We start from the raw sequence: 254510 nt of genomic DNA, 5'->3' as shown, positions 1-254510 counted from the left end.
TCTTTAGTCTGGGGCATGTTGAGATATCCCTTTCAAAAGGTAGGACAAGTCATAGCATCTGGCCCTCCCATCTATTGAGAAGGAAGCACAGTGCCTTGTGGGCACTTCAGATTTTAGAGAGTAGCTGATGTTTCAGGTCAAAGTACCACTGAAGTACCATTTACCAGTGGTACCAATGAAGTACCACTTCAACCCACTTACCAATCGACCTGAACAGTTGCTTGAGTGGGGCCCAGAACAAAAAAGTCCAGGCTGCCACGCAAGTGGCTCTGCCACTTGGGTGTATGACCCAGCAGATCCGATGGTGCTTGACGTGTATATGCACATAGAGATGCTACATGGAAGCTCAGAGGGGCATCTGTGGGTAAAGCATAGGGCAGACCTTAAGGGTTTTGGAGCAAAGCCATGCCATCAACTGCAGAGGACTACTCTCCTTTTGAGAAACAGTATCTGGCTTGCCAGCAGGTATTGGTAGACACTGAATGCTTGACCTCAGGTTACCAAGTTATCATGAGACCTGAGTTGCCTATCATGAACTGGGTGTTAACAGGCCCATCAAAACAAAGTTCAGCATGGATAGCAGCAATTGCATAATCAAATGGAAATCAACACAACTAATACAGTGTCTTCCCTGGCGGGGGTTTGATATTATCAATCAAGGATCTGCTGGCCACCTTCTCTTTGATTAACTCTAGTTGCATCACTCCCTTCCTCTAAGGCCCTCAATGGCTCCCCATTGCCAAGTTCCTCAGCCTGACAGTTAAGGTTCTTCGCTGTGGCTGCACTGCCTTTCCAGTTTGAATTCCCAATTATTCCCCACCTGCCAAACCTCCACTCCTCTGCTCTTGCTCTGGTTTTCCCACCTTTCTGCCCTTGCTCTTGCTGTTTCTTCCCCCTCCGGAATGTTCATCCCCTATCTCTAGCTACTAATTGTATTTTTAAAATCAGTAACAATAATAAGAGCTACCACCTGCTGATTGTCTACCAGGTGCCAGGGACTTTCCTACAGGTTATCTCATTGAATCTTTCCAAAAGCCCAACAACTATGTGCAATCATCCCCCTTAATGGGGGAGGAACTTTCAATTTGAGGCTGAACGTGTGCTCTAGGCCATGCAATCAGGGATGGGCAGAGTGGGGATTTGAGCCTGGGTCCCTGCAAATGCCAAGGCTGGGCCCACTGGCACAGAGCCTAGGCCTCGCTGCTCTCATCACTCTCCACTGTGCTTGACACAGGGCCTGGCACAGAGGGAGTGCCCAGTAAATGTCCATGAGTTAAATCCCATGCATGCCTCTACATCACGACTGCCATCAGTGGTGCCCAGAGGGCAGGGGTCACAGCTGTGTCTTCTGGGGAACCGCACCCAGGAGTCAGATTTTACAATGTGAGAGGAAGAAGTCGGAATTAGGAACTCAACACAGAAAACCTGGTCTGGGGGAAGACCGGCCCCCAGGACTCCCACTGGGTCTCCTACTGGCCAGAGTCATTTCAAGCACCTTCTGCACTCCCTCAGAAGCACAGAATTAGACCCTCTGCAGCTGTGAGATCCAGTCCAGTGTCTTGTACCCCAAATTATCCAAGTACCTCATACATACTAAGATGGGCTAACGTTCTATTAACCACAGTTTTGGGTAACTAGAAGTATTAGAAACTAAATGCCAGGCTCGGGGCCAGGCGTGGTAGCTCATGCCTGTAATCCCAGCGCTTTGGGAGGCTGAGGCGGGCAGATCACGAGGTCAGGAGATCGAGACCATCCTGCCTAACACGGTGAAACCCCATCTCTACTAAAAACACAAAAAATTAACCGGGCGTGTTGGTGGGCACCTGCAGCCCCAGCTACTCGGGAGGCTGAGGCAGGAGAATGGCGTGAACCCGGGAGGCGGAGCTTGCAATGAGCCGAGACTGTGCCACTACACTCCAGCCTGGGCGTCAGAGTGAGACTCCATCTCAAAAAAAAAAAAAGAAAGAAAAAAGAAACTAAACGCCGGGCTCTAGTCATGACTTTGCACATATACTAACTTTGGGCAGCCTTCTTACCTGTCATGAGCCTCGGCTTTTCATCTTTACAGAAGAATTGATAGATCATGTTTTAAAAACTGCAGTCTCCATCCACTAGTGGGTCATGAAATCAGTTTAGAGGGTTGCATCCAGTGTGTGTGCACATGTGTGTGTTAATATATCACAAGTAGTAAAGTGCTGCTTCAGCACATTGTGTGTCTATGCTGGCTGTGTATGTGTGGGTTGACTGGGTCCAGATGTCAATTTTATTACATTTTGTGGGTTGCCTTCAAAAGGATCTGAGAAAGCCTCATTCCCATAACCTTTCAGGGTGCTTCTGTCTCTGAAGTCGCAGGTGTCTGAGTGGCTTTAGTGTCTTAGTCTTAATTAAACAAACCCCCAAAGGCTCCCCTGGGGCTTAATGTCCCTGGACTCCCCCTCATCCTTCTCTTTTGTCTTCAAACATTAGATCAGAACTGGCTTCTGAGGTTGGGTGCAGTGGCTCACAACTGTAATCCCAGCACTTTGGGAAGCTGAGGCAGGTGGATCACCTGAGGTCGAGTTCGAGACCAGCCTGGCCAACATGGTGAAACCTGGTCTCTATCAAAAATACAAAAATTAGCCAAGCGTGGTGGTGCGCACCTGTAGTTCCAGCTACTTGGGGGGCTGAGGCAGTAGAATCACTTGAACCCAGGAGATGGAGCTTGCAGTGAACCAAGATTCCGCCACTACACTACAGCCTGGGCGACAGAGCAAGCCTCTGTCTCAAAAAACAAACAAACAAACACACACAAAAACCCCAAACAAACAAATGGAACTGGGCTTCTGGCCTGCAATCTCCAAGCCTCTGACGGCATCAGTCCCAACACGTTCACTAACCACCCAGCACAGGAACTAGCCACACAAGCACAGGTATTTGGCTCCTCTGTGGGATAGACATCCAAGCCACTGGGTTTAAATCATGCAGAGCTTGTGTTGTAAGGGCCTTAAAATCAGATCAGGGCTCATATCTTGGCCCTGTGTGTTTCCTCACCATGTGACCTCAGACAGGTGGTTTCAATGATCTAAGTCTCAGTGGTCTCTGCTGTCAAGTGGGCTAATGAGACTTTCCTCACTAGGTTGCTGGGAGTATTTGATGAGACAATCTACATAAAGCATCCACTACAGGGCCCTATATACAATAGGTGCTCAATCAATGGCACCTGTCATGGAAGAGGACCACCAAACCCCAGCCCAAGAGTTTTGACTCCAACCATCAGCCCTAAACCCAAGTCCTAGGGGCCAAGGCAGGTGTCTGGGGCAGAAGGTGGCCCCTCTTCTCATCTTCCCAGGCTACCCCATGAAGCACTCACTACGTTGGATGTGGCCACCGGTGATGCTGGAATTGCATCGGTCCCACTTAGGGGAGCGCTGGTGAGCTGTCAAGAGGAAGTAGCAGCAATCATGCAGGAGACAGCACCTGTGGGGAGATCCAAGCTGGGTCCAGGGCACACAGCCCTGCAGCTGGTCCCAAAGTGGCGCATCTTGACACTTCCAGCCCTTGCCTGGGTGGTGCCCTCTGCCTGGAACACCTGTCCCCCTATCCCACCGGCAAAATCTCTCCCTCCATGGAGGCTGCCTCGTGCACTTCCCCTGCTTCTCCAGCAGAGGCCCTCCTTTCTCTTCTGGCTCCCACATCATCCTGTTCATTCATCCGCTCAAACACCCGCAGTTAGTGCTTCAACACACATTTAGTGTGCCAGGCCTGGACTAGGCACTAAGGCCACCACATCTCCACCACCACCTGTTAGTCTCTCAGGGACTGACATGCAACAAGCAAGAACTCCACACTGTGATGAGAACAGGAGGCCAGTGAAAGCATTTTGAGTTGAACCAAGAGGCTGTGGTGGTTCACACCTGTAATTCCAGCACTGTGGCAGGCCAAAGCGGGAAGATTGCTTGAGCCCAGGAGTTTGAGACCAGCCTGGGCAACACAGTGAGATTCCGTCTCTACAAAATATTTAAAAATTAGCTGCGTGTGGTGGTCCACACCTGTAATCTCAGCTACTCAGGAAGCTGAGGTGGGAGGATTGCCTGAACCCAGGAGGTTGAGGCTGCAGTGAGCTGTAATCATGCCACTGCACTCCAGCCTGGGTGACAGAGCGAGACCCTGTCTCAAAAACAAAATCCAAAGCAGCTATGTCTGAGCAGGAAGGTGGCAGTTTGCCATGAGTCCCTTGGCTCCATCTCCACCAAAGCCAGCAGAGATTGGCATGTGCTGTGTGTAAAGGGTCTGATTCACAGTCTCTCAGCCCCCTCCTCCCACAGGGGGAACCTCGTGACTCCTGTTCAGTGAGCACCTCTCCCCAGTGGCAAGGCACAGCCTCCACTGGGACAGAAGGAATCCAGGCCTAGGGGAGAGGAGAAAGCTGGGACCTGGTGGATTCTGAGGCTGTCCCAGGGACTGACAGGTAGAAGGGCTGCATCAGAATGACCAGAGTTCCCAGAGGAATCAGCACAGCTGGTCTAGGGCCTGGACATCTGTATCTGTCAACCAGCTCCTCAGTGATGCAACCACAGTGGTCAGGTGTGGGACACTGGGAAGGGGTACAAGCCCTGGGGAGCCGTATGGGCCACTCGCACGTGCTATTTTGTCATTTTGCACCAAGAGATGAGCAAAACTTACTTGATCTACTCACACGTATCGACAGGTATACCTGATGACATCCCCAGAGGCTGAAAGAAACTTTGGTCCTGGTACTAATTTTCCAAGTTTCTAAATTTGGGACTGTGCACCACTCTGGGGTAGAGAGGTGGGAGGTGCACCATCCTAATGAGTAAAGAACAAAACATCACCATCATCATCCCCCTAACATGGACATTTTATAGCTTTCTCCTTTAAAAATGTACTTAAGCTGGGCACGGTGGCTCACACCTGCAATCTCAACACTTTGAGAGGCCAAGTTAGGAGAATCACTTAAGGCCAGGAGTTCAAGACTGGCCTGGCCAACATAGTGAGACCTCATCTCTACAGAAAAAAAAAAAAAATTAAAAATTAGCCAGACACAGTGGTGTGCACCTGCAATCCCAGCTATTCCGGAGGCTGAGGTGGAACGATCACTTGAGCCCAGGAGATCAAGGCTGCCGTGAGACATGATTGCACCACTGCTCTCTAGCCAAGGCAACAGAGCAAGACCTTGCCGCATATAAAATACAATGATAAAAATTTATTAAAAACATTTTTCATCTTTTGATAGAACATTTTCTTTAAATGTGTTATGCACCTCTTTGCCTTTTTGAACTGAATACAACCCCTATAATTTGGTTAACCTTTTTAAAATAATTTGGGGTCATTGTGTTAATGCCCTAGCAGTGACGTATTCCTGGCCCAGCAAAACAGTTGGGGGATAGTGAGATAAACCTGACAGAAAGAAAAGTTCGAATGCAAAGTAACCTATGCAACAATTCCAAAATGGTCGATTCTAAGAATCAGTGAACAACTCATTCATTAAATCGGGGCAAGCCTGATTCAGAGAACTCGACAATTCTTTAGTTACCATGTCTCTTTGAGTCATCGGTTCTAAATTGTTGATCCAGTAAATTCAGAATGTGGCATAATCGGTTTCCTATAAATCAAAGTGAACCAGCTGCTGGATGCTGAGATTACTCAGGTTTCAAATAAACTTGTGGGTTGCAAGCAAGTTATTGTTACATCTTCTGTGTGGATCTGCAAGCAATGGTCACATCTGTGACTGTCTTAAGAAACTCTATCTAGAGACAGCTATACTGTCCTATTGAACATCTAGTCGAAGTTCTAAAGAGTCATTTTACAGACTTCCCTTCTGCACAGACCTTTTTACATTTTATGCTTTTCAAAGTGTTTTCAAATCCATGACCCAATTTGCACCTCACAACATCTCATTTTACAGAGTGGAAAACCGAGAGATAGAGAGAAAAGCGTCTCACCTAAGGTTGCCCCCAAGTTAGTAGCGAAGCCAGAACTTGAACCAGGCTCTCAGATCCTGGCATTTGGGGCAGTCCTGCCAGCCTGAGCTGGTTCCCCGTGGCCATAGTACAGAGCCTCTCATAGGACGGGGACTGTGGCTCCTCCGTGTGCCCCAGGGCTTTCCTGGTGCCAGACGCCATTGAGCAGGTCTCAATGTGGACAGTGTCCCAAGGGCCCATCTTTGAATTTTACTTATTTTATGTGAACTCTCATGTGTCTAAATATTAGTAGAAATTTAATGCCTTTTCTTCTGCTAATAGGTCTTTTGTTATTCATTCCCAGGGCCCCAGTGCAGTAAAATAAGAGAATAAAGGCCAGTTGTGGTGGCCCACACCTGTAGTTCCTGCTACTTGAGAGGCTGAGGCAGGAGGATTGCTTGAACCAGGAAGGTCAAGGCTGCAGTGAGCAGTGATTGTGCCACTGCACTCCAGCCTGGGCAACCGAGTGAGACCCCATCACAAAAAAAAAAGAAAAAAAAGAGTAGAGGAAAAGTCTTTCTCCGTGACATTGACGTGCAACTCCCCATCAACACCAAAGTGACCAGAGTGGAAAAGCTCAGGGCTTCTATACCCTTTTAACAAAGGAAAGTGGGTTTGGGCTTCAAGGGACAATAAATTGTGGGGAAGTGACTAGGAAAGACATGGGGAACTAATGCGAGATAAGAGCTACTGTAGTGAGGTCAGTTTAGGCAAATTCATCTTCAAGGATAAGAATCACTCTTCTCTCCTTGGTGCAAGGCATGGGGGGCACCTTTCTCGAAGGGAAATTATATTTATTTTTATGGTCACCCTCTGTTTACAAGTGATACTTGTTTCCCCTATGCCAGAGGGATATAAATTTCCTTCTTAAATAAATCCTTAAATAAATAAATTTAGGCCAGGCGTGGTGGCTCACACCTGTAATCCCAGCACTTTGGGAAGCCGAGGCAGGTGGATCACCTGAGGTCAGAAGTTCGAGACCAGCCTGGCCAACGTGGCAAAACCTTGTCTCTATTAAAAATACAAAAATTATCTGAGTGTGGTGATGGATGCCTATAATCCCAGCTACTTGGGAGGCAGGAGAATCACTTGAACCTGGGAGGCAGAGGTTGCAGTGAGCCAAGATGGTGCCACTGCACTCCAGGCTGGGCTACAGAGCAAGACTCTGTCTCAAAAAATAAAATAAAATAAAATAAAATAAAATAAAATAAATTTAGATTAAGTAAAACAAAACAAAACAAAACAAAAAACCCAAAAGCAAATATTCAACCGGACCTCAGGAAGGTGACCTGTGGCAAGCTGAGCTCTGAGCATAGTCCTCCCCCATCTTCTGCTTGACAGATGAAACCTTGGAGGCTCGGGTGCAGGTGCTCTAGAATGTGGTCTCCAGTTTGGCAGCCCAGGGAGCCGTGCCTACACAGCATGGACAAACCTTGGTGTGAACAGCTGCTCCATCCCTGGGTTGGCAATGGAGACAGGTCTCTATCTGCTCCAGGTGCTGCGAGAAGGGGAAGTGGGGGTAGTGGGGGTGACAGAGGAGGGGGGGGCCTACACACTTTTCAGCGTGTAATCCCTGGCCAGGTGCATCAGGATCTTGGGAAGCACTTGTTAAAAACTGTCGACCAAAAGAGTCAAACTCTGCCAAATATTTGAAGGATTTATTCTGAGCCAAACATGAATGACTGGTGGCCCATGACAGTGCCCTCAGGAGATCCTGAGAATATGTGCCCAAGGTGGTGGGGGTACGGCTTGGTTTTATACATTTTGGGGAGACATAAGACATCAGTCAATACATGTAAGATGTGTATTGGTTCAGGCTGGAAAGGCAGAACAACTGGAAGTGCAGGTGTCAGAGGCATTAGAACACGACCAACTCCATCTTGAACAAGGGCTGGGTAAAATGAGGCTGAGACCTACTGGACTGCATTCCTAGACAGTTAAGGGATTCAAAGTCAGAGGATGGGATAGGAGATTGGCACAAGATACGGGTCATAAAGACCTTGCTGATAAAACAGTTTGCAGTAAAGAAGCCAGCTAAAACCCACCAAAAGCCAGATCGCTACAAAAGTGGCCACTGGTTGTCCTCGGTGCTACACTCCCACCAGCACATGACAGTTTACAAATGCTATGGCATGTCAGGAAGTTACCTTATATGCTCTAAAGAGGGGAGACATAAATAATCCACCCCTTGTCTAGCATACCATCAGGAAATAACCGTAAAAGTGGGCACCCAGCAGCCCTCGGGACTGCTGTGTCTATGGAGTAGCCATTCTTTTATTCCTCTACTTTTTAATAAACTTGCTTTCACTTTACTCTATGGCCTTACTCTGATTTCCTTCTTGCTTGAGATCCAAGAACCCTCTTTTGGGGTCTGGATCCGGACCCCTTTCTTGTAACAGAGGCTTCCAAGTCATAGGCAGATTCAAAGATTTTCTGATTAGCAATTGGTTGAAAAAGTTATTATCAATGAAAAGGAATGTCTGGGTGATGATAAGGGGTTGTAGAGACTAAGGTTTTATCATGCAGATGAAGCCTCCAGACAGCAGGCATCAGAGTTAATAGATTGTAAATGTTTCTTATCAGGCTTAATAGAGTCTGTCTTATGAGTAATTCCAAAAGGGAGGAGGGTTTAATGAGGCATGTCTGGCTTCTCCTTCCCATCATGGCCTGAAACTAGTTTTTCAGGCTAACTTTGGAATGCCCCTGGCTGAGAGGAGGGGGTCCATTCTGATGGTTGGGGGCCTTAGAATTTTATTTTCAGTTTACAAAATACAGGTTCCTGGGATCCACCCTAGACCTACAGAATCATACTCTCCAGGTTTGGGGCCCCAAGAACCTGCATTGTAAACTTGCTCCCCTGGGTGATTTTTTGTCCACCATAAAGTTTCAGACCTGCTGCTTTTGAAGGCATCTTCAAGAATTCTGGACAGAAATTTGGTGATAATGAAGCATTAATCAGGCTGCCCATTGGCTCACTTCCATGTTGCTAAAAGTCACAAAGCACTAGATACTGACCCACTTTCATCTTATGTTACTATAGATTAGGATTCCTGACGCTACAATTGATTTGTATTCCCATTGTTCCTATAGATACGATCTCTGACATTAGAATCACAAGACTGACTTGTTTAAGGATTGCTTAGGGTGTTTTTCAAACCCCAAATTCCAGCCACCAGCTTGAAGACTCTCACAGAGGAACGAGATCAGCATGAGAATGCATGTTCTTCCTCTCCCTGTCCCGTGACATCAACCTGCACTCTTCAACCATTCAATGATCTCCACACTTCATCCTACTCCAGAAGAAACCCTTAAAAACTCCAGCCCCAAACTCCTCAGGGAGATGGATTTAAGGTTCTCTCCTGTCTCCTTGTTTGGTGACCCTAAGTTTAAACCTCCTTCTCTGCTGCAACCTGGTATCTCATCATGTTAACTTGCTGTGTGCACCAGGCAACAGACCTATTACAGTTCCAGCCTAGGGAGCACACTACCTGGGGTGGTGAGGGTCGCACCAGGACCCCAGGCTTAACATGGCTTTTGCTCACTTTTGCCCAGCTTCCACCACTTCTTTCTGGGGACAGGGGGTGGGGGGGATACCAAGTCTTGCTCTGTTACTCAGGCTGGAGTGCGATCTTGGCTCACTGTAACCTCTGCCTCCCTGGTTCAAGCAATTCTCCTGTCTCAGCCTCCCAAGTAGCTGGGATTACAGGCACACGCCACCACGCCCAGCTAGTTTTTGTATTTTTAGTAGAGATGGGGTTTCACCATGTTGGTCAGGCTGGTCTTGAACTCCTGACCTCAAGTGATCCACCCGCCTCGGCCTCCCAAAGTGGCCTCCACCACCTCTTCATGAGTGAGTTACCTCAGGCAAGAAGTTTAACTCATCAGGACCCGTGTCCTCATCTGTACTGTGTGGCCAATCATACCCACCTTAGTTTTTAAAAAAAATCATACCCACCTTGCTGGGTCATGCAGAATGAAGCGTAAGTGAGAAAATGTATATAAGGTTCTTAGCACAGGGGAACCCAGAAATTGGCATTTTCCCATTCCCTCTCAGTAAGCCAGAAGCCACTATGGCTGAATTTTACTCCCTTCCTTCTGCTTTGCAGTTCCTGGGCTGGTGTTTGGGGCAGGGAGGGACACATTGCAGAGCCAGGGCTAGCTGCTGCATCATCTCAGGGCTGAATCCTTGACGAGGGAACAGGGACAGCTTTGGCTTCCTCTCACCCCAGCCTAGCCCTGGATCCTGGAAGGGGCTCCAGCAGAGGCAGCCCACCAGCAGAATGCACTTTGACCCCACTTCAATGGCCTCCTGAAAGTAGGGGGAGTGTTCCTGGCAGAGGGTGAAGGGTTAATTTCTGATCCTCCTGAGAGATGGCTTGGGAGGTGGTAGAACGTCCCTGCCTTTCCTACCTGCCCACCCACCCCTTCTACCCTGTCCCAGCCTTCTCACTGGTGGGAAGTTCTCAGTAGGAAAAAGATGTGGGTTTGGTCAAAAATTCCCTTTCAAGGATAGGCGTTATTGGTTAATTTTACTAATCACGAATTGAGAATCAGAGAAGTAAAACTGTCAGAGCTGTGTGAACCAGAGCAACTGCATCTTGAATAGAAGCTGGGGAAAATAAGGCTGAAAACTACCGGGCTGCATTCCCAGGAGGTGAAGGCATTCTTAGTCACAGGATGAGATACGAGGTCAGCACAAGATACAGGTCATAAAGACCTTGCTGATAAAACAGGTTGCAGTAAAGAAGCCGGCCAAAACCCACCAAAACTAAAATGGCCACGAGAGTGACCACTGGTCATCCTCACTGCTGCACTCCCATTAGTGCCATGACAGTTTACAGATGCCATGGCAACATCAGGAATTTACCCTATGCGGTCCAAAAAGGGGAGGCATGAATAAGCCACCCCTTGTTTAACATATCATTAAGAAATAACCATAAAAATGGGCAACCAGCAGCACTCGGGCTGCTTTGCCTATGGAGTAGCCATTCTTTTATTCCTTTTTTTTTTTTTAATGAACTTGCTTTCACTTTACTCTGTGGACTCACCCTGAATTCCTTCTTGTGTGAGATCCCAGAACCCTCTCTTGGGTCCAGATCCGGACCCCTTTCTTGTAACAAAACCACAAGCCCAAGGTCACACAGCTGGGAAGTAGCCCAGCTGAAAGAAATAGGAGGAGCTTTCCTATCAATCCCCATTCATTCATTCATTCATTCATTCAACAGAAATGTCCTATGCCCCCAGCATTGTTCTAGATGCTGGGAATGTTGTGGTCCTTCCTGTGTCCAAGGCATTCGTATTCCAGTTGATTGTTGGGGTGAGAGAAGTGAATTGCTGAATGCTGATTAAGAAAACCATCAGGTCAGGGACATTTTTTTGGAAGAAGAAGCAGTTCAGCTGAGCTCTGGGTGAAGAAGGAGCCCATCTTGCCAAGACCCAAGGGAGGCATCCCCCAGCAGAGGCCCCAAGGTGGACAGGGCTTGGCCAGGAACCAAAAACTGAAAGGGACCAGAGAGGAATCCTCAGCCTGCCTTCTCTGACCTTGCTTTGAGCTTTTACAAACTGCTTTAAAAATATCTTCTTTATTTTAAATTTAAAAAAAATAGGGGACTCTGAGCTCTAGAGAACAAGCCAGGCCACCCAGTGGGAGACATGGGCTATTCAGCTTGCCCTGGTGCCCTGAGGTCAGGATGACCCTCTGGCTGACCTCAGTCAGGAACCCCACGTGTGAATGCCCCCTAGTCCTCCTCAAGGGGACACTGAGGTAGGGTGGGGAGGGGGTGGCAGGAGCCCAGCCCCTCCTGCACATCAAAGCAAGGCGAGGATGTGGGGAATGAACATGGGCATTTGGAAGCAGGATCCAGCTGGAAAGACAGGCAGGGCCTCGGAGAAGTCGTCCCTGTCACTTTGTCCCTGGGCTGGGCTCCCTGGAGGTGGAACCCTGTATCCCAGGTGGCCTGAGGCTTGTACCCACCAATGGGTAGGTTTCTGCCCTTGACACACATCACCCCCACCTGGTAGTCCGTGGGTGTGGCTAGTCCCCCCCTAGGAGCACCCAGGGGTGAGTCAGGGACTGTCTCAGTCAAGAGAGTGGGAGATAGAGTGGGACATGGCCCTGGAGCCAGAGATACCTGGGTTCGAATCGCAACCCTGCCACTTATCAGCCAGTGACTCACCCTTGGAGTTTCAGTTTCTACAGCTGTCAAATGCAGTAACAGCACCAGCGCCTCAAGGTAGGTAAGAGGAGGGGTGAATGGGCACTACAGGTGTTCAGTGTCCACTCCACTTCCCACACCGGGCACAGTCTAACCCCAGAGGGAACAGGAAGCACATTGGCTGCCTCTGCCACCCAGGAGCACTGAGAGGGGCAAGTGGAGAACAGAGGCTCTCCTGGGAATTACTCCTTCCTTGCTGCCTCTCATCCAGTTTCAATCATTGGACACTGATTCAGGACAAGAACTTGCAGGGTGGGATGTTCCAAGTCCTGCTGCCTGAGGCCCCACCTGAGCCTCTATCCTCCTCATCTGAATAAATCCCGTGTCTTTACCAGTCTGAGATTCATTCGTTCATTCATTCATTATTCATTTATTTGTTCAACAAATCCCTACTGATCGCCTACTACATATCAAGCCTGCCCTGTGATAAGGTGGTCACAGATGGGAGCACCCCAGGCACCGCTCTGCTCCCGGCCAAAGTGACAGCAGGTTGCAGTCCCTGGCTCTGGGCTTGCTCACCCAACACAAATTCCATCAGCTACCCAACCCCTCAGGGACATTGATCCTGTTCCCTCTTGGTGGTAAATAAATCCTAAGAAATCTAAACCAACAAGGCTCATCCCATTGTCTTGGGTAACCTCTGGGTTAGGGCAGCCCGTCCTGCAGGGAAGTCTGCTGGGTGGTGCTGGGGGGTTTATTAAAAAGATACAGGGGGCCAGGTGTGGTGGCTCACACCTGTAATCCCAGCACTTTGGGAGGCCGAGGTGGGAGGATCACGAGGTCAGGAGACTGAGACCATCCTGGCTAATACGGTGAAACTCCATCTCTACTAAAAATACAAAAAATTAGCCATGCGTGGTGGTGGGCGCCTGTAGTCCTAGCTACTCGGGAGGCTGAGGCAGGAGAATGGCTGGGAGGCGGAGCTTGCAGTGAGCCGAGATTGCGCCACTGCACTCCAGCCTGGGCGACAGAGCGAGACCCTGTCTCAAAAACAAAAAAACAAATAAACGAAAAGACACAGGAAGAGAGGAAGACACAGCGTCTCCTTGGCTGGATGCTGTCACGTCCTGGCCTGAGGGCTGGCATCATGGTTGCCAGCTTGGAGCTGTGAGGGGAGTCACCCAGAGGGCAAAGCCAACACACAGAGGGTGGCTTGCCAGGCGCAGGAAGGAGACCAGGCCCTGATGATATCAAGCGCCGAAGAGCCGGACTTGGAACCACCTCCTCTCTGAACGTCTCATCATGTGAGATCATAAATTCCTGCATTGTTTCAGCCCACTGAGTCACAGTTTTTAGCTGGAAGCTTCTTAACCAATACAAACGTGACGCAGCGAGGGAGCGGAGCAAGAAGAGGCTGGGGCGAAGCTGTGGCTCTGCCTTTCTCGGGGTGTAGGACCCCAGGAGGGTCCTCAATTATAAAATGGGGATTGTAATGGCTAAGTCAGCCAACATGAATATTAAGAGAGATGTTGCTGCAAAGCCATAGGGAGCTATTGGGCCAAATTTGGTAGACAAATAAGAGAGAGTCGTCAGCTCCTGATGATGTCTCTTGAATAAATGCATCCAGTGGCACTGGGAGAAGACTTGGTGGGAAAGGAGGAGGACACTTTCTCCTCCTGATTTCTCTTGGGGATGACTTTAGGTCTGGTCACTGCGAAACAACAGTAAGCAATGCCGTTAACATTTAAAGTTAACACCCTGTGCCAGGTGCCTGTTGTGCTGAGAATTTCATCTACACTAATCTTATTTAATGCAAACATGAACACCTTCCTATTTTCTTCTTTTTAAAAAATTTTCAGTCTGGTGCAGTGGCTCACGACTATGATCCCAACATGTTGGGAGGCCAAGGCAGGGGGATCACTTGAGCCCAGGAGTTTGAGGCCAGCCTAGGCAACATAGTGAGGCCCCATCTCTACAAAAAAAACACAAAAATTACCCAGGCATTTGGGTGCCCGGCTACTCAGGAGGTTGGGGCAGGAGGATCACTTGAGCCATGGAGGTCGAGGCTGCTGTGAGCCACGATTGCGTTGCTGCATTCCAGCCTGGGCAACAGAGCAAGACCCTGTCTCAACAACAACAACAACTAAAAATTCTTGCTTTTTGTAGAGATGAGGTCTATGTTGCCCAGGCTGGTCTCTTCTTATTTTCATTTATACTTACATGCAGAGAATGTTTCCTCCTGTAAGGTACATGGTTAGTCAGTGATATAAGTGGAATTTTTTTTTAAACTAGACTATTTTATTTTATTTTATCTTATTTTATTTTATCTTTTTATCTTGTTTTATTTTATTTTTTGAGACAGTGTCACTCTGTTGCCCAGGCTGGAGTGCAGTGTTGCGATCTTGGCTCACTGCAATCCCCGCCTCCCGGGTTCAAGCGATTCTCCTGCCTCAGCCTCCTGAGTAGCTGGGATTGCAGGTGCCCACCACGATGCCTGGCTAATTTTTGTATTTTTAGTAGAGATGAGGTTTTGCCATGTTGGGCAGGCTGGTCTTGAACTCCTGACCTCAGGTGATCCGCCTGCCTCAGCCTCCCTAAGTGTTGGGATTACAGGCATGAGCCACCATGCCCGGCCTAGACTTTATCTTTATATGGCAGTTTTAGGTTCACAGCAAAATTGAGAAGGTACGGAGACTTCCCTACCCTGTTCCCCCACACAGGCACAGCTGCCCCCATGGGTATCCCCATCTGGAGTGGTGCATTGAACTGGAATTTGAACCCAGTGCCCACAGTCCTTCATTCCTATGACACCACCTCACGTGAGTCACCACATCTCAGAACTGCTCAGTCAGCTGAGGCGCAGATGGTGCCACAGGCCCACAGTGCGGGCGACTGCAGGTGCCTCAGCCCTCAGGCTGGAAACAGCTAACCACATACAGATAGCAGATTGGGAGTCCTCATAGGAAAAAGTTGTCTCTCTTCAGTCTCTTTCCTTAGAAGCAGAGCCTGAGACAAGGATTCTTGTGCAAATGCTTTCCTGAGGGAGTACTTTCTGGAGAAACCTGTGAGGGAACCAGGAAAACTGGATAGCCCACGGGGTCAGACCAAGCAGAGAGGTGGTACCAGGACAGGCCTGGCCTCAGCCCCATCCCAATTCGAGAGTGTCATTCCACCCAGACAATCCTGCACAGACGCGGGGGAGCTGGCAATTGTACCCTTCATGGGCCATGAGTGACAGGTGGCCTCTTGGTGGGAGAGGCGGGGCAGGGGGGCAGGCAGCTCCTAGTAGACCAGGGCAATATTTAGGAGAAGGAGGCAGATTGGAGCAGTTGGCTGCCAACACCTGGCCTCACTCAGGGAGAGGGGCCTTGGGCCTGGAGGAGATCTAGGTGAGGTACCCACACCTTCTGCTGCAACCTCTGTGTATCCATTATGGGCTCACTCCATTCACAGGCATGAATTGAGCACCTAGTATGTGGGAAAACAGGGGAAACAGAGATGGCACAGATATGGTCTCCGTCCTTCGGGGGCTCCAGTCTAGTTGGGGCAGATCAGAGAAATTCCATTTGCCACTCTAGGCCGAGCTTGGTAAGCAGCAGAGCCATGAAGCATTGTGGGAGCTTGGAGGACGGAGTTAGCCCTTGCAGTCAGGGAGGAGGAGTCAGCCCAGGGAGACTTCCAGAAAGTAGCCCTTTGACCCCGAGGAGGTGGGGATCAGTCGTGATGAAAGTAATAGCCATTCAGTAGCCCCTTGTAATTCACCCTGAGCCAATGCCTGGAGGCAGGAGAAAGTACTCAAGGCTCTGGTGCCTGGAGCTTTGTCTAGTGCTTCACCCAAGAAGGATTTACGGAGCTCCTTCTTGGTTCTGAGTGTTGCTTTGGGCACCAGGGATGCAACTGAGTTTAAGACAGGCATGGCCTCCACCTGCAGGGACTTCAGAGCTTGCCTGGGGAGAGGGTCACACGGCCAGACTGTGAGGGGTCCTCAACACCTATGAGAGGCTTTATCTTAGGACAGTGGAGGGCCTTGAGGTTTTAAGAGATAGAGCCACGTGGACAGAAAGATCAATATTGCCCTTTGTAGTGGCTGCTCCGGTTGTAGCTCTGAGACTATATTGGAGGGGGTGAGAAAGGACCGGGGGGCCAGCAGGTGGGGGACAGCGGCAGACCCCTCCCCCACCCCGATGCTTTGGTCCAGACACCATCTCTGAGGGCTCCCTTGCTTGGGCTTCTCCCAAGATGCCCATCCACCCTCAGAGGACACAGCTGCTGCCTCAACTGGGAGGATTCGGAAAGCTTCAGAAGGTCAGAAGGCCTTGGTAGAGGGTTCTGGGGGAGGCTGGGACTACCTCCTCCCAGAGTGTTTGAAAAGCCAGGCTGGTTCAGGTTAGATACTGAGATGGGTGGGGATGCCGGAGCTCCATGCTGAGGAACAGGGTAGAGGGTGTGGGCTTCTAGCACCCAGGGGTCTGCCCCCGGCAGTGGGGCCGCCAGTAGAAACGCAGTCGCTTCTGGTAGGTGTCCAGGTTGCGCTTCAGGCAGAAGGCCACCTCCTTGTCACAGGCACACAGCTGCTGCTCACACCAGCTTCCCTTGTCAGCTGTGGGCAGAGGAGGGGGGCTCTGTGTTTGTCCTTTTCCGAGACAGAGGCAGGTATGAGTCTAGCAGCCTCTGAAGTCAGTGCAGTTCCCGCTCAGTCGTGGAGGTACCGGTCCCAGCAACCTCGATTCTAGCTGCATGACCTTGGCCACGTACCATGACCTCCCTGTGTGCCAGTGCACCTTCAGTTATTTATTCACCCATTCATTAAACAATTATTGAGCACCTACCGTGTCATGGCAGGAGGGGACTGAACGATAGGGACATGGGAGAGGGGCAGGTATTAGAGCCACCACAGGGAGCAAAAAACAACGATGCGAAGTTAACATGAGGAACCATGCAGGGCTAGATCAGAAAACAGGGCGGGAGAGCTTCTGAGCTGAGATGGGAAGGGTCTGCTCTTCCTGGAGGAAGCTGGGGTTGGGGAGTGGGGGATGGCAACAGTCTATGCAAAGACTCCTGGGCAGGAGGAATCACGGTTTCATTGTCTGTGAAGCGGGGATAATGGCAAGAGCTGCCTAGGGGGCTGTCATGAGACAAGGCACTTAGCCTATCGTGAGACAAGGCACTTAGCCTATAGTAAGTGCTCAATAAATGTTGGATATTATTGTTACTATTATTATGAAGCCCTCAATTAACAGCAGCTGCTGTGATGAGCCCTTTCGATTCCCAGCCCTGAGGACCTGCTACATTTCTATGCTTGTGATGCTGGAAAGGATGCAGGGGCCAGGTGCCCTGGGTTCCAGCCCGGGCTCTGTCAGTTGGAGGCAGACACTTCCCCACTCTAGTTTTGGTTTCCTGGTCTGTACAATGGAGACAATCAGGGTTTTGCTGATCCTCGACAGGCTGCCACGAGCATCAGTGATGATGAAAGTAACAGCCAATCGGTAGCTCTGTGTAATTTATTATGGCAGGCATCCTGTGAGGCCCATTCTGTCTGTCTCATTTTAGTTCTTGCAATAACTTAATGGGGTAGATTACAGATGAGGATACTGAGGTTCAGAGAGGTTAAGCAATATGGTCACCAAGCTGGTCGGTCGTGGGCCTGAATTCCAGGTGCTAAAGGGGCCAAACCTCCCATGGGTCCTCTCCATACCCCCATACCCATTCTTGCCTCTTCACAGCCCAACTGCAGCTAGTGGACCCATGCAAAAAAACAGAGAGGTCAAGTAGCTGTGCTGTGAAGGCAGTGAGAGCCAGAACTCCCTTCCTGGGGTCTCCAGCTCCTGCCCTGAGGTCTGGGTACTCACAGCAGTGGATGTTCCCCCGGGAAAAGTTGTATCTGTAATAGTCCTTGTAGATGCCGCACCCGTGGGTCTTCAGGTGGCCATAGCAGCAGTCATGGGTCTGGCAGCACCTGGAGTAGACAGGGTGCACAGCTGCATGGGTCCCCGGCCTACTGGGGTCTCTGGCTCCTCCCCCCACCGGAGGCGAACCCGTGTCCCCACCTGGGAAGAGTCAAGGCCTGCAGGGCTGCAGTCTTCCTCAGGATCATGATGACTAACATTTTTTTTTTTTTTTTTTTTTTTTTTTTTGGAGACGGAGTCTCGCTCTGTCACCCAGGCTGGAGTGCAGTGGCGCAGTCTCGGCTCACTGCAAGCTCCGCCTCCCGGGCTCACGCCATTCTCCTGTCTCAGCCTCTCCGAGTAGCTGGGACTACAGGCGCCCGCCACCACGCCCGGCTAATTTTTTTGTATTTTTAGTAGAGACGGGGTTTCACCGTGGTCTCGATCTCCTGACCTTGTGATCCGCCCGCCTCGGCCTCCCAAAGTGCTGGGATTACAAGCGTGAGCCACCGCGCCCGGCCGATGACTAACATTTTTTGAGCAATTCCTATGCACCAGACACTTGCTTTATCTATGCATTCTCTTACTCCTTAAAACCACCATGGGATGGAGGTACTCATATTATCCCCTCTTCAGAGATGAAGAAACTGAGACTCAGGGAGGTCAAGACACTCTCCCAAGGTCACACAGCCTGTAAGTAGCAGATCAGGGCAGTGTCCCCAGGCCTGGCTGGCTCTCACCCCTCCTCTAGCTGACTCCCAGGGTTGTTACGAAGATCAAATGAGATAACGGAAAAAAAGAGGTGGTGGGAGGGGCTTTAAAAAACCAATGTCCATTGCAGTGGGGAGTGAACTTGGGCATTGCCATTAGAGTAGGGGATGGGAGTGCAAGGGGATGGCTGGCCTTCAGGGACCCTGGGGAACCTTCTGGAAGGCAAGCTCCAGGAGGGCTGGGACCGTATTGGCACTCAGTGGTTTCTAGCACATAGTAGATGCTCAACAAAATGGATTCAACTCAACTAAATGAATAGGTGGGTGGAGAGAAAAGAAGAGTACCATAGTCGGGGGCAGGATAGGATTGCCAGCCCTGAGAAAAGAGTTACCAGTCCGTGGCATCTTTGGGCTGGCCTCTGCCACCTAGTCCGCAGTGACAGCCGTAGGGCCAGTAGAAGAGGATGGGCATGTTCCCAGTCACTTGCTTGACCATCTTGTTCAGGTTCAGGATCCCACCCTGGATTGGAATCACACCTGCCAAGTAGCCCAGCAACCAGGAGAGGAGAGGAGATGAATTTCAGGGCAGCACCACTGGGCACAGGACAGCACCTCTGCTCTGCCCAGACCAAATGAGTGACCTCAAATGATGATAATAATAAAACGACATCTACTGCTGCTATTAAAAATATAGCGACAGGCCAGGCACAGTGGCTCACGTCTGTAATCCCAGCACTTTGGGAGACAAAGTCTCGCTCTGTTGCCCAGGCTGGAATGCAGTGGCATGATCTCGGGTTTGCGAGGCCAAGGTGGGCAGATTGCTTGAACCCAGGAGTTTGAGACTAGCTTGGGAAACACGGTAACACCCTGTATCTACAAAACATCAAAAATTAACTGGGCATGGTGGTGGACACCTGTCGTCGCAGCTACTTGGGAGGCTGAGGTGGGAGCTGGAGGCTGCAGTGAGCCAAGATCGTGCCACTGCACTCCAGCCTGGGCAACAGAGTGAGACTTTGTCTCAAGGAAAAAAAGTGACAATTACTGAGTGGTTACTATAGGTCTTCTTTTGTATTGATTTCTTGACTCCATCTGGCTAGATAATTACTGTTATATTAAATAAATAAACTTTTTATTTTGGAATAATTCCAGATGTACAAAAAAGTTGCGAAGATAGAAAGCTCCTGTATACCCCTTAGCCAATTTCCTCAAATGTTATCATCTTACTTGTGATTCATTTGCTAAAACCAACACTGGTACAATGAATATTATTTTTAATCCCTATTTTACAGATGAGCAGTTTGAGGCTCAGTAACTTGCTCAGAGTCTTAGTGGCTGGTAAATGGAGCCAGAATTCATCACTTAAAACAGTCTGGTTTCATTCCCTGTCTCTGGGTGTTGATTTCCCACTCCACAATAGGAGGAATGGTCCCAAGTCACCCTTCTTACCTCCAGCCCCTAGAAAAATCTGAGTCTGTAATAAAGAGTGTGTGTGGGTCTTCTGGGAGGCAGCATGATTTAGAAATCAATGCTTTTCATGGATAATTTTATTTCACTCATAATAACTGCTGATTAGAATTGATAGTAAGGGAAATTTATTTTACTGGAAGAGAGGAATGCATTATGTTGAGTTAGGAGAAATAAAATATATTAAGTCCATGAATTCAAGTGAGAGGTTGGGAGAAACAGATGACAGAGAAGGGAACGGAGCTGTGCCTGTGTGCAACTCCTAGAGATGATTAGATAATGCAGGGAGCACACATCCCGATGGAGCCCAGAGTCTCAGGGAGACTGGGCTGGGCAGCCCCTCTTCGAGTGAGTCTAGTTATGGAACCCACACCCAGCCTCAGGCAAATGAAGTCAATAGCACACAGTGGGTGAGCCCCACATTGGGGCCCGTTGGGGTGGGAAGGGTGGTTGGGAGAAACTCATGCAGTGGACAAAGAATTAGACCACACACGGGTGGCCTTGGGTTGCAACTAATAGTGACTGGGCCATCATGTGCCCAGTATGTCCCCTCAATGTGTGGGAGTCCATGTTGCCACGCCTGTTTGACACGGTGGCTCTAGCTGTTAAGACATGTACAAGAGAAGCCTTGCTAAGCTTTGGCTGCACTGGTGAAGGATCCTGGGCCCTCTGGAATCATACACAATCCATCAGAGATTCCTGGATTCCGTGATAAGGAACCCAACTGCAAACAACCTTGCAGATCAACCAGAGCCCCGCATTCAGAATCTTCCCTTTCTTAGGGTACCCCTGTCCTCTTTTTTTTTTTTGCCCTAAATCTAGCCCTTTCAATCTGGGCTCAGAAATACATAAACTGAACTCACACCTGAATGATGCGGCTCTTTCTTGCCATGTGACAAATACATTCAGCTTTGATTCAGAATGCTTTTGGGTGGTCTTACTTGCCATAATTTTAAGGTGAGGAGGACCCAGCCTGAGAAACGGAGCTGGAGCTGTGGCTGGGGAGGTGTTGGTGAACTGGCTTAGCTTGTCAGCAGTTCTTGCCTGGGTAACGTTTCCCACCCTTGACTGCCACTGACAAGGATGAAGCCCCTTCTCCCAAGGGATGGACACAGTGGGTGGGAGGAGGTGCTACTGCCATCTTTCACGCATGTGCCATGTGTGAAGCTATTATTTACATTTACGCAACACTTAGTATCTGTTTTCCCATTAGAGTCCTTCTAACAGCCCTATGAAGGGTGTTGTGCCCATTTTACAGATGAGGGTATTGAAAGGTTGGGTGATTTGGCTAAAGTCATACTGCCAAGAGATGGCGGGGCCTGCGTTTGACTGCAGGTTCATCTGTGTATTTGATCTCTACAGTGTCTTCCCTCTTTACGTCTGAGAGATGAATTTTTGCAACTCGATTGCAAATTTCCTAATGGTTTTTGCGTAATCCTGGAGACACTTTCCTCTAGAGAATTTCGGAGTCCCAAGATAACATAAAATTACATTGTGAAATGCAAGCCCTTTCCAAAATCACAATTTTGAGACGGATTGAGGACAAAAAGGCCAATTTGCTAGCAACTGCACTTTATATTTGGCCTGCTTAAGATCAAATGGAAACTGTCCCCTCTTCACCAAAGGTCAAGGGAACCCTCTTCCCAGGTTCAAAGAAGATCATGAACATGAAACGGCTCTAAAAATATGGAGTGCTATGCATTCGTACAGGTTGTTCCTATTCAGTGGGAGAGGCAGGGATGAAGTGACCTGTGTCCAAAGCGTCATCATCATGGGCGCAGCACACCCTGGTGCTGGACTTCTAGTTTGAACCTTCACAGCAGTCCAGAGATGTGCGGCGCAGCTTGGCCACCCAGAGCTCTCTGGCTGAAGCTACCATGCTAGGAGACTTGTGGCCACTGAAGGCTCTTTGCAGAGGGGCAGAAGGATTGGGGAGTGGGGGCCAGGGTCCTGGGGATCAGAGCAGCAGCCCCCCAATCTAGGAAAGAGAGCACAGGGATACATGGGCCTCCTTCCTTCCCTTCCCAGCCTGGGTCCCATCCCCAACTCACAAGCCATCACCACCAGCCCACACAGCAGTGCAAGTTCCATGATCCCAGCACAGAGCAGTGGAGGCAGATGCTGGCAGTCCCTTTCCATGCAGGCTGCCCCTTTATATCAGATGCACCCCACACAGCCTCGCCCAGCCCTCCCTCCCAGCCCCCGCTCTCATGGAGGCAACACATGCTTCTTTCACTTCCACTTTTCTGGCACTGGGGAGTTTTTTTTTTTTTTTAAACATGTTTTTTCCCTATTTATTTATTTAATGTATTTATTTATCTATGTTCATATATATGTATATTTTGAGATAAGGTCTCACTCTGTCACTTACGCTGGAGTGCAGTGGAATGATCATAGCTCACTGTAACCTCGACCTCCTGGGCTCAGGCAATCCTCCTGCCTCAGCTTTCCAAGTAGCTGAGACCACAGGCATGAGCCACTATGCCTGGCAATTTTTTTTTAAGACAATACTATGTTGCCCAGGCTGCTCTCGAACTCCTGGCCTCAAACAATCATCTCACCTCAACCTCCCAAAGTGCTGGGATTGCAGGTGTGAGCACCATGCCTTGGCTTCCCCGCCACGCCCTTTTTGATAAAAGAAACATACACTCAGTGTAGAAGATGTGGAAAACCTAAACAATAAACTTGAAATCACCTGTAAACCTATTAAGCACCATTGACATTTTGGTGTATGTCCCTCTGTGGTCCTGTTGCTGCCTGTCTCTCTTTCTGTCTCTCTCTCTCTCTCCATACTTTTCCCCAACCAAATTAGGAAAATATTATATATGCAGTTATTTGTAGCCTATTTTTGCATTTGCTGATATAACTTGCACATATTTCTATGTCATTAAATATTCCTCTCTAGTAACATTGTGAAAGGCAGGTTCCTGGCTGGGCACGGTGGCTCATGATGGTAATCCCAGCACTTTGGGAGCTCCAGGTGGGTGGATCACAAAGTCAGGAGTTCAAGACCAGCCTGGCCAAGATGGTGAAACCCCATCTCTACTAAAAATACAAAAATTAGCCGGGCGTGTTGGCAGGCGCCTGTAATCCCAGCTACTCGGGAGGCTGAGGTAGAGACTTGCTTGAACTCAGGAGGCGGAGGTTGCAGTGAGCCGAGATTGTGCCACTGCACTCCAGCCTGGGCGACAGAGCAAGACTCCATCTCAGAAAGAAAAAGGCAGGTTCCTATTTCATTATACTATTATATATATTATTATATTGTTATACCATTTATCTAATGAAGCTCCATTGACGGATATATGGGTGGCTTCTGATATTTTTTTACTAATCTAGACCGTAGAGTGAAAGAAGGCCAATTTCAGTCAGCTCATGTCCAGAATTGCTTCCATAGGATCTACTCCTAATGTGGACTTGCTGAGTCAAAGCACACACACAATTTGAAGGCAGGCAATTGATATGTGTTGACAACTTACCCTACAGAAGGTCTGCCCCAGTTTACATGTGAGAATCCTAATGAGGCAAATGGGGTGGAGCCAGCCCAACTTGGGTGGAGGAGCTGACGGGAGGACACTCATGGCCACGACACAGAGAAGGTCAGCCACCAGGGCTCCACCGAGAACCTTGTTCCCACAGCTTTGATGCCTGTTAGATGGCTGTCTAAGGACAGAATGCCCAGGCTGACCTCTGTTGCCAGCAAATCAGCTCATCCAAAAGATTATGCCAGCAACAGCCACTGCTAGGAGCTTCCCTCTCTCTCTCTCTCTTCTCTCTTCTCTTCCCTCCCTTTTAAATCTGATTATTGCCTTTGTTCCTTGACTCAGTCAACCAACTGACCAGCTCATATGTGTGTCAACAATCTACATGCAAAGTAATTAAACAGCAAGCAAAGTAGATGCCTTGGGCACATTTTTTGATGCACCCCCTCCCATGTAGGCTCAATAGTCTTGTGCACTTACCAGTGTGGTACCTTACCTTATAGACAATCTTCTAGACAGGGACTCTTGGTGGGCCATGTGGCTACCTGTCAGAACTCACGCCACCCTCCATCCATCTGATATGGAGGGATGAGAGCAAAAGTAGCCACAAGCCCTTTGTTGATTCTAGAAGGCTTTTCCCTAAAGGGAGAGAAGGCACAATATTGATGCTACAAAGCGTCCTCAAAAGCCCCATCTTCAGAGTTACCTCGGACACCTCCAGAAGCCCCAGGGCACATCCAGCAGGCAAGGTTTGGGATCAGACAGATCTGGTTCAAATCCTGGCTCCTTCTCTTACCAATGGTGGGACCCTGGGCAAATTACTTCATCTCCAGGAACCTTGGTTTCTTCATCTGCAAAATGGGGTCAACAGTCCCTCCCTTCCCTGATGGCTGTGAGATTTAGATACAATGTCCATAAAGCACATAGCACCAAGCCTCACTGATCCAGGGAATGCCATTACAGTAACCACAACACGGGAGGTTAAGAGGACTGGGGAGATGGGATTCAAACCCAGACTGCCTGGGTTAACAGCCTGGCCTCCCTGACGTTCTGGATGCTTAACTTGGAGCAAGCTGATTATTAGCTCCGTGTCTTCCTCTTGCTCCTGTGTAAGACAGGGGTGATGACAGTACCTACTTCATAGGGTTACTGTGAGGATGAAAAGATGATACGTGAACAGGGTTTGGTCTACAGCTAGAGACCAATAAATGTCAGCTGCAGTGACTCCCATCCTCCTCCTCCTCCTCATCATCACCCTCATCATCACTGCTTAAAATAAGTGGAGTAACTAACCATTTCTCCTGCATTCTCTGATCTGCTGTTAATACTATCCACTGTTTTTTTCCCATCTCAGTGCATTTGGTCCTCTCTATAAATTTAATCTGGGTCTTTTAAATATTTTCTGTGCTTCTACTTAACATGCACATCTTTCTTTGTTTATTTTTAAATTAAAAAAAAAAATTTTTTGAGATGGAGTCTCGCTCTGTTGCCCAGGTTGGAGTGCAGTGGTGCGATCTCAGCTTATTGCAACCTCCACCTCCCAGGTTCAAGCAATTCTTGTGCCTCAGCCTCCTGAGTAGCTGGGACTATAGGCATGCGCCCATGCCTGGCTAATTTTTGTATTTTTAGTAGAGACGGGGTTTTACTATGTTGGCCAGGCTGGTCTCGAACTCCTGACCTCAGGTGATCAACCCACCTCGGCCTCCCAAAATGCTGGGATTACAGGCGTGAGCCACAGTCCCTGGCTTCTTTTATATCCTCAAACATAGAGAATCTACGGTAGTTCCCCTTTATCAGTTTCCTGGCAGTTTCTCTTTCCAAAATTTCAGTGACCTGTGCTATACAGGTCACTGAGGTTTTTTGTTTGTTTGTTTGAGATGGAGTCTCACTCTGTCGCCAGGCTGGAGTGCAGTGGTACAGTCTTGGCTCACCGCAACTTCTGCCTCCCGGGTTCAAGTGATTCTCCTGCCTCAGCCTCCCGAGTAGCTGGGACTACAGGCATGCACCGCCACACCCAGATAATTTTTGTATTTTTAGTAGAGACAGGGTCTCATCATGTTGGTCAGGTTCGAATTCCTGACCTCGTGATCTGCCCACCTTGATCTCCCAAAGTGCTGGGATTACAGGGGTGAGCCACAGCGCCCAGCCGTGACACTGGCTGTCACTCTCTCTTGAGAGAGACCACATTCATGTAACTTTTATTATAGTATATTGTCATAATTGTTCTATTTTATTATTAGTCGTCATTATTAATCTCTTACCATGCCTAATTTATAAATTAAACTTTACCATACATTTGTATGGCTCATATATGAAAAAACAGTCTATATAGGGTTGGGTCGTATCCGTGCTTTCAGACAGCCACTGGGGGTCTTGGAATGTATCCCCTGAAGATAAAGGAGGACAACCATAGTTATAACTTTCAATGGCCTCCAACTACTAATTCTATCATTTATGTCATTACTGAGCGTTTTTCTATTGTTTGATGGTTTCTTTAGTATAGATTTCCAGAAGTGAAATTTCTGGGTCAGAAGACATAAAGATTTTTGGAGACTAGGTGTGGTAGCTCACACCTGTAATCCCAGCACTTTAGGAGGCTGAGGTGGGTGGATCTCTTGAGCCCAGGAGTTCAAGACCAGCCTGCACAACATGGTGAAACCCCATCTCCACTAAAAATTTAAAAGTTAGCTGGGAGGTTGGACACAGTGGCTCATGCCTGTAATCCCAGAACTTTGGGAGGCGGAGGTGGTCAGATTGTTTGAGACCAGGAATTCTAGACCAGCCTGGCCAACATGGTGAAACCCTGTTTCTACAAAAAATACAAAAATTAGCCAGGCATGGTCCTGTGTGCCTGTAATCCCAGCTACTCAAGAGGCTGAGGTGGGTGGATCACCTGAGCCCAGGAGGTCAAGGCTTTAGTGAGCCAAGATCGAGACATTGCACTGCAGCCTAGGTGACAGAGTGAGACCCCTATCTCAAAAAAAAAAAAAAAAAAAAAAGAAGAAGTAAAATTCACGGCACATCGTGATGTGGGCTTGTAGTCTCAGCTACTCAGGAGGCTAAAGTGGAAGGATTGCTTGATCCCAGGAGTTTGAGGCTGTAGTGAGCCACGATCATGCCACTGCACTTCTTTCAGCCTGGGCAACAGAGCGATACCCTATCTCAAGAAAAAAAAGGCATTATATAATTTGCATTTGAATAATTAACAATGAGGATGAATATATAAAGGTTTCCATGCCTTTTCCTTTCTCTGAAAGTCTGTGAATTTGAAACCCCCTTGCTTCTGCCCATCAGCAGGTCTTAGTATCTATGGTGCCTGGTTGTTTCTTGGGACGTATCAGCAAGTCTGTGTGTTTTTACTTCCCTGGAAACGGTCGGAAAAACATTGATGATACTGTTAGGCCACAACCTGGCAAGCTCTCCAGGTGGAGGGTGGAAGGGAGCAGGAAGGCTATCAGATGCTGAGAGGGGAAACTCTGTTAAAAATAGCTACTGCCGACTGAGTTTCTACCATATATCAGGCCCTGAATTCTTATGTCATTTGATTTTCACAGCCACACCATGAAGAAGACACTGCTATTCCCATATTACAGGTGAGGAAGCTGGAGCTCAGAGAGGTTAGAAACTTGACCAGGGTCACACAGCATGTACACGGCAGAGTTTGGGTTAGACCACAGCTCTGCTGGAGCCCACCTTACTGTGTGTGGGGGGGGTAGTGCCCTAAGAACTCCACATATAATAAATCTAAGTAGGTACCGTCATAATCTCCACTCCATGGATGAGTCACTGCGTCTTGGAGCACTGCCATATGAATTCTCTTACCCGCCCAGCATAGACAACCGTGGAAGCCAGAAGAGCCGGCAGAGCCTAGAAGTCGGCTGCCCCCACCCTCACTGCAGACCAGAAGAAAGTGGACCCTCTTTCTCACTTCCTAAGAATTCCCCCCGAGGTGACAGCACGTCCTCTCAGCCCATGGCAGGAGACCTCCCGTGCAAAGCCTTGTTGACCAGAAGAGTCCCACTGTCTGGATTCCATTCACCATGAAAGCCTGCCAGAGTGTACCTGAAATGAAGCTCCAAATTCCCATAGGTTTTCAAGATCAGAGGGAAGCAAAGGAGAAGGGCTTCCCCAGGGCGGGAAAGAGGGAGGAGGGAGAGATTAGCTTTTGTGGGAGAGTGACCCACTTTTCTCCATCTGAATCAAAGGAAACGGATTAAACAACTAGACTCCCCCCAGATGCCTGTCAACAGCAGAATGGAGAGACCTGTGGCGGTATAGTCAACCGATGAGTACACCGTGTCAACAAACCACAATGACACACAAGGACATGGATGAATCCCACAAGCATAGAACGAAAAATAAAGCCAGACACAAAAGAGCACAGAGTGTGAGTGAGACTCCATTGCTACAACGTTCCACAATAGCCAAGCTCATGTGTGATTTCACAAGTCAGGACAGCAGTTCCCCACAGCTGTGCGTGCTGATTAGAGGGGGTTACTAGAGGTCTTCCTTCGGGGGCTGCTGCCGATGTTCTGTCTGTTTGGTGTTGGTTACATGGGTGTGTTCACATTGCAATAATTCATCCTGCTGTTCACTAAGGTTTGTGCATTTTCCTGGATGTATGTTACATTACCATGCATTTGAATGATAATAATGAGGATGAGGATGATGGTTTAACTTTTTTTTTTTGTAGTGCCTATAATACTAGCACTTAGGGAGGCTGAGGCAGGAGGATCACTTGAGATCAGGAGTTTGAGACCAGCCTGGGCAACATAGCCAGACCTCATCTCTATCAAAAATAAAAATTAGCCAGGCAGGGTGGCTTGCACCTGTAGTCCCAGCTACTCAGGAGGCTGAAGCAAGAGGATCCCTGGAGCCCAGGAGTTCGAGGCTGTAGTGAGCTGTGATTGCACCACAGCACCGCAGCCTGGGTGACAGCTGAGACTCTGTCTCTTAAAAAAAAAATAGGTTCAAACTTCAGCAGGAAGTCCTTTGGACATCCTTCCAAATTATTAAGTATCCTTCCAGATTATGAGCAACCAAGGCCTTGTAGTAGAAAGAAAGCCCCAGCTTTGATATCAGAAAGCTCTGTCTTTGGGTTCTAGATTAATAACTGTGTTACTTTGATCCGGGTGCTTCATCTCTCTGAGTGTCAGTTTCCCATCTGGAAAATGGCACTAATGATGCATCTCCTTTAGGCTTGTTGTCATGATTACAGGTAGCATGAATGGCACATGGTAAGTGGTCAGTAATAGGAGGAAAAGGTCTAGAGTTCAAACTCAGGCAAGGGACAGAGCAAACTGCCCTCTTTCTGCACCTCGAGCCCAGAGAGTCCTGTTTCAGAATGACACAAAGCTGGTCACGTGCAATGGGGGGGATTCCCAGGCCAGTGGCCACGAGAAGGCACTTTCAAAATCATTTGAAATCCCCATGCCCAGCAGCTTCCAGATGGTCATTGCTGGAAGCTTCTTTCCTGTGTTTAGGCGCAGCCCAGCCCCCTGCTGCTTCATAAAGGCCACGTCTGGTGGGAGGCTGCAGAGCCTGGGCATCCAGAAGGACGCCTGGGGGTCAGACAAACCTGACATGGATCCTGACTCCCCTTCTGTTTTCTCATCTGTTACACGGGGCAGGGGAAACTGATAATACCCAGCTAGTGGGATTGTTATGAGGATTCCTAGACGTGCGGCATGCACGGCACTTGGCAATGTGCTTCATGCAGAATAAACACTCAATAATGGTATTTGGTGGTGCTGTTATTAGTATTAGCTCATGAGAGGCAAAAAGCACACTTCCAGGAAGTCCCACAGGAGCCCAGCACGTGATTCCATTCCACGGACATTCCTGAGCACCTACTCTGTGCCAGCCCCAGCCAGACTCAGCACAGTGTGCAGGGTGCAGAGACGAAGGAGTAAGACAAGGCCCTGCCCGCCAGGAACTTACAGTGTCCTCAGTGTGACCAGACACTTTTCCAGCTGGCTGGGACCTGGGCAGTGCAGATAGTTGGTGGCCTGTCCGGTGGGTGCAGGTGAGGGGCTCACACTGATTTGCATAGAAGTCGGTTGCCCTGCCTGAGGAGTTGGAATGGAGGGCTGACTGTAGACAACAAGATAATTGTCTGGTGGGTTTGGCTGGAGTCCTGCAGAGAGAACCCTGTAGAACCTCCTGGCACCCCTCTGGTCACCGAGAGGGGCTATGCAAGGCACAGGTGATAGAGGGTGTCACTGTGGCGTGGGATGGGACTGGGGGCATGCCCCTCTTCCATGCAGAGCATGGTATGGCTCTGCGACTGGGAGGCAAAGCGACTTTCCCGGCACCCTGAGAGTCTGCAGCTTTGGGGGAATCTAAGGTCAGCACTCTGGGGTAGGCTCAATCTCTGTGGGTGCCAAGGCTTCCATGAGTAGTTGTGAGTGTCAGCACTGGGGCCAGGGGAGCAGGGCAGAGGGATATGAACAGCTGAGGCTCCCAGGACGCTTCTGGAGACGCTCGGCTGACATGGCAAGGCTTTATTTTGGGAGGGCCAGTGGGCTGACTTATGTGGGTGGGACAGAGCCATTTCTTCCTATTAATATGATCCCACAGGGGCTCACAGCCTCATGAGATCTGGCAGAAGGGTTAGCCTGGAAAGGTCCACCATCCGCTCCACAGGAAATAGCACTTGGGCACGCGCAGAATTCTTCTATCTTTCTTGCTCCTCGAAGCACATTTTATATTTTGGGCACTATTTTTTCCACGTGCAGATGAGGTTGGTGGGGCTCTGCAGGGTCTACTTCCTGTCTCCATGAATTTGACTAAGTACCTCACATAAGTGAAATCACACAGCATTTCTCCTTTTCTACCTGGCTTCTTTCATTTAGCACAATGTTCGTAAAGTTCGTCTGTGTTGTAGCATATATCAGAATTTCCTTCCTTTTTCAGGCTGAGTCATATAATCTGTTTTTAAAAACAGCTTTATTGGCTGGGCGTGGTGGCTCATGCCTGTAATCCTAGCACTTTGGGAGGCTGAGGCGGGTGGATCGCAAGGTCAAGAGACCGAGACCATCCTGGCCGACATGGTGAAACCCCATCTCTACTAAAAATACAAAAATTAGCTGGGCATGGTGGTGCACACCTGTAGTCCCAGCTACTGGGGAGGCTGAGGCAGGAGAATCTCTTGAACCCGGGAGGCCAAGGTTGCAGTGAGTTGAGATTGCACCACAGCACTCCAGCCTGGGCAACAAGAGCGAAACTCTGTCTCAAAAAAAAACAACCCCAAACAAACAAAAAAACAGCTTTATCAAGATATTCACTCAAATGTATAAGTCAATGTTGTTGTCCGCCTAATTTTTCCCCCCCGAGGCCCACAGTCAGGAGCCATATGGTATTGTCATGGGCAACACCACAGTCCATGTGTCCCTCACCCCAAATCGATATGTTCAAGTCCTAACCCCCAATACTTCGGAATATGACTGTATTTGGAGATAGGACCTTTGAAGAGGTGATTAAGTTAAAATGAAGTTACTAGCGTGGGCCCTACTCCAATATGACTGGTGTCCTTATGAGAAGAAGAGATCCGGACATAGACAAGCATACAGAAAAGGTCATGTGAAGATAGGGAGAAAGTGGCCATCTACAAGCTTGGAGAGAGGCCTCAGAAGGAACCAGCCCCACTGACACCTTCCTCTCAGATGTCCGGCCTCCAGAACTGTGAGAAAATAAATTTCTATTGTGTAAGCCATCCAGTTTGTGGGACTTTGTTATGTCGGCACTGGAAAACTAATACAGGTGTTAAAAGAGGCCAGAGAAAATAATGATTACACGGTAGACTTCCTGGAGGAGGTGAGCAGCTGATAGGTCGTTGCTCTCTTTCTTCTGCCTGCTCCCATCCTGCTGGCCCCCAGGTATGCACACACGATCCCTGCAGGACAGAGACGTGCTCAGAGGGACTGGCCTGGTCCTCAGGGAGCCGCCTATAGTCGGGTCTTCCCTGGTTCATGGGGCTGAGACACATGGCTTCCCAGCTTGCTGCTTCAGTTTCTACCTCCATAAAATGGGAATAATGACCTTTGATGCTTCCCCCTCCAGAGCTAACAGCTTAATGATTAGGAAATATTTGGTGAAATGGTCATTATCTAAATATTTTTGTTATAAATGTAGAAATTGTTTCTTTTTTTTTTTTTTGAGAGAAGTCTCGCTCTTTCGCCCAGGCTGGAGTGCAGTGGCACAATCTCGGCTCACTGCAAGCTCCGCCTCCAGAGTTCACGCCATTCTCCTGCCTCTGCCTCCCAAGTAGCTGGGACTACAGGCGCCTGCCACTACGCCCAGCTAATTTTTTGTATTTTTAGTAGAGACGGGGTTTCACCATGTTAGCCAGGATGGTCTCGATCTCCTGACCTCGTGATCCACCCGCCTCAGCCTCCCAAAGTGCCGGGATTACAGGTGTTAGCCACTGCACTGAGCCTAAAAGTTTATTGTTTTTGTTTTGTTTTGTTTTGTTTTGTTTTGAGATAGAATTTCACTCTGCTACCCAGGCTGGAGTGCAGTGGCACCATCACAGCTCACAGCAGCCTCGACCTCCTGGGTTCAAGCAATCCTCCCACCTCAGCCTCCTGAACAGCTGGGACTACAGGCATGTGCAAACATGCCCATGCCCAGCTCATTCTTTTTTTTTTTTTTGGCAGAGATGAGGTCTCACTATGTTGCCCAGGCTGGAAAAAGGTTTATAGTTTACGTTTAGGTCTCTGATCCATTTTGAGTTAACTTTTGTATGTGGTCTAAGGAAGGGGTTCAACTTCATTCTTTTGCATATAGGTATCCAGTTATCTCAACAATGTTTGTTGAAAAGACCATTTTTTTCCCTATTGAATTGTCTTAGCACCCTTGAACTGTGATGAGTTTTGGTTAATTTTTGTATGTGGTTAGAGGTATGAATTGAAATTCTTATTTCTTTTCTGTCTTTCTCCCCCTTCCTTCCCCCCGATCCCTGTTCTGTTTCCCTCTTTCCTTCTCATCCTCCCTCTTTCTTCTTTCTCTCCCTCCCTCTGTTTCTTTCTCTCTTTCTCTCTCTCCTTCTCTGTCTTTCTCTCTTTTTTCTTTCTCTCCCTGCCTCTCTCTCCCTTTCTTTCTATTTCTCTCTCTTTCTGTTGATAGTCAGTTGGCCTAGCAACATGGTTGAAAATTGTGTTATTTCTCCATGAACTTCCCTTTGCATCCTTGTCAAAAATAAATTTTCCACATTTGTAAATCTGATTCTCAATCACCTATTCTGTTCCATTGACCTATTTGTTTATCTTTATATCAATACCATACTGTCTTGATTACAGTAACTTTTTTTTTAAGGCAGAGTCTCACTCTGTCACCCAGGTTGGAATGCAGGGCACAATCATAGCTCACTGCAGCCTCGACCTCCCAGACTCAAGCAATTCTCCTGCCTTGGCCCGCCAGGTAACTGGGACTACAAGTGTGTACTACCAAGCCATGCTAATTTTTGTCTGTTTGTTTGTGAAGACGGGGTCTTGCTATGTTGTCCAGGCTGGTCTTGAACCCCTGGGCTCAAGCAATTCTCCCACCTTGGCCTCCCAAAGTGCTGGGATTACAGGTGTAAGTTGCTGCGCCTGGCCCACTTTATAAGTCTTAAAATCAGGTAGTGTAAGTCCTGCAATACTATTCATCTTTTTGTAGTTGATTTACTATTCTAGATCCCTTGAATTTCCATATGAATTTTGGGATCAGCTTGTCAATTTCTACAAGAAAAGTCTGTTAGGATTTTGATTGAGAGTGCAGTGACTAATGAGCAAATGAGAATTGACATTGTAACAATATTGGGCCTTCTGATTCATAAGCATGACATATCCTTTGATTTACTTTGGTTTTCCTTGATTTCTCTGAGCATCATTTTATAGTTTTTAACATACAAGTATCCGTTTTTTGGTCAATTTTATCCCTAAATATTTCATATTTTTGCATATTATTGTAAATATTTTTTTAATTTCAGTGTCCAATTATTCATTGCTAGTATGTAGAAGTACAATTATTATGACTATTTCGTATTTTCATCTTATATTCTGCAACCTTGCTAAATTCAGTTGTTAGTTCCAGCAGCTTTTTTTGTAGCTTCTACACGATTTTTTATATGGACTATTATGTTGATGCCAATAGACATCAACTCTCTTCTTCCTTTCCAATCTGAAGCCTTTTCATTTCTTTTCTTGGCTGTTGCACTAACTGTAATCACCAGTACAATATAGAATAGAAGTGATGAGTGGACATTCTTCCTAATCTTTGGGAGAAAAGCATTCAGTCTTGCACCATTAAGCCTTGTGTTGGCCATAGGTTTCTTGTAGATGCCCTTTATCTTTTTTTTTTTTTGACCGAGTCTGGCTCTGTTGCCCAGGCTGGAGTGCAGTGGCGCAATCTTGGCTCACTGCAACCTCCTTCTCCCGGGTTCAAGAGATTCCCCTGCCTCAGCCTCCTGAGTAGCTGGGATTACAGGCATATGCCACCACACCTAGCTGATATTTGTATTTTTAGTGGAGACCAGGTTTCACCGTGTTGGACAGGCTGGTCTCGAACTCCTGAGCTCAGGTGATCCACCAGCCTCGGCCTCCGAAAGTGCTGGGATTATAGGCGTGAGCCACCGCGCCCGGCTGTAGATATCCTTACTCAAATTGGGGAAGTTCCATTCTGTCTCAGTTTGTGAACAGTTTTTAAAATCAGGAATGGATGTTGGATTTTGTCAAATGGCATTTGTTTTGTTTTCTCAGATTTGTTGAGATGACCATATGGCTTTCCTTCTTTAGTCTGTTAGTATGGTATATTTACATTGACTGATTTTTAATGCATAACCAATCTTTCATTCCTGGGATAAACCCCACTAGGTCATGGTATATTTTCCTGTTTACCAGCATTTGCCTGTTTGCCAATATTTTGTTAAGAATGTTTTTATCTATGTTGATGAGGAATCATAGTCTTGTAGTTTTCATTTCTTGTAATGTCTTTATCTGGTTTTGGTATTAGAATAATGTTGGCTTAGTAAAATGAATTGGGAAGCATTTTCTTTATCTACCTATTCTGGAGAATTTGTGTGTAATTGGTGTTATGGGCTCAATTGTTTCCCCCTCCCCTAAATGTGTAATTTGAAGCTCTAACACATGGTACCTCAGAATATGGCTGTATTTGGAGATAGTGCCTTTAAAGAGGTGATTAAGTGGAATCAAGGGTGGGCCCTACTCCAGCATGACTTGTGTCCTTATAAGATGAGTAAATTTAGACACACAAAGACACACGAGGGATGGGCATGCGCAGAGGAAAGGCCACGTGAGGCCACAGAGCGAAAGTGGTATCTTTGAGCCACAGAGAAGGGCCTCAGAATGAAATCAGCCCTGCCAGCATCTTGATCTTGGACTTCCAGACTCCAGAACTGGGAGAAAATAAATTTCTGTTATTGAAGTCCCTCTATTTGTGGTATTTTGTCATGGCAGCCCTAGCAAACTAATACAATTGGTGTTTCTTCTTCCTTAAGTATTTGGTCAAGTTCACCAGTGAAGCCATCTGGACCTGGAGTTTGTTTATGGGAAGATTTTAAACTATACATTCAGCGGCTTTCATAGATATCCAGCTATTTCCAGTTGAGTGACTTTGTGTCTTTTGAGGAAATTGACCATTTTATTGTAATTGTTGAATGTATTTTTACACTCATTTTAATACCAAAAATTACAAATAAAAAAATAAAAACCACCATTTATTCCACTGTCTAAAGATGCCCATTACTAATGCTTTTACACTGTATCCTTCTAGATAATTTTTATACCTGTGTACACCAACTCCTTTTTAAAAATGCTATTACCTTGTAGTACAGGGTGGTTTTTTTTGTATCAACAAATATTATTTGAAAACATGATTATGGATGGATGGCTAATAATTTGCTTAACTAACCCCTAATTTAAGTTGCCTCTAATGGGTTTGGGGGAGCATCAAGAAAACACCCCTTCAGTGTCTCTAGGAGCCACTCAAGTTGGCATTTGGTTTGCAGTCCCAGAAGTGGAATTACTGGGTCAACCAGTTTATTATTGACTCGCTATTGAGCACCCTGAGCTTGGTAGGGGGAGGGTGGAGGGAGAGGGAAGAGCCTGTCCTCTTCCTCAAGGATCAAGCCTCTCTGAAGACCAGCCCAACCAGCATGTCCAGTGGGAATTCCAGTTGAGAAAGTAGCAGTGATGCTGCTCAGAGGCTCTCAGGGGTCCCCGGCCCCAGCCTTGGCCTCCTCGACCTATGTCGGAGTGGCTCTACTTATCTGCAGGTTGGAGGCTGTATCTTCAGGATTTGGACATACTGGGCCTTACTTCTCGATTCTTCCTTCTTTGGAGTGTGGTGACATCATCAAGTGGTGTTTGCAACGAGGCTTTATCTTCAGGATTTGGACATACTGGGCCTTAGTTCTCGATTCTTCCTTCTTTGGAGTGTGGTGACATCATTAAGTGGTGTTTGAGAAAACGGAGGCAAAGATAGAAGCCAGACTTTGTGCAGACAAGTGAAGGCAGAGACTAGTCTTGTTTTCCAATCACTCCCAGTCTGATGAAGCAGATGCAGCCTTGTCCCAAGGGGGAAGCCCTAGGCTTTTGGAAGAAACAAAGGCCTCTTCCTTCCAGGATCCCCAGTCTGAAGGAAGTGTCAAGATTCATAAACCAAAACATATACAGGTAGCATCACCTGTATATGTTTTGGAATGCATCACCAAATGCAAATAAACACCCTCCCATGCAAGGACCTGTGATTGGATGCAGTGGGGTTTTTCTGGGATAACTTCCTGGAGAGGAGATGGACCTGGATCCACAGAGAGGGAGCTGGGCAGAGGAAGGGTGGGGGCTGGGTGAGGGGGATGACATGTGGACTGTGGTTTGGTAGAGCCAGAAGAGGAGGCTGGCAAAGCTAGGGGCAGGAAGGGAAGCCCCAGGGGTCTCTTCTGCCCTTTGTTGGCAGGTTTGAGGACACTGAGAGAGATGGATCAACTTGAAGGTGAGGGGATTATTTGCAGTGTCAACTTCCAAGAGTCATCTTCTCCTGCCTCCCTTGCCGTCCCCTCCCGGCATCTCAGTTCTCCCCAAGGCTGGAGATCAGCCCCTACTTTGCTGTTGTTTGTAGACATGGGGTCTCACTATGTTTCCCAGGCTGGTCTCAAACTCCTGGCCTCACGCAATCCTTCCGTCTTGGCCTCCCACAGTGCTGGGATTGCAGGTGTGAGTGATCATGCTGTGCTCAGGCCTCTACTTTGTAACAATCAGATCTTTAACTGGGCACCTATGCCTGCCCCCACCCACCACGACACCTGATTTGTATGAGCATCACCCTCATTCAGTGAGGCCTTGTTATGTGCACTTACAGCTGAGAACTCAGAGACCAGGGAAGGGAGCTCTCCTACCAAGGCCTCATGGCTGGAAAGTGGGGGTGCTGGCATGGGATCTTCTCTCAGTGCGACTGCTCAAACCCCCAAGCTCAGCCCAGGTGACTCAGCCCTGAGAGGGGCTCCCAGAGCTCACACTGCCTTGGATTCTCTCCAGCCCCATCTTTCTCATACACACCACCCCCCTTCAAAAAAGGCAAATGGTGCTGATGACCAGGCCCCCCAGGCTCTCCATCAGATAATTGTGCCCCCTTCAAGGGCGAATTTGGCAATGTCGCAACCCTGCTAAGTTGGTTTAGGTAGAATCCTCAATTTTGTCCTCCATATCTGATTGGGTTTCTCGTCCTCCGTGGCCCCCAGGTGATGTCTGAGCAACCCACCTGCCTTCAGCAGGAATCCTGGTGGATCGGTTTAGCCAGAGTCTCCCAATCCCCCGCGACTCCTGATGTTTCTTCTGGTTAACTTTCCATCCTCAGACCCCACCCTGCTCCTTGGCTATGAATTCCCGCTTTTTCTTATTGTATCTGCCATTGAGTCCAGTCTCTTCCCCGCTGTGGAACCCACTGCCATGGCCCTACACCTGTCCCCATGGCCCCTTTGAACAAAGCCTACCTTACTGTGCTTCAACAAGTGTCACTGAGTGATGTTTTATCTTTAACATCTTTCAGATGGGGAGAGAGAGGCCTTTGGGCTAATTTCCTTTCAGATGCATTATGGGGAAAGACTGATTCTCCTATCAGGTATGTAAACCCCCAAGTCAGGCAGACCAGAGCACCCAGGGGTGGGGACTGTACCAGCTGGCTGTGGGCAGGGCTGTGGGGGAGGGAGGAGGAGGTGGAGCCTCCTTTTTCTAGGGCATATGTCACCTGCCTCCTGCCCAGGGGCACTGCTCCGGCACTCCCCTGCCAGCGTGCGAGGCAGCGTGAAGCTGGGGCCTGCTCCCCGCAGCCTCTGGAGCGTGCCTCAGACCTTTCAAGACCTATGTTGCTGGCCCCCCAGAACCCGGAACATGGCAGATGGGGCGCAGGCCAACCCCAAATGGTTCAAAAAGAAGGTGCTGGATAGATGCTTCTCTGGGTGGAGGGGCCCACGCTTCGGGGCCTCCTGTCCTTCAAGAACCTCCAGGTAGGTGCCTGCTGCCCTGAGATGGAATCCTCCAGGGAGAGGCAGGGACAGGGGTGAGGGGCTGGCTCCTAGAATCCCTTTCTCCTAAGAGTCCGCATGGTGGGCAGAACCCCAAAGGGATCATTTAGTCAACCTTCACGTGGCACTCATGTGGCCCAGGGAGAGTGAGGCCACAACCCTCATGTGGCCCAGGGAGGCTGAGGCCATACGTTTTGGAAGCGGTGCTGGGACTGGAATCCAGGGACCTAGGAGTCCTGGCTTTGGGTTCAAGACCCAGCTGCTAGGCTGGGTCACATGACTTCCTTCCTGGACTCCCTAGTGTGTGCATGGGAGGTCTGGCCTGAGACAGCAGGCTTCCTGTCCTGGAAGCTGATGCGTGGAGGGGGTTCCTGCCAGAATGGGGGGCAAGGAGGTGCTCTTGCCTCCTGGCTCTGCCATCTGGGGTGTGCTCCTCCAGGAGGGGCTGGGCAGGTGCTGATGACAGCGCTAGGAGCAGCAACTAGGACATCAAGGGACAGCATTGATGACACCTGTCCTGAGGCTCAGGAAGGGAGCAGCAGGTCCAACACTGCCAAGGGTGGAGGGGATGGACTCAAGCTCCGGGTTTCACCCTCCCTCAGGTCTAGCCTGGGTATGAAGAAGTTCTTCGCCGTGGCCATCCTTGCCGGCAGTGGTGAGTAAAGACTCCAGAGGGCTCCTCCGTCTCTCCTGCTCCCAGCTTGTCTCCCGTGACCTTGGGCGCCTGAGTTATGGTTCCACTGACCGGCCTAGCTTCCTTCCTGTCTCTGGGCCTCTGCTTCCTGGCTCAGCCCAGCAGGCTGCACCCAATTCTGGGGCTGTTTACCCCTCCAGCCAGCTGTAAACATGCATTTATGAGCCCCGGGGGCAGGGCACAGGGCTGAGCAAGCATCTTAAAATGCTGGTGTTGGCTGGGCATTTGTGTACCTGAGTGTGTACTAGTGTGTGTCCATCAGACAGGAGTTAATGATTTTGTGTGCAGACAGGCGCAGGCATCTATGTGTGTGTAGGTGTGTCTGAGCACGTGATGATGTCTATGTGTGTAACACACATCCATAAAGTATGTGACAGTGTAGGCACCTGAGTGCGAGCCTATTTGTGTCTCTTTGTGTGAGTGTGTGTTAATTGGGGTATGTGTCTCCAGAGCGTGCTTATGGATGCAGGGTGCATAGATCTGCAGGAGGGTGTGTGTGTGCAGGGTGGGTGTCTGTGTACTGCAGAGTGGTGGGAGGTCAGGGGCTTCCTTCTGGGGGTGGTATCCAGGGCATCATGGCTCTGGGCAGCCGCCCCATAGGATTGTTGCGTGAGGCTCTTGACACAGACCTGACCCTGCCACTTGTCCCGGCATCATGTATGCGGCAGGTGTCCCAGCTCCATGGACCATTGGCTGGGCCTCTCACTGGCCTTTCATGCAGCCTGTTAAACCTCACCAGAACACAGCCTGGCTTGAGGAAAAGAAATAAATGACAAAAACCAAAATAAGGTTCCATGTGGCCAGACGTGACAGAGGGCTGGTTGCATTCAGGCAAAGTGACCTGTTATTGAGAAGATGACTGCTTCAGTTCAGCCCAAGCCACTGGTTAGGGGCAGAGCCTTCAACCCAACTGAATGCAGACTTGGATTCCTTCGCTTGGACTGTCAATGTGGATGTGGCCTTGGGCCAGGCCCCTGATTCTTCCCTGGAAGCATTGTGTATGTGAGTGCATCTGTAATGCACGAGGGTGTGAGTGTGCAAATGTGTGTGTGTATCAGGTATGTGTGGGTGTGTATCATGTATGTGTGGATGAGTGTAGGTGTCATGAGTGTATCAGGTATGTATGTGTGAGTGTTGAGTGTATCAGGTATGTGTGGGTGAGTGTGTTTGAGGTGTCTGGGAATGAGTGTGTGTGCAAGTGCGTGTGGTATGTAGAGGAGAGTGTGAGGGGCAGGTGTGTGAGTGTGTGTGAGATGGGTGTGTGTGTCCGTGTGTGTGTGTTTGTCCGTGTGTGTGTGTTCGTCCGTGTGTGTGTTCACTCTGTGCATGGCCGTGTAGGTTTCTTGCTCTTCTTCTCTTGCCACATGGGAGTTGACTGTCAGGGGGTCCTGGGACTGGAGGTGCCCCCTCCCTCAGGGTAACATTTACAAGGCCAGGGGCAGATGGGGAGGTGGCCAGGGCCTCGCAGTGGTTGGGTCCCTCCTCAAGGCGCTGTGTGGGCCAGGCACTCTACACACCTTCATGATCACACTTCAACCTCCAAGGTGCCCTGCAAGGAGGGCGTCATGATCCCCTTCCTCTGCTTTGGGAATTGTGATCCGAGAGGTTGCTGGTGCGTGCCAGGCCTCGGGCAGGGCACTGGCCTGCCTGATCTCTCATGGTTGAGATTGTTACTCCCATTTTACAGATGGGAGAACAGAGCCCCAGGGAGTCCCAGCTGGCCTTGGTTATTGGCCTAGGTCTGTCTGACTCCAGAGTCAGTGCTCTTCCCACTAAGGCACATTGAGGTGGCGAGTTCCCTGTCGTTAGAGATGTCGGGCACCGTGTCTCTGGAAGCAGGCAAGAGTGGCCTTTGGGATCCCCTGAGCCACCAGTTTCTGAAACCGTTGGCTTTCCCCTCTCCCAGTACATTTCCTCATTCAGGCTGGGGAGCAGGGTGGGGACATGGAGAGAGCGGCAGGAAGGGTGCTGAGCTAGGCCCCTCACGCTGACTGCAGCTGGAATGGCTGGGGTGGGGGAAGCAGGCAGAGCTGCACTGCGCTGCGCTGTGGTTGGCTTCCCAGCTCCGGAGCACACAAACCCAGGGCAGTCTGGGCTCTGCCCCCTCCAGCCTGTGGGACCTGGGCAGGCCTGCACCTTTCTGAGCCTTGGTTCCTCACCCATAAAATGGTGATAGATTGGCTCTCCTGCTGGTGTGTGTAGGGCAGCTTCCCCCAGGTAAGGACTGTAGGTGCCAGGCTGGGCGTGTGGACCCCGTGCTGCATCCAGGAGGATGTGCAGAGGCAGCGCAGGCGATTCAGAGAGCCACCGCACGGGCACAGACCGCAAGACGGAGAGAAGCAGTGGCAACGGGGAGAATGTGTCCTGGGGTGGGCCAGCCTGGCAGGTGCCACGAAGCTGATTTCGCTGGTGCAGGAAGTGTCCTTGCACTATTTCTCCCTCTGTATGTGTGTGGGGAGAGTGTTTTCCTTCTTCCCACGCCCAGCCAGTATCAGCCTGTAATACGAAGCCTTTTCTGTTTCTTCGTTAACGACCAGAGCACCGAATTGTCGCTGGGTTGATCCTGAGATGCACCAGCCCTGGAATCATGGTGGGGACTCTGAGGCCCCCAAGAGGGCAGAGGCAGGAGGCAGAGACCAGAAAGGGACCCAGAATCAACCCCCTGAGCTTCCTAACAGCATGTGGCCTTTGCGAAGCCGCCTCCAACATACCAGGCGCTTGGGTATCCCCCTTGAGAAGTGTGTGCAGCCAAGTGGCAGAGGGTGTGGGTGCAAAACCCTCACTTCCTGGGTCCAAATTCTGTCTCCACTGCTTTCTGACAACGGGATGTAGAGCAAGTTACTAAATGCACTGGACATCAGTCTTCTCATCTGCACAGTGGGATAACAAGAGCATGCATAGGGTTGCAGTGAGCACCCAATGGATTCATGCACGGAAGGGGCTTGGGACAGTACCTGGCATGGAGCAAGTCCCTAGCAAGGATGACCTGCCTTGTTTTCTCAGGGCTGCGGGGATATGGGTGCACACCATACGTGGTACCTTGCAGATTTCTTTCCTCCGGCTTAGCTGCCCGCCCTTCTTGCCCCAGCTTTCCTCTTCTGCTTTCTCCTTCCTTCTCCCACCTACCCTAGGTACTGGGAGGATGGTCAGTCCAGACTCTCAGGATGAGAGAGGTTGGGAGTGGCCAGCCACAGGGCAGGGCCTCAGAGCACCCCATGGTTCTCTTGCAGTTCTGTCCACAGCCCACGGCAGCCTGCTCAACCTGAAGGCCATGGTGGAAGCCGTCACGGGGAGGAGTGCCATCCTGTCCTTCGTGGGCTACGGTTGCTACTGTGGGCTGGGGGGCCGTGGCCAGCCCAAGGATGAGGTGGACTGGTAGGTACCAGAGGCCTGGGCTCCTGTCAGGGGCCAAATGAGGACAGCTGAAGGTCAGACTGATCTTGCCCTCCATCCCTGAGAGGGGGAGACCTTTCCCCAAAGGATCTGGCTTCTTTGATGAGTTGGTGACCAGAGCCTGGTCCTTCACTATGTTCTTTCCAAACTGTCTTGAGCGCTTTCTGTTGTCCATCTCCAAGGTCATGGGCTTGGAAGTGTTTTAACCCCTCCTGTCTCTAGGAAGGGACCTTTGACTTGCTCCAAAACACACATGGGAGAGCAGTCACACAGCTGACACGCCACAAAGGCAAGGGCTGTGACCCCTGCCCGCCTCAGACTGGAGGCTCTGGAAGACAGGACCATGCCTCCTCCATCAGACTGGGAGCTCCCAGCAGCCATGGCTTGTCTTCTGCTCCTATCTCCCCAACAGCAGCCAGCACCAAGTTTGTATCACAGAAAGCTAAATAAATGCACATTGACTAGCTGACTTCACGTCCCTAGAGGTGATGGGGACAGCCACACTGCCTGTGCTTCTTGTTCCCCATCCTACCTGTCCCTGTTGATCCTCCAGACCTTTGTCCCTCCCTGGCCATGAGGCACAGCCAGGGGTGGCCTCTGCCTACAGTCAACGCTCCTCCAACCTTGACATAAACCTAGGCAGGTCTCTGACCCCTCCCACTGCTGCAGCCGGGGCTCTGGGAGAAAGCTGGGAGCCCTGTGGATAGAACAAAGACACAGGGGAGAATGTGTCCTGGGGTGGGCAGGCCTGGCAGGTGCCACAAAGCTGAAGCTGTGAGGATCAGAACCTTGGGTGCTGGCCCCAGCTCTGCTTGGCTGTGTGACCTCGGACAAGTAACTGTCCCTCTCTGGGCTTCAGTTTGAACGTTTGACCTGCGAGAGACTGGAAGAGATGATCAGAGGTCTCTGCTGGTGGGAGATGGGCCAGCCCGGCCATGCCTGCCCACTCACCTCTGCCGCTCCCTAGGTGCTGCCACGCCCACGACTGCTGCTACCAGGAACTCTTTGATCAAGGCTGTCACCCCTATGTGGACCACTATGATCACACCATCGAGAACAACACTGAGATAGTCTGCAGTGAGTCCCTCCCCTGTCACCTGGGCCCCCAGAGAAGGGAGTGGCTGGCTCTACCAGCCTGTGCTGGGATGGTGGACAGCCTTACCAGATTAAATACAGGCTGCCGGCCGGGTGCAGCGGCTCATGCCTGTAATCCCAGCACTTTGGGAGGCCAAGGCAGGCAGATCACTTGAGGTCAGGAGTTCGAGAACAGCCTGGCTAACATGGTGAAAACCCGTCTCTACAAAAATACAAAAATTAGCTCGGCGTGGTGGCATGTGCCTGTAATCCCAGCTGCTGGAGAGGCTGAGATACGAGAACCACTTTGAACTTGGGAGGCAGAAGTTGCAGCGAGCCAAGATTGCATGCCACTGTATTCCAGCCTGGGCGACAGAGTGACTGTGTCTCAAAGAAAAAAAGGAAAAGAAAAAAAAGAAATACAGGCTGCCTAGTGAAATTCATTTCTTAGCTATACAATGAAAAATGTTCTAATATTAAATATGTCCTAAATATTGCATGGGACATATTGATACTCAAAACTAAATGCTAGTATAAAATTAATTAATATTTATAGAAAAGGAAATGTTTAGGACATACTTCTACTAATACATGTTTTTGTTTTTGTTTTGAGACGGAGTCTTGCTCTGTCACCAGGCTGGAGTGCAGTGGCGCGATCTCAGCTCACTGCAACCTCTGCCTCCCGGGTTCACGCCATTCTCCTGCCTCAGCCTCCCAAGTAGCTGGGACTCCAGGTGCACACCACCATGCCCAGCTAATTTTTGTATTTTTAGGAGAGACAGGGTTTCACCATGTTGGCTAGGATGGTCTTGATCTCTTGACCTCGTGATCCACCTGCCTCGGCCTCCCAAAGTGCTGGGATTACAGGTGTGAGTCACTGCGTCCAGCCAAACATGTACTGTTTACCTGAAATTTTAATTAATTAATGAATTAAGACAGGGTCTTGCTCTGTTGCCCAGGCTGGAGTACAGTGGTGCCATCGTAGCTCACTGCAGCCTTGACCTGGGCTAAAGTGATCCTCCTGCCTCAGCCTACGGAGTAACTGGGATTAAAGGCGAGTGCCAACACGCCCAGTTGATTTTTGTATTTGTTGTGGAGATGGGGGTCTCACTATGTTGCCCAGGCTGGTCTTAAACTCCTGGTCTCCAGCAATCCTCCCACCTCTGCCTCCCAAAGTGCTGGGATTATGGGTATGAGCCACCAGCCCAGCCCGAAATTGAAATTTAACCAGGAATCCTGTGTTCTGATTTTGGTTTTGCTTTTTTGCTAAATCTGAATCTGACCAGCCTAGCTGTGGCTTGAGAACGTCTCCCTGAGGTGCTCTGATGCTCCGGTCCTGGAACTGGCATTCCAATTCTCCTGTCCCCCAAATTCTGGGTGATTCTGATTCAGTGGGTGTTCGTGGGGCCCAGGAACTTGGCTTTCAGCCAGCTCCCCAGATGGTTCTGAGACTGCAGCTCTGCAGGGAGGCTCTGAGACATGCTGGCCTGGGAGTCGGGGGACCTGGGTTTGAACTCTGGTTCTGTCACCCTCTCCCTGCTCCATGTAGCCCTGGGCAGGTCCTTCCCTGCCTCAGTTTCCTCACTTATGGGTCCATTGAGGGGTTTGGATCAGAGCAGACCCTTTCTCTTCTGGTTCTGTCACTCGGACCCCACCAGCAGAGGTGACTCCATCCTAGGATGCCCAGTGTTTCCAGGGATCCAAGGTATTAGCACCTGGCCTGGAGGGTTCCCTCATTTACCATGAACTTGCTGTGGCTATTTCCCAACTGAGACATGTAGGTAAGCGCAAGTGGCATCCAAGTAGCAGTGCCCAGGTGTCCCTGCCCTGCCCCTCTCTGTGCCCCTCTCTGAGGCAGGACTCCCCCTGGCCCAGCCTGTGGGCAACCACTGGGCCTTCTTTGCTCCCATGTCTTCACCTGGTGCTACCAATTGTTGCTTATTAATAACTCACAAGCAATGCTGGCTTTGCAAAGACACTCAAGTCTCCTGTCATCTGGGAAGGAGTCTAGTGGAGACTGGGGTGCATTTGGGGCCCCTTGGGAGCCCAGATCTCTGTGGCCCTCATGTTCTGCTGTTCAAACATGAGGTGGAGGGGCTGGCCTGAGATAGCAGATGCCCCCCTATTAAAGCAGCTGGAGGAGAGAGATTCTCCCCCCCGCCCACCACCCACCAGGGTTAACGGACTAACTTAAAGCAGTGACTTTCATGCTGGGTTTTGGGAATCCCTGGGGCCATCAGAGCCAGAGACCTTGACAGGTGATGGTCACAGTGCCTGAGAGGCTCAGCTGGTACTTCAGTGTATTTTATCATTAAGCAGCTTCTTCTGGGGCTGTCTGATGCATCAGCCTTCTTTAAAGAGTTTCGTTTAAGAGACAGGATTTTGCTGGTAGAAAGTATGAAAAGTTTGCAGACCGATCAAGCTAGTTGGAGGTTCTCAAAGGGTAGCCCCTGAACCAGCAACAGTAGCAGCTGCAGCACCCAGGAACTTGTTAGAAATGCCAATCATCAAGCCCCACCCAGACCTACTGAATCTGACACTTAGGGATGAGGTCCAGCAGTCTTTGTTGGAACAAGCCCTCCAACTGATTCTATTGTGCACCTGAGGATGATTTCTGAAATCTACTAATTATAACAACAGCATAGGGACAAACAACAGTAGCATTTGCCCTGGATTAGGCATGTGATAGGCTCTTAGGCACTAAGTTTTTGAACAATTGTTTTTCTCACTCATTTCTTACCAATAACTCCCTCTTCTTTTTTTTTTTTTGTTTTTGTTTTTGTTTTTGAGAAGGAGTCTCGCTCTGTCGCCCAGGCTGGAGTGCAGTGGTGTAATCTCGGCTCACTGCAACCTCCGCCTCCAGGGTTCAAGCAATTCTCCTGCCTCAGTCTCCCGAGTAGCTGGGATTACAGGCGTCCACCACCATGCCTGGCTAATTTTTTGTATTTTTACTAGAGATGGGGTTTCATCATGTTGGCCAGGCTGGTCTCAAACTCCTGACCTCAGGTGATCCACCTGCCTCGGCCTCCCAAAGTGCTGGGATTACAGGCGTGAGCCACTGCGCCCGGCAATAACTCCCTCTTCACTGGGCTTTCTTTGATTCTGTGATTGAAGGGAAGAGGTCTGGGTTGGCAGGAAGTAACAAGCCTTGGGGGCGTAGGGGGTGCTTTAGTTCTGTGGGCGACTTAGGTAAACCCATCCCCCTTTCTGGGGCTCAGTTTCCCCAGCTATGCAATAACTGTTGGGCTTCAGTGGTTCCCCAATTTTACTATGCACCAGAGTCACCTAGAGAGCTTGTTACAACACAGACTGCTGGGCCCCAGCCCAGAGCTGCTGACCTTGTAGGCGTGGGGTGGGGCCCGTGGGTGGTGCTGGTCCTGCCGCCCGGGGAACACATTCCAAGGACCACTGGGCTCTCCAAGTCTGTGTGCTCCCCCTCCCCAGCATTGGTCCTGGGGAAGCCACTGCCCCTTTCATCCACAGCCTTTGCCACCCCCATCCCCCTATAGGTGACCTCAACAAGACAGAGTGTGACAAGCAGACATGCATGTGTGACAAGAACGTGGTTCTGTGCCTCATGAACCACACGTACCGAGAGGAGTACCGTGGCTTCCTCAATGTCTACTGCCACGGCCCCACGCCCAACTGCAGCATCTATGAACCGCCCCCTGAGGAGGTCACCCGCAGTCACCAATCCCTGGCGCCCCCCACCCCTCCCTAGAGCCTCTGAGGTCTGAGAGAGAAGAGCGGGCGGAGGGTCTGGCTTGGGGACCAGACGAGGTGCAGGGAGGGTAGAAGCCAGGCCGGGAGCCCAAGGGTTGCTGGTTGCCTCCTCCCTGGAGCTCTCCAGTGAGGGCTCAGCCCTCAGAGGACTCAGGAAGGCCTGGGTCCTGACTCCCCCAGCCCAGCCCCAGGCATGGGTGCCTGCTGGTTCTGGACTGGGTGGGAGGCACGGAGCTTGTAGGGGTCTCTCCTGAGGGTGGCCGGGGAGACCCGAGAGAGAGAAGGAGGGGCCTCTGAGTGGGGCCTCTGTTGCTGGAGCCAGCTTGACTCTCCGGAATCTTACAGAGTCTGAGCTGCCAGCCCAGGCCCAGAGCTGGATGCATCCTCCGCCCAAGGTCACAGGAAGGCAGATTGCTGGTCCCAAAGGCTGGGTTCCGGGAGCCCCTCAGCTGATTCCACAGGATGGCCTGGGGTGGTGGCTACTTTGGGCTTGAGGCTCTCTAGAGCCCCATTCGCAGAGCAGGTGCCCCACCCCAGCCCTCACCGAGGTGGCCATGAGTCTAGGTTCAGACCCTAGGGGATGTGCAGTGCTGAGTGTCCCAGCCCCGAAGTCCAGCCTCAGAGCAGGCTCCTGGGCACTGACAGAGCCACACACCCAGGTACACCCCCCAGGCTAATATGGGGACACACGAAAATACGGCCGCCAACACCTACAAGTCTTCTCTGTGTCCTCCATCGACCCATGCCTGTCACCCCAACCCTGCCCTGCCACACCACGTGGGTCTGAGGGGTACCCCTACCCCCGCCCTCCGGGTCCCTGACAGACACTGCCCTCCTGGCCTGCACCTGGAACGGCAGCCAGAACAGTGGAGGGGGACCCACACCCTCTCTCCCTGGGCTGTGGGCAGGCGTCACAATTCCCATTGGTGGGAAAGAGGCTGAGGACTGAGACCCACCTCAGTGAAGAGGGAAATGTAAGTAGGGAGAACATCAAGGCGGGAGGCTGCCTGGAAAATTCTAGAAGAGGGTCAAGGTAGGAGGCTACGTGGAAGCTTCTAGAAGGCAGTAAGGAACAGGGTGGTGAAGGAGAGGGGAGAAGATGGGAGCGTGGAAAGACCAGGTGAGTGACAGCCGCCAGCGGGGAGGGGCCTGCAGGCAGCACAGAGGAGCTGGGGGGCAGGGCCTTACAGGGCTGGGTTCCTGTGTGGGGCATGGAGCAGGGGCTGAAGTGGAGGGGATGGCCCTGCGGCCCCCAGCACTGTTGTTTCTCCAGGTGCACCTTACCTTCCTCCTTACCTGCCCCAGCCTCACCTCAGGGTCAGCGGCCTCCACGGAGCCAGCCCCACCTGCCTGAGAACCACTGAGGCCACCCTCCACCTGGACTCAACAGCCGCCAGCAAGCTCGCCTGGCAGTGCCTCTGGGGCACCATTGTCACTGGGGAGGGAGAGCCGGGAAGGGTGGAGAAGGAGGCAGAAGGGACATGTATGAAAAAAAGGACAGGAAACCTGACCAGAGGCGGTTTCCAGAGCCCCAGCCTTGGAGACAAGGACACTGCCACCCAGTGCCACAGTCAGTGTGGGAGGGGCCCACGCCCCCCATCCCCTACGCCACACCGCCGCCTCCTGCTGGCCATGGTCCTCTGGCTGGGGAAACGCAGGTTCCCAGCTGCGCCCCTCCCGCCTGCACACACTCTCCCCTGTCCCTTGGAAAGTCTAGGCCAGGGTCTGGAGATGGGATTCTGCCGCCCAGGGGTCCTGCCTGCCCCCACTCACCCCAGACGCTTCGGATGCTGCAGCTCCTGGATAATCTCCACAGGACTCAGCTTCCCCTCCTCAAATGAATAAAGCCCTCCTACCTCAACTCCCCATGGCTGGGCCCTCCTTGGCCAGGCGTCGGGGGAGGGCACAGTGACTCCTCCTGCTTCTCCAGCTCTGGGGAAGGTGGGTTCCCATGCCCAGTAGCTGGCATGGCCCGTCTCCCTCCTGCCCCCAGCCTGGGAGTGAGAAGTGGTGCCCAGGCCATGGACCCTAGGCCCTGTGGTCCGGCAGTTGGACGATGACCATGGTATGATGATAACAACGGGGCTAAGCCCTTTTCAGGCACAGATCTCTGCCGTACTCTCTCCACCCATTTCTGTTGAATAACTGAGTCCCAGAGAGTTCAAGTCACACAGGTCACAGGTGGTGGGGCTGGGCTCTGAGTCCTCTGTGTCGGACTTTTTTTTTTTTTGAGACAGATTCTTGCCATGTTGTCCAGGCTGGAGTGCAGTGGCGTGATCTCGGCTCGCTGCAACCTCCACCTCCTGGATTCAAGCAATTCTCCTGCCTCAGCCTCCTGAGTAGCTGGGATTACAGGCGCACACCACCACGCCCAGCTAATTTTTGTATTTTTGTTAGAAATAGGGTTCCACCATGTTGGCCAGGCTGGTCTTGAACTCCTGACCTCAAGTGCTCCGCCCGCCTCAGCCTCCCAAAGTGCTGGAATTACAGGTGTGAGCCACCACTCCTGGCTGCATCTGACTTTTAATCCCTGCTCCTTGCAGCTCCTGAATGATGATGTAGGCACCTGGGGCAGTGGGAGGAGAGACCAAGGTCCTGATGCCAGCCCATCGAGTTCTCCTCCCAGCTCTGCCGCTGACATCTGTTGAGGCTTGGTGGGCCCATCTGTGAAATGGGACTACATTTCTGCAGTGAAGGGTCCCAGGCTTGTGACAGCCACTGAGACAGCGGGGAGGAAAAGCCTTTGTGAGCTGAGTGGGGTGGGGAGGGGAAAGCAGGAGATTATTACAGTCGAGATCGTTAGTATGGAGGCTGGATATTTCTTCAGAGTGAAAGTGAGTGACGGTGGGGCCATGAGGGTCCCGCAGGGCAGCTGGGTCCTGGCCCCTTCCTGACTCAGGCTCCTTCCTGTATGAGCATCCGTTGCCTCCCCTGCAGGGACCAGAGCTGCTGTTTCTTTTCTTTTCTTTTTCTTTTTTTTTTTTTTTTTTTGAGACGGAGTCTTGCTCTGTCGCCCAGGCTGGAGTGCAGTGGCGCGATCTCGGCCCACTGCAAGCTCCGCCTCCCAGGTTCACGCCACTCTCCTGCCTCAGCCTCCCGAGTAGCTGGGACTACAGGCGCCCGCCACCACGCCCGGCTAATTTTTTGTATTTTTAGTAGAGACCGGGTTTCATTGTGTTAGCCAGGATGGTCTCAATCTCCTGACCTCGTGATCCACCTGCCTCGGCCTCCCAAAGTGCTGGGATCACAGGTGTGAGCCACCACGCCCCGCCCAGAACGGCTGTTTCTCATGCTCCGCAAAGCCGTGGGCTTCCCTGGGGACATCAGCGGGTACTCCTGTCTTACATGGGGAAGCTTTCACAGGCGACCCTGTAAGAAGAGGGATTCCTCAGCTCAATATTTTAAAAGTTTGAAAATCCCTGGACAAGCTCACCCACGGGTTCGTTCACTCAGCGGCCCTGCATGAGAGTCCCCTGTGTGCCAGCTGTGGTGCTGGGCTTCCAGCCTCTGCCCGCTCCTCCCCCCGCCCCCCTCTCCGGCCCCGAGAAGCCTGCAGCCCAGGCGGGAGGCAGACGCTGAGCTCCTAACCTTGACACGCGGTGCCAAGTGGCGTGGCCGGGAGCACAGGGGTGAGGACCCAGGTCTGTGTGGCAGTCCCAAAGGTGCCAAAAGGGGATGGATGCAGCTGGGGTGTTGCAGCTGGGGTCTCCCGGGAGTGGAGAGGAGGAGCAAGGGGTCACATTTTGTGAGAAGGGGCCTCTTCTACCGCCTGGGGATCTCCTCCCCTGGGGACCCATGAACACTCACTCCATCCGGGGGACTGAGGTCTTCCACGCTAAAGCGTGAGGAGGGGGCTGTCAGTGCTCCTCCCTGTCCTGGGGCTGCCATCTCTGCCCAGACCTAGGTCCGCCTACCCCCTCGGGAGACCCATGCCCCTCCCGGCCCCTTTCCTGGTTCCTCGGACCTGTGGGGCGTCGCTGACAGCCTTTCCAGAACGCGGGCGACACCTAGTGGACATCACGGGTCACAACCGGTGCTCCACTCCACCCCTCCCGCCCCTTTGCCCTGGACCCAGAGTGGAATCTGTTGAGGGCCTGCCCCAGGCCCACAGTGCCCAGGAGAGCACAGGAAGCCGTCAGTATGGCCTCCACCATCCTCTCATTGTTGTCATCACCGCCTCTCAAGAAGTGCTGCCCTTAAAGCAAACAGCACAGGCTGGGTGGCACCCTGGCCCCATCCCTAGCGGGCAGTGTAGGTGTGGCAAGTCGCTTCACCCCTCTCAGCCTCAGTTTCCCCCTTCTGTAAAATGTGGTTGATAATGAAGCACACCCCATAGGGTTTGAGGATGACATGAGGTCAGAGATGAGAATACCCCTAGCACAGCGCCTGGTGTGGAGAAGGGAAATTGTCTAGAGTGGGTGACTGGTGCCCTGGGCAAAAGACCTTCAGGTCGGGTGGCAGACAGCGGCAGGTAGAAGAAGGTGTTGCTGATGGAAGTGGACTGCCTGTGACATTCTTCCCCAAACAGAAAATTGGCAGAAGCAAAGCTGTTATTTAGCAAGAAAATCTGGCTCCCTGCCTGTGAGTGTGAGGAGGAAAGGGAGCAGGTGGGAGGAGGAGGGAGAGGATGCAGAAGGGAAGGGTCTGTGGACCCTTGCTGCCCCTAAGCCATAGCCAGGCACCCGGGGCCTTGACTGAGCCTGCCCCCAGCTGGGCCTGAGAGCCGCCACTTCCTCGGCCCGGCCCTGACTATGAATGCAGAGAGGCAGCCCTTCCTCCAGAGGCTGGCACAGTAACACTAGCTGTTGGCTTCCCCAGCTGTGGCTTCCTGACAAGCAGCTGATGCCACCAACTGTGACAACAAGGAAAGTTCTGGAGAAAAACACCAAGGCTCCTAACAACAGGAGACAGGGGTGCAGAGTTTTTTTTTTTTTTTTTTTAAGACATATTAGGCCAGGCACAGTGGCTCACCCCTCTAATCCCAGCACTTTGGGAGGCTGAGGCGGGCGGATCATGAGGTCAGGAGATTGAGACCATCCTGGCTAATATGGTGAAACCCCATCTCTACTAAACAAACAAACAAAAAAAATTAGCCGGGCATGGTGGGGGGCACCTGTAGTCCCAGCTACTCGGGAGACTGAGGCAGGAGAATGGCATGAACCCGGGAGGCGGAGCTTGCAGTGAGCCAAGATCGCGCCACTGCACTCCAGCCTGGGCAACAAAGCGAGACTCCGTCTCAGAAAAAAAAAAAAAAGACATATTGCCCTGGCAAAGTCAACCCGTCTAAAACACCCATGCTCTGCCAAGGAAGGGGGTCTGGGATCTCAGGATGTCAGGGCCTAAGAAAAGCAGAGCGCGTTGATCACTGTGTGGAGAGCTTTGCATGTGTCCTCTCATTTAACCCTCTCAGCAGCCCTAGGAGGTGGGTGAGGAGAGAGGCCATTTCTCTTACTGTCTCCTGTCTCTGAAGAGGAGGAGGAAGTAAAAGTTGAAAAACAACAGGAATGAAGTCAGTGGCAAGACCAGCCAGTGCCACTGATGCCCAGGCCTGTGGTTAAAAGATTAACCGCCCCCCCACTCTAACCACATGTGCTCTCAATCTATCATGACCCTTTCACGTGGAACCCCTTAGAGTTGTAAGCCCTTAAAAGGGCCAGGAACTCTGTCTTCAGGGAGCTCGGTTCTTGAGACATGAGTCTGCCAAAGCTCCCAGCTGTTGAGATGCAAGTCTGCCAAAACTCCTGGCCGAACAAAGCCAAATCCTTCCTTAACCCGGTGTCTGAAAGGTTTTGTCCATGGCTCATCCTGCTACAGTGGGGACTATTCATAGCTTTGCTTCTGCAGGGAGGAAACGGAGGCCCAGAGGAGCCAAGTAAATGACTCAAGATCATGCAACAAACACAGGATTTGAACTCCAGCTCCAGAGCCTGAGACTCAGAGGACATCAGATCCAACTTCCTCATTTTGAGAAAGTGGGTGGGAAGTAAGAGATTGTGAATCAGAAGACAGGGGTTCACATTCCAGCCCTGCTGGGCACTAGCTGGTGACCTGCAACAAGTCACTAGTCCACACTCCCCCCCCCCCCCCGGTCCCCAGGTTTCATCAGATGAATAAGGGGCAGGACAGAGAGGATGGGCAATGCCGGTGGGAGAGGGCAGGACTGAATAGGGTGGTCAGCATAAGCCTCATCAAGAAGGTGCAATTCCAGCCCAGACTTGAAGGGGTGGCACTGTAAAGACAGCCCAGTGGGAGCCACTGAGGGTCTGAGCAGAGAGTGCCAGGCTCAGTCACTGCCAGCTGACTGCTGTGTGAGGAAGAGATGGAGGGGCCGAGGGTGGGTGCAGAGAGAACAGCAGCGAGCAGCTGCAGTGACCCAGGCACCAGTGATGGTGGCTCCCACCCAAGAAGGTGGCAGTGAAAGTCTTAAGAAGTGGCTGGCTTCTTGATTTTTTTCCCCTCTCTCTTTTTTTTTTTTTTTTTCCATGTAAACATTTGATGGAAGCATTTTATAAATACAGAATCTAGATGCATTTTGAAGGTAGTGCCAACAGATTGGGTGTAGGATGTGGAATATGATAATTCAACACCCAGGTCTTTGGGCTGCAGGGACCAACAATGAAGATCCCTCGGCAGAGATGAGCAAGGCAGGTGGACAAGGAGCTTGCATAGGCATATGCTGCTTTTCTCCAAACCTCAACCTGGGAGGCTCTGCACGAACCCACTGGCCCTCCTAACTCCTCCTCATCTTCAAGTCTCAGATGAGCTGTCAGACCCCCAGCAGTCCTCAGGAAAGCTTCCCTCACCTTCCAGGAGGTGGGCATTGCTCCCCAAGCCCACCCCAATCCTAGCACCCCCAGCTTGTTCTGCAATCCCCTGCTTACTTGTTTTCCCTTTGGTCTGAAAGCTCCGTGGAGTCTGGTGCAGAAGGCCTGGCTTGGAGTAGGTCTTCAGTAACATGTGCTCAGGGAATGGGTGATTTCCCTTTGAGGACAGCAGACTTTCCCAGAGAGAGTCTGCCTATCCTTCTACACTCCCATCTCAGCTCTCCGAGAATCAGGGCTTCAGTGCCAAACAAATGGGGCTTGCATACCATCAAGGGCCCGTCATTTCTATCTTATAGATTTAGGGGATGGAAGACAGGAGGGAGTGAAAAAGACGGCCTGGGGCCGGGTGCAGTGGCTCATGCCTGTAATCTCAGCACTTTGGGAGGCTGAGGTGGGCGGATCAATTGAGGTCAGGAGTTCCAGACCAGCCTGGCCAACATGATGAAACCCTGTCTCTACTAGAAATACAAAAATTAGCCAGGTGTGGTGGCGGGCGCCTGTAATCCCAGCTACTCAGGAGGCTGAGGCAGGAGAATCGCTTGCACCCAGGAGGCGGAGGTTGCAGTGAGCCGCGATCGTGCCACGGCCCTCCATCCTAGATGACAGAGTGAGACTCTGTCTCAAAAATTTTTTAAAAAAAGATGACCTGGATCTCACACGGGAACCCTGTCCCCCATGCTAAGCCTGGCCCTCGCCCCTCTTCCTCCATTGTGTCGGTCAGCCAGGCACCCTCACAGTCTGGAGCTGGTCTCTGCAGTGGTCAGGATCCCTGAGGTGGGGGGGTGCCTGCTGGCTTGGGCCTGGCCACCTTGGTTCCATGCCCACCTTTCTACAGCTGCTTCCCTTATGGCCGGCTTACAGTCTCCCTGATGTTCGTAAACCTCAAACTGCCCATCTGCAGTTGCAATTTCCACCCATGTGTGTGGGAGAGAAGAGCAGACCAGTCACCCACATGATAGTACAAGCTGAGCCAGCCAAAGCGCAGGAGCCCGGGCCCCCAGACCCTCCACTGACCCTCCACATCTGGTGTCTTTTTCTGCCTTCACATCTGTCCATTTTTCAATCCAGATTTTGTGTCTGAATTCCTAAAAGCTTGTATCACTCTCAGCATTCTCCCCAGGTGTTCTAGACCTGACTTTTGTTTGTTTTCTTTAAATCTCTGAATCCCTACTGCCTGGCACTGTGCCTGGCACATAGCAAGTGCTCAATAAATGTGTGGTGCCTGAACAAGCAAACGATTACAGTTATGTGTTCTCCATTATTCCATGAACTTGACCTCCTTCCACACCTTCAAGGTAAGGAACAAAGGCCATGTCCACTACATTTCCATGGCCTCCAAGTCCAGCTCAGGGCTGAGAACCCATCACTCTCAGTGAATAAGGGAATAAGGACCAATTACACCTGTTAGGGCTGCCTAACAAACCATACCAAAACCCAGTGACTTAGAACAGCAGCCTTTATTTAGCTCACAATTCCGCATGTTGGCAGTTTAGCCTGGGCTCAGCCGGACAGTTGTTTTGGTCTCAGCCAGGTTCCCTCACGCATCTGTAGTCAGCTACAAGCTGAGTCTCGCTGAGCTCTCTCACGTGTCTGAAATCAGCTGAGACAACTGATCCAGGTGGGCTCTCATCCTCCAGCAGGCTAGCCCAGGCTTTTTCGCAGGATGGGGGCAGCTGTCCTGAGAGAGTAGACATGCCCTAGACCTCCTGAGGCCTAGCTCAAAACCGGTAAACCATCCCTCCCACAAATTCTATTGACCAAACTAAGCCACGAGACCAGTTCAGATTCATGGGGTGGGGAAAACAGATTCTGCCTCTTGATAAGAAAAGCTAAGAATGACATCATAAAAAGTGAGGACACAGAGGGGCAAGGAAAGTGGTGGCTTTGTTCCCAGCTAGAGCTGGGTGTGGGCCTGGTGCTCAAGTCTGCTCTGTGTCCTAGTTTGCAGTGAGGGTGAAGAGAGAGTTTGAGGTAGATCCTGGGGCTTCTCCCCTCCTGGAAACCCTGGGATGTGGGGTTGGGTGCATCTCTATCCCGTCCCTTTGTTTTACTGCATCATAGCACTTACTACGGTCTAATGTGTCTCTTACTTCTATATCCATGCATTTGTAGTCCTCCCCGCTCCACAGAATGCCAGCTCCTGCAGGGCAGCATCTCGTCTTTCCCATTTCTGCTCTTCAGTCCTCTGATGCGGAACGACAGGGAGTCCCCTTGGTCAGAATGCTGAAGGGTGAGCTGCCCTGCAGAAGACATTTTGTCCTGCCTCCCAGTGGAAGAACAGGGGCCTGTCGGGGATCTGAGAAGGCTTCCTGGAAGAGCAACACTAGAGCGGATGCTGGATGACGAGGGGGACCCTGTGGTGTCCCTAGCCCCGGGGCTTATGTCTGCCACACCTGGGCTGGCCGGAGAACTGCTTGAAGTTTTTCTCATAGGTGGGCAGGCTCTCTTTGAAGCAGTGCATGGATTGCTTGTCACACTCGCAGGCCTTCAGCCCGCAGTGGCAGCTGGCACCAGGACCAAGGGTGCATCCACCTGCAGAGACACAGTGGGTCACTGGGGACTCCCAGCCCAGCCCCAGGGTTTGGTTCTAAGGCTGGGGAGAGCGGGGAGCTCACTGTAAGGGGCCAAGGGTTGAGGACAGAAAGGAAAGCCACTGAAAGGGGTACATGTATGCATGTGTGTGCATGTCTGTGTGTGCATATGCATTTGTGTGCATGTGCGTGCATTTGTGCGTGTGTATGCTCGTGTGTGCATGTGCGTGTGCATGTGCGTGTGCATGTGCCTGTGTATGTGTGTGTGCGTGTGCGTGTGTTTAGGGCTCTCAGCCACAGCTCCCCTGCATCCTCAAGCCCTTCCCTGATCACATCTGGGCATCCCACGAGTGCTGGAGAAGCCTAGAAGGAATCAGGAGGAGGGGGGCGTGGGCTGCGTGGAGGGGCCCTGAATGGGTGCACCCAGGCAGCACACAGGCCAGGGTGATGGGAGCATTTTCCCAGAGCTCATCTCCTATTTCCAGCTGCCTGCTTGACATCTCACTTGGTTGTCTCAGGCATCTCCAACTTGAGGCATTCACAAGGGAACCCTTGATGTCCTAGTGTTCCCTCTGCCTGTGAGCCCGTGAGTCAGCCACATTCTCAAGAAAGTAGGAGCCGACCTTGCTGCCCCCGCTCCTTCCACATTTCACATCCGGTCTGCCAGCAGGTCCCGCTAATCTTCTCTGTGTTTAAAATAGCCCATGCTCTGCCCTCCTCTCTCCATGTCTTTGGCCACTGCCCAAATCCCTGTCATGAGCAGCTCTTCCTCCTTCATGGAAGGAAATAAGCAGGGACTGTCTCAAACTGTAATCTGAGTTACGTTCACTCTCTGGCTTACAGCCCCAATGTGGTTTCCTATTTGGGAAAGACATGCTGAATCCTTCCGTGGCCTCCGTGGCCAGGCACACTTGCCGGGATGCCACCCTCACCAGCCTCTCCACCCTCATCGCCCTCCCCCTCCACTCTCCCAGCCTCCCTGCTCCTGGCACACCCGCCTGTTTCATGTCACAGGTCTTGCTCTGTCTTGTCTCTGGGCCTTTGGACTTGCTGTTCTTTTTGTCTAAAATGCTTCTCCCCAGGATCTGCAAGCAGTGGGATCCCTGCCACTATTTGAGGCTTGGTCAAATTTCACCTTCTCAGAGGCGCTCCCTGACCACCTGAATTAAAGCTCTCTCTGGCCACGCCCTCCATACCCGTTTGTCTCACTCACCGTGCTTTTTACTTAACTTCTCTTACTGGTTTCCTGGCTTGTGTCTGCCTCCGCTCAAAGAAGCATAAGCTGTGTGCGGCTGGGACCTTGTCTAGGTCATCACAGTGTCCCCAGCATCCAGGACAGATGCTGCACACAACAGATGCTCAATAGAATCCATGAATGAAGAATAAGAGAAGGGATGAATGAAGCCTCTATGGGCCTTTGGGGTTCAGTGTATGCACTTTGGCCGAGTGACCACTAGATGGGGACCTTTTATTTACCTACTAATCAGAGCTGTAGCACTGTGTGCATGCGTGTGCCTGTGTGCATGTGTATGCGTGTGTGTGCAGGTATGTGTCCATGTGCGTGCGTGCGCATGTGTGTGTGTGCATTATGCATGTGTGCATGTATGTGTGTATGTGTGTGTGTGCATGTGCATGTGTGTTTAGGGCTCTCCGGTACAGCTTCCTCTTTCCAGATAACTCCACCCTAGTCCACTCTCAGGGTTGGCAGTGAGGAGGGGAGGCCACCAGACGCCCTGGTTTATGACCTTGGGCAAGTTAGCTTCAGCTTCCTCATCTATGAAATGGTACTAAAACCTAGTCATTTCAGAAACACATGGCAGTGTCCCATTCCTGGGGTGGTGGTGAGGATCGCTGGTGTCTACCGACGAGTGGTCCGGATGTGCCTGGCACGCAGAAGGTGCCCTGTGGGCGCTTGCTGCTGTTCTCAGGGTGATGCACTCCAGCTCCACGTGGAGAAAAAGCAGCGCCCTGTGGAGCCGGCCGAGCTGCCTGCAGTCAGTCTGTTTGCCTCTCTCCCTCTGCAAAGTCTGCCTCCTGCAGAAGCCGTCCTCCCACGCCTCCCTGGAACTTCTCACGTTGTGCCAACACCACCGAGCTTCCTGCCCCCCCTGCTCGCCCGCAGGGAATCTGCCAGGGATGTTCACTCCTCTGGCTCTCCGGTTTTGCGGCTCCCGCCACTCCCACTGTTCTAGCGCCTGGGTGCCCTCTGCCCTCCCACTCCCCCTCCTGCCTCTGTGAAGATCCTTCCAGATGCATCAAGCCCAGCTCCCCAGGTAGCCCCCACTCTCTCAGGGGGCGAAGGCTACTTGAGCTCAGGCCCCCCAGCCAGCCTCACTGTCCAACCAGAGGGCCTGGTCCAGTTGCTGTCACCCTGGAAACACTTTTCTCACCTTCCTCAGCCACCTTCTTTCTTGTCCTTCTCTCTGTTGATCTCACTGTCTTCTGGTCCTCTCTCTTCTTCTATTCCATCTCTTGTTTCCTTTGCCTCGAGTCTCTAGCCCTCCTTCCTTTCTCCCTGCCCCCTCTCCCTTTCTCAAATGGTCTTCCTGTCCTTTCTAACACGTGCATCTGACATCCAGTTCTACTTCAGTGGCCTGCCCCATCCCCAGGCCTTCCAGAACTCATCTGGAGCAGCAGTCTTTTGCAGTGGACTGTCAGTTCTGTGGCATTCCTCAACCATGGACTGGGCCTGTCATGATCTGGATGATGAGACAGCCCCAGGCCAAGAAAAACCATCTTTGGAGGCCACCTTTTAAAAGCAAGCTTAACTCCAGACCTTGCATCTTTTAATGTGCCAATGGAGAAACCGAGGCATGAGGAAAGGAAAGGAGGGCTTTGGAATGACTTTCTTCCGCATGAACTACATCTCCACAGATAAGAAGGGGCAGCAAGTCTGCATTCCTGCCTGTGGCTGGCCCAGGCCCCAGTCTGAGCCCCTCACCTCAGCCCTGGTTGTCTCTGAATTCTCTCAGGGGTGTTCTTGGTCAGTGTCAGAACTCTGAATACTCCCAACTTCTCCGCTGCAGCCCACACCTCTCCCTTGGGCTCCAGACTTCAATAAGCATGTGTCCACCTGCCTTCCCCTTACACCTTGAGTATCTCAAACTCAAGGTGACTCACACCAAACTCTTGTTGTCTTCATCATCAGCTCTCCCCCCATCTTCACGAGCTCAGTATTTGGTGCCACTATCTACAGCCACTCAGGCCAGGAGCCTGGGGTGCAGCCTCTGTTCCTTTCACACCCCACGCTGAACCCAACAGCAGGTCCTGTTGGCCCTGACCCTACCTGCACAGCATTCCCGGCATCTGACACTTCCCATCCCCACTGTCACCATGCTGATCTCAGCTGTGGTTGTGCCTCCCAGTGCTTTGCAACAGTCCCCTAATGGGGCTCTTCTTTCCTCCCTCACTCTCTTCTTTCTCTGCACTGTAGCCAGAGTGATCTTTCTGGGGCAAAAGTAGAGTATCCTCTGCTTCACATGCTCCAATGACTCCCTTGCCATGGACATAGAAGGCATGTGTCTCATCCTGTCCAGCCTCATCTCCATTCTTCCCCAAGGCTCCTCTGCTCCTAGCACACCGGCCCTGAGGTCTCAGACCAAATGCCACCTCCCCAGAGAGGCCTTCTTCGACCACCTAAAGCAGGCACCCTTCTGTTTCCTGACCCCTAACCTCTGTCATTTTGCAGCCTGTCACTTTGTCTGAGGTGCTTTAGAGCACTTGGCCCTGTCTGAATGTGTCTTTATTAATGAATATGCTATGGTCTCTTGTTTTTTTTGGAACACAAGCTCCTTCCAGGCAAGGACTTTGTCCTCCTCATTGCTGATCTCCTGACCCTAACATGCAGTAAAGGCTCCTTGCTGACCACCCTACTGGCCACACTCACATGGCCTACAGGCCAATGCCAGCAGCTGACCCCTAGGAGACAGGAAGCCAGGTTCTTGGGCCTTAATCTCCTCATCTGTGAAATGGAGAGAATCCTATTTCCTGTTTCCTGACCCCCAACCTCTGTCATTTTGCAGCCTGTCACTTTGTCTGAGGTGCTGTACAGCACTTGGCCCTCTTTGAATGTGTCTTTATTAATGAATATGCTATGGTCTCTTGTTTTTTTTGGAACACAAGCTCCTTCCAGGCAAGGACTTTGTCCTCCTCATTGCTGATCTCCTGACCCTAACATGCAGTAAAGGCTCCTTGCTGACCACCCTACTGGCCACACTCACATGGCCTACAGGCCAATGCCAGCAGCTGACCCCTAGGAGACAGGAAGCCAGGTTCTTGGGCCAGATATGCTGCTTCTGTGCTTTGGGGTGTCAGGCAAGTTGCTTTCCTCTTAAAGCCTGTTTCCTCAGCTTTCAAATGGTGATAAAGATACGTGCACTGCCTATTCATGAGTGCTTTTGTTCATCTACTCATTAAACAAACAAGTATTGCGCTCCCAACATGTGTCTGGTCTTTGGCTAGGAGCTGGGGGCACAGGTGCAAGCCAGCAGACCCCACACTGCTTAGTCCAGGGGCACCATTCCCTGTGGGCTCTATGAGAACCAGTGCCCTCAAACAAGACAGGCTTGCTCCTTGCTCTCATGGAACTTTCTAGTCGGGAGGGAGAGTCGATGCACACAGACACAGAGAAGTAAACAAGATCATTTCAGGTAGAGATGAATGCTGGAGAGACGGTGGGTAGCATGTCAGCGAGTGGAGGCTGAGATGAGGAATATATTCAGCGGTAAATGAGAAAAGTCTTTGCAAAATACAAATTCCAGCAGTTACCATTTTCATCTGCCCGCTTTGGCAGAGGGAGGCAGTCAGAGGCCGGGAGATGCAGATGATGGAGGTTCAGTTGGCTGGAACCCCATCTCTGCCTCCCACACCGGATCCTCCCTGTACCACACATGTATGTGCATGTGGGTGGAGGGGGTGTCACTGCTGAGTGAGCTTAAAGTCCCTTGCAAAAATGCCAAGTACTTATGTAAGCCCACTCAAAGGAGGGATAACCACCTCCCAGGTGGCCTAGGGGCAGCTGTCCCCACCACCAGGCAAATTGGGCCCTGAGCTCTGGTGACAGGCCTTTCTCTGCACTGATCTCTCAGTGACATTTAGAGTCGTGGACAGACCAAGTTGTTTGCTTCATCTCCCTCCCCTGCTTACCTACTGCATCCCAGAGCAGCCCCTCGTTGCTAGGCAACCTGGGACCAGGCCTGGGTGCAGGATTTCAGAACTCATGGGTGGCTAGGGAGTTGGTTAACTCTTGCAGGGGCAGCTCTTTGAGCAGAGGTGCAGTTAGGATAGGGAAATAGGTTTTTTTATTGTTGTTTTTCTTTTTTGAGGTAGAGTCTCACTCTGTTGCCCAGGCTGGAGTGCAGTGGTACAATCACAGCTCACTGTGGCCTCATCTCCCGGGCTCAGGTGATCCTCCTATCTCAGCCTTCCGAGTAGCTGGGACTACAGGTATGCACCACCACACCTGGCCAATTGTTTGTATGTTTAGTAGAGACAGGGGTCTCACTGTGTTGCCCAGGCTGGTCTCGAACTCCTGGGCTCAAGTGATCCTCCCGCCTCAGCCTCCCAAAGTGCTGGGATAACAGGTATGAGCCACCATGCCCGGCCAGGAAAGGGGTTTTATTCCATAAGGGGTTACTGACCATAGCCCGATGGGCACAACTACAGAGCGGACTCTTCAAAGAAACAGTAACAAAGAAAATCCCAGTGCTATAATCGAAGAGGAAAAGAAAACTTGGACAAAAAGAGGAATTTCCACATCTAAAAGGAAGGCCATTAACGAAGCACCTACTGTAGGCCAGCCCCTGTAGCTGGGTTGCTTTAGCTAATCCTTCCAGCAGCCTTATGAAGTACAGGGGATTCTCTCCATTTCACAGATGAGGAGATTAAGGCCCAGCTATTAATACAAGGGGTGGAGCTGGAATTACACCCAGTGCTGCCTGACTCTGAGGCTTCTCAGCAGGAACACAAAGCTGCGGGGCCTTAAAGAGAAGCAAACTCCATCTGCCCCTCTTTCCTTCCCTGGGCCAGGGCAGAGCATTCTGACCAGTTTGCTGCAGATCCTGAGACTTACACTGTGTGAGGGCCTCCAATCATGCACACACCAGCACCCTCCACAGGGGAGGCTGGTGTGAGACAGGGCACCCGGGGTTTGAATTCCAACTCTTCTTTCCCTGGCTGTGTGGCCTTGGCCATCGTGCTTAACCTCTCTGAGCCCCAGGGGCCTCCTTGATAATGGGAGATAATGCTCACCTCAGTGGTTTATCATGTGAGTTCAGGTGCTGTGTGTACAGCATCTGTCACAGAGGCTCATACACTGTAGCCGTTGTTATTGTACCAATTTCATGGATAAGAAAACCAAAGCCCAGACAACTCAGGCCAGACAGTATGTTCCAGAGCACTGAAAAGGTTCAAGGCACATGCATCTTAATCTTGTCTGTTTCTTGGATCAAACTCATCCCCTCTGTGGGTCTCAGTCTCTTCATTGCTACAATGAGGGGCTGATCTGGACGATCTCTAAGGGCACTTTAACTCTGGAGTTTCCACAAGATCGTGAATGCCAGAAGAGCAGGGACTGGGTCTGCTTTATTCTGTGCCCCTGGCCCCAGGCACAGCACCGGCACTGGGCGGGTACCCAGTGGACGCTCACTCAATACTGGGGCAAGTAAACCAATGGACCTGGGGCTCAGCACATGTCAGCAGCCGACTCTGGATTAGAACCCAGATCACCTCGCTCTCAGCCCTGCTCCTGGGAGCAGGGGCTTGGCAAGGTGGGGGTGGGGATGACAGGGGCTGTCCTGGTCCTCACTGGCTGGGTCAACGAGGAGGTAGGGGCTGATGCCCTGGGACTGATTTGGAATCCTCCTCCCACGCTAGTGCCCTGAGCAAGGCTCTGGACTCGGGAGCCCTGGTCAAGGCTGCAGGAGCAACTGGCTGCTTCTGCTCTGCAGGGGCAACGTGGGAAGAAAGCACAGCCCAGGCCACGTACTTTCTGGTTCAACTCCCAGCCCCTGCCGGCACCTCCCACCATTGCCCAGCAGCGCCACTGCCTGGGGCTTCAGCCTCTGCTCCTCACCCTTTGCTCCACTCTCCCCATCTCTTGGGGTCCTCGGCTGCGAGGGTGAAGAACGTTGAATAGAGAAGCTTCCCTGGGTACAGAGAGCCCAGGCCAGCCCTGGCGAGTGCAGCCAGCCCACAGGAGCCCAGGGTGGAAGCTTGGGCTGGGCCAGCCAGGTGTCCCCGCCCCTGTGGCAAAGACAAGTGGGAAGAGGCCATGGGAAACTCGATCCCTGGAGGCCACCTTCTCCAGTCCCCTCTCCCCATCCCTCCCACTAGGACCTGATCCCTTCCCCTCTCCTGAACATGGCCTTAGAGGTGTCACAGAAGAGACACTTTGCTTTAGGCCTGAGAAGGACCACACCAGAGAGCTCCAACTCAGGAAGTCTCCTTGAGCTCACATGGGGAACAAAAGGGGGTTCTTTCCCTGTCAACCATGTGCTGGTGGCAGTGGGCAGGGCAGGCCAAGAAGCAGGCCGAGAGCTGAGGCAGGTCCTCCCAGTGCAGGGGTCTGAGCCCCCAACCCACACGGCTGGTGCCAGGGAGACCTCACAGTCCTAACTCTGGGTATTGGTGTGTGCTGAGCTGAAGTGGTGGGTGGGGGGAGCTCAGGAGACCAGGGTTCTGAGCCCTGGAGCCCACTACGGGATGGAGGACGTATCTGCTGCCCTAGGGGATGAGTGGCTGAGAGGTGGTAGTTCCCTGACCTCAGGAGGAAACAGAGGAACTCCAAGGTGCACTCACAGCTGTGAATAAATACACCTGGGAAGGAAAGTGATTCATGCAATCCCACGAGGCCAGGCAGGAAGTGAGCCACACACTATAAGAAGCCACCTCTTTATTTGGTGCTCTTCACCCTCCCAGCCCGGGACCCCAGGACCCACCCTGGGTATGCCGGGAAGGATGGTGCTCACCAAAGGCCACTGCCCAGTGCCTCCAAATGTGCCTGCTGTTTAGACCAGGATTGCCCTGCACATACCCGTACCCTACCAGCCGCAGAACACGCTCCGGATGCCAGGGCCACGCCCCATGTGCAGGGCGCTTGATCCACTTGCCCACATGGCTCCTTGAATGGTCTCAATAACATGTGAGTCCCCCTTCCCTTCCCACCTATTTGCTTTGGTGGCCCTGGTGGCACCTATCTTAGTGCTTGGCATGCAGTCGCTCTTAATAACTATTTGTCCAACTGGAAGACAGTTGAGCCGTTTTGTTAACGAAATGACAGAAACAAGGAAACATGTTCTCAACAGTAACAGTTGTCAAGGGAAGCTTCAAAATTAGCTCAAGTGAACAAGTATTTATTGAGCATGTACTATCTGCCAGGCTCTGGGCTCCTGGAGAGTTCAGGAGGTGCACTCATGGGCGGGAGAGACCAGGGCAGGATGAGCACGGACACTCCGAGAAGCTCTGGAGCATCAGGAAAAAACTCAGGAATACCTCCTTCCAAGCACTTGGAAGCATTTCATTTTCTAAAAGATCTCTGGGTCAAAGAGGAGGTGAATGTTAAGGAAAGGCCCAGGTTAAAAGACATTTCCATACAGAAAAGGCTACTCACAAACCACTGTGCCATTGACGATGTGGAACTCGTAGCTGTTCAACACAGGCTGGCAGCCGAACTCCTTCAGCTTCTCGTAGCAACAGTCGTGTGCCCGGCAGCATCTGGGGCGAGACAAGAGGGAGATGAGGGGCTGTGCCTGGAAGTGGGTCCCTCAGGAATCTGCTGGAGGACCTTATCTGGGGAGAAAGGGCTCACCTGCCTCCTCCTCTAGGCAAGAAGGCATTGAAGGTGAGGAGGTGAATTAGCAATAATATTAAAAATAGGCCAGGTGTGGTGGCTCATGCCTGCAATCCCAGCACTTTGTGAGGATGAGGCAGGAGGATCGCTTCAGTCCAGGAGTTTGAGACCACCCTGGGCAACATAGGGAGGTCTCCTATGTTTTTTAAGTAAAAAAAAAAAAAAAAAAAAAAAAAAAGCCAGGCATGGTGGCACCAGCCTGTGGTCCCAGCTACTCAGGAGGCTGAGGTGGGTGGATTGCTTGAGCTCAGGTGACAGAGGCTGCAGTGAGCTGTGATTGAGCTTCTCCACCCCAGCCTGGACAACAGAGCAAGACCCCGTCTCCCAAAAAATGGATAAAATAAAAAATAATAATAACAACCAGTAGCATTTCCTGAGCCCTCTCTAGTATCTGTTGCTATCTCATTAGCCACTCATAGAAACCTGTGAAGTACAATCATTGTCGCCCTTTTGTAGGGGAGGGACTGAGATTCCAAGAGGCCAATTTCCCAAACTTAGGCAGCTGGAAAATGATAGACCCAGGACAAAAACCTAGGCCCATTCATTCATTTGACACTTTTTACTGAGCACCTACTGTGAGCCAGGCACTGTGATGTTCTCTGAGGAGACAATTGTCTGCAAAAGCCAGGGTCATCCTATTCATGGCACCCAGAGTTGGCTAGGGGCTGGATGGGAGAGCACGGGAGGAGAAATAACATCTGGAGCATGGTCTCAGTCCATGTCCTCAACCACTACACAAGGGACAGGAAGGCAAAAGCTTAAGCTTAGATTCTAAGGCCTGAAAGGCCAAGAAAAATGTTTCAGTCTTCCTTTCACCATTCCCATCTGCAAGTGGGGGCTCTGCTGTTGATCAGCTTTGGCTAATGATGTTCAATTTCTAATCAGCCTTTGGACTTTGACAGGGGAGGCACAGACCATCAAGGATAGGGGACAAACTTTGAAATAGGCAAATTCTCGTTCAATCCCAACTCTGCCACTTACAAGCTGCATTGCCTTTGGGAGGTGGTTTAGCAACTCACTGTCCTCACCTGTTAAATGGGCTGGTATCACTGTCTTGTGCATTCCCTGAGATAATTAAATTAGGTTTGTGTGCCAATCGCCAGTCCCAGTGCTTGGCACGTAAGGGTGTTTCATAAGTGTCAGTTGCCCTTCCAAGGCTCTGAGGTCCTCCCATATTTCCATGAGCCCCACCCACAAGACTCCAGCTCCAGGAGTGATATTTAAGGCCCCACTGTGGGGACATGTTTCTCCATACTAGGTTAAATGTGGCAAGGAACATTTTGCTTTCTTATGTCTTTAAGTGAAATGACATGCAAACTGTCCCGTTTCTTACCTCCCCACACATACACTCACCAGATGACACCCACCTCTACTTTTTCTAGGAACTCGCACTCCCCCACCCCCATCCTTTGGAGGAGGCCTGGAAGCCAGGTTTGTGCCATGCAACCTCACCCAGATGGACAACTTCTCCAAACTGGGCCACTTGGATTCCCTCTCCTAGAATATGGAATTAGGACTAGTGAGTCAGTTGTGCTGTGCCTATAGTCCAAAAAGCTGGAGAGCTGAAAGCAGAGGACTTTTACTATGAGGATGAAACAGCTTCTAGAGCTCTGGGCAGGACTGACTGCATAATTGCAGAGGCCAAAGCAAAATGAAAACGTGGGGCCCTTTATTAAGAATTTCAAGATGGCGGCAGCAGAGCAGTAAACCACGTTTAGGCCTTTATGAGTGCCGGGCCCTATGAAACTTCACAGGTGACACACTCAAGAAGCTGGCCCCGACCCTCGGTTTCTCAAGACCCATCCTCCGAATCCCGTTCAGTTCTTCCTTCCATTAGCCTGAGTTGTTTTCTGTTACTTGCCATGCAAGAATCCTAACACCCTCTCTCTGGCTTCAAGCATGAACTTTAATGCAAAACAAATGATAGGTGGCCTTAGAGCCTCTGCACCCACCTGTCAGTGTCATCTACGGGGATCCCTTTGCCCCCAAGCCCACAGTAGCAGCCATATCCGTAATATGAGAAGAAGGCACTCCACCCTGTGATGTGTTTGACCATCCTCTGAAACTGCTAGAAACTGCTGTGGGTGGGGGCTGCCACCACCGATGAGAAAAAAAGGAAGAAGGAAGTTGCAATGAGCACGATGCTGCCTTGATGTCCCCTCCCCTTACTAGAATGCTGAGCATTCGAAATATCACCAGATCCCCAAAGCAAAGTGCAAGGGGCATGGCTGGAATCATCAGCCCCTTTCCTGGGGAAGAAAATAGGTTCAGATTTGCCCCTGTAACACAGCTAGTTTTTTGCTAACCCGGATGAATACCCAGTTTCCATGAGGTTCAGAACAAGGCTCTCCCGTCAACCATAGTGTTCCCCCTCAAAGCAAGAAACCACAGTCCTAGGCAGAACACCCTGGGGTCTGATGCAACATGAATGGGAAAAGTTCAAAGCCAGAAATGCCAGTCCCTCCAGATGTCATCAGGCCTTTACTATCTCACAGGAGAAACAAAATACTTCAGAGGCAGGAAAGGTATCCTCAATTATTATTTTTTTAAATGGCAAGTACACATGAACTCAGCTGTTTTTGCTTCTACAAGATGCTTGTGAGAGTGGGCACAAATGCATACACCAAATGGTTTGCTGAAGCATTATCTGTGATATCAAAAAACTGGAAACCACCCACATGTCCACCGACAGGGGGATAATAACAAAATTGTGTGTCTCAAAAATAAACTACATTTGATAGCACTATCTCTAGGCGATTGGGATTGAAGAGAAAGAAACAGGCAACATTCATTTTATACACGTCTCTGCTGTCTCATGTCTTTTCACAATAAGCTTATGTTCCTTTTTTTTTTTTTTTTTTTTTTTTTTGAGATGGAGTTTCGCTGTTGTTGCCCAGGCTGGAGTGCAATGGTGTGATCTCAGCTCACTGCAGCCTCCGCCTTCCAGGTTCAAGCAATTCTCCTGCCTCAGCCTCCTGAGTAGCTGGGATTACAGGTGCCCGCCGCCACGCCTGACTAATTTTTTGTATTTTTAGTAGAGACGGGGTTTCACCATCTTGGCAGCTGGCCAGGCTGGTCTCGAACTCCTGACCTCAGGTGGTCTGCCTGCCTCGGCCTCCCAAAGTGCTGGGATTATAGGCATGAGCCACCACGCCTGGCCCAGCATGTGTTTCCTGTCTATTATGGTGTTTTGAATGTGTGTGTGTGTAAAGGCTGTATAGAGGATGTATATCAAACTCTTAAGAGTGGTCACATCTGGCAGTAGGGAAAAAACTGGGGTCTGGGGAGGATGAGGAGGAGCTTTACCTTGTTGCTATGTACTCATTTATGTTACTTTTTAATTATAAGCATGTAATAAATTTGCAATAAAAATACAATAAAGACATGAACTTGAAGAAAAGAAACAGAAATAGAGTTTGGGGAAGTTTTCTCAGGTGCCTTCAATCTCACTATCATGTTCAGTCTAAACGGGGGTGTGAGGGAAGAAGCCCGGGGTGGTCACTGCTGCCCAAGCAGTCCCTGGAGCCGCACTGAGGGGCTGATCTTCAGGACACACTGAGAAGCTACAGAGGCGGTCATCCCTGCATACAGGTATCCTCCTGCACTATCACCTCACAAAGTGTAAATGCCACCACTCGCTGTGGGGAAAGGAAGTCTGTTTTTGACATCTTTGACTTAGGGATTCAAAAGTTATTGTGACTCAATTGAAAGAGACAGGAAAATGGATCTGGACAACCCTCCACTCAACGAATCCAGCAAAAGAGTCTATCAGTCTCCAAAAGACTCCAAACTGTTTCCCGGTAGGTCTTTCTTCACTTTGCAGAGGTAAGCAATCAGATCTCCCGGCAGCAATCTTATAACTACCAATTATCCCATAAGTCACCATAAAAATGTCTTTCTGATAAGCATTAATTATTCTTAAATTAGCTGGATATATGTCTGTATTTTTGTTCTGAATCCAAATGGCCTTAAATAAAGGCTACTAGCATCCAAAGGAAAAAAGACTCTTGGGGACGAGGGGGGTAAAACAGTAGTCAAACTCCCTTTCTAGCAAATGGTTGGCAACCTCTGATTTCCTAGACACTTTATAAGATCCCAACACTGGGATCAGCCCATTTTATAGCAGAAACAGAAGCAAGAGGACGTTGGTGGGAGCCCGTTCCATTCCTGATTCTTTTCTGCAGGACTTGTGACTTCCCTCACCTGGTGCCACCTGGAGAGTCCCCCCCTCCCACTGATGTAAACAGGAAGACAGAAGCTTGGTGCTGTCCCAGCAAGCTCTCTACTTACAGCAGGAGAGGGAGGAGGATGAGGACGGCAATGACCTTCATTCCTGAGGAGACCAGGGGGTCTGAGGTTCTACGGCCACGCCTTCACCTGTGTGTGAGGGGTCTCCCAGTCGAACCTCTATTCTGGGACAAAATGACCAAAATGAGGCAAGGGTATTTGGGTGCAAAACCCTAATTGCAGTGCCTTGGAAAGACCTCAGCAGAGGACTCAAAGAAATCATTTTCAAATCTCATTCCCTTTGAATATGGTAGCCTTTCTGGCATTTAGACCTGAAAATATAAAAATAAGAAGGGCTCCATGGTTTTAAAAGTGCAAATGTTGGTTTGTTTGTTTTTTTCCAAATTTCTTTCTTTGGCAACATCATCCCTTCATCTCTTCTTTTTTTCTTCTGAGGAGTCTGTATTTCCTCTGTTCCCAAGTTGGAAAGGCATCTATGTTGTTCATAATAGAAATCCCACACAGGTTTGCATCTAGTCCCACAGTGCCTTCCTTCCTTGATACCCAGACATCTTATTCATCAACTTTACCTCTCTGCACCTTGGTTTCTTCTCCTGTAGAGTGATACTAGAAATTCCTGTCAATAATTTCAAGCCTTTATTTTAAAGGCTTCACGGGTATTACATGGTTTAACCCTTACAACTCCTTCTGAGGTTCTATTATCATTTTGAAGATGGGTAAACTGAGACCCAGAGAGGTTGAACAAATTCCTCACGATCACATAGCTGTCTACTTCACAGACTCATTGTGGGACCTGCTGGAATAATGAAAGTAAAACTGTACTTTCAGATGCAGTCACAGGTAGACACAGAATTCATATTCCGATTAGTATGGGTAATGATACCCGTGTTAGAACAGTAGAGGAGAATGTGGGTTGCAGCCCTGCCATGGAGCTGCCAGGGATCAGTCAATGGCTTTCTTTACATACCAGTGGTCTTTATAGCCCCCATCATAAAACAGGCTAAATCTGGTAATGTCAGGACTTGGGGTGTGAAACTATAGCTCGGTTGAGCCTAGAGAATTTGGCAGGTGCAGAGCTGGGGCTAGATTTATACCTGGTGGCAAAGCTTCCCAGGAAAACTTCAAAATGACCATCCTGCTGCAGATCCCTGGGAGAGTTAATCAGGGTGTCTTTGCTATCTTCTCCCTTTGGCAACATTCTGGTGGATGCTGCGAGGCCAGGCCCTGACCAGGCCTGGTCCCAGCCAACCTTCACTTCAACTGCTGTGCGGGATGTTTTTTAATTAGGTTCTGTCTCTACAGGCTTGCCTCCTTTTTCCCTTTTGAGTCTAAAAAAAAAAATCATGTGCAGGTTTAGCCCACGAAAAAGGGGCTCAGTTCTTTTGAATGAGCAGGTGATGACACTTTAGAGAGACAAAGAAAGGAACCTGGTGCATTACTGGTCATGAAATCCCATAGACTCTTATTAAGCACAACTATGAGGTCTTCTAATGAGAACATTCTGACCCAAGGAAGCTGCCAAGCTGGCTGGAGAGACCAAATAGGTAAACAGAGACCAAATATAGCCCCAAAGCCCCATGCGGGCAGCAATTCTGTTTGGTTCTCCATTAGTTCCCGAATGCTTCACACAGTCCTGGCAGGCCCCCTCTTCAGAGCTGGGGTACCAGCTGCTGCTGACGCTCTCCCTCACTGCGAACCACCCTCTGCTGCAGGTACCACGTGGCCCAAGGTTATGGCCCCTCCCAGGGAAGACAGGAGAAGGAGTCTCTAGCCAATCCCTGGCTGGGGTGATAGTTTAAAGGGCCATCCCTTGTCTTTTTCAGGATAGCTCTGAAAGGCGGTCCCAGCCCCAGAGCTCCCTCTGGCCTCAGCAACTGCCTCTGTGTGTCAACTTCTCCCTCTATGTCAGTTTCTGTGTGTGTGTGTGTGTGTGTTAGCGTGTCCCTCTGTGTCAGCTTCTCCCTCTATGTCAGTTTCTGTGTGTGTCAGCTTCTCCCTTATGTGTCAGCTTCTCCCTCTATGTTGGCTCCTCTGTGTGTGTCAGCTTCTCCCTCTATGTCAGTTTCTGTGTGTGTCAGCTTCTCCCTTATGTGTCAGCTTCTCCCTCTATGTTGGCTCCTCTGTGTGTGTCAGCTTCTCCCTCTATGTCAGTTTCTGTGTGTGTGTTAGCTTGTCCCTCTGCGTCAGCTTCTCCCTCTATGTCAGTTTATCTGTGTGTGTCAGCTTCTCCCTTGTGTGTCAGCTTCTCCCTCTATGTCAGTTTGTGTGTGTGTGTGTGTTAGCGTGTCCCTCTGTGTCAGCTTCTCCCTCTATGTTGGCTTCTGTGTGTGTGTGTGTTAGCTTCTCCTTCTGTGTCAACTTCTCCCTTGCATGTCAGCTTCTCTTGCTATGTCAGCTTCTGTGTGTCAGCTTCTCCCTTCTTTGTATGTCACCTTCTCCCTCTGTGTCAGCTTCTCCCATGTATGTCAGCTTCTGTCTATGTGTTAGCTTCTCTTTGTGTCAGCTTCTCCCTTGTGTGTATGCTTCTCCCTCTGTGTCAGCTTCTCCATTGTGTGTCAGCTTCTCCCTCTGTTCCAGCTTCTCCCTTGTGTGTTGGCTTCTCCCTCTATGTCAGCTTCTCCCTTGCATGTCAGCTTCTCCCTCTCCCCATTCTTCCCTTGCTCACTTCCCGACAGCTGTATCTCCTGGAGCCTCCCATCAACACACTTTTTTGTGTCAGAGTCTGTTTCTAGGGAGCTCAGTCTGCATCCATGTGGAGTGATGAGCACTGCTCCAGTGGCTGTATAAATAAATGCCTCTGAGTTCAGAGGAGGGAGCAGTGAACTCTCTTGGGAAGGTCACAGAAATCTTCCCAGGAGAGGTGGGTATTTGAGAAGGCCTTAAATTCCCCTTAAGTTTATGCTCTGCTCCTGTTTACTCCTCACTACAACCCTACCAGGCAGGTTCTATCACATTTACATTTGACAGAGGAGGAGACCAAGTCTCAGAGAGTGGAAGTAACCTGAAAAATCCACACAGCTATGAAGCAGGCCAAGACTTAAACTCTGGTCCCTTTCTCCAAATCCAGTGCTCTTCCTTCTTGCCAGTTTCCCTACCTAGATCTCTTGTTCATGGGCATTTTGAAGGTTTGAGGGCATTTTCATGCACTGACCTTCACAGCTATGACTCAGGCATGGTTCTCTCCATTTGACGAGTCATTTGGGGCTGCCTAGGATTGTGCCGAGGCTAAAGCAAGAGCACAGGACCAGAGGGCCCGAGGCTTGATGAGGGGCAAGAATGTAGAAAGCATGGCATTGCCTCCCACGCCAGCCCCTAGGACAGCAGCCAGTAAGTTGCGGGGTCCCTAGGAGCCACCATCTGGGTCCTTTGCTGGACCCATCAATTCAGCTTTTATCAACAGTGATGAAACACTGGTTGGCTTTCCTTCCCATAGAGAAAATAAGATGGATGGAGCCTGCAAGCTCATTAAGGACAGAGGTCATGTCTGTTTTGTTCACCTCTTTATCCCTAGTGCCTTCTTAGCACAGTGCCTGGCACAAACTAATACTACCCATGATGATGGCTAACATAGATATCACATTTATGCCTTGCAGGGGTTCTGAGCACTTTACATATATTTACTCACTAAATCTTTATATCCCCTAGCTAGATAAGTGCCATTATTACCCTCATTTTGCAGATAAGGAAACTAGGGATGGAGAGATGGGCAGGAAATAAATATTTGAGGTGTGAATGAATGAGTGAATGAGTGATAAGAGTCTTATCATACTTCAAGTTACAGAAATAAAAACAATAACTGCAACCCCTCAAGTACCAACAGGAGGCTAAGCACAGGATGTGAATTAGGATTATCCTTGAATCCTGAATCCTCCCGATGAGGCATATACAATTAATTCCAGCTTACCAGTAAGGGTAATTGAAGCTGGCACAGGTCAGGTCATTTGCCCTGCAAACTGACAGGTCCCAGACTTAACCCCAGGTGTGTCCAACTCCAAAGCTGGCACTCCTAATCCTTGAAAGCTCTCCTGCTTCCATGCCTATCCAAAACACCACCAAGAAGGCAAAACCCAAAACAGCCCAAGCAGCGAAGCAGGTGTCACAACACTCTTAGACTCTTGTTTTAGATGCAATTCTAACAAGCTGCTCAGCTTCATTTCTCAGGCCCAGCAGCTGGACAGGAATGGAGTTAGAGCAGCTTCTCTTAATAGGAAGGTAAGAGAGGGGTGATTAAAGCGATAATCAACAAAGCCCAGGAGCCTGGGTCACTGTGTGTTGGGGCAGCTGACTCCATTCACATCAAACTAGTGCACCTGGAGCACAATTATTGACTGCAAGTTGCCAAGGAAAGGTAGCACTGTGCAAGAGACTGCAAGGGTGGAGAGCAACTAACTCAGGAGCCTCTGTCAAAGAGGAGGGTTGGGGCTGTTCTGCCACTTCCTGACAGATTTAAACTACCTGAACCTCAGCTTCCTCCACCAGGGAGGTGGAGACAATGATTCTGGCCCCCCACAGAATGCCGGCAAGATTCCACAAGCTCTTGAAGGTGAAAACGCTTGGTCAACAGTAGCCAAGGTGAATTACAGTGTTTGATGTGTTCTGTTTAACAAGACTGGAAAGTAGGCTATACATTTTTGGATATTTTCCAACAATATGGGGAAAATAATAAAAAGGTGTGGTACAGTCATGCACCATATAATGACATTTTGGTCCAATGACAGACCACACATACGAACAGTGGTCCCATAAGATTATAAGGTAGCTGCGCTATATAGGCATAGCATTTTTTAAAATCTTTTATACCATATTTTAAATTGTACCTCTTCTATGTTTAGATCTGTTTGGATACACAAATACTATTGCATTACAATTGCCATTGTGTTACAGTATTTAGAATAGTAACAAGCTGTACAGATTTGTGGCCTAGGAGCAACAGGCTATACCATACAACCTAGGTGTGTAGTAGGCTAGACCATCTAGGTTTGGGTAAGCACACTCCACAATGTTTGCACAATGACAAAATTGCCTAGCAATGAAGTTCTCAGCATGTATCCCCATGGTTAAGTGACCCATGACTGTACTTCAAGGGTTAAGTTTCATCATCCAGAAACTTCCCTCTTGCAGATCCCCTCAGGAAGCTGATCACAGGAGCCATGACTACCTGCCAGCCTCTTGGCCTAGCTACTAGACTATCCACCTGGTTCACCTTCTGCTTAAAGGTTACCCATGATCTCAATCCGCATGTCTAATGAGACCAAGGACAGGCAGAGCAGGACACTGGCTATAGACTCTGAAATCTAGAAGTCACTAATTCAAAATGGGGCCAAACACTCTGTGGGGACAAGCCGCTAAGAAACCGGGGCTCCCGCCTTCAGCCAGCCCCTGGGGAGGTCATTTGGACCCCAAGCCAAATATGGTTGGGGAGGATACCAATTAGCAGCTTGCTGGATCGCTCAGTGGAAACTCTAGCCTTGGAATCAGCACCACCATCATCACTGCTGAGCACGTATCACAAAGTAAGCATTGTGTGGACAAGGCAGGGGATTCCGAGACAGGCAAGTTCCTGCCTTCAAGGAGCTCATAACCTACTGAAGGAGATGTACACTGTAAGCGAAGATGATGCGATGAGAGTTAGCCCTCACTAAGCACTTGGCACGTGTGTTATCTCATTTCAGCTGCAAAACAATCCTGTGCTTATCACCTCCATTCTAGAGATGTGGAAACTGACATCCAGCAAAGGTAAATCATTTACCTAATGGCTTCAGCTGCCAAGCGGTGGAGCCACGATTCAAACTCAAGCTTTGGTGTCACAGGCAATGCCTGCAGTCCCTACAACCAGTGCGACAGACAGTACAGATAAGGGCAGTAGGGAACAAGCAGGTGAGGAGCTTGGGGGTGGGACTCTGGGGTCCAGGGTGGGCTTTGGAAACAGCTGGATGCAGGTTGCAAAATTGCTCTGCTGCTCATTCACCAGGGGGAACCCTGAGGCTCCACTGTTTTCTAAAGCAAAGGAGGGCTATGATGCCTCCATGAAGGAGCGTTGTGAAGATGAAAGGAGCCGACCTAGGGAGGGTGCACAGCGCCATCTTGGGCATGTTCCACTGGACCAAAGGCGACCAGAGGGAGCACATGAGTTTTGTGGGGAGGCTGCGGTCAGGAAAGGGCTTCACGGAAGACGTAGCTTTTAAGATGGGCCTTGAAGGATCAGTCAGTTTGGCTTAACTTCAAGGAAGGGAGCAGGGTGGGGCAGGCATGAGCAAAGACACTGGAGATGAAAAAGCTGGGGCCCATCTGGGGAGCAAGCTGGTTGCAGTCCAAGGAGAGAGCTGGAGAGATCGGGACATGGCTGGAAAGGAAGGTGAGTCCACATTTCAGCTGGCAGGGCAGTGACCTCTGCCCATGTTTACTGAGATCTACTCTGGGTATGTGCCAGACACCAGGCATTATCGGGCCCATCCTTTGAAGATATCCTCTTTATAGAAGGTGGGGGACAAAGGCAGCAGAGGCACAGCAATGGACTGGCGCCTTCCTTTCCTCCTCTCCTGCGTCCCCCTGGGGCTGGGCATTACACAACACTGGAGAGCAAAAGGCATGTACTGCTGACATTAACTGCATGTACTGCTGACATTAACTGCATGTACCGCTGACATTAAACAGACCGCCATTTCACTGTGCACTGGCAAAGGCGTGCGTGCGCGCAAGCGCGCGCGCACACACACACACACACACACACGGGGTGAGAAGCCAATTTGATTCTCCAAAGGATTGCATAATTCTTAGGTGATTTTAAAATAGCTGATGAAGAATCCACTTTAATCTTTTTTGGGTGGGCGCTGAAGGGCTGAAGAGCATCGCTAAGACACTTTTGACAGAATCATTAACAAGAAATAAGCCGCCAGCACTCAGCTGCAAAACCAGCAGCTCCTAAAACCACCATCTTTTACACATTCCGAGGGCCACAGAGGCTTCCTGGATGACCAGAGTGTGTGAGGGGGTAACCCAAACAAGAGGCCTGGCCCAGCCCAAGCCCTCCTTAGCAACTCCCACGGGTCACAGACTTCCCTTCTGAGATGAGCAGAAACACCACGACTGACATGATCTTCACGGCCCCCAAAGAACTGCCTTGTCTGTGCCAATCACTTGGCACCTAATCGTGTCCAGCCTGTGCCTGCTATTCTACCCTGGGCTCAAACTGTATTGAAAAATAATCTGATTTGTAACTCTTTATCGTGTGAAATGTATTCTCTCAACCAGACTCTGAACGTCTTGAAAGATAGTTAGAATTGTGCTCCTGTCGCAATCCTGTGTCCACATGTCTGGGACAGAACAGATAGCAAATATTTTGCCACATGTTAGATAATGAATCTATGGTTCTTTTTTTGTTTGTTTTTGGAAAGATAGCGTCTCGCCATGTTGCCCATGGTTGGTCTCAAACACCTGGCTTCAAGCGATCCTCCCACCTCGGTCTGTCAAAGTGCTGGGATTACAGACGTGAGCCACCGCGTTTGGCCTGAATCTATGGTTCTTGTATGTCTACTAAGATTATCTTCTAATGATACTGTCAGTAAATTATTAATCTGCATATCCCATCAGTCTAGAACAGAGCTTGGCAGACAATAGTCCAGTTAAGACTTCTTTCGAAGAAATCTTAATTCCATCTTGGAAGAAAGGCTTCATCCAAGAGGTTGGGACCTGAAGGGTGAGTGGGAATTAGGCAGATGAGGGAGGGTCGGGAGGAATCTTCTACGGTCAGAGGGAGTGTGAGGGTGTGTACATGTGTGGCTGTGTGGCCAGAAATGGGCTTCCAAGCACCAATGGAGGAGCAATTCACCTTGGAGAGAATCAGAAGACATTAGAACTGGAGGGAGGGAGGAAAGCAAGGAAGCGTAGGCAGGCAAGTTTGCGGGTCTGATGGCAGAAGGCTGAGGAAGTTTCCAAGTGATGGCTTCTATTTTCTCTCTGAAGAGGGCAGTAAAGGTATCTTCTAAGAGGGAGGAGGGGCGGAGGTGGGAGAGGGAGAGGTGGGAGGTTTTGCAAGCAAAACAACGTTTTGAAATAGCCATTGAGAAGAAAGGAGAGGCTGGGAGAGGTGGCTCATGTCTGTAATCCCAGCACTTTGGGAGGCTGAGGCGGGAGGATCACTTGAGCCCAAGACTTCAAGACCAACCTCAGCAACATGGCAGAACCCCATTCTACAAAAAATAATAAAAATTAGCCAGGCATGGTGGTGCACGCCTGTAGTCACAGCTACAAGTGAGGCTGAGCTGAGGAGGTCCAGGCTGCAGTGAGCTGTGATTGCACCACTGCACTCCAGCCTGGGTGAAGGGGTGAGACCCTGTTTCCCCTTCAATAAAAAAAAAAAAGGAAGAAAAAGAGGAAAGGAGGGAGAACCCAGTGGTCGGCTGGGGATGGAAGTACAGGGCGGAGGGTCTAATTGAGGTTAGAGACCTTGTGTTTCTGTTACACCAAGGTGTGTGGCTGGCCAAGACTTCTTCAGTACCCTGTATAGGTGGACTGATTTGGCTTGAGGTTTCATCAGATGGAAGGAGAGCAGGACTCGGGCAGGGAGGATCCTGTTGAGAATGCCGAGGTAATGGGCCAGGATAGGGAATAAGCAGATTGATAGCGAGGGGGAAAGCGGAGACAGCAATGGACAGGAAACCCAAAGATGGTGAAAAACAGATACAGCGGAAGTGACTCAAGTGGCTGATAGTGGAAGAGATTGTGGCTGGGGACATCAAAGGAGGTGCAGATGCTGTTGATAAGAGTCCCAGTGTGCCCCGGAGTGGGAGGCTGATGTGAAAAGAGGTCAGGGAACTGGTGCTGAAAGGGCGGTACTGAGGATGGGGGCCCTGCTCCCCGCAACTCAGATACCCTAGAAGCATCCACTCAGAGTCTAGGGTTCCGAGAATCCATCAGTCCCACGGCCTCATTTTAAAACGAGGGACACTGAGAGGGTCAGGGCCTGACCCAGGGTGAGAAACGGGTTTTGAGACTAGTGGTGCTGCTCCCCGCTCCTCCATACCCCGGCCAGGGCTCTCCCTCTCCCAGACGCTCTCCCCCAGAGAGAAACAGAGGCAGGTGACGCTAGGAAGAGGAGGAGAGAAGGAGGCCGCGGGTCCCTGTCGCCTCCAGGCCGGGCAATCCACTCCAGACTCGCAATCCACCGACCTGGAGCTCACAGCCTCCGCCCTCCTGGCCCAGCGGCCCCCACCCGACCCCACCCGACCCAGGCCGGTTCCGGTCACGCCGGAAGCACGTGGCCCCCCACCCCGCGGCGTTGCCCGGAGACCAGGGCTGTTTACCAGCAGGACAGAGCCGGGGCGCAGGCGGCGGATGGAGCGGAACGGCTAGGTGAGCGCGGCTGCCCGATCCCGCGGCCTGCCCTTGGCCTCCGCCGGGCCTGGAAGGGGCCGGGGGAGGCCATCCCCGAGCCCCCAGCACATCACCAGGGAGGACCTCCCCAGACCCAACCCCGGGGACGCGAACCCCGGGAGACGGGCGAGGAGCCTGGAGAGAAGTCTGCTCCGGAGGCAAAGCAAGCCTGGCCAGAGCTCACCTTTACCAAAATAGGGTGACTCCCGGGCTCTGCAGAAACCGAGGGACCTATGCAACCGCTTGACCATGCCCTCCAGGCTGGGATGTAGCGACGGGGACACAGACCCAGGGAGAGAAAAGGATGTCCCAGTCTCCGGCAGGGCAGAGACCGGAACCAGATGGACCCACCCCCAGTCCTGTGCTCGTTCACTGAAGTCAATTCTCGCTTTCTAAACGCTCTTTCTCGCCCCTCCCCCAGATCCCTCCTCTGCCCCTTAAGCCTGTTGCCTTCTAGGGCGCTGGAACTTGGACATAATTGAGTTATCCCCACCACCTCCCTGCCCTTCTGACGCTGGAATCATCCCCAATTCTCTATCCAAACATTTGATCACTTGGTGGCTTGTGGTTCAGTGTGGCACTCTGCATAGGACAGTGTATTCTAATCACTAGTTTGGGGTAGAACTGGGAATGGTACCAGAGTTTTTTCATTCTCAGGCCAACCACCATCTCCTGTTGGTTCTTCAGAGCATTTTTATCCTGAAAGCCCGGTGGGGGTGTGGGTTGAGGGGGGCGGGATGGCAACGGATAGGATTAACTGATACAGTTTTAAAAGACCAATTCAAATGTATGTATCTTGGTATATACCAGCAGATGGTGTGTAGGTGGTTATATTTTACTGCATATACTGTAGGCTTAGATTTGGGTTGTGAGTGAAATAGGGTGGTCTGACCCTGTGGTGGGTGGTGGGCACCCTTAGAAAGCAGGAGCCCTGCTTTAGCTTCTCCCATCCACATTTCCTTCTTTCCAGTTGATTTGGTGATGAATCTTAAGGAATGGGCACCTGCCCTTCTGGCAACTTCTTGGAAACAGTTGGCAGTGTTTGCTTCCTGACTCCTAGCAGGCCGCTGGGGTGCAGCTATTGTGTTTAAGTAAACAGGCCACTCGCCTATTCAGCTTGGCAGCTTGATAGATGCCTACGCCTAGATCTTGTCAAATCAGTTTGTGGTTGAGCGGCTGCCAGGCCTAGAGGTGGTGAAATGAACTGAGCAGGGATAATCACGGCTGCTGCTAGGAGCCTTCCTGGACTAAGGGTGGTGGGCAGGGTTCAGGACCCGAGGGGTGAATATAAAGGCACAGTTGGCCCAGATCCCCAAACACCTGTTTCCCCACCGCCCCATCCCTATGTGATGGATGCTGGGGAGAGCTGGTGTTCCCTCCGTGTAACAGATGGTCCCTGTGCTCAGGAGGAGGCAGTGGGTTATGAAAGCAGGTTGGATATAATGGTTTTACCTGAAGGAGGTGTTAGTCTCTAAATAACCATGAGTGGGCTCCTAGGAATTAGTCATAATTGAGGTTTTTCTCTGAGATAGCTCACAGTCATGTTATCTTATGACCAGGGTGTCTTGAATATGACACCCCCTGAACATGGATAATTATATAGAACCAAAAGGTATAGAAAGTGCATGCACATACTCAAGTTTTACTGTTAAAAATAATCCCGCAGAGAGCCTGTGAGAACACATGACTCTCCTCATCAAAGTTGTTAAGGAAGAGGTTTCTAAGTTACCAAACTCACTGACAGTTAAACCTTCCTGAGGCATGTGTGGGTGTTGGAAGCCAAGCCTGTGATAATTCTGTAGAAGCTGTGGCAAATTAATAGCCATTCCACAAGTGGGGAGGGTGGGCTGAGAGGGGCGTGGGTTTGCCTGTGGAGCTTATCTTTGGCAGAACAGTTGGACAGTTATGACCTTCTCCTGCCATCCTGAGTGAAAGTGCAGAGCTGCTAATTGCCAGAGAAAGACTTGAGAACGAGACTAAAGGGGGAAAAACACATTCTTCACAGTTGATCAGAAAATAGATGAAATTAACAAGGAGATGGGCAGTCTTTTTTGATGCCAAAACTTTGCTAAGGGGAAGGCTCCTGAGCTACTAGCAGCCAGACTGGGTGTGAAAGACGAGGGAGAAGTGGAAAACGGGAGCGGAGAGAGACTCAGGCTGTGAGTAGAATGCAGCAGACATAGAGGCCTTTAAAAGAGGGTAGCTTTGTCCAAGATTTTGAATTGAGCAGGACATCAGGAAGATACAGAGATATTGTGTTGTGTTTGGTCCTGGTTTGAGTGGAGAGGAAGCAGATACTCCCTAAAATTAGGCAGCAGTGGTTACATGTGCAGAATGGTAAGGTTAGAATACAAACCCTGAGAGGCTCAGATTACGTTGTTCAAGATTTTGTGATGAAAGGAGTGAATTTGCAGGAAGTGCAAATCAGTCTGTGGGAAGTGAATTTGAGGTAAGTAAAATGTGCAATTAGAAGAGAAGTGATCAACTCAGGATTTTTTTTTCACATGTTTTTGAGGCAACTGCATAGGTGGTAGCTCATTGCCGTCCACCTCCCTGCATTTCTGTGCAGTGGACAGGGCAGGCATGAGTTTCAGGACTCACCCAGCTAGTTGACTAGGAGTAGAATCACCGAGGACACAAGGGGAAAAGTTCTAGAGCAAAACAAGGAAGGCTTTTGAACTTAGCACATAGAAAGCACTAAACAGACAACCCAAAGCAAACAACAGCAGCAACAAAAAGCGCTTAACATTTAATTAAGTTTCTACCATGCACTAAGCCTGGTGCTTCCCGCCTTACCTACGTTATTTCATGTTATTATCCTCATGTTACAGACAAAAAGACTGATGTTCTGAGGTATTTAAGTAATACCTCTAAGATCATTTAGCTAATTTGATAGATGAGGAAAGTTTTGTGCCAGACAGGTAGAGTGATTGCCCCTTGATCAGGTAGCTAGCCAGTGGCAGAGAAGCTGAAATTGAACCCACACCTTGTGACACCTGGTCCTCTGTCGTTTGCTCCCAAATATGCTGTTTCTTGGGGACCATGAGTCACTGGAAAGTCACCAGAAGGTCTTTAGAAGGGTAGGAGAGGCCAGGTCAGCTTTCGAGCAGAGAAGGTAGGAGTCACAGTGGTGGTCAGGATTCAGAGGGAGGCAGGGAGCCCAATAAGATGTCTGCAATGTTTAGGGGAAGATGGAACTGGAGATTGGGAGGAGGAGGTGCTGGTAGTAGTGTTAGTGAAGTGGCCACCAAGATGGCAATGAAAGAGGAGGTGTCATGGTTTAGCAATTCCGGGTCTGCACAGAGAAATGTTCACGCCTCCCACCATGCTTCAGTTCATTGCTTCTGGTGGATTTAACCAGCACTCACACAGACTTTTGGTGGGAGATCCAAATACAGAGGCCCCAGGGTGCCTATCAGGTAGCTGGGAAGACAGAAGTCTGAACAGCTCAGGAGGCTGAAGCACAAGAATTGCTTGAACCTGGGAGGCGGAGATTGCAATGAGCTGAGATGGTGCCACTGCATTGCAGCCTGAGTGATGGAGTGAGACTCTGTCTCAAAAAAAAAAAAAAAAAAAAAAAGAAAAAAGAAAAAAAGAAATGTGAGCAGCTAGCAGACATACAGAATGTGATGTGCTGGGCTCAGGAAGCAGCTTGTATGGGTACAGAAGACACAGGGCCGGGTGTCACAAGACCTGGGTCCTATCTCCAGCTCTGCCACCAGCTGGCTGTGTGACTGTCGGGAAATCACTACCTTTCTGGCTCGTACATCTGTAGAATTAGCATGCGCCCAGAGTTGCTGTAGGACAGGGACCAACAAATGATGGCCCACAGCCCAAATCCGGCCCGTCACCTATTTTGTGTGGCTCATGAACTAAGAATAGCTTTCACATTTTTAAATCATTGAAAAAGAATCAAAAGAGAGTATTTTGTGACACATGAAAATTATCTGAAATTCAAATTTCAGAGTCCAAAAATGAAGTTTTATTGAAACACAGCAGGTTTTCTGTTTTTTACCAGAAACGTCCCCCCTCCTAAAAGAATAAGAATTAGTCCCCCACCTTAATCACGCTCTGGTGCAATACTTTTTATTTTCTTCATAGCGGTTGTTACTCTTTGAAAATGTCTACTTACTTGTGGGTTTTAACCCCTGTCTTTCCTCACTATAATAATTTACGTTGCAAGGACTTCGTTTTGCTGATCTCTCGCAAAGTGCCTAAAATAAATGAATGCATGCCTGAATGAACAAATTGCAGCTGGTGCCCCTTACTAGATGCCAGAAATTTGTGCTTATTCTGGGCACTCAGGGAGGGAATGGCTTGGATCTAGGAGTCCCCGGAAGTTTAACCCACGGTCTCCTGTTTTTTTCCTGCTTCCTTAGGGGTCTTGAGAAGCAATGGCCACAGAAGCCCCTGTGAATATAGCACCACCTGAGTGTAGCACTGTTGTCAGCACAGCAGTTGACAACCTCATTTGGCAGCCAAATTCACTAAATATGCACATGATACGGCCCAAGTCTGCCAAGCGACGGGCAAGACCGAGTCTGCAAAAATCCCAGGGCACGGAGGTGTGCGCTCATCATATACCATCTCTGCCTCCAGCCATTCCCTATGAGTCGCCAAGCAGCCAAAAACCAGGAGCCTGTGCACCCACATCTCCAAACCAGGGAGCTTCTGATGAGATCCCTGAGCTGCTGCAGCAAGTACCCATTGGGGCTTCCTCTTCTCTCAATAAGTATCCAGTCCTTCCTTCCATCAACAGAAAGAACCTGGAGGAGGAGGCTGTGGAAACCGTTGCCAAAAAGGCCAGCTCACTGCAACTGAGCAGTATCCGGGCTCTTTACCAAGAGGAGACGGGCACCATGAAGACAAGTGAAGAAGATTCCAGAGCCCGAGCTTGTGCCGTGGAGAGGAAATTCATCGTCCGAACCAAGAAACAGGGCTCTTCCAGGGCTGGAAATCTGGAGGAACCATCGGACCAAGAACCAAGGTTGCTGCTTGCTGTCAGATCACCAACAGGCCAAAGGTTTGTACGCCATTTCCGGCCAACTGATGATTTGCAAACCATCGTTGCTGTGGCCGAACAGAAAAACAAAACCTCCTACCGACACTGCAGCATTGAAACAATGGAGGTGCCCAGGAGGCGATTTTCTGACCTCACCAAATCTCTGCAAGAGTGCAGAATCCCCCACAAGTCTGTGCTGGGCATCTCACTGGAAGATGGGGAAGGGTGGCCCTGAGTTCACAGCCATCCAGCTGAGGTCCTGGGTCTCTGAGCAAAGGAGCATGCTTGGGCGTCATGGCCTCCCAGGCAGCCTGTTTCAAGTGCCATGTGGACCTGGTGCAGCTGGGAAGCTTGGGACTCTCGTCTCCACTGTGTGTCCTCTGAAGCAGTGAAGTCTGTGCCTGCGCCGAGCGTGCTAAGAAGTCTCCCTTCCAGCTGTTCCATTCTCTCCACCACCAGCGTAACTGGCAAGTTACCAAGGCTGCTCCTGAAACAGCGGTGATCACGACTTCTCCTTTCCTTCTAAACTGACGGTCCTTCTAAACTGACGGTCCTTTTGGAACACCAGCTTGCCTTTACAGTGAACTGTGATTCTCTTGAAGCCAATGTTTTCCTGTCTGTATTTGATGCAGGATTAAACGTTTCCCAGAGAGGATTCTTGTCTGGTAAATAACCACGGTGTAGGAACTATCTAACTGGCATTTGTGTTTCTTGCAAGTATTTTAAAGAAACAGGCTGTTGACCCCGTCTTTGGAAGTAGCCCTTTGCCATGCATGCTCAGTTTCTTAGGGATTTACTATTTGTGTGAGGTGGCATCTAAGGAAAGAATGGGTTTTCTTCCCCAAAACATCAGCATTTCTAAAATAGTCCTAAAGCTTGAAAGTAAGTTGCTTCCATGAGCATGGATTACCCAGTAGCTACTTTTGAATAGAGACTGAGTAGGTTTACAACTTCCGGTAGCTACTCTGTGGGCTGAATTCTTCCAAAACTGAGAAAAGCCAGTGCGATCTGATTTCTTTTGCTTTTGTCAGTAATGGAATCTTTTGTTTTTAAAATGTACAAACCTATAAGTCTAAACAGGTTTGTACTGACAACCTCCTTGGCTTATCTGGGAGTAGAGCAATTGTTTTATTCCCCAGTTTCAGTGTGTTGCCCACTTCAAACATGGCGTGTCCTTTGGACCTGTGACAGAGGTGCCTGTTCTGACTTAGAACCTCTGGGTGGGGGGGTGCCTTGGTCTTGTGTTACTTTGCTGTGCCTGTGCTGAGAGACCATGTGCCCAAGCATCTGGTTGACCGGCATGAAATACATCAGCCTGTCTTAGCCTGAGCTGCTTTGAAGACCACGGGGTCTTGTGTTCCCAACTTTGAAGTGGTGATGTGGACAATTTGCCAGTGTTCTCTTCTATTGTAAGTTCAGCCAGACTCCATGACTCATCTGATCCCTTTTATGGCCAAATCATCCTTCAGAGTAGGGAACACTCAGGCATTCTGTGCATGTTCCCCCAGAGCATGGTCAACACAAAGTCCTGAGTTCTGGTGTGTGCCCCCGCCTCCTGGGTATACAGAGAGAAGGCGGGAATCAGGAGTTCCAGAAGCATATCAATGTGGCTACCCAAGCAACAAGCGCATCTTGTGCTCAGATAAGGTGCATGGTTGGGAGTATTTTTTCTCGCACACTGAGGCTTAGCAGTGGAGATGGGCACTGCTGCCATTTGCTCAGAAGAAGGCTGGTCTTGTCCTAACTGCATCCCACCCTGCCCAGATCACTCTAGAATAGGTCATTTCTGAATGTTTTACAGAATTTCTTAATACCATCCTGGTTTGGTCAGCCATTCCTTTGATTGGAAAGATCAGCTGGGGCCAGTGGTGCCTCGGGCAGGCCCACACAACTGGCCACCTCTTCCTGTTAATGACCACAGCAGACAGAACTTGAGCCCAGCACCTAAAAGTACAGGAATTTCACTTCCCACCAGGACTCGAGCACATAACTCTGTGTCTGATCTAGGAGGCTGGGGGAAGAGCCTCCCATAAAATCACACCTACTCTGTGGTAAGAATAAAATCCCACCCACCTGGGACTTGGTAATTTCTCCAGACAGGAAAGCTTTAGAAAAACTTGAGTGAAATGGAGCAAGCTTGAAGGAGTTAGAATCTTCTGCGCTTAGGGTTTGCTGCTGCTGGTGAGCTTAGAATTTTAGGGTTGGGAAAAAGTGGAAGGCATAAGCATAGAAATATTTTAGGATATTTTAGGATATGTGAATAAAGCTAGACTCAAACCATCATAATAAGCTTTTTTTTTTTGGACAAAAGATGATACTAACAATAAAAACCAACTTGTGTGAAAGTGAGTCAGTGGAGAAGTGCATCTCGTATTTTAACCTAAGACTTCAGCTCCCACACACGACTGGACAGAGGGGTGTGTTAGTCTGATCTTCAGTTTTCTCATTGGGAAAGCACTTGTTCCACTGTTAGAACCAAGTCCTCCTCCCCAGACACTTCCGATGCCCACTGCAGAAGTTCCGGGGCTCCTGCCTTCAGCTTCTGTCACAGCACTTAGCTTGTCTGGATAAGAGTCACCTGAGTTTTTCCTAAACATCATTCCAAGTACTCTGATTTTGAGGATTGGCAAGAACAAACTAAATCAGAATTCAGAGTTCCTGATGGCTCCACATGTTGCATTGCAGCTGAGGCCCCCTGTCCTAAATGGGCTTAAGTGGCCTAGCACACTCCTCTTGGTGGCTTTGGGTGGGTCAGCCTTGCCTAATTTGGGGTCATAGACCTCAGTTATTCATTTAACCAATGGCCATTGAGGGCTTACCCGGTGCCACACTTTGAGACAAGTATGGGTGTCCTGAAAAGAAAGTGTTGGCAAGAAAACATGAACCCACCATTGGACTCTCAACTCAAACCTTACTGAAGTCAGTGGCTATAGCTTTATCTGCAAAGGACCCCAGAGTGAGGATCCCACATCGTTACTACTGGCTCTTCTCCCCACCTTCTGGAGATGCTAAGGAAACTCTTCCCCACCTTTTCTAGTGATGGCGTGGGAACTTTGCATAGGACAAACCTTCACTATAGATTACTCCAGTATATTCCCTCATAAAGTCCAATAGGTAAATTAGTCTTGGCAGCAGAAGGAACAGCAGGAGAAGTAAGTGATTCATCATCTAGAATCCAGAAAATTTGCACCAGCAGATGGCAGGTGGTTATAACAACAGTTCTTGCCCTGAGAGTATCTGGGGACCCAGCCAACAGCCATCAAGCCAGGGCACTCCTGCAGAAGAGATGGCTTGTGAACACGACTGTGGACCCAGAGTCACCCCAGAGCTCCCATATAAAATGCTTCACAGACAGAGAAACTAAGAGCAGCCTTGGGGCACTCATTCCAATTCATAACCTTAAAGACTAGAGCCAGATCCACCCACGTTACAAAAGCAGGCATTCGAGGAACCAAACTTTGCTTTTGTTCATGCTCTTACCTGCCATTTTAAATGGGCTTCTAATGTCAAATAAAGCCACCCTGCCTCTTGGGACAAAGATGATTCTCTTTACTTAGTTTTTAAAATAAAGTCCTCATAAGAAGTTTGGATAAAAGAGCCTTTTACATGGTAAGAGGATCTACTTTTCTACCTTTTAAACGGAATAATGAAGAAAGCTGTATTAGTTTGCTTTAGTGTTAGTTTAGAAGTCATTCTGAGAATTAAGCAGGAACATCTGTTTTCTTAGTCCATTAAGGCAACACCCCACAATAAAGTTAAAAGTTCATGAGCCTATTGACTCTCATCCAGAAACCAGAACCAACCAAACCCCACCATGTAACAGGGAAGGCCCGAGGTCACTTCGGAGGAGTTAGCAATCAAAGGAGAACAGACTTTTGGTGACTCAGTTACCAACACACAACACTCATAAAACTAAAATTGGGTGTTTTATTTTTTGTCTACACGGGTGGCGTGCCACTTTCCTTTCCTGATTAGGGAAGCTTCTCCCAGCCCTGACGTTCATCTGTGTGCCTTTATGTTCAAACAGTTTAGGAAGCAGCAGCCCTCCTAACAGTCGACGCGGAAGCACAAATCTCTGGAGGTATTTTTGGACACACTTAAATCCAATCCCAAGAGGCTGAACGACTGTGGTGACAAATGCCCGCGGGTAAAACTGAGCAAGGCTCATTCAGACTGTCCTGCTCAGAGGCGCCCTCTGGCTGCCGTGTTGAGGGGCTGGGGTGGAAGATAGAAGACGGAGTGCTGGAGATACGAAGGTGACCCCAGAGAGAGGTGATGGTGGCTTGGGCCAGGGTGGTAGCCACAGATGTCATGAGAGGTGGCCAGATTCTGGACATATAATCCATTTTCTTAAGGAGGGGAAAAAAGGAGGGTATTTGACAAGTTGGGATTTACCCAGGTGGACTTAGCTTGACCAATATCGCCAACGTGGATTGTTTCCGCAAAAACAAACAAGCAAACAACCACCACGCAGCAAAGCACATGGCAGGCGGGGAAAGACACTGACCAGCAGGAACACTCCTATCAAGGAAATGCATGGGTGTTTTTGGACAAAGTGTACAGAGAAAATCAAAGCTATTCATTGCTTTAATTAAGAGCTAAAACTAAGGTCACTGTTTCACTTAATGTTTAGATGTAAGTTAAAAGTATCATCTAACTCTAGGGCTATGATATGACTGCTGACCAAGGTTACTTAATAAGAAATCCTTCTTCTAGTTAAATACATTGTTTATCTCTATCTCCTGTCCTTCATCCTTCCCTTTCTTGCCACCCTTCCCTCCATTTATTCCAGTCCAGCAGCTGACTGGGGATGCATTTCTTCTTGGGAAGGCAAACAAAGCCATCACTCTGGGGCTTAATTAATAAAGCTCCTAGTTTCATAGTTTTCATGCTCACCTCATGTTTATATGAGGGGATCTGTGCAGTGGGGCCTTGGTCCCTTTTGTGACTGGCTAAGAGCTGCGTCTCTCTGACATTTGTTCTCTTTGATGGGAGACGTAGGTGTCATGGGTCCACTCTGGCTGGTGAGCACCTCCAGCAGACAGCCTGGGTCTGCTCTAGCTCTAGCCACCGTTAACAAGAATGGCCAGCCACCTGCAGACGAACCCTGGGAGAATGGCGGGGGTGCCCACCCTGCCAGCTGGGACATATTCTCTGGAAACTGCTGCCCCCACCCCACCACCTGCATACAACCCTGGGATCCTGAGGATATCAGCCCAGACCAGACATAAGCATAGCAGGTCCTGAAGACTCTGGATCTGGACTCTTGGCCACTCCGTAGAGGATTTCCCCAGCTGAGGCCTGGACCTCAGCTCGCTCTTTTCCTTCTTTTCTTGTTTTTAGATGGAGTCTCACTCTGTCACCCAGGCTGGAGTGCAGTGGCTCAATCTCGGCTCACTGCAACCTCAGCATCCCGGGTGCAAGCGATTCTCCCACCTCAGACTCCCGAGTAGCTGGGACTACAGCTGCGCACCACCATGCCCAGTTAATTTTTTGTATTTTAGTAGAGACGGGGTCTCACCATGTTGTTCAGGGTGGTCTCAAACTCCTGAGCTCAGGCAGTCAGCCCACCTCAGCCTCCCAAAGTGCTAGGATTACAGTCTCGAGCCATTGCGCCCAGTGCTTTTTTTGTTCTTAATGGAGTTCCCAGCAGGCTGTCATCTGATTCAAATAATCCGTAACAAATTTATCCAACAAATACATATTAAGCACCTAGATGGCAGGCACATATCAGGCTCATCAGTGAACAGAACAGGCCAAAACTCCCTCCTCCCACATATTAATGGGAGGAGACAGAAAATGAATATACATAATTAATATAGAATGGTGGAAGAGGATACATGCCATGGGAAAGAGAAAGTAGAGGCTGGGCGCAGTGGCTCAGGCCTGTAATCCCAGCACTTTGGGAGGCCAAGGAGGGAGGTACACGAGACCAGCCTGACCAACATGGTGAAACCCTGTCTCTACTAAAAATACAAAAATTAGCCAGGCATGGTGGCATGTGCCTGTAATCTCAGCTACTCAGGAGGCTGAGGCAGGAGAATTGCTTGAACCTGGGAGATGGAGGTTGCATTGAGCCGAGATCCCGCCACTGCACTCCAGCCTGGGCAACAGATCGAGACTCCGTCTCAAAAAAATAAAAAGGAAAGAAGGAAGGAAGGAAGGGAGGAAGGGAGGGAGGGAGGGAGGGAGGGAGGGAGGGAGGGAGGGAGGGAGGGAGGGACGGAGAGAAGGAAAGGAAAGAAAGAAGGAAGAGCAGGCTGTGGGGATCTGGAGAGCATGGGCGGGGCAGGGAATTGGCAGAGGATGAGGTCTGACATGGATGGTCAAGGAACACCCAAGTGAAGAATCAGAAGGAAACAAGGTTGTCGGCCTGTAGATAGGTGGGGGAAGAGTGCTCCTGGAAGAGGGGGGTGCAAAGGTCCTCAGGAGAGAGCACGTCTAGCCTGTTAGGGGAAGGATCAGCAATGGGTGTGGCTGGAGCCAGGTGGGTAGAGCAGTCAGAGATGGGGGCAGGAGACACACAGTGTCACTCTGAGTCCGACGCAGAGCCACTGCAGGCGGCTGAGCGGGCAGTGGTGCCCGATGGGTGCCTTCAAATCTGCTCTTGGCTGCTGAGTTGAGATTAGGCAAAGGCAGAAGGCAGAAGACCAAGTAGAAGCTATTAGCATAATCTAAGTGACAGATGATGACCAGAGTGGTCCCCACAGGTGTCATGAGCAGTGGGCAGCTTCTGGGTATAGAACCTATTTATTTTTTAAAAAGTGATAATTTTATTGTAAAAGTAGCACTGAAGTAAATGCTAACCCATAATGTACATCATCGTTATACGTTATTTTTCCAGGCACAAAAGGTTCATTCTTACAGAAGCCATTATATTCTTCGCCAAAAACAAAAACACATGCTTTTTTTGAAAAATGGAAAACTTGGGAAATATAGAGAAGATTAAAGAGGAAAATAAAAATCATCCATAATCCTTTTGGTCAGAGATAACTGTTGTTAATATTTTGCATATATTTTTTTCATTCTTAATGACTAAATTTATGTTGCACATTACTTTCTTGCCAGTAGGCACACATGCATATTTTTAACATTTGTAATCTTAGCAAACACAGTTAAATATTCTTTCTCCAAATATCTACAGCCTTCATAATTATTTTAAGACTGAGTAATACTTCAACATGTTGATGTACCATAATTTATTAAACTACTTTCCCTTTATGGAAGGAACATCTATGTGTTTCCATTTTTTTTTTTTTTTTTTTTTTGCTATAGAAGTCTATGCTGAAATCTTCATTTAGGTAGCTTTTACATCTTTTGAATTACTTCTTTAGGACAAATGTCCAGGAATAGGATTGGTAGGTCAAATTACATAAAAATTTTTATGGATTTTGCTTTTACTTTTCAATGCATTATATAGCAAAGCACGTAACAACTTCATTGTAGCGTCTTCAGTTTTGTGGTTACTGCTTTTTAAAATTTTCCCTAATTTTGTTGATTGAAAATGGAAACTAAACTTCAAAAACTTTCCATGCTGCTGATTACTATTAAGTATTAACATTTCCCATGCCTCTCAACACGCTTTTAATACTAAAATGAAAACATGAAGGCACAGTTACCTTGTTGTCATAATCCAGACACTCTATTCCAATTAAAGCCAAGGAAAGTAGGACTGCTGGGGGCTGAGAGAGAAATGTCTTTGTTCTTACTATTCATATTTACATGAAGCATTACACCTCTCAAAGTATGTATGGTCTTGAACATGGTCTTGAAAATGCATGCAAGATTTTAATGAATCAAATCTTATTTAAATACATATCTTTTTGTTGAGCCAACAGATGGAACATGTACATGCAACAGACATGGGACATGACCATGACCATGAACCAGACTGGTCTCTGCTCTCGAGGAATTTCCAATCTAGTGGGAAGAGCCATGTGAATTTCAAACGGGCATATATGGTAAGAACAATACTAGCCTTTTATCTCACTTGTCCATAGTCAAGTGAGATATTGACTAGCACAACAGTGGCAGGAAATAGTCCTCTTCATCTACAATAAACAGTCTCTGGAAGGATGTCTGATTGCTCCACTTCGCAGCAGCCTGGTCAGAGCCTTTAGCATTCAGTCTGAGGACCAGGGCTACCAAGCCATGGTTTTCCAATGCCTTTTAATTTGGATTTAAAAAAAAAAAAAGAGCGTGGAGGAGGTGTCAGAGGCAGGTTGAGGCAAAGGCCAGTCTGGGAGCACAGGAAATCAGTTCACTCTGCAGACAGCGTTTGTCCCCACTGCCACTGAGGAGACATTCGTGGGTCTTACTGAAAATGCTCTTGCCCTTGGTCTTTCCTGTTCAGGCTACACTACCCTGCTCAGATCATTCCCTAGCAGGCCTGCCAGCCAAGGCATCTGGCATCAACCTGTCTAGAGTCCTCAGTCCCATCCTCCAAGAAGTCCAAGGTGTGAGTCACAGACACCTGCTCAAGAGAGAAACTCACATGCACATTCACAGTCCACCCAAGAGGCTGTCCCTTCACATTCAGGCAGAGGAACTGGAAGACCAGTGTGTAAACGGGGGTGTGGCTGGCAGACAAAGGCCAGGCTGCAAGCATTAGGGGAAATGCAGAAAGTCACCAGCAAATCCCAGACAGCACGCTTTCTACAGATTGGGATGGGTAACCCCCACTCAGTGTAGCCAGCAATGCCTCCCAAATGGCTTTTGAATTCTAAGACTATCCAATGGGCAAAAATAGAATAATGGATTTTTAAAATGGGGACTCCACATCCAAAAGACTCTGGAACTTTTAAAAAAGATCTGCCCCATATCAACTGAATTAATGTCTCTGGAGCTGGATTCTGGGAACCACTCTTTTAGAAACTCCCCAGGGAATGCTAAGGCTCAGCTGGGCTAAGAACTTCTGGGCTGGATGAAGTCATTTCAAGGTCCCTTCCAACACCTATGGTCTGTGACTCTCCAGAGCTGCCCTGTTCTCATATCTTTGCTCAGGCTTCCTCTTCCTCGACCCTAGCACCATTTGCCAGGAGGCCACCTTTCCGTGTCAGCTTCAGCCCTGATTTCCCTGAAGCTTGGCCAGAAGAGACCTCTCCCTCTCTTGAGTTTCTCCAGCTCATTATCTCCCTCAAATCATTTTATAAAACACTCCGATGTGGTGTAGAAAGAGCAGAGGATTCGGAATCAAGTGTCCCATGCTCTTCGTCTGGGTGGGTCATTGTTTCTCCAAGCCTCCATCTTCCCACCCACAAATGGAAACAAGTGCTCTGTGAGGGGTTGTTGTGAAGAGTCAGATGAAATAACATGCATGGAGAATGCTTTGACACCTGTAAAAATAGGTACAAATGCTCATTTTTATTTTAGCAGCTACCTATCTTCTATTGTTGTCATTTCTCTATTTGCTCCACAGACACTTGCTGAGCACCTGCTTTATGCGAAGCACTGGGGATACAAAAAGAAAGATGTGCCCACTGCCCTCCAGGAGCCCCCAGCCCAGTGCAGGGAGGCAGAGAGGTACACAGAAAGCTATCGTATCTATCACGAGATTAGCACAATTGTCAATTTTCTTCACCGATGCATCCCCGGTGCCTAAAACAGTGCCTGGCACAGGGCAGTTGCCCAGTGAGTGTGGAATGATGAATAAATTCAAGGGTATTATGGAATCACAGATTGAGGATGGGGGAGGCCTCTGGAAAGTAACACAGGAGCTGAGGGTCGAAGGGCTGAGTAGGAAAGAACCAGTGCACATCTGGCCTCTTCCACAAGGCTTTAAGGCCCTGCAAGGTCAGCTTGTGGCTAATTCATTGCTGTGCCTCTTGGTGCCTAGCAGTGGGCACTGTAGTTAATAGGTGTCAACCTCTCAGAAGTGAAACTGTTAAAGATCCTGCTTTAAAAAACAAAAAGCAATTCAGCATCATAGGCACAAAACTAAGCCACAAAAAGTCATTTAAGTTGCAAGGGTGCAAAGTTGTGAGTGCAAACAGGCTTTTTTCTGCAAAATGCTCAGATCTGAGATTCAACAATTGCTATCAGCCCTCTGACCCAGCCAGTAGCCAGCCTGCAGGGGACTATGTTTCTGAAGCATTTACACTGGGGGCCAGGTGAACAAGGAGGCTCACAGCCTAGCTGAGCTCCAGAAGCTCTGGCGTTTGGAGAACATCTTCCCTTATTTAATGCTTGGCCTATGCCTAAACTGACATACCTTATGTCAGGATAGGGTGGTTGGGCAAGTGGGTGTGTGTAGAGGTTGCTGTACAAGTCAAATGACATTTTCTCTGCCTGAAGGAGATCACAGAATTAGGGAATGTTGAGTTCAAAATTCCTACAGAACAACCTGCCTGTTGTACCAGCGTGTCATTTCCCCATTCTCCTCCCGCTTCTCCAACTACTGTTCAGTCTGTACCCCATTAACCTGCCTTTGCTTTTCTTCATTTTTTTATGATTACCTGAAATTATCTTATTTGTTGGCTTTTTTATTTATCACCTGTTTCCCCAACCCCAATATAAGGTTCATGAGAGCAGGGGCCTTGCCTGTCTGTGCCCCGGGCACCCAGTGCCTGGCTGGTAAGCACATATTGAATAATAAATGAGCGTCCCATGAACTCAAGAGCACACTCCTCTTGCATTGGTTCGAGGCCTTTGGAAAATGGCAACCTAAAGGTTCATTATCTAAGAGGAAGAGGAATCTCCAGATTCCTAGATGTATCTTCTTTAAGCCAGTGCTGCTGACTTAACCTCAACTACCGGAGGACAACCTGAGCCACAAAAAGTCATTTAAGTTGCAAAGGCAAAAAGAGCTCTTTCTATAGCATGATGGGTGGTGAAGTGCAAGCTCCGTGGGCCCAGATCACCAGAGCTCAATTCCAGGTCTCCCACCTACCCATCAGGCCACCTTGGGCAGTTAGTTGGCCTCTCTGTGCCTTAGTTCCCAGTGTTGAAAACACGGGTTGTTAGTGTACTTACCTCCCAGGGTTGTGGAAATTAAACGTGTGGATACACATGAAGCTCTCAGCATCCAACATGGCACCTGGACAGCATCATTGTCACCATCCTTGCCAACCACTTTGTAAGCTAGGGACTTGTCTCCATTTTAAAAACAGTGAGCTCAAGAACATGGGTGGACATGCTTGCAGTGTGCTCAAATGCAGCCTTAAAGTAAGAGGAGTAGCCCTGAGCAGGGAGTCAAATGGCTGGTGGGCCACCAAGGGCTCTCTGTCCACTGCCCACATAGCCCTGCTATGGCCCTGCCTCATCAGTCAGCTTTCACCCTCTCCCCAGGTGCTTCTTCTTGGTCCCTCTCTCACAGCCAGGCCATTTGGTCACTCTACAACGCTACCTGGCATACCTCCGAGAGAGCTTACTACCTTTCACCACCCCCCATGGAAATGCACCACAATGCCCCCCACCTCTGCTGGCCCAGACATGAGTTCAAATCTGTGGAACCCCTTGCCATGAAGTGCCTGGTCTGTGTGTAGAGCTTTCCCCAGGTAGTAGAAAGAAGAAGATGGCCTCTGTTTTGCCCAAGGCCTCACTCTTTCTGTGTCGAAGCTGCACTGTCCAGACAGTGAAAGTGCCCAGAGAACTTCCTACATGGCCATCTGGGGTGCTGTTTCTTCGGTGGAACCTGGGGTGAATTTCTAGCTAAAACAAGGGAGCGATGAGGAGAATGGAACGAACTTGTTTTTGGTGTCTACTAAGAACTTCATAGACTCTCGTTTGATCTTCAGGGTGTTCCCCTGAGACAAACGTCTTACCTCCATTCTACAGAGGAGGAAATGGGACTCAGAGAGGAAGAGCAACTTGGCCAAGGTGGCACAGCCACTGAGCAGAGGGCTGGAATTCAGACCCAGTGTCTCTAATGGCGAAATCCTGCTCGGTGACTGTGGTAGGACAGAGGAGGCAAAGGGGTGAGGAGGGGCATTTAGAATCTGGGGGGCAGGGGGGAAGGGGCACCAGGATCAGCCAGCCCATCTGTGCAGGAAAAACCGGCGGGTGGTTCTGAAATACTTTGACCCCCCCAACTCAAGATGAGAGCCCCTGCTACAGAGTTCAGAGGACATTTCAAGTCCAGGCCCTAGTGCTTTGGCATTTTGTTATTACAAAAATGAGGAGGTGATTACATGGTGTTTACCATCCTTTAATCATTAATGACACAACTTTCATGTCTAGGACAATTTCTGGTGTAAATGTTCACACTGTGCCTTTGAAGGAGGCTGAAAGAGACCACATATGGCAAGTCCCAAAGAGTGTTATCCAAGGCCAGGCTACATTGTTCTGCAATACCCAAGCCCCATGCAGAAAGTGGCAGTGGGGTCGGCAAGGGCGGCCGCCTCTCAAATAGCAGGAAACATATCGGGCGAGCAGAAGGTTCCTTCACAAAACAGTGTGCGAAGACAGAGATGGAAAGTAACCACAGCAGACACTCCCCGGGGTCCCTTTCAGAGCTGGGGTGCAACTGAGTCTGAGGAGGCAACAGAAGATGGAGAAGAGAAACTCCCCAACCCCCACCTCCTGCCTATCAGACAGGTTTTTATTTCTTAGGCTACAGACAAAAAAGAAATTCCTTTACTCGGCCCGGCGCGGTGGCTCACGCCTGTAATCCCAGCACTTTGGGAGGCCGAGGCGGGCGGATCACGAGGTCAGGAGACCGAGACCATCTTGGCTAACACAGTGAAACCCTGTCTCTACTAAAAATACAAAAAATAAGCCGGGTGTGGTGGCGGGCGCCTGTAGTCCCAGCTACTCGGGAGGCTGAGGCCGGAGAATGGCGTGAACCTGGGAGGCGGAGCTTGCAGTGAGCCAAGGTCATACCACTGCACTCCAGCCTGGGCAGCAGAGCGAGACTCCGTCTCAAAAAAAAAAAAAAGAAAGAAATTCCTTTACTCAATTCAAACACTGCATCTTACCCATCAAGTCAGACTTTTAGAAAATTGCTGTAAACCCTGGCATTGCATACAGAGGGCACTGCATTCATCAAACACCTAATGTCTGTTAAACATCAGGTTCTGGCCAGGCCTCAGGGACACAGGCCTGCCCTGGAAGAGGTCATCGTCTATAAGGGAGGCACAAGAGTTTTAGCTGGTGTGTGAGGGTTGCCCTACCAGGTAGCTGCAGGAAGGCCCTTGTTGGAAGAAGTCAGCAAAGGCCACACAGGCAGGCCACCCTGCCTCTGAGTTTTGATTGGTGAAACAGGAGCTTGCTGGGCAGAGAAGGGGGTAGGGAAGGGCCTTCCAGGCAGGGGAAAGGGCATGTCCTGAGCTTGGAAGGAGAAAGGGCCTGCCCTCCCAGCACATGGCGAGTTCAGAGTGGCTAGTGCCAACGCTTCCAGAGAGATAGTTAGGCAAGGGGATTGCAAAGGTCCCTGAAGACCACGCCAGGGTGTGTGGATTTGACCTGTAGGCAAAGGAGAGCCAGTGGCGATTTTAATCCAGGGCTGTATAAGGACCCAAGTCAGAAGCTCATCTTAGAAGGGCCTCTCTGGCGGCTGCATGCAGGGGAGCCAAGAGTGAGACCGACAGGAGGCATGGAGGTCCGTTTGGAGGCCTATGCTGAGGCTGGTGCAGTGTAAGCAGGGCCTTGCTGCAAGGCACCAGGCAATGAATAAGGCTCTTGGATAAAGGACAGCCTGGAGCCTTTGTATTTGCAACCCCACTGCTGTCTTCACATAACCCAGACCGCCAACATACCCTGGAGGGCTGCTGTTGGTGCCTGACCAGTGCCCGTGGACATGCAGTCTGGGCTTCTTCCAACACTTTCTCCAACACTGTCATTGTCACTGTCACTTTCACAGCTTGGCCTGTGACAGGTACGCCCAAGAGCAGATGGGACCTTCTGCAGTGGCCAAGGCCACCAGTTCTCCTTGACTTCTGCCTCTATTTCCCCTTTCAGACAAAGGGATACTGTCCTCCCCCAATAATGGTATCTTAAATAACGTAAGGCAGCAAATACTCCCGAACGCTTGCTGTGTGTCAGGCACTGAAGCATAAGCTTTTTGTGGATTCTCTTTTGTTGTGATTGTTTTGTTTTGTTTTGTTTGAGACAGGGTCTCGCTATGTTGACCAGGCTGGCCTTGAACTCCTGGGCTCAAGGGGTCCTCCCACCTTAGTCTCCCAGGTAGCTGGGATTACAGGCGTGCACTACTGTGCCTAGCTTTTAAAAATTTTTTTTAAATGGATTCTGTTTTGCTTTTGCTTTAAACATACGTAGGCAGCCTTAAGTTTGTCTCATCCTCGCAGTGGAACCTAAGAATTGCTGTTCATAGTGTTTAACAAGTAAGAACAACACATGCTGTTCAGTAAAGGGTAGGTGAAGCTGTACACATATTACATTTTTAAAAAAACTTTTTTTTGTTTTGTTTTTGAGAGAAGGTCTTGCTCTGCTACCCAGGCTGGAGTGCAGTAGCAAGACCATAGCTCACTGCAGCCTCAAAGTCCTGGGCCCAAGTAATCCTCCTGCCTCTCAACCTCCAAAGTAGCTGGGACTACAGGTGTGCACCACTGTACCTGGTGGATTCTCTCTCTCTCTCTCTCTTTTTTTTTTTTTTTTTTTTTTTTGAGACGGAGTCTTGCTCCGCCACTCAGGCTGGAGTGCAGTGGCGTGATTTCAGCTCATTGCAACCTCTGCCTTCTGGGTTCAAGCAATTCTCCTACCTCAGTCTCCTGAGTAGCTGGGATTACAGGCATAGGCCACCATGCCCGGCTAATTTTTTTTTTTATTTTAATAGAGACGGGGTTTCACCATGTTGGCCAGGCTAGTCTAGGAACTCCTGACCTCAGGCGGTCTGTCCGCCTTGGCCTCCCAAAGTGCTGAGATCCAGGCTTGAGCCACCGTGCCCGGCCTGGATTCTCTCTTTCAACCACACAACAATCCTAATGGTGGCTCTAGAAGAGTAAGCAATACCTACAATGACGGAGGGTCCTTGAAAGGAAGGGAGAGCCACTGAAAATCATCTGCATCCTGAAACCACAAACCAGCTGCTTCTTGACAACGGAGTACACCATATAGAGAAGGCTCTTCCTTCTCACCACCCTCCTCCCTCCACATCCCACCAGAAATCTGGGGCTTTTCTTCTTTAAGTCCTCTGGTGAATGCTCTTTGTCTATTAGAAATGTCTGTTGAATATTTACCACATTAAAAAAAGTCTTCATTAATTGATGAGGTGAGTTTTCTTTGAGGATGTTCATTTCTCCCCAAGCTGGGAAATGGCTCTGACATTTAATGAGGTGGTCTGTGGCTTTCACGGCGTGCTCATTAGTTACACTTCTCAATTCCTGGCTTAAAAAAGAGACATTAAACTCCTACAGGTGCACAATGAATTCCTTTGCCCCTAACATTGACCCCTCTATAATGAGGCTCTAGAGAGTGCCTTGGAAGCTGTTTCATGCCAAGTATCAGGTTGGTGCAAAAGTAATCGCGGTTTTTGCCATTTAAAAGTAATGGCAAAAACCACAATTACTTTTGGACCAACCTACTATTTACTGCATGGAATGCTATTTGGGGAGATGAGGGAAGTATGAGCTGCAGCTGGTCCAACTGGTTAGAAATGCGTCAAAGCAGGATTCTACTGTGATTCACTTAGGAAGATAACTCAGCTGGCAGTGCGAAGCAAGACCAGAAGGGTTCTAGACAATTGCTTCTGCAAACTTTCTCATGTGCCATTTTAAGAAATGCTATATTTCTTAAAAATGACTAGCTGTCAGCAGGTGCTTTTCATGGATGGAGGTTTACGTTGCTAAGTTAAGGATGACAGTTCTTTGTTCTTTTATGAAAAGGCCAGCAAACCAGCCTGGGCAACACAGTGGGACTCTGTCTCTACAAAAAGATTTTTTAAAAAATTAGCCAGGTGCAATAGTGCACACCTGTAGTCCCAGCTACTCAAGAGGCTGAGGCGGAAGGATCGCTTGAGCTTGGGAGCTCAAGGCTGCAGTGAACCATGATTGCCTCACTGCACTCCAGCCTAGATGACAGAGTGAGACCCCGCATCCAAAAGAAAAGAAAAGGCTAGCAGAAAGTTCTGCCATCATTAGGGCCGTATGCCAAAGAGATGTCCCATGCAGTGCCTGAGAAGGTGAAGATAGTGGGGTTCGGCCAGTACTCCCCCATAATCCAGAGGTCAAAGTGTGCCAGTAGGGAATGCAGACTCAGGGGAAAGACGCACTGGAGTGAGGTCAGAGAGCAGAGAGCGGAGCCTCTGAAGCCGTTTGAAATGGCAACTCTCGCTTCCCTAGGGAGCCACAGATATTTAGAAGATGCAGTTTCTCCTCTGGTCTTCTTGAAGCAGAATCAGGAACCACCCAGGAAAATGCCTGTCAGAGTTCTGTGGCTTGGGCCTTCTAGGGAAGGTGGTATCCAGTGGGCCACATGCTGATAGCAAGCAATGTGGTGGGCCCAACCTCCCTTGAGTTATTATTGAATCCAAGTATTTCCTAGAATAAGGTTAACAGCTAGATACCAGAAATATGTTTTCACTAGTACAACTGCCCTGTCTGAGCAGGGTTCTCTCAGAAGACCACCTAATTACACTATTGTCTGGGGAAAAGACTCCTGGCCTCCATACTAGGAGATCTTACTCCAGTCTTGACTGCCATTTACAAGCTTTAGCCTTTCTTGGCCAGGTGTGGCTCACGACTGTTATCCCAGCACTTTGGGAGGCTGAGGTGGGAGGATTGCTCTAGGCCAGGAGTTCAAGACCAGCCTGGGCAACATAGCAAGACCTCATCTCTACTTTTTTTAAAAAAGCTTTAGCCTTTTTGAACCTTATCCAACATGCAAAGATGTTAACACCTGCCCTGCCTGCTTTCCAAAACGGTTCTGAGGAACAGAGAGAGAAGAAACATGGAAACACTTTGTAAACTCAAAGAGCCTGTGCCCACGCCAAGTTAGGAAGTTAAATGTCACAGTGGCTCATATGGACCTGAGCCTTTAGACCAGATCTGAGCCCCAAAGTCTCCTGTTTCTGCTGACCAAATCCCTTACAGAATAGTCCTTAAAGCCTGGACATTGACCTTAATTTCAGGTTCCCTAGACACTCATGTAAAACGTCAAATCTTTACAAGTACTCTAGATGCTAAAAGTTGTGTATTCTCAAAAGATAAAAAAAACAAGAAAGAATCAAATACTTCCATGCCAAAAAATATCCAGTGTCTCCCAAAACGTGGACGTACAACGCCTGCACACTATCTGGAGCCCAGACCTGGTCCATAAAGCAGGAACTGGCCTCGTCCATCAGGATTATCAGCTGGAAGGTCAAAGTTAGAAAGGCCTCTGAGCCACTTTCTTTTGGAGGGAGGTGGATGCCAAGACCAGCTATCTTAGAAACCAAGGGGAGGTGCAGAGTGACCAGGTGGTCATCCTCCCAAATACAGAAAACAAAACAACTCTTTCCCTAAATTCCACTTCCAGAAGGATTCGCATTTTGCACTTGTGAAATGTTTTCCTGGCTGAGAGCTGACCTACATTGCCATTCCTACCCACACTGGTAATTGTTTACCACAGGGTGCCTGTTCTTTGGCCACCGTCCTTACTCTGGTGTTCAGCCTGTTAATTGGTTTCCAGTGGTTCTGTTGCACCAACTGCACTGAATCCCTCCCCGGGATCTATCCACTGCTTCCTTGGGCATGCTTAAGGGGACAGATACCCCCAAAGGCATCACAGTGACCCCAAAGAGGCATTCCACCCACAAAAGCCATCTTTGAAGAAGGGGGTCACTTAAAGCTGTCCTTGAAAAATGTTTGTGACCACATAAAAATGGAGAAGGCAGGGGTACAAGGGGAATAAGAGGGGAAGGCAGGCAGGTGAACGTGATGGAGATGTGTTCTCTCTTCTTTCTTTCTTAAGGCCAAAGAATGAGCAAAGCGGAAAAGAATTGTGGGGGCAGAGAGGGAAGTTGGCTCAAATGTTCCACTGAAGGAGACGCAGGGGAGCTCTAGTTTCTTGGCTGAGAAACCTAAGAGTCCATCTAGTACAAGCCAAAGAGTCTATAGGGTCACGAATCGAAGCGCCCTCATCGGGTCACAGTTGAGAGCCCTTCCATGTGACCAAGTCTGATCTTTTCATTCTCCAGATGAGGAGATTGGATCAGAGAAGGAGTGACTTAGCCTCCACTCTGAGTGGAGGCATCTAGACTAGCTCCTTAGACTTCCTGACTCCCAAGCCTTTCTGCTCATTGGACAAATGCCATTTATACCTTCCCCTGAGAGCTCCATATAAGCAAAACTTTTTCATCTGTTTTTGCTTTTGTTTGTTTTTTGAGACAGGGTCTCACTCGGTCACTCAACTGGAGTGCAGTGGTATGATAATGGCTCACTGCAGCCTCAACCTCCTGGGCTCAAGGGATCCTTCCACCTCAGCCTCCTGAGTAGCTGGGACTACGGGTGCACACCACCATACCTGGCTAATTTTTTTTTTTTTTTTTTTTTTTTAGAAATGGGTCTCCCTATGTGCCCAGGCTGGTCTCGAACTCCTAAGCTCAAGTGATCCTCCCACCTTGACCTCCCAAAGTGCTGGGATTACAGATGTGAGCTACCACGGCTGCCCTGTCTGTTTTATTCGCACCTGTCTCCTGAGAGCCTTGGAAAATACTGACACATGGAAAGAACTCAGTAAACATCTTTTGGGAAAAGGAATGTCCTACTTAGCTACCCTTTCACCTTAAGGCATAGAGGATTTGAGGTATCTTCAGGCTGTGTGAGGGCTCTGACCTGTGTTACATGGGGGTTCCCTTAGGCTTAGTCATCTGTGGAGGGTTGCTGTTATGACAGTCTGGGGCTCATCACAGGGTGGATTCTGTCATGTGGGAGTTGCAGGAATGGAAAGGCATATGAAATTGTGAATTGTTCAAAAGTCTTTTAGTGAAAGGAATTCAGTAAGGAAAAGAGAAGAACCAGCCAATGCAGAACAACTAGCAGGCTAACAGTCTCAAGATCAAGGCCAGGAGAGGAAGGAAAGGGGCTCTGGCATGTGTGGTTGGGGAGGGACAGGCTCAGTGCAGGACACTGAGTCACACGCTGAGGGCCCTGCCAGTGTCAAAGGCGAAAGGCTTGTCTGAGAGTTCTTCTGATAAATGATCACAGAGCTTTCAGGATACACTGGCTTTTAGACTATGCTGGGGATATCACTGGGATGCATTTGGAGCCAGGTCTCTGGTTAGAAGCACACCCCAGTTATGACGGTGTTTCTGTGGGAAAATATGGTCTGCATCATGAAGATATTCTTTACAACCCCTTTTCCAGGATGTGTTGGCCTGGAAAACCGAACTGTCTATGAGTCTACCTCTCAACAGGCTCCCGGGCACTGAAACAAAGCCCAGTTGTAACCAAGTGCGTTGGAGGAGAAGCATTTTGGAGGGGCAGGACAGTGACCCTGGAGAGGAGACAGAACCAGGTGGAGCAGGCCCTGGAGAGGGGCCAGCTCTCTGTGTAGGGGCAGCTTGGGGCAAACCTGGGGCAAACCAGGCCATGTGATGCTGCACTGTGACTCGGCCAGTGCCCTGGGCACCTGAGGGTTTGTCAAGTCTTGGCCAGTTCAGGACATTCCACTCCACAAAGGTCTCTGAGTCAGATTCCCTAGGCTACAAGAGAAAAGGGCATTGAAAGTTTCCCTTACTCAAATCAGCTTTTTAAAAAATGAAATCAAAGGAGTGAGTTTAAAGGTTAACTGCGCACCCTTCATACTAACGTGTACAGCTTGAAACTCTGCCAGCAACCTTCGGTTTAAGGCAAGATGGGGTTGGTCCTTCCTGCTGGGATGATGGTCTAGGAGTTAAGGGAAGTGCCCAGGCTCTGAAGGAAGAGAATGCAGCCGAGAGATCCTTTTGCTGTTTTAGGATAGCCATGAGAAACTAGACTACGATGTATCCCAAAGCATAGCCATATGTTTCAAGTCAACATTTAGGATTTTCTTTTGAAGGAATGAAGTTAGGCATTGGTTTTAACCTTTCCCTCCACCCCTGAAACTGACACTGAATAATGCAGCTGGCATTTCCCCCTCCACAATCGTGGGCAACAGTCTACTGCGTGGATATGCCTTTTAGCTGTAGATTGGCTGAGAAGTCCAAGTACTGCGCAGTTCCTCACAGCAGTCCTGTTTCATCCAGGTCACGGCAGTCTCCAGAGAGCAGAAAACAAGGGTGCTGGCCCCACCCCTTGTCTGGAATCTCAAGACCAGAAACCCAGAGTTGCTGGAGTTTCTAAGAAGCAGGAGAAGGAGGTAGAACTGAGATCAGAGGCTCAAATTTCTCCTTATCAGGGAAAAGGGGAAAAGAAACGCTGGGGCCGACATTCCATAAACTCTCGTTCCCTTCTCTACCTGCAGGGCACAAGTGACCCTCTGTGGCCTCTCTTGCTCCCTAACCCAGTGTAATTCACATGATCTTATCCTGTGTGAGTTTCAGGGCCAATTGGAGTGTAAGGGGCAAGGCAGACAACTGAATTCTCTCTAGCCCTGCACCCATCACTGAGACTCCAGCCAAGGCATTCTGTAGAACAGTAAATAACTGACAACTTCTCTTTAGACATCAGCCCCCAGCATATGTTCACCTCCACCTCAGCGAGCTCTGAAATGCCACTCAACCGAAATTAGCTTTTTCACCTTCTGGTTTCCTCACCATGGCATGGTGCCAAGACTGCTGAACTGTGTCTCAAATGATGAGATTCTGTAGCGTCAAAGCTGCCACTGGCTGGCTGTGTGACATTCAGGAAATCCACTTCCTTCTCTGGATTTGCTTTGGCCTCAAGCTCCTTTGGTATCAAACGAGGACGGTTGATTCTCTCTCAGTCCATTTCAAGGTTTCTCCACTAATTAAAAAAAAAAAAAAAAAAAAAAAGCAACTGGGGGCTGTTTTCTTTCTTCCACTAGATGGCGCTATGTCTCCAACTGCAGCTGGCCAGGCCGGGAGCGCTACCGAGGGCATTTGTTCAGGGGTTCCACTTGGCCGAGCACAGCTGAGGCGCTGGAGGCGGCTGCTCTCCCAGGACCCGGCCAAGAGGGTGCAATCCGGCTCTGCAGGTTGAATCAGGACAAAACAGGAAATGGCCAGGAGCTTAAACTGCAAAAAGCAATTTGGTTTTAAAAGCGCAAAGCTTAGGATTGGACAGGCCAGGCAAGTTCCTGAAGGCAGGTTCCTGGGCTCTGAACCCCATACGGGCACCCTGTTTCCCCAGCACAGGCCACCAGAAGATTCTGGCGCAGGATCTGTGCTGGGTCTTCATCTGCAGCTCACCTTTCTAGAATGTCAGCCTCTAAAAATTCTAGAATGTAGAACCAAACGCTTGAAGCATTAGAAGGGACTTTAGGGCCAGTGCCCTCCGCTGCAGATTCTGGCCAAGGCATCCCAGAGGGGTGGCGTCCAGGTCACTGTGACCATCACCTTTCCTCATCTCTGTTCAAGTGGAAGATGACAAGCCTGACATCCCTTTCCTTTTAGCTATCATCTGGATAATCTTTTTTTTTTTTAGAGAAGGTCAGATAGTTCAAGTCAACAAATGTTCAAGAATAACAGTGTTTTAAAATGTAATCAGTAATGCTTTTTTTGAATACTTAAATTAATAAAGTATCGGGTAAAAATACTTATGTCTTCTGTAGCACGGGGCGGGGTGGGGGGTGGAACTGAATAAAAGGTATCTAAAGCTACGTGAAATATTTGGATATAGACGGGCAAATGCTAGAGTATAAGGAACAAATAGAAAGATGGAAGATGGTTTAGTTTGTGGCATTTCTGTATTATGGATAATTTTTTTCTTCTTAAATTTAGAATGTTTGGCCGGGCGTGGTGGCTCACGCCTGTAATCCCAGCACTTTGGGAGGCTGAGGCAGGCGGATCACTTGAGGTAGGGAGTTCAAGACCAGCCTGACCAACATGCAGAAAACCCGTCTCTACTAAAAATACAAAAAAATTAGTCGGGCGTGGTGGTGTGCGCTTGTAATCCCAGCTACTCAGGAGGCTGAGGCAGGAGAGGACTGCTTGAACCTGGGAGGCGGAGGTTGCAATGAGCCAAGATAGCGCCATTGCACTCCAGCCTGGGCAACAAGAGCGGAACTCCATCTCAATAAAAAAAATTTAGAATGCTCTTAGCTTTGCTCTGACGTTTGAAAAATATCAATAGCAAATCCCTAATGACTAGGATCTACTGACTTCTAAAAAGCCTCCTGTATTTTCCTAAAATTTTCCCCCTTTCAAGTTCTCTGCCCAAAGGTCAGCATTTCCTTGCAATGTGACTATTTTTCAGTTATTTTAAAGATTCTCTCTCTGAACTTCACCACTGATGCTTTTCCCATTGATTTGTTAAAATGTCATATTTTGGCTATGACAGAATAATAATTTGTTCTTCCTTCATTAAAATAGGGGCAATACAATATCAAAAACATTTATAAAAAATTCTTGTATAATCTCACCATTATAATATAACTTCCTTCACTATGTATAGTTCTGTCTGGAGGCTGGCCACATATATAGGTATTTTTATATAGTTGTAATCATAGAGTATATGTTATTTTACAGGATACTTCTTTTTAAAGACTTGCCAAATTTTTATCCGGTATGTTGCCAATGCCAAAGTGTCAATACCTAATTCAAAGATCCTTCAGAAGGATGTTCAGTGAAAAGCCAAAATGATACTGGGGAATTTCATTACCTAACGTGACCTACTTAGTTCTCAGACACAGTAATACCTGTGGGTTCTGAACAGAATAAAAGAGGCGTCCACATATGTGATTCAGTCACCCTTGGCTCGATCCTCCAGTATCGTTTTGGCTTTTAAGTGAATGTTGTTCTGAAGGATCTTTGGATTATGTATTGACACTTGGGCAACAGAAACAGATATTGGATAAAAATTGCCCTCTCTGCACTCCTCTGAGTGTCTCTGTTTAGCACTTTAGAAGTTCTCTCTCCCGTCGTTTCTCATTCACCTGTCTGTGTGTGGTGGAGCTGGTGTAGCCTCTCCTATCTTTCTCTCCTGGCGCACTGCTAAGCACAGCACTGTCCACCCCGGAGTTTACCCCATGAGACACCCCTAGGAGTGCATCTTGTTTTGTCAAAAACGATGGGCTACAGCCTATGGCAGAAATCAGGCTCCTTGAAAGAAGGTAGGAAAGAAGAAGGAATTATCCTCCAATTCCCAGTGTTAAAGAAGAAGGAGAAATGTCTCTCAAGTACTAAGAATTTGCATTCCAACTCCTACCTGGCAAGAAGCTATGGTACCAACCACCACAATCACACAGGTTTATGCACACCATTAACTGCCCCAGTCCTTCCACAAACTCAATGATATCCTTCACTGGTCTATGAAAATCTAGAGGATCCAGAACAGCTCCTTTTTCCAGGGTAGTGCTACCTGCTCACCCACCCACACATCAGGAAGCCTCTAGGTGCTGAGCCTTCCTGAGAAGAAGCAGGAGTGATGTCAATTAAAGAGACAGGGGAGTCACTTCAAGACCAGATATATTTTTTGCTGCACAAAGAGGTTCAGAAATCACTTCACAACGCAGTATTTGTGCTTTAAGTACCTACAGAACAAGTCAAGATCAGTGCTAATGTTTAATGAAAACAAATACAAAATAAACGACTATTGTATCCTTCAATTTTGCTCAGAGAAGCCTTGCAGATACCAGTAACGAGACATGGCAGGGCGGTAATTAAAATGCAGACTTTGCTTTCATGCCATTACCGGGTCAGCATGGGCACGACTTGCTAAAATCCTTCCCGGTGATGGCATTTACTTGATACTTCTCTGCAATGTTATATTAAAATATTCCATGCAACCCCAGATTCCAGGACAAAATAGGTACATTTTAATGAAGCTTTATCACACAGTCATCTATTTATACCCTGCCTTGAGTCAGAGGGACTTAGGTAGCCAATAACGACAACAATAATAATAGAAACAGTTGCCATATGTGGAGAACTATTACATGTCAGACACTGCATATGAGGTGCTTTATTTACATTGCCTATAATTTTACAGAAATCCCTCCAGGAGAGATGGCATTAGAGAGGGGGCAGGTGCAGAGGTTAAGAACTCAGGCCCTAAAGTCTATTTGGCTTTGATCCTGACCCCACCACCTACTAGCTATGAGACACCAGCAAGTTACCTAAACTCTCTGGGTCTCAGTGCATTGTCTGTACAATATAATACAGATATTAGTAACTACCTCATAAGGTTGAGGATTAAATGAGATCAGCCATATACAGTGTTGAGAACAGTGCCTGGCACATAGGGAGGGCTCAATTAACATTAGTACAGTGGCAGAGACTTTTAATGGTCACCCATAGCCCATGTGCTCTTCTAAACTTCCAATCTCCTAGGAGTTAGGCAAAGCCATGTGGCTGGTTTTAGTCAATGAAATATGAGTGGAGGTGACATGTGTCATGTCTGGACACAATGTTTAACAGCCAGTGCATGGCCTTTTTAGTGCTCTCTTCCCTGCCTCAGTGACCCTTGAAGCTGCCTGTTGGTGGCAACACCAGATGGAAGATAACTGCATCCCGGGGTCCCCAGATGGGGCAGGGCCCCGGTGATGCACATCAAATTTTGCTTGAGCAAAAAATCGATTTTTGCTGTACTAAGCTCCTGATGTTTCCAGACTTACTTGTTTCTGCAGCATAGTATACCCTAGCCCTAGCCCTGACTAGCACAGATATTGGATACAAATTGCCCTTTCTGCACTCCTCTGGGTGTCCTCTGGGTGTCTCTGTTTAGCCCTTTAGAAGTTCTCTCTCCTGTAGTTTCTTGTTCACCTGTCTGTATGTAGTGGAGCTGAGGTAGCATCTCCTTTCTTTCTCTCCTGGCCCACGGCTATTATGTTCTTTTTTTTTTTTTTTTTTTTTTTGAGGCAAGGTCTGGCTCCTCTGCCATGCAGGCTGTAGTGCAGTGGCATGATCACAGCTCACTGCAGCCCCAAACTCCTGGGCTCAAGTAATCCCCTCCCACCTCAGCCTCCTGAGTAGGTGGGACCACAGGTGTGTGCCACCATGCCTGGCCAATATTCTTATTATTTTATTTTATTTGTGGAGATGGAGTCCTGCTATGTTGCCCAGGCTGGTCTCAAACTCCTGGGCTCAAGCCATCCTCTCCTCAGCCTCCCAAAGTGCTGAGATCACAGGTGTGAGCCACTGTGCCCAGTCTATGTGGTTCTTATTACCTTCTTTTTACACTTAAAGAAGCAAAGGTTTAACTAGCCAAAGGGAGCACCTCCATTCAAACTCAGCTATGGGCCAGGTGCAGTCCCAGCACTTTTGGAGGCTAAGGTGGGAGGATCACTTGAGGCCAGGAGTTCAAGACAAGCCTGGACAACATAGTGAGACTCCATCTCTACAAAAAAGTAAAACAAATTAGCTGGGCATGTTGGTGTGTGCCTGCAGTCCCAGCTACTTGGGAGGCTGAGGTCTACTTGGGAGACTGAGGTGAGAGGATAACTTGAGCCCAGGAGTTTGAGATTGTAATGAGATGTGATCACACCACTGCACTCCAGCCTGGGCAACAAAGCAAGATGCCATTTCTAAAACAAAAAACGAAAAACAAATCCAGCTATCTATTTCACTCTAAAAGTAGCATCGTCACATTCATGCTTGCCTTTTCTTGAATCCCTGCAAACTCTTGGGTGCTATGGAAAAAATTATTCCTCAGTTAAGCACTGGTTAAAAAATTTATATATCAGTGATGGTAACCGTTGGAGAATATGAGTATTTGGCTCCTCTGAATCTGGATTGTGACCGCCTTGACAAACAACATCAGAGAAATGGGAGAGAGTGAAGCTTAGAATTCTTGTACCACGTTGAGGGGAGTATACCCTGAAACCTAAATGTGAAAGTGATCATAGATGGGCTAGTATGCTAGAGACTAGAGTCTATATACTAGCTAGTATGCTAATATGCTAGTATGCTAGAGCCCAGGAAGCAGAAGTGGGAAGGGGGTGAAGAAGAGGTCTCACAGAAGAGGGCTAGGATAGTCTGGCTGTTGTAATACAAGGGGCCAAGGAGAGCATCAGATGCACTGATCAGTCAGGGAATTCAGGAAGCATGAGAGTCTCTGGCTGCCAATATTCTTTCTGTCTACCCTGTCTCCAGTCTAATCTGTAAGAATTCAAGGTTCCCCCACTTTTCATTGAGGTCTTCAGCAGGAATCATGCTATCTATTAAACCAAAAAGCTCCTCTAGAACATCCTTCATCCTAAATAACAAGGCATGGAAATTATCTTCTCAAATACTGGCTAATGCACTGTTTTGCCTCAGTTTCCTCTTGATGAGGTAATGGACTACACACCGTTTTTAAGGTCCCTGCCAATCCTAATCAATCATCTATGTTTCTGTGAATAAGGGATGGCCCTGCTTTCACAGCTTAGACTTCATGAGAGGAAAATGCAGTGCTTGTTCTATGCTTTGTTTTTTTTTGAGACCAAGTCTTGCTCTATCGCTCAGGCTGGAGTGCAGTTGCGCGATCTCTGCTCACTGTAACCTCTGCCTCCTGGGCTCAAGCGATCTTCCCACCTCAGCCTCCCAAGTAGCTGGGACTACAGGTACACACCACCACACCTGGCTAATTTTTGTATTTCTAGTAGAGACAGGGTTTTGCCATATTGCCCAGGCTGGTCTCGAACTCTTGGGCCCAAGCAATCAACCCGCCTCGGCCTCCCAAAGTGCTGGGATTATAGGCATGAGCCACCACACTCGGCCTTTCTTTCATCCATAAAATCATTACAATCCCTGCTGCCTACCACAGAGGGAGGGTATGCAAATGAGCTGAGGTGCTATCAAACACCTTAAAAACCTCTCGCAAAATGTTATGTAAGTGCTAAACATTAACATCCAACAGCTGCCACTCACTACCAATTTCCAATTTAAAGGTTCCACCATTACCTCCCTGAAACTACAAGATTTTGTCTTTGCTTTTGTTGAATAACACTTTAACCTAAATTGAAGTAATTTATATTTATAGTGAAAAATTAGAAAATATGGGAAAAAATAAAAAAATACAAGAAAATTCGCTTACAGTCCTGTGCCCAAGTGACAACTTTGGTATAATTATCAGCTTAGTACACTTCCCTACAGTCTTTTCATCTGTATATCTTTATTGATTTAAGTCAAGATCAGGTTCAACATACAATTTTGTGTCTTACTTTAACATTGCATCGTAAACAGTTGCCATTAAAAACTACTCATAGACTGGGTGCGGCAGTTCATGCCTGTAATCCCAACACTTTGGGAGGCTGAGGCGGGTGGATCACCTGAGGTCAGGAGTTCGAGACCAGCCTATCCAACAAGGTGAAACCCTGTCTCTACTAAAAATACAAAAACTAGCTGGGTGTGGTGGCAGGTGCCTGTAATCCCAGCTACTCGGGAGGCTGAGGCAGGAGAATCACTTGAACTTGGGAGGCTGAGGCAGGAGAATTGCTTGAGCCCAGGAGGCAGAGGTTGCAGTGAGCCGAGATTGTGCCACTGCACTCCAGCCTGGGTGCCAAGAGCAAGACTCTGTCTCAAAAAAGAAAAAAACAAAAAAACAAAATACGCTCTTACATGAAAATTGTAACGGCTATATAAAACTCCTGTCTTATGGTGTACTCTGATCTCCTTAACGAGTCCTCATTGCTGGACATTTTGGGTGTTTCCAAAGTTTTCCTAGTAGGAGTAATCCTGAGAATTTCTGTAGCTTTTTTGATGTTTCTAATTATTTCCTTAGGCTATACTTTGATGTGCAACTAGGTTGTACTAAAATAGTCTCCAGCAAATACTCAATTCTGCAAAAAAGGTAAAGAGAATCCAGTCATCGTAGTCAATATTACTAATGGCCCAATTCAAGTAGCAGAGCTTTTTCAGGGAGGGCCTATGAATAGCAAAGCGACAGTTTCTGGTAGAAAAGATACAAAGAAACAGTAACCCTTAAGATTGCTCTTAAACTAGGGTTAAGATACTTTTCTATGCTGCCTCTTAACCAGAGAGCTATTTAATCAAGACCAGCATTCATTGAAAAAGTATAATATTTCTATTCAAGGGCAATAATCTGGCCGCCCACACCTTCCTTGTAATTTGACAGGCTCTCTAAAAGCACAGATTGCCTACAGACACTGGCTGACAGACAAAAAGAGCTTTGAAAGTCTAACCTTTCTGCCTCCTCCATCTGAAAGCAGAGCTCTGGGAAGCTCAGCTCTCTCCTAAACAGTTGCCAAGGATACCCTGAGTCGCCACAGAATTCAGACCCAATTAGTCCAAGTGCCCCCATTTAGTTGGTTAAACATGGTGTTTGGTTAAAATGTGGCTTGGCTGGTTAAAAATGTTGGTTAAACATTTTGTCTTTTTATTTTGACAGATTAATTCATATTTTTCAAACATAAAACAGACAAAAGACATAAAACAACCCAGGTTTCATTCTTTGTATGCATTCAGCTGCAGGTAACTACTTATCACCCAAGAATTTATCTTTAAAAGAGACCATCCCATCAATAGGCATCACAATAGTGATACTGACAACAACAATCATTAAGGCAGCAAACCATTTATTGCACTAGACACGCCATGAAAACTGCGGAGAGACCGATCAATCATACCATTTTGGATGCACAGCCAAGATTAAAGCAAGTGAAATTGTAATGATCTCACCTAAAAACTTGGGCTTATTAACACTAAATGTTTATTAGGTGGCTTCATGGGCCATGCACTCTGCCGGGGGCCTTATATACATTTTCACCAAGCCTCACAACTGCCCTGCTAGGGAGGCATCATTAATCTCATTTTACAGAGGAGGGAACTGAGGCTCACAGAGGTTAAGATAGATTGCGGCCGGGTGTGGTGGCTCACGCCTGTAATCCCAGCACTTTGGGAGGCCAAGTTGGGTGGATCACCTGAGGTCAGGAGTTTGAGAGCAGCCTGGCCAACATGGTAAAACCCCGTCTCTACTAAAAATACAAAAATTAGCCGGGCGTGGTGGCAGGTGCCTGTAATCCCAGCTACTCGGGGGGCCGAGGCAGGAGAATCGCTTGAACCTGGGAGTCGGAGGTTGCAGTGAGCCAAGATTGCGCCATCACACTCCAGCCTGGGGGACAAGAGCGAGACTTTGTCTCAAAAAAAGAGAAAGAGAGAGACAGATTGCACACTGGGCAGAGCTGGGGTTTGAACACAGGATCAAGACCTGGGTTCTTCCTCTGCCCTCTCTACTTCCTCAACAAAATTGGTAGGCTGACAAAAATTCTTGCCCAGTAGCTGGAAGGCGGCGTGGATTGTGAAGAGGAGATCTAAAGGGAAACAAATAAATGGTCCGGGAATAGGATAAATGGACGGCAGACATGAATAGCCAGCCTCTCAGCCCTTCAGCTGATTCCTCCTAAATCAAGGGTCACATCCCTGCTACCACTGATGGTGGAAGACAAGTGCTTGTGGCATTTATACTCAAGGATGGCTCTTTAGAGCCCCTCTTCAACTCTTCAAGAAAAAAAAAAAGAAAAAAAAAAAACCGTTATTCTGTCTCCAAGGAAGAGAGGCCAATTTTACCTTTTCCCTAGAGGAATTTCCTAACCCTTCTCTACACAGAGAAAGCCCCAGAGCCTTTACATTGGAATCATCCCTGGGCAAATCCTGCAAGAGGATATTAAAAACAAACAAACAAAGCGTTTCCACCAGAAAATGTGAGAAGTGAGCCTTTTTTGAAGGTAAGAATTAGAAGTGACGGAATCGGTGAAGGACCCAGGACCATGACAGGTGGTGAAGACAAGTAGGAGACACAGTCACACTTCTACTTATGAAAAGTGACTCCAAAGAAAGCCACTTTATGCTGTGGGCCTGGTGGGTGATACTGAGATAGCACCATTTAAACCAGTGAGAGCCACCTACGGCTTGCAGACTAGGGTTTTTTTTTTTTTTCCTCCAACATGTACAGATTTATTTAGTGCTGTTAACTCTTCTTTTGGGTTTCTAAGCCCTGAAAAATGGATCCTAGGAAAACTGGACCGGAAATCAGTAGGCTGCCAGCTACAGCTGGGGCTTATCCTCACCTTCACATACAAAAGAAGGAAGGGCTATTTACTAGCTCAAGTCCCTTCCAAGTTTAACTCAATGTAATTTTTAATTTATTTTAGCAAATATATACTGAAGACACACACCGCGTCAAGCATGATCTTGGCTTGAAGATGTAAAGATTTAGTCCCTGCCCTTGAGAACTCAGTCTAGTAGGAGAGAAGTGTGTGTCAGGAAATACCCAAGTCATCGGTGCGATGAGTGCAACAAGGCTGTTTGAGGGAAGAAGCAGGGCTGGGGAGGCCCCTGAACTGGGGGCCTAGGAAGGCTCATGAAATAAATGATGAATAAATGATGTCTAAGCTGGGTTACTAAGGGTCATGGGGCATTCACTGGGGAGGGAGCTGGGGTGTCTGGTAAAGGGCTCCTTGCTTCTTCCTAACCTGGAGCAATCCAGAGATGTAAGCTCTCCAGCTGCAAAGGAACCAGGCCTTTGGTTGACTCATGGGGGAATGTGGTGCCCAGTCTAGGAACAGAATCCAAGGTTATTCTACTCTGAGTGGCCCTAAACTCACTAGGCCAAAGTCATCCTCTAGCGCAGGGCTGTCCCAACGTCCTTCCTCACAGCCTTGGGGTTCAGAGGGGCGAGGTGGAGTGCACACAGGAGGGGACGGCTAAGTGAGCAGGCCTTCAGTCCCAGCCTTCTGCCTTTCTAGTTGTCATCTACAGAAGAGGATGTCGTTGCTGGAACACTTTTGGAAATCAGTGCTCTCGGGCCTGAAGTGGTTGTCAATTCACAATGATCTCCTCGCAGAAACTAGAATATGAAAAGCATACGAAAAAGGTTCTCTCCAGTTTTCTCCTCTTGTTTCTGATGGCAGCTTCTTAGTTTTCTTGGCTGATTCCCAATTTGCCCTCTTCTAAGAGACCATTAAATGCTGGGATTCTTCAGGGCTCTGGCCTGCATTTGAACTTCTTCTCAGGCTACCCTCTCCCCCAGGGGTATCTTATGGAGCTCCAGATTTACAGTTCACCTGTTTGGCAAGGATGCCCACCTCTCCAGCTCTCTAGGTCCCAGATCCACCCACACCACTGCCCTCCATGACATCACCACCTGATGCCTCAAACTAAATACAGCCAAGACTTGAACTCATAACTGCCCCATCTGCAGCCCCAGTTCTACTCTCAACAATGGTCCCACCATAACCCAGCTCAACCCAAATCTTTACAAATCACTCTTAACTACTTCCTCTTCCTCACTCCCAACATCCAATTAACCATTGGTCATTCTGTCCTCTAACGCTCTCTCAGATCTGCCTGCCTCTCCCCATCCCCACCATCAGCACCCTAGTTCAGGCCACTTTCACTTGGACAACTATAAAAATCTCCATGATCCCTCACCTCCCATCTGGACTCCCCCTAATCTGTTCTCCACACGGCTGCTGGGATATTTCAAGAACACAAATCTGATCCTAAGAATCCCCTCCTGAAAACCTTTTAATGGCTTCCCATTCCTTTACAGCCCCAAATCCTTCAAGTGGCTTAAAGGGCTACAAATGACTGGGCATCTCTCCAGCCCCAACTCATGAAATCCTCCAGCATGTGAGACTTTACCGAGTTCCTAGCACAATACCTGCTCCCCGCTTCCCTGCCTCCCTTTCCTGTGCAGGCCCCTGTGCTACTCCTGCTGGTGGGGACTCCGCTCTGCACCCCCCGCCTCCCCCCACCAACCCCGCCCCGTGCCCAGCCATCTCTTACTTGACCTTCACTTCTCAGCTTACACTACATTCCTCGGGGAAGTCTGCTGCGTCCGTATAGGTCAGGCCTCCAGTGCTCACGATTTATGCTCTGCAGCACTGCGCACGCTCTTATTTATCTACAATCACTTGTTTGTTGTCTGTCTTTCAAAGAGCCATGTTCTTCACTGCTCTCTAACCCATGCTCAACATGGTGCCTAGCACACGACAGGTGCTCGATTTGTATTCTTTGAAGTATTTTTTTAAACCACTTCTATAGCTCTTCCTGGCACCGGTAAGCAAATGTTGCCCTCAGATCCCCACCTCTCTCCCTTCCCATTCTCCTCTTTCCCCTAGTCCGTGGTCTGGTTCCTATCACCAGGGCCTTGTGTCCTACTGATTCCAACATAACCTTCACACACTGTGTGATGATGAAACTTAGAAAGCAATTTCATTTTCTACTGAGTAATGCCTACGACGTCAGAATACACCCACTATTGTTACTTCTATAGAAATTATAATCCAAACTAGGGATCTGTGTCTAGAGTCCAGCATCCAGGTTGGCACCAAAAAGGGAAGAAACGTTATTTAAAATATTTGTCTGGTTTCCATTGTCACTGTTGCTTTTTCAGAGAGATAAACATATATACTATGGGGATGTTCTGGTTAAATAGTTTGGCTTAGTCGGGATTTATAGCGATTATCTCAGAAGCTCAGTTGCTCAGTGGGGGGAATAGGTGGGCAGAGCAATCCCTCAGAAGTGTAAGATGTACAAGCATCAAGCACAGGAAAAAGAAAAACCTTGCTTTCCAAAGTCCAAAAGCTTTCCTCTGGCTGCAGTGCAGCCTCTTGCTGGCTCAGGCAACATGACCGAGAGCCAAGCGTGAATGACAGAGTCTGATTTGTTCAGCAAAGCCTGTTTCAAAGCAATTAAACAGAGAATGTCATCTCCTGTAGAAGCTGCAAACAAAAGGCCAGCGATGCGTTTTCCTTTTTTAATTGATCTGGGCTGTCAACTACTTCATTAGCAACCTGATTAGGTTCTAATCAGCCTTCTAATTAAGTGCTTTCAAATCAGAACCTGAGAAGGGTGTGAACTTAGAAGGGGGGAAGGCGCAGGTTGGACAGGACCACTTGCAAGAAATTCCAATGAGTTTCTTAATCTGAGGCAGGATTCAAACTTTATTCTTGCAAGTAGATTCCAATACAGTGGGCGGGGGGGGATCCTGTGAACATTTTGTTTTGGAAACAAATGGTTCAACTCCTTACTTAGAAAGTCTAGGGAGTAAAGCACCAAGAACTGCTTGCTTAAGAAGAACATGGAAAAATAATTGGAAAATATTTCACAAACAGGAGCAAAGCGAGAAAGCAAAATTAATGCTTTTGGCTGACAGTCTGTCTTCTAGAATGACTTTCTTTGGCCTTAGGAAACCCTTGGACTCTAGGTAACCAAGAAGTGTCTTGGAAAGACCTCTCAAATCTAAAATTCAGGGAAACCCAGCACCATTCCTTGCAACACCACAAAGAGGCAAGTGCAGATCCTAACCCGCACTCCGCTTCAAAGGTGCTTCACTTTTGAGATGTCGGTTCTGAGGTGGTGGTGGTTGTTTGACAGCCGTATATTTTTAATACTTTCAACCGCCAATACTAGGAGCTCCGATCACTGATGACCCACACGAGTCTAACATACAAGTAAGCTTGGGAATTTTATTCTTCAAAACCACAGGTAACAAATTTCAAAAGCTAAGTTTTTTTTTTCAATCAAGTGCAGAAGAAAGGAAACATCTTCATTTATTTTCTAAACTCTATTGTTCAAAATAATTTCTCCTTTTTCTGTCTTTGCAGTGATCATAAAAGGGCATTTTATTAGTCCATTCTCTGACTGCCATAAATAAATACCTGAGACTGGGTAATGTGTAAAGAAAAGAGGTTGAATTGGCTCACGATTCTGCAGGCTTTATAGGAAGCATGGCAGCATCTGCTTGGCTTCTGGGGAGGCCTCAGGAAACTTACAATCATGGCAGAAGGCGAAAGGAAAGCAGGCATGTCACATGGTTGGAACAGGAGGAAGAGAAAGAAGGGGGAAGTGATATATACTTTTAAACAATCAGATCTTGTGAGAACTATCACAACAGCACCAAGGGGGGATGGTGTTAAGCCATGAGAACTGTGCCCTTCCCCCAACAATGATCCAATCATCTCCCACCAGGCCCCGCCTCCAACACTGGGGACTGCAATTCGACAGGAGATTTGGTTGGGGACACAGATCCAAACCATATCAGGCATTTAAAAAAAATCATTTCATATGGCTGTTCATGGAAGCAAGAATTTTTCACGCAGATGTGATTAAAGGATACCACAAGTTGGCCAACACAAGGCTTTATCTTAGCATCCAAATATTATAACCCGGACCCAACCTTTGGAATTTTCTAAGTTAAGAAGGTAGATTGAATGTAAGTGCAATTCATTTGACCACAATGGGCTGAACCATAGGTAATATGAAAATCAACAGAACTGAAGCTCTCTGAAAGTTTTCTGAACTGGGAGTGTGTGGCTGGTGTGTGTGTGGTAGGGGGAGATGGTTGCGAATTAGGGGATGGGGAGTTATGAATTTACTGTAAAACTTCCATTGGCTTGTGTTATAAACAAATCCAGGTTACTCTGGAACATCTTGTTTAGTTATGACCTTGTAGCAATGTCCCTCCATGTCACAAAGGTGATGATGGAAACTGAAGCTGATTATAGATAAAGTTATGGCATCCTATGACCGCAAGCTCCTCCAGCGAGGTGGGATGTTAAGAACACAGGCTTTGGAATCAGACCATCCTGAGTGTGGCTTAGGATGGGTTTTTATCTGTTCTGAGCTCCTATTTCCTTAACTGTAAAATGGGCATAATATTCTACCCTTACAGAGATTTTATGAATATTAAAGAGAAGACATTTTTAAAGTGCTGATCCCACAGTAATGACTATGACAGGTCAGGTTCCTTCTCCTCCTTCTCTCCTCACCTTTCCCTGCCCTATCTTTTCCTCTCACAGACCCCTTACCTCCTCTTCTCCTCTTAGAGCCACATTTTAAAATTTTAACCTGTAAAGCCAGAAACTATTTTTTCATTGATTTAGTTTGTAGATCAACTGAATCCAAAACACAGGCCATCAGCAGACGTTCTTGTATACCATTTTCACAGGTTTTATACTTTCCTAAAAGTCTTGTAATGGATCTGTAAACAAATGAGATTTATGGTATTTATCAAAACAGTCTAAAAATAAAGCCCTGAGCATAATGGCTCCCTCTTCTCATCATACCAGGACTTGTCCAGAGTCTCTTTACCCTGTTTCTTGTCACAGAACTTCAAAGAGTAGTTACCCACCTCTCTGCCTCCTCTTGCCTTCTCTGCATCAGCCTTGACAATAGCACCTACTATAAGACAAGCAGGTGCCCTTACTCAAGGGCATAAGTTGCAAACAAAATGGTTAACACAGTTCAAAAGCTTTGACATGCTGACTTTGGGAGCAGCCCAAATGGGAAATGCTCTGGTTATTCATGCAAATGACAGGTCTGCCCACCCTCCTTAAAAACTACTTTGCTTATGGCCTGGCGGATGGCTCACACCTGTAATTCCAGCACTTTGGGAGGCCAAGGTGGGCGGATCACTTGAGGTCAGGAGTTCGAGATCAGCCTGGCCAACAAGGTGAAACCCCATCTTTACCAAAAAACACAAAAATTAGCCAGGCACAATGGCATGTGGCTGTAATCCCAGCTACTCCAGAGGCTGAGGCACGAGAATCACTTGAACCCAGGAGGTGGAGGCTGCAGTGAGCCGAGATTGTGCCACTGCACTCCAGCCTGGGTGACAGAGTGAGACCCTGTCTCAAAAACAAACAAACAAAAAAAACACATCACTTAAAAAATATATACAAACAAACTCAGTCCATTGCAAGGGCTCTTGACTGGGCTTGAGAGCTTGCAGGCCACTGACCTGCTGTGTGGAGACTAGAAAGACAAAACATGAATGAGAAAAGCAGAGGGAGCCAGAGAGGGACTGAAATTCAAGAAAAATACATTTAGAGGGCAGTGGGAGGAGGCAGAGCCAGAAAGCCAACAGAGGACGAATGTTGAGAAAAGTAGGTGAATAAGGAGGGTGTGATTTCAAGGAATCCAAGAAAACAGGGGATACAGAGAAGGGGTGTTCAGCAGGACCTGCTACTACTGATACCTAACATTACCACCTGTTCGTATGTGCCAGGCTCTAGTTAAGTGCATGACCTAAGTTCTCTCTGTCACCATAGCTGGTAAGAGAGATATTATTCTTATGCTCATATTACAAATAAGGAAGCTGAGGTTCTGAGAAGATGAGCTAATCTGCAAGATCACACCACTGTAAGTAGTGGAGTCTAAGATTCTAATCCGGGCGGGCGACATGGTTCTAGAACCATTTTCTACCATCTCCTGTTAGCAGGATGCAGGCTTCTGCACCCAAAACTGAGACATCAGGATATGGAGATGTCTGCCAGGGCTGGAGTCCCTGAGAAACAGATCCTGAGATGGAGACTTGTATATAGGAAAGTTCATTGGCAAGTGCGCTCCAGATCACACTTGTGGGAGTGCGACGGCCGCAGGAGTGGGTGGAAGGAGAAACAGAGCTGTGATGTAGTCACAACTAAAGCCTCAGCTGATCCCACTGAAAGCCTGGAGCTGGGGTGGCCCTGCAGAGTTGTGCGGCTCTGCGGCAAGGGGATCTGCCAAGGGGAGAGAGCTGCCAGCTCCCAACTCTCCCAGCCAGGAGGGGTGCAAGCCTTAGTCTAGGGGAGGTAGGGAGGGGAACCTGCAGAGCTCCCCACAGAATTGACTATCTTGTTCCACATCTATAAGGAAGGGGTTGTTTACTGGCACAACATTTGACAGGAGCTTGGTCAAGTGCCTGGGTTTGCCTCCCACCTCAGTCGTTTCCTGGATGGAAAATTTTAGCAATTAGCTTAATTTCTCTGCATCTCCATGCCTTCATCTAAAATAAAGATAATGCCCATTTGATGGAATTGTCGAAGAAAATCATATATACAAAGTTCGTGCTACTAAGTAAAATCTTCCTCCCCAGTTTTGTAGAAACCAATACTCCACAGAGAAGGTACAGGGTGAAGGATGGCAAAGCTAAAAGGGGGCTGCCGGATATTCAGAAGGGACAGGTTTATAATGGGCCATTTAGGGAGACACCAGGTTTTGCCTGGACAACTTCAACCTTTTGAAGTGTGTGTCATGAAAATCAACTACTTTTTCTCTGTTGGATGCTTCCCGTACCGTCAGGCAAAACAGGGATGGAGGAATAGGGAGGTGGGATTAAATGGGGTGGAGAGGATGACTATGCCACTTCCTATAGTCGCTCTATCTTGACATTCCAAAACACTGCAAAGCTGATCTGACAAACCCAGTCAGAAAGAGACAGAAAATGACAAACAGGAAGAGTGGTGGCCTTGGCAATGTCAGGCGCCATTATGCTCCCTCTTGCTGGAATGGCACCAGACAGAAAGCCAAAGGTTTCTTAACAAAACAAAACAAAACTAAACAGCTCAGCAGGCTATGGACCATGATTTGTTGGGGAATGTGAGCAACTACAAATGGCCAAGGCACTCCTAATATGTGTAAGATATTATTATTCTCACCACCTAGCCCAAATGTGTACTGATCTCAACCCAAGTCCTCCAGAAGATGATATCAGTTTGGGGGACGATGGGGCTGGGTGGAAAGGGAGGATTTAAGGTATTATACGCCACAGTGAGGAGGAAGAGGGGAAAGAGCAAACCGCCATTTAGTGAGCAGCCTGCGTGTTGCTAGGTACTTAGCTAATTTCATCTTCCAAACAACTCTGTAAGTGGATGTTGGCATTATCCCATTTCTCAGATTACAAAACTCAGGTGCAGGCCGGGCACAGTGGCTCACGCCTGTCATCTCAGCATTTTGGGAGGCTGAGGCAAGTGGATCACCTGAGGTCAGGAATTTGAGATCAGCCTGGCCAACAAAGAGAAACCCCGTCTCTACTAATAACGAAAAAAAAAAATTAGCCAGGTGTGGTGGTACACACCTGTAGTCCCAGCTACTCAGGAGGCTGAGGCAGGAGAATCACTTGAACCTGGGAGGCAGAGGTTGCAGCGAGCTGAGATCCACCACTACACTCCAGCCTGGGCAACAGAGCAAGACTCTGTCTCAAAAAAAAAAAAAAAAAAACTGAGGTGCAAAAAGGTAAGCATTTTCCCAAGTTTACTATGCTAAGTAATTTAATGGAATAATTGGGATGAGAACTTGTCTCATCTCAATTACTATGAGAGCGTGTCACAGCATTTGACATCACTAAGGCCACCGCTCTTCCTGTGTGGCATTTTCTGTCTTTTTCTGACTGGGTTTGTCACGTCAGCTTTTCTGTGTTTTGGAATGTCAAGACAGAGCAACTATAGGAATTGCCACAGTCATCTGCCCCATCCCATTTCATCCCACCTCCCTATTCCCCCATCCCTGTTCTGCCTGACAGTATGGGAGGCTTGCCCTCTTCCCACCACCCCAGGGCCTGTAGATGGCCTGTATCTACAGCAGTCAGTACTCTCCTCTAGCCAATGACCTCTGCAAGCCTGGGACAGCCTCAGGTTCTGACACCTTCTTAGACCCCCACTCCCCACAGCAGGCCCAGCCAGTGGCACTTCAGGCAGGAAGGTGGCTGCATGCATTACCACGGCTAATGTCAAAGCTGCAGCAGGCACTTAACTGCCTACTGCAAAGATCCCCTCCTGCCCTACTCTAAGCGCAGGGACCACAGCCATCTCCCCAAGAGTGTCAGGGTTTCTTAGGCTGCTGAGGACCTCAGCAACTCAATTAGCTCAGTGACCATGAACTTGTAACGGAAAACTCAGGCAAACACACCAGTGCTCTTAGGCAGGCTACATCATCAAGCCTACTGAAGTCTGACACATTTCTCCCATTTTTCCTTGAGAAAGACCTCAATTCTGACGGTATCTTTGACCACTTACGTCTAACCTTGTGTACACTGTGTGACCACACTGAGCTTCAGTCCCACCTGGAAAATGGGTAGGACTGTGACTTTCAAAAGACAAACTCACAGCCCAGTTCCATCACTTACTAGTTGTACAACAACTCCCTGCAGGCTGGTTGCATGGCAGAGTTTCCATTAGCAGGAAATGGGGGCCCGTACAATGATTTATGTGGTAGACAGACACAGCATTAAGTAACATGGAATAGCAAGTGAGAACGTTGTTCTTTCCCCAGTTCTCTTTCAGTGGTTCGAGTTAAGGCAAGAAGAAATGCCTGTTTGCTTCTAGTGCACTATTTATTTGTTTATTTATTGATACGGAGTCTCACTCTGTCACCCAGGCTGGAGTGCAGTGGTGCAACCTTAGCTCACTGCAACCTCTGCCTCCTGGGTTCAAGCAATTCTCTGGCCTTGGCCTCCCGAGTAGCTGGGATTACAGATGCCCGCCACCATGCCCAGCTAATTTTGGTATTTTTGTTAGAGACAGGGTTTTACCATGTTGGCCAGGCTGGTCTCGAACTCTTGACCTCAAATGATCCACCCACTTTGGCCTCCCAAAGTGCTGGGATTACAGACATGAGCCCACGGTGCCTGGCCGGGTTCTAGTGCACTTTAAAAAGCTAACACTTGCTAATATTCCTTAAAGAGATCAGGCCTCAGGTCCAGAGTATTATCTAGTTGGAACTTGACAACACTGCTTTGTTTTAATTGTATTTCTTTTCCTGGTCATCTCCTATTTGTGGTAGTTGATGCTGGTTTTCTATTTACAATAGCAATAACAACTTGTCTTTTAGAAAATACATTTGTTTAAATAACAATGTGAGTCCATTTTAAAGAAAATTATTAAGTAAAATAATGGTTTAGGTGGCACACAGAAATGGCAAAACTTGTGAAGACAGAACACAAATGGCTGAATTTTTGTGAACACTGTTAAAAAAGACCAGAGACTGCATGCCAAATGCCTCATGTACACCAACCATATAGTGGGTACTCAATAGATATTAGCTCTTGTATTCTAATTTCTTTTATTATGAGCCTTGGAATTTAATGGCACAGCTCACTGCCAAAGTACCCAAGAGCTCCCATTTCTGTTTCATGGTGCTCTGGCACTGACACAGCATCTTTTCTAATAAAAGAAGAGTGTGGCTGGGCATGGTGGCTTACACCTGTAATCCCAGCACTTTGGGAGACCATGGCGGGCAGATCATTTGAGATCAGGAGTTCAAGACCAGCCTGGCCAACATGGTGAAACCTGCCTCTACTAAAAATACAAAAATTAGCCAGGCGTGATGGCAGCCTCCTATAATCCCAGCTACTCAGGAGGCTGAGGCAGGAGAATCGCTTGAACCCAGGAGGCAGAGATTGCAGTGAGCTAAGACCTCGCCACTGCGCTCCAGCCTGGCTGACAGAGCAAGACTCTGTCTCAAAAAAAAAAAAAAAAGAAGAAGAAGAAGAAGAAGAGTGGAAGAAAAGGAAATCTATCAGGGGAACCAGCCCCCAAGATTTTAACATAGGTCCTTTCTATCTTCCCTAAGTGTCGGCCAGTCTGAGAAATAAAGAGAAAGAGTACAAAGAGAAGTTTTACAGCTGGGCTTGCAGGGGTGACATCACATATTGGTAGCACCGTGATGATGACCCCGAGCCGCAAAACCAGCCAAGTTTTTATTAGGGATTTTAAAAGGGGAGGGGGGGTACGAACAGGGAGTAGGTCACAAGGATCACATGCTTCAAAGGGCCATAAAGATCACAAGGCAAAGACAAAATTAGAATTACTGATGAGGGTCTATGTCCCGCTGTGCACGTATTGTTTTGATAAACATCTTAACAGGAAACAGGGTTCAAGAGCAGAGAACCGGTCTGACTAGAATTTACCAGGCTGCAATTTCCCAATCCTAGTAAGCCTGAGGGTACTGCAGGAGAGCAGGATGTATTTCAGTCCTTATCTCAACCGCATAAGACAGACACTCCCAGAAGGGCCGTCTTTAGACCTATCCCCAGGAATGCATTCCTTCTCCAGGGTTATTCCTTGCTGGGAAAAGAATTCAGCGATATTTCTCCTACTCGCACGTCTGTTTATAGGCTTTCTGCAAGAAGAAAAATATGGCTCTCTTCTGCCTGACCCCGCAGGCAGTCAGACCTTATGGTTATCTTCCCTTGTTCCCTGAAAATCACTGTTATTCTGTTCCTTTTCAGGGTGCACTGATTTCGTATTGTTCAAACACATGTTTTACAATCAGATTTCATACTGCTCCAACACACATATTCTACAGTCAATTTGTACAATAGTGGTCCTGAGGTGACGTACATTCTCAGCTTACAAAGATAACAGGATTAAGAGTTAAAGACAAGACAGGCATAAGAAATTACAAGAGTATTATTAGGGAAGTGATAAATGTCCATGAAATCTTCACAATTTATGTTCAGAGATTGCAGTAAAGACAGGCATAAGAAATTATAAAAGTATTAATTTTGGGAACGGATAAATGTCCATGAAATCTTCACAATTTATGTTCTGCCTCGGCTCCAGCCAGTCCCTCCATTCAGGGTCCCTGACTTCCCCCAACAGAAATCAATTTCAAAAGATGAACTCACAACCCAGTTCCATCACTTAATAGTTGTACAACCTTGGGTAAGTCAAGTAACCTGGCCAAGTTCAAACTCTCCATAATAGCTACCTTTATTAAACACTTATTACATGCCAAGCCACCTTGTTAAGGAACTTACATCAACCACCCTGTTTAAATCTCCTAACAACCCTATAGAGGGCGCATTATTATCTTCATTATACAGATTAGGAACTAAAACTCAGTGAAGTCACTTGAGGGACTGCATGTCACACCACTGGGGAATGGCAGCATCAGCATTCAAACCCAGTTCTTTCTGACTCCATACCTACCTCCCAGAGGTTGATATGAGGATTAAAATATAGTAGAGAGGATGCACCTTCTGCATAATATGCATTTGATAAGTGGTTCTGCCTTAATATGTTTAGAATATTCCTAAATATTCATAATTCATAGAGGCAATGAACGAATGTTAGTTTCTCAAACTGAGTTCAAAAGATGCACAAGAGGAAAGAAGGAGGAACCAGCTGCTGTTTAGGAAGAGTTAAGGCAGTGAACATCCGGCTCTCAGCATCTGCAGCAGGACTAGAGCTTGCATTCCCCTGGCAATTTGCCTTGCAGCGAGACAGCTAATGAGGTTGAGCAGAGTGGGTGTACACAGCACATCCGCTGCTGCCAACCACGCTGCACTTTAAATGCTCAAGACTGACAAAGAGGACATTGTGGGGAAGAATTACCCACTTCCAGCCCAGCACAGGGACCGACTTGCAAATCACAGGCTGCAGCACAGGCTGCACTGTGCTGAGAAGCCAGAAGAGGTTGAGAGGCACTGATGAAGCTAGCAGAAAGCTGCAGTTAGAGCCATGAGTCCCCAAAGAGCAACAACAAAACAAACACAGTGCGACTAGGGAGAGTTGGGAATGGCGCGATCACTCTGCTGTCTACACGTGACAGGAGCACCCTCAGAAGTAGAGAACTGCCCTGATTTAAATGAAAAATAAGGTGCGGACTGCTGGTCCCACACTTCAGGTGCTTGTACTGTACAATCAGTTACATCATTATTATGAGATTACATGCTTAAGGTTTTTTTTAATCATCATAAAAAGAATGCCTTAAAATTTCCATATACTGATAATAATTTTTCAGTTTTCTCTTTCTCCCTTTCAATTAAGCTGTGAAAGGGAGAAAGAACATGGTTCATTGCAGAAAGTACCAAGATAGCGTGGACAAGACACTGAAGGATTGCTGATGGGATGCATGCTGTTCCTCTCTACTTTGCTAGGGAGAAAAGATAATCGTATCTACAGGGAAATGGCAGAAGAGAGAGAACTGGGTGACTGGAGGTTCTGTGTTGGAAAGACAAAAAAAAAAAAAAAAAGACAATTCCACAGAAGCATTCGTGGAATGAGTCCATTAATTTTGAAGAGCATGAGCTGATAGATGTTGGTTGTACTGGCTTGTGAGTGTATTATGCAAATGAACCCAAAGGGGACAGATAATACTTCAGGGTCACCACCTGTCATATGCCAATACCTTGAATTTCAAAAAGGGTTAAGAATGGCTTAGTCCTTAGAGTACCTGAGTGGGAGTCAATAGACTTGAACACCATTCTTTCAGATCTGACTCATTGTGGGCAACATTAATTTCCTATTTACAGAAACCACTCTCCGAAACATAATAGATCCTATTTATTCAATTTACCACCTACAATATCTGTCAGATGTTACTGATGTCCAGAGCCTCTACTAGGCTTCCCCCACTGACTTGGAAAAGCTATGCTTTTTCAATTATGCTCTTAAAATGGCAGCATTCAATGTTTGTCTCAATCACATTAAATTAATAGTCGACAGGTTATGAATTGTTAAAAAGACTTAAAACTGCTGAAGGGGGAAGAAAACTGTATCAAAGTAGATCAGTCCACCCAATGACAATCTTACCACAAGGCAGTCCCATACCAGCCAATCCCCTCTCTCAGCCAAGGCCGCAACAATTCATCACCCTGGTTCAAAAGCATGTATTTAATGCCTTCCAATGACCCAGCCAGCCCTTAAGAGATTACGCCAGAAGACAGAAAATGATTTAGAAGCTGCATTTCCTTCACATATAAGACTATGCAGTAGGAGAAAGGTAAATAAACATTATACAGATTCCTTTCTTTATCTTCACTTTCCTCTGGCTCCTCTAGCTTAAATTGTAAGACTAAGGACTATAGTTTTTCTTGTCTAGCCAACACTTATTTTAAAATTCAACAAAGCTATATTGCATTTCATACTAGGGTACCTCTTGGTGCTATTACAGAATGAGAGTTTTTTTTTTGACAAGTCCACATTTAAAGGATGCAAGATAAATTGAAGACAATATTTCCACATCTACCAAGGGCCATCTATCTCTTTAATAAGTTGGTTACAGTATTCTACTATTTGCCCCTTTCTTTTCATCCCTTATTGTTGTTGTGATGTTATCTGTGCCATAAACAAAAACCAGGAGAAAAGCCTAAAAAGCATCTGGTCTTTTCTTAACCCATTTTTTAAGTAATAAATTCAAAAAGAGCTAAATCACCATAAGCCAGACAGATGGACAATCCTGCCAAGGTGGCCGCCTCCCTCTCCCCAGCACACTGCTACAACAGATACTAAGATGGAAGAATGAGGCTCTTCTTCCCACATGGCAAAATGGGACTGGATAATGAGATCGGTGGCCTGCCTCCTACACACCCCAAACCCATCCCAATTCTGTCTTCCTTTCTGATTTCTCTCCAGAGAGACAATCAGTAGACTGATGGGAACTTTGGTGAGCAGAGCACTGGAAGAGGGGCTCTGGCCATTGTAAAGAACTGAATGAGAGTCCAACCCTCCCAGGCCACTGCAGAAACACAAGAATGACATACAATTCTCAGCAGTGGTCTCTCTCTGCTCCAGTCTATTCTTTACATTACCACGCTGACCTTCCTTCTTGTAATGGACATTTGTTGGTTTGGGGCCCAGCCTTCAAGTACTGTTTGCAGCCACAAGCCTGTCTTCACTTAGAAATTCACTCCTCCCCTGCTTTCATTCAATGTGGTTGGGTTGGGGCCAACCCCACTCTGAGTTGGGGAAGGGGGACTGTAAATTTAAACTAGGCTTAAGGCACTTGGCACAATGCATTCTTCCAGTAACAAATACTGGTCCTGAGGCGTGCATATAAACCAAGCCAGGCGGTCCCAGTCATCTAGACTTAATTCAAGGATAGTTCTTGGAATCACTGGGAAAGCTAATGACCTCTCTTCCCCTAGACCTCAGCCTTGGAAGACGTGAGCCTGGAGCTCATGCACCATCCCATCACCATGAGAGGAAAGCCTGCCTGAGAAAGGAGCCTACACAAAGGATGCAAAGCAGAGAGACACAGGAAGAGTTCTATCACTTGCGCTGCTGCATCAAGCCATGCCTAAAGATGTCTCCATCCCTGGACTTTCCAGTTAAGCCTATTTGGATGGCTTTCTCTCGCGGGCAACTCAGAGTCCTAATAGAAATATTTCCAATGCCACTGATTTCCAGATATTACCACTTATGCTCAAAAACTATCAATGGTTTCCTACTGCCTATAGGATAAAGTTGAAATTCCTTAGCCTGGCACCAAGACCATCCACAAGATGGCCTCAAGTTACTTCCCCACCTTTATTTTGAATTGCTACCTTAAATGTAACCCTTCTTCTGTCAAGCTGTACACTCTGTCTCCTGAATATCCACCTTTGAAAAACAGTCTTGTTTTTCTAAGAAATATCGTCTCACCCACCGCAGGCCCCAGTGATCTCTCTTCTCTGAATTTCCATCACACAAACTGTCTTTAGCTTTTCTCTGACACTCATCATAAGCTACGTAACTGCTCTCATTCTTTAACCATTATTTAATGGGCATTAGAGGTACTGAGGAGACGTGATATCTGTCCTCAAGAAACTTGCAGACTAATAGGCGAATCAGTGACCAAATATTTATGCAAAGAATATTACATAATAAGATAAGCAGTAAGAAAAGTAAAAGGCCAAACTTTCATCAGAAGGCATTCATCAGAAGTGGTCTGATCTTTTGTACCTAAAAATAAGATCATCAGCCCCTCAGCCAACTGAACAGACCCCCTGTTGGCCACGTGGACCCCAGAGAAACCTTAAAAACTGCATTCCCAGCCATGGCCCGATGGAAAGTCAGACGTGCCTCATTATACCTCCTTCCTTTTGCAGTTTAGACACAACAAGGCACCAGCACTAATATGAAAATAGAGATCATACAACTGACAGAATGGACCCTTTGTAGCAATAAGATACTAAACTATCAACAGGACCTAAGGCCACGCCAGGCAAGGGTTAAGTCACATATCCTACACTTAAAGGATAAACTCTGTTCTAGCTGCCACAAGATTTTTCTTTTCCTCCAGAAGCTAAATAAGTGCTAGCCTGGAGATAAGCAATACTGAAACAATGGCAGCTCATCCACTGCCAGATGCTGACCCACTGACCTCCTGCTCCACAAGCCGTAACTACAGCTTTGATTGGACAGGAAACTGATTGCAATAACTTTCTGCTGGTGAGAAAACCACCTACCATGCACTGGCTCTGGCCGGTTTACAGAGGCTATGCACTTCAGTGCCTTTGCGTCCTGAAAAGACCTTTTGACATATAGGGCCTAACTGTAATATATTTAAATGTTAAGTCTTCACCCCAAAGTGAACATGGGTTGTATGTAACATGCATGCTTATTCAGTCTGCAGGTGTTAGGACCACCTTCATGAATATTCATAGCTCCTCCTGTAACCTGTTGAGTATGTATACTTGGCCAACCCATTAAGCTTATGCTCCTCTCTTACCCCTTTCTCCCTCAAAGTGCCTGCCTTTTGGGCTCTGTCAGAGGCTATGCTTCCCAGCCTGTCAGGATGGCCACTGTGCATGCTGTAACCCTTTATAGAAAATAAAATCTCCTTTGAAATTTATAAAGTGTGTAATTTTAAAGTTAACATAAGGAAACTTAATCTAAATTATAGGGGGCAGGGAAGGCCTCCCTGAAAAAGTAATCATCAATGCACAAAGAAATGGCCAAGGTGGGCCAGGCACGGGGGCTCACGCCTGTAATCCCAGCACTTTGGGAGGCTGAGGCGGGCGGATCACGAGGTCAGGAGATCGAGATCATCCTGGCCAACATGGTGAAACCCCGTCTCTACTAAAAATACAAAAAAAAATTAGCTGGGCATGGTGGCGGGCACCTGTAGTCCCAGTTACTCGGGAGGCTGAGGCGGGAGAATGGTGTGAACCTGGGAGGCAGAGCTTGCAGTGAGCGGAGATCACACCACTGCACTCCAGCCTGGGTGACACAGCAAGACTCTGTCTCAAACAAAAACAAAAAAGAAACAGCTAGTGTGGCTGGAAGGGGAGTGATGGCAGCTGGGGACCGAGAAGCCAGTAGAGGCAAAGTATGTTGACTGTCAGAGGGCTTGGGAATAATTAAACTTTAATCCTACCAGCGAAGGCATTGGGAGATTTTCGCAGGGAAGTGGCCTGATCTTTTTGTACCTAAAAAGATCACTCATGTTGCCATGTGGAAAATGGATTACAGGAGAGTTGAGACAGACAGCTGTTACCATTGTAAATAAACTTAAAAAAAAAATTCTAAGCTCCCAACCAATTGAATGCACCCCTCCTCCCGGCCAAGAACATTCCTAAATTAACCTGAAAAACTAGGTCAGGCCATGATGGGAAGTGGAGGTCAGACATGCCTCATTATACCATCATCCCTTGGGAATTCAGGCTGAGGCTGACCAGCATTTAACATTAAAACACACCTTAAGACTGACGAAACAAGCCAGGCGCGGTGGCTCATTTCTGTAATCCCAGTACTTTGAGAGACTGAGGCAGGTGGATCACTTGATGTCAGGAGTTCGAGACCAGCCTGGCCAACATGGTGAAACCCCACCTCTACTAAAAGTACAAAAATTAGCCAAGCATGGTGGTGCATGCCTGTAGTCCCAGCTACTCAGAAGGCTGAAGCAGGAGAATCCCTTGAACCTGGGAGTCGTAGGTTGCAGTGAGCTGAGATCGTGCCAGTGCTCTCCAGCCTGGGCAACGGAGTGAGATTCCGTCTCAAAAAAAAAAAAAAGACTGACAAAACAGATTCTTCATAGCAATAAGATACCAACATGACAGATACGGGGCCCTAAAAGAAATCAAAGCATTTTACCCCAAAATGTATTTGACTTTTTTTTTTTTTTTTGAGACGGAGTCTTGCTCTGTTGCCCAGGCTGGAGTACACTGGCACGATCTTGGCTCACTGCAACCTCTGCCGCCTGGGTTCAAGTGATTCTCCTGCCTCAGCCTCCTGAGTAGCTGGGATTACAGGCACTCACTACCACATCCGGCTAATTTTCGTATTTTTAGTAGAGACTGAGTCTTGCCATGTTGGCCAGGCTGGTCTTGAACTCCTGATTTCAGGTTATCCACCCACCTCAGCCTCCCAGAGTGCTGGGAGAACAGGCGTGAGCCACTGCACCCCATCTTCTTTGACATATTTTGAAACAGCCCTTGCAAAGTTTGTCTCTACCATCTATAGATTTTCCCTTCCCTTTCCAGATCTTTTTCCTGATCCATGAGGAAATTAACTAAGAGTCTGGCACCTTTTTAAGTCTGTAAGAAACATTTACAATCTATTCTCTCTGAAACCTGCTACCTAGAAGCTTCACCTGCATAATAAAAACCCTTGTCTGTATAACCCCTTATCTTAACCCCAAACACTCCATTTATTGGTTCCAGGTCTTTAGATAAACTCTTTTCAACCAACTGCCAATCAGGAAATCTTTGAATCTACCTATGACCTGGAAGCTCCCCACCCCACCCTGCTTCAAGTTGTCCTGCCTTTCCAGATTGAACCAGTGTACATCTTACATGTACTGACCGACATCTCATGTCACCCTAAAACGTATAAAACCAAGCTGTAGACTGACCACCTGCACATGTTCTCGGGACCTCCCGAGGCTGTGTCCCAGGCATGTCCTTAACCTTGGCAAAGCAAAATTCTAAATTGATTGAGACCTGTCTCAGATACTTTTTGGTTTATGCAGTGGTACTCAGATACTTTTTGGTTTATGCAGGAGACAGATGATGGTAGCTTAAACTTTGGTGATATGAGTGGATATGGAGAGAATTGGGTGATTTCAGTTATATTTTGGAGGCAGAAGCTATATGACTTAGTGATTCACTGGATATATAGGCAGGGTAGATATGAGAGACAGGAGATCACAGGATGATGCCTGGGTCCCTGGTTTCAACCACTCCATGAAGATGGGCAACACTGGAGGAAGAGCAGGCTTGGAGAGATTTATTTCAGATAAGTTTAATGTTAAATAGTTGTAGAATAGTTGCATTTATTAAAGACAGTTGTAGATATGGGTTTGAAGTTTAAAAGTCTAGACTCTTAAGTATGAATGTGGAAGTCTCTGGCACGTAAAAGTCTCTAGCATGTGCCAGAAGCCACAGGGGTGGATGAGTTTACTCAAGAAGAGTGTAGAGCTAAAAGACGGCCTGAGAGAACTCCACACCTGAGAGAACTCCAATTTTCAGAAAGTTTACTTGTTGGGATAGAGGCAACACGGATAAGAGGAAGATATCCCCAGCTTCCCTGATAGACTGAAACTTCTTGAGAAGAGTAACCTGTCTCATCTCATATTTATTTGAAAAGATAGTACTTGGAACTTAACAGGTGTTAAGAAACATTTGTGAACTACACTGAATAATGGACAGAGCATTAGGCTGAGAATCAGAAGTGTATTCTAAAATTTTATGATTCTGAATTAAGAGAAAAAACTTTAGCCCACATTCATAATTTAACTGGATGTGACGGGCTCTCATTAATTAAACTGGTATTAAATGGAATCTATAGGCACAAACACGGTATAAGGCTGGGAACAGAAAATAAAAAGGGGTGCAGGGAAGGAAAGAAAAGTACTTTCCATCTTATTTAGTTATTTCTTACCACATGTCTATGAGTCACAATCCTGCAGAAGACAGATTTTACAGATACGTGATTGCTGAAGAAACTGAGGTTCACAAAGTTTCCACTACACAGCCAATAAACAGGGAGACCAGAATTCAAACAAGTCTGTTTATCTTCCAAACCTGTGCTTTTTCATCTACCGCACATCATCCTCCAACCTCTGCTCAACAACTCACAATCTTAGAATGAAAGTTAACTAACAATGCAAATTGGTCTACAATTAAATGTCAAGAGCCATGTACCATGAATGCTACAGTTTCAAGGGGTGAACAATATGATACAGATGGTTAGGAAGGTCTGGTGGACTAGCCGGACCTTGAAGTAAGGATAAGAGAATATAAGAGTCATGGGACAGGGCAGCAAGTCCCGAAGCCAAACCACCAACACGAAAAGCAAAGTTAAGCCTCAGAAATTCTCCTTTTATGTATGTGCCTCACTCAGGTCGTTAGAGAATATATTCCCAGAGTTAGGTGGCATGTTGGTGATGACGGATATTGGAAAGGAGCAGGTATAAAACTTAAAATCTCTTTCATGACAACTAAGGGTCTGAAAAAGCATGTAACTTTAGCTCTAAATGTAGTGTTCACTGGAAGGCATGACGCCAATCAAAAGTAAAATAATGGCTGTAATAAAACAAGGGAGGTTGTCTGTGAAACCTTCATTTTGTCCTAATGTAACTCTACTTGCATCAGATCCCCTACTACCTGATTTCCTGTTAATACCGTGAGACCCTTGAGAGGCAGGACCATTACCGTAGTCATTTTCTCATCTCTCAAAGGCCTGGCACAGTGCTTTTAATCCATGTTAGTTATTGCATAAATGTGTTTTAAAATATTAGAAGATTTGTCCACGAAAGGAATGGTGAGCTTGTGAATGCAAAGAGGAGGCAATGAGGATGCCAAGGCTTTCCCCCACTGTAACTGGGGTTCTCTCAACCAAAAGGGGAAGAAGGGAAACAGAAGCCAAATGTTCCATGTTCCATTTTCAACATCAACAATTTCCAACCTCCCAAATTAATTAGTAAACTGAAAAACATTCTGAAATTGCCAGAGAACTACACTTAGAGCAGCTACAAATTACTAACTCATTTTAATTCCTTTGAAGGAGTATTAAAGATATACTCTACAGCAAGGACAAAATCAGTCGCCTATCTGTACTGGGCCAGTCCTATTCTCAACTCTTCCAGTGACTAATTGGATCTATTTGTAACAGATCTGGCCAGGGAGAGTGGGGTGACCAGAGCCCAAGAAACAGCAAAGTTCGACCTCTTTCTTTAAAAACTAACTACATCTAAGGCTCAGTCTTTCATAAGAGGTCACATTTATATCATGCTTAAAAGCGTGCCAATGGCTTTCACTTTCATCATCTCATTTGATTTCCCCACAATAATCTTGTGAATAAGAAGCACTTAACACAGTGCCCATTAAGAGTGCAATCAAAGGCCGGGCAGGAACCGGTCATCCCATTTCACAGATGAGAAATATAGGTTCAGAGAAATAAAAGTAAGCGATTGAAGCTCTCTCCAGGGCTCCCAGAGGGGACAGGGCTCAGTCTGCCCATATGTGAAATGTGCGCGTGGGTTGAGATGATTATCTCTGAGGTGTGGTGCATTCCATGACGTCCGAGAAGCTCTACATGGCCACTCGCCGGCCCCAGGGCGGCAGCCCTTCCTACACCCGGGGCCCTTTCGGGGTCCGAGGTTCCCAGGCTGCTCCTGGTCCCTCCGCTCCCACCCCCCTCGCTACCCCCGCCCTCCGCCCTGCCCCGTGGACCCTCTCGGCTGCCGCCTCCCCTCGCCCACCTTGACAGCCATGTTCGTGGGTGGGGAGAGGCCAGCCCGACCCTCGGACTGCGGGGCTCGCGGGCTACTTTACGTGGGCGCGGACTTGGGCTCTAGCACTGACTAGGTCACTGCGCCTGCGCAAGAGTCTCCGCCACTCTTGTCCGGGTGGGAAACCAAGCCATGGACTTCCATTCCGGAATCAAACTCTAGGGCCGCCCTTCAGGGCGCGCGGATTTGTTTCTAGATCTCAGTCCCGAGGCTACCCAAGGCCTTTCTCTCTAACCCTCAGGAGGAAGAGCAAGTTCCGTAACAGACAGAAGTTTAGATTGTCATTCCCAACTGCTAGTCAGGAAGCGGAAGTTAAACTCTTAGCAAAATGGCAGCACTTGGAAAGACAAATTGAGCCAAACTACCTGGGTTCAAATCCTGCCTCCACCACACACTACGTAGGTGACCTTGTCCTTTATTATAGTTTCCTCATTTATTAACATGAGGTTTGAATGTATAAATAGTTGTAAATCAACTGTACCAGAATAGTGCCTGGCATACAGTAAGCATTATATAAGTGTAAAGTATTATCCCAAATATTTTACTTGGCAAACATTTTATCAATACTACTCTTGAAATAGGCTTTTTGATATTGTTAACATACGATTACAAGATTTGCCCTCTCCTCTCCCCTTAATTGCCAAGAAGTGTTCTCTCCTTTACCTGAGATTTTACTATCCCACTCAATCTGCTGACCACAAGACATTTTTCCAAAGGGGGTGTCTGTCTTAGGTTGTACTTGTATATAAAAGAAAACCTATAATTTTGATGTGTTAAGAAACTGAGATGTAGTTGTCACTCAACATTTGACTAGTGGGGGCTCTCTCAATATTTCACTACTTAGTACAAATATTTCAATTAACAAAAAAGCCTTACTTTCATTTCTGAATCTGTGGTCTTACTTTCCATAAAACCTGTAGTATATTGCAAAAACAAAACACTTCTATTCCTGTATGCATTTCCCTTTGCAACATGTGTTAACTGTATTTCTTATCAAGAGATGAAGTCTTATTTCTCTACCCCCTTGAGTCTGGGTTGGCTTCATAACATGCTTTGACAAATAGAATGCAACAGAAGTCCCACTGTGGAATTTCTGAGCCTAGACCTCAGAGGCTTTGTAACTTCCACCTTCTTTCTTTCTTATTGATAGGATTACCAACGATCCTGATCTGCCCAAGGCTGAGGAGTTTCCCAGGATATGGGATTTTCACTGCTAAAACCAGGATAGTCCCACGCAAAGCAGCATGGCTGATCACCCTACTTGCTGCCATGAGACTACCACCATCCTCGAGGATGATAGATCCCAAGGAGAGAGTGACCCAGTCAACATCCAGCCCCAATCCAGTCCAGATAATAGCAAATGCATGAGTTAATTCAGGTGAGACCATCAGAACGATCTAGCTGAACTTATCTCAAATTGCTGTCCTCTATTGCAGTTTTTCTTCACATAAAAAATAAAATTGCTGTCCTACATAACTGTAAACAAGCAAAAGGGTTGTTTTTATAAACCACCTAGTTTTGGAGTTGTTTGTTATATAGCAGTAGATAACTGTTAAAATACTGCAACCCTTTAACTACAGGGAATTATGCTTAAAACCTAAGGAATAGACTCCAATTTTAAGACAATAAAGCCCAGCCCTCCCTCACCACTTGTTCATTTCTTAGACTCAAAGAATATTGATTGAGTGCTTACTGTATACTAGGAACTGTATCATGGGCTTAGCATCCACTACTGAACAAGACAGGTAAGTACCCTGCCCTCAAAAATCTTGTCCAGTTTGGGATACAGATATTAAATGAATAATTATAAGTTATGGGGTGCTTTAAAAATAAATGGGGCTAAATAGAAGTGAAGGAGTGTAAAAAAAGCAAGTCTTTTTAAAAAAAGAAGTGGCATTTAAACTCAGTTCTGAAGTAGGAGTTATCCAGGTGAAAATTGGGCTGAAGTGTGTTCCAGGCAGAGAGAGCAGCATATGGGAAAGCTGTGGACTAGGAAGCCTCTTGATGAGGAGGGACAAAGTAGCTGGAGTTTAGGAGCTAGGGAAAAAGAGGCATAAAGTGAAACTAGAGATGCAGGCAGAAGCCCAATCCTGCAGAATCTTATAGGCACAGTGAGGTTAAAATGCACCTATCTGGCATCCAGCTTTTCAAAATATGTCCAGCTCCATCTGCTTTTTCTTAAAGACATCTTATGAGACAACTGTGCTATATGGAAAGATTGATAAACTAGAAGATAGAATGCTGTATTTGTTCATTTTGTGCTTCTGTAACAGAATACCACAGCCTGGGGAACTTATAATAAGCAGAAAGGTATTGACTCACAGTTCTGTAGACTGGGAAGTCCAATATTAAAGTAGTGACGTCTGTCAAGGACCTTCTTGTTGCATCATAACATGGTGGAAGAGCAAGGAGAGGGCGAGAGACAGCAAGAGGGGGCAAACCCACTCCCTCAATAACAAACCTATTCCCATGATAACAACGTTAGTCCATCCATGAGAGTGGATCCCTCATGACCTAAACCACCTCTTAGAAATTCCACCTCCCAATACTTTCAAAATGGCAATTAAATTTCAACATGAATTTTGAAGAAGACAAACATTTAAACCATAGCAAATCCCTAAATCCATTTCAGCAAATAATTAAATTTCACTAACCTAGGTTTTTTTATCTATAAAAGGAAATAATAATCCCTATACACTACAGTATATATTTCAGGCATGGGATGAGTACAAAGTGAGTTAGTATGGGAAGGAACACTATAAAATGACAAGCGTTCTATAAATGTAAAGGCTATGATATTGAGGTGCTATAGGCCCACACCCCATGTTTTTGGTCACATACTGTGTTTGGTTCCACCAATCCCAGTAAGAATCATAGATGATTTCATCATTCCTTTTGCTGTGCCCATGAATTCTCCCCATTCCAGATAAAAAAGTTTTGCCCTACTTTCTTACTGAACCAAATGATAATTAACACTCTAACTTCTGTGTTGCACTTTTTAAAGCGTTGTTTAGCATTAAGTGTTTCATCATCTGATTATGCGTTCATTCAACAAATATTTTTTGTGCATCTACAACTGCGTCAGGGACAGTCCTAGATATTGAGGATACGATCATGAACAAGACAGAGTCTCTGCTCTCTAGTGGAAGAGACAGATACAAAAAACAGTCTGTAAATGCAATGTCAGGCAGTGGCAAATGTTATGAGGAAACAAAAAGCTCAACAGGAAAACAGGAAGTGATAGGGTGAAATATTGTTCATTTCAAACAACGGTGTTATGAATGAACTAATTACCAAGGAAGAAAAATTGTAGTCAGTGTCCAAGGTTTAAGAGAAGCCAAGAAGCTGTTATTTCAGCACCTCTGTCATTAGTTCAACTCTTTCATACACCAAAGATATTGGTCGTTTATTGTGATGTGGGGTGTTGCTCTGGTAGGGTGAGAGGAGACAAGATAAAAATCATCAACTTTTCTTCAAAGAGATCACTGTATAGTTGGGAACATCACGAAAATGCACAATGCTACAGAACATTAATTTTGCTTAGTGCCATGCGCAAGGCAGTTACCTGTATACTTTCCTTGCCAGTCTCTCCCACCATGCCTGGTCACGCTTGGCTCTCTATATGCTCACGCCTAGGAACTCCTGATTTTTTTCACTTTCTCTCTTAAAAGTTCATGTCCTTCCTGTTTCAGGACTTTTGCTCATTTTGCTCCCTCAGCCTGAAATGCTCCTCATCTCTTCCTTTACCAACTTAATTTAGTTTTCATTGAGATGCCATTTCTTTAGGGAACCTTGCCATAGGCTGCTCAGACTAAGTCAGTGTAACAGTTAACTATAAACAATAATGCTGCATAACAAATAGCCACAAAAATCTCAGCAACTGACAACTTAAGCATTAATGAACTCCCAAATGTACAGTTTAGCTGGAGGTCAGCTGGCCTGGATTGGGATTGGCTGGGCAGCTCTGCTGACTTTGGCTGGCCTCTCTTGCTCATCTTCAGAGATGAGGGGTCAGCCAATGGGGGCTCCTAGGCTTCACTTAGCTAAGGCAGTTCAGCTGGGATGGGTCTGCTCCACAGGTCTCTCATCATCCTCATGGGACTAGCAGGCCAACCAAGGCATGTTTTCAAGGTGATGGCAGAGGAGCAAGAGGGCAAGTCGGAACACACTAAGACCTGTCAAGGCCCATGCTTAGAATTAGCTCACTGTCACCTCCACTTCATCTTACTGGCCAAAGCCAGTAACATGAACAAGCTCGAAGTCAAGGGGTTGTGAAAATATACTTTGATGTTATGGAATAAACTTCAAAGTCACGTGACAAGTTTGAGAATGCAAGGAGAGGTAAAGAATAGAAGCAGAAGATGCATTTTACCATAATCAAATTCCTCTTCCCACTGTCTTCAAGCACCCTAAACTTCTTCTTGGGGCTTGCCATACTTAAAATCATGTTACAGGATAAGAATTTATTTGTTTGGTGTTTTATTTTCTCACTAGATAATAAACTCCACAAGGGTAGAGAATAAGTTAGGATTGTTTATTTCTAACGTGGTGTCTAACACAGCACTTGGCACATAATAGGTGCTCAGTTTATATTCATTGATTGAATGAATGAATGGCAGAAGCATTAATGGGAGGCATTCACAGGAAGGAGAAATAATTTCTGCATGAGTTGAGCAAGGCAGGCTTCTTGGAGGAAGGGGCTATGAGTTAAGGATTAAGTGCATTTCTCTTCGGCTCACTTTACTCCCTCTGACTGGTTTTGAAGCAGAGACTGGAGTTTACATCTCTTTATTCCAAACAGCAGGAGGCTTGCTACTCCCCCCACCCTCCCTTTGTGGGTGTTGGTGAGGCCTTTGGGAGGGTCCAGATGGTGGCTGAGGATGCCGTGGACTGAAGCCGCAAAATCTCTGGATTCTCCATTCATTCCCTCTCCGGTTGCCACTTCACCTTCAGCATCCCGGTCCTGCAATCCTTTCTCCACGTGGCAAGTAAATTGATTTTGTGAAAAACTTGGTATCAAAAGTGGCTTCCCATTTTCCCTAGGATTATGTTTGAAGTCCAGGCAGGTGTCAGAAGCATTCAAACCAGAGCAACTCCATCTTAAATAGGAGCTGGCTAAAATGAGGCTAAGACCTACTGCGCTGCATTCCCAGATGGTTAAGGCATTCTAAGTCACAGGATAAATTAGGAGGTCAGCACAAGATACAGGTCATAAAGACCTTTCTGATAAAACAGGTTGCAGCAAAGAAGCTGGCCAAAACCCACCAAAACCAAGATGGCCACTAGAGTGACCTCTGATGTTCCTCACTGTTACACTCCCATCAGCACCATGACAGTTTACAAATGCCATGGCAACATCGGGAAGTTACTCCATGTGGTCTAAAAAGGTGAGGCAGGGAGGGGAACATCATATACCGGGGCCTGTTGGGCGGTGGGGGGGTGGGTAGGGGAGGGATAGCATTAGGAGAAATACCTAATGTAGGTGATGGGTTGATGGGTGAAGCAAACCAGCATGGCACAGGTATACCTATGTAACAAGCCTGCATGTTCTGCACATGTATCCCAGAACTTAAAGTATAATAGAAAAAAAAGTAAAAAAATTATAAAGGGGAGGCATGAATAATCCACCCCTTGTTTATCACATCATCAAGAAATAACCATAAAAATGCGCAACTAGCAGCCCTTAGGCCTGCTCTGTCTATGGAGTAGCCACTCCGTATTCCTTTACTTTCCTAATAAACTTGCTTTCACTTTGCTCTATGGACTCGCCCTGAATTATTTCTTGTGCAGGATCCAAGAACACTCTCTTGGGGTCTGAATCAGGCTCCCTTTCTTGTAACACAGGTATGGCCTACAGCAGTCTCAGCAACCTCAGGCATGGCACCTCCACGTCCCTTTTAGATCTCATCTCCTTTACTGTGCCCTGACTTTCACCATCTAAGCACCAGCAATACTGTACTACCTTCAATTTCCAGAAAACACCAAGCCATTTCCTGCCTGGGCCTTTGTTCACACAGCCTCCTCTGCTTAGAACACTCTGCTCCACTCTCCCTACCCTCACCACTGGCTTCTAAGGCGCTACTCATTCATTATATCCTCTGGAAAGTTTTGCCTGACATCTCTAGAAAATTGGTCTCCTTCATTTCCACCTCTCAGACTTCTATTATAGCACATGAAGTACTGTTTAAGAGTATTCATTTCTATGATGAAGCGGTTAAGATGAGAAATTCCAAATGTCAGCTGTGCCACTTGCTTGTGTTAGATGACAGCCGTTTCTTCACAACGTATTGGTTAAATAGATTAAAAGCACTTGGAACATTGCTGGCACAGGGTGAGTGGTCATTAAGTGTCAGCTATTGTTTTCTTTTCTCTTTGTCCTTCCTTGTCAACATGTTTCCTTTCTTTCCTAGGCTGCTAGGAACCCCTGAGAAAATAATAGGGATAGTCAACACATCTATAATCACCTCCCTGGTTAGGGGGTGCTTTCTGTCCAGAAAGGGAACAGACATTAAATCAATAATTTTACAACTAAGCAGTGAACTACAGTGTTGACGGCCACTGTGAGTAAGGAGTATAGGTGCTTTGAAAACATATAGCTTGGGAAAATTAAACTGTGTGAGGGGTGGTGTGGCAGGCAGAGTAGCAGCGCTCAAAGATGTCCATGTACAAATGCCAGAACCTGTGCATAAATCATCTTATATGGCAAAAGGGATTTTGCAGATGTGATTAAATTAAGGATCTTGGGATAGGGAGATGACTCTGGATTACCACAGTGGGTCCTTATCTAACCACAGTGGTCCTTGTACGTGAAAGATGGAGGCAGGAGCATTCATATCAGAGTGAGAGGACATGAGAAAGATTTGGCTGGCCACTGTGACTTTGAAGATGGAAGAAGGGACCTTGAGCTAAGGAATGCCGCAGCCTCTAGAAGCTGAAAAAGGCAGAGATGGCTTCTTCCCTAGAGCCTGCAGAGGAAGTGCAGCTTTGCCGATGGACGCCGTGATTGTAGCCTTAGTGAGACCCATTTTACACTTGTGAGCTCCAGAACTGATAATAAATAGAAGATAATAAATGTGCATTGTTTTCAGTCACCAAGTTTGAGGTTATTTGTTACAGAAATTGTAGGAAACTGACACAGGTTGTCAGCTCAATGCATTTTTGGGAGAAAGGGAAGAAGGGAGAGAGGAAGGGAAGAGGGGAGGGAAGAGTCTAAACCTAGGGAGGCTGAACCAGTAGAAGGAGATGGTCTCTAGGGTTGCTGTAAGCTAATAGCTTCAGAGCTGTTTGTGGGAAGGAAAGCCTCTTGTCAGTCAATATTTACTCAAGGGGAGTCTTGACTTCTGTGCTGTTCCTCACGCTGCTTTATTATGAGCCACCTTTAGCCTTCATTTTAAAACACTCAAAATCAAACACACTGCTGGCCCCAGGGCTCCTGCAAACATATGGAGCTGAGATCCCCATGGACACAGGAGAAACATTTTAAATGTAGATTAATACTTTAATATGAGCCCGGCTCCAGCACAGTAATCCTTTGTGCCACGTAGCAGACCTCAGGGGAAGCTATGATTGGTTTGGTGGGATCACCCAGTCATCTCTGTACACAGATTCTGCACGGCTGTGCCCTAAAATGCCTGACGGTTAAAACAGGATGGAGCTGAGCCAAACTTTGTTTCTCAGCCTCTGCCCTAGATTCTTCTGGGTGCCCCCCTGGCCAGGCCCATGGAAGATGGGATAAAGGCAAAGTCCAAGTTCAGAGCCGACTGTCATGTGCCACAGTGTCCTGGGATGTTCATATACCCTAGCGAGGCTTGTTTGATCTGGTTTTTAAAGTTTCTCTCCAGCAAAACCAATATGATCCTTGAATTCTCTCTCTTTCTGCAACAGCAGAAGTTGCTCTCTGGATGGAAAGGCCTCATTCCTTTTTTAAGAAAAGTTTTATTTTTATTTTAAGTTCCAGGGTACATGTGCTGGATGTGCAGGTTTGTTACCTAGGTAAACATGTGCCATGGTGGTTTGCCGCACCTATCAACTCATCACCTAGATATTAAGCTTGCATTAGCTATTTTTCATAATGCTCCCCCTCCTCCCACTCCATCCCCCAGAGGCCCAAATGTGTGTTGTTCCCCTCCCTATGTCCATGTGTTCTCATTGTTCAGCTCCCACTTATAAGTGAGAACATGCAATGTTTGGTTTTCTGTTCCTGCATTAGTTTGCTGAGGATAACGGCTTCCAGCTCCATCCATGTCCCTGCAAAGAACATGATGTTGTTCCTTCTTATGGCTGAATAATATTCCATGGAGTATATGTACCACATTTTCCTTATCCAGACTATCATTGATGGGCATTTGGGTTGATTCTTTGTCTTTGCTGTTGTGAATAGTTCTGCGATGAACATACACGTGCATGTTTATTTGTAATAGAATGATTTACATTTTGAGGGGTATATACCCAGTAATGGGATTGCTGGGTCAAATGGTATTTCTGGTTCTAGATCTTTGAGGAATTGCCACACTTTCTTCCACAGTGGTTGAACTAATTTACATTCCCGCCAACAGTGTAAAAGCGTTCCTATCTGTCAGAGGTCTAACATCCAGAATCTACAAGGAGCTTAAACAAATTTACAAGAAAAAAACAACCCCATTAAAAAGTGGGCAAAGGACATGAACGGACACTTCCCAAAAGAAGCCATTCATGCGGCCAAAAAACATATGAAAAAAGCTCAACATCAGTGATCATTAGAGAAATGCAAATCAAAACTACAATAAGATACCATCTCATGCCAGTCAAAGTGGCGATTATGAAAAACTCATTCCTTATTTTTGACCACACTGCCTCTGCCAGGAATGTTCCACCCAAATAGGGTATTCAGATGGTGATTCCTGTCTCTCCCCTGAGTATCAGCTTTCAGATCTCCTTAGAGAGGCCACCTCCATCTCTCTAGCTAAAGTCAACTCAGTGCAGTCCCTCTATTGTACACCAGGTTTATCCTTCCAGGGTTTGTCATTGTTAGAATGCTGCGGTGTATATGGATTTGTTTGTTTGTGGAGCTCTTGCTCCTGCTTCACCCATTCCCACTAGAATGTAAGCCCCTTGAAAGCAGGGACCTCTTCGCTCTTGAATGTTGCTGTATCTTCAGGCCCTGAACATATTTTGTTCCTACCCAATAATCATATTCCCATTTCTCAACCACCATGTTAAAGGCTGAATCATGCCCATCCCCTCCCAAATTCATATCTTGAAGTCCCAACCTCCAGTACCTCATCATATAGCTGTATCTAGAGATAAGGTCTTTAAGGAGGTAATTCAGTTAAAATGAGGTCATTAGGATGGGCCCTAATCCGATATGACAAGTATCTTTAAAATAAGAGGAAATTTGGACATAGACAAGTACAGAGGGAAGACAGTTTGATGACACAGAAAAAAGATGGCCATCTACAAGCCAAGAGAGAGGCCTGAAATAGATCCTTCTCTCACAGTCCTCAGGAGGAACCCACTCTGCTAACACCTTGACCTTGGACTTCTAGCCCCCAAGAACTGTGAGAAAATCTGTTTCTGTGGTTTCAGCCACCCAGTCTGTGGGACTCTGTTACAGCAGCTCTAGCAAACTCATACACATCACCACAAAGTGGACCAGGAACTTGCAAGAAAATACTCAATGGATTGTCCATTACCTTATCCATGAACGTGCTAGCAAGAAATAGATGCCACTCTCAATTTGCATAATTTGAGTTGAGTTTAATAAAAGGACTACCTGGAAGATGTGGGCAGGGTATGGGGCAACATAGGGAGGGTGCAACACTGCGGGGGCGAGCAACGTGGGGAACCAGTACCACCCCGGGCTGCCAAAGAGAGGGAAGGGGACAGTTAGCAGGAAGCCGAAGAGAAAGAACATTTTGTGGAGAGAGAGTTGCCTGGATAAAAGCTGTGGTCTTTGGAGATCAGCCAGCTTGCAGTGATGCTGTGGGGAGGGGGGCAGGGAAATAAATACCCACACCTGACTGTCTTCCCTCCCACGCCAGGCAAGGCTCACAAATGGCAGAACTCACTGACGTGGTCCACATGGTCCAGCCTTCTGTGGCAGGAGCAGAGTAAAGAGGGGTGGAGAGTGGGTCTGGAGGGCTATGTGGAAGATTTCAGCATAACACCCTCTTTTCCCAACTATTGTCAAAGCACGTCTCTTCCACTTGCTAACTCCTACAGAGAAATGAAGCAAATGCGCTTTCATCTTCACCTCCTGCAGGCTAGGAATGCCATTTCTAAACAATGCTCTCGGTATTGAATTCCACTGCAGATGGCCAAATGAGTCTATTTATTGAGTTTTACCAAAGCTTTATTGATACCACATTGGAGAAGGATAGCACAATCTCAGTCCTGCTTCACCCGGGCTAGAGAGATTGCCTTCCCTAATTATTTTCGGGCAAGAATAATCTACAAGTTTGATGTAAATAAGATGCGTCAGAAGCTCCATTTATCAATGCCCAGGAAGACTCACAAATAGAAAGAGTGGGTGGCTAACATTTGCTGAACACCTATTAAGTGTCAGACAGTTAGCTAGCTTAATCTTGGCAGGAATTATAAAGTCAGCCCAGGCTTAATGGTGTGGGGTTGTAGCCCCAGCTACTTGTGAAGCTGAGGGTGAAGGATTCCTTGAGCCCAGGAGTTTGAGACCAGTCTGGGCAACACTGTGAGACCCCTGCCTCAAAAAAAAGAATTATGAAGGGATATTATTATGCCAGCTTCACAGATGAGGACTCAGGCACAGCCAGCAAGTTAGCAGAGCTGGGATTGGTGCTCTGGGGCACCTCACTCCAGTGTCTCCCTCCTTCCCCATCCCAGATGCCTTTCAAGGAAATGAAATGGCTCAAAAAAAAAAAAAAAAAAAAAAAAAAAAAAAAGCTAACAAATAAGGTTAGACTCTCAGAATAATAATAATGCCAGATACATTTTGAGTATTTACCATCTGCCTAGGTACTCCGATTTACATAAGTTATCCCATTAAAGCCTCAAAACCACCCTAAATAAGTTTATGCTATTTTATCTCCATTTTAAAGATAAGGACCTTGAGTCTTAGAGGAGTTCAAAGACTTGGCCCAGGTAAGACCTAAGCTCTCAATTCAAACCCCAGATAACCTGGCTTTAGAGCCCAAGTTCTTCATAAGAATTGGAACTACAAAGAATGGAATTACGATGAACAAGAATATAGGACATGGGTGAAGAAGGAAGAACCCATGTGAGCAGAAAACCCAACCAGCCCAGGGTATGCTTGCTGCCTTGCACTGAGTCAGCAAAGGGAGGTGAGAATATGGCAAAAAGTGCTCAGGAAACCTTCCAGAAAGAACCTGCTCTCTTGGTGTTTGGGAAGAATACAGGAGACTAACTTGGGTTTCTCAGCCCCAGCACTACTGATATTTTGGGCTAATTTTTTTCTTTTCTTTTCTTTTCTTTTTTTTTTTTTTTGACAGAATCTTGCTCTGTCACCCAGGCTGGTGTGCAGTGGCGCGATCTCAGCTCACTGCAACCTCCGCCTCCCAGGTTCAAGCGATTCTCCTGCCTCAGCCTCCCGAGTAGCTGGGATTACAGGCGTGTGACACCACACCCAGCTCATTTTTGTATTTTCAGTAGAGATGGGGTTTCACCATGTTGGCCAGGCTGGTCTCGAACTCCTGACCTTAGGTGATCCAGCCGCCTCAGCTTCCCAAAGTGCTGGAATTACAGGCCAGGTTAATTTTTATTGGGATAATAAAATAATTATTGGGGGGAATAATTTTTATTGGATAATTTTTATGGGGGATAATTTTTATTGGATAATATTTATGGGGGGTAATTTTTATTGAATAATTTTTATGGGGGGATAATTTTCATTGGGCAGGGGTGAGGTGGTCCTGTACACTGCAAGGTGTTGAGGAGCATCCCTGGCCTCTCCTGTCTTAGATATCAGTAGCATCTCACCTGCTGGTTTGTGACAATCAAAGATGTCTGTAGGCTCTTTTTTGGTTGAGAGCCACCACTGTAGCTCACAACAAGGGTGAAGGGTAGGAGGGAAACTCAAGGTAGAAGCTCTTCATCTTTGCAGAGCTGGAAGTAAAACCTCCAGATGGCAGGGCTGACCTCCAGAAAGAAGGCAGAACCCAGGACCAGGAAAGCCACCAAGAAGATTTTGTGGTTTGATGAAAGGACCATGGACTTCAGCACTGGATGGGCAAGACTCAAATCTAAATATGTCACTTATTGCTCTGCAGTGGGGTGGGGGGTGGCAAATTGCTTCACCTCGCAGAGTTCCGGTTTCTCAGGCTCTCAAAAGGATATAAAAATATCTACCACACAGGGTTGTTGTGGGCATCAGCTGATGCCTCAGTGTTCTCTCAGATGATTGGTTGTCATTTCTCCTCCTCCCTCGTTTCTAAGACCAGCAAAGCCAAGTTTTGCAGCGGGGCCGTGTGACTGCTCTCCATCTTCCTGCATACATTTCACTCAGATGGAGTCCTTTCTCGCCCTCTAAACAGCTGGCCGAGGATGAGTCACCACCACAGGAGAGCCATATCCTAGAGAATGAAAGGGGAGGGGCATTGCAGGCAGTAAAAAAACCATCTTGTAGAAGGGCACAGAGATATAACAGAGTATGGAATATGTGGAATGGTAAATTGTCTGCAGCTCTAAAGCATGCAGAATGTCTTAATCCCAAAAACTGAGGCTGAAAGACTACATGGTAATCGGAGTTCGAAAGTTCTCACTGTTGTCTAGAGCACTCCTATTCATTTTCCAAGATCCATCCCAAAGAAGGAAAAATAGAGCTAGTTCTAGGTGGACGCAAAGCATTCAGAGTGGGGTAATTCCAGGAGCTGGGGCCAACGGGGTGTTTGGGGACCAGCTTTTCAAAGGCCAAGCCCTTGCTCTGTTTCCCTGGACATTCCTGTTACATTGTCATCCATTGCAAACGTCATCTTCTTTGTGATAGCTATTCCAGCTCCCCCAGGTGATCTACTTAATTTCACCTGTTCACTTTTATGTGCTCTGTCACTCTTCTAATGTTATCTATGTTGTACTGTAAAAGATTGTTCCCATGACTGGCTCCTCTACAAGGCATGGTGGAAGCCCCATGGTGGAAGCGGGGTGCATAGCCTCTACACCCCATGGTGGAAGCGGGGTGCATATATATTAGTCATCTGTATATTCTGCTCATCTAGCACAGAGCCTAGATGACAGGTATTGCCAGTGACCTGCCCAATATCCATCCTTCCCATCTGCCTTTCCAATAGAATCCCAGGTGGGCAACATGCTTAATTAAAGATATTCGTGTCCCAGACTCCCTTGAAGCTCCAATGCCATACGACCCAGTTTGGGCCAGTGAGATGCAAGTTGAACTCTATAGGGTGTGCTTCTAGCAAAGCTGTTGTTTTCCTGATAAAAGTTCAGCCCCAGGGGGCTCTTTACCTTTGGCCTTCATTTCTAACCACCTTTACCCCATCTTCCCACCTAGAAGCTTAGACTCCGCACATAGAGGTGGAACAGTCACCTTGAGACCACGAGGATGCAAGACATACTGGGGATAGCTGCGCAGGTGCCTGGAGGGATCCTGAGTCCTCAGGATCTCCTTGAGCAGCTGCAGCAGCCTAGGACTTCCTTTGTCTGGGTGGTCATTAGATGCAAAAAACAATTCCCAGTTTGGTTAATCCACTGGATGGGCTTCTGCTTTGTGTAGCTAAATGCTACAACTTGGCACATAACCAATGCTTAGGGAATTTTGATGACCCAGTTGAATGGTCAGCTCTCCCTCTGTGCAGCTTAGGCCACTCAGCCTTCAGTGGTGCAATAAAGAGCCATAAGGGATCTGCAACTTTGATGGACTCCTTCTTGGGTTAAAAATTCCCAGGTATTCTCTTTTTTCTTTCCCCCCGCGAGACAGAGTTCCGCTCATGTTGCCCAGGCTGGAGTGCAATGGTGTGGTCTTGGCTCACTGCAACCTCCACCTCCTGGGTTCAAATGATTCTCCTGTCTCAGCCTCCCAAGTAGCTGGGACTACAGGCACGTGCCACCACACCTGGCTAATTTTTGTATTTTTAGTGGAGATGGGGTTTCATCACGTTGGCCAGGCTGGTCTCGAACTGCTGACCTCAGGTGATCTGCCCAAAATGCTGGGCCTCCCAAAGTGCTGGGATTACAGGCGTGAGCCACCATGTCCAGTATCTCTCTATCCTCAATGTAGCAAGGACTCCAGGGCTTTCTCCTTCTGGGAACCCTTCTTTCTTAGAAGAGGCTAATTTTGGAGACCATTTCTAACTAGTTGATATACATTTTGAGGAAATCTGTGAAACTGTGGTGTGGGTAGAAGCATTGACTTTGGAATTGGTTGGACCATTTGCCTTTTCTTTCTTTCAACGGATACATATTGATGGGGTGGAGGTGTGTGGGCAAAAACAGTCCTCCTTAAGGAACTTAGTCTAGTGGAAGAGCAGAGCTGCACTGATGAGTGACTGATTATAAAGGGAGATAAGTAACACATAGAGAATGCCAGAGTATACAAAAGGACTCTTCTGGTGTTCAGAGAAGGCTTCCTGGAGGAGGTGGCACTTAGATTGACATCAGCAAGTGACCTGGATTCAAATCTCCATCTGTCACTTACTAGTTGATATACTCCGGGCAATCATTTAACCTCTCTAGGCTTCTATTTCCACAATCGAAACGTCGAATTTCTCATATTTCCCTCTCGTATTTGTGAAGCTTAAATGAAACAATGTTCATGGTGCCTGGCCCACAGGAAGCACTTCTTAGACTGTCAGTCACTCTTACGTTTTTTGTTTCAGACCAAGTTCCTGGCTTCTCCGGCCTGGGGTTGGTGTCCTTAACACCAGTGCTCCCGGTGGGTCAGGCATTGTTGATCTCTGCCAGTTCAAACCTGTGTAGACGAGCTCAGAAGATCATATGCTGGGGAGGATGAGAACAAAGGCTTCAGGCAACAGTAAAAGATAATTAAGTCCCCAGGGCCGACCCCAGGAAAGTCTCCATCTCCTCTGCCTTGGCCCCTTCCTTGGGGTCCCTCAATTACCCCACGACTTCACTGGAGTCAACCTAGTCAAAGGGATGGCTAGGGTAGGGAGACAGTGGGGATCACCCCTGGGATATACTGGGGAGATCCAAAGATACTGGGCTCTGAGGGGGCTGCATAGTGCAAAATGAGCTACTTGAACTCAGGGTGTCTCTCCCCCAGTCCTCCCACCAGGAGGGCTGCAGGGCGGGCCCACGCTCGAGGGAAATCCACTTCCCTTCTTTGACCCCCAATTCCCTCATCTGTAAAATAGGTAATTGGACTAAATTAGTTGTTCTTAAACTTTGCTGCACATTAGAATCATCTGGGGGAAATTAACCCCCCCACACAAATACCCAGCTGCTGCCCCCCAAACCAACTAAATCAGAACCTCTGGGGTAGAAGCTGAGCATCTGCGCTGTGACTCCCTAGATGGTTCCATGTGCAGCCCGTGTTGAGAACCAGTGGCTCTGAACGTCTTTCCAGCTGTGAGAATAGATGCTGCTTCCTGGCTGTGTGAACTCAGAGAAATGACTTTAAAACTCCATCCCTCCACTTCCTCATCAGCAAAGGAAGAGTAAGAATAATACATCCCTCATCGAGGTATCATGAGGATTAAAAAGATGGATTTCTACAGAGTGCTGATAAGAGGGTCTGGGCACCATGGAAGGGCTCCAGCAGGGCAGTCGGAGGTTGCTGTTGCTGCCCTTGTTATAGCTCTTATTGTGATCATGGAGAAGGAGGAAAGAGAAGAGATGGAGGTTGGGGGAGAAAGAAGAAGAAACTCTGTGTTAGGCCCTGAACTCTGTCCCTCTCCCCACCGTGGCCATGATCTTCGCCTCAGTCATAGCAGTAGAAGTAGGACAAGTTCTACTCTCACATACTGAAGAACCCAGGGGGCAGGTATGTACTAGCTTTTGGGAGTGCCCCATTAGTAGGAGAGAGAGTGAGTAAACCCACTCTCCTTAGTGGGGCCTTAGTGTTGTACTGCCCAGCGTCTTTGGGGAGCTACTAGAAGGAGTCTTAGACATTACCTAGTTCTAACTTCTTCTCATTTAAGCAATGAAGACTCTGAGTTACAGAGAGGTTAAGTAATTCACTCAAGGACACACAGCCTTGCACCGAGCCAGGTCTCAAGTCTAGGTTTTTAAACAAAAAACAAAAAAACTTCAGTCTCAAAGTCATTAAAAAAAAATAATAACACTCTGCAGCCTCCTCTCAGAGGACAAAATCCGTCAGCATTAATCAGTCTTTTTTACTTTGGCAGGGATGCCTTATCTCTTCCTTCTAAGCAGACACGGTGCCTGCAGCTGTAAGAGCAATTGTGATAATTAATAATAATATTTTGCACTTGGAATTTTCCCCTGGCAGCAGCTATTCTAAAAGCATCTCCTCATTCAGCCACACATATCAGCCAATCGACCAGTCCACAGGAGCCCCTGGAGCTTCTGCTGCTGGTTCCACAGCCCTGCGCGGGGTCCTGGGAGGAACCCAGCCGCATGGGAAATGCTTCCAGCACTCGAAGAGCTTGTTCGGGGGGCCATGCCAAAGTAAACCAGACTAGAGGCTGTCACTGAGAAAGGCACCTGGCCTCTGCAACATCACTGTCCTCGGCACAGTAATAAAAGCCAGATATGATAGGAGCTTCCGTTTGATTTACCATCCTGTTTCCTTCATCTGGAACGATGCCTGAAGTTCATTGGCCAAGGGTAACTAGCATCCATTCGGGAATAATGCCTGAAGGCATCTACTCCAGAGGGAGGGTTAAATGAGTTAAAACACGTACAGCACTTAGAACAAGGCCATGCATATGGTGAGCACCCCATAAATGCTAGCTTTTGTTGTTGTTAACTATATGCCTTGGTGTCTGCATCAGCAAGGATCCCACTCAGAAACAGATGGAGTGCCCAAAAGGTTTACCAGGAAGACAGCATAATAAAAAGACTATTTTTGAGGTGTGGGCAGGGTTAAGGGAAGCCATAAGGGATAGTGAATAGCTTTCTGGCAATGGCAGAGAACTGCTACCATTAAAAGACAAGACCTTCAGGCACAAGGGGAGGGCCTAGCTGCTGGTGAGAGCTGGAGCCACAGAAGAGGGAACTCCACAGGGGCTGTGGCCACTGCAAGACTCACCGTAGCCAGGCAGGTAGGAGTGGGGAGGATAAAGGCCCCAATCTCTCTTTCTTCCTTCCTTGCAATCTCCTCTTGGCACCTCCTGCTGGAAGCCAAAGCCAAGGACAGATGATAGATGGGGTTTGCAGTGGCCGGCCTCTGGGGACACAGAGCAAATCCGAGAACAGCAGATGATGAATCTAGCATGGGGCAGTAAAGGTAGGGAGGGGCAAACAGTGATTAACCAAAGTTAAGCACAACCAATAATTCAACATGGCGGCGATGCTTTGGTGTGATGATGCTTTGGTGTGATGATGCTTTGGTGTGACGATGCTTTTCATGCCATTGGCCCTGGAATGTTGAAGCTGCATTCTTACATGTTCTCCACACTCAGTTCTTTCTTAAACATTTTAATTTTTCTGGAGAATGTAGTATACCTGTTCCTTGTTCTAGAATTCTGGCTGTGGCCTTGGGCCAAACGCTTTAAAGCTTTGAAAAGGTAGACCCTAGGAAACAGGTATGAAAGTGTGGGAAAAGGTACACCCACATCTAAGCAGCCAAGGAGCGCATCCTGATAGCAAGGCAGGTTCACACCCTCACTACCTGGACCTCCTCTGTGCTGGGCATACCTCCCACCTGCTCAGCAACATAGAGGTTTCTTTCCCTTGGGCTCTGGAGTTGGACAACCTATGTCTGGCTCTCAGCTGTCCACACTCAGAGGCTCTGTGCCTTTTGGCAAGTCACTCAGCCTCATCTGAAAATGGGGATAATAATTGTCCTAACCTCATAGGGGCGTTGTGAAAACTCCATGAGACCATGCGTGTAAAGCACTCAGCATAATGTCTGGCACATAGCAGGTGCTCAATAAATATTGGCTCTCATTACACCCCACTGACTGTTAGTTCCTTGAGGTCAGAGGTCATGACTTTTTAACTCCGGACCTCAGTATGAAGGACAGTGCTTGACACATACCTAGTAATAATTGTTGTACAAAATAGGACAATCATTCCTATTTTCCCAGTGAGGAACCTGAAGCTCATGGAAGTTGTTGGCGTTGCTCAAGGCCACAGAGTTATTAGAACCAGAGCTAGGATTTAAACCCACGTGGGTCTGATTCCAAAGCTGCATCTTCTACATGGGTGGTTCTCAAATTCTAGCAAGCATCAGAGTCACCTGGGGCGCTTGTGAAAACATTGTCCGTGTTTCTTATTCAGCAGATCTGGGGGCCCAAGTGTCTGTATATCTAGCAGGTTTCCAGGTGACATGGATGGAGCTGGTCTGGGGACCACACTTTGAGAACTCCTGGTCTATACTCTCAGCCTCCCTGTCACCTGTGAACCCTGCTCGGACTTCTTCAGTCTCCCACCAAACATCTGCACCATCCAGTTCCAACCCGAGGCCATAATCCTATCTCACCTTCCAGGCGAGGTCCTAAAGGTTGTCTGAGCTTTCCCAAAGGACTGGCAGCTCCTAGTGGTCAAGAGCCCTACGCAGCATTGCCCCCCACCCCGTTAGAGACCACCTATCATCTTTCCTTCCCTTCTCCACCCTCCCCCTGGGGCGATCTTGCTGTAGCCACTTCCATGCCTATCTGTATTCACACAAACATATACACACTTGCAGCTTTTCCCTTTTTTAAAAACAAAAATAAGTTTATACTATACAATTTCTCTATCCCTTCCTTCCTTATTTCCTTCTTTACCTCCTTATTTCTTCCTTCCCTTCCTTCCTTCCTTCCTTCCAGTTTTACCCTTCTGGAAGAAAATTTCTTCCCCATTCTTTTTTTTTTTTTTTTTTTTGAGATGGAGTCTCACTCTGTTGCCCAGGCTGGAGTGCAGTGGTGCAATCTCAGCTTACTGCAGCCACCGCCTCCTGGGTTCAAGCGATTCTCCTGTCTCAGCCTCCTGAGTAGCTGAGATTATAGGCACACACCACCATGCCTGGCTAATTTTTGTATTTTTCATAGAGATGAGGGTTCACCATGTTGGCCAGGCTGGTCTCGAACTCCTGGCCTCAAGTGATCTGCCCGCCTCAGCCTTCCAAAGTGCACCACCATGCCCAGCCTCTTCCCCACGCTTGACGAGTCCTCCAGGAGCTGAGCTATCATGACTCTGCTGACTGTCTCACCCCCCGACATGCCCTCTCCTCTGAGTGACCTATCTCATTGGTGAGTCTGGGCTAAAGAACTGAGTGGCAGTAGCCCAGCCCCTTCCTCCCCACTGTCTCTTGGGTATGAGCTGCCCACGGGAGCCAGGTTCTGTTTGGCTCTTCCAGTCCCTGCCACGGCCCAATGCTGCCTACACCCGGGTGGGCGAGTCTGTCTATTCTGAGTACAACATAAGGCAACCCACTTCCCCACAGAGCACCATCTCTCCCAGAGCAGCTTTATCTTTAGTGAAGGTGATGTTTGGGGCTCCATCTGCCTTTCTCTGGTGCTTATTTCTCAGTTGATTCAGAATGTGGGTGTGGAAAGAGGGTTATTGTTTATCAGCACTTACAATCTATCACGTACCTAAAGACCTGGCTCATTTTAAGCCACTGATTCTGTTGGGATGCTTTCGGTGGCACATAACAGACGGTCCAACTAAAAGTAGCTTGGACAATAAGGGGGCTGTTCTCTCATATGGTAAAAATTCTGTGGGCAGATCTCTCCACCCACCTTCTGATCTTAGACTCATTTCCTTCCTCAACTCCTGGCCCAGCTCTGGGTCAACTTTCCCATCACCATGTCCGCTGTAACGAGAGAAAGGGGACAGGAGAAGGCGCACCGCCAGGGCCCAATATCTGCTGTGCTACTTCCATCTGCGGGTCCTTGGCCAAGTGATCTAAATGCTCTGACCCTCAATTCCATCCTCTGTGACATGAAAATAACAAGATCTTCCTGCTAAGAGTGCAGTAGAGATGAAATTAAATCATCAAGTGTGCCTAGCACAGTCTTTGACACATAGCAGGACTCAGTACCCGGTAGTTCATGCCCCATTTCCCCTACTATGACCTTCTCAGTGAAGAAGAAAAACTTAAATCATCCACTTTAGTGCTTGGAAATGCTTTGACTTATGCCTTAGCTGTGTGTGTGTGTTGCTCTTTGTAAATGGGAAGCCACCCTCATGTACCTGTGCTTTCAACCAGGTCCCAGGCAGTAGGGAGCGAGTTTCTCCCATTAGCCACTTCCTGACTTATTTCCCTTTGAGACAAGAGATATTCTTGGGGCTAAAAGTGCAGCTCCTAAGGCACAAAACAGCATTTCTCTCTTGAGGCCATCTGCCGATACAGACGCAACAGGCACCCAACAGACACCCCGTATGAGTCCGCTAGGGCTGCTGTAACAAAATACCACAAACAGTGGCTTAAACAACAGACATTTATTGTCTCACAGTTCTGGAGGTGGAAGTCCAAGATCAAGGTGTTGGCATGGCCATGCTCCCTCCGAAGGCACCAGGGGAAGGATCCATTCCACGCCACTCCCCCTGGAACATGTGGTAGATCTTGAGCACATGGCAGCATCATGACAATGTGCACATGGCATTCTTCCTGAGCATGCATCTTTGTGTCTAAACCTCTCCTTTTCATAAGGACACCCGCCATATTGGATTGGGGCCCACCCTAATCCAGCATGACCTCATTTTAACTAAATACATCTGCAGTGATCCTATTTCCAAACAAGGTCACATTCTGAGGTGCCAAGCATTAAGACTTGGACATAGGAATTTGGGGACACGTTCCAACCCATAACATACCCCATACTTAGCCATAGTATCTCCCAAACACATCCCCTTCTTCCCTCTCTCTGTTCTTGCTCGTGGGTTCCCTTGACCTGAGATGTCCTTTCCCTTCCATCTCTGTCAACATTCTACCCATCCTTTAAGGCCTACTCAAACCCCACCTCCTCCATGCAGTCTTCCTTCAACCATCTGATCAGAAACAGTCTCTCCCTTCTTTGTCTTCTCTGACATTCTCTTTGTGCCCTCATTAGAGTGCTGTTCTGAAGTCACCCCCACACTTGGTTCAGTTGTGCGATGGTGTGTCCAGGGGCAGAGCCCAGATCAGCCACCTTCCAGCTATGTGGTCTAGGACTTCCTCACTCAAGTGTGGCTCATGCCCAGCAGCGTCCACACTGCCTGATTAGAAATGCGGAATCTCAGGCCCCACCACAGCCCTACTGAAGCTGAACAATCTAGAATTTATCAAGGTCTTCAGGTATTTCATAGGCACACTACAGTGTGAGAAGCACTGGTCTAGCACACGTTACTTATTTGAGCCTCAGTACTCTAACCTGTAAAGTGGGGATAGTGATAGTACCTGCCTCATAGAATTGTGAGAGGAATAATCGAGAAAATGTGTGTACAGTGCTTACAGCACCTGCAGCAGGGTAAGTAACTACTAAATAATGGCAGTTATTATTAGTATTAATGTACATTCTTAAAGAGCAAAGATCAAGATTAAATAAAGGAATGCAAATAAAGCTTTCAACAGGGGAGAGCTGTTGTTCATCTTAATGACTCTCTCCTGTTTTTCCTACCCACCCCACCTCGGGCTGGTGCCTTGCTAAAGTATTTATTGGTGTTTATTGAAAAGAAGGCAGTGGCCGAGTTAACACGCCCATATGGAGAGGGAACCCTGGGCCTCATCAGCGCTAATTGCATTCTCTGGCCAATGCCAAGGCCCTCCTCCCAGGCAGCTGCCCCTAGCCCCAGTTCCACTCCCAGCCAAGAGCCCTGGACACGCATACACAGGAGTTTCCTGTCTTCATTCACCTCCTGCAGTGTCCACAGCAGAAAGAGAGAGAGAGAGAGAGAGAGAGAACATGCTGGAATTGTCACTGAGCATGTAGAGAGGTTGTGGAATGTGATTTTGGAACATGAGACACTGAGTTTCTGCCGGGAAGGGAAGAGACAAGCATGTCAGGGCCAGCCACTCTGTGCTGGGATCCTCTTGGACCTTTGCAATTTCCTTGTCTCATTTTCTCCTCACTACAAAGTCCCTAAGAAGCCATTATTTTTCTTTTCATTTTGTAGATGAGGAAACGGAGGCACATAGAGATTGAAGAGCTTATGTGAGCTCACCAGGCTGGTCAGTGACAGAGTTGGGATTCCAATCTATATCTCTCTGATCCTAAGCCCGCTACCCTGAGACAGATGAGAAGAAAGGGGAAACAGGAAGACCTTCAAAACCCCTACTGCCCAGTTCTGTTCAGCGCAGAATAAAGACTAGCATGGAGAAGAGGGCTGCCACACAGGTGAGGACCACAGAGGAGCTTTCTGGAGCAATCTAGAAGGAGGGTGTGTTTGAGCTGGGAGGAATCTCTGGGTTTTTTTGTTTGTTTGTTTGTTTGTTTGAGATGGAGTCTTGCTTTGTCACCTAGGCTGGAGTGCAGGGGTGCGATCTCGGCTCATTGCAACCTCCACCTCCCAAGTTCAAGCAATTCTCCTGCCTCAGCCTCCCAAATAGCTGGGACTACATGTATGCACAACTGTGCCCCGCTAATTTTTGTATTTTTTAGTAGAGATGGGGTTTCACCATGTTGGCCAGACTGTGTCTCGAACTCCTGACTTCAGGTGATCCACCCACCTCGGCCTCCCGAAGTGCTGGGATTACAGTCGTGAGGCACCGCATGTGGGCTCAAGCTGGGAAGAATCTTGGTGAGCATCCCATTCAGCCTTCCCGTGGCCACTCCTCCCACAGACAGGCAAACGGAGGCCTGGGGGTTTCAGTGGGCCTTGTATTAGCAACGTAAGGAAAATGCACATTTATTGAGTCCTGCACTAGGTGCTGTCGCGAGTGTCTCATCCCCTCCTTTGGAGGCTGCATGAGCTCACCAGCCCATGACAATCCCTATCAGCTGCCATTCCAAATCTTTTTGGGAATTAGGTGGGGAACATGTTTCAAAAACTCTTATCACTCCCATTTTACAGATGAAGAAACCGAGACTCAGAGTGGTGAGGTGGCTTTCCCAGGGCCTCAGAGCCAGTAAACAGCAGGGCTAGGATCAAAACCTAGCCCTGCCTGATCCTGAAGACTGAGATTCCTGCCACTGCCCCACTTAAGAGAAGGAGTCTCAGAGAAAGAACGCAGATGGAGGCTGCCCTCTTCTGCCCCCTGTAACCACAGCACAGCTTGTCCCAGGGAGTGGGGGACAAGAGTTCCTTTTCCCAAAGCACAGCAGGCACAACCCTACAATATTAGGAGGTGGACAGAGGCCGCCGCTCAGTGGGAGCCTCTGACACCTACTCACCATTGCCAGAGGTGGAATATTCCAGACATCTCCAACTGTGACCCCAGGGGCCCCTGATTCAGCCAGGCCTTGCTTTCCACTGTTCCTGTCCACTCTCTCCAGCCACGTTTGTCTCCCCGATACTCACCTCTGTAAGCACCCTGTTTATAGCTGCATTCCATTGATCGCCACATCCTTTTTCCTCCTATACTTTTATTTACTTAATATTTTTCGTTAAAGTGACTAACTCTTATAATCTGACCTCTTCCTGAAAAAAGCCACAAAATTGCAGCCATAGTATGCTCATCATTCATGTTGAAATCCATAGAAATAAACATGCAACTATTAGAATAAAATTTGTTTATTCTTGTACCAATTAAAAGTATCTAAAGTTGCACCAGAAATAAGAGTACCAGATTCCAGAAAACTCTGGCCTATAGAAACTGAACTAATCTCCACACGACTTTTGCATGGCAGTATTATCCTTACCCTCAATTTGACAAAGAGGAAATTGAACATCAGTGTGGCTTGCCACCCAAGGTCACATAGCCAGTGAGTCGAGGAACTCAGGTTGCCTGATTACTGGTGCCCCACTCTCCCTACTGACCTGAAAAATACAGTTACCTCTGCTTCTCCCTCACCAACTCTTCCCTGAGGTTCTGGCAGTGGCTTCTGGGCCGCTCTGCCAAGGCTACCATCCAAAGAGTTGTCCAGTAGCCTTCCTTTTGCTTGAAGCTCCTGTTTTCTTTTTTTTTTTTCCAACTATCATTGCATTTTTTTTTTAATTTTTTTCTTGTTTTTTTTTTTTTAATTATACTTTAAGCTCTAGGGTACATGTGCACAACGTGCAGGTTTCTTACATATGTATCCATGTGCCATGTTAGTGTGCTGCAGCCATGAACTCGTCATTTACATTAGTTATATCTCCTAATGCTATCCCTCCCCCCTCCCCCCACCCCACGACAGGCCCTGGTGTGTGATGTTCCCCTTCCTGTGTCCAAGTGTTCTCATTGTTCAATTCCCACCTATGAGTGAGAACATGCGATGTTTGGTTTCTTGTCTTTGCGATAGTTTGCTGAGAATGATGGTTTCCAGCTTTATCCATGTCCCTACATTCTTGCAACCTTTGGCACTGTCATATTCAGTCTGTGAACCCTCCCCCTGCAGCCTTTGAGGCAACTGGGAAGGAGCAATCAAGATTCTGCAAGGGAGGAAGCCATGCAATGCCTCCAAGTTGTCTAAAAGGGGCACATTCTAACTCCCCCACCCCAAATGACAGCTTGAAGAGAGGTCTTCCCTGAGTCTAAACTTCTTCATGGTACAAAGGCCAGCAAAGACATGCGAGATTTCTGCAGCCAAGATCAATGTTACAGATCGTTGATTTCATGAAACAGAAATCCACACTGAACCACTTAAGCAAATAAGAAATTCATTGGGAAGATGGGGGAAAGCTTTCAAATTAAAAGAAAACTGAAACAAACACACAAGCCAGATCTCAGAAAGAGTAAGAAAACAAAAATCCAGGTAGCGGAAGCAAAAGGGCATCTGCCAGGGCCCTGTGGGTGAATTGTGTTCACACAGTCACTATCTCTGTGTGACTCCCTTTATTTAAACTCCAGAGAAATCTCGGGTTCTGAGTTCACCTCTTAGCTGGGCATTGGACAGGATACCTTGATTGACAGCCCCACCAATCCTATTCATGGCGGATAAGGGGGTGCTCATACCAAGAGCATCAGGGCTGTCTTATCATAATGAGGAGGGATGGTACTGACATCCAAGATCACCACCACATCACCTTTAGAAGACGCCAAGGGGTCCATTATTTTCACAGTCAAGGCAATTCTAGGTCCTTATCAGAGCTGTGAAATGATGTAGGTTTCAGTGTGAATGTTCTCAGATAACCAGCTAGACTAAAGGAGGGTGAGAAGAAGTTCTTCTGAGGATGTCTTGGCCTACAAGTGGTTCTGCCTCCAGATAACTGTCAAGTCCCTTGGTGGTGACCAGAGGTCTAGGGAGAATTTTGCAGGTTCCTACTCACTCATTCTCGAAGCCTCTGTGATGCTTGCTTCCAAAGATGGGCACACAATCTTTCCCATCCCACGTGCCCTTTTGCAAATGTGGCTTTGCTACTCCTCCCACCAAGAGATGAAATCTATTCTCCCCACCTTCTTGAATCTGGACCAGCTCTAAGAGTTGCTTTGACAAATAAAATACAGTGGATGCAATGCTGTGTGACTTGCCCATTTAAGTCTTAAGTGGTCTTTTAGCTTTTGGTTTTGCATTTGGTACCTGGCACTTAGGAAATCTACCTGTTATGGACTGAATTATTACTGCCTGCCCACCCCCCACCACCCCCCAAAATTCATATGTTGAAGACCTAATTCCCAATGTGACATTATTTGGAGATAGAAGGCAGATGGAGACCGCCATCTTCTGCGCCCCGTAACCACAGCACAGCTTGTCCCAGGGCGGGGGGGACAAGAGTTAAAGTTAAATGAGGTCATAAGGGTGGGGCCCTAATCCAATAGTACTGGCGTGTTTACAAAGAGAGGAAGAGACACCAGGAGTATGTGTTCGCAGTGGAAGGGCCATGTGAGGACACAGTGAGAAGGTGGCCATCTGAAAGCTAGAAAGAGAGGCTTCATCAGAAATGAATTCTGCCAGCACCTGTATCTTGGACTTCCAGTCCTGCGAGTGGTAAGAAAATAAATTTGTGTTTTAAGCCACCCAGATTTTGTGATATCCCGTTATGGTAGCCCAAGCAGGCTAATGCACCTCCAATTTTTAATGGGTGGAATCCCTCAAGGATTAATCCTGGCCCCTTTCCTCATCCCACACTTTAGTACTGGTATATCCACCCCAGGACTTAGATGTCACCTATATGTTGGCAACTGTAAAATATAGCTTAAGCATGGCCACTTCTCTCCAGCCCTGTTGCCATCACCTTAATTCAAGCCAATCTTATCTCTTGCCTAGCGTATCAGTCAGCTAATGCTATGATAATGCTGCATAACAAATACCTCCTCCCTACAACACACAAATCCCATTGACCTGCCACAGCAAACATTTATTATGCTTGCCAATAGGTTTGCGGGTCATTTCGGAAAGTTCTCTGGGCTACAGGTCAGATTCTGATCTTCTCTGTAGGTCTCCTCATTCTCTGTGAACCAGCAGCTACCCAAGGCATGTCTTTCTCATGGCAGGTGGCAGATGCATAAAAGAGTGAGCCAAACCATGCAAATGCTTTTAAAGTCTCTTCTGTGTTCCATCCACTAACATTCTAACATTTAACTAATGTTAAAGCAAGTCACATGGCTAAGCCTAAAGACTAGGGGGCAGAAAAATATATTCTTTCCATGGAAAGGAAGCCATGACAAGGGGCAGGAAAGGAGGAAGAAACAAAGACAAATAATACAGTCTACCACACCTGGGCTGCTATAATAGCCTCTATTATGGGCATCCCTCCCCAAACCACCAGAAGAGCCATCTTTTAAGATAAAAATTGGATCAAGTTGCTTTTCTGCTTAAAACCTCTTGGTGGCTTTCCATTGCTCATGGAAAAAATTCCAAATTCTTACTGCTGCCTGCAAGGTTCCGCATGGCCTGGCCCCTGCCTTCTGCTGACACCGTTCACCCACTATTCACTCTACCCCAGTCACACTGGTCCTCTTTTAATTCCTTGAACTCACCCATCTTAGGAAAGTTCCTCTCCCTAGAAGTCCATCTCCATCTTTCCTCTCTGATATGGTTTGGCTGTGTCCCCACCTGAATGTTATCTTGAATTGTAGCTCCCATAATCCCCATGTGTTGTGGAGGACCCCGTGGGAAGTAATTGAATCATGGAGGCAGGTTTTTCCTGGGCTGTTCCCATGACAGTGAACAAGTCTCACAAGATCTGGTGGTTTCATAAAGGGCAGTTCCCCTGCACACTCTCTCTTGCCTGCCACCATGTAAGATGTGCCTTTGCTCTTCCTTCACCTTCCACCATGATTGTGAGGCCTCCCCAGCCATGTGGAACTGTGAGCCCATTAAATCTGTTTTTCTTTGTAAATTACCCAGTCTCAGGTATGTCCTAATAGCAGTGTGAGAATGAACTAATACAGTCTCCCTTCCTGGAAAACTTCTAGTGCTTCAAGTCTCTATTGAGTTGTCATTTCTTCAGGGAGGCCTTGCTTGCCCCTCTCCCACCCCGATACTTTGTATCTTCCTCTTATACATTCTCCTCACTTCCTGTTAGGGGATTAATTGTGTCCCCCCAAATTCATATGTTGAAATCCTAACCCTCAGTACCTCAGAATATGACTATATTTGGAGAGAGGGTTCTTAAAGAGATGATTAAGTTAAAATAAGGTCATTAGGGTAAGCCCTAATCCAATATGGCTGGTGTCTGTAAAAGAAGAGGAGATTGGGACACATACATACACAGAGGGAAGACCATGAGAAGACAAAAGGAGGAGGGAGCCATGTACAAGCCAAGGAGAGAGGCCTCAGAAGAAACCAATCCTGCTGACACCTTGATCTTGGACTTCCAGCCTCCAGAATAGTGAGAAAATAAATTTATTTTGTTTCAGCTGTCCCATCTATGGTATTAAATTATGGCAGCCCAAGTAAACTTTTATACTTCTGATACACTTCTTCACTGCATGAATCACAAAGGTAATCACATGTTTATGATGTAATTTATTTTACGTGCCTGTCTCTCCCACTAGATGGTGCAACCATACAGAGACGTCATCTGATTTACCTAGCATGGTGCTTGGCACATAGTAGGTGCTCAAAAAATTACTTGAATGAATGAATGAATAAATAAATGAGCTTCATCTTAGATGACAAAGCAACAGGAGAGGCTGGAGATGGACTTGGTACGGATCCACCCTGCAACTTCCCTTGAGGCATCCACCATTTCCTCGTTCCTCACAACCCTTCCAAAGCAAAGCTGTTCAACTGTGAGATTTGCAATTTAATTTACTCCCGAGTGACATCATAGCCATCACCATGGCAACACCCAGCGATGCCTGTCTGCCAGACAAAGTCTCTCCCATCAGCAAAGGGCAGATGGACACCCAGGATGGAAAGGAGCCATTTGTGAGGCACAAGCATCAGCCTTTGCTGCCCTGCAGCCAGGGGCTGATGGAACTGATGCTGGTATACCAGGGATGGGTGCCCCTGCAGAGTGGCAGCCTCAACATCCTTCCTTGCCGTGGAAGAACTCTTTATCTCTAAGACAGGCCAGCTGCAGCCAAAAGCAAAATTACGCCAGTGGGGGCCAAGTATAACACAGGCAACTCTGGCTGGCTTATCCGTGTAATCCTCCCTTCGGCCCTCAAAACACTTGAGCAGTAGACAAAGCTACTCTTTTCCTGTCTGATTATCTCTCTCTTTCCCTTCCTGATTTCTTACTTTCCCTCCTGCTGCCTTTCTGTCCTCTCTTTCTCTTACCCTACCATACTACCATCTTCTCTCTGTTTTTGTCAACAGTTATCACAAACCTGAAGTGTGTCAGACCCTGTCTTGGACGGACGTGGAGTATTAACTGGTGTCTAGGATGGGTCTCTCTCTTATGGAAAAAGGAGTAAAGCCCCACCCTTTCCTTTTGGGAGGAGGTCTTAGGTTGCAGCTTGTGGGTGAGGGGCACTGAAGAGGAAAGAAATGTTGCTGGTATGATGAGTAAAACCTCAGAACACATTTCTTATAGCAACAGAAATATAAACAAGAGTTGGTTGTAGTTAAAATACTACTAGTATCTCTCCAAGTATTTAGGGGTCAAATAAGATTTTATGGATCAGTCTGGAAATCCAACCAGCATCTTAGGTGAAAGGATTCTGATTCTAAACTTTTAGACACTATCTCACATGCACTGAGAGCTGTATCTAGTGGTCTCCCATTTCCTCTCTCTGTGCCTCTCAGGGCCACTTAGACTTCCTTCATCCCCAGAACCAAAGGGTCCAGAAACTTAGAAGATGTCACAATTTTATCTACTACTGACCCTGCAGGCAGGGCTGCCTGGTGGTGAAACAATATGGTACGTAACAGAGTCGAGACAGGTTTGTGTCAGACGTACGCAGGCTCCCACCCTGCGCTGCACTGCCTGGCTGCCCGATCTCCCTCAACGAGCCTCAGTTTTTCACCTGTAAAGTGGGGATAATGCGTCCACATCTCAGGATCATTGCGAAGAGTGAGGACATCGCACATAAAAAACTGGCCCACAGAAGGCATGGAGTAAATGCCAGCTGTTACAGCAGCTTCTGTAGGAAGGCAGAGCCTGCCTTGCAGCCACCCCACTGGCAAACATGTCAACATGAAGAGTGAGAAGTGAGCAATGCCTCCTGAGCTGATGCCTACAGAGGAGCTGTGACAATCTGCCTCTAGAACAACCTCAGCAAGCTGCCTGGCCCAGGGGAAATCCAACTGTGATGACTTTGCCCAGACTCTATAAGATGCTTTCTAATTGTTGGTGTTCACGAGGGACAAGCAACACTGAGCTCATTCCCTTCCTATCAATTTGCAACATCTGCCCCAGCCCTTACTGACAGTAGAGAAAAATAAGGACTTTCTGATCACACCTTTAGGCCACCAATCTTCAATGAGTTACTGGGCCCTTCCAGAAATCATATTTTCTAACTGGTCCCTGCATTGGCCCCAGCAGCTTTGGAGTGTGAGTGCTGTCTCTTTGGAGAGACTGTGGGCTCCTTGAGGGCTCTGCCTTTTTGCTCTGTGTAACCCCAGCACGTAGTAGGGGAAGTCATACAATAGGTATTAATAAATAATGGGCGGATGGATGGATGGATGGGTGGATGGATGGATGGATGGATGGATAGATCAATGGGTGGGTGGGTGTATGGATGGGTGGGTGGATGGATGGATGGATGGATAGATCAATGGGTGGGTGGGTGTATGGATGGGTGGGTGGATGGATGGATGGATGGATAGATCAATGGGTGGGTGGGTGTATGGAAGGGTGGATGGATGGATGAATAAATGGATAGATGAATGGGTGGGTGGATGGATGGGTGGATGGGTGGATGGGTGTGTGGGTGGATGGATGGATGGATGGATGAATGGATGGATAGATCAATGGGTGGTTGGGTGTATGGATGGGTGTATGGATGGATGGATGGATGGATGGATGGATGGATGGATGGATAGATGGATAAATGGATAGATGAATGCGTGTGTGGGTGGGTGAATGCATTGGTGGATGGGTGTGTGGGTGGATGGATGGATGGATGGATGGATAAATGGATAGATGAATGGATAGATGCATGGATGGGTGAATGGACGGATGGATGGGTGGATTGGATGGATAGGTGGATGGGTGCATGGGTGGGTGGATGGATGGATGAATGGATGGGTGGATGAGTGAAGTACAATGACTGAAGTAAAAATTGCCTCCTTTCCATAGGGAAATCCAAAAGCATGGGAAGACCCTGGGCTGAGGGAGCAGGGGCTGAAACTCTGGGAAAAGCTGTGAGGACCACAAAAGTGGCTGGGCCCCTAATGGCCTCGAGACCCGGGGCAAGTCATTTCTTGTACCCATACGAGGCATACTTCATAGAGGCGGGGTGGTGGGCTTGGGTCCCAGTGCAGCCTTTTGCATTGTAGATGAGGGCTTGGGCCTCCATTTCCTCTCCATGGCAGGGGCATAATTATGACAACTCCCTTGTGAGATTCTTGTAAAGTTTTTATTGAAATAATACTAGCTAAGCAGTTCACAGAGTCTGACGTTTATGCAGACTCATGATATAGTCAGAATATATTCATGTTGTTTATAACATACAAACATTTATAACACATAAACTATTAATATAATTGTCCAAGGCAGAGGAATCTCTAGAGGGGGCAGCTACAGAGAGAGGGAGAAGTTTGCCTTTATTTAGTTACATTGTTTTCTGATTTTTTCCCTCCCCAGGTACAACAAACCGGCAGGAGGCCCAGTGACACCCCCTGTCCTAACTCAGCCCAGGAAGAGGCAGCTGCCATGGTTTAAAGAACGTGGGTTTTTAGGGTAGATAGACCCCACATCTGCTGCATACTTTGCTGCATGAGTTACTTCCCTTCTCTGAGCCTCAGTTTCCTCATCACAAAAATGTAAATAACAATAACTTCTTTACGTGATAACTGTTACTAGGATGAGATGAATTTATGTATTTTTAAGAACCTGGGCTGGGCGCAGTGGCTCACGCCTGTAATCTCAGCACTTTGGGAGGCCGAGACGGGCAGATCATGAGGTCAGGAGATAGAGACCATCCTGGCTAACACAGTGAAACCCCGCCTCTATTAAAAATACAAAAAAATTAGCCGGGTGTGGTGGCGGGCGCCTGTAGTCCCAGCTACTCAGGAGGCTGAGGCAGGAGAATGGCGTGAACCTGGGAGGCGGAGCTTGCAGTGAGCCGAGATCACGCCACTGCACTCCAACCTGGGCGACAGAGCGAGACTCCATCTCAAAAAAAAAAAACAAAAAAACAAAAACCTGGTCTGGGTAGATATTCCCATCCACTCTCTCCCTCCCCTAAAGAGGCAGGGTAGAGGTAAATTGGGATTTGGTCCAAGTATGGGAGAGAGATGGTCAACCAGGGGCAGAGCCATCAGGAAAAACTCTGCTCCCAGTCAGCTCTGAAAGGATGAGGCAGAGCATTCCGGGCAGAGAGCAGTACCTGGAAATAAACCCAATGTTCCAGAAGCTGAGGGGAGGAGGGGAAGAGGGGAGGAGGGAAGGAGAGGCAGGTGGGGAAGTTGCAACCGCAATGACAGATCTCTGCATTTCAGGCAGAGGGAAGGAAGACACAGAACAGCTTGTAATCGTGGAGGACATGATCAGAGCTGGAGTTTTGAATGGGAAACTGCTGGCCACATGCAAGGCAGCTAACAGATGGAAAATAACAGAGGCCATGAGTCCAGTGTGGAGATGAGGGGGCCTGAGCCAAGGCAGTGGCAGTGAGAAAGGGAGACTGGGGAATGGATTTTAAAAATAGTTTGAAAATATCCATTGAGCACTTTCCCCCAACCTCTGACCACTCCATATCCACTCCAATCCCTCCCTCCAAAGTTTCACTCTGCAGCCAAGTGATCATTTCAAAGCAGATCTCATCACATCTCCCCTGCTTACCAGTTCTCTGATGGCTTCTGAATTCCTTTGAGATAAAAGCCCACGTTCCTTAGACCCCCCACAGGGTCTGGTTGTCAGCCTGTCCCATGCTGCTCCTTGCTCTCGCTGCTCCAGCCCCTGTGTTCCCCCAGCACGGGGCCTTTGCATGGGCTGTTCCCTCTCCTGGCAGGCTCTTGCTTCTCCTCCTCCTCTGGTTAACACTCACTCATTGAGATCTCAATTCAAGTAGATGTCCTGACCTCCCTGATTAACTCAAATTCCCCCAGGACAGGCAAGCACCCTGTAGCTCTCTTGATGGCATTTGTCATCCCAGTTGTTTTTGTACTAACTGATGGCTCCCTCCTCCACTAAAATGTAAGCTCCATGAGGGTTAGCACTGTGTGTTTCTTATCTCATTGTATCCCCAGGGCTTGGCAAATAGATGTGCTCAATAAACATGTGTTGAATGCTTGAGTGGAAGCATGGGCACGCACTGCGTGACAGGCACTGTGCTGGCATGGTGGGAGGCATTGACAGGCAGGGACTCGTTCAGGAGCAGAGGACCAGCCTGTAGGAGAGAGCAGTCCTTCTGACCCCCTGTCCCCATTTCCCACTGGCTCCTCTCCAGTGTTCAAAGGGCCAGAGCATCTTACAGGACCAGCATCCCCTTGGCAACGTTGCCACCAGTCAGGCGTGATTTGATGCTTATCTGGACCATGCTGGCTGGGCCCAGCCTTGGAAGAGCTAAGGCGGATGCCATGGCAACGACCTAGCTCCTCGGAGGCCCTGGCTTGCTCCTAGGGATATCAAATCAGGCTTCTCCGTTCTCTGGGGACTGCACCCAGCATCCAAGTTCACAGCGACAAATGTCTGAGGGAGAAAAACCACCTTCAAACTTACTGGGAATACATCATTGCAATCAATTTCCTCTGAGAGCCCAGGGGAACCACAGATCAATTAGCACAGCCCATAGGTCTGTCCACATGTCCATAGTGACTGTCACCATGGGGACCTGAGGCTCCTCGGTAGAGAGAGAGAAGTCACATCTTAGAGCAGGTCGTGGAAAGCTCCATGAGGCAAGAAAGAGGCAGTAATATGGTACTGAGGAGAGAGGCAGGTGTCCCAGGCTCGAATCTTGGCTCTGCATCCTACTTTCCTTCACCTCTCTGCATCCAGTGTCCTCACTTACAAAATGAGGGTCATCATAAAGACTTATCTTCCGAGGCTCTTGTGAGGAGCAGATCTGCTAATGAGTGAAAATTTCCCGGGGCACTGAGAGTATACAACAAATCACAGCTGCCTTCATTGGTATCACTGTTGAGAATCCACAAACAGGACCCTATAGAGAGGTGTTGCTAGTTCTTCTGTGTAGATGCTTAAATTGGATTAGCCACCTTTGGAAAATAATGTGCCAAGGTCCTGGTTCTTTTGGTAAGGCTGAGACCAGGGGTTACCCATCTGGGTGTTGAAAAGCATGGCTTTCCTGGCCTGAGAGAGGATGGTTTATCTGAAATGAACTACATTTCTTAAGTCTTGTGCAATGCAGATGGAGGAAGATTTCTGTGTCAACTCTGTGTGGGGTGGGAGAAGAGGCAGCTTGGCCTGTACCAAGCCCTGTGCTGAGCCCTTGACCTACCTAATCTCTTCTGTCTTCACGACAGCCCCACGAGGCAGGTATCGCCATCCCTACTTTATAGAGGAGGAGATCGAGTTCCAGTAACTTGCCCACGGTCCATCAGGTAATGAGTTCATATATTCTCACAAATACAACTGAGAAGACACGGGGTAGCTGCTAGCCCACATGTCATGAAAACCACCATGGGCCATCTTTGGCCAGGAAGCCACCAGTCCCTGTCTCTCCCTGGACTCTTCCCCAACCCAAATACAAATGCTTTTTGATAAGGAGGAGGATTGCATGATTGCATTTGCTTGGATGATGGTCCTGGCTGGACCCTGGGCTCTTCTGCCAGCATGTACTGGTTTCCTCCAATTCCGTAGCCAGGACTAAGGACCCAGAGCAGACAGGTGCTCCCCTGGAGGATGTCTGTGAGTTAAATAGGCGAACGGACACCCCTCAGCTCCTAAGCACTATCCCCTCCTTTTTCTCTTTGAAAAAGACTCAGCACAGGCCAGAAGCCACTTTCATTTATGCTTTTTGCCCATGTTACACAGGCCATGGAATGCCTGCAAAAGTAAAGAGCAAAGAAGCAGTTGTGAGAGATGATTTTTTTCACGCGTTCTCTCCAGAAGCCCTTGTGAGAGATAATTCTGTTCATGTGTTTTCTTTTCTTTTTCTTTCTTTTTTTTTTTTTTTTTTTTGAGACGGAGTTTCACTCTGTTGCTCAGGGTGGAGTGCAGTGGTGTGATCTCGGCTCGCTGCAACCTCCGCCTCCCGAGTTCAAGCAATTCTCTGCCTCAGGCTTTTTTTTCCAGAATTAAGTCATATTGTTGCAGTAAAGGCCTTCTGACTCTATCAGAGCCAACTTTAGAAGCGTGTGCTGATCCTGACTTCCCGTGTGAGGATGCAAGACTGGTAGGAACACAGACATGCTTACTAAATCGAAACTCGACTTTGATTTACTACCGAGAGCAAAGGGCCATGATGAAGGTGTCTTAGTCCATTTTGTGTTGCTATAAAGGAATATCTGAGACTGGGTAACTTATAAAGAGAATAAGGTTTATTTGGCTCATGATTCTGATGGTTGGAAACTTCACGATTGGGCATCTGCCTCTGGTGGGGGCCTTGGGCCGCTTCCACTCATGGCAGAAGGTGAAGGAGAGCTGGCGTGTGCAGAAATCACATCTCAAAAGAGGAAGCAAGAGAGAAATGGGGGAGGTGTCAGGCTTTTTTCTTTTTTTTTTTTTTTTTGAGATGGAGTCTCGCTCTGTCGCCCAGGCTGGAGTGCAGTGGCGTGATCTCGGCTCACTGCAAGCTCCACCTCCCGGGTTCACGCCATTCTCCTGCCTCAGCCTCTCCGACTAGCTGGGACTACAGGCGCCCGCCACCACGCCCGGCTAATTTTTTTGTATTTTTAGTAGAGACGGGGTTTCACCGGTGTCGGGCTTTTTTCAACAACCAGCTTTCTTGGGAACTAATAGAACAAGAAGTCACTCACCCCTGAGAGAAGGCGTTAATCTATTCATGGGGATCCACCCCCATGACGCAAACACCTCCCATTAGGCCCCACCTCCAACACTGGGGATCAAATTTCAACATGAGATTTGAAGGGGACAAATACCCAAACCACAGCAGAAGCTGAGCAACCATTAACTAGTGTCATTAACACGAACACACAAACCCACAGGCCTGGGGCTGCCGCCAGCTGGGTAGGGCCTCAGATGCCTACAAAATCCCTTCCTTTGAGTATTTCTGGAGATCCGAGAGTGGGGAAGGGGTTGTCCTGCACATGCCCTCAAACAAGTCCATGCTAGCTGGACAGCACCATGCCGTTGTGGTTGTCTGTGCAGGGCTGGGTCTAGTTTTTGTGGATGCTCAAACTGCTGTCTAGGATAGGATGCTATAGTTTAGTGTTCTCCAAGATGAAGCCTCAAGATGTCAAAGTGGCCTCTCTTCCCATTCTATCCTCCCCATGTAGGAGCCATACTGGGGTCCGTGCAGGTTGGGAAGAATTTGTTCATGCAACAACTATTTATTGAGCATCCACTATGTACCAGGCACTGGGATAAGGTGGTCAGGGAGGACCTCTCTGAGGAGGTGACATTTATGCTGAAGCCTAAAAGTCATTCATGCACAAAGTAACGAGCATAACACTCTGGTCAGTGGGCACAGAGTAGGGGGAGGACCTGAGGGTCGGGCTTGAGGCACTGAGAAGAGGTTGAGTGGCTGGAACACAAGTTAGGGACAGGGAAGTAGGAAGTAAAGTTTGTAGGGGAGTCTGGGCCTGGTCATCCAAGACCGTGGTGAGGAGTCAGGGTTTTATTTTGAGTGTGATGTCATCCCCAAAGTATTTTAAGCAGAGCAAGGATGTGATTTAATTTATGGCTACCAAGCAATGAGTGCACAGTGGGGTGAGGCATGAAGGGCAGCTGACAGCAGGGAGGAACCACCATGTGGGCCAGGAAAGGGGCTGGGGCTCGGTCCTGCAGGGAGGCAGGGGGAATGATGAGGGCTGTGTGGACTTGAGAGATATTCTATGGGGAGAATCAACCATGCTTGCTTATGGACTATCCATGGATAACTTGGTTTTTTGTTGTTGTTTTTTTAATTATAAGAATAATATGTGCTCATCATATCAATGCCTTTCTCAGTAGAGCCCAGACCTGGTCCATGTGTCTATGTCAGGACAAGGCACTCCACAGATTTCTCCCTCTCTGGCCCTGGGCATTGGCACCCAAAGCTTCCTCTACACAGTCTTCCTTCCCCAGACAGAGGTTGTGACTGCCTCTGTGGCCTGTACTGGCTTCAGTTCAGCCAGGAACACCACGCCCCCCACAAATGAACACGTACAAATGGGTACATGCTATAGACAGCAGGAAACCAAGCATTGCAGACATTTCTAGGCTATGCCTAGAAGAAACCACCATGTAGGCCAGGTGACTACATTTCTAGGCTATGCCAAGAAGGCCCAGAGAGGTCAAGAGACTTACTCCATATTCCACAGCTACCGTGTAGTGAGTTTTAAAACCACAAATGTAGTTTTATTGCCACTGGAACATATATAGTAATTCCAAGAAGCATTACCTGAGAGATATTTTTGAGAATCTGTTTCAATAAATAGCTAGGAATTCACTTACGCAATAAACCCATCAAGTTTCTATTATCTATTATGATCATGAGTTATCTATTATCTGCTAGATATCTGGCACCCAGCCATCCCCTGGAGTTACAGAGATAAATCAGATAAGGCCTCCTACCCTTGCAAAGCTCCAAGTTTGGTGGATGAGTGGGTACGGGGCGGGTGGGGAGAGGAGGAGTAAGGATGCCTCCAAACCAAAGGGCTACAATACCCCAGAGAAGTGCTGTGGCAAAGCCGTGCTTAATATGCTACAGGAAAGCAAATTAATGGTGCATAAGCCCATCAGATGTTTCTGATATAGAGCCTGTAATAGGTACTTCCAATGGCTTGAAAGGAGTTGTTCTCAAGCTCTTTATAAACATTTTCCTCACAAGTGTACTTAGCCTATTAATCTGGACCACCCACCACAGCAGGTTCTGTGAGGCTAAAGAAAATGTCAATCTTGATGCATACAAATGGTCCCCGATTGCAAATTCGTCACGTGACTGTTTTATGTATTTGAAGCTGTGTTTGTTTCTGGGTGCCCTCACCTAGTATAAGTTCCTTGGAGGAAGGGATCATGTCTGTGGCTTCCTTTTATGTTCTCCCTTCGGTCTGCAATAATGACTCAAGTGCCTACCACGTGCTAGATTGTAGGTGCTGAGCAGAGTGCAATGAACAAGACAGGCATGGTCCCTGCTGTCGTGGAACCTGCATTTGATGCTCACAGAGGATCCTGTTGCTGGGTATTAATTTCCATGTATAGCTTTACGACTCCTGAATTTCATCTCCAGCTCAGTGTCATCTGAACTCCAAGCTAATATATTCAACTACAGTCTGTACCTGGATACATGATTTACTATAAACTCATTACATCCTGAACAAATTTCTAGATTCCCACCAATGCCACCACCCAACTGGTCCTCCCCCTGCCTTGCCTATTTCTACAAATGGCACCACCACCCATGTAATTACACAAACCCATAACTGGGGAGGCACCCTTGATTCTTTCCTTTCTCTTTCACCCACACCCAATCCATCCACTGCTCTCCGTCCCCTACTGCTCCCCGCCACCACCACCATCTTTTATCTATTACCACAGTAGCATCTCCATGATCTTCTCCCGGCTTCCCCTACTCTAACCCATTCTCTACCCAGTGGCCAGGATGAGCTCATAAAATGCAACAAAAGCACATTTGCCCTCTTTATATATCCCCCAGTGACTGTCAATGGCTCTCGGAGTAATATTCCAACTCTCATGGTGACCCATCTGTCCTTCCAACCTCTTACTTGCACCTCTCCTTGGTGTGAGTCACTCTTACTTTGCTCTGGCCCATTTCATCCCCTTTCTCTTCCTTGGGTTTACCCTTCGGAATTACTGCTCCCACTGTCTCTGAATGCTCCTCCCCTGCCCCACCCTCTGAACAGCTGGGAGCTGGGTTCCTCCTCATCTTGCATTTTTCAGCTCGGGTGTCACCTCCTCAGAGAAACACCCCCCTGACTTCCTAATATAGCATAGTAATCCCAGTCCCCCACCCTAGTGACTCTGTAGCAAATGACTCAAGTTATTCCCTTTGCAGCACTTATCAAGACTTTAGTGACCTCATTGCTGTGGAGTGTAGGATCCAGATGGTGAAGACAATGTCTATTGGGTTGACCAATCATGGCCTAGTGTCTACACAGAGGAGATGCTCAAATACTGGTTGAACTAAAACAAAACAAACAAAACCTAAACACTTCCCAGGGCTGTTCTGAGGATGGCATGAATCAGCATGTGTAAAACACAGCCCCAGGTACCTGGTAGGTCCTCAATATACTCACACAATGTCCCAGGCAGCCTGAAGATTTCAGGCACTAGAAATGCACTATCCTTTTCTCCTGGGTGTGAGGCAGGGGGGAGCATGAGAGACCAGAGGGCAGGAAACACATGGAAGTGCTCCTGACCACACTTGAAAGAATCTATTTACCTTTGTTTTCTTCCTTTTTTAAAATTTGTTTTTGCCATGAGTCTATTTTTAAAGAGCTGGAAGAGCATGGTACAAGATTGATAACTTCAGAGATTCAGCCCTTTTTTGTCCCTCTAGCAGCCCTCCCTTGCCTTGATCAGCCACCTGTTCTGCGATGCTTGCATCTGCCCAACCCCTGGCTCTCCCTGCCATCAGTGAGCTGCCTGGGGCCCCTGGCCAGGCCAGGCTGTGTTCCTGCCCCCAGGACAGCTTTGAAGCCAGGAGCTGTCGCTGCTTGTTTGTTTGTACCAAGGCACTATGAATGGCAACAGATCATGAATAAGAAACAGGCACCTGATGACAGAGCAGTCATCTCCAGCCAGCACCAACCCCTGCCAGCAGCCATCTGTACACTCCAAGCAGCCTGCCTCCAGGAGAGACAGCAGGGTGCAGGGCACAGGGTGCTGAAGTTGTAGGGAGAACCCACGTCAGCTCAGTAAGCAGGGATCAAGCCCCTCTGTGTGCCAGGAACTATGTCTGGGTTCCAGCCCTGGCTCTGCCACCAAGCCAGGAGACAGGTAAGTTCCTTAACTTTTTGGATCTTCAGTTTTCTCGCCTATTAAATGGGTATAATAATAATTCCAAATGGGTACCTTTTATTCTTGATAAAGGTCTTTTCCATCAGTGATTTCATCTGGCCTATACTCAGTTGTTCAACAAATATTTTCTGAGTGCCTGCCTGGTGCAGGCATCAAGCGTGGCATAGCAGAGGAAGTAACTGAAAGAGCTAAGGTATTGGCCTTCATAGAGCTTGCATTGTAGTAGAGGAGAAAGACATTCATCAAGTTGTTAATTGCAGTTGTGATAAGTGCTACACAATCTACAGAGGGACTGGTACTCAGGGCACAAGAACTGGAGATTGGGGGGTGGGACCTTGAAGGTCTCCTGGGGAAGTGATGCTTGAGCTGACACCTGAAGAACTAACGGCTTTAATTGAAGGGAGGACGGAAGAACGTTCTGGGTAAAGGGAACAGCTTAGACAAAACCCAGATAGCCCAGAGCCAATGAGGGCCTGAAAGGGATCCAGTGTTTCTGGAGGGTGCGGAGTGGATGGAAATGAAGTGGGAGCCATTTTCAGGGACCAGAACTGCAGGCTCTTGTCGGCAGAGGTGAAGAGGAATTATGTCTTCATCCAAGAGCAATGGGAAGACATTGACCACTTTAATCAGGGTGTCTTAAGATCGAATTTGATGCTTTGCAAGGTCCATTCTGGCTGCTGCATGGAGAGCATTTGGGAGTTGTCTGAGGGGAAGCAGGACACGAGAGGCTGTTGCAGTTGTCCCAGAGGGAAATGAGGGCAGGGCTGGAGAAAGCATCATGGTGGCCTGGGCTGCCATTCACCAGTGGGGAGACAGGAACTCCCATCTCCACTCTAAAGATAAGAGAATCAAGCCTCAGAAAGGAAAAATGGTCCCCACAAATAGCCAGTGATGGAACAAGGACTCATGTTTGACCCCCAGGGATCCAAGGGTGGGTGTCATTATTTAGGTGAGTGCCAGGTGGCTCTGAGTAAAGACTGGTCCCCGAAGCCAGGGAGGTCCTCTTTCCTAAGGCTCTTGCCACTAAAAGTGATGAAAGCAGGCTCCAGCCTGACTCCTCTCTTCTCAACAAATGCTGAGCCTTCAGCCAAAGCCCAAAGGGGTCGGCAGTGGCCAGAAGGAGACCAAGCTCGAGGACCAGCTACAGACAGGACCTGGAAGGTGCATTGTGTGAGCTTTGGTAGCACAGAGACCTGGGCACAAACTCTGCCTCTGCCACCTTCTGGCTATGTGCCCTGTGAGCTTGCCTGTGGCTTCCTGGCATCCAACCCAAGCTACATAGCATTACACCAAGGGCATAAGCCTTTGTTACCTAGGCTGGATACACTGAGGTTGTTAGGACCCCTTTGACAGATTCTCAGCTGTCCTGTCTCTCCAAGGCTGTCCTCTGGTGGGACAGACTCAACATCAGGGCTAGAAGGGGGTGTATCTTCCCTCTACTGGGGCATTAAGGCATAGGCACTGGCGTGGTCAGTGAGGAGGATTATTTTCTCAGTGCTTTGTTTTAACATAACACCACAAGGTGATAATAAAATGAAAACTGACTTTTAGTTGAATTGTTTTTAAATTCCCTACAGAAAATGCAACTCTTATTGCCTGGACCCAGAGGGGATGGCTCCCACCACCCGGTCCCCTGGCATGCCATGATCTCTCTCCCACCTTCTTCCCACCTGTCAGGTGCCAAGGCTTCCCCACCCCCTGCCACTGCCACCTTCTCTGGGGAGAAGAGGAGTAGCTTGCCATGACTCTTTGGGGATACTGAGGTAATAGGGTCATATGTTCTTTCATTTGCTGATTCAACAAATAATTATGAAGTCCCTCTGTGTGTCAAGATCAGCAATAGATGTCGTGAATACAGGTGTACATGAGACAAGATGCTGCCTCTGAGGTCTCATTCACTTCTTCATCCAATATTATACTAATTGAGCACCTACTGTGCATGGGGCCCTGTGCTGGGCATGGGACACTGTGGCCCCCTAAGTCAGGTAATCTAACAGGATGGTTCTGCTTCCTGGAGGAGATGCTTCAGCTCTCCTTTGCAGGGCAGGTAGAAAAGAGCCAGATGGGGAAGGGGCAAGGTGTCTTCTAGAAGGAGGGGTCGACATGGGTAAAATCTCAGAGGTATGAGACAACTCCAAGTCCAGGGAACCACAAATAGTTCTATGTGGTTGGAGTGAAGAGTCCATAGGAGCAGGGCCAGACGTCAAGACAGATCATAAAAGGCCTTGAATATTATGTTAACAAGTGGAACTTTTTATGGAAGGCCATGGGAAAGTCAGTGAAGGGCTTCAGGGCAGGTTGAGAAAAGGGATTAACAGATGGGGACAAGTGTCATCAGATATTACAAAGATCTGGCTACAGCGTGGGGAATGGACTGGAATCCATGAGGCTAGAGACAGAGAGACCAGGTAGGAAGCTGTTAGAAGGCTAGAACTGATGCCAGGGGAATGGAGAGGAGGGCCTACCCAAAAGACATCAGGAAGGTGAAATCTACAAGAGGTGGTTGATATGGTTTGGCTGTGTACCCACCCAAATCTCATCTTGAATTCCCACATGTTGTGGGAGGGGCCCAGTGGGAGGTACTTGAATCATGCGGGCAGGTCTTTCTCATGCTGTTCTCGTGGATAGTGAGTAAGTCTCATGAGATCTGATGGTTCCTGTAAGGGGGAGTTTTCCTGCACACACTCTTTTTTGCTTGCTGCCATCCATGTAAGACATGACTTGCTCCTCCTTGCCTTCTTCCATGATCCTGAGGCTTCCCCAGCCACATGGAACTGTAAGTCCAATTAAACCTCTTTCTTTTGTAAATTTCCCAGTCTTGGGTATGTCTTTATCGACAGGATGAAAACGGACTAATACAGTGGTGTATCAATTAGCTATAGCCAGAAAATGCTGCATAGCAAACCACTCCAAACTCAGTGACTTAAAGCAGCAATAATTTATGGTCACATATCTCTAGATAAGCTAAGAATTGGTTGATCTTGGCTGGGCTCTGCTGGACAGCTCTGCTGAGCTGTGCTTGACTTGCTTATGCATCTGCAGTTGGCTGATTTCAGCTGGGCTTGATTGGGGTGGTTTGGTCCTGCTCTGTTATCTCTTCTCCTCCTGGAACCAGTGGGCCAATCTTGGCATGTTTTTCTTATGGCAACAGGGGCAGAGTCCCAAGAGAACAAACCCAATCAGGCAAGCCCTTTAACTATGTAATTCCCACAATATTAAATTGGCTACGTCATGTGGCTGAACCCAAGGTGAAGGGATGGGAGCAACATTCCACCTTTTTAGAAGAAGAACTGCCAAATCACATAGCAAAGGGCATGGACACAGGGAGGGGTGAAGAACTAGGGCAATCCATGCAATTTCCTGCATCAGGTAAGAGGCTGGAACAGGAGAGCAGAGAGAAAGGGAGTTCATGAGGGTTTGTTTGTTTGTTTGTGTTTGTTTGCCAAGAATGTGATATCAGCCCAACTGCCTCCAAAACTTGAGCTTGGCCCCCTTCATACCCCACAGCCATACTTGGCTGGGTCCAACCCCTTCAGGAATTAAGCCTGAGGCAGGGGTCCTCTCAGATGCAATGCCTATGCAGCCTGGCTACCCTGCTCAGGATGTTCTAGGCAAAGAGCCACCCCTAGGCCCCTGTCCCCCATCTAGACTCTCCCTAGTCTCTCTGACAGCCCTGCTCTGGCCCCACAGGCTGCATCACTGAAGGACTAGCTTTCCTTTCTTATCCAGACTGTGTTGGTTACACACTCCAGAGATTTGTTTCCCTCCATGTGGGCAGAAACAGCCGCACAAATGCTTTCAATCACGTAAACAGAGGGCTGGGTGGGAAAAGAGGTGTGTGTTTGCAGAGGGGAGGAATCCACTGCTTCTGTCCTCTGAATTCCCTCTTCACCTCTGCACCCACCTCTCTTCTCTTGCTGCCATTCCAGACCATCTACCTTGCATTCTCCAACTGCAGAACAAATAGGAAGGAGATTTAGCCTCTCCAGAGGGCAACCCTGAAGGAAGGAGGCAGGAATGGCCTGTACCCTAGCTAGCCTGACCAAGTGACCTGGGAGAAGTCATCTGCCCTTTCTGGATCTCAGTTTCACCCCTATAACATAGTAATATTCATCTAGGGAACATCGCATGTTTATTAACATTGCATGTTATTTTAACAGATGCTCGTATGGTGCTTACTAAGCCCTTTGCAAATATTAACTCACTTAATGATCATAACAACAATTCAAGGCATCATCATTTTACAGAGAGGAGACTGAAGCACAGAGAGGTTAAGTAATTTTCCCAAGGGCACACAGCTGGGAAATGATCAAGCCAGAGTTTGAACCCAAGCTATTTGGTATCAGAGCCCACATTTAATCATCCTATTATGCTGCTACTTCCTTTCCTGGCCTCTCTGAATTTCTAGAAGTTCAGCAACCTGGCCTCTTGGAATCATGCTTGTCCTGTATCCTTTATTTCCTCTGTATGGGTGTTGTGGATTAAATTGTGTCCCTTTAGAAGATATGTTCAAGTCTTTTTTTTTTTAACTCTAAATTCTGGGATACATGTGCAGAACGTGCAGGTTTGTTTCATAGGTTTGCATATGTCATGGTGGTTTGCTGCACCTATCAACTCCTCATCTAGGTTTTAAGCCCTGCATGCATTAACTGCTTGTCCTGATGCTCTCCCTCCCATCACCACAGGCCCTGTTGTGTGTTGTCTCCCTCCCTGTGTCCATGCGTTCTCATTGTTCAACTCCCACTTATGAGTGAGAACATGTGGTGTTTGGTTTTCTGTTCCTGTGTTAGTTTGCTGAGGATGATGGCTTCTAGCTTCATCCATGTCCCTGCAAAGGACCTGTCTCATTCCTTTTTATGGCTGCATAGTATTCCATGGTGTAACATATGTTCAAGTCTTAACCCCCGGTACCTGTGAATGTGACCTTACTTGAAAGTAAGGTCTTTGCAGATGTGATCAAGCTGAGATGCAGTCATACTGGGTTACAGTGGGCCCTAATCCAGTGTCTTTATATGAGAAAGGAAAGGGAGACTTGGAGACAGACACGGAGACACACACAGGGAAGACGGGCATGTGAAAATGTAGGCAGAAGTTGGAGGGATGCAGCTACAAGCTGAAGAGTGACAAGGATTGCCAGCAACTGCCAGAAACTATGAGGAAGCAAGGAACAGTTCTTCTGTGAAGACTTCAGAGGGGGTGAGGCCCCATTGGCACCTTGATTCCAAACTTCTAGCCCCTAGAAATATGAGAGAATAAATGCCTGCTGTTTTGATCCACCCAGTTTGTGGTCATTTGTTTTGGGAGCCCCAGGAAGCTAATACAATGGGGTAAGAAAATCTTGAACCCTTCGAGAAGAGGCAGCTCGCAGCCTTCTCCACACACACCATCCACATCTCAGGTCCTCTGTCTCCCGCCACCTCTCATGTCCTCTTCATGTCTTGTATCCACTCAACCAGGCTGACATTGTTCTCCCAAAGAGTTTTGGTCCAAAAATGTAAACTCCAGGCTTGGGACGGTTGAGTCAAAAGGATGACCAGTGGATACAGACTTCCGGTCCCATATTCATTGGGAGACAGGAATCTTGAACTTTGTGGGGGAATGAGAATTGGATTTTGGGAGCCTGGGGATGTGTTGGGGTGGTGGGGGTTAGAATTCTAAGTGGCTATGTCCCCAAGCCCCGGTCCCCTATCTCCAAGGAACCAGGACTCTCTGAGCTGAAAAGTGACTCATAGCCACTCTAAGAGGCATGAGGTCATGTGGCATTGTTGCAAGGGTGCTAGACTTGGAAGTCATGGAGAAATGAGTTTGAATCCCAGCTCTGCCACTTCTTGGCTATAACAAAAGTCCAGTCACTCCACCTCTCAGGCTCAGTCCCCACCCCCTGTGGAGCGGAGCTGATGATACCTGTTGCACTGGGTGATTACAAGGGTTAAATAAAATAATGCACGCAGAAAGCCTTCAGGGAACTGTTGTGTGGGACAAAATCTGGTTGGGAACCTGAGTGCCAGGTTCCTGGAAATCTGTGTCTTACTCATTATCACTTTCCCCAAGCACTGGCTCCAAGGCCCGGCTCAAGGTGAGCAAGTATAAGTATCGAACTGGAGGTAAACTTTGTCTCATCCTTGGTTAGTCCTTGTATGACAGAGGCACCTTTCCATTGCCCAACCTATCATTTTCTCCTCAGCCTATGACAGCAGTTTTGCATCTCTCTAGAGGCTGATCCGACACCCTAGCAGGCGTTCAGAGGTAATCCAGGCAAAACAGCCAAGCCTGAGAAGTTCATTTGCCCGTGTCTAGTTCACCTTTCTCTCACCCCCTCCATTCCCTCTGCCCAGCAGTCCCCCCAAATTCCCCTTCCAGAATGTTCTCTAAGGCTTCCCTTTCAGCTGTCTGACACCTTCATAGATGGGGAAGTCCTGAGACTCTTTTGGAACCCTAAGGTGTGACTCCATAATGGGGAATCACTGGTTCGTGGACTTCTGGCTAAGATCACATGTCATCTGTTACCCCAGCAGGGAGTTCTTGCACCCCACCTGACATCTGTGCTCCCTTTTCCCATTGCATCCACCCACTACCCCTATCCTATCCTCAGGCTACACTCTCCTTAGGCAGAGAGTGCAGAAGAGGGGCTGATCATCTGTCCCAGATGAAGCGTTTTGTGTGGAGAAGGAGGTAGGGTGGAGAGGTGGCATCAGACAGACCTGGGTTCCAACTTTGGCTCTTCCACGTCCTGTGTGGCCTTAGGAAAGTCACATCACCTCTCTGAACTCGTATTTGAAATGAACATAGCATAGCATCCACCTCCCAGTGTTTGGTACAGAACGAGTGAGATGCACTTCTTCCAGGCCATGTGTGCAGTGCCCAGCACACAGTGACAGCTATAAAAAGCCAATAAGATACAGTGGAGTTTCCAGTGTTGGGATCACTGTGAATTTGAATCCCTGCTCTGTCACTTCATGGCTGTGTACCTTCAGCAAGTCACTCTGCCTCTCCGAATCACAATTTCTCTGTAAACCTGGAAGAAAGGCCCTCTTCTTGATGATTTTTATAAGGCTTAAATGAGATGTGTGATCATTTGCTCCATCCTGTACCTCTGAAGCATCTCTCAACTTTGAACTCGTTAACTCGAGGCTCTGAATTTAGATTTTGCGGTCCTAACCCAGCTGGCCACTTGGCTTCCTTGATTATGACAAGCCCCTGGCTCTCTGGGCTACCCAACCTTGTATCTCCAAAGGCCAGACCTCCAGTCCGATGCCTCCAGGAGCTGCACCTAGAATCCTAGCAATTTCCCATGTAGCTTTGGCATGGCCAGGTGCAGCAAGGGATGGCTTGGAACTCTAAGGGTCAACAGGCATGGACAAAGGCCCCGGCAGAGGACCTGCCCGTGACCATGGTCACCAATGCTGTCTGTTCACTACACCGTGGCCTCATGGGGGAGAATGGATTGGCAGCTTGTAACACTTGGCTAAAAAATAAACTTGCTGGGCGGCAGGCAGATATAGAGGGGCCAGCTCCTGCACAGGCAGTAGGTACCCCTGGCCCAGGCAGACTCTGCACAGTGCTGAAATACCCTGGAGGCAGCCCCACTTCCCAGGGAGGAGCTGCCAGCAGGACTGTTATCACCAGCCAGGCCCTTTCCTTCAGCCCCAGCAGGGATTAGCTGAGGCTGCTAAGTGGCCTCCAGCTTTCTCCTGTGCTCCGGAGAAGGGGGGAGGGAAGGGCGAGGGGTGGGGAAGCAGCACCAGCGGTGTGTGCGTATGGGGTGATTGTCATGGTTACGCTCTGACAAAACAAATGGCTCGGCTTCCTGCAGGCCACCTAAACAGCTATCGCAATGTGGGCATTGATCAAGCCAGCTGCCAGGGCAGCGGGCGCAGGGCTTAGGCACTGGAGCCTAGCCCCGGACCGCACCTCCAGCAGTGCTGGGTGCAGAAGGCAGTCACTGTGGCAGTGGAGAGAGGGAGTGTGTACCCAGACACGTGTTGCTTCTGGGGTAAGGTAAGGACTGGCCCCACTTGTGTGAGGAGGAGAGGCTGGACAAGGGGGCTGCTCTGGGTGGGCAAGTGCATGCTTGAGTGTGTGTGTGTGTGTGTGTGTGTGTGTGTGGTGAGTTGGTGTGTCTATGGGCATGTGTGTCAGGGTGTGTACACTGTGTGCAGGCACCATGGGGAGGATCCCAAGATGCTTCAGCATAAGAAGTGAGGGAGCACGGCCACATGTTGCTACTCAGGTCCAGGTCTCTCTCTCTCTCTCTCTCTCTCTCTCTCTCTCTCTCTCTCTCTCTGTCTATCTCCTCTATTTCTCTCCCTCCCCACCCCTTCTCCTGCTCCCTCTTCTCTTTCTCGTTTGCTTTCTGTGTCTGTTTCTCTTTTTTCTGTGTGTGAGTCTCTGCGTCTCCTACGCTCTGTGTCTCTGTCTCTCTCTTCTCTGTCTCTGCCTCCTTCCTCCCTCTCTCAACCTTCCGTCCCTGCCACCTGTTTCCACCACTTCCTGGTCAGTCCCCCATCATCCCTCGTCTGTCCTCCACAGCTCTGCGGCAGTCAGGAGCTCTGCAGGGTGCCCACCCCGGCAGCCGGGTTCATGCCTGCTGCCCTTCGGATGCCCCGCAGCTTGTGACCGTCCCCACATCCACGGGCCAAGCGCACACCCTTTCCTGAGCCCCGCGTCCCTGGGCTCCTGCAAGGTAAGAGGGGAAAGAGAAAAGGTCCTCGGGCAGAGGGAGGCGGGTAGCGGAGAGGAACTCAGCAGCGCGTGCAGCGTGGCGCCTGCTAACGCATCAAGCCTCCGCTGGAAGTTCCACCATAACATCTGCGGCAGCCCCAACGGTTCCATCCCATGCTCCCGCCGGCGCCACAGCAGCAGAAAGAGGCCTGTGGGGCGGGAGCCAGAACCATTTCCTCCTCTCCTCTGAAGAGCAACAGGCGTCACACCATCCTGCCTCTCCCACTAACCCCGTTCCTTCTTTTGCTTTTTCTTTTTCTCTTTCTTTTTTCTTTTTTTTCTTTTTCTTTCCCTCTCTTTCTCTTTTCTTTCCCTCTCTTTCTTTCTCTGTCTCTCTTTCTTTCCTTTCTCTTTCTTTCCTCCCTCCCTCTTGTCCTTCCTTACCTCCTTCCTTCTTTTTTTTTAGACTTAGGAAGTAAGTCTTCTCTGCTGAGGCACAGCTCCTTCCCTGGGCTCACCTGTCTAAACCCAGCCAGCTCATGGGGACTGGACAAGGCTCAAAGAGGTCTAGATGAACTCCAGTCCCCCTGCTCCTGGGAAGAGGCCGTGAGGCCACGAGGCTCTGTGGTTAGCTGGGCTGGCCGGTGGGGCTGAGCACATGTGCATGTGTGTGCATGTGATGCATGCAGGTACATGCTCTTGAAAGGTATATTAGGGCATGTGTGTGTAAGGGGATTACCTGGAAGGTAGCGACGTGTATCAGGGGAACTACATGAGTTGGTAAGCGGGCCTGTGTGTGTATATAAACATGTTTACGTGTTTGTGGGTGCATGTGGGGGACACCCTGCATTTGCTGCTGTGCAGGGATTCAAGAGTGCAGGGGCATGCGTGTGTGTGCACACGTGTGCACATGCAGAGGACTGTGAGTTGAACTTGACCCAAAGGTTGCTGGGCAGGGTCCCCAAGATCTGATATGTGGCTGTGGGGCCCTCATCACCCAGCCTTGGCTGGCACCTGTCTGCAGGGATAGTGCTTCAGTTGGCTCCAATCCAGCCCCATCCAGGTGATGATGCAGGGCTGGTGGTCACTGTGCCTGGGTGGGTGGCCTGCAGACCCCACTGCCTTGCTGGCCTGAGATGGGCCAAGGCTTCTGACCTGGAAATGGCTCAGGCTCTGATCAGCCTCCTCAGCTTCAGGGATTAGGAAACTCAGGATCTGTGACCTCACAGAAAATGGGTGAAGACCAGCTCCAGATCTGGGCCAGACACAGCTCTCAGAAGGTGCTCTAGACATTGGCAATTAGGCTGTTAGTAAAGTTGTCCTCGCTGGGGGGAGGAGGTAGAAGGCAGGGAGCCCCATCATGCTAGCATATAATTTTGTTCAGGAAAACCATGCCCTGCTAAACCAATCAATATTTGATTTGTCCTTTGAGGACTGAAAGTTTTGGCACATGGTTGTAACTATAATCTTATTTTGGTCCAACATAAGATTCTATTTTCATATTTTTAGTCTCATTTTTCTAAATGAAATCCCAACTGAAATCTTTTCTTCATTCACCCTTTCCTATGACATGTTGGTCCCTGTTTTAAGTGGATACACTTGCAGTGGGCTTTTTCTGGTCAAATTATTGGATTAACATGGGGATCTCTCATGATGAGTGTTTAATGCTTGTAGAGTTTATGAATGAATGACTATGGAGTTCTTTCCAGAACCATTCACTTTTGCCTTTCAGGCCTCTTGCTTCTGCATTGCCTGCCTCACCTCAGGTCATTCATTAGTTTATTCAGCATTTAATGAGCACCTGCTGATTGTCAGGATCTCTTCTAAGGCACTGGGAATACAATTGTTGACAAAATATACAAAGATCTCTGTCTTCCTAGAGCTTATATTCTAGTGGACCCACTAAAATCTCACCTTCCTCCACCTCTTACTCCCTTTGGATACCATGGATTCTATTCCTGGGACCGTCACCTTTGCTCAAAGACCCAAACATTCATGGCTGTACTAGCCAAGTTAGATTAGGCTACGCTGCAGTAAAAAAGCAGCAACGTTTTAATTCCTGCTCTTGCCGCATGTCCAAAGTAGGCCATGCCTCTAACGGAGGCTCCTCGGGGGCACATTCCTCCATGTTCGCTGTGGCAGAGAACATGACATGGGCAAGCACACACTGGCTTTGAAAGCTTCCACCCGGAAGTGACACACGTCGCTTTCACACATTTCATTGGCTGAAGCCAGAGGCACATCTAGGCCTTCAAGGAAGCTGGGAGCTGCAGCTTACCATGCACCCAGAGGAGGAGAAGGCAGAAGATCTGTACAACGGCATGAAGATCACATGCAGCCTTATTCAAGAGCGGGGCATCATAGTCTTGATCAGAATACTTATAGGAAATAGGGAAGAAAGGACAGGTCATCCTGGGTTGAGTCCCTTCAAGGATCTTAGCCCTCCTTCTCTGACCACTAGCACTCAGGGCTGACCAGCAGATCTGAATGCCTGGTGGCCAGCAGGATTGGCCTCTGCCACTCTCAAGCCTCAGCACAGCAAAGCAGCAGGTCCCCTATTCACAGAGGAAGCTCTGCCCTGGGAGCGCTAATCCACTTGTATTATTTCCCCTCTGAGCCTCAGTCTCCTGATCCTTAAAATGGGATAATAATCCTTATTTTGCTCTTATTCATAGAGCCCTAATTAATTCATGGATGTGAAAGTGCTTTAATTATAAATTGCTTTCTATGAGGCATGGAGTCTCATTATGACTCGGTGGTGGATTTTTTTTTTTTTTCGGTGGGGGGACAGAGTCTTGCTCTGTCTCCCAGGCTGGAGCACAGTGGTATGATCATACCTCACTGCAGCCTGGAAGTCCTGGGCTCAGGCAATTCTCCCACCTCAGCCTCCCAAGAAGCTGGGATTACAGGTGTGCCACCACACCTAGCTAATTTTTGTGTATGTATGTAGAGATGGTCCCCCTATGTTGCCCAGGCTGGTCTCGAACTCCTGGCCTCAAGCAATCCTTCCACTTCAGCGTCCCAAATGGTAGGATTACAGGCATGAGCCACCCTGCCCAGTCTCAGTGGTGAATTTGAAAGGGTAAGCTGGTCAGGAGCTACAACCTCTTCACTGCTTACAATTCCATCATTTTTAATCCTTTCCTTTGAATTCTTGAAGACTTTTCTAAGATACCCCACTTCTAAAAGATTCCTTACAAGCCTATCAGAAAGCCTAGCCTTGATTAGCTTTATCCCCACATCCCACCTTCCCCTACACAGGGCAAAGCCACCTGCTCACCTTCACAGTCAGCCAGGCACTGTGCCTGGCGCTTTATGCACAATCCTCTTTCTCATCATCATAAGGCAGTGAGGCGAGCTCTACTTCTGTGCCCTTTTATAGATTAGAAAACTGAGGTCAGGGAGGTGAAGTAGCTTGCCCGTGTCACCCAGTGCTACAAGTCAAAGCCTGGCTTTGAGCCTAATTCCTAGAGCCTGAGGAGCTCCTGAGGCCCAGGCTGGCTGACGAGGGGGACTCTGCAGCTGGCCTCCTCTCTCTGCTTCCTTGTCCCTGGTTGGTTTAGTCTGTGTTGCTGACAACCCTATGTCGTACCTGGGACTCTCAAAGAGAGGGCTTTTCTCTTGCTTCTGTGGATGTGGGATACTGTTACCATGGATTTTGCTATCGCATAGTGGTAAACGCAGAGGCACTGGAATGGAAGCGGCCTGGGTTCAATTCCCAGAGTCATCCCTTCCTAGCTTTATGACCTTGGGCAGGTTTACTAACCTCTCTTATGTTCACTCTGATCACCTGTAAAAAGAAAGAAAAATTGCACTTACAGGGTTGTGAGGGATCTGTGTGATCATCCACATAACTTTCTTAGCACAGTGCCTACGACCCAATGGAGGAGTTTGTGCAGTGTCGGGAACCTCTAAACCCTAAAACCCTGTCTCCTTAAATCTGGTTGGCAGTGGGAAACTTGGTATTCTAAATGCAGTCTCTCCAACTGTCTCCCCCTTCCCTCTTAACCTTCAGCTGGTTCTGCACCAGCTGGCGCCCAAGAAGAGGGGAAATACCAACCTAGCCTGAGGTTTTCCTGCAGTAAGATGCCCCATGAGGTCCATTCTGAGGCCTCTTTGTGTGTCCCTTGTGTTCCAGTTTTGTTTTTTTGTTTTGTTTTTGTTTTTGTTTTTTGAGATAGAGTCTCACTCTGTTGCCCAGCCTGGAGTGCAGTAGTACGATCTTAGCTCACCGCAAGCTCCACCTCCCAGGTTCAAGTGATTCTCGTGCCTCAGCCTCCTGAGTAGCTGGGACTACAGGCGCCTGATGCCCCACCTGGCTAATTTTTGTAGTTTTAGTAAAGGCGAGGTTTCACCATGCTGGTCAGGCTGGTCTCAAACTCCTGACCTTAAGCGATCCACACACCTCAGCCTTCCAAAATGCTGGGATTACAGGTGTGAGCCACTGCGCTCGGCCTCCAGTGGCATCGTGTTGAAATGACTTCGAAGTGGGAGTCATCTCTAGTGTGCTGACTTGGTAGGAGAGAAAGCCAGGGTACTGATCTACTATCCTACTCAAAACATGGGGAAGATGCTGTCTCCTTTCCCCACTCCTACCCCCGCCTCCCCACTCCTAGAAAGCACAGCAAAAGGGCAGGAGCCAGTGAGAGGTGGAGCCCTGGGGGTTTGCCGCAGTCAGTGATGAGGGGTCACAGGCCCTGTGTAAGAGCAGCTGGCTGGCAGGTGCACTAACTCAGCCTAGGCACCTGGACCTGGCTGGAAAGGAGCAGGCAGCAGGGGGGGCGCCATTAACAACCCAGGATCTGGGGCCAGATGCTTGGATTCAAATCCTGGCTGTACACCCACTCACTGTGTAACCCTGAGGTTTTCTTCACCTCTCTAGGTCTTGGTTTCCTCTGCTGCAAAGTTAGGATGAGCTGCTTCATAGAGTCTTTCTGGGGATTCAGTGTGAAAATCTCCCTGGCACTCAGGAAACAGTGCCACCTCTGAGAAGAGACTAAGTAGTCAGACACACAGATCCCTTCAACTGGGCGGGGTGCATGAGGAATGGATATACATCTTCAGTCCTGATGTGGGTTGTCTCTCAGAGCAGCTGAGATCCTGGACTGTCAATCTGAACAGATGGGTGGGGTGAATTCTCCAGGTGCACCTCCTCTTGTTGTTAGATAAAGATGCCAGGACCCAGAGCCCAGAGGGACCCCGTGGGAAGGACCTTCTCCAGGTCATTCATGTATTCATTCAGCAAATAAGTATACAGGGTGATGAATCTTTGTGGTTGGAGCTCGATCTCTGAAGGTGGAGTCCAAATCCCACCACCAGCTCCACCACTTACAAGTGTATTACCTTGCCCAAGAAATGTAACCACGCTGGGCTTCAGTTTCCTCTTCTACAAAATGGGGATAATAGCCTTGCCTTCTTGATAGGATTGTCCCGAGGGTTACCAGAACTAATTCACAAAAGCACTTAGAACACCACCTGGCATCTACTCATGGCTCAATATGTGTTAGCTGATATTTTCTGAGAACTGTTTTAGGCACTGTTCCATGTGCTAAGAACCATAACAAGGAAGAAGTATAGCTTTGACCCCTACCCCAGGGTCTTAAGATCCCACTAATCTTTATTCCCCACCAGCTGTGCTCCGTCTAGGCCCAAGAGGTGTGGCCATACCATATGTGTGATGGCAGGGTCCCAGTCTGGGGTTCACATGCAGTTGGTGGCAGAACTGGTCCTCAGGCCAGGGGGCACTTTGACTCCCAGTCCAGTACCCTCCGCCACCCCACAAAGCTTCTCTGTGAAGGGGGCGCAGTGTGTGTGGGGAAGCAGTCTCACAGGTTGGCCCAAACTGCTCTGGGACCTCAGAGAGAAGGGAAGGCAATGAATGTATTCTTTAGCCAACACCTGGGGAGGGGGCCCTGGGATGGCTGGGTGGCAGGTCTTAGGGCTGTAGGTGGCCAGAGCCACCACGGGGAAATGCCAAAAGCTCAGGTGCCCAGATGCAGTCATAGTGGGTGGGAGAGTGAAGCCAGGAGGATAACCCAAAGAGAAAAGGGAATTAAAGCAATAGCCAACATTTACTGCGGACCAGAAACTGGGGCAAGCATTTTATAGGGCAGTGTCTCCCTTGCAAGCCTCTCAATAACCCTGAGATAGAGAAGACATTTTTACCTGCCCACTATACAGAGGGTGAAACTGAATTTCAAAGAAGCATCCAATGAGAGAGCACTGGAGAAGGAAGAGGAAAGGCAGGTTCCAGGGGCAGGAATTCACTTCCTAGCCTGTCATTTTACCACTTCCAGGTTTTGCGGGCAGGCACAGCACAAGGATTTACTCTTCAACTCCCTAGGAGCCCCACTGCAACAGAGTAGCTCTAGAGGGGCAGTGGCTGGATTCAAAAACAGCTCTCCCTCTGCGCCACCAGCCGGTGAGCCCCTCAGCACACGGGGCGCGGTGTGCTGGAGACAGGGACAAGGCTCGAAGCCACATAGAGAGTTTACTTAGTGCTTTTCAGTGGAGCCACAGGGATGCTGGCAGCTCTGCTGGGTGAGCTCACCTTGCAAACATGCCCCTGGAAAGGTGGGTGTAAACTGAATTTGTGTAATAAAGCCCAATTTTCCCAGCGATGTGTGGGCACATTTCTGAGTGACCTTCAGTGAGCAGAGGCTCCAACGCAGGAATCTTACTGGGCCCCCAGTGGACAGGCATGGCACAATTTCCGTATATGTAAACCACTCCCTCGTTGATCTAATCCGACAAGCATCTTTTCAGACGCTTAGCCCAGATAGATGGCCCTCATTCATCTTTTCAAATGTGGATGTGCCTATTTCCCCCTTCTTTAGCAGGGCCAAACAGTCTCCTAGCTGGAAGCCCCAGACACCGTGGGTGGCTTGGCCCCAGCTTCCTGTCCAGACTGACTGTCCAGGACGTCTCAACTGGCTGGACTCCAGGTCTCTCAGGCAGTGTGAGGACATAAAGCACCGAGAAGTCTGAGCATTCTGTGCCTTGACTACTCCGCCTACCCTCAGCCCCCACCAAAGGAGACTACAGCTATCTCCAGGATAGAATCTCATGGGCTCTGGGCTGAAAAAATTTCTCCCATTGTTAGATTCTTTAGATGAACCCACAGCCAAGGCCTATATCCACCCCGTGACACATTTCATTCTATTTATTTGGCCACTCACTCATTCATTCAACCAATAGAGCACATGCCATCCATTCATTGTTGAGCACCAACTATGGGCCAGACACTGGGGAGAGACAGAGTATCCTGCCTCAAGTTCTGGGGGCTAACTGCCCCTGGTTGGGGTGGGTGGGGGACAGGACACAAGGCCTGAGGGCAGGGGTCCTGTACTTCTTGGTCATTGAGGTAGCTCAGCCTAGCACAGTGTCTGGCACAGAGCAGATCCTCCAGATAGGTCTGTTAAATGGACACACGGCACATGGATAATGAGACAGATAACATGAGTGGTGCTGACTGTGCTGGTGGCAGGGGGCAATCTTAGGCAATGCAGGACCCCGAGAAGGCTCCATGGAGGTGGTGGCATTGAAGCTGGCCTTGAAGGATGGCTAAGGAGGGAGAGGTGGAGACAGCATTCCTGGCAAAGCCCACAGTGCCAGAAGAGATGGCGGTAGCAGAAGTCAGCCTTGTTTGGAGGCATAGCAAGATGTCTTGACTGGCTGGAGCATGGGGTAAATGGGGTGAGGGTGGGCCTCACAATCAGGGATTTGTTACCCATGTTGGCTGGATATAGGCCTACGTGGGGAGGTTTAGAAGAAGGAGACCAGAATAGGAGAAGCCCAGAATTCTAGAAGGTTAGAACAATCAAACCAGATCCAGAGAACCCACCGACTTGGCCCCACTTTGATACGAGTGTTGGTGCTATCTGTGATTGGGTGGCCCTTGGAGCACAGGCTTCTAAAGGGGCCATGAAAGCTGGACTTCCTAGAGGGGCCGGAGATGAGAAAAGAAGCAAGGGCCCCTAGCCCCAGGTAAGAAGGCAGGTGGCAAGCCCAGAATTGCTTGTGGGCTCACAGTCTTCGTCTAGCCCAGGCCTGGCTGAGCCCACACAGCTAGGGGACCCCAACTCTATGGAGAATCATCTGGGAGGGATCAGGCCAGGGTGAGTGTGAGGGTGAGGGCGCGGGTGAGGGTGAGGATGAGGGTGAGGGTGAGGGTGTGGGTGAGGGTGAGGCTGCGGGTGAGGGTGAGGGTGAGGCTGCGGGTGAGGGTGAGGGTGAGGGTGAGTTGCTTCCAGAATGGCTTTGCAGGTGGGAGGAACATGTTTCTGGGACAACAATGTGCTGGGGATGCAAGGGAAAGGGTAGATTTCAGCAATAAGATCAGAGTCAGGGTCAGGGGTTACTAAAGCAGATGCTAAGCAGAGGCCCATGGGACCTTCCCAGCTCAGACCTGGAGGAAGCTAAGGCACAAGGAGGTTAAGTAACTTGCTCAAGAATACGCAAAATGTGACTGGCAGAGCCCAGCAGAGTGACTGGGCCAATTACTATGGAAGTGGCCATCCCAGGGACTCTAACCTCAGGCAGTTCCCCAGAGACTGGGACCTAGGCACCCCTAACCACTACCCCGTGGGCAAGTTTCTGCCTTCCCAATCTCTTTCTGAAAAGCAAATATCCCCCAGCAAGAGGGGCATGAGGGCCTTCTCCTTGACCCCAGGAGCCCTGACACAGCCACCTGCCACCTCCACCTCCCTTGTGATGGCTGAAGCCAGCAGGGCACCAGCACTCTCTTCCCTCCGGTGCTCAGCATGAACTGGGAAGCAGCCTGAGCGGGGGAAAGAGCAGGCTTTGGAGTCCGGGCTGGTTTCCATTCAGCTTGGCCACTCTCTGGCTGTGTGATGGCTTTTGGACCTCCGTCTGATCCTGGAAATTGGGAGTAGGTGTATTAGCAATGCCTGTAAAGCACTAGAAACTGGTAGATGCCCTTATTCAGAGTCCCTCGTCCAAACCAAGCACAGTCCAGGGAGCTGGAACAAGGCAAAGGAGGAGGTGCAGCCATTGCTATTTCAGAACTCACAGCCCCATGGGAAGATAAAGCCATTGCAGATGAGTGGTTACAGTGCCACAGGATGTGGGGTGTGATAGACAAGGGCCCAAAGGCTATGGAAGCCCCAAGGAGAGCGTGTCTGATGGACTGGAGTGTCAGAGAAGGAGAAGGCTTCCTGAAGGAGGTGGATCTAAGCCTTGAAAGATGAACAAGACTTTGAAGGCAGAGGAGGCAAAGGGTGGCAAAGAACCTGACATGTTCAGGGCATGGTGAGAGAGTCAGTGTGTTTGGAGGAAGGCGAGCATGTAGAACGTGGAGAGCGGTGGCACTGGAAAGAGATGGGGACCCAATGGGGACAGCCTTGAATGCCACACTAGATGTTTGACTTACTCTTTTGGACAAAATCAATGGGAAGTCATTACGCTCAGGAAAAATGGAGGGGTGTGTGTGTGTGCGTGCATGTGTGTGTGTGTGGTGACAGAGGGGACCAGAAGGGAAACAGCCTGGAGGTTGAAGGAATAGGTAGGAGATGATACAGTCTAGGGGAGATCAGTGAAGCAGCAGCAAGAGGAAGAGAGAAGAGAGGATTGCAAGACTCGCTCAGGCAGAGGTGACAAGGCTTGGGGGAAGCTCAACGCAGGAGATAGTGTACCCTCATGTTTAAGCACATGGTCCTTCTGCTTTGGTTTACGCTTAGCCTCATTGTTTACTCGCTGTGTGGCCATGGGCAAGTTGCCTCACCTCTTAGAGCCTTGGTATTTTCATTTATCAAATCGGGATACTAAGAGTAGCTACCTCCGAGAGATGCTGAAAATCATATATGTAAAGCACTCAGAGTGGTATTTCATCCATTCAGCAAATACTTACTGAGCATCTATTATGTGCCTGGCACTACTCTACGGGCAGTGGATACAGCAGTAAATAAACTAAAACAAAATCCTGGCCCTCGCGAGGGTTAGGAGACACATTAAACAAGATAAATAAGCAAGATATACATTATGTCAGATGGTGATAAGTGCTAAGGAAAAAAAACAAAGAAAGGAAGCTGGAAAGTGTTGGAAGGTTGCAATTTTAGGAATGAGTGAGTGGTCTTGAAGATGGAACCATCACAGATGGTATGTGAAGTTCAAGGCATGGGAGTGGAAATGCAGGCTGAGCTGGGAAGAAAGCAAAGGTTGCTGACATGCGGGATCGAGGGGCAAATGCCCAAGGTGTTGATGCACTGTTCCCAAGGATGTTCGAGTCACGTGAGATGATGGCAGGGCTTGGGGAACAGAGGAAGTCATGAGCCAAGCACCAAGTGTTGACTAAAGGAGTATGATTGAGACCTTAGAGAAGGCAAGCCACAAGGATGGGATAGCCAAAAGGCATCAGCCCCCCAAGGAGAAGGGTTTTGACAGGAGGACAGAAAAGTGACAGCCTTGGAGCAGCAACTGGGACCAAGGACACAGAGAGTCTCAGGAGAGGCACAGGATCTGGGGGAGTTTGCTGGCCATGCAAGGGCAGCTGTAGAGGACGCAGGGGGAGGTTTGGAGAGGTGGGCAGTGGCCAGGAGCTGACTCAGGGGCACAGAATTACAGAGCTTCCCCCGTGAGTTGACGGCCTGTTACAAGATGGGTGGCACCTATGGTGGGCAGGAAGGGTGGGTTTGGGCCATGGTACATAAAAACTGGAATGGGAACCCGACAGATTGAACCTCTGTAGCTTCTCTGTGGAGCCGCCCCTGACCTCGTGGCCAGAGGATATCTCTCCCTCAGCGGAACCCATGCAAAACCCAGAAACGACCAGCCTGGCATTGTGATGACATATGGATCCACGCATTCATTCAACAAATATGTTTCACCCCTTTCTGTGAGGGCAAGCACAGTTCAAGGTACTTAGGATGTATCAATGAGAAAAACAGGCCCCAATCCCCGCCTTTGTGGAAGGAAGCAGATGAAAAGCAATAAATGCAATAAATGTTTTCTACATAAGACATTGGAGAGACATGCTACGGAAAAAAATCCAAACAGAGCAGGATGAGGGATCTGAAGGAAAGGAGGAGAGGGGTGCAATTTTAAAGCAGGTTTTCAGGGCCCTTCCTGAGAAGGTGCCACCTGAGCAGATGTGAAGGGGTGAGGGAGTGAGCCACGAGCACGTGCATGTCTAGAGGCTGGAGTGAATCAATTAAGGGGGTGGTCAGAAGGGAAACCAGCAGGAGCTCAGATCAATGGGGGCTTGAGGGATGTAGGGGCCATCAGGGAGTTTGAGCCATGGAGTCACACAACTGGATCCTTACCTTCAAAGGACGACTCTGACTGCTCCACTGGGAGTAGACTGTAAGGGGACAATGTGGCTGCCGCAGCGGGGATGACAAGAAGAGGCCAGATCATGAACTTCTACCTTTATTTACTGGCTGTCTCTTCCATTAGTATCTCTACTCATGCCTGCCTGTTCCCACTGCATCCCCAGCACCTGGTGTCCTTCAGTGTCCTTGGGAGGCTGCTGGCACTCATTCATTCATTTCACTTTAGAAATATTTATTGAGCACCTATTATGTGCCAGGCATAAATATGAATAATGTCCTGCCCAGAAGGACAGCAACTATTTGGGATTTATCATCTCTAGGCCATCACAAAAGTATTGGTATTTAACAGGCACACCAGGAACCTCCTCTAAGCCATATAGAACTCTTAGCATCCAGGTTTGACCCAACGTTTCATCAGGAAAACACAGTCCAGAGCCTCAAATCATTCCAATCTTTCTGTGTGCCTCTTAGAGAATATGAGAGGGGATCCAATTTATAACTTCGGGCATCCCCTCTTAAAAATCCTTTTTTCTTGCCTTCTCCAGTCCTCCCTCCCTTGTTCTTTAAGGCCCTCCCTCCCTCTTCTCCCCTGGCCCCTTCTGCCAGCTCCACTCAATCCCTTTCTGGTTTCTCTCATCTCACCAGCTCTTTTCCAGATGTAGCATCCCAAAAGTCAAGGAACTGGGCAAAGATATGTTGTGTGGAACACTGAGGAAGGAGGTGGGGAAGGTAAACATAGTGTTGACCCTCACACACTTGACAAGCCCCACTCACACCAGATACCATTCCTAAGACTAAGCCCTGGCTTCCCACACTCTGACCCAGAAATGCCATGGCCTCGTCCCTGTCCCTGGGTGTTCCCTGTGGCCTGCACCCACCTGAGGCCCAGGTTGGGACAGAGCTGGAAGGGAAGACACTCAGCATAATCTACTCTGGTCTTCATGGTCCCCATCTCTCATGGGGATGGCCCCGGGCCCCTCCAAGGAGAAAGTCCTACACGAACATCCATTTACCTGTGTGCCCTTGAGGCACCCCAAACCCACATCCAAAGCCAGCACACTCCCTTGAGGCCTCACTGTCCTCATCTGCAGAAGAATAATACCTTAGAAGGTTTTATGAGGATTAAATGAGATAATGTATGTGCCTGGCACATTTTCAATGTTTAATAAATTCCAGCTGTCATTGCTATGACCTTTTCTCACTGCCACATTTCCTCTGCTGCTAGATTATAAACTTCTTGCCATTTGGGCTGTGTCTCATCTTTGTATAGCCAGTGGCTAATTCAGGGCCTGGAATACAGTAGGTGCTTATCAATGCTGGATGAACTGATAAAAAATTTGCATTAACCAGGCCCCCACAGGATTTAAAGTTTATTCTTTCCAAGGGGTTCTGACATTCTTTTTTTTTTTTTTTTTGTAATATAGATTTTGGGTTTTTATTTGCGTGCGTGTGTGTGTGTGTGTGTATGTATGTTTTTTTAAAGTAATTCCAAATTTTATTTTAGATTTAGGGGATACATATACAGGTTTGTTACATGGATATATTGCATGATGGTGAGTTTTGTGGTATGACTGATCCCGTCACCCAGGTAGTTAGCACAGTACCCAACAGTTAGTTTTTCAACCCTTTCCCCACTCCTTCCCTCCCCGACCAGTTGTCCCAAGTGTCTATTATTGCCATCTTTATGTCCATGAGTAAACAATGTTAAGCTCCCACTTACAAGTGAGAACATGGGGTTTTTTGTTTTCTGTTCCTGCATTATTCACTTAGGCTAATGGCCTCCAGCTGCATCCATGTTGCTGCAAAGGACATGGTTTTGTTCTTTTTTTATGGCTGCATGGCATTCCTAAAGGGTCAATGCTGAGGGAGTCTGCCGTCTGTTATCAGATGTCCCTCATCTAAGCACCGCTCCCTGGGCCATGGACAGTGTGGGTAGACTGGGTTGGATAAGATGCCTTCGGCAGAATCTCACTGCAAGGTGGACTGGAGCTGAGGTCTGGGATAGCTGCATGTCTGGATGCTGGCTCCCTAAGGCTTTGTTCCCCAATCAGCATTCCAGACAGGAGCAAACCAGGATGCGGGGAGGGCGGGTGGGGGGAGCAAACATTAGGAGGTGGATACGTGGCTCTGTCAGGAAATGAAGGCCGCCATTTTGTCCTGCACTGTCACCCCTGCCTGCCACCCCCTTGAAGTTGCCAGGTTTTGCTCTGGCCACCAGGAGAGAGATCTCCTGAGAGAAGGCCACTTGGGGAGACAGCAGCTCCCTCCCGGCTCTTTATCTGCCTGGTGCTGTCAGTCAGCCCAACAGGAGATAAGCCCAGAGGGAGAACATAATTAAAAAGCCACTGCTGGCCTGGCGGGGTGCCGGGGTATGGGGGAGCACCTGAGGATCTCAGCTGGGGACATGGAGAGGACCCAGGGGGAAACAGTCCCTTCTTTGAGAAAGAGCAGGGTACTCAGCACTCATTGAACAGCCTTGCAAATAAAGGGCAGCAGGCTACCAGCCCAGGGAAGCTTTGCCTGGCACCTACCCCACAGATAGGAAAAACAGAGGGAATCTGACCTCAAACTTCTATCCCACACCCTTCATTTGACTTTGCTTCCCATTCCCACCCCACTTCTTCAAGGCTTGTGATTACTTGGGCGGGGGTCTTAGGAGGCCCTAGATCATTGAGACATGGTCCTGAGAAGTGCTATGGAGGCCTTCATGCTGCAAGGATGAAAGCCATGCATTCTCTTATTCATTCAATCAACACAAAGGGGGTTGTGAAGCCAAAGTCCAATCAAGGTGAAGCCAAAGTCGATGTGGCCCATGCCCACGTATGTAGGTAGCGCCTATGCTCAAATGGGAAACACAGAGTAACAGACATCGCTCAGAAACAGAACGCAGCAAAACAAATGGATAGAGATACTCTTGGGGAGAAAAACTCAGCTCTGTGGGGGGATGACAGAGGATGCTGGGCACACTGGTCTGGCCTCCCTGCAGGGGGACCCAAGTTGACCATGAAGGATGAGTAGGGGGTTACTAGTTTAAAAATGGGCATGGGGTGGGCCTTCCAGGTGGAGCAGCAAGCACAGGGATGGAAGGAACAGGACACGTGTCCGGAGTGGAAACTGCTGAGACCCACAGGGTGTGTTTGGGGACCGTGGTGATGCTGGGCTGGAGAGGCCAGCAGGGGCCCAACCCCATAGAGCCCCAGGCCACCTTAAGCTTTGGTTCTCTGTCCAAGGAGCAAGGGAGACCATTGGTGGGTAGAAGAGGGGAGTAGGGTAGCAGAGACCTGTCCAGTTTATGTGTCCAGCATGTTTGTTCTGGCCAGTGGGTGGAAGATGGATTCTTGGGCAAGAGTAGATTCAAAAGGCAGATCAGGAGCTGCAGTCCAGGCGGAGGTGGTGGTGGCCTGGGACAGGGTGCTGGTGGCCATGAAGGGAGGATGTGGATGGATACAAGGGCTTTTCCAGAGAACGGGTCTTGGCGATGGATTGGCTGTGTGTGTGTGTTGCGGGCGGGGGGTGGGGGGTGGTGAGAAAGAGGTGCAGGAATGACTCCCAGGTTTTAGCCTCTACACCTGGAAGAATGTGGCTCCCCTTACTTTGGTGACTATTGGGGTTGGCCCTCACCTACCAAGTGTTCACTGCAGTGGGCAGCCTCACTGAAGTCAGAGAAGGAGGGACGTGGTGAGCTATTCCAATGGCCTCATTCTGCAGAGGCAGCATCTGAGGCTTAGGGATTACTGGACACACAGAGGATGGGGTCAGAGCCTGAGCCCCTCGACTCCCCTCCCTACATGGTCTGTTGGGGAGAATTCCAGGCTGAACCTGAGGCTTCCTGGGCTCTAGGCCTGACTATGCGCCAACGCTTTGAGTGAATCCCAACAGGTCACATGCTTTCAAGCCTCAGTTTCTCTACCTGTAAAATGAAAGGAAGAGAATGGCCACTTCTCCTCTTCTCAGGGGAGATTGGTAGTTATCCTGCGGTCACTTCCTTCCCAGGAACTGGGAAGTTCTTGGGGAAAATGAAAACAATGATGTTCTGATTGCTTGGGGGTGTCTGAAATGGGAAAACTAGGTTGAGGGGACCTGGGGGAGCCTCTTCCCACTTCCTGCCCTTCCTGTGTCTCGCAGGTTCTGAAGGCTGAGTAGCCAGCGGGATGCCCGGCTTGCTGAATTGGATCACGGGGGCAGCCCTGCCCCTCACCGCATCTGATGTCACCTCCTGTGTCAGTGGTTATGCCCTGGGCCTAACTGCCTCCCTCACCTATGGCAACCTGGAAGCCCAGCCCTTCCAGGGTAAGGACACCTGCTGGGGCCTCCCCGGGACCACCCCCTCCTCCACATTGAATCCCTGTCTTGACATTTACTGGCTGACTGACCTTAGGCAAGTCATGCCACCCCTCCAAGTCTGTTTCCTCATCTGTAAAATGGTGAGACTATTTCTGCTTTGCAGGCCTAAAAGCTAATAACAAGGAGGGTCAGGATTTGAGCTGAGGAGGTTTGGATTCAGCCCCAGCCAAATGTCCCCACACTTTTCTTTTTCTTTGAGACAGGGTCTCATTCTGTTGCCCAGACTTGAATGCAGTGGTGTGATCACGGTTCACTGCAGCCTCCACCTCCCAGGCCCAAGAGATCCTCCCACTTCAGCCTCCCAAGTAGCTGGGACTACAGGCATGTGCCACCACACCCAACTAATTTTTGCACTTTTTGTAGAGATGGGGTTTTGCCATGTTGCCCAGTCTGGTCTCGAACTCCTGAGCTCAAGCGATCCACCCACCTCGGCCTCCCAAAGTACTGGGATTACAAGCATGACCCACAGCGCCAAACGGTCCCCACACTTTTACAGTCTGCAAGGCACACTGTCCACAGGTCAGTCCCACACTTTCTCCAGGGAGCCTCACAAGAGGAGAGGCATCAAGACTCAGTCAAAGCCAGGAGCCTCCACTCCTAGCCATGGTTCTTGCTCCTATGACCCTGGGGAAGCTGCCGCCCCCCTCAAAATCACGATGCTCCACTCTGCTGTCCAGATGCCCTGGGTTGTGGCGGAGCAGATGAGGTAATACAGAAGGCAGGACTTTGTGGACTGAGAAACCATCTGTGAATATGAACCACGGTCAGGGGTGTGGAGTCACACTGGCCTGCCAGAGTCATTTGTAAATCAAACTCCTCTCCTTCCACTTCAAGAGGGGAATTGTGGGAAGGCTAGGAGGGCACCAGCCAGGATTCCCTTCCTATCCGCAGTGATGGGGCCTCGTAACCACCAAACTTCATGTCTTTGGTCACCAACTTTTGGTGACCAAACCTCAGCCCCACCTGAGGTTCCGAAACCCCTGCAGGCTGCCCTGAGGACCAACACTACCCAAAGGGAGCTGCAGGGAAACTTTCTTCCCCTTAGAAATCTCCTGGGCAGGGCAAATGGCCCTGTTCCTGTGTTCAAGGAAACCTAGAGAGGGCGACTTAAATTAGGATCCACCTGCGGACTCACGGGGCTAAATAACCAAATAACTTCCAACAGCCCTTTGGCTTTCCACATGCAGAAGGAACAAGTGCCCCCATTTTACAGATGAGGAAACTGAGGCCCAGAGGGAGCGGAGGTCGGGGTTTGTGAGGGGCTCACCCTGGACCCAGCATTGTGCTGTTCCGATATTAAAAGGGTAGATAAAATAAGACCTTAACACTGTAAATGTGATCCCCAGCTGCCAGCATTACTCAGAAGCTGCTTAGAACTGCAGGATGTCTGGCCCCACTCCAGAGCTACTGAATCTGAATCTGCATTTTAACAAAACCCGAGGTCATTCGTGAGCTTCTCAAGTTTGAGAAGCACTAAGATATAATAATGTGTGGCACGTGGTTTAATAAATGATGCCTATTTTTTCAATTCTCACTACAACCCTGAGAGTTAGGCTTCATTATCCCCATCTTACAGGTGGTGCTGGGAGGCCTGGAGAAGCTAAGTGTCTTATCCAAAGTCACCTGGCTAGGAAACATGACGGGGCCTGGATTAGAACCCTAGTCTTCCTCTAAAGCCCCAATCTTCCATGCCACAGGTGGCAAACTTGTGGCCCATGGACAAAACTGACCACATAGATGTGCTTTATGAGGCCCACACAAGTCCTACAAAAACCCATGTTTTCACTCTCTTGGAAAATCCGAAGTTCTGGCCACACCAGGCTCACACACCTGCAAAATAAGAGCTGGCCCTGCCGCTGCACTTACCCACCTGGGAGGTCCCAGTCTGGCTCTCTGCCGAGGCCTCTCGGCATCCACTAAGTGACAGTGGGCACCACCCAACTAGCAGGCCAAGGGTTCAGCTTCCTTCCAGGCAAGGGGTGTGCAGGGTGGGCCTGGGGCAGCCCACGATGCTGGGCCCTGTTCCTACAGGCCTCTTCGTGTACCCCCTGGATGAGTGCACCACGGTGATCGGCTTTGAAGCAGTCATTGCCGACCGTGTCGTGACAGTACAGATCAAGGACAAAGCCAAGCTGGAGAGCGGCCACTTCGATGCCTCCCATGTTCGATCCCCAACAGTCACAGGTAAGACCAGAAAGGCTGCAGCGGGACTGGAGTTTGGTCAGCCGGAGGCTGCCTGGGCTGGAGCCTCAGGCCGACTGCAAGGATAGCAGTGGGATATCAGGAAGAAAGAGCACTGAACTAGTCAGGAATCCTGGACGGAATCCTGTGCCACCTTGGGCCAATAATTAACTTCTCTGAACCTCAGCTTCACTGTCTGTAAGACAGAGGTAATTGACTTTCTGGTGTCACCTCAAAAGTGTGAGGATCAAAGGAAGAGAGGCAACAAAAGGTTTTTAAAGGTCTCTCTAGAGAACAGAATAACATATCTTTTAAGTTCAGAGGCTGTGGGACAAGTCACACCAGGATTTGACTCCCTTTCCTGTTGCTCACAAATGGTGTGAGCTTAGAGAAAAAATTTACCCCCTCTGTAAAATGGAATAAATAGCTGTCCTCACCCGATGCTCAACCAGGATAATGCACGCAGAGGACTCACATCACAGTAAATACTCAAAACGTGGCTACTAATGCCTGCTACTGAAGAAACTGAGGCTCAGAGAGGGACAGCAACTGGCTCAAGGTCAGTAAAAGACAGCTGTTAGTGCCTTTTAGGCAGCACGTCACACAGCATGTTAGCGGAAGAGCCAGGGCTACAGCACAGACCAGGAATAATAGAATGTAAGAGATTCTTACTATTGGGTCTACGATCAAGGTGAAGTTTGTTCACGTGGTTATTAAAACGTTCAATGAGCACTCATCCTGCGTAAGGTGCAAAGTTGTCCCTGAGTTGTTATGATTTATGACAGTCTGAAAGGCTAGTTAGGATCTGTCTAGGAGTAACCATGATGGGAGCAGGGGGTGGAAAGTGGCTGTGTCAAGAGAGGTTGTGATGATGTTAGAGGAAAAGACCAGCCCAGATCAGGGACCAGGGAGGTGTTCATGGAGGGGTTGGATGGGTGGGTAGACTGGCTAATTAGGGATGAAGGAATGGGTGTTTTGATAAAAGGAAAAGCATGAGCAAAAGTATGGATCCCCAAGGTGGAGGATGCTTTGATTTGGTTCTTGGGGTGGGAAGTAGAGTTTGGAGGATGAAGATGTGACCCTCTGTTGGGCGTTTTGTGAGTCCAAGTTTTCCACTCCCAGCAAGGTAGAGTGGAAAGTTCACAGGCCTAGAGTCAGGCGCATGGGGGTTCAGATCCTGGTTCAATGGGTTGCTTATTCACAAGTCACACCCTCAAGCTGAGCCTTGATTTTCCCATCAGCAAAATGGGGCCACTCACACTTACCACAAGAGCAATCTTAGAGGGGATCAGAGATAATCTATGTACAGCCCCTGACGCCAGCCTGGCACTTAGGGAACATTCTGCAAGAGGGGGTTTCCATCGCCCCTCATTCCTGCACACCGGGAAAGGTGACCTTGGACGAGGATTTGGAGCGGATCCTGTTCGTGGCCAACCTGGGGACCATTGCCCCCATGGAGAATGTCGCCATCTTCATCAGCACCTCCTCGGAGCTCCCGACGCTGCCCAGCGGGGCTGTGAGGGTCCTTCTGCCTGCTGTCTGTGCCCCAACTGTGCCCCAGTTCTGCACCAAGAGCACTGGCACCTCCAACCAACAGGCCCAGGGGTAAGGAAGCCATGCCCAGACCAATCAGAGTCCCAGGTGGGCAGCAGAGAGTGTGTCAGATGACATTAGTAGGGGATGGGGTGGGGGGAGACAGGGAGGAGATGGGGAGGCTCTGCTGTACGTTTGCCACCCTCTGAGCCATTTGCTTCTCCCCTGCTCACTTTTAGAGCACTTAAACGTATCCCTGAAATGCCCCTGTAATGGTACTGGCCAGAAGTTATGAAATTTGGACAGCTTGGAATCAGCATTTCCAATCTGTCCAAATTTCATAACTTTACTCAAGAGGTGCTTTCTGAGCACCTAAGATGTGCCGGACACTGGGCTGGTTGTTAGGGATAGAGAAGGAGAAAAGCCAACATGTTTCCTGACATTTTGGAACTTGGTGGAAGACCATTATCTAACGAATAACACAACTAATTATGTGACTAATTATGTACTGGAATGTGTTTTTGACTGAAAAGTACAAGGAAGGAGAAGTTCATTGGGCTAAGAGTATAAAAGAGGGACCCAACCTGGGGGGCCAGGGGCGGGGCCAGGCTCCTCCAAGGAGTGGTGTTTCAGCTGAGAACTGAACAATGCAGAGGATGTAGTCACAGAGAGGAGCGTTCCCGTGGGCGAGAGCAGCAGGGACAAAGGCCCTGGGGTAGCAAGGACAGGGCCCTGGAGAGGAACAGAAGCACAGGTGGCACGCGATGAGGCTGCAGAGGCATTGGACGCCCTTCAGCCCTGGCTAAGACTGCGTTTCTCCCAAAAGCAACAAGGAGCCATTAAGAAGGTTTCCATAGGATGGGGAGGGGAACATGACAAGCCCAGTACTTGGACAGTTTCTCTGTCCTCCCCTGGTGGTATAGGAGGGAAAAAGTGGTGGGTCACAGTCTAAGGCACTTACAACTGAGATCATTTTCTATGAAAATAAGTGCTGTGGGGGATGGAAGGGAACAGAGTGGGACGAGTGCTATTTTAGCTCCAATGGACAAGAACTAGGCATAATTTGTGGCCTGACCTGGATGAAGGGGGCAAGCCATGGACATAGTCTAGAGGGAATATTTTGTGCAGGGAGTCACAAGTGCAAAGGCCCTGAGGCAGCAGCAGGTGCCATGTGTCACGGCAGCAGTAGAAAGGCTAGTGTGGCTATCGCAGAGTGAGAGAGGAAAGGAGAGAGGTCAGATGGGTGGTGATGAGGGGGATCATGCAGGGCCCTGAAGGACGACACTTGGCACAACAGAGAAGCTGGTGGCATAAGCCAGTCTCAGACCAAAGAGAGCCAGCCTGTGTGTTGTTTTTGTAAGTGTTGCCAGTGATGATGAGCCTTGTGCATTTGAAAGGCAGGGCCTAGCTAGGACATCGGGACCTCAGTGGATCAGGGAACAAGAGGCTCAGGTGGCCCTGATGCCACTGAGTGGGTCCTAATACACTTATTCCTGCCCATTCCAGCAGGCAGAGTTAAGAGTGACAGTCTTGGAAAAGACTGCCTCAAACCCCTGTGAATCTCAAAGGAGCTCAGAGAGAGTGCCACAAGACAAAATTCAAAAACTAGATGATGCCAAGTGTTAGTGAGGAGAGGGGGATGCTTGTTCACTGCTAATGGAATTAGGAATGGGGACATCCACCCTGGAAAGCAATCTGGCAATCCTTGGTGTGGCCTTTCACCCAGGGATCATGGAGAAATTCTTTCACAAGTCCAAAGGGAACACGGACAGGGATATTCATGGTGGCGCTATTTGTGGATGCAGGGAGGCTGAGCTGGGAACAACAAGTACAATGTAATGGATGCCCCCAAGTGACATCAAGTTAGCAGCAAGGACTTGGGTTTGCAGCCACCTGGGTAGAGTTTCAAGACAAAACATTGTGCCAAAAAAAGTAAGAGATTGAAGGAGACTCATAATATATGGCAATCTCGTCAGCTTAAAGCACAATCACACACAAATGCTGCCACGTATTTTACAAGGATGTGCGCCTACGGAAGGACATAGATTAAAGACCTTAGGGGGTGTGCCTGTGGAGACAGAGCAGGATGGGAGATGGGGTGTAGATTGCAAAGAAGGAGGGTCCCGAAACATGAGCATTCAGCAGGTGACAGACACTTGGCTAAGCAGTTGCTCCTGGAGTCCTCAAAGCAACTGCAAAGTGTTGTCCCCATTTAAGGGACAGGAAAACAAACACTTAGAGGAGAAACGACTCACAGGGCTTGCAGCTCACAGAGACAGAGAAGAGATTCGGGACATGGTGTGACGCAGTACAATCTCTTTCTCCATGGAGCCAGACAGACCTAGGCTAGGAGATCTGGGCCAAGACTCTGCCAAATCTTAATCGTGGGAATGGAGGCTGAGATGGGCAGATCACGAGATCAGGAGATCGAGACCATCCTGGCTAACATGGGGAAACTCCGTCTCTACTAAAAACAACAAAAAAAATGAGGCGTGCGTAGTGGCGGGCGCCTGTAGTCCCAGCCACTCAGGAGGCTGAGGCAGGAGAATGGCGTGAACCCAGGAGGCAGAGCTTGCAGTGAGCCGAGATAGCAGCACTGCACTCCAGCCTGGGTGACTGAGCGAGACTCCGTCTCAAAAAAAAAAAAAAAAAAAAAAAAATAGTGGGAACTTGGGCCAGTCACCTCACCACAGTGAGCTTCAGATTCCCTGCATGGAAAGTGGAGATCCTGACATCTCCTCCCAGAGCTGCGGTGAGAACGATGTGAGCTACCCCTCGGGAGCACCGTGCCTGCTGCCTGGCCCAGCGTGGGTGCTCCTTGGAGGTAGCTGTGCCTTACATCAGAATCCAGGCTCTCCCTGGGGTCAGGTTGAGTGGGAGAGTATGGGTCTGGGGGCCCCTTTGGTGGGCTGGGCTGCCTGGAACTCATCGTCCTCTCCTTGTCTTCTCGCGCTGGGCCCCTGCTTCCACCCTGTCTGGTCTCCTTTCCTTCTCCTGGCCCTTTTCCAGCAAAGACAGGCCCTTTTCCAGCAAAGACAGTGCCTGGAATAAGTTGTGCCTGGCAACTCTCCTGAACACCGACGCGTCCAACCCCATGGAGTATGAGTTCAACTTCCAGCTGGAGATCCGTGGGCCATGTCTGCTCGCAGGTGAGAGGGAGATGTCCAGACGGGATGGGAGGGCTTCAGGCCAAAAGCCAAAGGCTGCCCGGGATGGGACGGGGGTGGGAAGGGAAGCCAACTGGCCCAGATGGCAGACCAACTAAAGTACACAAAGCCTGTGGACCCCCATTTCCCATGGCCCCAACAAGCAGCCCAAAGATAAGTCCCTTCCCGGGATGGATTTCAAGGCAACCAACTTTCACCCCAGTGGCTTCCTGGGAAGAATGTCTGTGGGGAATGGTGGCCCTTGGTCCTCTCCTAGAGGCCACAGCTGTAAAGCTGCTTCCTGGTTCTCACTTTGTCTGCATGTCAGAAGCACCCAGAGACACCCAAACATCCTGCATCCTAGATCCCAACCCCCAGAGATTCTGGGGTGTGTTCCAGCTGTGGAAACATTTAAAAGCTCCCCAGGAGATTCTAACATGTAATCAGGATTAAGAACCATTGCTCTGAAGGTTCTCCCCACAACTACTCACAGCCTTAAAAGGACACTAGGGTATGGTTTCTTGTCAGTGCGTGCTCTCCTAGAGCAACACTGCATTCCAGTGTGAGGTGCATTGATGGAGCACCCATCAAAAAAGCGCCCTCCAACGGAGCGCTGGGAGCCATCTGCTTGGCAGCATGCTGGGGGCTGTGCGTGCCCTATAAGAATGCAACTGCTCCGACCCCCACTAGATCCTGAGTTCAGAGCAGGAAGAGCCATCAGACACCATCTATCTAAGCCTGCATTTTACAGGTGGGGAAATTGAGGCAGCCTGGCCATGGTCACACTGCAGGTCAGGAGCCCCTAATGGGGCTGGCATGTCACTCATCTCTGGCCTGGATATTGGTGTGCCCCAGCGAACTCCTCTCTCTCCTGACCTCATGAGCCTATATCCCCCTTGCCTTTCTATGCCACTCAGGGGTAGAGAGTCCCACACATGAGATTCGTGCCGACGCCGCCCCATCTGCCAGCTCAGCCAAAAGCATCATCATCACCTTGGCCAACAAGCACACCTTTGACCGGCCTGTGGAGATCCTCATCCACCCCAGCGGTACGGTGCCCCACAACGGGCCCCTGGGCTGCCTGTGGGAGAGAGGAGGTGCTGATCCTGTGGGGACAGGACACGTGGCCCCCTGCCCAGCAGCTAGCTAGCCAGCGAAAGGGTCGGGGGGGTGTGGCCAAGGAGAGGAGACCCACTACTTGCCTTCAGGGAAAGTTGGCTCTAGCTAGTGGAATCGAGTGTCTCCTGCCCTGATTCAAGCTCCAGAGGCCTAGGGTCTCATCCACCCATCGGGGCACTTTACTCCCAGGCCAACTGAACAGAAGATCTTTGAAACCCAAAGCTCAGTGAGACCCTGGAAATTCTGTAGCCTCAAGGAGAAATTCTTGTCTGCTCAAGAATTCCCAGAATGTCAGGACCTAAACACATCAGAGACTCATTTAACCCCATCTTACTACCGTTTTACAGATGGCTCAACTGAGGCCCAGAGAGAGGCAGTGAGTCACCCATGGCCACTAGTCTCCCCTGCCTCCCAGCTAAGGAGTCTTAGCAAGCCCTACACTGCTTCAGGCAGCCAGGGCTTCCACCCCGCTTCCAACTGGGAGTCCCACCCCTGTGAGAATCTTGCACCTAAACCAAAGCCCCCAGCATCCTTCTCCTACTACATCTGGCCAAGTGCTGAAAGTCAATCTCATCTCTGCAGAGCCCCATATGCCTCACGTCCTGATAGAGAAAGGGGACATGACGCTGGGAGAGTTTGACCAGCACTTGAAGGGAAGAACAGATTTCATTAAAGGGATGAAGAAGAACAGCAGTGCAGAGCGGAAGGTGAGGACAACCCAGGTGGGGAGCGGATAGTGGCAGAGTTGGGGTGGCACTGAGGCCTGGTCTCCACTGAACAGTGAGGTGGGGAGGTAACCTGCCTGAGGTCATCTAGCAAGCTGGAGGCAGACACGAGGCAAGAAGCGTTTCCTTCCGTGAGCCCCGGGGCACTGCAGGGCACTTTCAGATGCCCCGTCATCCCGGCTCTATTCCCGCCTCCTGCCAGATCACCTTTCTCCAGGACCTAGCAGGTGCCTAAGCCAGGAAAATTTATATATGGTGGCAGAAATGGCCTTGGCCTCCTCCAGGCCTCTGCATCCCCAGGGGGGCCCAGGACCCTTCAGCTCCTTACCTCCTGGACCTCCCTTACCCACCAGCTGAGTAGCCTCTTGCTCTTCCTCCCTCTGAGGCCCTTGCTTGCTATGACATAAAGGACAAAGGCAGAGTGGGGAAAGCGTGAGAAAGATCCTCTCCTTCTGCTGTCCCTCACCCCATGAAGCTGCAGGACAAGGAGGCCTGGCCAGGGGGCAGGAATGGGAAAGGGAACATTGGAGGCTGAGCGTCAGCTACAAGTCACACCCCGTGCTCTGCCTCCCGCTCATGGTCCTGCACACTGAGCCAGGTCCTGAATGCCAAGATAGGTTTCAGAATGATGGCTCACCTCTTTCCATTAGCCCCCTTTTTAGATGAGAAAACTGAGATGTAGCACCCAAAGATCACCAGTAAGCTGGAGGAAGGGAAAGACTGTGATCTCAGAAGTTAGATTTGGTGACCAGGAGGCTAAGGGATGAGAATGGATTCTGTGGGGGCAGTTGAGCTGGATTTCACACCACCACCCATGCTCTGCCCGCCTAGCTGGCACAGGGCAGTGGCAAGGTGGGGAAGTGGACAGAGACCCCTCTGGAAGCACATGCTCTCCCAGAGGTGCCCCTCAGCCAGATGAGTCAGTTAGGAGAAGAAGCTGGAGCCGGGGGTTCTCAGAGTAGGAGGTGGCAGTGCCAGAGGTCCCACTGAGCTCTGAGAACTGCTGCCTGTGGGCCAGTGGGGCCCAATGGGCCTCCCAGGCCTGGGGCTGGCTGCCCTGCCTGCCAAGCCTTAAATAATTAGCTCGGGGATGGCAGAAGCAAATGAGAATTAACTTGCCACCTTGGGTTGGTTATGCAAATAGCCTGTTTTCTCACAAACTCCAGGGATGACAGCGATCAACCCACAGCTGCTAAGAAATGATGAGCTTATTGTAATTGGATAATGGCAGCTTGAGGAGACATTAGAGAATCCTGAGCCAGGGCACCCACCCAGTCCCTCTGAGAGGCAGATAAGGTTTCTGGAGGTGGCCTCTCTCACTGGCAGATGTGGCTGCTGCTGCCTAGGGCTCTGTCATCAAAAGAGCCAGTCTGGGCTGTGGCCTCTGGTGGAGGGGCTTCACGTGGGAGACAGACAGTGAGATCCCTTGTCAGGGAGAAGAGTGGGTTGTGGGTATCCACAGGGTGAACACCAATCAGGAAGAGTGGGTGGGACAAGCTGTCAGAAACCCTGGTTTAGCAAGGAGAGGGTAGATCACATAAAAGGGCACACCACGCACGAGAGACAGAGATGCCAAGAGTAACAGAGGCAAAAAAAAAAAAAAAAAAAAAAAAAACACGAAAAGATGCACACACAAGTCAGTGGCAGACAAAAAGGCCCACACAGATTAATTCCCTCACTTATTTATTCAACAAATAAATCTTAGGGGGGCAATACTGAGAATGACACAGTCTTTATCTTCATGGAGCTTATATTCTGGGATGGAAAGACAGAGGAAAAAAAAGCAAATCAGGCCGGGCGCAGTGGCTTACCCCCGTAATCGCAGCACTCTGGGAGGCCGAGGCAGGCGGACTACAAGGTCAGGAGATCAAGACCATCCTGGCCAACATAGTGAAACCCCATCTCTACTAAAAATACAAAAATTAGCTGGGCGTGGTGGCGCATGCCTGTCATCCCAGCTACTCGGGAGGCTGAGGCAGGAGAATTGCTTGAACCAGGGAGCTGGAGGTTGCAGTAAGCCAAGATAGTGCCACTGCACTCCAGCCTGGTGGCAGAGCGAGACTCTGTCTCAAAAAATAAAAATAAAAAAAGCAAATCAATGAGCCAGATCTGTTTGGAGAGGGCTGATATGATCATGAGTAGTAGGCGCTGGGTGTTCTTTAGCCGGGCGTCAGCAAAAGCCTGTCTGAGGATGAGATCTAGCAGAAGACCAAGAGCCCAACGTGGGAGGAATGGATGGAGAGGGCACAAGGGGTGAAAGAGCAGGAAGCAGAACAATGGTGACCTGCTTGGAAAACAGGAAGAAGGTCAGTGTGGCTGAAATGTAGGGAGCAGAGTGGGTAGAGAGGATGTGGACAGGCAGGCAGGGGTCAGGCCACACGGGGCTTCCTAAACCATGGTTCAGAGTATTCAGTGAGGGCACTGCTTGAGCAAGAGAATGACAAGAACAGTCGCTCTGGCTGCTCTCTGCAGAATGGACCACAGGGAGAGAAAAGTTGGAGAAAGAGTGCAGGAGACTATTGCGAAGGTCTGGAGAGAGAGACAGTCCTCTCCTGAACATGGGCAGTAGCAGTGGAGTCAGAGAGACGTGGACACGTTCTGGCTGCATGTTAGCAACAGGACTGGCAATGCTTTGCTGCAGGATGGAATGTGTGGAGTGAGGAAGAGAGGGGAACCGAGGACAACTGTTAGGCGTTTGGTTTGAACAACTGGGTGGGTGGTGATGTCATCTATTGAGATGGGGAAGGAACCCAAATAGACAGAAACTGAGAAACAGACACAGAGACACGTGTACACACAGAGACAGCCAGATAAGGAGACAGAGAGAGAAAGTCGGGGTGGAAAGTGAAAGCAGCATGAGAACAAAGGAAATGAGATTCTGTGTGAAGGGGAGGGGGGGCAGCAAGGGAAAGGGTCCTGGCAGGGCCAGCTAGGAGGCCACATAAAAGGATAAACACCAAGGCGCTGTCCTTCCCTTAATCTTTACTGATCCATCTCTGGACTAGGCCCTATGTTAAATTCTGGAGATGTAAAAGAAGCTAAGAGATGACCTGCCTTCAAGTATAATAGCAAACAAGTTGACAGGAGGCAGAGATCGGAGCAAAAAACTATTCAGTATGAGAAGTGCCTGGGCATCCAGGACCAACAACAGCAGCACCAGCAATGGCAATGATGGCTGCTGTTTAGAGACCATTGCTGTCTGCCAGGCAGCCAGTTTCACAAGTACATTGAACCCATGCAACAACTCAGTGAGGTATGTCTTCTTGTCCTCATTTCACGGTTGAGGAAACTAAGTAATTAAGTCCACCTGGAAATTGGGGAAGCCTTTCCAAACAGGTAGAATTTGAAGAGTGAGTAGGAATTTAATAATGGTAGAGAATTGGTAAACCAGGGAAGCCTGGTTCACAGCCAAGACGACCCAGAGAGCAGTTTACACACTGAGTGTAAAAGCGAGAGACCATTACTCGATCAACGGGCTTCTCGCGTCTGTGCTGACTCAGTTCATCCTCACAACCACCCTGAGAAGCAGACATTATTTGCCCCATTTTACAAATGGGTAAATAGAGGAGGGACTCGCCCCCATATCACACAGTTGGATGGTGACAGAGCTGGGATTCAAACCCAAGTCCTTCTGTCTGCAAAGTCCATGCTTGCTGTTGCAACCCATGAAGGTCTAGCAAACAGAGGAGCTGAGCACAGGCAATCTGGAAGTCTTCCATACAGAGCCTGAGCAGGATGTGGGTGCACAGTGAGTGATGGGGACCAGCATGAGTCCCCAGGAGTACCTCTTGACCCCCTGATTGCCCAGAGTGTTCTTTTCTCTTCCAGACAGAAATCATTCGAAAACGCCTCCACAAAGACATTCCCCACCACTCTGTCATCATGCTCAATTTCTGTCCCGACCTTCAGTCAGTCCAGCCGTGCCTGAGAAAGGCCCACGGAGAGTTCATCTTCCTCATTGACAGGAGCAGCAGCATGAGCGGGATCAGCATGCACCGAGTCAAGGTACCTGCTGAGAGGACCCCTACCCTGGGCCCAGGGCTCCAGGGGAAATCAGCTGTGCGCCCCCAATCCAGCTTTCTCAGCACTTTCTGTTCCAAGAAACAACTTTTAAAAATCAGTTTAAACAGAGTCACCCAAACTCCATTTGCGTCCCCATGAAAACATGGAGCGGTGTGAGCAGAGGCTGAGCTGGCATCCATTTATAAGGGATGAAGTCATCCATAGCTGTCCTTTGCATTCTACAAACTTTAGCTAAAACACCCCAGTAGGTACTGAGTGGAGCATGGTATAGAGGAGAGAGGAAGGGAAGTAACATTTGCTGAGGGTCTGCTATGTGTTGGATATGGTGCTAGCCACTTAATGCGAAGCTTGATATCTAATCCAGACAATAATCTTATGCGTTTGATCCTATTTTTGCCATTTTCCATATAGGAAAGCTGATCTTGAGAGTTTCAGTCACCTGCCCAAGGTCACGTGGCCACTGTGGTCTAAAATTAAACCCATGTCTACCTGACTGTTCCCACCACCTGACATCAGAGCTTCAGTGGACGTGGCCCCTGCCATCAAGGAACGTGTAGAATTTGGTAGAAAAGACTTGGTTTCTCTTTTTTTCAAATGTCTAATAGGTGCCAAGCCTTGCCCTTGGCCATCTGAAAAAACAGCAGAATGTAAACACATTTGCTGTCCTCAAGGAGCTGACAGTCAAGAGAGAGGCACAGGCCTGCTAGCCAATCAGAATACATGGGAACTTGGTCTCCCTGTTAAGGAGAGCTCCTCAGGAGGGTGGAAGCAATGGTGATAGAATCCTCCCCCCAACAATCCAGATGCATTTCACCTGCCCCCTGCCCCACCCCCAGGAGATTACTGGTCTCCATTGTGGCATTATCCAACATTCCCTTATATTTTTGATTGTGCAGATGTCTGTCTCTCTGGAGTTATGAACTCATTTAGGAAAAGGGTCATCTATCCTCTCACCTATCTTTTTCCATGGGGCCTAGCTCTGTGTTTATGCATAAAAAACCTTCCATCTCTTTATTGATCCGGGTAAAGGATAACTTGAGTTCAGGAGAACAAGGAAGGAGGGGGCAAAAACAGAGTGGGGATCTGCCATCACCTGAAATTTCATATTTCCCCCTAGTTTGTTCCCAGAGCAAGCTCTTGTTTCCAGGGCAGCAAGCTCAGCAAGGAGAGGAGGGTTGGGTGGGATCTGGGATGCCAGGTATCTCTGCAGGTTTGTTACAGTTGTTTTGAAGTATGTCAGAGGAGTCACACACGGGACCCAAGTTTCCGTTTGAGGTCTCATGACACAGGGGTGTAGGGCTGATTGGCACCTTCTTCCCCAACCTGCCCACCATCAAAGGCAAACATTGGAATGAGAAGCTGTCCTCGGTGCTGGAGTGCTGAAGCACACTCAAGGCCTCTGTGGCCATCTGTATCCCATTCTGCATCTTTATCACTTCATAAGATGTCTCAGTTACCCTAGAGCATCACAGAAGCATAAACCTAAAACATGCCTTAGGGAGCATTTAATCCATTTTCCCTCCACTTTCCAGGTAAAGAAACTGAGTTGCCAAGAGGCTAAGTGCTTTTCCCAGCATCTCAGGGCTAGTGAGAGAGCCTGCGCCTTCTATACCTTGCTTCGGAGCTCATTTTCCTTACATTGCTTATGGAGAATTATGCGTACTCTTCCACTAAAAAATTCTCTTCTCTGATGATGTCATCTCTGCTGCATGGCATCATGCCAAAAGCAACACCTGGGTTCCAGGGTCAATTCTGCCACTGATTTGCTCTGTGGCTGTGGACAAGTTGATTCTCAACTCTGGGCTTCATTCATGCTTTCTGTAGAGTGAGAAGGATTAATTTAAGCAGAGTGAACGTATGTCACATGTCCCTTGGCTCCCCTCTCCCAAGCCCAGGTAGACATCAATTCAATAATTGGTCATGACTTTTTTTTTTTCCTGCTGAGCCTGGACTCAGTCTATATCCTTCTCATCCCAGTGTTCCAGGCAGTTACTACCAGTTAAATGGAATTAGTTCATAAAGGGAAATCCACTTCCTGGACTGAAAGCCTGTCCAATCTTTGCATTCCGGAATTCTCTGACAATAACTTTCTCTGGCTCTCCTTTCAGTCCTCTTTCTCCTTGGAATCTCTCCTGCCCTTCTCCAGTTCAGCTCACTGAGCTCAAGGTCATGCCTTCACAAATGGCTTTGCATTGGTGCCATCCATTCTGCTAAACATGACCCTTTTAGAGAAAGGCACAGAAATTACTCAGGCTACACACCCCTTTCCCCACTGACAATGAGGCCACTGGAAGGTTGCTTGGGTCCTTCATTGTGACCCATCGGGTTGAAGTTTTAGGAAAATCTAGGCTCAGGGAGGAGGGAGAAAATGGAAATCCAAACAGCTTATGCCAAAGGGGAAAGTCCGGCCAATTTAATTTCCTGCAGCTGGTCTCATTCTTCAGCTGCCACTTGCTGCCAAAAACATGGCTTTAAAAATTCTAATAGGTGTGAGCAGAGACAATCTGTATGGATCAGCAGAATCTCCTCCTAGCAGGAATATGCATTAGTGACTAATGAAAAAATAAGCAGACATTGACTTCTTTTGTAGAGAACCCAAATGTATTGATGCAAGCAATGAAGAGAGATTGAGAGAATGTTAATGTTAATGTTAATGTTTGCAGGGTGGGGGATGGGATTGGGGTGTGAGTATGTGGAGCCTGGAAATCTGTGTGGTGTAAAGGGTGCCAGAATCCTCTTGCAGCTGTTTTCTTCTAGATCATGAAGGATGACGGCTTCCCTGAAGCCATGCTGAGATCCCTGGGGTACTATCAGTAAACAAGATGGGGGACAGACCTTCATTCCTCTGCCAAGGCAGAGCCAACAGGAATAAAAATCTCAGAGCTGTGGGTTTTTTGTTTTGTTTTGTTTTGTTTTTGGAGATGAGTCTTGCTCTGTTGCCCAGGCTGGAGTGCAGTGGTGTGATCTTGGCTCACTGCAGCCTCCGCCTCCCGGGTTCAAGCGATTCTCCTGCTTTAGCCTCCTGAGTAGCTGGGATTACAGGCGCGTACCACCATGCCCGGCTAATTTTTGTGTTTTTAGTAGAGATGGGTCAGGCTGGTCTTGAACTCCTGACCTCATGATCTGCCTGCCTCCACCTCCCAAAGTGCTTGGATTACAAGCATGAGTTACCATGCCCAGCCAGAGCTGTGTTTTTAAAGCCTCTGTCATTAGTCTTAGGTTTTGCAATCCATTGCAATTCCTTAGATCTCCTGAGCCTCAGTTTCCTTATCTGTAAAACAAGGTTATTAATATTAATATAGATCTCATTGGGTTGATAATCACAACCATTTACTGAATGTTTACTATGCACCTGGCTGAGGCTCAGAGGGGTGACATAACTTAGAACGTTTAGCACATAGTAGTTGCTTGATATTTATCATTGCATTGTATCATAACCATCATCACCATCATGATCATCGGCATCATCAATTTTGCTTCTACCATCACCTCCACCTCCCTCATTGTCACTATTTTTTTTCAATCTACCTTTATCAAGATCTCCTGGTGGGGCATAGTTACACGGGTTATGTTTAGTGTCCATAGACTTTGGAGGCAAAGTGACATGGCTTTGAGTCCTGACTCCATTATTTACCCTCTGGATGCTCACCAACATGTTACTTCCCCTCTCTGTGCCTCAATCTTCTCTTCTATAAAATGGGGAGAATAGCGTACCTGCCTCAAAGGGTTATGGTGAAGATCAGTGAAGTGAAGCATGTAAAGTACATCCTGTGTACCTGACAAATATGAGCTGAAGAGACTGCCCCTGAGGATGTGTCCTTAGTGATGGTTAGGTTGAGTCTGATGCAGAAGGTCCCACAGGAGGGCCAGAAGCCATTCCATCAACAGTGTGACCTGGACCAGGCCACTTTCCTCTCTTAGACATCAATTCTGCTTTGGCAGCAGGGAGAGGGTGCTCCCTGCTCTCCCCACCTCTCAGGATCGGGAAGAGATTAAATGGAACTGGAAAGCCATAATAGAAAGGCTTTAAGAAATCAGACCTGCTACATGGATAAGTTTGATGATGGTGATGATGATAATGATGATGATGACAATGATGATGGTGATGATGATGATGGTGGCGGTGGTGGTGGTGGCTTTGGTCCAGCCTCTGGTCAGTGTCAGCAAATTTCTTGCGGTGAGGGAAAAGGAGTTGCTGAGTGCAGACAGAGGAGGGTAAAGGCCCGTTTGGAGGCTGCTCCTGTGCTAGGAAAGGGAATACTGGAGTGTGGTGGCTGAGTGACAAGAACTCCTTCCTGAATCCTGAAAACCCCTTTCTCTCCTGCCAGGATGCCATGTTGGTGGCCCTTAAGAGCCTCATGCCAGCCTGCCTCTTCAATATCATTGGGTTTGGATCCACATTTAAGAGCCTTTTTCCTTCCAGCCAGACCTACAGTGAGGTAATGAGGGGGCAAGGCTGGGACCAGGAGGGTGGTGCATAGTGGGGAGCAGAGGAAAGGAGGGAAAGGGGAAAAAATAGTTAAAACCCTTGTGCTGGCCTCAGAAGCTGCCTACCCACAGAGAACCCAGATCACACCCGGGGGCAGAGAACTAAGGAGAAGCTATCTCTGTTTGGACATTTTTCTGACATCTCAGCCTTCTGACATCCCCCGTCTTTAGAATCACAATATTTTGGGCAAAGTGTGTATGTACAGAGATGAGGTACAGAAAGTGGGTAGAGAGAGGACATAGCCCAGGCCTGCCACTCACTGAAGCCTCCATTTCACAAGGATGATGGACGCATGCAAGGTTGAGCTAAGGAAGCAGATGATAAGGAGCAGGGGAGTGAATAGGTGGATGAGTGGGCGTGGCAGTGGGCTAAGAATGGAACTCACAAGGCTCAAGATACTGTGTGAAACGAGAAGGCTGTGGCCCCAGCAGCATGTTCAAAATTGGAGCATCCTACCCAGATCTAAGAAGAGGAAGAGAGGGAGGGAGGAAGGAAGGAAAGGAGGGAGGAAGGACAGACAAATGGGACACTTTTCAACTAAAAATAATGTTATGAGTTTTTAAAATACAAGAATAATATATGTTGCATGCGCTTGTAATCTCAGCTACTCAGGAGGTTGAGATGGGAGGGTCGCTTGAGCCTAGGAGCTTTGAGTCCAGCCTGAGCAGCACGGTGAGACCTCATTTCTACAATGACAACAACAAAAGAATAATATGTATTGATCATTCCACAATTTTTAAATGTAGATATCAAAAACAAAAATTTTTTAAAAATCTCCTGCAATTATGTCAGTCAGGAAAAAAGAAAGAAAAGATACTGCTAAGAGTTTAGTATAAATCCTTCCAGCCCTTGTTCTATGCATTTACACACATTTTCAATAAAGATAGGATTAGGCCTTCCATACTGTTCTGTAACCTACTTTTCTAACGCAGCAGTCTATCATGAATGTATTTCCATGCCAGTAAGTATTAATCTGTAATGTAACTGTAATGGCTTCCTAGTATTTCACTACACAGATAGATTGGGACTTATTTAACAAAACCCCTGCAGTCAAGCATTAAAGTTCTTCCCATTTTATTTAGTCATCTTTGTATCACAGATTTTGCATGCATCTTTAATTAATCCCTTAGGATTAATTCCTAGCCTTGCTGGCTCAAAAGCTACACATACATCTTAAGACTTTTGATACATGCCATTACTGCTTTTTTTTTCTTTTTTCTTTTCCGTTTTTTTTTTTTTTTTGAGATGGAATCTCTCTTTCTCTGTCACCCAGGCTGGAGTGCAGTGTCGCCATCTTGATCTTGGCTCACTGCAACCTCTGCCTCTCAGGTTCAAGCGATTCTCCTGCCTCAGCCTCCTAAGTAGCTAGGATTACAGGCATGCACCACCACACCTAGCTAATTTTTGTATTTTTAATAGAGACAGGGTTTCACCATTTTGGCCAGGCTGGTCTCGAATTCCTGACCTTGAGTGATCCACCCACCTTGACTTCCCAAACATGCTGTTACTTCTAAGTCGCATCCAAGAGTGAATGTTGAAATAGCATCCCCTTGAGCCAGGAGGAGGAGGTCACTGTGTCCAGAGGGAATCTACTCTTGCTGCAAACGACATCCATCCTTGGCCAGTTGGGACCCACACAGTTGGTCCAGAGCAAGGAAATCTGAAGCCTGGATTAGATAAATGATTTTCTCAAAATGTCATAGGGGGCTGGTGCCAGAGTCAGTCTCTGGACTCAGATCTTAAGATTCCTAGTCCAGTGTTCTTTCCATCACACCACCCACCTCCCTCATTAGAAAAAGAAACCTCCTGTATGCTAAGGAATCAGGGGTTTAATGTGCTCCAGGAGTGCTTCTATTTTTAAAGGAGAACCCAGAAAGGACAACTGGTTGGTGTTTCAGGCATTGGTAGCGGATGCTGTTGAGCAGGATGACACCAAATGAGTGGCCACCCATTCTTCCAGTGAGTGTGGGCAGAGATGAAATTGGGAGCATGGGTCAACTCTGGTGAGGCTAAAAGAAGATCTAGGGAAACAAAGACCTCTTCCTTAGGTGGCCTAGAGTCTCTGTGCCATACGGTGACCCTGGGGACTGTCTGCTTCTCTGCAGGAGAGCTTGGCCATGGCTTGTGATGACATCCAGAGAATGAAGGCCGACATGGGTGGGACCAACATCCTTTCTCCTCTCAAGTGGGTCATCAGGCAGCCAGTGCACCGAGGCCACCCGCGGCTCCTCTTCCTGATCACAGATGGCGCTGTCAACAACACGGGGAAGGTGCTGGAGCTGGTGCGAAATCACGCCTTCTCCACCAGGTCAGCCTTGGCTTAGGGTCTAGGCTCGGTGACTCCAGGCTGCCGGGGCTGGGGCACCAGAGCCCAAGGGCAATGTGGAAAATGCCAGAGGTAGAGGACAGGACCCACAATTCCCACAGGGCTTTGCTTCCAAGATAGTGTGGGCTGATTTCAAAGTTCATCTTTTTCCCTCTCAAGTTCTGAATGGGTGAGCTACCCATACCTCTACGCACGACTCACAAGAGAAGCCCAGGGAAAGGTCCCACAGCCAAGGGAGAGGCTGCTCCTGCTCTGTGCTGGGTGGGAATTGATGGACTGTCTGTGGGTGAATTGATGGGTGTGTATGTGTGTACCCCCTGATGGCCCCTCTTCCTTCTCCCTCTGCCTCTACCTAAAGATAGGGCCAGTTCTGAGATCCTGCTAGGCCATGCTCTGTCCCTTTCTGCATCAGGAGGCAAAGATGCAGAGAGGATAGGACGTAGCAGCCTCTCTTCTCCCCTTCCTCCAGGTGCTATAGCTTTGGAATTGGACCCAACGTCTGCCACAGACTGGTGAAAGGGCTGGCATCTGTGTCCAAGGGCAGTGCTGAGTTCCTGATGGAGGGGGAACGGCTGCAAACCAAGGTAGGCAGCAGAACCCACGCAGTCCCTTCTGGTGCTGGAACCCCAGAGGCCCAGACCAGTCATATGGCAACTCAGTGGTGGAGCTGGGATGACACCCCAAATCTGAGCTCTTCACTAGGCCACACTGCATCCCAATGAGAAGCAGAGACTTGCAAGCCACAGAGCAGGCAACTCTTGAAGCAATGCCAGGACACTAGATCCCCTGGTCTCCAGCCACTGGACACACACTCCATCCACTGCTGGACAGGATGAGGCTCCTGAAAAAGCTACCACCTATAGGGATTGGAGTTGTGTTTGAGGTCCATATCTGGACACATTCCTGATGATGACAAATGGTGGCTCAGAAGAATCTAAAGAACCCAGAAATAAAGGAGGCTATAGTCTTCTTTCCATGTCCTGCACATTTGACACGAATAATCTAACCCTTAGAAAATCCCCTTGTCAGTCCAGTAAACAAAGACAGGGCTGGGATTAAGAGTGAAGATGTTTATTGGGGATAGTGCCTATGAAAGGTGGAAGAGGAGGAAGCAGGAAGAAAAACTCTTCGGGCCAAGAGGCCAATCCAACAGCTGTGAAAGGAAAATGGGAGCAGAACTGGGCAAGAGAGCCTCAGACTGTGATGCCCTGGCAAGGTCTCAGCCATCCAGCGGGGAGCTCTGGAGCAAAGGTTGCCCATCAAAGTCTGCGATGTGCTGAAATGACCAGGCTCTAGTATCCCTGCCATGCTGAATCATTGACTTGGGGCTTCCAGGGAGAGATATGGTCTTGGCTCAAAAGCTGGGGTGCTGCATCTGGAAGCTGTCACGTAACTGCATTTCTTGCAGCAAGAAGGCATGGTCTTTCTTGAAGAGAGATTTGAAAGCTCACCTCTATACTTGCCACAACCCCCAAGTCATTTTCTCCAGGTTTGCAGTACAGAACATCCAAGGAAATCAGTCTAGGTGATGACCACAGCTGTCATTTACTAAACACCTACCAAATGGCAAACACTTCAAATTCAGTATTGCAAATAATCCTTCAACTACACCCTCCTACTTTAACAGAAGGGAAAACTGAGGCCCAGAGAGGTAAATGAATTTGCTCAAGATCATTATCCAGTCCGTGGTTTGAAGCAAACCTGTGTGCCCTTGGGCTAGTCACAGCCCTACTTTGAGCCTCAGATTTTCTCATTTATAAAATGCTAAACTGGCCAGGTGTGCAGTGGCTCATGCCTGTAATCCCAGTACTTTGGGAGGCCTAGGCAGGTGGATCACTTGAGGCCAAGAGTTTGAGACCAGCCTGGCCAATTTGGTGAAACTCCGTGTCTACTAAAAATACAAAAATTAGCTGGGCATGATGGCAGGTGCCTGTAATCCCAGCTACTCAGGAGGCTGAGGCAGGAGAATCACTTGAACCCAAGAGATGGAGGTTGCACTGAGCTGAGATCATGCCACTGCACTCCAGCCTGGGTGACAGAGCCAGACTCTGTCTCAAAATAAAATAAAATAAAATAAAGATGCTTAGAAAAGATGACAGCGAAGATGCTCTCCAACTCTGACATTCTATGAGTCTAAGAAGCTCAGAAGTGTGCTCACTGCTAGGCAAGTCACCCCAAGGCCTGCTCTCCCCTTTTCCCTGCTCCCACTCCCCACTAAGCTGATACTTACATGATCTTCTGTATACATCTCTTCTCACACATCCCCCCAATCTGCATTCTGACCCGGCCCTACAGATGGTCAAATCCTTGAAGAAGGCTATGGCCCCAGTCCTGAGCGATGTGACTGTGGAGTGGATCTTCCCTGAGACCACTGAGGTCCTAGTCTCACCCATCAGTGCCAGCTCCCTCTTTCCTGGAGAACGGCTGGTAGGGTATGGCATTGTATGTGATGCTTCTTTGCACATCTCCAATCCCAGATCTGTAAGTATCCTAGAAACTCCAGGAGTTCGTGGGGGCCCAGAACCCATGCCCACAAATCATCTTCAGCTGGAAAGACTCTTTGTGACAGCTAGAAACTAATTGGAATTGGGTTTACAGCTGTGGGTTTACAGTTTTCCCAGTTGTGGGTTTACACTTGCCAGGCCACAGGCATTCAATCACAGTGGCATGGCTAAGGTAGACGCCACCATCGCAAAAATGTGGTTCTTAAAAGCCCCTGCCAGTAGAACCACTTGAAGAACTTGTTTAAAATGCAGAGCTTTGGGAGGCTGAGGCAGGAAGATCACTTGAGGTCAGGAACTTGAGATCAGCCTGGCCAACAGGGTGAAACCCCATTCTCTACTAAAAATATAACAAAATCAGCCAGACATGGTAGCAGGCACCTGTAATCCCAGCTACTCAGGAGGCTGAGGCACAAGAATCAGTTGAACTCGGGAGGCGGAGTTTGCCGTGAGCCAAGATCGTGCCATTGCACTCCAGCCTGGGCGACAGAGCGAGACTCCATCTCAAAAGAAAAAAAAATGCACAGCCCTGGCTTCCACCCAGGTCTGTTGAATAAGCATCCCCTAGGATAAAGCCCAGGAAACTGCATTTTACATAATTTCCCCTAAGTGATATGGTGCACACTTTAGTTCAAGAACAAATGCACTCAGATTTCCTTCTCCACACACTCTAGTAAGCTCATATCTCCTTAGATTAGTTTGTGTTTTACTTCTTTACGTGGATGATTCCCTCGTCTGCGGTGGCAGAAGTGGGATGAAAGCCAAGAACTTCTGAAAGGGAGGTGAAATTCATGCTAAAATGTGAGAGATTGCCAAAGAAGCTGTTTCCTCACCTATCTTTCCTCTTTCGTGAGTCTGTCCACTCTCCCTAAAGGATTTCTCATCTTGTTTTGTTTTTCAAAAAAGAAGTCACAAACTCAATGCCTAGAGAAATTGGGCAGGTGTGGAATGAATGAAATGGACTTGGTGTAAAAATAAAAGGGGCCAATTCTGTGATGGATAGCAGTTACCACTGAGCTCACAGTTGGAAAGGCAATAAGCAGTGGTGAGGAATATGGCAAACTGCATGGCACACGCTCTGTCTAAACTGGGCAGCCCCTACGCAGCCCTAACAAAGTGTCATCATGCAGAAATGTGAGCCCTGTGTTAAATGTGTGTCTCATTTTTCAGGAGAAATTGGAACTTTATGTGAAAGCTCCAGATTTTTTAATGCTATGAAATGTTTTCAGAACTGTGATCAGGTTAATGGTTAATGTGTTATGGAAAACGGAGTGTTCCGCCGCAGGGAGAAAATGCTAAACAAAATGCTGGCCAAGTCCTTGCACATTCTGGGCCTTCCTGGGAGGTCTAGAAGGCACCAGTTCATCAACAGACCCTCCCACTAGAAGGAACTGGATGCAGTCATCAAATCCATTCTCCTTTGCTTACTCAATACTGGCAACGTTTGCCCTGCTACTGGTAGGGATAAAGAGGACCTCCACATATTGTTGGTGTAAATATAACTTGCCACAGCACTCCTGGGAAGCAACCTAGAAATAACTAATAAAATTAGAGATAGGCCGGGCACGGTGGCTCACGCCTGTAATCCCAGCACTTTGGGAGGCCGAGGCAGGTGGATCACCTGAGGTCAGGAGTTCGAGACCAGCCTGGCCAACATGGCGAAACCCCATCTCTACTGAAAATACAAAATTAGCTGGGTGTGGCATCGGGCACCCGTAACCCCAGCTACTCGGGAGGCTGAGACATGAGAATCACTTGAACCCGGGAGGCAGAGGTTGCAGCGAGCCAAGATCGCGCCACTGCACTCCAGCCTGGGGGATAGGGCGAGACTCTGTCTCAAAAAAAAAAAAAAAAAATTAGAGATACATAAACCTTTCAACCCAGAAATCCTACTCCTAGGAGTCTAGCCCATAAAAATTTATGATGTAATGGATTTATGTCCAAGCATTTATTGTAGCATTTTTTATGGTAACAAAAATAAATGGCCACAAACTGAATGCTTAACAACAAGGGGTGATAAAATATTGTGCAGTCAAATGCTAAAAAGAATGGTTGAGGCCAGGCGTGGTGGCTCACACCTGTAATCTCAGCACTTTGGGAGGCCGAGGTAGGAGCCTGGCTTGAGGCCGGGAGTTTAAGACCAGCCTGGGCAACCTAGTGAGACCACTTCTCTACAAAATATAAAAAATAAAAAATTAGCCAGATGTGGTGGCATATGCTTGTAGTCCCAACTACTCTGGAAGCTGAGGCAGGAGGATTGCTCAAGCCCAGGTTGGAGGCTGCAGTGAGCTGATGGTGCCACTGCACCAGCCTATGTGCAGTATGGAGACCCTCTCTCTAAACAAACAGAAAAATTATAGTTGAAATGCAGAATTTCCAAAATGTTTTAAGTGCGAAATTCAAGATACTGGCAAGTGTGAGCAGTATGGCAAAGTTTTTATAAAACAAAAAATGACCCCCAAAACCTGATGTGTTATTTATACATAGAGGTGACCCTTGAACAATGTGGAGGTTAGGGATACCGATCCCCCATGCAGTCAAAATTTCACATATGACATTTGACTCTCTAAAAACTTAACTACTAATAGCTTACTGTCGACTGGAGGCTTTACTGATAACATAAACCGTCAATTAACACGTATTTTGTGGGTTATATGTATTATATGCTGTATTCTTACAATAAAGTATGCTAGAGAAAATAAAATGTTTTTGAGAAAATCATAAGGAAGAGAAAATACATTTACTATTCATTAAGTGGAAGTAGATCGTCATAAAGGCCTTCGTCGTCATTGTCTTGACATTGAGTGGTGGAGGTGGAGGGGTTGGTCTTGCTGTCTCAGAGGTGACAGAAGGGAATAAGCGGAGGAGGTGGAAGGAGAGGCAAGAGAAGCCGACACTCAGTGTAACTTTTATTGAAAAAAATCCACATATAAATGGACCAACGCAGTTAAAACTTGTGTTGATCAAGAGTGAACTGTATGTTTATATCAGAGAGAATGGAATGGAAGGAACAGATGGTTTATTTTGTTAATTTCGGTTACCTATCTGGAGACAGGAGTGGCATTTAGACTTACACTAAAAAAAAATTTAATGAAGTCAATAATTAAAAACATAAACAACCTAAGTGTTATGAAAAGATAATTCCATTCAGCATCTCTTGAACAGAAGTTTGTCTCAATTCCCTAAGCAAACACAAAGCTTTCCTATTGAGCTGTTTCTTCAGAGATGAAAACCCCACCACCTCTGCTCGCACCCCTTGCTCCCTGCAGAAGTCCTTCCTGACACCTAGCCTCACTCCTAGCCCTCTTTTCTGTTTCTCCCTCCAGGACAAGAGGCGCCGGTACAGCATGCTGCACTCTCAGGAGTCTGGCAGCTCTGTCTTCTACCACTCTCAGGATGAGGGACCCGGACCGGAAGATGGAGACTGTGCCAAGAACTCGGGGGCACCCTTCATCCTAGGGCCGGCCAAAAATGCCCGGCTAGTCAGCGGAGAATCCACCACCAAGCACGGTTGGTCTGAGGCTCTAATGATTGCTGCCTTACATTGAGCACTTACTATGTGCTAAGCACTTGGTAAAAACCACCTCATTGACTAGTTAGCAGCTGCAGAGGTGGTTACTGTTATACCCAGTTTACGGATGAGGAAATTGAGACTTGGAGAATTTGAGCAACTTGGCTAAGCTCACAGAGCAACAGGTAGAGGTACAGACCAACAGTCTGGATCTGACTCCAAAGCCTCGTTATGGTGTTAGTTTCCATTCAAAGGGTACTTATCGATTCCTCACTAAGGTTAGGGGCTGAGAGCAACGTGGGAAGCAAAGACAACTCAGACATGTCTCCTGCCCTTCCGGAGCTTTCCACATAGTGAGAGATACATCTGGCACTAACTCTGACAGAAAGCAGAGTGACAGGGTGCCAGGGACCCCTAGAAAATTTAACAAACTATGGGAATCCCAGGAGAAATGAGCACATCTGCTAGAGGATATCCGCAAAGACTTCACAAGGGGACTGCTTCTTAGAGGTGGGAAGGGAGAGGACATTCCAGGCAGCAGAAACTGCCTGAGCAGCAATGTGGAGAGTGTGACACTTAGAACGCACGCACACAACTGGCTTCTGATCTAGTGTGTTTGACCCTCTTTGTGCCTTTTATTTTTTTATTTTTGAGGCAGAGTCTCGCTCTGTCACCCAGGCTGGAGTGCAGTGGCACGATCTCGGTTCACTACAACCTCCACCTTCTGGATTCAAGCAATTCTCATGCCTCAGCCTCCCGACTAGCTGGGACTACAGGCGCATACCACTATGCCTGGCTAATTTTTGTATTTTTTGTAGAGACAGGGTTTCGCCATGTTGTCCAGGCTGGTCTGGAACTCCTGGCCTCAAATGATCCGCCCACCTCGGCTTCCCACAGAGCTGGGATTACAGGTGTGAGCCACCACACCCAGCCACATTGTACCTTTTAAAAGAAGCAGCAGGGAAAGTAGCTGGGAAGCTAGACTAGACCAGATCCGGAGAGGCTTTGGGTGCCAGGGGAGGCACCTGCACATATTTCAGTAGGCAAGGGGTGGAGAACGTGAGACGCTTCCAAACATGAAAGGAGGATGCAAGCCCCACTCTTTCCCTGCTATCCCACTCTGATGGTTCCCCATCACTATCCCTGTCCAGATCTGAACCTCTCTCAGCGACGGAGGGCATACAGCACCAACCAGATCACCAATCACAAGCCCCTCCCAAGAACCACCACAGCAAGTGACCCCATGCCAGCTGCCAAGAGATACCCACTGCGGAAAGCCAGGCTGCAGGACCTCACTAACCAGACCAGTCTGGATGTCCAGCGGTGGCAGATTGATTTGCAGGTACCCAAGCAGAACAGGTTAGGGAGGAGCTGGGGAAGGCGACAGGCAGGGGAGAGCTGTGTCCTCTGCTTCAACCACGGGATGGGGCCATCCACAACTTACACTGCCAAGTGAGTCATTCCCTCTTTCCTTCCCTAGGCCTTCATCTGCCTTACCTCCAAGGACACCTTCCAAATCAGGACACCCACCAGTCAATAAGCTCACTCATTCCCAGCACACACACTGCCCAATTGGCAAGGAATATTGGCATGTGCTCTTTCATTTGACTTTATAGCACCCCTGGGGGAGGAGAGAGTTTAGGGGCCCACCTTGGCTCAGTACAGATGTGGAAATTGAGAGCCAGAGAGGTAGGGCACTTATCCAAGGTCACACAGCCAGTCAGAGGATTGCAACCTGTCTGACCTTCGAAGGACCCCCTGCCTTCAAAGCCTTTTATTCCCCTCATTAGATTGACCTCCTACAAATTCCAGGGGATATACATTTACCCAGGGCAGAGAGGTTTCTTTATTTGTTTGTTTGTTTGTTGAGACAGAGTCTCGCTCTGTTGCCCAGACTGGAGTGCTGTGGTGCCATCTCAGCTCACTGCAACCTCCACCTCCTGGGTTCAAGCAATTCTCATGCCTCAGCCTCCCAAGTAGCTGGGATTACAGGCATGTGCCACCACCCCTGGCTAATTTTTGTATTTTATTTATTTATTTATTTATTTATTTGTTTATTTATTTATTTATTTTTTGAGATGGAGTTTCGCTCTTGTTGCCCAGGCTGGAGTGCAATGGTGCAATCTCGGCTCACTGCAACTTCTGCCTCCTGGGTTCAAGCGATTCTCCTGCCTCAGCCTCCTGAGTAGCTGAGATTACAGGCACATACCGCTATGCCCGGCTAATTTTTGTATTTTTAGTAGAGACAGGGGTTTCACCATGTTGGCCAGGCTGGTCTCGAACTCCTGGCCTCAGTTGATCCACCTGCCTCGGCCTCCCAAAGTACTGGGATTACAGGTGTGGGCCACCACACCTGGCCTGATTTTTGTATTTTTAGTAGGGACAGGGTTATCCATGTTGCCCAGGCTGGTCTTGAGCTCCTGGGCTCAAGCGATCTGCCTCCCTTGGCCTCCCAAAGGTCTGGGATTACAGAAGTGAGTCACCGTGCCTGCCAGCAGAGAGAATTTGAGAGTTAGAGAGCCACAGCTAGGCCAGGGTTTCTCAGCCTCAGCACCATGGACATGATAATTTTATATTTGGGGGCAATTCTGTGCACTGCAGAATGTTTGGCAGCATCCCTTGGCCTCTGCTCACTAGAGGCCAGGAACAACGCCATCCCCAATCATGACAACCAAAAATGTCTGCAGAAACTGCCAAATGTTCCCTGGGGAGCTAAATCACCTGGTTGAGCACCATTGTCCTAAACCAAATTGTGATTTAATCCATTTTATTAAGAATGGGCTTGGTCGGGCGCAGTGGTTCATGCCTGAAATCTCAGCAATTTAGAAGGCCAAGGCAGGCAGATCGCTTGAGCCCAGGAGTTCCAGACCAGCCTGGGCAACATGGCAAAATCCTGTCTCTACAAAAAATACAAAAATTAGCCAGGCATGGTGGCACATACCTGTAATTCTAGCTACTCGGGAGGCTGAGGCAGGAGGATCACTTGAGCCCAGGAGGGAGAGGTTGCAGTGAGCTGGGATGATGCCACTGCACTCCAGCCTGGGAGACAGAGCCTCTCTCAAACAACACATAAAACAAACAAAAGAATGGGCTTTATGTAGATTTGTCCCCGTAAGGCTGTGGTTCCATAAAAGCAGCCTTTTCACTCTCCCTGTATGACCCCTCCCACTTCCAACCACCACCCCCATCCCTCCCTGCCTCCACTTACACATAAGCCCACCCTCTAAGGGTAGGGACACTGCCATCTTATCCCTGGGGGCCCTTCTCTGTGCTTATTGAGGGACCACTTGATGCAATCAGAAGGCAACTGGCCCTGCAGTCTGGCTGACTCTGCTCCTCAAACATGTCATTCCACTCTCTGAGCCCCAGCTGCCTCATCTACAAAATGGGGAGAATAGCTTAGGCACATGATTGAGTTGCCATCCATCAAAAGATATTTATTGAAAGCCAACTCTAAGTGGAGGACTCTTCCAGGCATTGGCTGATAAAAGATGCAGTGCCTGGCCCAGCACCTGGCACCCAGCAGGCATCCTTGGCTGGCAGCTCTATTTGGTGAGAGCTCTGGACAGGCTGGTTCCCCTTTACTTCTTTCCTGTGCGCTCCCTAGCTCTTCAGACCCATCTCTGCTCATCTCTCACCCCCTCCTGCCTGGCTTCCTCCCCAACCTGATTCCCCCTTATGCATGCACACGCAACACACTTATATGTGCAAACACACACACACACACACACTCTGTGCACCCTCTGGCTGGATGAAGGGCTGGATCTTAGACCCATCTGTTGCCATGGAAACCTTACCAGCTTCAGTTGCTCTCTGTGACCCAGTGTGGTGTTGATGGCTGGGGGAATCCTAGTGTTTGACTGGGCAAGGAGCAGAGGGTAGGGATCCCTTGGGACTTAGCAGCCCTGGCTGGGGTCATCCTGGGAGTGACCAGTCCCCTCCTTCTCCCACATCCTTGTACCACTCCTAGGACCTCTGGCTTAGAAAGACAGAAAGGCAGCCCCCATTTAATGGGGAGGCACAGTCCCCCTCCTAATAAATACTTGATAGGGATGGAAAAGCCCCCATGGTTAACTGTTGACCTAAAAAATTGTTACACCTGGTAAGTGCCTTTTCACCCTCATCCCTTCCCCCTACCAGGGGATGTATATGGTCCCAGAGGCTTAAAATTCATTTCTAATTAATTTAATATTCTTCAATTACAAAAGTAATACATACTCAGTGTTTGCAATAAAAACCCTCAAACAATTCAGTCAGGTACAAAGTACAAATAAAAGTCCCCCTGCCCTATTCCGGGACCCACTTGGTTTTGAGTGTTTCCTTCTAGAAGTATTAATACTACACACACAAACACATACATACACAATACACGTATGTATTTTTAATAATCACATATACAAACTGCTCTCCAACTTACTTTTCTAATGTCTTTTTAATTCACTTTTTAAATAAATAACTGTGCACTGTATTTATTTAAAAGTGAATTTAATTACCCTTTTTGGTGAACAGTTCTATGAGATTTGACAAACGTATATGGTCATGTAATCATTGCCACAATGAGGATACAGGACAATCACAATTGACTTTTTTAAAATAAGTTTTATCTTGGACATCTTTTCACTTTGGCGTGAAGAAAGCTACTGCTTTATTTTCAATGTTGTGTGATGTTCCATTGCATGGGATATACAAGAACTTCTTTGTCAACCCCTACTGATGCCAACCCCGACTGATCTGGATAGTTTCCAGATTTTTACATTTACAAACAATACTGCAACAAATATACAGTACTTGCATATCGATAGTTGCACTCTTGTGTATTTCCACAAGATTGAATTCCTGAAAGAGGAATTACCAAACCAAAGGGGCTTGTGCATTTTAATTGATAGCACATTGCTTGATTGTTCTCCCACAGCCATGTACCCATTTACATTAGCACTGACAGTCCATGAGAGACTCTGTCTTTCCATTGACCACAGGGGTGCCATCAAACATTTAAATATTTGCCAATCTGCAGGATGGAAAAAAATTATAAACTTGTTTTAATTTACATTGTTCAAATTTTTCATGAGGCTGAGAACTTTTTCATGGGTTTATTGGGTACTTTTGCTATAAATGGCCTGCAAATGCCCTTAACACATTATTCTATTAAGTTGGTCTTTTACCCCCAGTGATTTATAAAAGCTTCTTGAAAATGATCTTTGTCATGACTATTGCAAATGTATTTCTCCATTTATCCCTTGCCTTTTGATGTCTGTTTTTACCAGCACAAGAATAGATAGATTAAATCAACAAAACAGAACAGAAAGTCCATAAATAAAACCAAATGTGCATGAAAGCTTTGTTGGGATAGAGGTAGGAAACTGATTAAACTGCAGGGATTCAAATGGAAAAACTGCATTCAATAAATTGTGAGATTCTTACCATTTGGAAAATCAAGAAAAATCTGATTCCTTTCTCCTTACTCCAAAATAAATTTCATATAAATCAAAGACTTAAACACACAAACAAACAAAAATGAAATCCCAAAAATTCTAGAATATTTTTTGAGTGAGAAAGACCTTTTAAGTATGACATATGGGAAAACATAAGGAAAAAAGGTTGATAATTTTAACCATACATACAAAAAAGTTTAAACTTTATGGCAAAAAACAAAGTGGGTTTAGAATTATCCATGGTGTATGATTTTCCATGGCTTTCCATGGTTTGGAGTTTCTCCATGGTTTGGGATTATGATTGTTGATTCCTCTCATGGATAATGGAGACCGGGTCATGCGTTCCTGAGTACTGGAGGGGCAGGGCCCAGGAGGAGCTGCTGTGCCCCAGGAAAGAGCTGGTGGGGTGGGGGTGGGGGAGCAGAAGGAAGGAAGGTCCAGCCACCAGGAGCTCTTCCTCCTCCTTCTCCTCCTCTTCCTCCTCCTCGTCCTCCACCTCTTTCTCTTTCTCCTCTTCCATCCCTAGCCCTTGCTGAACAGTGGTCAGGACCTGAACCAGGGCCCCAAACTCCGTGGCCCAGGGGCCCGAAGGCCCTCTCTGCTGCCCCAAGTCTGCCAGCCCTTCCTGCCCTGGGGCCAGGAGACCCAGGCCTGGAGCCCTGTGAGAGAGCGGACTTCTGACAGCCGAAGCTCCGGAGATCTGGGTAAGTGACCACAGGGTCCAGGACCTGACTGGGGACAGGGAGGAATCCTTGGCTGTGGTTCAACTTCAGATGACAGGCCCAGAGGGCAGATGCCTGGGTCTGTCCCGTTGGGGTCTGCTGCGGCTCACCCCTCTCTGAGGACCTCACCAATCCCACGCTTCCCAGTCACCCTGGTTCTTGAGTGGCCTCTGAGGCTGCAGCTCCATTCTCTGTGCCCCTGTCCCACCCCATCCTATCTGGCCCCCTCAGGCACTGGCTTCCTGGGAGGCGGATCTGTCCTCCCTTGGGGACAAGCCCATGCCCCCACAGCTGTCCTAGGAAAGCAGTTGGAGTTGCCTGTTCCCTGGGGAGACGGAGTGGGTTGTACTTGCTTAGAAGTGTCTGCTCCCTGGGGAGGAGGGATGTCCCCTGGGAGTTGGCCGTCTGTCCCCAGGTCAGCGCTTGGCCCACTTGTCCCTCTGCCCACAGAGCCGTCCCACCACCCCTCTGCCTTCGAGACAGAGACGTCCTGGTACTGGGAGCCCTCAGCCGAGTCCCAGGAGCGAACCAGTCCCAGCAGGCCCGCCACCCCGGGCCCGGTGCTGGGCAAGGCCCTGGTCAAAGGCCTGCACGACAGCCAACGCCTGCAGTGGGAGGTGAGCTTCGAGCTGGGGCCCCCTGGACCGAAGCGGGGCGGCGCGCGGGATGCCGACCTATGGAACGAGACCTTCCACCACCTGGCGGCCCGCGCCATCATCCGCGACTTCGAGCAGCTGGCGGAGCGCGAGGGCGAGATCGAGCAGGGTGAGCGCCGCGGACCTGCGACCCTCCCGCGGACGGCCTCCGGAGGACCGCCCCCCTCCACAGCCGCTCCCGCTTCCCCACTCGTCCACGGTGATCCTCCCAGCCCCGCGTGGGCCGCCCACCTGCTTCCCAGGTCCTGCCCCACCCCCTCCTCACAGCCCCGCCCAATTCCCCGCCCACTCTCCCTATGACCCGCCCACCTCCTTCCCTGCTCCGGGCCCCACTCTCGCCCCATCCCGTCGTTACAGCCGTGCCTAGTGCTCTGCACACCCCGCCCCCCGCCATGGCCCACCCACCCCGCCACTCCCCGCCATAGCCCGTCCCCACCTCCATGGTCAGCCCACCTCCTTCCCTGACCCGGCCCCCACCCTGTGCCTGTCCACTTCCCCCAGGACCCGCCCTGCTCTCTCCCGTCGGCCTCCAGGACCCGCCCCCTCCTCACAGCCCCGCCCACTGCCCGCCCACTCGCCTCTCCGGCCTCCAGGCTCCGCCCCCTCCCCATTCTGCTCGGTGCCTGGGCTCATTCCCTACCCCCGCTCCAGGATCAGCCCTTCATCTCTGGCTTCAGTCCCCTTCATCTCTGGCTTCAGCCCCCTTCATCTCCCCACAGCCCCGCCACGGCTCACTGTTACCCCACTCCACCTCACACTGCAGCCTGCAGGTGCCTCCCCTCATTCCCAATCGCTCTTACCCTCACATCCACCCACCCACCAACAAAAGCACAGCCCAGGGCTCCATTCCATTCCCGCCAAGATCCACCCTCTTCCCCCTGCCTCTGAGTAAGTGGTCCTCTCCCCCAGCCCTGGGCTCTTCCACCCCCATCCAGTGACCCGTCCTCTTCTCTCCCGCCTCATTTCTCTCTCCTATGGGCGCCCCATTTCCCAGTGCTTCTCCCCTGCAGTGGCCCCTGTAGGGCTCCAGAGACAGAACAATGGCGACAGCCCACACCTTCCTCCGAGTCCCCCAGTCCAGGGGCTCCACGCACTCATTCATCACTCCATTATTTACTGTGGATCTGCTGGGGGCCAGGCTCCCACTGGGCCCGGTAAACGCAGCTGAACAGCCCAGTGAAAAAGCAATCTCCATCCCTTCCTTACCCATGAGTGCTTGACAAACTAGCGGGGAAGCCAGCATTAATCAAATCATTACACAAATAATTAATTGAGTGCATTTGTCCTAAGTGCTATTAAGAAAAAAGACAGGGATCCAAGAGATTGTATAACAGGGACGGACGGTGGGGGAGCTAATTTAGTCCAGGAATTGGGGCAGACTTTACTGAGAAAGTGACTGGTGGGATCTTGATGGAACACACTTGGAGAATATAAATATAAATAGAGAACGGTTATATCATTTCTTTGTCGTGGGTTTTGCTTTATTTCTATAATAATATTATTTTGTTTATATTTTACTTGTATTTTTGTATTGTACATGTTACTTTTTTTCTTCCCATGAGCTCCTCACCTTACAGTTTACGAAGCACTTTTCTACCCTTTCTCTCCTTGGCTCCTCACACAGCCTTCTGGAGGCTGCAAGCCACAGAGACTGCTCACCTGTTCAAAGGAAAGGGATTGGGCTTTGGGGTCAGACCATCCTGAGTCCTGATCTCAGAGCCGTTCCTAACTTGCTATGTGACCCTAAGCTCACCACTCTCCTCTGATTTGCAATGTCCTCAGCAGTTAAATGGGTCAGATCAGTGGTCCCCACCCACCAGCCAGGGGACCTATGAAGTTTTACGTCAACGTTCCCATTAGACATCTGCAAAATTAAAGTACAAAATACAGACAACATAGTGGGTTGGGTGTTTTTAAAAATAAAACTACAGTTATTTAAAGGAAGTAGCTGTCTTTTATTCTGAGACAATGTCTTACATTTTTACATTAAAATATCCTTTATTTTGTGAAGTGATGACGTGAAATGACGGTGTTTTTTTAAAAAATGTCTTTAGTTAGCAAGTTGGCAAGCCCTTGATTTTAAAGGTTTATTTAATCCCAAAGACGGGGACCACTTAGTTAGAGCCCCCTTTTTAGCTTCCAAAGCTTCTGTGTCAGGGAAGACTTTCTGAGTCCAAACAGTGACCCCAGTTTCTCCCTCCACAGGGTCCAACCGCCGCTACCAAGTGAGCGCCTTGCACACCAGCAAGGCCTGCAACATCATTAGCAAATACACAGCCTTCGTGCCTGTGGACGTGAGCAAGAGCCGGTACCTGCCCACCGTGGTGGAGTACCCCAACTCTGGTAAGGCAGGCGAGTGGCGGGTCACTCCTGGGGGCCAAGCAGCCCCTGTGGACTAGGGGACGGGGCTGAGATACGAAGGACCACAGACCAGAAGGGAGGGGGGTGAGACAGGGCCTAGAAGCAGAAAGGCCCCCAGTGGACGATTTGGCTGCTGGGGGGTGGGAGCCCCTGGGGCCTCATCCCACTGCTCTGCAGAGGCTGTTAAATCACCCCACTTCCTTTTCTCCACCAGATGAAAATGATTTTATTGTATTTCTTCAATTGGGACAATATATGCTCATTATAGAAAATTCTTTTTTTTTTTTTTTTTTTTTTTTTTGAGACGGAGTCTCGCTCTGTCGCCCAGGCTGGAGTGCAGTGGCGCGATCTTGGCTCACTGCAAGCTCCGCTTCCCGGGTTCAGGCCATTCTCCTGCCTCAGCCTCTCCGAGTAGCTGGGACTACAGGCGCCCGCCACCACGCCTGGCTAATTTTTTGTATTTTTAGTAGAGACGGGGTTTCACCGTGGTCTCGATCTCCTGACCTCGTGATCCGCCTGCCTCGGCCTCCCAAAGTGCTGGGATTACAAGCGTGAGCCACCGCGCCCGGCCATTCATTATAGAAAATTCTAAACTATAGAAAGATATAAAATGTAAAAAATAACTGAGACCAGCAGTCATCCAGGAGTGTATATTAGTCACCCGCTTGGTGTGACCATCCTTCCAGACTTCTCTCTATGGATATCAACACGTAGAGAAGTCAAAAGACAGATCATTTTACATGAATCGGATTATCCTAATATGTGCTATATTTTACAAAATATGGGCATGGAAAGCGTCACTCCATGAAATGAATCTATATCATTTTAATAACATATTCCCCTGCAGGGAGCTGTCCTCCTCAGAATAGCCAATTAGTGTTCCAAAGCACTTTGTATATATTTTCAATCTTTTAATCCTCAAAACAGCTGTACAAAGTAGACGCTATTATTATCCCCATTTTATAGATGGAAAACAGAGGCAGAAGGAGCTAAGTTACTTTCCTGAGGTCACACAGCCGTGATGGGCTGGAGCCAGGCTTTACATTTATTGCCCTGGCTCTGGATTATGCATTTTCTTCCACTCCTTTCTACTGTCTCTGAAAATTTATTGCAACTTTTTAAAACCTATTTAAACGTTTAGTTTATTCCCCATTTGGTTATTGTAAATTATACTGCGAAGAACATCTTTGTGCATCTGTCTGGTTGTCTCCTCAGGGTTAATTCTTAGAAGTAGGATTGCAGTGTCAAGGGGATGCCCATTTAAAATTGTGATGTATGTTACCAAACTGCCCCCTTACCATCCCACAGGTTATTTAAATGTCCATCCTCTCCAACACTGAATATTGTTTATCTTTCTAAACTCTGCCAGTCTGATAGGTGAGAAGAAAATCTCTCTTTTGTCATTTTTTAGTTGTGAGGTGCCTTTCATGTTTATGAACTATTTGTGCTTTCTTTGTTTCAAATTACATTTTCCTGTCCTTTATAGTCACCCCTCCCCTGCTTTTTATTAGCAGACCTCCAGAAAGAATTGTGTTTGGAAATAAAATATGCCCTTCCTAATTCCACCTGTCCCCCTTTTCTTATCTGTGGTAGCAGAATGATCAACCCTCCTCAACTGCTGTCATTTCAGGCAATGGAGTGGCCATTTAATCAGGCTGTTCGCTTATTCATGTTGCAAGAACGACCATCGCTCCCACCTGTCTCTGACCAGCCTGCTAGCATCTGTAGCCAAAGCCTAGGAAGTTAGGGACCCGGCCCATATCTTAACCAAAGTCCGAAAGCCCCCTAAGATCTGGATCAGCACTTCCCCAAGTGTGTTCCAAGAAACTAGAACTCTAGTCTCACGTCCTATGAATAGTCATCCAGCATAAAAATAGAAAATACCAGATTAGGAAATACATTTAAGAACCACTGGATTAGATAAAGTTCAAAAGCTTTCTTTACTGCAGAACTTCTCAGAGGCTGGAGTATGTTAATATACATCAAGAGGCTCAGAGAATGGGCTACGGTATGCAGCTTCTCCAAAACTTGTTTCCCAACACAACTCTAATTTTTAAGGAAAAACTTACAGACTAGTGCTCTCTGAGAGTGGGGTTCCCTAAAGCATACTTTAGGGTGCTGTAACTTCTTTCTTCTTTTTTTTTTTCTTTGAGAGAGTCTTGCTCTGTTGCTCGGATTACAGTGCAGTGGCACAATCACAGCTCACTGCAGTCTCTAACTGTTGGGCTCAAGTGATCCTCTCACCTCAGCCTTCCAAGTAGCTGGGACTACAGGCACGCACTACCACACCCAGCTAATTTTTTAATTTTTTTTTTTTTTTTTTTTTTTTTGTAGAGATAGGGTCTCGCTATGTTAGCCAGGCTGGTCTTGAACTCCTGAGCTCAAGTGATCCTCCCATCTCAGCCTCCTGAAGTGCTAACATTACAGACATGAACCACCCTGCCCAGCCCAGGGTGCTGTAACTTCATCTCTTTTCCATCCACCCCCTCTTGGTGATGCCCTGGGATTTCAGGGGCCTGCCCTGTGGGAGGGATACTTGGGACATGGATCTCTGAGACAGTAAACAAAGAGAAAACTGGCCTTTTAACTTCCTGGAAAACATTGTGGCTTCTTGAACATTCTCTCAGCAATAGTATCTACCCAGCAAGCTAGATATTATTATCCCCGTTTTCTAGATAAGGAGACTATGGCTCAGTGGGGTCTGCACCCATCCAACTGGAAAGAGATGGGGCTGGGGCTCAAACCTGGGTCTTTCTGACCCTAAAGCTTATGGTCTTACCCTGTACAACACCTTTCTGCCTTTGGATAACTGCAAGATTGAAGCCAGAATCATTCCTGCCAGCCCTGGGGGAGAGGGCAAAGGACTGGCACATTTGTACCCAACCACCCGCTTCCCCTTGTCTTCTGTGAAGGAGCTGCCCCGCGTATGCTCAGCTCTCGGGCCCTGGCCCAACAGTGGAGGGGCACCTCTTCTGGCTTTGGACGGCCGCAGACCATGCTTGGAGAAGATTCGGCACCAGGAAATGGTAAATTTCAGGCCCTAAGAAAGAGCCACCCTGGGCACTTTCAGAAGCCTGGGCCCCTGAGGTTACCACGTCCTCATGTCCGAGGACCTAGGACCTCTCTCTGAGTCTGCACTGTGGGCTGAGGCAGGCCCAAGGCAAAGCCAGGCCTCCCAGGCTCTCTGAAGCCTAAGAGGGACAGAGAGGCTCGGTATGGCCGGAGCACACCACCACTGACACAGCTCTCTCTTTGCCAGGGAGCGGCACCACCTCCCTGCCGGCACCTCTCCCCTTTTGAGGTCTGCTGACCCTGGTGCTGTTCCCTGCCTCCAGCCTCTGAGTCCTCCCAGGCACCAACTGCCAGGAAACCTAATAAACAAGGGAAAAAGTGAAGAGCGAAGAGGCAGTCCCATCTGTTTGGGTCCCACCATCTGTTTCTTTCAGGATTCCCAACAGCCTCCTTTGAGCCTTCACCTGGTTTCATTGTGCCTGCAGCTTGGCTCCTTGAAGAGCTAGGATTTGACCTTTTTGTGACCTTGCACTAGTTCCCAGGATGGCTTTAACCCTCTGTGTCCTGCATGAATGTGTGTCTTTCTGTCTCTCTAAAGACAGCCTAACTGCTGCACTCGTCCTAACCCCTTTCTAGGTACCCTCACGTGCACAGGGAGGATCTCCTGCCTTTTGCTTTCCAGGAGGAAGACATCAGAGATCCCACCTGGCCACTAGCCCAGCCACCCAGACCATAAGGATTTTTTTATTCTAGGTCCTAGAAAGTGCTCACAGACATTGATGGGTTTTAAAACAAAAACAAAAACAGAACACAGTGTGAGGGGGTGGAAACCCAGAGGAGCTCTTCAGAATCAAAATGTTCTCTCAACTTTCTTGGTCCCATTGGCCTCCAAAACCCAGGAGAACCAGCTCCCCCACTGAGCCAAGCTTAACTTCCAGTCTTCAGGAAATTGCTGGTCTATACCTTCCTTTCTCGAAAGCTTAGCTTTTGGTGGCCCACGGCTTCCATCAAAATCACAAATCTTTTATTTTATTTATTTATTTATTTATTTAGATGGAGTCTCACTCTGTCACCCAGGCTAGAGTGCAGTGGCACGATCTTGGCTCACTGCAACCTCCACCTCCTGGGTTCAAGCGATTCTCCTGCCTCAGCCTCCTGAGTAGCTGAGAGTACAGGCACCCGCCACCACACCCCACTAGTTTTATATTTTTAGTAGAGTTGGGGTTTCACCATATTGGCCAGGCTGGTCGCGAACTCCTGAACTCAAATGGTTCACCACCTCTGCCTCCCAAAATGCTGGGATCACAGGCATAAGCCACCACGCCTGGCTACAGATCCCTCCCTTGAAATTGTTCTCTGATTCATGCCCACATTCCTGACTTTTTTTTTTTTTTTTTTTTTTTTTGAGACAGGGTCCGTAGTCCAGGTCTTTACTAAGCACTTAGCAATAGACTAAGCACTATCTGCGTATTATCTCATTTCATCTTTACAACACTATGAGATAGATAATATTATCCCCAATTTGCAATCAAAATTTGTAAAGTAATTTTGCCAAGTCCCCTCAGCTGGTCAGTGGTGGTCGTGGTGGTGGTGGCGGGGGTCAGGATTTGAACCCAGGCCTGTCTAACCTTAGGGTGGGGTAACGGTTATATCTGTGAAAGATGAAGGCCCATCCAAGCAGGGGTGGAAACCCTAGCCTTGTTCCCCAACCCACCTGCAGACACCGTGAATTAGACCATCACTCTCCTGGGCGGATGGGAGGTGAGGAAGGGAGGGGAGAGGTCCAGCCTCACTGGCTCCTCTGTCCTAGACATGGAAGCAAGTCCCACTGCTCTCTTCAGCGAGCCCATGTCCCCCAGCCGCGAGAAGCACGGTGCTTCTGAAGGTGAGTGGGCAGGTGGTGCCGCCTGTTCATTAAGATAGTGACAGGGATTGGTCCCAGGGTCAGGAGAGTGTCTTAGCACCGACAAAGTCCTCAGGGCTTCACGGAGTCCTCAAAGCAGCCCTCTGCATGGGGAATAGGATTATCCCCAATTGAAAGATGAGGAACAGGTGCAAAGAGGTGAAGTGACTTGCCCAAGGTCACAGAGCACGCTGGTGACAGAGCTGGGCCTGGATCAGGCCTCCCAGTTCCCCGCTGAGGGACCATTTTTGCCACTCTGCTCTGCCTAGAGTCCTCTAGCAACGTGCCAAGGAGGTCAACTCAGTGTCCCCATTTAGGAATGAGCAGGGCTGAGTGAAGCTGTCACTGCCCCCACAAGTAACTTTCCAGAAGATCCCAGGGGCTGCGGGCCAAGGAATCTTAGAGGCCAGCTTTTTGCAGGCAGACATAATCGCATCCCACCCCACACCAACTGGAGCAGAAGGAGCTCCGCAGCCTAACGGTTAGCTCGAGGCCCTAGGAGCTTAGCTAAGCCCCTGCCCCTCTCTGGGCCTCTGTTCCCCCAGTTGGTCAGTGAGCAGTTGGACAGGGTCATCTTCAGGTCTCAACTCAGTCATTCTGTGGCTCTCCAGGTCCCCTGCGCAGCCCGGCCACAAATACTCTTTCTTCCATGAAGGCCTCAGAGAATCTCTTTGGATCCAGGTAGGCGGGATTTCCAATAAAGGTCCACTCTCCTGCCACCCATTTTCCTGGGGTGGTCCCTGGGGCTTTCCCTGACTTGGAAGGCCGAAGGCAGGTTCAGCCTGACATTTAGGCAGGTGTCGTAAAGAAGGCACTCCTGCCCAGAGCCATCACTGTCTCCCAGGCCTCACCCTACCTCAAATCCCCCACTTTACTTCATCTCCCACACTTCCAAAACCTCTTTCCAAATGCAAGTATGCATGGGAGGGCTGACATAAAACTCTTCTGACCACTGGACTGGACAAGGATATGATAGTAAAAGAGGGTCACGATCCAGGTGTAGTAGCTCACACCTGTAACCCCAGCACTTTGGGAGGCCGAGGCAGGAGGATCACTTGAGGCCAGGAGATCAAGACCAGCCTCGGCAACACAGTGAGACCTTGTCTCTACAAAAAATTTAAAAATAGCCCAGGCGCGGTGGCTCACTCCTGTAATCCCAGCACTTTGGGAGGCTAAGATGGGTGGACCAGCCTGACCAACATGGTGAAACCTTGTCTCTACTAAATATGCAAAAATTAGCCGGGCGTGGTCACACGTGCCTGTAGTCCCAGCCACTAGGGAGGCTGAGGCAGGAGAATCACTTGGACCCGGGAGGCAGAGGTTGCAGTGAACCGAGATTGCTCCACTGCACTCCAGCCTGGGCAACAGAGCAAGACTCCATCTCAAAAAAAAAATAAAAAATAAAAAATTAGCCAGAAGTGGGTGTGTGCCTGTAGTCCAGGAGACTGAGGTGGGAGGATCGCTTGAGCCCAGGAGGTCGAGGCTGCAGTAAGCTACGATTGCATCACTCCAGCCTAGGTGACAGAGTGAGATCCTGTCTCAGAAATAAAACAAAACAAAAAAAGAGGGTCATCAGGAGAACACTAACCGCTTCCTAGTCCCAGCTGCTACTAACTGATTGAGTGACTTGGAGCAGGTGCTTCAAGCCCATGTTTCCAGGCTTCCACTTCCTTAGCTGTCAGATAAGGAGGCTGGAGGGAGCCATCTGTTGCAACCCTTCTGACCCTGACTCTCAGAGGCTTCTGGGTGGGCATTGGAGGTGGGGATGCCCAGGGCCACCTGACTTCACCTGCACAGGCTAAATCTCAACAAGTCCAGCCTACTGACGCGAGCAGCCAAGGGCTTTCTGAGCAAGCCACTGATCAAAGCTATGGAGTCGACCTCTGGGAACCAGAACTTCGACTACGTACCACTGGTGAGTGCCCTGACCCCAGGTGTCAGTCTGCCTTCACTCCACTCAGCAGCAGGGCCTTCCTGTGATCCCCCTGCCCACCTCTCCACTTCCTCAAAGAGAAGAAGGCTTTGGTCTTAGAACTCAGATCCCCTGAGTTTTGAGGTTTCCTAGAGCTTCCCACCCAAGTAGTTAGCAGGGCAGAGGGAGTTTGCATGAATCTCCCCTTCCCAGAGGCCTAGAGATATTGCTGGAAGCCAGCACCAGCATCATGAAAATTCTTTGCAACCTGCTATCTTTGCCTTAAAAATTCGTGGGAATTTTGCATTCTACTCCACGCATCTATGTGTATCTGTTTTTCAGTACATAAAAATAAGCTTTGAAGTGACTCACAAGTGAGTAAAATTAACATCCCAGGGACATGGACTGTGTTTAGCAACTGGGTCTGCAGACACCCCAGCATGCTGTAGCAGGGTGAGAGGCTCAGGTCTGGAGTGGGCTTCTCTGAATTAAGGAGCAAGGGAGACTGGCCCTGCCACATCTGGGGCCCCTCAGGGCTTGGGAAACAGAGGATGCTGGAAGGAGGAGCACAGTTTGAGCATCACTGCATACCTCTTCTGTCCCTGCATATCCAAGTGCATAATATTCTGAATTTCCAAATATCCAGGGCAACTGAGCACTAGGCATGTTTTCACTCAACAAGTATTTATTGAGTCAGGCCCAGTGCTAGACCCTGGAGAGACAACGTTGAATTCGACAAACGTAGTTTCTGCACTCATGGTGCTAAGTGTCTAATAGGATTTGGACGAGGAACCAGGCAATTCTAACCCTTGGGAGTAGCAATGACAGAGGTCTGGTTTAGTTGGGGAGTACAGGGGGTGGACATCTAGCCCAGGCTTGAGATGGGGGGAGCAGACCCAAGCATGACTTCTTGGAGAAGGTCAAGGCTAAGCCAAGACTTGCAGGATGAGGAGATGTGGCCAAAGGCTTCCAGAGGAGAGACAGAGCTTGGCAGCTGGGGAATGGAGTTGGACAGGGTAAGAGTCAAGGACAAATCAGGGTTAGGCGGTGCAGAGCTTTATTGATCATATTTTGGATTTAGTCTATGAGACACTGAAGTCATTGAACTGAGCCTCCAAAAAGTGTGTGATCTATGCCTCATAGAGATCCCTCCGTATGTAAGACAGATGGATTGGGGGTGGGGAGAGGGGAGGAAAAAGGAGGCAGGAATAACACGAGGAAGCACGTGATGGATTGCAGAGTGATTTAGAAAGTATACCTGTTGAGACTCGGAAACTGATGGTTACACAGGGAGAAAGAGGAAGGTCAGCTGCTAGAGTTCACTGCATGGCAGGGGACATTCCCAGTGGCTGAGGTGGGCCCACCCACCTAGGACAAGAGGCAAATATGGAGTGAAGATGTTGACTTGGGCTTGGAGAATGATCTGTTTGAAGTGTCTGCAGGATAAAGGATAGAGATGCTCAATTGACCTGGGTATCCTGAAAATCCCCCAGGCAGGCAGGGTTGGGTAGGCAACATGGATCCAGACTTTTGCATGGGCTGGGGCTCCCTGGGCTAAAACATTTGAGGCCCACTGAAGGGCTTCCTGCACACACAGGTGTCTCTGCAGCTGGCCTCCGGAGCCTTCCTGCTCAACCAAGCCTTCTGTGAGGCCACACACATCCCCATGGAGAAGCTCAAGTGGACGTCCCCCTTCACCTGCCACCGAGTGTCCCTCACCACCCGCCTGTCTGAGTCCAAGACCCCGAGTCCCCAGCTGTGCACCAGCTCCCCGCCTAGGCACCCCTCCTGTGACAGCTTCTCCCTGGAGCCTCTGGCCAAGGGCAAGCTGGGCCTGGAGCCGAGGGCAGTGGTGGAGCACACTGGGAAGCTGTGGGCCACGGTGGTGGGGCTGGCATGGCTGGAGCACAGTTCGGCCTCCTACTTCACTGAGTGGGAGTTGGTGGCTGCCAAGGCCAACTCATGGCTGGAGCAGCAGGAAGTACCCGAGGGCCGCACGCAGGGCACACTCAAGGCCGCTGCCCGCCAGCTGTTTGTGCTTCTGCGGCACTGGGATGAGAATCTCGAGTTCAATATGCTCTGCTATAACCCGAATTATGTGTAGTTGGGTGAGGGGGAGGCTGGGCAGAGGGAAGGGCAGGGAGGACAGGGATGGGCAGGGCCATGTTGGCCTGGTTTCGGGGAGCTTTTGGAGCTGTAACCAATATATCAGTTACTAGAAAGAGCCCTGGACTGGCAGCCAGGAGGCCTGAGTTCAATCCCAACTTTGCTACCATCCAGCCATGCAACTTTAGGCCAGTCCCTGCCCCCATCTGGGCCTCTGTTTCCTCATCTATAAACTAAGAGGGCAAGATGAGGGAGGTGGAGTGGATCTTAGATGGTTCAGTGGTTCCTTTCTGCCCATTCAGGCAGTCCCGGGCCGACTGCTGCTGGGGCTGGGGAGGGAAGACGCAGTGGAAGCCTGAGCCCTCTCTGGAGGTAGACGACGTGGGCACAGAGTGCACACAGCAATGCCCACTCAAATAAAAGGGCAGATGAGAGAACCCAGTGACCGCAAGTAACCAGGCCTACAGGCTTGCATAGGCACATAGAGACTAGCAAGTCTGGTGCTTGTAGGACAGGCTCTTGTCTCCATGGTAACAGCCTAGGACCCCCCCCAAATCCCACTTAAAAGCCGGTTGGAGAAGCATCCTTCTCAACGCTTTACAAAAGAGTCGCTCGGGGGCCTTTTGTTTTGGAAGCTTCCTTAATACATACTAGTACTGCCTTGCAGATCATTAGTGGCTCCCTCACTAAGAAGAGGTGGTGGCAGGACCAGGAGAGACACCTTGTGAGTTGACGTGTTAGATTTAAGCGACAGTCTGTGCAAAAATAGTCCTAAAAGAACAGGCATGGTCACAGAAGTCAGTGAAGACACCAGACAACATCTTACTTAATTTACACACTTTTAGGAATTGGGTAAAGCGAGCTGCATTACTTGTACTGAGGCACGAGGGAGCCACCGCCAAGTAGGTCGCACCATGGGATCAGAGGGCCCTCTCGAGCCACGCCACGCTGTGGGAGAGAGGCACCATTTTGCAACAGAGAGCATGCTTGGCTGCAGTGCCTTTGGGGATGGCAGCTCTGGCCAGGGCAGGCCTGATTTGTTTGGTGAAATAAACGAATTGACACTTCAGGCAGGATCCCCTAGGGGCTTCCCACCCTCAAGCCCACTGTGTGATGCCTACATGGGGAATGGAGTGCTGTGGCCTCAGATACCCTAATGGCTGGCATTGAGCTGCCCAGTCTCCTCTGCCCCACTGACTCCCCTGGAGGTGGGTCTAGACCTCACCAAGGAACCCCACCAGCTTGGGACTTCAGCCCTAGAAGCCCCCTCCTTCAAGGCCTTAATCTCTCCTCATCAAATTCCTGTCCCAACCTTGGAGTGAAGCTCCACAGACTTCCCTCGTGGGAAGGCCTTGAGAGCTTAGCTTATCAAACCAACACATGGGGTCCTGTGGGCTCTGGCGCAAGCCCCGTCCTCAGGAAGACTTGAGGGGTGTGCAGCCTCCAGCAGGGGCTGGAGTCAGGGAGGAGGCTCAAGCAGAACGCCCACTGGGCACAAGGGGAGAAAATGCAGCCCCAACATGATATGGTGCCCTGCCCCTCACCCCCTACCCCTCCATCTATGCCACAAGTCTCCCACGAGGGATTCTCACAGCCCTTTTGAATACTTAAGATAAAATCCCATTGCTGCCTCGTGGACCGGCTCTGCGTCAGACTTACCCTCTGGGGAGGAACGCAGGCAGGCAGGCAGGCCTGGACACTGTGGCCATCACAACCCCAGGTGGGGCAGGATGCCAATCTGGGGTGTTGGCTCAAAGTCAGTGCCACCAAGGCGGGTAAGGGCTTTGGGTTGTCTTGCTCCAGGCTTCCAGGAGATGTGAGCAGAGCTTTGTCATCTCCCTGCACGCTCCCCATCCTCTGCCAAAATCACTTCTTTAGCTATGCAGGCAGCAGCCTCAGCTTCAGGGTTAGGGTGGCCGGGGGTGGCATCTACTTCCTGCACCACAAGTAATGGGGAAAAAAATGCCAGGTTTTGAGTCAGAACGCCCAGACTCAGGTCTCAGCCTAGTACTAGTTTGGGCAGGTGGTTTCTCCTCCTCGGTGCCCTGGATCTGGGGCTTTCTCCTGCTCTGACAGTCCCAGACTCTCTGCCTCTGAGATGTTTCCCTCTTCGTGAACATGAATTTGCTCAAGTTCTCTGTGTGACCTTGAACAAGTGGCGTGTGTGTACTGGGCCTCTTTCCTCCTCTACATAACCAGGCTGAACTGGGCTGTCCAGCACCTCCCCGCCCTACCAGATGAGTCTGATTCTGGGTCTCCAGGCCTCACCGTGGACAATGGCCAGGGCTCAAGGTGAACCGGTCTCTGCCAGCATAGAACTAGTGCTCCAAGATGCCCAACAGGAGCAACCAAGAAATCCAGCAAGGTGGTGGGCACGCCACCCACTTCTCTAGGAATGTTCCTCAGACTCTGCTCCCGCACCAGCCGCTGGAGCTCTGCAACATGTTTGAGGCCCAAGAAAACTGCTGATCTCTGCAACCCTGGCTCCCCTGCCCAGCCCCAAAGGTGCAGAAGAACAATCTTCATTGGTTGCAAATAACCCAAGAGCTATGGGGGCAGGTCTGGACAAGAGACATTTTTAAAGAACTTCAGTGGTATTGAGATGACACGCAGCCTCAAAAACGTGCTACCAGGACTGCTAGGCAGAGGACCTAGGGGACTCGCTTTAAGGAAAAGATAAGAAGCTTCGGTAATTAGTACATGCATTGAAACTAACAGAGTTCTAAAGGTTCTCAAGCAGGGAACACATTGCCCCTGCAATCTCATTTACTTTGGGTTAATCTGGTTTAACTTGTTAAACCAGCCCTTGCTTTCTAGGTCATACAAAGGAATATTTATGCCGTACACTGTCTGAAGAAAGGGCTAATGCCACTGTATGACAAAGCCCAGCCTCCAGGCTGCCCTCAGTGGGAAAAACACTAAGCTGAGAGTTGAGGAATCCAAGCTTGGGTCCCAACTCCACCACCAGTGTGCTGTGTGACTTCTGGCAAATTACTTGCTTTCTCTGAACCCCTGCTTCATCTTTTGTGGAGTGACGGGGGTTCACAAGATCAGCATTTCCAACCCTGTTCCTCACTCAGATCAGACGTGAATAAGCAACCTATGAGAAACTGTGCTATGGGCAAAGATGTTGAGGAAGCAGTAGGAAGACAAACTTCTTTAGGTTAGGACAACCTGACCCGTTAATATGTTACTGTGCGTTGTCAGGCTCTGAGCAGGTGACCCAGCAGCAGCTCTTCTCTGGTTACTAGGTTGGAAAATGCTGGTCTAGATCTCCCTTAGGGCTCCTGGGGCACTGGCATTCAGAAAGCCTTTACTGGGTGCCTACTGTATGCCAGGCATGGCATACTGGGGTACCAAAGTGAATATACGAGGTGCTGTCCCTGTCCTTTTTGGGGCTTGGCAAGGAGCATTTGAAGAGTCTCTGTTTCATGAATCGTTTTCCCACTCCCTGGTTCTCTAGGTGGGTTTGTCTTCACTGGCCCTAGAATGGTCCTGCCATCTGTGGGTGTGGCCTCGTATTAGCACTACCTAGGTATCCTTTGCGCTAACGGCCAGCCCCCTGAGCTTTCAGACACTCGTTTATGGTATGGGTCCAGATGACCACAATAGCGCATGGTACTGCACAGCCAGAGGGGAGTTCGTGCTGGGGTCCTCCTTGTCCAGGTGGAGCAGGAATGTCCCTGCAACAGATTACCCCGAGGGCCCAACCTCCCGCCACACACAGATGCAGAACCCTGTCCCTGAGGCCCCTCAGCTCGAGACCAACTCCAGATGCCAGGATAACTGGGCCCCATCCTTTGGCAGACTTACACTGGACTTGTCCATAAGCAGCCTCGGTTTCCAGCCAGCACCCATGTTTCCCCAGCCAGTCCCCTCTCTGTGGGCAAAATGAATGGCATCCCCTGGCCTTCACTGACCTGAGCTGCCACTCACTGCCACTTGCTGTGGCTGATGAATGGACTAGCTGCTTCTAAGACTAGATTCTGGTGGGCTTTCACCTGCTCTTCAGAGACATGAAAAGCAAGGGTTCCTCCTCCTTTCCAGCTGGTTCACCAGGAACAGCTGTCAAAAAAGGTTTCTGGAAGTTTCCTCTAGATCCTGACTTGCCCTCTGTTAATCCCTACCCTTATTTGAGGGCCATGCTACTGTTCCCCTTCTCTCTTCCTTGGCAGGGACTCTCCATGAGAGGGAAGGAGGAAAGGGGTCTCCCCCATCTGTGTACAGTCTGCCCCCCACCCTGCGATTGCCTGCCCCATTGACCTGCCTGGCTGGATCCTGTGTGACACCCCAGCACCTATCATTCAGGGGTCCAAATGCCCAAAGGCACGTCTCTCTATGTGCCCATTATAACATCTCTAAGTGGTTCCTAGATTCAAATGCATTCCATACTTGTAGTGCCCTGGGAAAGGAGAGGGAAGGGTACTGTCACCCCAGGAATGGGGCACGTGCTTATTGCCTTGGCACCTGGAAGATTTTGTTCTCACCAATCTAGCAGAGACTAGTCAACAGAAAAAAGATGGACACATTCTTCAGCTGTAACATAGCATGCTCTGCAAAGCCAGTGTAAAAATAACCGGGGCAGGGGTGTGTGTGGCATTTTGCAGCTGGGTAATCTGATCTGCAGAGATCTGTCCAAGGTCAGGGGCTTGGCAGCAGCTCCTGGCCACGCCTACAGCTCCCAACCGTGGACCTCTCTGTCCCGTGTGTCCAGCCCTTCTCCCAGCCCGTTGACTTTAGCCTCTCAACAGCACTGCCTCCCTGGGTTACCCAATGAGGTGGGATTTTTCTCCTGTTCATGCTGCAAATCTCCTTGGCTCAGGGCCAGCCGTCTTGAGCTTACAGCCGCGTCCCAACGCAAAGCGCCTCATCTCAATGCCGCTGACTGTGGTGACACATGTGGTATAGTTTCACTATCTGCCCAGGTGGCTTTGGCTCAAGTGGCATGGCTGGTGCTTGTCCCCGTCAGAGCCTCAAGTGCCTACAACATGCTACCCGTGCCCTCGCCTGCTCATCTGTAATGTCCCCACAGTGCCTGTGACACTTTCTTCTTCTTGGGATATGCATCACCTGCTTGCCTGGTAGCCAATTACATAGATGTCGTGGAAGCCCTGGATGTCAGCCGTCTAATGTCCACTAATACTCAGCAAATCCTGCCCTGGGGCTGTGTGTGTGTGTTCTCAAAGAAATGGCTTCTTTGTATATGGTGGCTACTGTTTTCTAGGCTTGGAGCTGATAAAAATTGTTGAACCTGATAATATGACAAAGTTATACTTGTGTCTGATCTTTTGTTCTCAAAGCCACGGATACCTCGCTTTCAAACTAGCAGTTCGGTGATCTGTTTGCCTCACTTCATGTGTCACATCTATCTTCGTTCAGGTTCCCCATAAGGTAACTAATTTTCGCGGTGTGCCAGGGACTGAGGAAGGTTACCAGGATGTGAGACTTTCAGTTTTAAAACTGGCACAGTTCCAGTCAACCTGGAACAAGTTGGTCACAGCAGTTCCTCCAAAAGCAGAGCCTGAGACAAGGATTCAGTGCAAATGGTTTATTTGGGTGATTCCAGAAAATACCCTTAAGGAAATGTGGAAGTGAAATAGGAACGCAAAGAACAGCAATAAAGGGAAGATTACCAAGGAGGTTACTGCTACAGGTGTGGACCCTCACCCCACTAGTAACTCTGGGAGTCAGAGTAGATGCACACCCCAAAGCTCACAGTGAAGGAACAGGATGCGTGTACACCAGCTCCACTCAGCCCTTGGGGAGGCCCACTCTGGAGGATTCATTCCTTGGTGCTTCTGGTCTAGCACAGGTGCACCAGCTGAGCAGGCTCCTGCAGCCCGCAAGAAAGCCTTCAGGCAAAGAAAGGTAGGCACTGGTGCTAATAAAAGGAGAACATGATGCAGCGTCTACCATGCATTTCCTTCAGCCCTGGCACTTCCCCTGCACAAATGATTGAGACATGCATACAGTATCTTTGCAGATTTTAAAGTTCCAGATATGCTATCTACTATTCCAAGACCTCTGTATTAATAAATGATCAGGATGTATCATTATAGAATAGAGACAGTCTAAATTACAAAGGGTAACCCATTTTTTTTAGTACATTTGGTTTGAAATTAGGAAGATGAACCATGACACTGATTTTTTTTGGTTTTTTTAAAAAGAAAGAGATGCAGGTGCTGGCAGATGGGAGTCAGGCCCAAGTGCACTGACCTGAAACACGCCAAGGGGCTGCAGCAAGGCACTGACGGCACCTGCAGCAGTGTCTCTCCTGAGCTGCTTGCCACCTTTCAGATTTCTCCCAGAAGCAATTGGTGATCACAAAATATATTTATTTGAAAATCATTACCAGCCACCACCTTGTCTTGGAACCCACACAGACTGACCCCAACATCAAACATAAGGCTCATTTAGAAATCCTTTAGCAACTTGCCTTGATTCCTCAAAATCCATCATCCCTTTTCAGATTTGAGGGAGGACAATGGACTATAATAGGAATTCCCAACAAGCCAGAAACATTGCAGCGGTGTGCTAAGGGCTCCTAATGGGAAAAATTGGAGAAGCCCCCAGGCTGAAGCTGACATGGTAAACAGAGACCCTGTTCACATGCATGGCCCTTCTAGGTGATGTTCAACTGGATGATGGGCTGTCACTGTGATAGACAAGCCCTCTCCCTGGCCCTCACCATGGCTCTAGGCTGCTGGGGGACCTGACTTCCCCTTTGTAGTACCTCACTGACTTCTATGAGCCTGGCACTGCCTCTCCCTTTGTAAGACACATGCTTCTTTGTTCTTTTCCTCCACTGTGCATCCTGTAAAGGCCAGTTTTGTGTGTGTGTGTGTGTGTGTGTGTGTGTGTGTGTCCTGCTGGGATGGCAATTAGGATCTCCCAGTCCCTCACGGGTGAAGAACACATTGAGGAAAGCAGGTTCTCGGGGCTGTTGGGTTCAAGAACTCTGTAGGAGACGAAGTCAGCCTGACAGGTCAGGATTCTGGGTCTCCTGGGTCCTCCATCCCATAGTACCCAACTCCCTCCAAGGCACTGCTTGCCCCCAGCCCCAGGAAACCTGAGCTCCCCTGGGCTCAATTAATCCGTATCCTGGTCTGAAACGGAGAGAAAATGCCAAGTCGAGTCCAGCTTAGCTCTGCCAAGCTCTTTTGTTCTGCCATCAAGCAGCAGTTGCCCTCATTCCCATCTGAGCATCACCTAGAATCTCCCAATTATGAATTCATCCTAGAAGCATCCAGACCACCCATGCACCAAGTCCAGCAACCCCAGATCCGGGGCCTGGGAGAAGGAAGGCGGCACATGTCCTCTGTGATAAGTGAGACAAGGGTAGTGTGGGACGGCATCTGCTGGGAGGGCTCCTCTCCTAGCCTGGCGGAAGGAGGGGCCCTGGATACCCAGGATGGTGGCCATGCCCAGTTCCTGAGCCCTCAGTAAGATCTCGGGGAAAGTTGTTTAAAATGGCCTCCTCAGCCATTCCGAACTGAACTAACCACCCCCTACGCTACTCCCAAGCTCCAAGATCCTCCAGGTTGCACATATGGGTCCTCCCGGGTGCTGACCCAGGCTCCATCTACGCTTCATTCCTGGCTTCAGAATCTGGGGCTCCCCCTGGGTAGGAAACCAGGGATCCTCTGTAGGAATTGCCTTCGCCCTCCAAGCCAGCTGTTCTGATACCGTTCAGCAGAGGGCGCTGTGGGCGTGCACTGCCTTCCAGGCCCGGGCCAGCTCCTGCCAAAGACATCTGTGCAAAGAGGAGCAGCAGGGATGAAGGAAGGCTTCAGAAGCTATTCCTGTCCCCTGTCAACAGTCTTTCTTCTCTGCTAAAAATGTGACACTAGCTCACCTGGGGCTGGAAAGGAGAAGGTGACCTCTTGGTCCTTCCCTGCTTGGCCCACTCCTCCTCTCCACCTATTGGTGCCCTCTCCTCCTCCAAACTCCATGGGAAGCCACTCTCAGGAACACTTCCCAGAGCTTCTCTCAGCAGCAGCCTCACAGGGGACACTTTCTTATTACACGTATGTGTGTCCTGTCTCCCTCATCGGATTGGGAGCTCCAATCATGCTTGGAAGTTAGGTGAAAGGCACTTAGAAGAGACCTCCTGACAAAGCAACACAGGATAGAGACCAGATTCTCAGGCTTCCCCAGACAAGTCATTCAAGTCCTTGCATGTTCACTCTGCTTATGAGGGACATTTCCCAGGGGCACACTCCACTCCTGTCATCCTTCAAAGTTCAATGCAGAGCTCATCTCCTCCAGGAAGTCTTCCCTGACTGGCACCCCCAGGGCAGACTGGACCTCTCCAACCTCTGCTCCCACAACCCTTTGTGCATACTCTAGGTAATGCCTGCTAGGAGCACTTCTCAATTGCATTTCAGGGCTGTGTGGCCATGTGTCTCTCCCATCAAACTATGAGCAACTTGAGAGAACAGACCTGGCCTCAGTCATCTCTAGGCCCTCTGCAAGGTATGGAACATCCTAGCTGCTCAGTAAATGTATGCTCAAGTGCAAGGTTAAAGTCTGACCCAATCATTCCATCTTTAGTGAAAATCATCAAAAGTTATAATTAGGGAGTCTTAAATGTCAGACAGGAGTCCGAGGTCTTTCCATTGATTCATCTCATTTGCTCCTCACAACTCTACAGATTACCATGCTGGTGTTATGAATTAAGGACACTGAAGTTCGGATACATCAACTAATTTACCCAAGGTCACCCAGCTAGAAACCAGCGGGGCAGGATTCAAACCCAGGTCTGCCCCACTCTGGAGTCGAGTCTCTTAAAGGCATTCATGCGTTCATTCATTCATTCCACCTGTGAATTCACTCCGCAGCTACTGAGTGCCAGGTGCTAGCAGGCTAGGCTAACACAGCCAAGTAAGGGGACGACGGGAGAATTTGTTACTGAGCTTTTCATTTTCTCCCAAGTTAATGGAAGAACTACTCTTCCCTGCTCAACTGCTGGGACTGCAAGTTCCCTCTCCTCTTGCCCACCAAGTCTCTCTCGCCACACCATCTCCAGAAGGCAAATGGAGCCCAGCTCTTCCTGTCCCTCCCCAAGGAGGCAGCTGGGAACCAGGAGGCTCAAGATACAGAAGGAAAATCAATGACACATCTTCCTGCCTTTCCCCAGCTCATCACACACTGCTCATTGGGCCAGAAGGAAAAGCAGCAGACGGGCTCTGGCTTGGGGGACCCAGGTCCCAGCTGCTCCTACTGTGGGCAGTCCCAAGACGTCAGACCTGGAAAGCGTGCTTAGAAACCTCCAAACACTCACCCCCGCCCCCATTTTATGGATGGAGATACTGAGGCCCTGGGAGGGATAGGCCCTGGGCCAGAATCACTCAGGTCCCCAAACACCTGCCTTCACTGGGCCTGAAGCTCTCACATTAGAGCTACTCTAAGGTAATGCTATGGTTTGAATATCTGTCCACTTCGAAACACATGTTGAAATTTAATCCCCAATGTGGTAGTATTGAGGGGTAAGACCTTGAGGAGGTGATTGGATCATGAGCGCTCTGCCTTCATGAATGGATTAATCTATTAAGGGGTTATCCTAGGAGGGGAACTAGTGACTTTATAAGAAGAGGAAGAGGGCCGGCTGCAGTGGCTCACGCCTATAATCCCAACACTTTGGGAGGCTAAGGCAGGTGGATCACCTGAGGTCAGGAGTTTGTGACCAGCCTGGTCAACATGGTGAAATCCCATCTCTACTAAAAATACAAGAAATTAACCAGGCAGGCATGGTGACAGACGCCTGTAATCCCAGCTACTTGTGAGGCTGAGGCAGAAGAATCACTTAAACCCAGGAGGCAGAGGTTGCAGTGAGCCAAGATCATGCCACTACAGTCCAACCTGGGCAACAAGAGCAAAACTCCATCTAAAAAAAAAAAAAAAAAGGGACAAGACTTGAGCTAGCACATTTGCCATCTGCACACTCAGCCTTCTCACCACGTGATGCCCTGCACCACCTCAGGACACCAGAGTCCCCACCAGCAAGAAGGCTCTCCCCAGATGTACCCCCTTGACCTTGGATTTCCCAGCCTCCATAACTGTAAGAAATAAATTCCTTTTCTTTATAAATTACCTAGCTTCAGTTATTCTGTTATAAGCAACAGAAAATGGACTAATACAGGTAATGTCTTCAAAAGAACCACCGTGAAAACATATGTGTTACACTTAGAGGTGAGGGCTAGAGATAAGTGATGGCAGAGGGGCCATGCACACAAGCTAGATACTTAGGATGGTGGAGGTGGGGCCCTAGGGCAGCAGGGAACCCTAGATGGAAGGGTAGCAAGATCTGGAAACGGGCTGGAAGAACAGGTGGGGCCCGCAGAAGACAAATCCTGCTGCCCTCCCCCGTTGGTAGTAAAACCCAGATCCCTGGATGCTGCAATAAGATGGGGGGAAGGGCTGTCCACAGCTCCCAATAATCATTCAGCAAAGGCACAGCTCACTACAGGTGCACAGACTATGTGCCCCTAGGCAAGTGCCTTCACCTCTCTGGGCCTCAGTTTCCCTGTCTGTTAAAAGAGGGAGGTGAACTGGATAACTCCTAAGGTTCCCTCCAGCTCTGAGGCTGTACATTAAATACCTTGCTTCCAGACCTGAGAGCATTCAAGGATGACAGGGTGAAGGAGACTGCCTCCATCCCACCCTTGCTTGCTGTGAAGTTGTGTCTGCTTTCCTGGAGACGTGGACTCTTCCTCAGGCCAAAAAGCCCAGCTTTCAGGTGGCAGAGTCCAGCATGGGTGCACCTGGTCCAGGGATGGAGAAACGAGCTCCAGCAACCCAAACAGCCACCTTGAGCCTCCAATAACCACCAACCAGGCAGAACACCCGGATTCAGTGTCAGAAGGCCCCACAGCCACCAGGACAACATCCCTCCAGGCTTAGGGACAGGAAGAAATTACAACCACCATCAATCAGAGGTTTGGCCTCGGGTAGCGAAACATGCATGAGCTTCTGGGCTGACCTCCCTGGCCAGCCAGCATCTGCCTCTCACTAGCTGGGAAAGTGACTTTACCTCTCAGTGCCTTCGTTTGCCCATCTGGAAAATCCCCATTCCTACCTCACTTATGTTCACGCAAAGAAATGTGCTTGGCCCAGTGTGGCTCAGCAGAGGGTCCCAGGAGGTCCCTGCACAGCTGGCTTTGAATCCGCCTTTATTGAGTGGGATGGGAGGGGCAGGGCACAGTTCCCTGGATTTTATTAAGCTGTGATTCCCAGCCCAGAGAACTTTCAGGGTGACACCAGCAAGGCCTAGGAGTTAGCAGACAGTACCCACAGTACCAGTAATAAAATTAAATGAATCAGTGTTCTCAAGTTAGCCGCTCTCCTAATCACAACGGCTGCCTAGAGTGGGGCAGTGCTAATGCATGGGGCATGGGTGGCCCCGGCAACATGGGTGAGGGGTGAGGGGTGAGGGCCTCCACCAGGCAGGAGGCAGAAGCCAGCGTGGCAGGATCCCGCTCCCTTCTGGGTCTTTCCAGCCTCCAGCTGGCTTCTGGCTTTGCTGGGCTATATTTTATGTCCCTCTTCATCTGCTCCTCTGTCCCAATAGGTCGCCCACTCCTGGCTTTGTCCCATCTCTCCACGCTCCTCCAGGGTCTCTCAGTCTGTTTTCCCCTCCCCCTCACCCCTCCTTCCTCCAACGAGCACCCTCCCCAACCCCTGCGCGCGCGCTCCTCCAAACCCCGCAAAGCCACAGCTGTCCTTAACCCACAGTCCTGCCAATTAAACCGCTCCCTCCGGCTCTGGCTGCGGCTGCTGACGTCGGAAGATCCAGGCGAGGCGAGGCCGCCGCCTACGCGGGTGGGGTTGGGAGAGGCGACGGCCCCCTCC

General features: G+C 48.8%; 5 protein-coding genes and 2 long non-coding RNA genes across 27 annotated transcripts; 4 read left to right on the top strand and 3 right to left on the bottom strand.

Moving 5' to 3' along the window:
• Positions 1-14421: 14421 nt before the first annotated feature.
• Positions 14422-22304, bottom strand: PLA2G2D (phospholipase A2 group IID). 2 transcript variants are annotated; one of them, XM_055262120.2, is made up of 4 exons: positions 22226-22304; positions 19103-19247; positions 17965-18071; positions 14422-16715 (listed from the first exon to the last, which is right to left on the bottom strand). In XM_055262120.2, exons 1-4 carry the CDS (start codon positions 22263-22265, stop codon positions 16570-16572), a joined length of 438 nt encoding a protein of 145 aa, XP_055118095.2. In that variant the 5' UTR covers positions 22266-22304; the 3' UTR covers positions 14422-16569. The 2 variants fall into 2 exon arrangements, with proteins under 2 accessions (XP_055118095.2, XP_055118096.1); XM_055262121.1 differs by lacking the exon at positions 17965-18071 and having other exon boundaries at positions 22226-22303.
• A 15733-nt stretch (positions 22305-38037) lies between these two features.
• Positions 38038-47053, top strand: LOC129472695 (group IIF secretory phospholipase A2). 2 transcript variants are annotated; one of them, XM_055262616.2, is made up of 5 exons: positions 38038-38153; positions 38774-38826; positions 42096-42240; positions 43226-43335; positions 46842-47053. In XM_055262616.2, the coding sequence occupies exons 1-5, from the start codon at positions 38038-38040 to the stop codon at positions 47051-47053; spliced, it is 636 nt and encodes a 211-aa protein (XP_055118591.2). The 2 variants fall into 2 exon arrangements, with proteins under 2 accessions (XP_055118591.2, XP_063488197.1); XM_063632127.1 differs by lacking the exon at positions 38038-38153 and having other exon boundaries at positions 38624-38826.
• An 8264-nt stretch (positions 47054-55317) lies between these two features.
• On the bottom strand, positions 55318-78633 carry PLA2G2C (phospholipase A2 group IIC). Its single transcript, XM_055262061.2, is given in 8 exon segments — positions 55318-55557; positions 56273-56411; positions 65019-65101; positions 65137-65151; positions 67211-67358; positions 69559-69670; positions 77335-77462; positions 77952-78633. Coding segments are annotated over 6 exon segments (453 nt in total). The 5' UTR covers positions 69590-69670; positions 77335-77462; positions 77952-78633; the 3' UTR covers positions 55318-55520.
• A 125-nt stretch (positions 78634-78758) lies between these two features.
• On the top strand, positions 78759-84570 carry UBXN10 (UBX domain protein 10). The gene is made up of 2 exons (XM_055262060.2): positions 78759-78857; positions 83258-84570. Exon 2 carries the CDS (start codon positions 83273-83275, stop codon positions 84113-84115), a length of 843 nt encoding a protein of 280 aa, XP_055118035.1. The 5' UTR covers positions 78759-78857; positions 83258-83272; the 3' UTR covers positions 84116-84570.
• Positions 84571-98922: 14352 nt separating this feature from the next.
• Positions 98923-135052, bottom strand: LOC129472433 (uncharacterized). 2 transcript variants are annotated; one of them, XR_008653932.2, is made up of 4 exons: positions 134969-135052; positions 104492-104681; positions 103564-103667; positions 98923-99162 (listed from the first exon to the last, which is right to left on the bottom strand). It is a non-coding gene; the product is annotated as an uncharacterized lncRNA (long non-coding RNA). The 2 variants fall into 2 exon arrangements; XR_010118937.1 differs by having other exon boundaries at positions 98923-99158.
• A 101-nt stretch (positions 135053-135153) lies between these two features.
• Positions 135154-157205, top strand: LOC129472434 (uncharacterized). Its single transcript, XR_008653933.2, has 3 exons — positions 135154-135396; positions 136149-136376; positions 157148-157205. It is a non-coding gene; the product is annotated as an uncharacterized lncRNA (long non-coding RNA).
• A 25288-nt stretch (positions 157206-182493) lies between these two features.
• Positions 182494-242776, top strand: VWA5B1 (von Willebrand factor A domain containing 5B1). Of its 18 annotated transcripts, none has more exons than XM_063631633.1 (23): positions 182494-182707; positions 183239-183392; positions 198784-198948; positions 201034-201186; positions 202518-202788; positions 205726-205865; positions 206780-206911; positions 207564-207688; positions 211535-211711; positions 216058-216168; positions 218324-218526; positions 219014-219128; positions 220840-221025; positions 224372-224555; positions 225708-225898; positions 230515-230692; positions 231161-231475; positions 233572-233709; positions 236640-236753; positions 238550-238624; positions 239254-239323; positions 240440-240557; positions 242152-242776. In XM_063631633.1, exons 3-23 carry the CDS (start codon positions 198810-198812, stop codon positions 242656-242658), a joined length of 3642 nt encoding a protein of 1213 aa, XP_063487703.1. In that variant the 5' UTR covers positions 182494-182707; positions 183239-183392; positions 198784-198809; the 3' UTR covers positions 242659-242776. The 18 variants fall into 18 exon arrangements, with proteins under 18 accessions (XP_063487703.1, XP_055117738.1, XP_063487712.1 ...); XM_063631632.1 differs by lacking the exon at positions 182494-182707 and adding an exon at positions 182872-182945; XM_063631631.1 differs by lacking the exon at positions 182494-182707 and adding an exon at positions 182884-182939.
• The last annotated feature ends 11734 nt before the right edge of the window (positions 242777-254510 follow it).

Source organism: Symphalangus syndactylus, chromosome 22, assembly GCF_028878055.3.
Source record: "Symphalangus syndactylus isolate Jambi chromosome 22, NHGRI_mSymSyn1-v2.1_pri, whole genome shotgun sequence".
NCBI lineage: Eukaryota > Metazoa > Chordata > Mammalia > Primates > Hylobatidae > Symphalangus > Symphalangus syndactylus.
This window is presented reverse-complemented; position numbering and strand designations above follow the sequence as displayed.

What these genes read in the sequence shown, in the direction of transcription:
- PLA2G2D (XM_055262120.2), bottom strand. Translation starts at nt 22,265, where the DNA reads ATGGAACTTGCACTGCTGTGTGGGCTGGTGGTGATGGCTT. An exon ending in CCCAAAGATGCCACGGACTG is followed by an intron (nt 18,072 to 19,102) that starts GTAACTCTTTTC and finishes TGTCTACTCCAG; the next exon opens with GTGCTGCCAGACCCATGACT. An exon ending in CCGGGGGAACATCCACTGCT is followed by an intron (nt 16,716 to 17,964) that starts GTGAGTACCCAG and finishes CTCTGCCCACAG; the next exon opens with CTGACAAGGGAAGCTGGTGT.
- LOC129472695 (XM_063632127.1), top strand. Translation starts at nt 38,631, where the DNA reads ATGACAGCGCTAGGAGCAGCAACTAGGACATCAAGGGACAGCATTGAT. An exon ending in CCCAAGGATGAGGTGGACTG is followed by an intron (nt 42,241 to 43,225) that starts GTAGGTACCAGA and finishes GCCGCTCCCTAG; the next exon opens with GTGCTGCCACGCCCACGACT. An exon ending in CAACACTGAGATAGTCTGCA is followed by an intron (nt 43,336 to 46,841) that starts GTGAGTCCCTCC and finishes ATCCCCCTATAG; the next exon opens with GTGACCTCAACAAGACAGAG.
- UBXN10 (XM_055262060.2), top strand. Translation starts at nt 83,273, where the DNA reads ATGGCCACAGAAGCCCCTGTGAATATAGCACCACCTGAGTGTAGCACT.
- VWA5B1 (XM_055261763.2), top strand. Translation starts at nt 198,810, where the DNA reads ATGCCCGGCTTGCTGAATTGGATCACGGGGGCAGCCCTGCCCCTCACC. An exon ending in ACAGCAGTGCAGAGCGGAAG is followed by an intron (nt 207,689 to 211,534) that starts GTGAGGACAACC and finishes TTTCTCTTCCAG; the next exon opens with ACAGAAATCATTCGAAAACG. An exon ending in AATCACGCCTTCTCCACCAG is followed by an intron (nt 218,527 to 219,013) that starts GTCAGCCTTGGC and finishes CCCTTCCTCCAG; the next exon opens with GTGCTATAGCTTTGGAATTG.